Source organism: Pseudophryne corroboree, chromosome 3 (genome assembly GCF_028390025.1).
Source record: "Pseudophryne corroboree isolate aPseCor3 chromosome 3, aPseCor3.hap2, whole genome shotgun sequence".
Lineage (NCBI taxonomy): Eukaryota > Metazoa > Chordata > Amphibia > Anura > Myobatrachidae > Pseudophryne > Pseudophryne corroboree.
Genome location: NC_086446.1, coordinates 451,044,420 through 451,332,777, shown reverse-complemented (window position 1 = coordinate 451,332,777; position 288,358 = coordinate 451,044,420). Strand labels below are relative to the sequence as shown.

The 288,358-nt window shown below is 46.7% G+C and overlaps 2 protein-coding genes and 1 long non-coding RNA gene across 13 annotated transcripts; all 3 read right to left on the bottom strand.

Moving 5' to 3' along the window:
- Nucleotides 1–19,298: 19,298 nt before the first annotated feature.
- FOXJ1 (forkhead box J1) lies at nucleotides 19,299–25,490 on the bottom strand. 2 transcript variants are annotated; one of them, XM_063960553.1, is made up of 3 exons: nucleotides 25,402–25,490; nucleotides 23,081–23,624; nucleotides 19,299–21,343 (listed from the first exon to the last, which is right to left on the bottom strand). In XM_063960553.1, the coding sequence occupies exons 2-3, from the start codon at nucleotides 23,591–23,593 to the stop codon at nucleotides 20,534–20,536; spliced, it is 1,323 nt and encodes a 440-aa protein (XP_063816623.1). In that variant the 5' UTR covers nucleotides 23,594–23,624; nucleotides 25,402–25,490; the 3' UTR covers nucleotides 19,299–20,533. The 2 variants fall into 2 exon arrangements, with proteins under 2 accessions (XP_063816623.1, XP_063816624.1); XM_063960554.1 differs by having other exon boundaries at nucleotides 25,356–25,442.
- Nucleotides 25,491–101,250: 75,760 nt separating this feature from the next.
- Nucleotides 101,251–107,150, bottom strand: LOC135055940 (uncharacterized). The gene is made up of 2 exons (XR_010243856.1): nucleotides 106,024–107,150; nucleotides 101,251–105,845 (listed from the first exon to the last, which is right to left on the bottom strand). It is a non-coding gene; the product is annotated as an uncharacterized LOC135055940 (long non-coding RNA).
- Nucleotides 107,151–107,737: 587 nt separating this feature from the next.
- On the bottom strand, nucleotides 107,738–228,549 carry RNF157 (ring finger protein 157). Of its 10 annotated transcripts, none has more exons than XM_063960549.1 (21): nucleotides 213,447–213,725; nucleotides 213,059–213,141; nucleotides 200,229–200,370; nucleotides 196,729–196,847; nucleotides 178,274–178,362; nucleotides 174,921–175,067; nucleotides 152,911–153,028; nucleotides 152,708–152,774; nucleotides 150,644–150,687; nucleotides 133,904–133,951; nucleotides 133,755–133,826; nucleotides 133,407–133,566; nucleotides 133,057–133,169; nucleotides 132,568–132,800; nucleotides 131,559–131,664; nucleotides 130,574–130,685; nucleotides 123,215–123,408; nucleotides 123,084–123,137; nucleotides 120,886–120,970; nucleotides 120,513–120,611; nucleotides 107,738–108,491 (listed from the first exon to the last, which is right to left on the bottom strand). In XM_063960549.1, exons 3-21 carry the CDS (start codon nucleotides 200,314–200,316, stop codon nucleotides 108,370–108,372), a joined length of 2,070 nt encoding a protein of 689 aa, XP_063816619.1. In that variant the 5' UTR covers nucleotides 200,317–200,370; nucleotides 213,059–213,141; nucleotides 213,447–213,725; the 3' UTR covers nucleotides 107,738–108,369. The 10 variants fall into 10 exon arrangements, with proteins under 10 accessions (XP_063816619.1, XP_063816617.1, XP_063816620.1 ...); XM_063960547.1 differs by lacking the exon at nucleotides 213,447–213,725 and adding an exon at nucleotides 213,221–213,417; XM_063960550.1 differs by lacking the exon at nucleotides 213,447–213,725 and adding an exon at nucleotides 213,285–213,417.
- Between the last annotated feature and the right edge of the window lie 59,809 nt (nucleotides 228,550–288,358).

The window sequence follows — 288,358 nt, the reverse complement described above, 5'->3', positions numbered from 1 at the left end:
GGGCTACAGATCCGAGAAAACACAGGAAGAGGGTCCCCAGCAATGCCCGCTGCACATCATCATGGTCAGCCTATAGTGACTATGCCATCACAATGTTAGCTGCCTGGGCCAAACTCTTGGTAAATCTGACGGCTTCTATGTGGGCTGTGGCTGCTCTCAGAATTTGAAGAACTGCAGCAGATTTCTGAGATCTTCTGTTGAGGTCCCTCCTTTATAAATTCAGGGGATCATTAATAAACCTGGGTAATCTAATCTAACAAGCATTATTGCTTTAGGTGCGCTGTACATTCCATCAATGTTTGTATATGTATGTAAAGGGAGAGTGAAGGGAGGTTGGACCATCAGAAAGGCTTCGATTCAAGAAGATCCATAAGCTATAGCAAGTGTCACATCATATGTAGGAGAATAAAGAGAACGTTGCACCATTATTCCCAAATTATTGACAGCTGTAAAATAAACAAAAAAACAGTAGTATAGAACAGTTACCAAACTTCTAAATTAAGAATAGACATCATTGAGATTCTTTTTGGAAAAGTTAAACATATAACAAAGTCATAACTTAAGGGCCCTACAGACATGCCGATCCGCCACCGAGGTGCCCGACGGCCGGCTCCATTGAAGTACAGGCAAATATGGACGAGATCGTCCATATTGGCCTGCATGCACAGCCGATGGGGGACCAGCGATGAACGAGTGCGGGGCCGCGGATCGTTCATCGCTGGAGCCTCCACACTGAAAGATATGAACGAGTTCTCGTTCATTTATGAACGAGATCGTTCATATCTTACAAACAAATCGGCATGTGTGTAGGGCCTATTACATACTTTGTTAAATGATATAGCTGAGGCATTGAGAAAGCTGGCTATGTATTTAATTGCAGAAGCATTCCTTATCCTGTTTATTCCTGAGAAGTGGAATGTGCTTCTAATACCCAACATGCCTTGGGGGGGTGGGTACAGAAAACAGAAACCTGGAACAGAGCAGGTGGAGGATAGGAGTACACATAAGGGCATGGAGACCTGCAGCAAAAACAAGTACAATGGCCCTCATTCCGAGTCGTTCGCTCGGTATATTTCATCGCATCGCAGTGAAATTCCGCTTAGTACGCATGCGCAATATTCGCACTGCGACTGCGCCAAGTAATTTAACAATGAAGATAGTATTTTTACTCACTTTACCCAAAAGTTCACAAAGTGACCCCTACCATGTGACAGCACAAGGGGATTCACTAAGGTTGTGAGGGGGGGATGGAAAAGCATGCAGCAAGTGGGACACCAAAGCGTCATCATTTCTCAACCTTTTGGCTAAGATCAAGTGTAGTACCTGCTCGAGGGAAACACTTGGTGTAGTACCTGTTCTTACACTAGGAGCGTGAGAGGTTCCTAGTGTGGAATGGAGAAACACCTTGTGGAGTACCATGCCGGGGTGTGGCAATGCATCTGGTCGAGAGTGGAGAAAAACTGGGCTTAGTATCCGCTGCCTTCTTAGGGGTTGAAATAGGACCCCTTACGTGGAGCGGGAACGGCCTGGTCTAGTATCTACTCTCGTACTGGGGGTTGACCCTGGCACAGAGTGGGTATGAAGCTTGGTCTGGCTGAGAGGTCGGGAGCAGCCTGAAGCCTGAGGTGATATGTGGCCCCTAGTGCAGGAAGAGCCAGGGGTGCCCGAATATGCACTGGTGATGTCTGCCCACCTTTGCACTAGTACGGCACTTTGCACTTTCACTTCCCCAACTTCTGATGCGCTTTTTTTCCTTTGCTCTGGCCTTTCGTCTAGAGCAGGGATCATTTTTTATACCCCTCCCCCCGTTCTTCTGGTTGGGGCTTATTTATTTATTTAATTTATTCACACGTTTTACACTATTTGCACTACACATCACTTATGTGTTTTTGTTTGTCACGTCACGGTTTTTTGTTCGGGGTTTAGGTGAGACCCTTATGGACCACCCTCTCCCCTAGTTGCAGAGGCCCTCTCCTTTTGGGGAGGGCCAGAGGCTGTATCCATCCCCAGGGGGAAACTTCGGCCAACCTTGGGGATACTCGAGGGTCCCTCTGCGCTTCGGCAAGGGGGGACCCACAGTCCCTTTTTCCCCTCAGTAGGCATTTTGGCTCTGAGGGGAGTAACGGGGCCCTTCTCCTTTTGGAGAGGATCCAAGAACCTACGCCCCCAGCACATTTGGCACAGACACTGGGTGATTAAGCCATGCACCTAGGGCTTCAAGTAAAAAAAAAAAAAAAAAAACAATGCTTCATCACTCTCAGTGACACATACGTGCCAGGGAAACCATTTCATATAATTAGTGATGAGGCCAATGCAGGTCATGGGGCCTCATGGGCGTCTATTTCAAAATTATAATGAACTTTGGCGAGCACTTAAGCAGTAGAGGAGAATTTCTAATTATGTGCTATAGAGCACCAGAGCTGCCAATAATATAGGGACTTTCTAAACCTCCTCCCAAAATAGATATATAAAGGGACACCCCAAAAAACAAGTTGCACTGTCTCCTCCAAAACTTTGAGCAAGACGAACACATTTCATGGGCACTGAAAACCCACCTATTCATCAAAGCGTACCCCTCCGATGCATAACCTAGTCCTGAGGCTGCTCCTCCATCCCCCTGCCCCATGCCTTCAACATCTCTGCTTTTCTTACATACTGCCATCAGGCTTCCTCCCGCTTGCTTGCGCCTCATGTCATCTGTCTGTCTCCCCTCCCCACTAGATTGTACTCTATTTTTGTTATTTATTTACTGTAATGCTAAGTTTTGTCTCCCTGTACTGTCCTTTGTACGGCGCTGTGAAACACTTGTGGCGCCCTATAAATAAAATGTAATAATAATAATAATAATAATAATAATTTTATGCACTCAGGCAGTTAAATGTGCATTTCAGCATGGTCAGTAAATTTCAAATTACTAAATGATGTGGTATGTATACGTTCCCTCTGTTTGGGAGTGATGTTGCTGCAAAGGTCAGTTTCCCATTGTAGTTGTACCACAGATTTGCTAGTCAAAGCAGGCTGTAAAGAAATATATCAGTATGTAATTGCCCCTCTAGCTTTACTGCTGGATAACCTATGCAGAAGCTGTGTGGGAGGCAGGAATACGGCATTAGAGGTTTTACGTGCCTTTCTGACCTAGTGTATAATCTGTAGGTACTTATAATAAAGGGACAAAAGGAGACCTGACTTAACCTGTAGTTGGCAGAAAGGTAATGGGGGTCATTCCGAGTTGATTGCTAACTGGATTTGTTCGCAGCGCAGCGATCAGGCTAAAAATCGGCAGTTCTGCGCATGCGGCGCAATGCGCACGCGCGATGTATGGGCACAACGAACGATGTAGTTTTGCACAGGGTCTAGCGATGCATTTCAGTCGCACTGGTGGCCGCAGAGTGATTGACATGAAGTGGGCGTTTCTGGGTGGCAACTGACCGTTTTCAGGAAGTGTGCAGCAAAACGCAGGCGTGCCAGGAAAAACGCAGGCGTGGCTGGGGGAACACTGGGCGGGTTTGTGACGTCAAATCCGGAACTGAATAGTCTGAAGTGATCGCAAGCGCTAAGTAGGTTTTGAGCTACTCTGAAACTACATAAAAAAATTTGTAGTCATTCTGCGATACAACCGTTCCGACTTCTGCTAAGCTAAAATACACTCCCAGTGGGCGGCGGCATAGCGTTTGCACGGCAGCTAAAACTAGCTAGCGAGCGATCAACTCGGAATAACCCCCAATATCTCTTGCAGTGAGAGAATATCAGTAAGGGTAGGAAAAACCCTAGACAGCCAGGGGAATAGGTTTATATTGGGTATTATACAGCTAAGAGCCTTTACGGATAAATTCTGTGTGGGCAAAGACCAGGGGTGTTTTAACAAAGGAGGGGGCCCGTGTGCATACTGAGGATGGGCCCCCTCCTCTCCACGGTGCAGTAGGCTCCGGCATTGTGCCAGAGCCTACTGTGAATGCGCAGGTCTCCGGAAACATGGCGCCTGCCATGTTCCGGTGACTAATTTCACTACCGCAAATGTGCTGCATCCGTTATGGCTATGATTTTTGCCGCTGCTGCAGCACCCAGGACTCTAAAAAGGTAAGTATTAAAACTAGAGATGTGCACCGGAAATTTTTCGGGTTTTGTGTTTTGGTTTTGGATTCGGTTCCGCAGCCGTGTTTTGGATTCGGACGCGTTTTGGCAAAACCTCCCTGAAATTTTTTTGTCGGATTCGGGTGTGTTTTGGATTTGGGTGTTTTTTTTCAAAATCATAGAATTTGGGGGTAATTTTGATCCTATAGTATTATTAACCTCAATAACCACAATTTCCGCTCATTTCCAGTCTATTCTGAACACCTAACACCTCACAATACTATTTTTAGTAATAAAATTTGCACCGAGGTCGCTGGATGACTAAGCAAAGCGACCAAAGAGGGCGGCACAAACACCTGGCCCATCTAGGAGTGGCACTGCAGTGTCAGACAGGATGGCACTTCAAAAAATTGTCCCCAAACAGCACATGATGCAAAGAAAATAGAAAAAGAGGTGCACTATGGTCGCTGGACGGCTAAGCTAAGCGACACAAACACCTCAATATCACAGGAATTATTCGTTCTAATCAATGGTATTATTGGTCCAAATCACTGGAAGAAAATGACAAAATCACTGGAATTATCCGTTCTAATCAATGGTATTATTGGTCCAAATCACTGGAAGAAAATGACAAAATCACTGGAATTATTCATAAACATTTGTAGAAAGTCGCTGCTTTCTGATTACAGAAATGCTCAGATATTCCTGCGAATCCACAATCCCTTCCCAGAGGAAAAATAAATTGAGAAACCGTTGTTTGAGAACGTTTGTTCTCTTTCCCTTACAAAGGAACAAACCACTTTCCAAGAAGACTGACGTTTTTGGGATTATGGAGACATAATGTTTTTGAATATAAATCCTAAAGCAGGTGGTGTATTAGAGCAAAAGAGTGCAAGAGACCAGCCATGCAGTTTCTGAAATATTATGACAAAATGTTACTGTATTTCATAAGCACTCATTCCTAACTCTGCTAAGTACTGTTTGGTATACTGTATCTGGCTTCCATGAAGTAGTTGTCCATTATTTCAGCTTCCATTGACCTTTTTGAAAGCGGTAGAAGTTATCAATTCTTTTTTTTTCCCCCTCTTTTTAATTTTCTCCTGCATAGCCCAGTAAAATGTTGCAATGTTAAGTACTGACTTGTGCCTTCTGGGGGTCCACTTCTTCACCAAACCCAGCCAAATCTCATCCTAACCTTCTGTTCCACGTTCTCTATGTACCCCATCTGTGTCACCCATGTCTGTCTACCCCTCCCCTTTAGATTGTAAGCTCTTCCCTCATGTGCTTATCCTTTGTCTTACTTTAATAATCTTCAACTCTACCACATCCAGCAGTCTTGATACTTATTCCAGTGTCATCTGCTGATGTAACTATGTTTATTTACCCTGTACTTGTCCTATACTGTCATCAACTGTAAGTTGCTGTTTTCCTATTTGATTATTTATGTATTCTGTAATTGGGCGCTGCGGAACCCTTGTGGTGCCATATAAATAAAGGATAATAATAATAATAATAATAATAATAATAATAATATAGGGTGTATAATCCCCAGGTGTATCTCACACATCACACAGTACAGTATATAGGGTGTATAATCCCCAGGTGTATCTCACACATCGCTCAGTACAGATTCCAGGATGTATAATCACCAGGTGTATAACACACATCGCACAGTACAGTATACAGGGTGTATACTCCCCAGGTGTATCTCACACATCGCTCAGTACAGATTACAGGATGTATAAAATCACCAGGTGTACAACACACGTCGCACAGTACAGTATACATACTGGTCACAACAATGCAGCAGATATTGAGCATCAGGATACTAGAAGTGACACAGAGCTGCAGGATACAGCAATGGTCTACTGTACTGTACTGTACTATATGTATACTGCTGGTCACCAAAATGCTGCACTGTCCTACTATATACTGCTCACAATAATGCAGCACAGAGATAGTATACTTGACACAGAGCTGCAAGATACAGCAATGGCCTACTGTACTGTACTATATATGTGTACTGTTGGTCACCAAAATGCTGCACTGTCCTACTATATACTGCTCACAATAATGCAGCACAGAGATAGTATACTTGACACAGAGCTGCAAGATACAGCAATGGCCTACTGTACTGTACGATATATGTGTACTGCTGGTCATCAAAATTCTGCACTGTCCTACTATATACTGCTCACAATAATGCAGCACAGAGATAGTATACTTGACACAGAGCTGCAAGATACAGCAATGGCCTACTGTACTGTACGATATATGTATACTGCTGGTCACCAAAATGCTGCACTGTCCTACTATATACTGCTCACAATAATGCAGCACAGAGATAGTATACTTGACACAGAGCTGCAAGATACAGCAATGGCCTACTGTACTGTACTATATATGTGTACTGCTGGTCACCAAAATGCTGCACTGTCCTACTACATACTGCTTACAATAATGCAGCACAGAGATAGTATACTTGACCCAGAGCTGCAAGATACAGCAATGGCCTACTGTACTGTACTATATATATATATACTGCTGGTCACCAAAATGCTGCACTGTCCTACTATATACTGCTCACAATAATGCAGCACAGAGATAGTATACTTGACACAGAGCTGCAAGATACAGCAATGGCCTACTGTAGTGTACTATATATGTATACTGCTTATATGTATACTGCTGGTCACCAAAATGCTGCACTGTCCTACTATATACTGCTCACAATAATGCAGCACAGAGATAGTATACTTGACACTGAGCACAGATATTTGCAGAACACTGAGCACAGATATGGAGCGTTTTCAGGCAGAGAACGTAGATATTTTCAGCACACTGAGCACAGATATTTGCAGCACACTGAGCACAGATTACGGAGCTTTTCAGGGATAGAACGCAGCCACATCCTCTCTGTTCAATCTCCAATGCACGAGTGAAAATGGCTGCGACGCGCGGCTCCTTATATAGAATACGAATCTCGCGAGAATCCGACAGCGAGATGATGACGTTCGGGCACGTTCGGGTTAACCGAGCAAGGCGGGAAGATCCGAGGCTGCCTCGGAACCGTGTAAAATGGGTGAAGTTCGGGGGGGTTCGAATCTCGGAGAACCGAACCCGCTCATCTCTAATTAAAACATGGGTGCAGTGTGTGCGATGTGGGCCTCCCTGTACCAAGGGTCCCATGTGCACATCAAACACTGCACCCATTATAGAAACACCAATGCAAAGTCCAGTCAGTCCCAGGAAACTCTTTACTACTGTATACTACTGCTAAAGAGCATCAGTAATCGCTGTAAGGTGTACTTTGGGCCTAAAGTGTGTGGGGTCCTCAAAAGAAAACCTTTATACATAGTTTATTAGCAGGTGGTTCTCCCTAAGCTACTTTCTCTTATATTCCTTTCACACTGAGCCTCTGACCCGGAATATTGCCGGGGTAACCCATGTCCTGGCTTGGAGCGAAAGAGTCAACCCGGGTAGTGTGTCCCAGGTCCTCGACCCTGGTTGAACACAGGACTGTCCCGGATACACTGCTGTCTGAAAGGTGCGACCCGGGTTATGCTACCAAGCTGCTTTTTGAAGGAATATCAGTGCAGAAAGATAACATCAGCCTATAAAACCCCTTTTAATTACTCTAGAATAGACACGGGTGCAGTGTACAGGAATGATCTATTAATAACCCGGGTCCAATGTGCAGTGAGAAAGGGGTTTAGCAGCTGAGACATGGATTGAAACCTTGTTCACTTTACCTGGATTGGACATAGGATTTAGGTGTGAAATTACAAGGCTGTCGGTTAGTATAGAAAAGTAATGTCTGACAGTTGGTGTTTATAATGCATAGTGACATTGACAACAAGGTACAGTGTTGGTAATACTGTAACACACGCCTAGTTCCTGGGACAGTAAAGGGGCCTACACACTGGGAGATATCTTGAAAGATATGAACGATATCGTTCATAAATGAACGATGAACGTTCATATCTTTCAGTGTGGATGCATCAACGATGAACGATGCGCGTACCCATCATCATTGATACATGCCAGTCAATTTGGACGATATAGATGTATGTACTCTAATATCGTCCAAATTGACCATCGATATCGTCCACTGTGTAGTAATATAATATTGATGGTCGAAAACATCGCCCAGTGTGTAGGCCCCTTAAGGAATCTGTGGTATATGGGGCCATTACTTATGCTAATATGTACCCTACCGATCCATCCTGCAACTGTCAAACTCAGGATAAATGATGCAAAAGTTGCTTTTCCTATATAAAGTGAAATTAATAAATGTTCTTTCATGGAATAGTTCAAATAGAAATTACAAAAAATAGCTAATAGGAATAGATAGATGACTTGTCCTAATATCGCCGCAACTGGATGCTGGAGGGTTGTACACAGTCACTTACAAGCAGACAGTGCTACAGGTATCATCGTCGTCGTCGTCATCATCATCATCATCATCATCATCATCATTGTGTATATTTATACTAGGAATTAGATATGGGGCTTATGCTGAACTGTATGCAACTTGCATCTAATCACAAACATAAAATACATCCTAAAAAATGCATTTTGCTACCTACAGACACTGATGTACACGCAACTCAATAAGAGGCCCACTATATAAATATAATTGCAAGCAGTGATTTATTTTCTATGAAAAAAGTATCGATGCTCAGAAAAAAGATGCTAGATCTAAAGTTACAAGTTGATAGGGATATATTTACTAATGTCGATTTTCATTGATTTAAAATCGATGAAAATGGATGAAAATTGACCATTAGTATACGTACCTCAGATACCACTTTCAGACAGAAATGTCCCTAAAACCCAGCTTTTACCCGCCATTCCAGGGAATTTCGACCCAGGTTGACCTGTATACATAGAAAAAGGACCTGCGTTGATCATCAAAATGTGCTTTACCCGGTAATTTGGTTTTCTGTGTGAAAGGGGTATTATAGTAACATCCACACTGCGCATAACTGATGGTTATTCTATTCATATCTGACATTATTTAATAGATCTCTACCTGTTTCTGGAATGACACCAAAAGAACGGTGTCATCATTACTGCGTATCGCTGAGTACCACCAGAAATAAAGCACTGAATGTAAACTAAGTGTGGGTACACATTAGATGATATGTCGTCCGATACTGCGGATGTGAGCGACATATCATCCACATCGTCTAGTGCAGAGGTTCTCAAACTCGGTCCTTGGGGGCCCACACAGTGCATGTTTTGCAGGTCTCCTCACAGAATCGCAAGTGAAATAATTAGCTCCACCTGTGGACCTTTTAAAATGTGTCAGTGAGTAATTAATACACCTGTGCACCTGCTGGGTTACCTGCAAAACATGCACTGTGTGGGCTCCCGTGGACCGAGTTTGAGAACTTCTGGTCTAGTGTGTACCCTCAATTGCGCGCTCCCATGGGTCGTCAGCTATGTCATCATATCTGATGTTCTGCTGGTCAGATGTGACAACCTTGCGGACGACAGCATGCTCCTGGTTGTGGCCACTGAGTAATATATCGCACGGCCAACGGTGGCGTGTAAGGAGGCATCAAGTAGTATTACAGTGTGCACGGATGCTGCATAAACTTGCAGACAGGCGAACGCCAATAGACACTGCTCTGTGCACTTTTGCGGTTGACTCAAAATCAGGCCCTTTGGGGTATAACTTAAATATATACCTTTGTGTTGTGACTTAAATGTACATTATAAATGAGATAATGTTTTCTTTTATTATGTTATCGGAAGACTGAGAATTTTGCCTCAAACCACTATTCTGGCATGGTCGCATCATTTGCGACCACACCAGGCTGTACGAGATCTGACCTGGTCGCAAACAATGCAACCAGTCAGAACCTCAGAGTAGGCGGCTGCCAGAAGATAATCTTCTAGCAGCCGCTAATCACAAAAGGACCTCCCGGCCCCTCTGCATCCCTGCACCCTCCCCCAGTGTCTACCGTGCTGACCATCACTGCTAATTAGTCAGCACAGTGGAACTCTCCACCTAGCAGCTGCACAGGGAAACGTAAATGAACACCCCCTCAGCCCCCCAGTGTGTACCTGGCAGCTGCTCAGATGACCAGCCGCTGGGAAAGTCAAAGTCGTGATGTTCCGATATTCCAATGGTGATGTTCCGATGTTTGGGGAAAAACCTCTGACATTTTACAAATGTTAAATAAACATTTTTATTTATTTATTTTTATAAATGTTTTTGGCTGAATGTTAAATATATGTGCAGACCTAATTCAATCTGAAAAAAACTAAAATTTCTGAGTGGTTATTGGGGGAAAAAATAGCCAGTTAAGTGGTTAAATGTCTATTTTTTCCTAAAGGGGAAAATTAAGACTATGAAGTTAAAAATCGCATTTATGCATAATAAAAATGGCAAATTCTCTCCACAAATCACAGAATTATAACTCGACAGCCTCCATTTTCCTCAATCTGCTTATCAATGACTGGTTCCATTAGCATACAGCATTGCTGCAAATAATTGGCACTGTTAGAAAACCATACATTGCCAACTCAGCATATAACAGCTGACTCATTCTTGTTCCATAGCAGCCCATGCTATAAATCCTCCTCTGGAAGACATGAAGACAATCAGTGGCACCATGAAGCGTGAAGATGAGCTGCCATTCAGGGTTACAGCCTCCTCATAATTCTCCTCATCTCATCTACCGCAACTAAACATAATGCATAAACCTAAACTGGGAAACTGGTTCATGTGCAGTTCACAGTGAATGTGTGTTTGGTTCTTTGGCATTGTTGTAAGTCACATGGCTCCATCATATGGCTAATATGTATTTTGAAATAATCAGTGATGCAATAACTTGTGTTTCCATCAGGATATGAAACATGTCTCCCCGTACCTTATCTATCTATAGCAGAGCCGGCCATAGCTATAGGCAAACTAGGCAATTGCCTAGGGCATTTGATATGCCTAGGGGCATCTGCAGCTTCTGCTGATTAAAATGATATGCGGCATGCCTATATTCTGTATAGCATTTCATATGCAGATACAGCCACAGTCTCACACAGTATATAGGCATGCTGCATATCATTTTAATCAGCAGAATCTGCTTGTGCATCCTAGCCACATAGCAATGCAAATAAGATGCATTTTCATAAAAAAAGGTGCCCGACGTTAGCATTGAGGCTAGATTTAAGAGGACACATCTGTATCCAAGCAGAGGCAGAGGTCACAGTGTTAGTGGAAGTGTGAGTGCTGTGTGCATGTGAGTGGGTTGGTTGTGCAGTAGTGTTCGGAATATGTGTAAGGAGCATTATGTGTGTCATGTAAAAATGCATTAATAATGTGCAACATATGTGTAAGGGGCACTATGTGTGTCATTATGTGTATAAGGGCATTAATAATGTGTGGCATATGTGTAACAGGGTACTACTGTATGTGTGTCATTATGTGTATAGGGGCACTAATAATGTGCAGCAAATGTATAGGGGCACTATGTGTCTTTATCTGTATAAGGGCATTAATAATGTGCGGCATATATGTAAGGGACATTATGTGTAAAAGGGCATTAATAAAGGTTGTCATAATGTGTAAGGCACATTATGTTTATAAGGACATTAATAATGTGTAAGGGGCATTACTGTGTGGAATTATGTGTATAAATGCATTACTAATGTGTGGCATTATGTGTATAGGGTGCTCTACTACGTGGCGTTGCGTATAGAAAGGGCACTACTGTGTCATCTAATATGAATAAAGAGCAATAGGGTGTGGTGTAATGTGAATAAGGAGCAATTCAGTGTGATGTGATGTGAATAAGGGGCTCTACTGTGAGGAGTAACGTTTATAAGGTAAAGTGATACTACTGTGTGATGCAATATGAATTATAGACACTATCGCATTATCAAATGTGAATAAAGTTGCAGTACTGTGTGGCGTAATTGGAATTGGGGTTACTATTGTGTGGTCATGCCCCTTGCCAGCAAAAACACACCCTTTTTGGGCTGTGCGCCAAATGTGCGAACTGTTCCTATTTAAAATATAGGGGGTACAAACACCAAAATAAGGACTGCTATGGGTGAGGGGTGATGGTGCTGGGAAAGAGGTGCAACCAGTGGTGGTGCTAGGGGGCACCAGCCAAAATCTTGCCTAGGGCATCATATTGGTTAGGGCCGGCCCTGTCTATATGTATAAAAATGGATGTATGTGTGTATGTACTGTATGTTCCAGCATAACTTTGGAATGCCTGGAGCAATTTACACCAAACTTGGTACAGAAATGACTTACAATCTGGAAATAAAATACTGCGGGGGTAAGACACCACTAGCACCCCTAGGGGTGGGGGTGGGAAGGGGGTGACATGTAAAAATCCATAATTTTCGGGGTGGCTGAGATGAATAGTGACACTCCCGATGCTGTATCAGTCCACGTTCAAGAAGAAGTCTGGTGTGACGAAACGCGTTGGGTTCCCTGCATTGACCCCCTTGCCTATTTTAAGATAAGTCAGAACTCCTTACCTTTTACAAAGACCTTTATGTTTATGTTTTTACCAATATTTTGAAATACTTTCTATGTTTTATTCCACTTTTATGTGATATTAAAGCTTGTTTGTATTATTGTATATTTTTTAACTCATAAATCTTAAAATTTTAGCAATTGCATTTTAAACAACACTAGTCGCCGGTACCCTTATTCCCCCACTCTATACTCTTTTTAGCAGTACTGTACCAGTAGTGCACTCTTAAGGGTTGGCAGACACTTATAACAAGGTTTTGTGTGTTTTTAGTTTTTTAACAATTTTATTTTCATGTCTTACTGAGACCCTACCCCACAAGTGGCGCTGTATCATCTCTTGCTACATATATATATATATATATATATATATATATATATATATATATATATATATATACACACTGCTCAAAAAAATAAAGGGAACACTTAAACAACACAATGTAACTCCAAGTCAATCACACTTCTGTGAAATCAAACTGTCCACTTAGGAAGCAACACTGAATGACAATCAATTTCACATGCTGTTGTGCAAATGGAATAGACAACAGGTGGAAATTATAGGCAATTAGCAAGACACCCCCAATAAAGGAGTTGTTCTGCAGGTGGTGACCACAGACCACTTCTCAGCTCCTATGCTTTCTGGCTGATGTTTTGGTCACTTTTGTAAGCTGGCGGTGCTTTCACTCTAGTGGTAGCATGAGACGGAGTCTACAACCCACACAAGTGGCTCAGGTAGTGCAGCTCATCCAGGATGGCACATCAATGCGAGCTGTGGCAAGAAGGTTTGCTGTGTCTGTCAGCGTAGTGTCCAGAGCATGGAGGCGCTACCAGGAGACAGGCCAGTACATCAGGAGACGTGGAGGAGGCCGTAGGAGGGCAACAACCCAGCAGCAGGACCGCTACCTCAGCCTTTGTGCAAGGAGGAACAGGAGGAGCACTGCTAGAGCCCTGCAAAATGACCTCCAACAAGCCACAAATGTGCATGTGTCTACTCAAACGATCAGAAACAGACTCCATGAGGGTGGTATGAGGGCCCGACGTCCACAGGTGGGGGTTGTGCTTACAGCCCAACACCGTGCAGGACGTTTGGCATTTGCCAGAGAACACCAAGATTGGCAAATTCGCCACTGGCGCCCTGTGCTCTTCACAAATTAAAGCAGGTTCTCACTGAGCACATGTGACAGACGTGACAGAGTCTGGAGACGCCAAGGAGAACGTTCTGCTGCCTGCAACATCCTCCAGCATGACCGATTTGGCAGTGGGTCAGTAATGGTGTGGGGTGGCATTTCTTTGGGGGGCCGCACAGCCCTCCATGTGCTCGCCAGAGGTAGCCTGACTGCCATTAGGTACCGAGATGAGATCCTCAGATCCCTTGTGAGACCATATGCTGGTGCGGTTGGCCCTGGGTTCCTCCTAATGCAAGACAATGCTAAACCTCATGTGGCTGGAGTGTGTCAGCAGTTCCTGCAAGACGAAGGCATTGATGCTATGGACTGGCCCGCCCGTTCCCCAGACCTGAATACAATTGAGCACATCTGGGACATCATGTCTCACTCCATCCACCAACGCCACGTTGCACCACAGACTGTCCAGGAGTTGGCGGATGCTTTAGTCCAGGTCTGGGAGGAGATCCCTCAGGAGACCATCCGCCACCTCATCAGCAGCATGCCCAGGCGTTGTAGGGAGGTCATACAGGCAGGCACGTGGAGGCCACACACAATACTGAGCCTTATTTTGACTTGTTTTAAGGACATTACATCAAAGTTGGATCAGCCTGTAGTGTGTTTTTCCACTTTAATTTTGAGTGTGACTCCAAATCCAGACCTCCATGGGTTAATAAATTTGATTTCCATTGATAATTTTTGTGTGATTTTGTTGTCAGCACATTCAACTATGTAAAGAACAAAGTATTTAATAAGAATATTTCATTCATTCAGATCTAGGATGTGTTATTTTAGTGTTCCCTTTATTTTTTTGAGCAGTATATATATATATATATATATATATATACACACACACACACACACACACACACACACACACACACACACACACACAATGTCCAAAGGGCGGCACTCATACATCTTTTGAATCAAACACATGATCCCGTTTTTAGGTCAACGTTTCAGAATTTTTATTGCAATTCTCTCGGCAGAATGATCCTGACATAAGAATTGCAGTAAAAATGCTGAAACGTTGACCTAAAAACGGGATCCTGTGTTTGAATAGTGCTTGGACCAGCTCGATCGTACCAAACATTCTATTTGTAGAACATTGCACTGGTAATATATCTTTACCGAGAAAGTGCCCCACACACACACGCACACATGTACACACTCCCAATCCGCAGACTAATTTTAAGGATTTGAAAATAGATAAAACCATGCTATTGTTGTGCACATGTAAAATAAAAGTCTGCACATTATACAAAAATCATTAAGCCTTTAAATCTATATTTTTAAATCAGCTTGTTTCTTATTTGTGGGCATTTTTTTCTCCCTTTTTTATGTTTACTATAAAAACCTGGTTCTTTCCAGAACTCTCATGACCTTTCCATGTGAATATCAAAGTCACATGCAGTTCCCTTTGCCTCGCTGACCCCCAACCCTTGTCTTCTGAGGTCACGCAGACTACTATACTTATTCCCTCTCCTCTGTGGTCGGATTTAAATCCCCGTTCTAACGGGATTTCCCACATTTCTCTGGCAACCGTCTTTGTGAACTCCCCCTCTGCCCCCATTTAACACCACCTCATTTAACCCTCACCTCAACCTGTTACAAACCAGTAACTCAGACCGGGCATTAACGCTTGCCCTGCAAGAGACATATGCCACCATCATGTATATTCATTTGCTCCTGGAATGGTGCAGCAATATAGACTTTTTTTTGTTTATGTGGCCAATACTGATATATAAAGTGTATATGGCATTATAGGTTACCAACACAAAGTGAAACTAGACTGTACCAAGCTTGTTATAGCCTATATTATTTAGAAAATATATAAAGATACTTGTCCTTTATTTGGTTGGCTTCCAGTGTATTGCTTCAAACTCGCTGCCTTACAGAACTGAAATTTGTTAAATTAACTTAATCGGGAATTTCGGTCAAATGGCTGTTTGTGTGTTTTATGCTAACAATAATGTCATATAGCTAAGCATTATTACATCGTTTTATGGAGGATTAAAGATTAATGTATGTATCAATTAATTTTGCAGTTTTCAAGACTATTAAATAATTATGATGGCACTTAAAAACAAATAATGTGAATAATTGATTTGACGTTTACATATGTGCCCTTAATATACTAATTTTAAAACTAACCACTCCAAATTTTGAAGATTGCCTTTTTTAATTTTAAGTGTAGTGATTGTAATACGTTCAGGGAATTACAACTAAAGGGGGCTATTCAATTGTTAACGCACTCCCCCGCACCCATGCACAACCGCGGCAGCTATTCAATTGTTTGACAGGCATGCTAACATCAATTCTGCTCGTAGCCTCCTCAGGTGATTAGCACAAATGTTTGAAGTGTCCCATTTGGGCGCCCAAACAGCTCTTTACTCATCCAGCCCAGTACTTTAGTCTGGTTATGCTGTTTTACATGGCTAAACTTGGCATTTCTGGGTGCGATCAGTGTGATAACACAATGGATGCCCAAACAATTGTATACCACCCTGTCTAAAGTGATGGTGGAAATGCAATTATGGACACCCATTAAACAATTGAATTGTCCCCAAAGTGTTTCTATTTTAGTGTGATGCTATTAATGCCATTTTTTAACAAAATTTTGAAAATTCTATGAATTATGGCCCTCATTCCGAGTTGTTCGCTCGCAAGGCGAATGTAGCAGAGTTACACACGCTAAGCCGCCGCCTACTGGGAGTGAATCTTAGCTTCTTAAAATTGCGACCGACGTACGCGCAATATTGCGATTACAAACGAGTTAGCAGTTTCAGAGTAGCTCCAGACTTACTCTGCCTGTGCGATCATTTCAGTGCTTGTCGTTCCTGGTTGACGTCACAAACACACCCAGCGTTCGCCCAGGCACTCCCACCGTTTCCCCGGCCACTCCTGCGTTTTTTCCGGAAACGGTAGCGTTTTCAGCCACACGCCCCTGAAACGCCGTGTATCCGCCCAGTAACACCCATTTCCTGTCAATCACATTACGATCGCCGGAGCGAAGAAAAAGCCGTGAGTAAAAATACTTTCTTCATAGTAAAGTTACTTGGCGCAGTCGCAGTGCGAACATTGCGCATGCGTACTAAGCGGATTTTCACTGCGATGCGATGAAAAATACCGAGCGAACAACTCGGAATGAGGGCCAATGTTCATATCATTTCATTTTTATATGATTACAGACATGGCTAATTAATGATGGAGACAGAGGTCAGGTTTGGTATTCTGAAATTACTTTCTGAAAATTGTGCTTTCACCAAGTAAAAAACTTGATAGAATTGTGAAATACTGGGACAGATCTTAGCCATGTTCACACTTATATCACATATATAATATTTTACTTTCCGTAATACAGCAAATTTTTATTGGTTACTGGATAGAATTCAACATTATGAACAAACAACTGATTCAGGCTGGCGCTGGCCATTTGTCTGTTTTTGTTGGTTTTTGCTTTAGATTGTTGGCCTTCCTTGTTGTGAAGCATAATGTGGGCCATCAGGGGCAGCCAAGCCTAGTCCAAGTATGGTAAGGACGTGTCAAGTAGCTGCAACACAACTGTATGCATCTGCAGATGCACTCTTGTGGGCAGTGTCAGACTGGGGCATGAAGGGCCCACCGGGGGAATGCAGCTATAGGGGACCATACTTAGGGGTGTGGCCAGCCTGTACAGAGGCTTGAAATACACAATAGTTTAGTGCAGTGTAATGCAACATATCTACCATGTATAATACAAGTGCACAGTCTGGAATCTGATCCCTAGAGCACAGGTTCTCAAACTCGGTCCTTAGGACCCCACACAGTGCATGTTTTGCAGGTTTCCTCACAGAATCGCAAGTGAAATAATTAGATCCACCTGCGGACCTTTTAAAATGTGTCAGTGAGTAACTAATACACCTGTGCACTTGCTGGGTTACCTGCAAAACATTCACTGTGTGGGGTCCTGAGGATCGAGTTTGAGAACCACTGCCCTAGAGGAAGGAGTGGGCCCTCAGGCAGTAGGGCCTACCGGTGGTTTCCCTGGTGCCCCGTGGGCCAGTCCGACCCTGCTTGCGGGCACTAGAAAGAAGGTGTAATGAAACACAGTGAAGGATGAGATGGATCAGGCATACTATCCATTTCTGATTGGATTTTTGCTTATTGACTCCTTCAGCTGATAGTACATCAGCATACCTTTATATTATATAAGGTCTCAGACATTTATTCACATCACTTACTTGACACTTCTATTTGGCCTACTGCAGGAAAGAAATATCCCATTTGATTCTAAAGGAGAACAGAACAGATGTTTTTATTTTACTTAAATTTTGTATTTGTGTTTACATTTTCAATTGAAAATGTATTTATTTACCTGTTACCAGACCGTCAAAATGAGGGAACAACACAACCGTAATGTCAGCACCAGCTACTGTGCGTGGCCAAATTTAGCAACACTTGAATTGCTCCATCAGGCGACATTTAGTGTCTGCCGGCGCGTAAAACACTTGAATCCCCCCCATAGAGGTGAGGAGTAGCGTTAGCCTTTTATTGCCTAGGATAAATAACACTGTCATTACAGTATTCTCTATTGTATATATGACATATTGGGGGTAATTCCAAGTTGATCGCAGCAGGAATTTTGTTTGCAGTTTGGCAAAACCATGTGCATGCAGGGGAGGCAGATATAACATGTGCAGAAAGAGTAAGATTTGGGTGGGTTATTTTATTTCTGTGCAGGGTAAATACTGGCTGCTTTATTTTTACACTGCAAATTAGATTGCAGATTGAACACACCACACCCAAATCTAACTCTCTCTGCACATGTTAAATCTTCCTCCCCTGCAGTGCACATGGTTCTGCCCAACTGCTAACAAAATTCCTGCTGCGATCAACTTGGAATTACCCCCATTATTATATTATTATTATTTGTGTGCAATAAGGGTAATGAGATTTAAGCGTTTATTATTAACATTGTCAAGTCACAACTATCAGTACATTTATGCTAGCCATATACTAGGACTTAACTGAACACATTTGTATGTCTGACATACATGTTACTGTGATTGTCATGGTTGCAACTTGAGATGAGAACATCTGAATATATGTACATGTTAAAACTTTCTTGTGTGTCTCTCTTGCTAAGCAAATTCAGGTCACAAAACTGTGCAACTGTAAATGAGTGGGTGTAATGTATTAGGAAAATCATAGATAGAGGATGGTATAATGGTTAGCATTACTGCTTCACAGCACCGAGGTCATTGGTTCAATTCCCACCATGGCCCAGACTGTGTGGAGTTTGTATATTCTCCCCATACTTGCGTGGGTTTCCTCTGGGCACTCTGCTTTCCTCCCACATTCCAAAAATATATTGATAGGTTAATTGGCTCCCAACAAAATTAACCCTAGTGTGATTGTGTAGGTGTGGTAGGGAATATAGATTGTAAGCTCCACTGGGGCAGGGACTGATGTAAATGGTCAAATATTCTCTGTAAAGTGCTGCGGAATATGTGTGCGCTATATAAATAACTGGTAATAAATAAATAATATAGCGCAATAAAGACACAAAGATTTTTTTCTGCTTCAGTTTGAAAAATACATTTATTTATTTGCACAGGAGCAAACTCAATACACCTTCAAAGTCCATACAAGTGTGCTTTTTATGTTTCCCAATCTTCCCAGCATCCAACTCGGATTCCCACCACATTCGGAATTGCATAACAATGTTGAAGCCATTGAAACAGGCAGTGAACAGTCATAAACTCCTTATTGTTCACTGACACCAATTCTATTCAAACGCACACACATCCACGCACACATACACACTGGTTCCCCACCCATGTATTACAATCCATTGGATGGACACCTATTTAACTCTTAACACTAAAGAAACATGCACCACACTCAGGACTCTGGCAGCAAAGGCTTAATATGTATTCCCAAAAAAAACTTATTATTGTATAATTCTTTAAAAATGCTAGCAGCATTCGCTTATTTTACACCCACTATATACATCTTACATCTTCTGCCACCAAATCAGATTCTGCAGTCAGCCCATAAAGTAATAGAGCTGGGTCAATCACTGGTCGTGCTGCCAGATTACAATGTAGAATTCTGTTGATTTTTTTTCAAACACATCCCCTCTCTGAAATTTAAAAATATATATATATTTATGTATTAAAAAAAAAAAAAAAAAAGAACAAGTTATCACATATCAGTAATTCAGTATGGAATGCAGGAACAGCCCTAAATTCTGCCAAGGGCACACAATGCTCATAGTGGTCAAGAATATGCTAAATGAGGTCAGATGGAGAGCGCACATTGCACATTATGTTATTATATTGCTCATATATCACTGCATGTGATATCACATATATATCTTACATAGGCTCGCCATAGAAGACCATACATTTAGTCAGGATGAAACAAATACAGTTTTCAAAAGTAGTTCCTTTTTGCTTTCATCTGTAGAAAAATAAGTACAAAAGTTTTTTTTCTGCTTTTTTTTAAAATCTCTTTACTAAGTACTGTATTTTCATTAAGGGCGAGGAGTAAAGTGTCATTTATGTGTCCAGAGTTTATGCTGTCATTTAGACTGTTTCTCTCTGGGTATAATAAAAAAAGGTATTCTATACTGGAGGCTCCCTTTAAAAGACATGTAAACGTCTGAACTCTCTGCTCCTTCAAAGTTCAGTTAGGAGTATTCATACAATCTTCTTGAGATATATATATATATATATGTGTGTGTATATATATATATATATATATATATATATATTTATTTAGTCTATAAAAGTTCAATATGGCACTTTTATTATAAATAAGAACCCATGGAGTTCCAGTCGTTGAGTCCTGGAGGGAACTCCTCATTGAGATCAAACAACTGGTCTAGGTTGGTAGAATTTGATAGGAAGTCATTCTTTCCCTCATCCCATGGGTGCTGGAGGAAGGAAGTAGCCAGGAATGTCTCGTCAAAATCCAAACTGTTTTGAGTTGCTGCTTGGTCGTGTTCCATAGGATACCACTGCTGGGGGCAATTAATGTGCTTACCATGGACTGTGAGATCAACAGACTGGGCAACTGGACTTAACGGAGGTGTAACCTCCAGGTCCTCAAAGGAAGAGAAATTTGCTTCATTGAGATTTGAATCAAATATGACTTCCCAGTCAAAATCACCTTTAAGGGGTCCTAATTCTGTCTGTTCATCTTGTGCTAGCATGGGGGAACTAGACAAACGGGGAGCTTTAAACATTCGCTTAGGCAATGGCTGTTTGCGCTTGTGACCTTTGCTGTCTGTGACATTCCAGACATGTTCACCAGCGGAATTCCAGTTTTGTTCACTTGTGGCCTCCTCAAATTCCTTCAGTAGTTGGTAGGACTTTGAGCTCACATTTAATGGCCAAATGGAACCCATATTACTGTCAGAGGAAGCTGTGCACTGTGCACCGGCAAAAGCTGGATGGATCTGGACAGGTGGCAACCGTCGCTTCTTAATGGCACCATTCATTAGGCGATCAGCATACTGTGGGTCAATCTTCCAAAATCCTCCTTTTCCTGGCTCGTCTTTCTCCCGAGGAACTTTAATAAAGCACTTATTCAGCGAAAGATTGTGTCTTATGGAATTCTGCGGGGAAAAAATGAAACAGTCAGTAACTGTGTTTTTGTAAAAAAGGCATTAATGTAAAAACTTACACCTTAGTCATAACTATTCTAGCTTCCTATAATATATAGAATTTCAAGAAAAAGAAGTAAAGTCTAAAATCTAGTAGGAAGATAAAAGTGAAGACAGAAAGAGTCGGATTGTGTTTGTAGGGGCTCCATAAGCTAATAAAAATACAAAACATCACCTCCCCCTACCTCTGCTCAGAGAAGAAAAGGCAAGTGACCTTTCCAGAGAACTCCAATTTACGGGAATAAGTGTAAAAGGAGGGTGTAAAAAAATGGTGGGCACATTGTCAAAATGATGGTGTGCCCACAAACATATTTTGACTAGTACAACCATTGTTTAACCTTTAGTTGCTGGTGGTGTGGGTCAGTAGTATGTTTTTGTTATAAGTTTAAAGTCAAACAGGCAAAGAAATAGTTACATTTTATTCTCCCAGCCCCCTTTACCCCAGCCACAGGGATCCCGGATCTTCCTGATCCGCTATTTACTGTTTAATGAAATTTAACAAGGGGGAGAACAAACTACGCAGCCCCCCACCTCCCTTTTTCTATTCATCTCCCTCCCTTCTTGTACTCTGGATGCTTATTGCTTGGCCAGTTAAACATATTTATCATTCTTGCCTCAGCAGTTTCCATCCTCACCACCTGTGTTTGTCCCGCCCCCCACTAACGTTTAATTAAACCAGTAAACTCTCAGACTAGCTCTGGGAGTAGTTTTAATTCTCTACCTCCAGGAAAGTTATTGTCAGGGTTGCCAGCTCTTATGGTACAGCCAAAACACAGATAGATAGATAGATAGATAGATAGATAGATAGATAGATAGACAGACAGACAGACAGACAGACAGACAGACAGACAGACAGACAGATAGATAGATAGATAGATAGATAGATAGATAGATGGATGTTCGGGTAACACTACAAGGAGAGGTTAATATGTTTAAAGTAGATGGGAGGGCTTCCAGTTACCCACTTTCCGGTAATCTCCTCCTCCCATCTGACTGGACAAGAATTCCCCTATAAACCAGTCTTGTCTGGTCCCTCCCAAAGGCCATCCATTACTAAGGGACAATGGGGTGTCAGGGCCACACAGATTCTACAAAACAGGGGGCGGGAAGAGGCCTGACATCCTCAGGATAATAGTACACTGATATATGACAGTGTAGTTACTGACCCTGCATAAGAACCTGCAGTGACCTCCCACTATTATATGTGTATATTAACCATTGTGTTGCATTTTGTTTTAAATTCCAGAACGCTTATCTTTAACAAATGAATGAAGGAAAGAGTTCCACAGTTATATCACTGAAGCATTGGAGAGGTTAATATAACATTAGTGATGCTGTGGGATGCAGAATGTACAAAATAGTAACCCAGGAGTCACAGAACCAAAGACTAATTATACACAGGGGACAATGAGAGAGGCAGAGAGCTGTCAACTGTATGCCTTATTGCCTCAGAACTACAAAGGCAGCATTGGTGACAGTTTTATGTGGAGAGGCCATCATTAAGTGGAGCAGATTTGTGTATGAGAAGATATAGGCTCGTCTAGTTATGAGCACCATTCATGTACACCAATGTGTTTGTACAGATTTGGGGATCATTTAATCTCTAACATATTTCATATAATAGCATTTGTCATTTTTTTTCTGGTCTCCTCCCTGTACACCAAGCCCCATCCTTTACCCATTATTTACCTGCCAGGTGGGGTCTGCATGTCGGAAATAGCAGAAATTGTCAGTGATCCACTTATAGATGGCAGAGAGTGTGATCTTGGTCTTCTTGCTTGCCTGCATTGCCATGCATATGAGGGTGGCATATGAATATGGTGGCTTAACATGCGGGTTGGTCTTGTAGTCAATCTCCTCCATGGGTTGAAGTCCCAGGTGGGCTGTACTTGAGGTAGAAGAGGATGTGGGTTTTCCTGGGGTGTGTGGCATTCCTAAGCAGGCAGGATCAGCAGCCAGTGGGGAGCAGGGGGCAGCAGAACCGTGGAGGTGACGGTACCCATGATGCTCTCCAGATGACGAAGGGGTCCTGCCCACATTGGCATTGACGATGGAGAATTCTTGTAGCCATTGAAGACTGGTCAGACTGTCATCCAGGTTCACTGAATTGGAAAGGGGTTCATGCCCCATATCTCCTTCAATCTGATAGGTCAGCCAGTTATCTGCCATGTCTGAGGGGACCGCAGTCGGCAGGTCAAACATTCAGGAAGCCTCAGGGGTCCGCAGACTCGTCCTAAAACACAATAACATATGTTAGAAATATAGATGCATCAGAGACAGTAAATATTATTTATTGAGTAAATGTCAGTGGCTATTATGAATGTGGTTGTATGATGAACTAAACATACTTTTAGAGTTCTGCTTACCCTTATATAAATCTACTTAAATGGCACTGGACTGTAATTGGAGCACAATTAAATCCCTGTTCTTTTAGCTTAACAATATGGAGTTCAGAAATTTTGACCTGGAACTTTGAAGTGAACAAGAGGAGGTGGTTTCTGCAAAGGGACAAGCTGATAAGATTACCCCACCTAGAACTCTCTAACTAAAATTTTAAAAGATGTGACATACAGTATAGGTATTATAAGATCGCATAAAGAAGGCAGTGTGAAAAAGGTGTGAATAATTACATAATTACATAATTTCATTTGCAGAAGCCAAGAAATAAAAATGAAAGTATACAGGTAGCATACCCAGGAAGCTTTATCTACCAAAAAATACTATCGATAGTCCCTATCCAGTTTTAGAAAAGAAGTTAGATATGGGACAGTGAATGTAAATAAGACAATACTATCCTTCTATCAGAATCTACTATATTTCCCAGTGTAATGATGACAAAACGGCAGCATTTCAATAATTTTTTTTTTCCATACCGAGCCTAAAAACAATTATTTCTAAGTGACTTACACCATCATAAATCCAAGTTGAATAGTCAACACCACTACACCATCCAAACCACATAAGTCAGAAAATAAATAGCATGCATGAGTTGTTATCAAGCACTGGAAAAAAATACAGCGGCTTTAAAACTCTTAATAATGAAATGCTATAAACATTTTGATACCGTAACCATTTTTCTATAAATTATTGCTTCATAGAATTATACTAGCCTCAATGAAGATAATACAGCCACTTTCCAATAAAAGTTACATAGGGGCAGATTTATCAAAGCTTGGAGACAGATAAAGTGGAGAGAGATAAAGTAACCAACCAATCAGCTCCTAACTGTCATTTTTCAAACACAACCTATAACATGGCAGTTAGGAACCGATTTGCTGATACTTTGTCAGTCTCTAAGCTTTGATAAATCTGCCTCATACACTCTGTGACTTCTATATGATGGTAAAACTATCTCCCAGTCACTGTTAGAGGACCATATGAGTTGTAGTAAGGGCAACAGCCAGTAAAAGATCTACTGTATATATACCCAATAAACCATCTTAGGTACATAAAAAAAACCCAAAACAAACAAACATGAATATGAAATATAAAATTGATGTGAGTTATAGTTCTGGGTTGTTACCAACAAGAAGTGTGCCAATACTGCAGGCTGTGCAAACTGACCTTTGAAGAGCAACATAAATTACAAAACAAGAAGGCTGCTTTGGGACAGCTGTACATTGGGCAAAGCCCAGCTGATTATGCCCAGAGATGCCTGCTTTAGTACTTTAGTGCTGACAGACTCCAACTTTTTCCCCTCATTTCAAGAGTAGGAAGGAACAGAGCTATTGAGGATGTCCCTGATTTAAATTCACTTCACGTTTGCCTACACACAACCCCTCAGCCCTTGCCAAGCCCTGGGTGCCCAGCACATGCCCAGCCACTCCACTGTCTGAGGAGGCCATACAAACTGGCAGGTATCATCAAAACTAAGATCTGATCTATAATAAGCCGCACACTTCTCACCCACAGCACATATCTATTAAGTGAGAGTGATAAGTTATGTAACAAAAAGAAAAGTTACCAGAGGGTGCACCAGGCAGATAGCAGTGACTGATCCCTATTCCTACCTGGCTGAGACAGAGGATCAGGGCGCAGCAGTATGGTCAGGAAGCTTCTAGAAGCCGCAGCAGAGCCTGCAGTGAGCCTCAGATGAGTTATTGCCCTGCCAGCTCTTTTCTTATCTACCCCCCTGCCTCTGCTGCCTGGCATTAAGTACCAGCGGCTCTGAAAGGCTTCTCTGGGCACCATGGCGACGCTCCGCCCCGGTAAACAGCTTTCAGCGCACAGACTGGCTGGTGAGTCGCCATAGAGATCCCAGTCACCCGGCCCCTCCTCGCCGGGCTCAGGGCTGAGGTGCCGCTTGCAGTGCATGGGCTGTGTGTGTAGTCTATGGACGGGGGCACAGGAAGGCAGGACGGGGATGAGGTGCCAGGTGCATTTGCATTTTTACACACCCGTCCTCCCGCTGAGCTATTCCAATATTTACTTACAAAGTGTGCGAATTGTCTGTTCCCTGCTTTGGGGGCATATAGTGCGCGATATTCCAATATTCCTAATTCATTTCTTTACAATGTTTCTCGTTACTGTTAAATTACAGTGTGTGAAACATCATGCATGCAGCATGCAAGTTTATATAATTGCTCACAATGGCTAGAATCTTTGGAATTGAGCTCTCACTAGAGTGCTATATAGTATTATTTTTTTGTATATTATGTCACATGGCAGAAGTGGCACTATGCAAATCCAAACGTATACTGGGCCTGATTCATATGAGCAATGATTACTAACAATTGCGGGTGCATCGCGATCTCGGGGGTAATTCTGAGTTGATCGCAGCAGCACGTTTGTTAGCAATTGGGCAAAACCATGTGAACTGCAGGGGAGGAAGATATAACATGTGCAGAGAGTTAGATTTGGGTGTGTTGTGTTCAATCTGCAATCTAATTTGCAGTGTAAAAATAAAGCAGCCAGTATTTACCCTGCACAGAAATAAAATAACCCACCCAAATCTAACTCTCTCTGCACATGTTATATCTGCCTCCCCTGCAGTGCACATGGTTTTGTCCAACTGCTAAAAAATTTCCTGCTGCGATCAACTTGGAATTACCCCCTCACTGCGCACACAGCAAGGTACCTTAGCAAAGTCACACAGTGGGCCCGATGCAGACCTGATCGCTGCTGTGCGTTTTCGCTTATCAATAGACTGCGCATACATATGTACCAGAATGTGCACATGCATCGCCAAACAACAACAGGCATCGCCAAACAGCAACAGGCTGGTGTGAAAATTTCATTCACACAGCCATTCGCATGCTGATTTGCAGGAAGAGGCCGTTTGTGGGTGGTAACTGACCGTTTTCTGGGAGTGTCAGGGAAAACGTAGGCATTCCCAAGCGTTTCAGGGCGGGTATGTGACATCAGTTCTGGTCCCGATCAGCCTGTTCTCGGCTGTGTACAGACTGCACACACCGTCCACTGACTGAGGGACATGTGTAGAACAGCATACACATGTGATCGCACACTTGCACGGGCGAATTTACACTCCCCTTGGGCGGCGACTATCTGAACACAGGACAGCAAAATTAGCAGCACAGCGATCAGGTCTGAATCACCCCAGTGAGGATTTATTCACAAAGTTATTTAAAGTCAGGTACTTTGGGGTGTGCTTCTGCCTATCTGCAATCTCGTACGCAGAAAACATGGCACCAGCGTCTCAGTTCCCGTGCCCATTGTGTGTGACCATAGGGTTACTGCACACACTGCTGAGTGTTTGTACGCAGGTGCTGAAATTTGCAAGGCGACCATTGGGCCATTTCAAGGTGGCGGCAGCATTAGCATATTTTGCACATCCACTGCATAAAAATATCGCAGTTGCAATTGCATTAGTGACCGCATCTAAATCAGGCCCAATCATTCATTCTGTCAGTCCATCAGACACTCAGGGCGAGATTCAAATGTTATCGCCCCCCATCTCCCATCTTAAGTGACGGGAGATCGCAGGGGGCGATATACAAATGTCTCCCGTTTTCACGCTGATCACGCCTATAGCAGTCGGGCTTAGACTTTAGCGTAAAGCAGCTAAAGCCAACTAAACTAAGTCCCGTTTCTGCGCCCAAATGGGTCACTTTTCGCGCATTTCAGCTCGCCACCCCCTCGGGCAGCGAGCTGAAATGCTGATGTCGCACCCGCGGGCAGCAACATTTATTTGAATAGCTGCCAGCAGGCGCAATCGCGGGCGGGAGGGGGAGGAATCATTTGAATTCCGCTGACTGTCACCAAGTAATGTATTTGAACTGTATCAAGAGAGTTATGGAGAAAGTTGTGGGTGGTTTATTATAGTTCTCATTCATAATGCTATTTATATAAATCCTTTTTCAAATCAAGCTGTGTTATATTCCCAGTGTCCCCCCAATATATATTGAAGTGCATGTTACACAAAACCAGCAGTATGGGAAGTTACTGATATGCATGCATGGAGGCAGAGCAAAGTAGGGGCAGAGATTGTGCCCCTGTAAAACAATTTCTGCTAATACAGTCATTGGCCTCTATTCTGCCTGGCAGGCGTAGAGCCCGCCCCTCTTCTTCTCATGGTGACAGCCTTGTCCTCCCTGTGCCGTGGCATAGCAAAGGACCCATTCATTGGGGTTTTTTCCCATAGGCAAAATTTGGGATCTGAAAAGATCCCCAAAAATACTAGGGGAGGTGGAGGGCGGTGGTGTTTGGCAGTATGCCAAAGCCTTGCCACTTATTTGCATAATAAGAGATTTCAGGCAGTTTACCCATTCAGTGCCGCTGACATAACTGAACAGTGGTCAAAGATAGCCAGGGAAATGGGTTAACAGCAATTGTGTGAATATGGATGCAGAAGTGTGTTCCCCCTGACTTTTTAATAAACTAATTAAGACCACTTATCACTAGCAAAAGCAAGAAAATGCAGTCTTTAACGTTGTCTTTTAAATGAATTCAAAACAAGCATGAATGGATGCTTTTGGCGAGCATCTTGGCTCACTCTTGGCATATTTTACACTAAAAGTACACTTCAAAAGACTCCACCGTGTAGCCCCCAGCAAAGGCATTGTGATCATCAGCTTGGGTATAATGGTAGATCCAAGTGCTATCTCCCGCTGAATCTGCTGTATATTCCCTCTCTCAGTGCTGGATCACCAACTCCAGGGCATTTCCATCACTATAAACCCTTTTATATGTGTTACAGTCCTTCTTACCCCCCTGGGGAGGATTTTCCTTATCTTCCTTACCTGGCATTGTTATCTAATAGAGGTAAGACAGGTGGACTGATATCTGTCTGAGTATGTTTATGTAAGGGTATAGATAAGGTATGATAAGTTATTTGTAAAGTTTTGAAACACATATGTTGCAGATTCAGTGGTTATTAAATGCGTTTACATAGAATTCCATTGCACATTGGCCCTCATTCCGAGTTGATCGCTCGCTAGCTGCTTTAAGCAGCAGCTGCTTTAAGCAGCAGTGCAAACGCTAAGCCGCCACCCTCAGGGAGTGTATCTTAGCTTAGCAGAAGTGCGAACCAAAGAGTAGCAGTTGTGCTACTAAAATTTTTTATGTAGTTTCAGAGTGGCTCAAGACTTAGGGTGTGTACACATGGTGAGATTCGGGCTATGCCCGATTCTCACTATGCGACAGGGGCCGGGTCGGCACATAGACAGTATCGCAAGCACATAATAAGTGCGCTTGCGATACTGGCTGTCACGAACCTCGGGCAGCGGCGACCGCGCTTGTCCCTGCGGGTGGCCTGGTCTGCCCGGCGCCTCTCTTCCCCTGACGGTCTCCGGCTTCAGCGGCGGGTCGGCGCTGCTCTCCGGCGGCTTCCCGGAAGCAAGGACGCCGCCATCACAAGCGAGGGCAAGGAGGCGGAGCAGGTCTGACGTCACCTGCCTGCTCCGCCAATCAGGCTAGGGCGGGGAATTTAAAATCAGATACCAGGCAGAGATCCGGTGCCTGAGTATCTTCGTTTCTCCTGCGGAAGCTGTGATTCCAGAGCTCCCTCGTCCCTGCAAGCATCCTGTGCTTCCAAGCATCCTGTGCCTCCAAGCATCCAGAGCCTCCAAGCATCCTGTGCCTCCAAGCATCCTGAGCCTCCAAGCACCTCCGTGCCTCCAATTACCTCCGTGCCTCCAATTATCTCCGTGCCTCCAATTATCTCCGTGCCTCCAAGCACCTCGTGTCTCCAAGCACCTCTGTGCCTCCAAGCACCTCTGTGCCTCCAAGCACCTCTGTGCCTCCAAGCACCTCCGTGCCTCCAAGCACCTCCGTGCCTCCAGTTACCTCCAAGCACCTCGTGCCTCCAAGTGCCTCATCCCTCCAAACACCTCGGTGTCTCCAAACACCTCCGTGCCTCCAAGCACCTCCGTGCCTCCAGTTACCTCCGTGTCTCCAAGCACCTCGTGCCTCCAAGCACCTCATCCCTCCAAACACCTCGGTGTCTCCAAACACCTCCGTGCCCCCAAGCACCTTCGTGCCTCCAAGCACCTCCGTGCCTCCAAGGGCCTCCCTGCACTCCCTGTACTCCCAGCACCTCAGTGCCTCCAATACCACAGTGTCTCCAATATCTCAGTACCCCAGCCTTCAGTATTTCTACAAGTCTTGTCTTACAGGAGACCTTCAAGAATTCCTCTGGGCCTCCCGCCTGCCGTCTTAGTCCTGCATGAGGAAGACCTACATCCGGCCATCTCTACTACGACCCAGTGGCGGTTCCTCTTCCCGGTCATCGGAAGAAGCCCCGAGTCCACAACACTCCCAAACCAGGTCAGTGACAGTATACTCAGGCCACATGGACTCGGGGAATCGGAACACGGACTCGAGTGCCATTCAGAACCTGGCTTCTCGAGTGCAAAGTCAGGAAGCAGCGCAAGGCCAGGTGATGCAGTACCTCCAGCAGTTGTCCGGGCGTCTGGATCAGATTCAGGCGTCTCTGGCCTCAGTAATTCCGGCACCTGTTCCAGTAGTCGCACCAGTTGCCGTTGCCAGCAATGTTCAACCATCGGCCGGTGTCACTCCACGCCTTCAGTTGCCTACTCCGTCCCGCTATAATGGGAATCCCAAAAATTGTCGTGGTTTCTTGAACCAATGCGAGGTACATTTCGAGCTACTTGCACACAACTTTCCTACAGACCGGTCCAAGGTAGCATATATTATTTCTCTGTTGGAAGGTTCTGCTTTGGATTGGGTGTCTCCATTATGGGAACGATCTGATCCCATGGTTTCCAACTACACCAACTTCATCTCGTCCTTTCGAAGGATTTTCGACGAGCCCGGCAGAATGACCACTGCTTCTTCCGATTTGCTCCGTGTTCGGCAGGGCGCCCGTTCCGTGGGCCAGTACGTGGTTCATTTCCAGACCATTGCTTCCGAACTACGCTGGAATAATGACGCCCTGAGAGCTGCCTTCTGGAACGGTCTTTCCGACCGGCTGAAAGATGAGCTGGTTACTAGAGATCTGCCGGATCCATTAGAAGATTTGATTTCCCTTTGCGTCAAGGTGGATCTTTGGATGCAGGAGCGTGGAAGAGAACGTAGCCGTTCGGATCGTTCCAGGTTCCGGAATCCTACTCCTAGGCCGGTGGCCTCACCCAGCTCAGATGAGCCCATGCAAATTAACCGCTCCCGACTGTCTCCGGAAGAACGACAGCGTCGTCGTGAGGGTAAACTCTGCCTTTACTGTGGAGCCGCAGATCATTTTCTTAAATCTTGTAAAGCCCGTCCGGGAAACGGGCAGGCCTAGCTTGTTTCGGAGGAGTCAAGCTGGGAGTTACGACAAAAGCTTCTCCAACTTCGGACTGCTTGCTTCCAGTAACTCTAGTCTCCAATTCAGTCTCCAGGTCTTGTGAAGCCCTATTGGATTCCGGAGCTGCAGGGAACTTCGTTTCTTCTTTCTGTGCCCAAAGTTTGGGTTTAAAGTTACGGCCTATTGAGCGGCCAATTTCACTGACGGCTATCAACGGGACTAGAATTTCCAAAGGTCTTATAATGTGGCGCACGGGGCCAGTTAAGCTGCAGGTCGGGGCTCTACATCAGGAAGATTTGGAACTCTTGGTAATCCCAGAAATGCCTCATGATCTGGTTCTTGGAATGCCTTGGCTGAAAAGTCATAATCCCCACATCGACTGGAAGTCGTCACAAATTCTGTCCTGGAGTCCCTTTTGTCACACTAATTGTCTTACTCCTGTTTGTCCGCTCCGTGTTACCTCCAAAACGGATGAAGAGCACATTCCGGAGGCATATCAAGGGTACAAGGACGTATTTTCGGAACAAGCTGCTGACCTGTTACCACCTCACAGGCCTTGGGACTGCCCTATTGACCTTGTCCCAGGGAAGACGCCACCTCGTGGTCGCACATATCCTCTGTCTCTTCCCGAGACTCAAGCCATGTCGGAGTATATTAAGTCCAATATGCTCAAGGGATTCATTCGCCCCTCTTCCTCCCCTGCCGGTGCAGGCTTCTTTTTCGTGAAGAAAAAGGACGGGGGGTTGAGACCATGCATCGACTACCGCGGCCTAAACGACATTACTATTAAGAATAAATACCCCTTGCCACTAATCACAGAGTTATTTGATAGGGTTCGTGGTGCCCGCATTTTTTCAAAACTCGACTTGAGAGGAGCTTACAATCTTATACGCATCCGAGAGGGGGATGAATGGAAGACTGCCTTTAATACCCGAGATGGGCATTACGAATACTTGGTGATGCCGTTTGGTCTTAGTAATGCTCCCGCGGTTTTCCAGGGGTTCGTCAACGAAATCTTTCGTGATATGCTGTATCAGAGCGTTGTGGTATATCTGGACGACATACTGATTTTTTCCAAGAATCTTGTCGAACACAGGACTCAAGTCAAAGAGGTGCTACACCGTTTACGAGAGAATCATCTCTACGCCAAGCTTTCCAAATGTACCTTTGAAGTAACATCTATTCCGTTCCTCGGTTATGTCATCTCGGGGACGGAGCTTCGCATGGATCCGGAAAAGTTGTCGGCCATTCGTGACTGGACTTAGCCTCTTTCCCTGAAAGCAATACAAAGGTTCCTGGGCTTTGCGAACTACTACAGGAAATTCATTAAGGGTTTCTCCACCATTGTTGCACCCATTACTGCCCTGACGAGGAAGGGTTCTAATCCTAGTTTGTGGCCTCCGGAAGCCATTGTAGCTTTTTCTCGCTTAAAGTTAGCTTTCATGACGGCTCCAGTTCTCCAACAACCAAATTTCGAGGAACCCTTCTTCTTAGAAGTTGATGCATCTTCAGTCGGGGTTGGGGCTGTTCTCTCCCAGTATTCCTCTGATAAAAAATTACATCCGTGTGGCTTCCATTCTCGTAAATTCTCTCCAGCCGAACGAAATTACACTATTGGAGACCAGGAACTCTTGGCAATCAAATCTGCCTTGGAAGAATGGAGATATCTTCTAGAAGGGGCTAAACATGTGTTTACCATCTACACGGATCACAAGAATTTGCTGTACATCAAATCCGCACAATGCTTGAATCCTCGCCAGGCGAGATGGGCACTTTTCTTTTCCCGATTCTCGTTCATTATCAAGTACCGGGCCGGGACTCTCAATATTAAAGCAGATGCGCTTTCTCGTTCACAAGTTCCCACAGACGAGGATGAACCTCCGGAGCGGGGTTTAATTCTGAATCCAGTTTCTGTCTCTGCTGCTTTAACTACTCCAGCTCCTCCTCCTGGAAGAATGTCCGTGCCAGCTAGATTCCGCCCAGGAATACTACTGTGGGCCCATAACTCCAAGTTTTCCGGTCATCCCGGCGCTCAGAAGATGTAAAAGTTTCTGCAAAGGTCTTACTGGTGGAACACCATGAGGAAGGATGTACAAGATTGCGTTAATTCGTGTCCCCAATGTACACAACATAAATCTCCTCGTCTGCCTCCTGCAGGGTTACTTCGTCCTCTGCCTATCCCTGTGAGACCCTGGACTCACATTTCCATGGACTTCATCACTGACTTGCCCTGTTCCAAGGGTTGCAACACCGTTTGGGTTATCGTTGACCGTTTTTCGAAGATGGCACACTTTGTGCCCTTGACTGGTCTCCCGACAGCACCGAAACTGGCTCTATTGTTTATCCGAGAACATTTTCGTTTGCATGGGTTGCCACAAGAGATTGTTTCTGACCGTGGAGTACAGTTCACCGCCAGGTTTTGGAAAGCCCTTTGTTCAACTCTACACATTAAACTTAAGTTTTCGTCTGCTTATCATCCCCAAACTAATGGGCAAACGGAACGAGTCAATCAAGATCTAGAGACTTTTCTTCGTTTGTATCTCTCTCCTGCACAGGACAACTGGGTGGAGTTGTTGCCTTGGGCGGAGTTTGCCCATAACCATTTGTTTCATTCTTCCACTGGGGAATCACCATTTTTCGTCAACTACGGGTTCCATCCCCGTGTTCCGGAATTTCCAAGCCTTCCGATAATAGAGGTTCCTGTTGTAGTGTCCACTCTACGACACTTTGGACAAATTTGGAGAAAGGTTCATGCTAATCTTAAGCAGGTTTCTGTTCGGTACAAGTTCTTCGCAGATAAGAAACGGCAAGCCGCACCTCAATATAAAGTTGGGGACAGGGTATGGCTGTCCACACGGAATCTCCGGTTGAAGGTGCCCACCATGAAATTCGCTCCAAGGTTCATCGGTCCTTACCCTGTGCTACAAGTCTTAAATCCTGTGGTCTGTAAACTGGGTTTGCCTGCCCATCTTCGAATACCTAACGCCTTTCATGTTTCTCTACTCCGTCCCCTCATTCTGAATCGGTTCCACTCAGCACTCCCTAGGCCAACGTCCGTAGTGGCAGAAGCTGGAGCGGAGTTTGAAATCAAAACTATTCTTGACTCTCGTTATCTTCATAAAAAATTACAGTACTTGGTGGACTGGAAGGGTTATGGTCCTGAGGAGAGAAGTTGGATTGGGGCTACTGAAGTAACGGCTCCTCGTCTGATTCGGATCTTCCACTCCAGACATCCGACTAAGCCCGGGAAGTGTCCAGGGGCCACTCCTGGAGGAGGGGGTACTGTCACGAACCTCGGGCAGCGGCGACCGCGCTTGTCCCTGCGGGTGGCCTGGTCTGCCCGGCGCCTCTCTTCCCCTGACGGTCTCCGGCTTCAGCGGCGGGTCGGCGCTGCTCTCCGGCGGCTTCCCGGAAGCAAGGACGCCGCCATCACAAGCGAGGGCAAGGAGGCGGAGCAGGTCTGACGTCACCTGCCTGCTCCACCAATCAGGCTAGGGCGGGGAATTTAAAATCAGATACCAGGCAGAGATCCGGTGCCTGAGTATCTTCGTTTCTCCTGCGGAAGCTGTGATTCCAGAGCTCCCTCGTCCCTGCAAGCATCCTGTGCTTCCAAGCATCCTGTGCCTCCAAGCATCCTGTGCCTCCAAGCATCCTGAGCCTCCAAGCATCCTGTGCCTCCAAGCATCCAGAGCCTCCAAGCACCTCCGTGCCTCCAATTACCTCCGTGCCTCCAATTATCTCCGTGCCTCCAATTATCTCCGTGCCTCCAAGCACCTCGTGTCTCCAAGCACCTCTGTGCCTCCAAGCACCTCTGTGCCTCCAAGAACCTCTGTGCCTCCAAGCACCTCCGTGCCTCCAAGCACCTCCGTGCCTCCAGTTACCTCCAAGCACCTCGTGCCTCCAAGTGCCTCATCCCTCCAAACACCTCGGTGTCTCCAAACACCTCCGTGCCTCCAAGCACCTCCGTGCCTCCAAGCACCTCCGTGCCTCCAGTTACCTCCGTGTCTCCAAGCACCTCGTGCCTCCAAGCACCTCATCCCTCCAAACACCTCGGTGTCTCCAAACACCTCCGTGCCCCCAAGCACCTTCGTGCCTCCAAGCACCTCCGTGCCTCCAAGGGCCTCCCTGCACTCCCTGTACTCCCAGCACCTCAGTGCCTCCAATACCACAGTGTCTCCAATATCTCAGTACCCCAGCCTTCAGTATTTCTACAAGTCTTGTCTTACAGGAGACCTTCAAGAATTCCTCTGGGCCTCCCGCCTGCCGTCTTAGTCCTGCATGAGGAAGACCTACATCCGGCCATCTCTACTACGACCCAGTGGCGGTTCCTCTTCCCGGTCATCGGAAGAAGCCCCGAGTCCACAACACTCCCAAACCAGGTCAGTGACACTGGCTATGTGCGATTTTGGCTAAGTGTAAATTTTGACTATATCTTCTATAGAGATAACCAAAATTGACTTGCCTGCACAGTCTCTCTTTTATTTCGATGCCGACTGCGCGGGACCGCGCATCGGCATCGAATCGGGATCGCAAGGTGACTGTCACCTTGCGATCTGCACTAACTTTTCTTCCGATTTTGACTATATAGTCAGAATCGGAAGAAAAAATCTCACCGTGTGTACACACCCTTACTCCTAGCTTGCGATGACTGCAGTCTGTTTAGTTCCTGCTTTGACGGCACAAAATCGCCCTGCGTTCGGCCAGCCACTTCCCCGTTTCTCCAGCCACTCCTGCATTTTTACCTGGCATGCCTGCGTTTTTTAGCACACACCCTGAAAACGCTGAGTTGCCGTCCAGAAACACCCACTTCCGGTCAATCAAACAACGAACACTCGAGCGACTGAAAAGTGTCGCTCGAGCTTGTGTAAAACTACAAAGTTTTGTGTGAAAGTACTTAGCGCATGCGTGCTGCGTACCATGCGCATGCGCATAAATGCAGTTTTTTCACCTGATCGCTGCGCTGCAAAAAACGGCAGCGAGCGATCAACTCGGAATGAGGGCCTCTGAGTGGTCATGTGGTAAACAGTGTTTGGCAAATCATGTGGTTTTATTGGAACTATTACATGTTTGGTTTGTTTAACATGTAAACTGCATAATGGTGTACCTATACCAAAATTGGTTCCCCACCAGTTCTACTTTCTCTAAATTTGCTATATATACTTGCCTACCCATATAAACTGCAGTCCCTCATGCCTTACGGTCAATCCCTTCAGAAAGGGATTATTGTTCAACATAAGTAGAAAAATTGGGGAAAACTGAGATATTTGCTCAACAGAAATAGACAGAATACTGTAATGCAGATGAGAACTTTAAAAGGGAATAAAAGAAACCTGGGACTATTTCTGAATATCATTGTACACAAATCCGTCTGTTTATCAGCCTTCCATATATGTATTTACTAATGTATATATAATATGATGGGTCTGGACTGGAATGTGTTTTGTACACCAGACACGAGTACAGCAGTCTGCATTCTACACTAGCCACCATTACTGGTGATGCCGTAGCAGGGTAAAATATGCCTGGTGCCACCCCCTGCCCCCAAACTCATGACATCATGGTGTAATGTCGAGAGGGTGGAGGCACTGGGACCAGCAAGAAGAGGAGTCAAGCTGCGTCCTAATGACGCTCCAATAATGCTGTTCCAGGCGCCCTGCAAACACTGTACACCATTAGTTACAGCTCTTATTACTGAACTACTGAACATTCTAGCCTAGTCAACAGGACTGGGGTCTATGGGGGTCATTCAGACCTGATCGCACGCTTGGATTTTTTCGCTGCGCTGCGATCAAGTCAGAACTGCGCATGTGTATGTACTGCAATGCGCAGGTGCGTCATACGACTACAAAGCGGATCGTTGCTGGACGATGGATTGTACGAAGAATCCATTCGCACAGCCGATCACAAGGAGATTGACAGAAAGAGGGTGTTTGTGGGTGTCAACTGACTGTTTTCTGGGAATGTTTGGAAAAACGCAGGCGTGTCCAAGCGTTTGCAGTGCGGGTGTCTGACGTCAATTCCAGCCCCAGACAGGCTGAAGTGATCGCAACGGATGAGTAAGTATTGGGCTACTCAGAAACAGCACAAAACTTTTTTGTACTGCTCGGCTGCACATGCGTTTGCACACTTGCAAAGCAAAAATACACTCCTCTATGGGCGGCGACTATATGCTCGCAGCAGTGCAAAAAAACCCTAGCGAGCGATCAGGTCTGACTCACCCCCTATATTCCTTACTAGCCACCATTAGTGGATTATCCTCAAGGCAGTACAGGTCTCCATCCTAGAGGCCCTCCTGCTGTTGAATGAGAACCATTTCACGGAAGGATAAATGATGTGGCATACTCACAGCAGTTCCTTCCTGCCGCCTCTCTATGGTGAGACACCTGGCACAGAAGAGCATGTGCTGAGCCCTGGTTGGAGGAGCCCAGCAGACACACCTTACACATTATGGCACACACCGTAAAGCCCTTAGGGTCCAGTTCACCTAGGCATGACACCCACCGACTCACATTTTCATGAAACTTTGTACACTTGATACTACAACAGAGCAAATCCTGCTTTTGCGCAAATCCTGTTTTTGCGATTTTGGAATTGAAAAGGTGCAAATTAAAAAATCGTGAAAACAGGATTTGTGTGAAAATTCTTACAGTGAAAATGGGGAAATCAGCCTGTACACCAAAAAAATGCCAAATTAACATAGGATAACAGTATATAAGTGTATTAGAGGTCATATTAAATATACTTGGGGTATTACATTGCGTCAAATGGCTGTTATATGCATTTTTTTTATGGAAAAAAATTATCAAAGCTATTTTTTTCAGCAAAATAAGTGCTCTCATTAAATTAGGGGTACATAAAAAGGGGTATAAGTCTATATTTGGGTCATTTTAGGAGACTTGAAATAAAAAGTGGAAAAAGACTACTCCCACCTGCAAGCCTAAAAACATTTGTCCCACTCATAAAGCACCCCAATATACCTGTCCCATACCTTGAACTCCAAATTCCATTTCTTTGCACTTTTTCACCCAAAAAATTACATTATTGGCCAGTTAAAAATAATTCAAAGTGCCTACTTAGTCATTAGTGGGATTGTATACCAAGGCTTCTGAGGCAAATCTCAAAATTTTTACCTTGAAATAGAGATTTTCCCCACCTTTGCACCTTCTCAGATTAGGTTAAGTGAAATTCACGGTTAAATTATTGATGATAAATTATTGCGGCTAATTAAATATGGGTCTTCAACGATTTGCAATAAAATCACAATTTTTCGTGCAAAAAACGAGTTATCGCAGCTAACTGAATACTCCTCTATGTGTAATTAGAAATCTGCACATACACATAGAAATTTACAAATGAAAATACTCCCCTGGTAGGCAAAATTATACCTAATGCTAATTTTAGTTTTTAACGTGATAATTATAATTAAACATTAAAATACTCATACAGGCAATCAAAATCCCATTATTTTTCTTTCATAGCCTTTGAAAGTATACTTTAAGGTTCAATTTAAACAAAAAAGGACATGATAACTTATCTGCCTTAGGCTGATAATGCTAATTGAAGCCACTTTTTTTTGCACCAAAAAAATGATTACGTATGACGTAAAGTAATGTTTAATGAACTCTCGGAGTCAGGCAAGATTGATAAAACATTTTTTTCCAGAATCTCCAGATATTTCAATTGACAAAGAGTCAAAATTCCAAAGTGATACATAGATCAGGCACTAAGATATTAATTTTTTTCCAGATACACCTCAGAAAAATAAACAGAGTATCAGGAGTGGCATTTACCAGCAATTTTTTAAAACTTTGACCCCCTATATTGAAAAAACTATGAGGCCAAGAGTAGAAAAAGTTGACATGGAGTAGTAGCTCTGTTGTAGTATCAAGGTGGGTGTCATGCCTGGGTGAACTGGCGTGGAGTGACCCCTTACACATTATGCCACACACCATAATGCCCCTTACACATTATGCCACACACCATAATGCCCCTTACACATTAAGCCACACACCGTAATGTCCCTTATAACATTTGCTCCCAGTAATGCTCCTTACACAATATTCCACACATTATAATGCCCCTTACATAATATGCCTCATAGTAATGCCCCTTAAACATTATACCTCACACCATAATGCCCCTTATAACATTATGCCCCATAGTAATGCCCTTACACATTACGCCACACACAGTAGGGCCCCTTACACATGGCAGCCTAATACTCACCAGCAGGGCAGTAGAGAGCCTGGCTGGGCCCAGGTGCCTTTTCAGGGGATGTGGCCTAATTACAGGAGACGTGGCCATGCGCCCTTAAAAAAAGACACAAAAAATTGTATTTTAAGCGCCTCCATGGCCACACTGCAGCCCAGGACACAGCAACATGTTCTGGGCTGAGGAGAAGAGCTGCAGCTGCTGCATCCAGTGCCCACTGGGCCCTCACTTGGCCCCTCCATCCAACCTGGGCCCAGATCATTTGTACCCTCTCCCCCCTCTCTCGGCACCACTGCTCACTAGGCTGGGAGGCCCCGACACAAGTGGTGTGTACAGCCCTGGTTGTTACTGCGGCTACCTGGGCACCAACATCTATTCACATTAAAGTGAGTGATTGGGGGACCTCTGTAGGTGCTGGGCCACGGCTGGTGCACTCCCCCATTAGTGACATTGAGGGGGCAAGACTCCCCCGAGCAGTGATGCCGATGGGGCTACCTGCCCGGCACCTTGGTGCCCTGCCCTAATCCTGGGAGAAACACTAGATCTATTGTACACTCAAACCTAGTCATGAGGACCAATTGCACTAGTCACCTGAATTAGGGTCTGTATTCCTCTCTAGCCTCTATTACTGGGGCTACGCTGTTTACTATCAAACAGGTCTTGGTAATGTTTGTACACTAGTCACCAGGATATGGGGCTACTTTTTACTGTTGCCATCGGAATTAATAAAGTAAAAAATGGAGGGTTGGTGCTAGCACTTGTGTTGCATGTTTCCCTGTATGATACCATACCTCACAAAATGCTCTGCTCCTGGACTTCCCTCAAATTTATGATTGCTGGCAACTGTGTTGAACAGGTGAATGGATAAGAGAGGTTTTTTAGCACAGGTGCCGGCAATCATACATTAAGAGGGAGGTCCAGGAGCAGAGCATTGTGTCCCTCCTGGAGAGGGTTATGTTAGAAGGCATGTGATACTATTGGCTGGACTAGTGATTACGTTATTATTTATTAGCTGCTACATGATTTGATAATAAATGGAAAAAATAAACTCCTATATAAAAATTCATACTGACTTCTATGCCTTAGTGTGTGGTGTGCACTGTGCTTTTTGTCCCATTCATATAAGTTTTTATTCATTCTGTATCAATGTTAGCGAAACCATACAGAATGCACATAGGGGTGTAGTATGAGTTGCCGGTGACCGGGTCCCCGGCGGCCAGCATGCCGGCCCCGGGATCCCGACCGCCGGCTTGCCGACAGCACGGCAAGCGCAAATGAGCCCCTTGCGGGCTCGCTGTGCTCGCCACGCTATCTATTCTCCCTCCAGGGGGTCGTGGACCCCCCAAGAGGGAGAAAAGGTGTCTGTATGCCAGTTGTCGGGATTCCGGCGCCGGTATACTGTGCGCCGGGATCCCAACAACCGGTATACTGAATACCACCCGCACATAGCAATACTAAAGTGTGAGTGAACTGCAACCTTGTATGTGAAACATTTTTAGTCTTTGGAAGGAAAAAAATACCATTTAGCTGAAATCTTTTTTCTGTGCATAGTCATTATTCACATGGAACCTGGCCAAAATGTCATGATCACTCAGCCCAGTCCTTAGGCCATGTTTTTTATTGCCTATTTCCCGATTACGTTTACTATATAGGCTTACCGGGATGTAGTTATGTGCCCTGCGGTCTCCTCCCATTACCTCCCCCTACATCCCACCCCATCACTATCCCGACGGTTGTCATGCCGACCAACAGGGACTATTCCCACTCGTGTGTGTCCACGACACCCATAGAGTGGGAATAGAACCCGTGGCTTGTTGTGCTTTCGCCCCCTGCTGGCATTCCGCTGTCGGGATGCCAGTGTCGGTATGCTGACTGGCGGTCTCCTTACCGCCAATTACGCAATACACACCCAGGCTTACCATACTATCCCTTTAAACCGGGACAATCATAAATTACACAGGTTCTGTGGCTGGCTGACTTCAAGTCTACATTTCACCTGCTTTTAGTCAGTCACGTAATCTGTGTAATGCATGAATGCCCCAGTTTAAAGGGATAGTATGGTAAGCTTATTACAGTCTGCAGGGCCGGTGCAAGGTTTGTTGGCACCCTAGGCAAAGCTTGGCATTACCACCCCTAATTTCCCAATGCACTGCTTCAATCCATACTTAATCTTTAGGTGTATGGCCAGTTTATCAAATCTGGCTGGTTGGAATGAAAACATGTTAATGTATAGAAGCAGCCTAGATGGGGAGGGAGAGAGTGGGTCACGTCTTTAAAGGCATCCAGAGACAGCCTCCAATAAATAAGATACCCAATGCTGCAGCCAAGGATAGCACAGACATTACCATTTAAAAAAATAAAAGATTACCATCAGAACACCATCGGATCATTACCATTCGATGGCGACAAACATCGGAACACCATCATCGACTGGTGAAAACAAATCCATTCCAAAATAAAAAAATTTTTTTGACAAACATCGCCCATTGATGTCCATCCCTAGAAGAAAGGGGAGGAAAGGGATTGGGACATGATACCCACGCTGTTGCCTGCATGCAGCACCCGGCTGATAACACTGATGGCCAGAGGAGCAGTCTACAACAGGTAAATAAATAGCTGGTGCAGCTGCAGATACGGCTGTCACCAGCATTAAGCATAATAAAGATGTCAGAGACATCTTTCATTTTTCTCACAGGTATCCTCAGCAGACTGCCCCCTCAAGCCCTGGTGCCCTTAGGCAGCTTCCTAAGGCTGCCTAATGGAAGAGCCGGCCCTGACTATATGTTTTCAATATACTGGCAGCTCATTTGCAGTGGCTCCCAAACTCAGTCCTTAAGGCACCCTAGTAGTCCAGGTTTTAAAGTTATCCATGGCTGAGCACAGATATTTAAATAAAATGGACTGAGATCCTGGTTAAGTCACCTGTGCCCAAGAATGGTCATCGTTAAAACCTGGACAATTAGGGTGCCTTGGGGACGGAGTTTGAGAACCTCTGAGTTAGAGGTTTTCATGCTTTTTTTTATTTGTCAAGTTTGCATTTGAAACAGGTGACAAAGTAATGAGCAGTGCGAAAATAAGGGGAGGATGGCAGGGTGAACCGAGAGGCAAGTTAACAGCGGGAAAGGGGTTAAAAGTATTGGATGACTTGGTTTATATTACAAAACCTAAAGTAGGTGTGCCCGGTGAGAAAGAAGGGGGCATAGTTAAAAGACAGAAAAAAATTGTAATGGAGCACTGTAGTAAGAATAACTCAATTGGTGCTCAGCGGTATGGGAGCACATTTGCAGTGCTGTTTTGAGCGCCAGTTCTGGGGATCAGATTGTCAGAGATGGTTTGGTGGCTGGAGCTGCCCTATTTAGGCCTTTAGTTAGTGTAGTGTTGTAAGCATATCATAAATAGACTTTAAGGGCCTGATACGGCAGCAATTGCATCTGCGATCGCACTCATCCAGTTTGCAATCACAAAAGCTAAAATCTGCACTTAAGTAGCCAAACCTCTCCCTCTATTGCAACTGTGGACGACACTGCGTGAACACACACCATAGAACCCGCCCAGCCTTCGCACAGCCAGAAACACAGAACAGAATGCATTCATGCTTATGTGCATCAGCACGCAGTACTAGCGGTTCAATGACGTAGTAATTTTGATATTTTTTTTTTCAATATTGAGTTTTTATTGTAATTATAAAACTTGGGATGGGGAATGGGATACAAAAATGAAAAAAGGGGGAGGAGACAGTGAGGATGCACACATTCACAAGAAGGAACCATTATACGTTTATGAACAGCCAGTGCTGCAAGACATAATCGATGCTAAAGGAAAGCAATACTTGTCCAAAAAAGAAGCAATCAGCTATAATAAGGTTAGAGTAGCAAAGCCACCACTAATGTAAACTTTTAACAAAGAAAATACACTTACACATTAGCGAAGAAGATACTAGTTGTCCAATATTCATTCCAATTAAACCATCTAATCAGGGGGTTGGAGGTCGAGGAGGAATAGGAAGAACCCACTGTTTCAAATTCATAATAGGAGTGAACGTTCTGTTCAATTTGAGCTATAGTAGGGACATATGGTGACTGACAATTTGAGCTATCGTTATCAGGTAGGTCTCCCTTATACAAATGAAATAGAGCTAACACCGGATCTGGGGTAATTAGGGTGTTTAAAACTTTAGAGATTAAAGCAAATATTAAGGTCCACAGATTGGACAGAGCTGGACACATCCAAAACATATGTAATAGGGAGACTTCTTTGCCACAATTATGCCAGCAGAGGTTCGACTGAGATGTCCATATCTTATGGAGTAAATCCGGTGTCAAGTATAAACATTGCAATAGTTTATAGAAGTGTTCTGAGTAAGAAATACATTTGTATAATGGGAAACACGTGCTGAATATTTTATGCCAGTCATCTTCCGTAATCTACCTAGATAAATCATTTTCCCATTTCAGTAGAGAGGGTAATTTAAAAAATTCAGATGGGTTTATTAACAGGGTATACCACCATGTGATGCATCCCTTGCTATCTGATCGCTTGATTTTATCACAAAGGTATTTGGGGAGTTCGATACCACATGTGGAGCCTGAGTAATACTAAATAACCAATGCCTTAGTTGCACGTACTTTAAAAAATCCCTGGGAGAGAGGCATATTGTGATTGAATCTGGGGTAGGAGAGTAAGACTTCTGATGAAGTAACCTCAGCTAGACAAAATACTCCTCAAGATATCCAGGAATCAAAAGAAAGGTTCAGGATCAGGAGTGCCATACCCCTCAGTGAAAGAGTAGTACTGGGGAGGAATATGTCTGCTACTTTAGTTGTTAGCTCTAACCATGCTTTATGAGTGGTCATAACAGATGTACAGTGAATTAATGAACTCATATCAATAGATAGGGGAAAATGGGAGATCATTTTTCATTTCAAAATCACCCACGCTTTAGGATCATCTGTAGCAAACCATGCCCCAGTTTGGGAGAGGATCTTGCAAGCTGGTAACTGTGTAGGTCCAGATATGCGAACCCCAATCACGTTTCGAGAGGTACAAGGTTTTCTGTGCCAGTCTGGGTTTTTTGCCTTTCCAGACATACTTAATAACAGCTGAATGAAATTTATCCAACAATGGGTTGGGTACCATAAGGTGTATGGTTCTGAAAAGGTATAGTAGTTTAGGCAATAATATAATTTTCAGAGTGGCATTATGACTCAACCATGAAACATTTTGCATCGTCCAGTCTGACGTCATCAAGGAGACCTTATTTAGGAGAGGGGAATAAATGGCTGTTATTAGATTCTGTAATTTAGACGTCAGATTACTTCCCAAATATTTAAGACTTCTATCCTGCCAGGCATACGAATATTCTGAGCATAGAAAACGTAAGAGTTCAGAAGTAAAGTTAATAGGGAGAGCTTCAGTCTTAGAACCATTCAGTTTGTAATATAATAACTCAGCATATTCTTCTACTATCAAGTTCAGATGTGGTAGGGATGTCTCCAGGTCGATAAGGGTGAGCAGGATGTCAACTGCAAACAAGCACACTTTATATGGCTGACCAGATATATTTGGTCCCCGTATAGTGTCAGATGTTCTAATAACCTCGGCCAATGGTTCAATGGCCAACGCAAAAACCAAAGGAGATAAAGGGCAGCCCTGACATGTACCATTTGTTATTTGGAAGGGAGGGGACAGCAGACCATTTACAAATACTGTCGCCGAGGGGTCAGAATACAATGCAGAGATTGAAGTTAGAGCTCTTCTGCTAAACCCAAATTTGGCCAAGACAGCATGAAGGTAGCCCCAATGGAGCCTGTCAAATGCCTTCTCCGCATCCAGCGACAGCAACAATATAGGTTCGTCGGTAGTTGAAAAGGCATCAATGATATCAATGACTCTCCTACTATTATCAGGGGATTGCCGGCCCTGAACAAAGCCTACCTGATCCTTATGGATAAAGGCAGGGAGAAGGGATTTAAGGGTGGTACATACGGAGAGATCTGTGCTTAAACTCTAAGCAATCTGACTAGATTGCTTAGAAATTAAGCACGGATTGCTCCGTGTGTATGCCCATAGCGACAGCGATGCACGGCCCCGCGCGTCGCTATCGCCAGCTCTAGATTTGGCATGCATGTATGCCAAATCTAGTGAGATCGCTCATTTCACTGCTGGGTGAGATGAGCGCCCCCCCCTCTCGCTTAGCACACATCGCGCTGATTGCTGAGCGGTCTGTGCTAGATTGCTCAGCACACATCTCCCCCGTGTGTACGGGGCTTTAGCCTGTTTGCTATCAACTTGGCATAGATTTTTACATCCGTATTGAGTAAGGCTATAGGGCGGTAATTGGCTAGGATAACAGGGTTCTTTTTCCAGCTTTGGAAATGTGACTATTCTGGCTTCCAACATTTCCTTAGGGAAGTTACCACAAATTGAGGCATCATTAACACTTAAGCCAAAATTGGGGTATGAGTGTCTTTAAAGCAGAATTAGTTGTATAGCCATCAGGACCAGGGGCTTTATCCGTTGGGAGAGAGTCAATGACTACCTCTCTTTCCTCTTGACACCAAGGACGTTCAAGAGAGTGGAGTGTTTCTGCATTGAGTGAGGGTACGTTTATAGTTGCCAAAAATGTATCTCTCCTAACCGCTGTCGGTTGCGGAGTAGAGGGGTCATCAGCAAGGTTGTATAATTTAGAGTAATAGGTCGCAAAAGCATCTGCAATATCATAAGGATCAAATACCTTATTGCCCTTCAAGTTAGTGATCAGTCTTATACGGTTCTTCACAACTTTCCCTCTCAATTTTCTAGCAAGAAGCCTCCCTGCTCTGTATCCTTGAACATAGAATCTTTACTTCAGCTTAAAAAGAGATTTATGGACTTTCTTCAGTGTTAGAACATTCAATTCCTCTTGTACTGTCAGAAGTTCACAATAAAGCTTATGATTGGACTGTGATAATTTATGTCTGGACTCTAAATCAACTAGACGAGATTCAATGTCTGCCTGATGAGCTTTAGCCGTCCTGCGCAGGCGAGCTTCTGCTTGTATGGTTGAGCCCCAAACTACTGCTTTCAGAGAACACCAGAAAGTGAACAATGAGGTGTCTTCTGGTTTGTTAGTCTCTAGATAAAGAGAGACTTGGAAATGGTCTGCTCAGACTCTAGGTCATGGAGCAAATGATCACCAAGGCTCCAAGGGCTGGTAGGGGTTGTAACCAATTTAATATCCCAGTGTAGGCAAGGTGGTGCATGGTCAGACCATGTAACCGGAAGGCTAGAAGACTTTTTAATTTGCTGTAATGTCCACTTATCTGAAATGGCCAGGTCAGTGTGAAAGTAAGAGCTGTGAACTGGGGAATTGAAGATACAGGGCCTAATTCTGAACTGATCGCAGCAGCAAAATTGTTCTCTAATGGGCAAAACCATGTGCACTGCAGGTGTGTGTGTGTGTGTGTGTGTGTGTGGGGGGGGGGAGGGGGGGGCAGATATAACATGTGTAGAGAGAGTTAGATTTGGGTGGGTTATATTGTTTCTGTGCAGAGTAAATACTGGCTGCTTTATTTTTACACCGCAATTTTGATTTCAGTTTGATCACACCCAACCCAAATCTAACTCTCTTTGCACATGTTATATTTTCCCCACCTGCACTGCACATGGGGGCTAATTCAGACCTGTTCGCTCGCTAGGGTTTTTTTGCAGTTCTGCGTTCATAGTAGGAGGAGTGTATTTTCGCTTTGCAAGTGTGCGAACACGTGTAGCAGAGCTGTACAAACAGATTTTGTGCAGTCTCTGAGTAGCCCAGGACTTACCCAGCCGCTGCGATCACATCAGCCTGTCCGGGACCAGAATTGACACCAGGAACCCTCCCTGCAAACGCTTGAACATGCCTGTGTTTTTCCACAAACTCCCAGAAAATGGTCAGTTGCCACCCACAAATGACTTCTGTCAATCTCCTTGTGAACGCCCGTGCGAATGGATCCGTCGCACAAACCCATCGCTGAGCGGCTATCCGCTTTGTACCTATACGACGCGCCTGCGCATTGTGGTGCATACGCAGTTTAGACCTGATCGCCCGCTGTACGGAAACGCAGCCTAGCGATCAGGTCTGAATTAGGTCCATGGTTTTACCCATTAGAGAACATTTTGCTGTTGTGATCATGTCTGAATTAGGCCCATTGTCCCTTACAGTTGGATTTTTGGCCCTCCAAACATCATACAGAGCAAATTCACTTAGAATCTGCCTGAAGGCAGCGGAGTGATCGTGGGAAGGCTAAATCCCAATTTTGTGATAAAAAGAGTATTTATCAATAATGGGGTCAAAGACCATGTTAAAGTCCCCCAAAACCAGAACCAAACACTTACGCAGGATTGAAGAGTGTTACAAAATTTCTTAGCAAAAGGGATTAGTTTAGTGTTTGGGGCACATGTCACTGCTAACATTACTTGTTTGTCCTCTAACGTCCCTATGAGGATTACATATCTCCCTTCCTGATCTGTTACCTGTTTTTCAAGAATAAAATTGTAGTATCTGGAGAGCAGAATAGCGACACCCACTTTTTTGTAGGGTCCATTGGACATATAACAATGAGGATATTTGTTATTCAAAAATTGCGGAGAGGAGGATTGAATAAAGTGAGTCTCTTGTATGGCAACTATATGATCTTTAAGACTACTAAGGTAGCAAAACGCTAATTGTTTCTGATTCAGTAAAGTGAAACCCTTTAGAACAAAAAATTGGAGAAAAATACAGCATTAAGTATCAGAGAAATAACATTACATTGGCTATCAGTTACAGAGAATGGAAGGACAATAACGGACAAAATAAAAAACAAAGAATACAAAAAACTTGCAAAAAATTAATAGCACCATAAAGGGGCTATAATGGGCCACCTCCTAAGGTAGCACATTGGGGTTTGGGGAGGTAATACTAGCACCTCCATCACTCCTAAGGGAACTGAAAAAAATGACTAAGAATAAACTATGCGTCATCCAGAGAAACTCTGGAGACAAGGGGTCTGATAAAACCTTCACACAGTAACATATAATAATGACAACAACAACAACAACAACAACTACAACGTAGTAGTAGTAGCAGTATTAGTACCATAAGGGTAGCCAGTATTTTCTACCGGTACTGAGTCACCATATAGGTACTATAATCAAACCAGTACATTAAAGAATACCACTGGGATTACTAATATATCAAGATAGGCCATTCAGATGGCAATGTAAAGGATTACAGAAACAAATAATCAAACTGCAATCTATGTATAGACCAAAGATAGGCGGCAAATGTATATGGATACACACAGGTCAGATAAAATAGTCAAGTTGGCTTGTTTACCATTGACCATTCTTGCCGAATGCGAGAGCTTCCCGGGACTTTTGAAGTAAATATCCTCCATAGTCCAAGAAACCAAGAGCTGTACGCCATCAGCAGGTGTGGAGACCACGGATGTGGAGCCATTCCTCCTGATTAAAAGCTTTGTAGGGAAGCCACACCTGTAGGGAATGTCAACTTTCCGAAGAGCTTTGGTGACTGGATAATAGGGTCTGCGTAGGGCCAAACTAGCAGCAGAAAGGTCACCAAAAATTTGTAAATCTCCCAGAATGGGGGTAGAAAGGTCAGAAGGCCTGGTAGCTCGTAGAATGACTTCTTTGATATGGAAATAGTGAAGGCGCATTAGAGTGTCTTTAGGAACGTCCTGCGGAGCATTCCATGCCTTCGGTAGGTGATGTACGCGATCCAAAAGAAAGTCTGTGATCGGAGTCGTTGGGAGCAACTTCATGAATATATCTGTGATGTATTCCTTGAGTTCTGGGATGCCACGGATTTTTACATTATTGCACTTCAACCTGTGCTCCAGATCGCAGACTTTATTCCGTAAGGAAGTGACTTCTGCTTGAAGGTCCACATATTGAGTGATAAGGTCATTATGTGATTTAACCACTTCCTCTAATTTGTTTTCAGTGTGGTCTGTAAGTTGTACCACCGCATCAACAGCTTGTTGGCATGTTTGAAGAGCGGATTTAAAATCCGCAGATATATCTGCTTTAAAAGAGGCTAAAAGTTGCTTCATAGACCCTAGCGTTAGGGGAGTATCATCCCAAGAGACGATAAGTGTGCGGGGGACATGGGAGCTGGGTCAAACGGCGCACTTAGTGCAGACAATTGATTGGGGTGTTGTCCTGTTTGGAAGTATGGGGGTAATTCAGACTGGATCGCTGCAACGGCAGCGATCGCAGTCTGAATTACTATGCGCAGTGCGCATGCGTGGCGGGTGCACTGCGCATGTGCAGCCAATGAGATGCTATCAGCATCTCACTGGTGCGATCGCCTCTGCCTGATTGACAGGCAGAGGCGGTTAGAGGGCGGGAGGGGGCATGCCAATGGCGTTAGAACGCCATTGGCTGGGCACGGGCCAAACAACGGAGGCGTGTCTGGACCGATGGGTGAAGTCACATGCAGCCGCTGTGACCCTGGACATGGCCAGTAGCTCAATGCCAGCGCGCAGGAGCTGCGTTGGCATGGAGCTACTTGTCAGGTACAAAATCATTGCCGCCATGTGATGCTTTTGTACCTGTGCAGGGGGGAACAGGGATTGACATGCGGGGCGGACTAGCCCTGTGCTGGGCGTCCCCCCGCATGTCAGAATAACTGATCGTAGATGTGCTAAATTTAGCACATCTACGATCAACTCTGAATTACCCGCTATGTTTGGTTCCATGAGAAGGAGAGGAAGTTTTGAAAAAAACTGAAGGGGGGAACCTCCGTAGAGTCTTTCTGACATTTAGGAGGCATGGAGAATGTAGTGAGAGCAAGAATAAAAAAAAAAAAAGCAAAATACAAAATCAAAGAAGCAGCTGAGCACTGAGTGTATCCGGAACAAGCTATATCAGTATCAGTTCCATGAAACAAGGCAATGTACTTATATCAGAAATGAACGATGGAGGTAGCAGTACACATTTAGCTTGGTATTGTCATCTAGGCTCACGGGCCTAAAAAGGAAAAACTATAAAGGGAGTGGGGGAACAGTGCTCACTGGTGGTTGTGCCTGCACTGACCAGCAGGGGCACTGCAGTCCCTAGTATCCTTTATGATATCTGAGCAGAGCTCTAATATATCACAACGGGGGCATTCAAAGTAAGGGCAAGGGGGTACACTGGAGGTACATGCCAGCGTTTACTGACAGGCACAATGGGGGGAGAGAACAGGCTAAGAATGGGACCAGGTGCAGCTGTCCCTTACCCACCAGTAGAGCTCCAAAGCCAAAAATCCAGGGGTTGTGGGGTCCCTGCCAGCGAGTGCTACCACCAGGGAACCTGCTGAGAAAGGCCCCGCACCTCTGGTGGTATTTGGCCAGTTCCACTGACTTCCACGTCAGCCGCGGCTCTATCCCGGGCAGAAAAACCTACTAGAGGTCGCGGCTTTTCCCCAGAGAGTAAGCTGCAACCTGCAAGGACACTGCAGTTGTGTCCCCCGACTCCGTGGACCTCACTCTCCACAATTTCCGTCTCTCAGAGGACACAGAGAGAGGGGCACACACCCGGGTGCCATGCACTGCAGGGAGCAGATACTGTTAGGGTATACACCGGGAGCTCCCTAAGACTGCGTCCTCTCAGCTTGCCAGCTAGGTGACACCCCGTAATTTTGATTTTTTTCTTCTTCAATGTATGAAAAATGGGATCAAAAACATGTACACTATAAAAACTTGACATATAGTGTATCAACCAGTGCAATTTACCAAATCCTATGGAGGGGATGCTCCAACCTCTGCATACTGAACTTGATTAAGTGGGCGCTCCTGATTGCAGTTGAGTAAGGGTGTCTTGGAAAAATGTACACAAACATCTAATGCATACCAATTCCAGTGACACAGTCCCGTTTTTGACCACTGTCCCTTCGTCACACCCACGGGCTGCAGTATCCCATGGTCGATCGGAGGGTTGGGGACACTTAGGCAACGGCGTAGCTCTGCTCTGTTTAGCTGAGAGCAGCACTGCAGGTGAAGCTGAGTGGTCCGTGGCATCCATTTAGTGCAGGATGAGGGCAGCCCAGCAGCTGACGGAGTGCTGGGCTCGCACCAGCATAATGTACAGATGTGTCCTACATCGTTGCTGCAGTCATGTTAAACAGCCCATCTAGTCGTGAGTGTGTTTACTAATGTGGGGCATCTTTTTGGGCATTTTTCCCCCAAAACTATATGACACTTGACATGCTTTTCCATTGCTCTGAGTTAGTTTAAATACTGTGTTCTCCAGTTTGAGCCCCTTTAACAGCACATATACAGAATGCACTGCACCCTATGTAGTCCATACATGTAGAGCCATACAACATAAGAGAACAAGTATCACTATTGTGTAAAAAATACAAGTTTGGCTTCTTTCGCCCCAGCCCTGTTACATTGCTTGGATTTCCAAGTAGCAGACAGAGCAGACATGACTGGCCAGTGAGGACTAGCGTTTGCGTGATGCATGCTGGTTCCAGAACTACTGTATACCCAAAATGCAAGTCTCGTCTCAACAGTTTCTGATATATACACAGTGGGGAAGTAGTTACTATGTCGGTGACAATGCTGTCGAAAGTCAACACTGTTGACAGAATGATATTGATTATCATGATATTATTATTTAGACATTGGCTGGTACTTTATCTCTCACAATTTTATATTTCTCCTAGTTTTGATAAATACCTCTCTAAATATGATCATAAAGCATCATGTTTAAAGTTATAACGCTGAGACCATTACAACACTATCGCCAATCTCCTGTCTAAGTGAATGCTGTTGACATGTTGGCTATCAACAGCATAACCATCCACATCGCATATATATCCCTCACAGTATGGTTACTACTTACTGCCCATGACTTACATGCAATTACACTGTACTTACACCACTTTCCTGTCCCTTGTTAAAGCATTTACTTATTGAAGTCATCTGTATGGGTCGTGATCATTGTGTGCAGAAAATATTACATGCCGGACACTCATTGTGTGTGACTGCCATGCTCCACACTTGGCCTGTGTAGTCCCTGCTGTACTTCCTGCTCCATTCATTATTCTTTTGTCAATAAGCCTGAATAAAATAAAGGATTGTCAGCTCTCGCCATTAATAAAGGACACACATTGTGTTGCTGGTTGGTAGCAGAGGTATAGAGATGAACTACAGTTTATTGCAGTGTATGGTGAACTATGTCTAAGGTTAAATCTGTGCAATGTTGTGACAGCGATCGGATTTATTTTGCTGGAATTAGCTCAGAATATTTGAGATAACACTGAAGAAACAGATATGGTAGTCATTCACTGCACTGAGCTCTGCATCAACCTTCAATATAGGGATTATTTACTATAAAGCGGTGATATCCAAGATATTCCATCATTGCTTGTGCAACGTCAGAAACCCTTATATCACTGCATTTACTTTCTCTAAAAATGTTTTCTTTAAAGATTCTTCGATGTTGCCATAGTGAGATCCTTCTTAATTAGTGTTTACCATGCTATACATGTGGCAGACTTTTCAACAGAGGGGCCCAGTGAAAGATGCTATATTTGACCCAGAGGATGTGCGAAAATATGCTGATTGGACAGCCGCTGGGATTTGTTTAGAGACGCCCACCGGAGCCTATGCTGCTGTCCGCAACTGCGTACGCATTCTCAGCATCGGCACAGTTCTGGAAAACATTGAGTCCTGAGACGCGAAAGATGTAATTCCTGCTTACAGGATTGCAGTTGGCAACTGATATACTCCCCCAAAACAATCCCAACACGCACACAGTTTTGCCGCCACTCCCCGCTACCTTCCACAAAACAGCCGCTTACTGTCAGTCACTTTGTAAACACATTCCAATTTCGAGCGTAATCAATAATCAATTGAAGCGTGTGCAAGTTACGGCAGTGACGCATACGCAGTTTACTGATAATCACTCAATTGCGAAAACATCAGCCTAGCATACAACTATGAATCAAGCCCATAGTCTGTCATCACAAAAACACACATGCAAGAACAAAAACATTTGAAAATAGAATAAAAATGTCTTGAAATAAAATCAGTTTTTTACTGCCTCATATTCCATGTTAATGCAGTCTACAAAAGTTTATTGAAAAAGTAACACCTGTATCAGGGGCGTAACGAGAACTTTGTGAGCCCTGTAGCAACACACTGAAGGGGCCCCTGTCCAAATGCTTCTTGAGAGACACCTCTCCACAGCAGTTATTCATTTTATGCCCTATAATAGTGCTCTAGTTCATTTTCTGAACCATAGTTGTGCCCTATTAATATTATGCCCCATAGTAGTGCCCTAGTTTATTTTATGAACCATTGTAGATTCTTAGTTTACATGATGTCACATTGTAGGACTGCCAGTACACACATTGGGGGTAAATGCTTTGTGTGCTGTAAAGTACCGATTGTCAGTACTTTGCGCACGTGCAGGACCCAACAGTCTGATGCCGTTTGTGGGCGGGAAGGGGGTAGTAATGGCCTCCATGCCTCCACTACACATTCCTCTCACTGAAAATGTAAAGTCACACAATTCAGGCTTGGCAATGGATCAGACACAATTGCTTAGGAGAAGGCAAATCTGGGAAATTGGTATGCAACTTTATAACCTGGATCTAGGCACCCTTGGCACCCAGTATAGTTACACCCATGACCTGTATATTGCAGATCTGCCACAGATAGCAATGCTAGGTACACGCGGTGCAATGATCTGGCCGAACAGACAATTCTCGGATAGTCAGTACAGTTATTACACAGAGTGCTGCATAACATTTGTCAGTCCCGATCAGGTGTTGTCGTGCAATAAATGTAGTGAGTACAGAAACTGACAAAGTGCATGTAAAATAACATCACTTCGACAAATGCATTGTTCTTATATGGTAATTGTGTATACAGCTAATCAGATGTTCTCTGGATGATGTCAGCTGTCAGAAAAAATAACTGTAGCTCATTCCTCTTTTAGGTGTGTACCTAGCTTACCTGTTTATGTTCAGCCGTTGCCCCTCTTCCCTCAGTGAAATGGTCACACTTCTCCTGTCACTTCCTTTTTAGGCTGAAGCTCTCACATGAGACGCAAATAGTAAGTGGATGTTTAAGGGGGATGTGTACACCATAAATACACATACAACAAGCTAGAATCTACTAGAAAATCTAATATTACGGTAGCTAAAATAAAATATAATGAAGATAATAGATAAATAGAAGCAGCAGAGATAGCACTGATATGTGGCAGGAACCATCACTCATCATGCATCATATTACTGATCCAAACTGTGTCCAAGGAAGCAGTATCGCATCTTTCCCGGCACCATCTAGCTAATAGCACCCATGGGGACGCGCAAGCCGCCCAGCGCAGAGGCCAGAAAATGTGTGCAGCAATGGAGAACCCTGGCCTCTTCCCTCCCCATAACACCAACGACAGAGGCATTCACTGCCCCCTAACGGCATCAGACTGTCAATCACTGTTAGTCTGATGTTGTTCCTGCGTCACAGGACCTGTTTGCACACAAACAGAATGGGGCCGGTGCTTGCGCAAAGTACCAAACATTGATACTTTGCGCATCAGGATGGAACAACAACTGGACCTGAATGAAGTCCACTGTGTAAAGATGCATTCCCTCACAGTGTCTATTCACGGTTGACAGAGGGACTCGGGGGCATGCCAGCAGCTCAGAGTGCTGGGCATGCCCCCACAGTGATGAAAACAGGAGGTGTGGATTGCGATTACGGCATTCCCACAAGGCCACAGGCAGGGCCGGTGCTAGGGTGTTCGGCGCCCCCCTGCAAACCATAAATTTGCGCCCTCCCTCTCATACCGTAGTTAATAAAATGAGAGCGTGCGTCGGAGGCCGCAAAAAAGGATTATGGTTTCCCACGGGGTGTGACCACACAACAGTACCCCCAATTCAAATTATGTCACACAGTAGCACAATCTTATTCACATTTTACCGCACATAGAATGAGACGAAATTCACATTATAGCACACAGAATGAGCCAAAATTCACATTATAGCACACAGAATGAGCCGAAATTCACATTATAGCACACGGTAGGACCCGAAATTCACATTATACCACACGGTATGAGCTGAAATTCACATTATAGCACACAGAATGAGCCAAAATTCCCAGTATACCACACGGTATGAGACGAAATTCAAATAATAGCACATAGAATGAGCCAAAATTCACATTATAGCACACAGAATGAGCCGAAATTCAAATGATGCCATATGGAGACAAAATTCAGGGAGAGTGACAGCAGGGACAGGGAGGGAGAGAGGGAAAGTGACAGCAGGGACAGGAAGAGGGAAAGTGACAGCAGGGACATAGGGAAAGGGAGCATGACTGAGCGAGGGATAGTAAGGGCATACAATAGGGACTAGGGAGAGAGAAAGGCAGCAGGGTAAGATTACCTATTTAGCAGCGGCGGTGCTGAGGATGCTGTGGTCTGCGGTGCGGTGTATTAGGAGGCTGTGGTCGGCATGGTACGGAAGTGCAGAGAAGGACTGAGGGCGGCGGCAGGGCGGCGGCGGTGTAGCAGAGGAGGAGGCAGAGGGCGGTGCAAGGAGGAGGAAGCTGTGGTTAGCGGCACTGCGGCTCCTATGACCACAGCGCCACTATTTCAAATCCGCCGTGGACCTGCAGCCAATCCGGAGGGGGCAGGATAAGATCAGTGGTGAGGAGCAGGAGGGGGCAAGATGGGAGTAGTGGTGCGTAGCTGGATGGGAGCAGTGGTGTAGCGCGGGCAGGGGGTCAGGATGGTAGTGAAAGGTACTCGCTCTCGCTCGCTAAGTTAAACAAGAATGTCACCTGCTACCCACAGCTCCCAGGTCCCGGCCGCCGTTGTTCCCTCTGTGGACAGTGGCAGCAGCCTCACACAGGAGCCGCGGCGCTAAGACAGATAGCCAGAGCAAGTGTGATTAGAGCTCCCGTCGTGTCCTGCTCCTCCGTCTCCTCACAAGTCCCATCAACAGAGCAGCTCTCCTGTGCTCCAGGAGCCTCATACCGGGGAGTCGACAGGAGAAGCGTGGAGACACTACATGGCACACGAACGAGACGTGACCGGGCGCCTCGAGGGCGCATTAATCGGCAGCATGGGAGGACACATTAACCGGCGGCAAGCTCGTGAGTGGGGGGGTGCCATGATGCCTATGGTCTGCACACTGCTATTAGTAAAATAAAAACAAAAAACTTTCATACATATATTACACATACATTATAAATAATTATACATACATTACATATACATTATAGAGATGAGCGCCTGAAATTTTTCGGGTTTTGTGTTTTGGTTTTGGGTTCGGTTCCGCGGCCGTGTTTTGGGTTCGAACGCGTTTTGGCAAAACCTCACCGAATTATTTTTGTCGGATTCGGGTGTGTTTTGGATTCGGGTGTTTTTTTCCAAAAACACTAAAAAACAGCTTAAATCATAGAATTTGGGGGTCATTTTGATCCCAAAGTATTATTAACCTCAAAAACCATAATTTACACTCATTTTCAGTCTATTCTGAATACCTCACACCTCACAATATTATTTTTAGTCCTAAAATTTGCACCGAGGTCGCTGTGTGAGTAAGATAAGCGACCCTAGTGGCCGACACAAACACCGGGCCCATCTAGGAGTGGCACTGCAGTGTCACGCAGGATGTCCCTTCCAAAAAACCCTCCCCAAACAGCACATGACGCAAAGAAAAAAAGAGGCGCAATGAGGTAGCTGTGTGAGTAAGATTAGCGACCCTAGTGGCCGACACAAACACCGGGCCCATCTAGGAGTGGCACTGCAGTGTCACGCAGGATGGCCCTTCCAAAAAACCCTCCCCAAACAGCACATGACGCAAAGAAAAAAAGAGGCGCAATGAGGTAGCTGACTGTGTGAGTAAGATTAGCGACCCTAGTGGCCGACACAAACACCGGGCCCATCTAGGAGTGGCACTGCAGTGTCACGCAGGATGTCCCTTCCAAAAAACCCTCCCCAAACAGCACATGACGCAAAGAAAAAAAGAGGCGCAATGAGGTAGCTGTGTGAGTAAGATTAGCGACCCTAGTGGCCGACACAAACACCGGGCCCATCTAGGAGTGGCACTGCAGTGTCACGCAGGATGTCCCTTCCAAAAAACCCTCCCCAATCAGCACATGATGCAAAGAAAAAGAAAAGAAAAAAGAGGTGCAAGATGGAATTATCCTTGGGCCCTCCCACCCACCCTTATGTTGTATAAACAAAACAGGACATGCACACTTTAACCAACCCATCATTTCAGTGACAGGGTCTGCCACACGACTGTGACTGATATGACGGGTTGGTTTGGACCCCCCCCAAAAAAGAAGCAATTAATCTCTCCTTGCACAAACTGGCTCTACAGAGGCAAGATGTCCACCTCATCTTCACCCTCCGATATATCACCGTGTACATCCCCCTCCTCACAGATTATCAATTCGTCCCCACTGGAATCCACCATCTCAGCTCCCTGTGTACTTTGTGGAGGCAATTGCTGCTGGTCAATGTCTCCGCGGAGGAATTGATTATAATTCATTTTAATGAACATCATCTTCTCCACATTTTCTGGATGTAACCTCGTACGCCGATTGCTGACAAGGTGAGCGGCGGCACTAAACACTCTTTCGGAGTACACACTTGTGGGAGGGCAACTTAGGTAGAATAAAGCCAGTTTGTGCAAGGGCCTCCAAATTGCCTCTTTTTCCTGCCAGTATAAGTACGGACTGTGTGACGTGCCTACTTGGATGCGGTCACTCATATAATCCTCCACCATTCTATCAATGTTGAGAGAATCATATGCAGTGACAGTAGACGACATGTCCGTAATCGTTGGCAGGTCCTTCAGTCCGGACCAGATGTCAGCATCAGCAGTCGCTCCAGACTGCCCTGCATCACCGCCAGCGGGTGGGCTCGGAATTCTGAGCCTTTTCCTCGCACCCCCAGTTGCGGGAGAATGTGAAGGAGGAGATGTTGACAGGTCGCGTTCCGCTTGACTTGACAATTTTGTCACCAGCAGGTCTTTCAACCCCAGCAGACCTGTGTCTGCCGGAAAGAGAGATCCAAGGTAGGCTTTAAATCTAGGATCGAGCACGGTGGCCAAAATGTAGTGCTCTGATTTCAACAGATTGACCACCCGTGAATCCTTGTTAAGCGAATTAAGGGCTGCATCCACAAGTCCCACATGCCTAGCGGAATCGCTCCGTGTTAGCTCCTTCTTCAATGCCTCCAGCTTCTTCTGCAAAAGCCTGATGAGGGGAATGACCTGACTCAGGCTGGCAGTGTCTGAACTGACTTCACGTGTGGCAAGTTCAAAGGGCATCAGAACCTTGCACAACGTTGAAATCATTCTCCACTGCACTTGAGACAGGTGCATTCCATCTCCTATATCGTGCTCAATTGTATAGGCTTGAATGGCCTTTTGCTGCTCCTCCAACCTCTGAAGCATATAGAGGGTTGAATTCCACCTCGTTACCACTTCTTGCTTCAGATGATGGCAGGGCAGGTTCAGTAGTTTTTGGTGGTGCTCCAGTCTTCTGTACGTGGTGCCTGTACGCCGAAAGTGTCCCGCAATTTTTCTGGCCACCGACAGCATCTCTTGCACGCCCCTGTCGTTTTTTAAAAAATTCTGCACCACCAAATTCAAGGTATGTGCAAAACATGGGACGTGCTGGAATTTGCCCATATTTAATGCACACACAATATTGCTGGCGTTGTCCGATGCCACAAATCCACAGGAGAGTCCAATTGGGGTAAGCCATTCCGCGATGATCTTCCTCAGTTGCCGTAAGAGGTTTTCAGCTGTGTGCGTATTCTGGAAAGCGGTGATACAAAGCGTAGCCTGCCTAGGAAAGAGTTGGCGTTTGCGAGATGCTGCTACTGGTGCCGCCGCTGCTGTTCTTGCGGCGGGAGTCCATACATCTACCCAGTGGGCTGTCACAGTCATATAGTCCTGACCCTGCCCTGCTCCACTTGTCCACATGTCCGTGGTTAAGTGGACATTGGGTACAACTGCATTTTTTAGGAGACTGGTGAGTCTTTTTCTGACGTCCGTGTACATTCTCGGTATCGCCTGCCTAGAGAAGTGGAACCTAGATGGTATTTGGTAACGGGGGCACACTGCCTCAATAAATTGTCTAGTTCCCTGTGAACTAACGGCGGATACCGGACGCACGTCTAACACCAACATAGTTGTCAAGGACTCAGTTATCCGCTTTGCAGTAGGATGACTGCTGTGATATTTCATCTTCCTTGCAAAGGACTGTTGAACAGTCAATTGCTTACTGGAAGTAGTACAAGTGGGCTTACGACTTCCCCTCTGGGATGACCATCGACTCCCAGCGGCAACAACAGCAGCGCCAGCAGCAGTAGGCGTTACACGCAAGGATGCATCGGAGGAATCCCAGGCAGGAGAGGACTCGTCAGACTTGCCAGTGACATGGCCTGCAGGACTATTGGCATTCCTGGGGAAGGAGGAAATTGACACTGAGGGAGTTGGTGGGGTGGTTTGCGTGAGCTTGGTTACAAGAGGAAGGGATTTACTGGTCAGTGGACTGCTTCCGCTGTCACCCAAAGTTTTTGAACTTGTCACTGACTTATTATGAATGCGCTGCAGGTGACGTATAAGGGAGGATGTTCCGAGGTGGTTAACGTCCTTACCCCTACTTATTACAGCTTGACAAAGGGAACACACGGCTTGACACCTGTTGTCCGCATTTCTGGTGAAATACCTCCACACCGAAGAGCTGATTTTTTTGGTATTTTCACCTGGCATGTCAACGGCCATATTCCTCCCACGGACAACAGGTGTCTCCCCGGGTGCCTGACTTAAACAAACCACCTCACCATCAGAATCCTCCTGGTCAATTTCCTCCCCAGCGCCAGCAACACCCATATCCTCCTCATCCTGGTGTACTTCAACACTGACATCTTCAATCTGACTATCAGGAACTGGACTGCGGGTGCTCCTTCCAGCACTTGCAGGGGGCATGCAAATAGTGGAAGGCGCATGCTCTTCACGTCCAGTGTTGGGAAGGTCAGGCATCGCAAACGACACAATTGGACTCTCCTTGTGGATTTGGGATTTCAAAGAACGCACAGTTCTTTGCGGTGCTTTTGCCAGCTTGAGTCTTTTCAGTTTTCTAGCGAGAGGCTGAGTGCTTCCATCCTCATGTGAAGCTGAACCACTAGCCATGAACATAGGCCAGGGCCTCAGCCGTTCCTTGCCACTCCGTGTGGTAAATGGCATATTGGCAAGTTTACGCTTCTCCTCCGACAATTTTATTTTAGGTTTTGGAGTCCTTTTTTTTCTGATATTTGGTGTTTTGGATTTGACATGCTCTGTACTATGACATTGGGCATCGGCCTTGGCAGACGACGTTGCTGGCATTTCATCGTCTCGGCCATGACTAGTGGCAGCAGCTTCAGCACGAGGTGGAAGTGGATCTTGATCTTTCCCTAATTTTGGAACCTCAACTTTTTTGTTCTCCATATTTTATAGGCAGAACTAAAAGGCACCTCAGGTAAACAATGGAGATGGATGGATTGGATACTAGTATACAATTATGGACGGACTGCCACGGTTAGGTGGTATAAAAAAACCACGGTTAGGTGGTATATATTATAATAATAATACAATTATGGATGGACGGACTGCCTGCCGACTGCCGACACAGAGGTAGCCACAGCCGTGAACTACCGCACTGTACACTGGTTGATAAAGAGATAGTAGTATACTCGTAACAACTAGTATGACACTATGACGACGGTATAAAGAATGAAAAAAAAACCACGGTTAGGTGGTATATATTATAATAATAATACAATTATGGATGGACGGACTGCCTGCCGACTGCCGACACAGAGGTAGCCACAGCCGTGAACTACCGCACTGTACACTGGTTGATAAAGAGATAGTAGTATACTCGTAACAACTAGTATGACACTATGACGACGGTATAAAGAATGAAAAAAAAACCACGGTTAGGTGGTATATATTATAATAATAATACAATTATGGATGGACGGACTGCCTGCCGACTGCCGACACAGAGGTAGCCACAGCCGTGAACTACCGCACTGTACACTGGTTGATAAAGAGATAGTAGTATACTCGTAACAACTAGTATGACACTATGACGACGGTATAAAGAATGAAAAAAAAACCACGGTTAGGTGGTATATATTATAATAATAATACAATTATGGATGGACGGACTGCCTGCCGACTGCCGACACAGAGGTAGCCACAGCCGTGAACTACCGCACTGTACACTGGTTGATAAAGAGATAGTAGTATACTCGTAACAACTAGTATGACACTATGACGACGGTATAAAGAATGAAAAAAAAACCACGGTTAGGTGGTATATATTATAATAATAATACAATTATGGATGGACGGACTGCCTGCCGACTGCCGACACAGAGGTAGCCACAGCCGTGAACTACCGCACTGTACACTGGTTGATAAAGAGATAGTAGTATACTCGTAACAACTAGTATGACACTATGACGACGGTATAAAGAATGCAAAAAAAACCACAGTTAGGTGGTATATATTATAATAATAATACAATTATGGATGGACGGACTGCCTGCCGACTGCCGACACAGAGGTAGCCACAGCCGTGAACTACCGCACTGTACACTGGTTGATAAAGAGATAGTAGTATACTCGTAACAACTAGTATGACACTATGACGGTATAAAGAATGAAAAAAAAACCACGGTTAGGTGGTATATATTATAATAATAATACAATTATGGATGGACGGACTGCCTGCCGACTGCCGACACAGAGGTAGCCACAGCCGTGAACTACCGCACTGTACACTGGTTGATAAAGAGATAGTAGTATACTCGTAACAATTAGGATGACACTATGACGGTATAAAGAATGAAAAAAAAACCACGGTTAGGTGGTAGGTATATAATAATAAATAATACAATTCTGGTCGGACGGACTGCCTGCCGTGTGCCGACACAGAGGTAGCCACAGCCGTGAACTACCGCACTGTACACTGGTTGATAAAGAGATAGTAGTATACTCGTAACAATTAGGATGACACTATGACGGTATAAAGAATGAAAAAAAAACCACGGTTAGGTGGTAGGTATATAATAATAAATAATACAATTCTGGTCGGACGGACTGCCTGCCGTGTGCCGACACAGAGGTAGCCACAGCCGTGAACTACCGCACTGTACACTGGTTGATAAAGAGATAGTAGTATACTCGTAACAATTAGGATGACACTATGACGGTATAAAGAATGAAAAAAAAACCACGGTTAGGTGGTAGGTATATAATAATAAATAATACAATTCTGGTCGGACGGACTGCCTGCCGTGTGCCGACACAGAGGTAGCCACAGCCGTGAACTACCGCACTGTACACTGGTTGATAAAGAGATAGTAGTATACTCGTAACAATTAGGATGACACTATGACGGTATAAAGAATGAAAAAAAAACCACGGTTAGGTGGTAGGTATATAATAATAAATAATACAATTCTGGTCGGACGGACTGCCTGCCGTGTGCCGACACAGAGGTAGCCACAGCCGTGAACTACCGCACTGTACACTGGTTGATAAAGAGATAGTAGTATACTCGTAACAATTAGGATGACACTATGACGGTATAAAGAATGAAAAAAAAACCACGGTTAGGTGGTAGGTATATAATAATAAATAATACAATTCTGGTCGGACGGACTGCCTGCCGTGTGCCGACACAGAGGTAGCCACAGCCGTGAACTACCGCACTGTACTGTGTCTGCTGCTAATATAGACTGGTTGATATTTAAAGAGATATTAGTAGTATACAACAATACTATACTGGTGGTCAGGCACTGGTCACCACTCCTGCAGCAAAAGTGTGCACTGTTAATTAATATAATTGTACTCCTGGCTCCTGCTAACAACCTGCAGTGCTCCCCAGTCTCCCCCACAATTAATTATAAGCTTTTAATTTATACATTGATGACTGTGCAGCACACTGGGCTGAGCTGAGTGCACACAGACTGAGTCACACTGTGTGACTGACTGTGCTGTGTATCGTTTTTTTTTTCAGGCAGAGAACGGATATAGCAGAGAGAAGTGAACGGATATATTATATTAAATAAAAGTTAACTAGCAACTGCACTGGTCACTGACTGTGGTAAACTAACTCTGTCTGCGACTCTGCACAATCTCTCTCTATCTAATCTATCTATCTCTATTCTAATGGAGAGGACGCCAGACACGTCCTCTCCCTATCAATCTCAATGCACGAGTGAAAATGGCGGCGACGCGCGGCTCCTTATATAGAATCCGAGTCTCGCGATAGAATCCGAGCCTCGCGAGAATCCGACAGCGTCATGATGACGTTCGGGCGCGCTCGGGTTAACCGAGCAAGGCGGGAAGATCCGAGTCGCTCGGACCCGTGGAAAAAAAAGTGAAGTTCGTGCGGGTTCGGATTCAAAGAAACCGAACCCGCTCATCTCTAATACATTATACATAATTATACATACCGTCCACAGGAGGGGACGGGTGCAGTGCGGTGCTGAACAATTAATTAAGAGGTGGGGAGGAGAGGGGAGGGAGACTGTGACCTCACCAGAGAAAAGAGCCGTGTGGACCGGTGAAGAAGAGCCGCTTCTCGTTGCCGGAGACGCAATGAGAAGAGGGAGTAAGGTAGCCGACGCCAGGACGCTACAGTGTGACAAGCGCACAGCAGCAGGGATGCAGAGCAGGGACAGCGCCTCTCCAGCCCAGTGCTCCGTGCTTTGCATCCCTTCGCTGAGCGTGTTATGCCGGGCCTGGTGACAGGAGGGGCAGGTCAGGGACGGGAGGAGACCACCTTTCTCCTTGTAGCCCATGGCTAGCAGCAGCGCAACGTTATTAGTCCTGCTGACTGAGCCATTGGTTGAGGGCCCCCAAGTGCTGTGGGCACCCATGCATTGCACTGGCTGCTGCGGCGAAAGTTCCACCTCTGCCATCTACCGTTAATGCCTGCAGACAGGCCCGGCGCTACCTGCTCAGCAAAGAGATGCAAAGCAAGTAGGCGCCTGATTGGAGTGGCGCCTTCCTGCTCTGCATCCCTGTGCTGCGCTGCCCTGAGCCTGGCCTGACCCCCTGCTGCTGCCGCCTGCAAATGCAGAATGCAACGGCACCAGGAGCCAATGTTCTGGTATCTGGGATAGAAAGGTCAGGAGGAAAAAGTATAGCAGTTAGATGGCACCGCCGGGCCCTGGAAGGGGGCTTTGGTCCTCGATGTGTGACAGTAGGATCCTTATAGAGCATATTAGCAAATGCAGGTGAAAGATGACTATTATCATCTATCATGTCATCATCCATCTGTGTACTAACAGGCCACAGCAAAACCGGACATGATTCAACTATTTAGCCCAATTGGCAAACTGAGCCGAGTTTAGACAAGTGGCTGTATCAGCCGATGTGTGACATTGTAACGTACATCTATACAGATTCTTCCCTCACTCTGCTTATGTTTACCAGTAACTGGTAAATACTGCATGAGTAAGGGATTGTAAGCGCTTGCAGCTTGATACCAACTTGTGGTGGAGGTGTCCTGCACCCTGTTCTCTGCATTATAAGCAGACTTTATACAGTAGGGATTTATTGATTTATACGAAGTTTGTTGTTTATACCACCTGGATGCTGGATAGGCCGAAAATAGAGGCGTTCATTCATCATGCAGTGAGTTTAGACATCAACTTGTTTATAGGGCGGAATCGGAGTTGTATGATAATCCTGCTGCAACTGCAACCCCATACTCAGGTAAAGTGCTAAAATGCTAGTTTAAGTTTCCCCCACATGTACAAGCGTGAAATGGACTGTGTAATACGTGAAACACGTACTTTACTTATCTGAGCACTGTGCAGATCCCTCAGCTGGCCCATGCACTCCCCCAGGCTGCAGAAGTGAAACTTATACACACACAAACACAAATACATACATACACACATACATATACACATACATACACACATATACATCAGTGACGTGCGGTGAGGTCAGGGCCTGGGGAGGCACTGCAGCTAAACTCGCCCCCCCCCCCCCAAAAAAAAAAAAAAGTGCAGTCCCCCCACACCACTAAAACCAGCACCAGGCAGAACCAGCCAGGGGGGATAATGCCATAGCAGGGGAGACACTCAGTGTGGGGTCCCCCTGCCATGCCATTAAACACCCCCCAAACCAGTCAGCCCAGGGCTGGAATTCCTCGGAAAGTGGGGTCCCCAAAAAATCAAAATGGGGTCCCCCCTCCCGAGCAACAACCAGCACTGGGCTGATAGCCCAGTGCTATGCCCCGCACCCCTGGTGGCGGTGGGTGCGGGGTTCATTCTATGTTCTGTTCTTTACAGGTGGCCTACAGATCCCAGCAAGCCTGCCCCAGCATGCTGTCACTTGGAGAACCACAAGTGCCAGCATGCCCGAACATATAGGGCCCGCTGGCACCTGTAGTCCACCTGCAAAGAATAGTAATATTGTTCTTTACAGGTGGCCTACAGGTCCCAGCAAGCCTGCCCCAGCATGCTGGCACTTGGAGAACCACAAGTGCCAGCATGCCCGGACATAAAGGGCCCGCTGGCACCTGTAGTCCACCTGTAAAGAAAATATAAAAAAAAAAAACACAAAACATTCTTTAAAAAATCCTTTATTAAACTGGGTCTTCACCTGGGGGCAGCGGCCTTTAAGCTCTTTTGCATGGCCGCCGCCTTCCCAGGGCTTCCGGCGTCTTCACCTGGGAGGGCGCCACCTCCCCAGGGCTTCTGTGGTCTTCCTCCGGCGTCTTCAGCTGGTGGGCGGCGGCTGCTAAGCTCTTTTGCATAGCCGCCGCCCATCCAGGACTTCCACGACGTCTTCACCTGGGAGGCGGCGGCCTTTAAGCTCTTTTGCATGGCCGCCGCCTTCCCAGGACTTCCAGCATCTTCACCTGGTGGGCGGCGGCTGCTAAGCTCTTTTGCATAGCCGCCGCCCATCCAGGACTTCCACGGCGTCTTCAGGAGCTCTTCTCCGCTCCTCCTCCGCCGTCGGACTGACAGCCGCTGCCTCGCGCTGACTTATATAAGTCAGCGGGAGGGGGCGGGGCGATGACGCGGCGAGCCATGATTGGCTCGCGGCGGCCATCTTGAATTTCAAAAATGACGATGAGGCGCCATTTTTGAAATGGGTACCGCTTCCGCTGCCAGAACTCTGCTACCGCCGCCGCTACCGCCGCCCGCCTCTCCGCATCCCGTACCTCCGCCGCCCGGCCCGCCGCTTCCCGTACCTCCGCCGCCGCACCTCCGCAGGTAACGATGCCGCCCCATACAGTGATTGACAGCGGATCCAGTGACTGATCCGCTGGCCAATCACTGTGGCCTCACTCACAGGGACGTGCTTTCATAGGTTGAAAGCACGTCCCTGTAGGAAAGCGGCACCACTAATGGTGCCGCTTTCCCATGTTATTTCAATGGGCTTTTCCAGCCCATTGCTAGGGCCCGCCTGTGCCCGCCCCCCGCTCCCCATACTTTTCCTAATCACTACGGGAGGCACCACGATCGGTGCCTCCCAAAGTGATTTTAACATATATAATGATAGGTAAAATAATAAAGAAGATACTTATGTGTCATAAGTATCTTCTTTGTATTATTTTACTCATTAATGACAGGGGAGGCACTGCCTCCCCTGCCTCCCCTGACTGCACGTCCCTGATATACATATATACAGACAGTACATACACACACTTTCTCTCACTTTTTTTCCATCCACTTACAGACACTGACAGTATCACAGGCTGTTTGGAGGGAAGGGATCTGCCTCAGCTTGGGGATCCCGTTTAGCCCCGCCCCTTTTCGTTCGTGTAACCCCGCCCCCTTTAGTCCGTGTAGCTCCGCCCACCTTCCATCCGCTCATCATGCCTCTGTAGGGAAGGAGGGAGGAGGGCTTTAAACGGACGGCGCTGCTGCCTGTCAGTTTGCATTTGCAGGCGGCAGCAGCAGGGGGTCAGGCCAGGCTCAGGGCAGCGCAGCACAGGAATGCAGAGCAGGAAGGCGCCTCTCCAATCAGGCGCCTACCTGCTTTGCGTCCCTTTGCTGAGCGGGTAGCGCCGGGCCTGGCCACAGGTGCACGAAAAGTCCCATAAACATTTTCCAAGATGTTGGGAGGTATGCACTTCAGCCTCCAAGTACCAGTATCCATTCTAGACAGTGTACTTCAGTCTGCAAGTACCAGTAACCATTTTATGCTGAGCACTTCATTCAGCAAGTGCCAGTTCACATTCTATGCTGTGCACACATAAAGTAAGCACTGCGTGGTGCAATCCACTCTTCAACACTCTATTACTCTATTCAGCACAGTGCTCTGTTGCTTGGTATATCACCTGCAACCGTCAGTTCCTTACCCGATTATTCATCGCAAACCCTTTGGTACTCAACCCCCACCCACATGAGGAGGAGCCTCCTAGCTTCCTACACTCTCCTAATATCCTAATACCCAAGCCTGACAGTCACTCAGGTGATTACCCTTTCCCGTCCCTTATTTCTTGTTATTACACAAAAGTGTTGCCTATTATTGGAGGTACACAGAGTGTTCTCTCACTTTTCAACAAGCATCTTTTTTTACTGTTAAAGGATATTTGTCCTACAGTATTACTCCTTTTACACACCAAAGTCCTGGGTCCGACTTGAGATTGGGAACACTGTTCCAAACCGGGTTAGTCCCTGGACAGACCCCTTTCATAACGTGCGGCGACACAGGCAGGGCCGGTGCAAGGTTTCTCAGCACCCTAGGCAAAACTTCAGCCTACTGCCCCCAACCACCACTAATACCCACTTCCCAGCGCTTCAGATTAAAGTGTGACTTAGAAGTTCCACAGCCACCACTTGCATTAAGTGCAACAAGGATGTTTCTTTCAGAGACAGCCTTAATGTTTTGATAGGCAGTGGCGCCCCCCAGATCCCGGCATCCTAGGCAACCGCCTTAAGCTGCCTAATGGTAGAGCTGGCTCTGGACCCAGGTTATTACCTTGTCTGAGCCATTCACGCTGCACCCATGTGCAGTGAAACTCTTCTGTCGGCGCTTGGAGATGACAGCAGAGGGGACCTGCTACTGCCTCCTACTGGCTACCACCGATACATGGAGAGTTTAACTAGAGGTGGCACAGGGATCTGGGCGGCAGATGTGAACCTTGATGCCGCTATGCGGGTATCACGACTTGGCTTCAGAGGAGCTGCCTATAGCTATACAGGTAATGAGAAACTGACCATTTCTTGTGTACATGGATGAGTCCTGCACTAAGACAGGGAGCTGTGCAGATGATTGTCTAAATCACAGGTTCTCAAACTCTGGGACAGATGTATATTAACCTGTATGAACACCATCCAATCAGCTCCTAACTTAAATTTACATATTGGTGCTGATTGGCTGGTGCGTTTATCACCTTGCACATATCACTGGTTTATCACTTCCTAATGCCTTCTCCAGGTTAATACATCTGCCCCTCTGTCCTCAGGACCCCAAACAGTTCACATTTTCCAGGACTCCTCACAGAATTTCAAGTGAAATAATCAACTCCACCTTAAAAAAGGTGATCTGGAAACGTGAACTGTGTGGGGTCCTGTGTCCTGAATGGTGTCCGAGTTCAAGAACTACTTGTCGGAATCAATACATTCATAGTACTGGACAACATAATACCATGATATATATTGTGACAAGAACACTGGGATAGTGTTTGAGGGCCGGTATGTTTGTCCCAGGTTCTTGTCTTACATGTATTAGAAAAATGAAAACTTCTAGGAAAATGCTTTTGTTTTGTTAGAACCTTTTCAGTTTTCTGGAAAAGCTGGATAAGGGCCCTGAGAGAGAGATAGGGCAAGTTCCAGACATTGGGCCCAGTTCGGATCTTTGGCCTCACAGAGGGCTAATCAGGGCTTTCAGCTGTGCAAGAGCCTTATAGGGCTTCTAGCCTGATTAATGTGGGCAGACTGCCTGGGAAGACTGCAGGATCTCTGTGAGAGAAACACCCTTCCTGATACAAGTGAGCTATACAGTGTTTACTGGAGAACTCTGTGTTTTTGTTTAGTGATAGTTAGGAACATCTTGTGTTTAGTTAGTGCCGGACAGGCAAGGTATTTTCTTTTGGTGTTTGTTTCATTTTCTGTATAATAAAACTGGCTGTGGCCAGTTGCACCAGAAACTGAACTTGTGTGGTTCCTCAGCTGCTACGTGCTGCCATTTACCCCAGGAAATGGCACCTTGTACCCTTACAGTGTTACTATATATATATATATATATATATATATATATTCCGGCAGCACTCCCAACTTCCATATATCGTTCCCGGTGCCCTCCTAGACGCGCACAGCCACGGGTCAATAATACAAATCTTTGTAGGCGGCAGGTTGCAGCAACAATGTTTCAAAGTTTAATGACTTCGTCCTCAGGTAACCTGAGGACGAAGTCATTAAACTTCGAAACGTTGTTGCTGCAACCTGCTGTTGTGTACAGTTATTACCAGTGTGCCACCTACAAAGATTTATATATATATATATATATATATACACACACACACACACACACACACACACACACACACACACACACACACACACACACACACACTGATAGCTGGCACTCTGCAGAGACTTAAGAAAACAAAGTAAACAGTAGTTGGTGCTGAATGGTCATTGCTTCATTTCAGAGGACCTCTTTAATCCTCTTTTTTTTTTTTTAGATGTATTACTTGTGCATAAGGTTAATGTGCATAGGTTAATATGCTCAGGCCATATTTGGATTTGGGGGGGCCCTGTCTATTTTGTCGTGGGCCCCACAATTTCCGATGGTAGCCCTGTGTGTATACAAGATGCAGCAGGAGGTGCGGCTTCACAGTCATTGTAAAAAAAATGACAAAACCCCCCACCTTCACCCAAAACCCAGTACCAACAGAATGAAAACATAATAGCATATATGGCTGGACAGTGTAATTAATATAATAGAGTACACCATTTTGCCTTCCCACTTAAAATATTTAATGGAAATATGCTTTAGTATTGTGGACAGAGTGCTTATATTACTGTTATAATGCAAATACAATGCAGAATAATATTTCTATATTGGCATAAATGGGAGGGGGTGTAAATGCATACAGCCAATCAGATGCAACTGTTCATGAGTCCCATTCTATATGAAGCAGCACCTAAAAGCTTGTACCTACTACACTATTATGACAAGATGAATCAGATGTAAAGCACCAGCACGCCACCTTGTGGCAGGTTACTGCACATCACATATTAGTTTGTATGGATTATTTATAACAGAATAAAAATTCTGATTCCGAGTTGAATGCATGCCCAAAAGCAGACACATCTAGCAATCCTTAGCACACTGCCCATCCTGCACCTTTACGGTGCCTCAGTGTGTGCCCATTTCTCCTTATCCGAGAATTTGGCATTTCTGGGTGTTAATTGGGTGGCTACCTTGCAAACGCACATAAAAAATCTGTTTCATGGGAATGTCATTGGAATATTGCCAGGGGACACAAAAGGGACAGGGGTTAAAGAGTACATGGGATAGCATTCCCTGACCCACTCTGCATGCATGGTCTTCAAAATGGCCATGCCTACTCATTTGACCATGCCCCACTCTCATACCAAGGTGGCCCTTGCTAATTTCATGACGATAATAGCGGATGCAAGAAACATGAATTAAACTTTTTTTCTTCTTAAAAGTGCATTAAAATAATTGTTATTTTCTAATTTTTACACATGCACATAAGGCACTCCAAATCGCTGCAGCAAGTGCAAGTGCACCCATAGTCATCTCCAAAATCTTATCTGGGAACTACCTTGTTTGGATCCTAACCTTTGTACATTGTGTGGATCATAACAACCACCAATGCACACTCCCACCGACCACGGTTATGACAGCGACACGTGCATTGTGATAAATGCGTGCTCTTTTTCTGAGTCTAATCCGCTAACTTGGTGAAAATCCACTTAAGCAGCTGGAAAATATAGCACAAAGAAAAACACTCAGAAGGGACTCGAAATGCAAAGGTGGGAATAGCACCACAGCATCACTGGGTGTCGTATAGAAGATCAACAATGTTAAGGTCAACAGTCAACAGGTCGACCCACAATGGTCGACGTGCATTAGGTCAACAGGTACAAAAGGTCAACACATGAAAGGTCGACAGGTACAAAAGGTCAACACAAAAATGGTTGGTTAAAAAGATAGAGGGAATTAAGGCTAACTGGTTAATTAACTAACTTGAATTCATTAACTGGTGTCTAGACACATAAAAGTCAGCCAAGACTAAAATGTGATTAAAAATTAATGAAGAGAGGAAAAAGATCCTGAACCAGAATATTATTAATAATCAATAATGTCACAAAAAAAAACATTTGTGGGTTATCTATCAGAAAGGTAACTGGGATGTACAGTTACTCAGTGTTGGTGGTGCTCCCAAAAATATAATACAGTGTACCCCCCAAAAAACCCAAAACTAAAATTAGCAGTGGCTAATCAAGAAATAACATTTTTGGGGCACTTAAAAATTATCACTTAAATCTAATGATTGTAACATTAACACTTATGCTTTATTTCACATTCATTAAAATAACAGGGTGTCCTAGACTTAGTCATCATTTGTCATACTAAACCCATAACAGACAGAGGGGCAGATGTATTAAGCCTAGAGAATTGATAAAGAAGTGATAACGCACCAGCCAATCATTGCAGGTTTGAAAAGTGAGAGTTAGGAGCTGATTGGCTGGTGCGTTATCACCTTCCACTGATCACTTCTTTATCATTTCTCCAGGCTTAATACATCTGCCCTACAATTTGTCCTGGTGAAACTGTAACAGACAGAGTAAGTGATTGTAAAAATATTGTAGTCCTAATATTTTGACACATATAATGGTATCAGTAATTGGAGAGACAACAGAGACAGAGTAATAACATAAAGATATTACTATCCAGCAGCAGCTCCTGAAGAGGAGACCGCCAGCCACTGCCAGCTGGGTCCCGGCACCTGCGCAATAGATCTGGCAGGCACTGGGACAGGCGAATGCGCAAGGTTCTGGCTCCTATTGACTGCATCTGCAGCAGCCATAGAAGCTGGCTCAGGCAGGTAGTGCCTTCCCACAGGAAGCACACTCTCTGCTAATCGCAGCCCGGTCTGGCAGTCCCAGAGGGAGGAAACACCTCCCAATGGGACTGCCTGTCCTGCGGGTGACTGGCAGGTAGCACTTTCAACAGAAAGTCACTGCTAGTCACAGTGAAGCCAGTGCAGTCACATACTGCAACGGGCTCACTGAAGTGGCAGATTTTACTAGGACCCACTGCTAATATCTGAATTATCCACAGATAATTACTGATGAATATCCCTTCAAGGGGTGTGCACTGACTTTACCTAAAATAAACATGTAGTAACATACATACAACTGAATAGGGTACAATGCCGTATTGCTATTGGTTGAGGAACAGAGGTCTTAAACATTTACTATGGTGTGTGGGCTTTAAAGTAGATCAACAAGGTAGTGTGGATCTATTGAAAATGAGCTAACCACATACTTGCCTACTCTCCCGGATCCTGCAGCAGACACCCAATTTTTCAGGTAGTCCCCCGCACCCCCGGAAGAGTAGGCAACACGCCCACATCCCGCCCATTTCCTAGTGAAGTGTCCAGAATGGTGAGGAAAAATACCTTTAGTACCTGGTCCGCGGGCAGAGCCTAATGATGCAATTCTATTGTAATTGCGTAATTTTAGCCCAGCCCCTATGCAAATCATGGCATTTTGCCTTGAGGAGGTGGAGCTTAAAGAAGCAAATGGTCCCTCTCCGCCCCCATCACTGCCTACCTTCTGATCCTCTCTGGGATTCTCCTGGAGAGGAGAATACAAAGGTAAATATGGCTAACCAGGGATGTAACAGATGGATTAACAACTAGTTTGCCTTATTGATAGGTTTACCATACTACCCCTTTAACCTGGGACACAAATGAATTACACAGGTTCTGTGGCTAGCAGATTTTAAGCCTGTATTTCACCTGGTTTTAAAAAGCCACAGAACCTGTGTAATCCATGAGCATCCCGGTTTAAAGGGATAGTATGGTAAGCCTATTTATTGATGTATATTAGTATTGTACCCTGTGATGGTTATCAAGATGCTGTACAGAGAATGCCACACCTGACTAGGGTATGCACACTTGTATAACAGGTTACGGTTTATGGTCATTGAAAGCAGATTGTATCTCCTTGGAAAGAAGACACATTAACTTATTATAAACAGTTAAATGATCTATGTTACGACTGCAAAATAATGTTTTGGTACAGAATCCTTAGGCTTACAGTACTTTCCCTTTATACCAGGACAATGATGAATTACACAGGTTCTGTGGCTGGCTGACTTCAAGCCTGCATTTAAGCTGCTTTTAAACAGCCACAGAACCCGTGTAATCCATGGGCATCCTGGTATAAAGGGATAGTATGGTCAGCCTAAAATACCCACACTTTAGTACAATGGTCTATAGGTGTGATTAACTAACTAATGTTTCTTCTTTCCAAAGAGATACAATCACTGCTTTCAAGTACCATAAACAGTAACCTGTTATATAAGGGTAAACTAAATACCCTAGACATTGTGGAATTCTGTATACAGCAGCTTGCTAACCAATACAGGGTACAATCCTTATATGCGCCAATAAGGCAAACTGGGAGTCAATCAATCTGTTACACCCGATCCACACTACATTGCTGATCTTCAGAGAACACACACCATATTACATGTTTTAAGAGGGGTACACACGAAGAGATCAGTGCTTAAAATCTAAGCAATCTGACTACATTGCTTAGAAGTTAAGCATGGTCTCTGGTGTGTATGCCACACAGCAATAGCAATGCGCGGCCCCGTGCCTCACTATCGCCGGTGCTAGATTGGCCTGCACGCAGGCACAATCTAGCACATCGCTAATTTCACCCGCTGGGTGAAATGAGCGGCCCAGCCGCCCCCTTCGCTCAGCACACATCGCGCTGTGCTGAGCGGTCTGTGACAGATCGATCAGCACACATCTCTAGTGTGTACTGGCGTTAAGACCACTATTCCCCAACCAGTAGCAATACGGCATTGTACCTTATTCAGTTGTATATATGTTACTACTGTACATGTTTATTTTGGGTAAATTCAGTGCACACCCCCTGAAGGGACATTCATAATTAATTACCTGTCGATAATTTCAGACATCTTTAAATGATGTTATTACTCTGTCTCTGTTGTCTCTACAATTACTGATATCATTACATAAGTGTCGGAATATTTCCATCAGACTTACTCTGCCTGCTATATTTTCACCAGGACAAATTCTGATTTAGATGGTATGACAAATGATGACTAAGTCTATGACACCCTGTTATTTTAATGAATGTAAAATAAATCATAAGTTTTAACGTTGCAATCATTACATTTAACTGATCATTTTAAAAGTGCCCTAAAAACTAATTACTTTCTTGATTAGCTACTGCTAATTTAGGTTTTTTTTCTCTGATTAAAAATATGACATCACTTTATTATAAACAAAAAGCAATCCAATAAAAAACAGATGTATAATTGCACAAAGTATCTTAAAATGGAAGTGAGAAGCGCAGTCAGGGAAATTCCAATGCGTTTCGTTCTGCTGGACTTCATCAAAAATGGGTAAATATTGCATATTTCAGGTTCTGTGACCGCCATCAGTACAAGTGTAGATGTTCGCCACGTGGATAGTAAATTAAGAAATTGTTGGGAAGACATGTGTTCACCATTGTCATGTCAACCTTTTGAACATGACGTATGGCGACCATATAGTGTTGACCTATTTATTGTCTACCTAGACATTGTACATCTATTATCCGGATACCGCATCACTGAGGAACCTGTACAAGTGACAGGGCCAATGACAAATAATGCAGACAACACTACTACTAAAACTTTGCTGGCATTTGTGTCCTAAATATACAAAGTAAAAGAGAACCCTTTGAGCTATATTTGCATTGTACAATGCACTGCCTTTTGACAGTTGAAGGCCTAATGATATGATTGAGTAGTGACTCTAAGAGTCCTCGATTCATGCGTCACCTGCAGACCTGGCAGAACCAGTCTGACCTTGCACAAGAGAATGCTGTCCACTAAACAGCAGAGAAACAGGACCTTACCTGGATGTCTTGCTACAATAAACTGTACAAATGCAATGTAGCAGTTGCTATTATTGAAATGCTTTACAGCCAGCTGCCACGGTCAATCCTACTAACCCAATGAATGGATTTAATTGAACAATGCATTTGAAAAATATAATCATATTTCAGTCAAACTATCTCTAATCTAAATATACAGGCGTAAACAAATTTGTTAGTTCCCTTCCATGGAAAAAGAACCCACTTCTTCTAACAAAAGTAAAGTAACATCCATCAATGTTTATTCCATAGTTAATAGAAATCACTTGACATCTGATTTTAAAAGAAATGAAAATGGTATGGATAAAAATGATGTTTTGTTGCACAACCTTTAGAGGCAATCGCTGAAATCAAGTGATTACTGACTGCACCTGTCAGCAGGTAGTTTGACCCACTCTTCCTTGGCAAACTTCTCTAGCGGTTTTCAGATTGCATGCTCTCCATATCCGCTTTTCCATCTAGCTGCTGGTTCGTTGGTATTTTCTCTCCATCCAGTGCATACTTGCCTACCCTACTGGAATGGCCAGGAGGCTCCCGAAAATCGGGTGCCCCTCCCGGCCAACCGGAAAGGGGGTCAAGTCTACCACAGCACCGCAGCTCCCCTGCACCCTCCTCGGCAGCCCACTTAAAAAGACCTTAAAGTGGGTGGCCCTAGGGGACTCGATGACACAATTAATGCTGAATTGCATCATTATAGCCCCGCCCCCCGCTGTACAATGCCTGTAATAATGGCACTGTATACCAGGGCGTGGCCACGATAGTGCGACCGCAAGCACCACGCCTCCTGTGCTGCCTCAACTACAAAGCCACACCCCCTATGTCATGTCCTGCCGCCCTCTGCTGCGCTGAGCTGGCTGCCCTCTCCCGGAGGGGGCACCAGTCATCACCCGAGGCAGGTAAAACTGTGCATCAAACCGTGATGAAGGGGGGTGGGGGCCCAGTACCCCAGGTCCACCTGTTGTAACCACTTAACTAGCATGGTCAGATCACATGCAGCAACGCTGCCCCACTGTGTCCCCCAGTTTTTAACGAGGAGATCCATTTTGCAGATGTGCATAATATATTTCAATATTTTAAAAAATACTTAAAACCTATATAATAATAAACCCCCCCCCCAATGTTATGAACGGTTTTGAAGGGAAAAATAGTCAGTTAAGTGGTTAAGAGGCCCCCGGCATAGGTGCTCTGTCCCGCTCTGGTGCTGTTGTCTATACTCTCCGCCAACAGCAGTAGCGGAGGCCGGGGATTGCCTGGAACAGTCCCCATGCTGCCCGAGAGGAGTGGGGAGGGAGCTGCATGCACAGCCGCTGGTATGGGACATACTGCATTCCTCCCCTGGCAGGGTGGAACCCTCCCTCCCTGGCAGCCTGGAGTCTTCTCTCCACACCAACAGCTCCTGTTGCTGGTGGTTTGCATCATTTGGGTGGAGAGGGAGGCTAGCAGCGGGTGCAGCCAGGGAATGGTTTCTGGCAGGAGGGGAAGGGCCCCCCTGTCTTGGGAGCTGGACAAACATATGGGAAGTCTCCAGCCACGACATGCAGTCTCTGCTCTGATGGTCGTACACTTCATGATAAAAGCACCTATTTCGTTCATACATTAATGTATTTCTAAATTGAAATCCAACTAACCCAGAGGCACCCCAGGATCCTCCCTTATGGCACTACATGGATCAGTATACCCTTCAACTAGGGAGGCATGGCTGGGATCAGTAGTTCATTGATCTTAAAAATGATTAAATGAAAAGCTATTGGTCCTGATTTAGAACTGGACGCTGTGGCAGCATTGGACACAAACAGACGATATTTTAATCTGTGCATGCATCCCGATGGCTACCGCACAAAGACGCAGATCGAAATTGCATGCAGAACCATGCAATTCCGATGGTCATTTCTGGGTAGTAACTAGGAAGGAGTGGGATGGCTAGCCAGATGCAGGCGTATCATGGCCAGCAACTGTGTCTCAGGATGCAATTGTTCTGCACTGGTGGCCATTTTCAAACGGAGATACTCGCCTTCATAGGACTGGGGCAAACACAGATGGAGCGTCTTCGTACGCACAGCTGCACATTTATGCTATAGCCGATAGACGTCTCAGTAGAGCGCCCATCAGCAGTGGCAGTAAAGACACAGTAGTGGCTACTGCAATAGAGTTCACCTCTGAATCAGGCCTAATCACTTTTAATTGAATGACTTTTCAAGAGGAATGGCTATAAGGCTACCAACAGCTTTAGTCCTTGTCTGTATGGGTATGTAACCCTTAGTAGCTCCCAATTTATGCAATACAAAGGTTACTATTCCCAGATGACGTAGTGCCTCCACCCAAGCAATCTATAGACCAACCCAGGCTTGCTTGGGAAAGCGGTTGCCAGTAGTGTTGTATTTACTGTTTAGAGTGTGGGTTGGGTGATGTGTTTAATTTACCTTGTTCTCTTCTTTTGTCTTTCAGATCCCTATGTCCAGCTGACGGCGGCCACTTGTCCACATCCACGGTAAGTATTTATGAACCTGAATTTATACTTTCCTATACTTGGTTGTTCTCAGAATTAACACACTATTACCTTATGTCCCTATTAGGGTATGCATATTCATATTGTGTTAACTCACTACACACAGAATAAAGATATACTATACTACAATATTTTCCTTTAGATATCTATATTGTAACAGTGTATTCAATACAACAATCTTATAACTACTGTATTGCATATATAGATTAAACATACATATACCATAACCTTATTTGTCCCCCTGCAGTCTCTTTCTTCACTTGGTGGTTTTCGTTGGTGCACTGTTGGGGCCCAATTTACGTTGGATAAAATGGCATTAGTCGTCACTTAATGATGAATGCAGTACGAGAATTGTACTCAAATAGTCAATGTCATTAAATATATACCCCCTATGTTGTACAGTTGCTTTGGTAGTCAGGTGTGGTATGATAAAATTCCGCTGATCGTGGACTATCGGTAGCCTATTGCGGTTCAAAAGCGTCTCTATATTTAAATGGAGAATACCTTTACTGACGTCACTGAAATCCAGTACCTATGTACCCTAGTTATATCCTTATTATCACTATAAATTTGAAGGTTTCCACTGTCACTATTCCAGTCGGTTTATCTGACTTGAGGATCCTCGTCAATTTATAAGATACTGGTCCACACGACGTAGGAACGGGAATCCATCAATGGGAATTCATCAGGAGATAACTGATTCCAGTGCGATTTATACAGAGTACAGCTATTATCTTTCTCCCCCAACTATCTACTTCATCTACTCCTGGGGAAGTCACAGTTTATCATTCCACTTATGTGATCATCCAGTCTATTGTCCTCACACAGGATATTTAATTATTATACTTGAACGACCAAACCATATATGCAATGGGGTAGTGTATCACTAAATATTATCCTGCCCTGTGAATAAGATAATCAGGATTGCAATATGTGAGAAAAAGTCTATGCACCTTTGTTATACCTTTAGTCTAGGGCTTTTCCACTCCTTCAATTCCGTTTTCACAGGTAAGGCGGTTATTCTCTTACCCTTTCTATATGCTTATAATGGCATTTAGTATATTATACTGTGAACATAGGGGAAGGCTGGATTCAGATACTAACAAGTCAGTTACTTTCTTCTACCTGCTACAGCATCATCCTCTTACTGGGAGATTATTATTCCTTTCAATAATATACAGTCAATGTTATAATTCCTGTTCATATATCCATTACAGCAGAATGGACAGCTTCAGTGCTAGAATTGGATATAAATTCCCTTCACTGTAATGCTATTACATATGTAAAATCCCCTTCAGGGGGTGCCCTTTAGGTGCTGCAGTTTACTCAGGTCCAACCCTCTCATACTATTTCATGGCAGAAAACCACCTCCTCCCCTCCCTTATACAGTCACTCACATTTGTGTCACCGCTGCCCTGATCGGGTTGGTGGAATGCGGATTAGCCGAGCCCCTGGGGGTGGGTTCGGGAGAGAGCTTTTTGTGCTGCCCGAGTGAACTTCTCTGCTGCCCGAGTGAACTTCTCTTCAGCGCCGCTTTCACTGATGCAGCTCCTCCGTTACCTGGGGCCTCTGCTGCCGGAGATCAGATCACTCCACACCGCTTACCGGGGTTTGCCGCTGGTAAGTATCGTCCCTCCATCTGGGCGTCCAGTCACCATACTCCTTGGCCGCCACTTGCCGTCACTCGGGTTCAGCGCGTCTCCCTTTCCTCAGCGATGCCTCTCTCTCAGCCCTTCATCGCACACCTTCCCGCTTCTCTCTCTTTGCCTCGGTGGACGCACGGGTGGGCTCCGACGCCGGACTACACCGCGCCTCCGGTATTTCACCTCAGCCGCACTCAGATCTCCTCAGAGTCTCTCTGTCCTCGCGGCTCTCTCTCCCGCTCCCCCTCGAGCTTTTCTTAACGGCTCTCTCAATCCGGGCATATATCAGTCAGCACGAGAGCTTCTGGAGGATTCAATCTACTCCTGCTCGTGCCAAAGTACCACAGTACCGTTTAACACATTAATGTTCAATATCCCCGTTCACCACCAACAACCCCCAAATATATATATATATATACAGGACAAGGGTTACATCAAACAATGTGAATATATTTCATATATTTACAAAGGCAGTAATTATATAGTATATAGTTCATATATGTACACAATCATTGGATAACTAGTTTATATATATATAAATATATATAGATACATATATATATATTTAATGTAAGCCTCAGGGAACAGAGATCATCATGTATCTCCTCTTTAACATTTATTTATTTTTACGGGGCTACACTCTCCCCCTGGTGAGTACATTTACACTATTTTAAAGTTAATTGTATATCACCACATACATATACATTCCAATGTTCATACTAAGTATTACAGATTATATTTCATCCAAAATATGGCCATGACATCATCATATGTGGTTGCAATACCAAGGGAATTTCAGTTGGGGTTCCCAACTGGTCATAGGTTAGTATTCTAGGGGCCCTCTTAACCCTTTGAGGCCTAGGTGACATAGGGGGTTGTTCGAAAATAATCCCTTCTCCTATATTATCCCCATGGATGTGTTCAGGAACTTCTGTTATTCCACATAGCGATTCACTTTCATTACCATCATGGCTTCCAACACTCTCCTGTTCTACCCCGTTACATGAAGAGGGTATTTTTTCTTGTCCTCCGGGATATGAATCCAATACATGGGTTTTAGATTCCCACGGTTCACTATCCCAAAAGTAGTATCCTGCATTGAAGTCATCTTCAATGTCCTCAGCTTCTTTTCTTTGACTCTGAAGGTTAACTTCCTGTGTACCAATGCTTTCAATTTCACTATCTTCCATAGGAAACGATACAGTATTTTCCCATCTAATGTCCTGAGCAATAGGGAGTAAATGTTTTCTATGGTAAGTGACCATATTTCCCTGCCCATTTGCTGGGGCTAATTGGTATACCGGAATGTTAGGGAGCTGTTTCAATACAATAAAAGGAGTGGATTTCCATTTATACTGTAACTTTTGCTTTCGTGGTAACCCCAGAGCTCTAATCAGCACTCTATCTCCAGGCTTTAAGATGTGTTCCTTAATATGTCGATCAAAATATTCTTTATTTCTGTCACACATTTTCCGGGCAGCCCTTTCAGCGAGTTGATAGGCTTCTCGCAATTGTTGACGAAGTTGTCTAACATATTGGCTGTGAGATATCTTTGAACTAGAATTATTGCGAGTTCCTAAACAAATATCTATGGGCAATCTGGCCTCCCGACCGAACATGAGGTAATAGGGGGTGTATCCCGTAGTGTCGTTCCGAGTGCAATTATATGCATGCACTAAAGGAGCAATATATTTCCGCCAATTGGATTTTCTTTTAGAGTCTAATGTGCCCAACATGTTTAATAACGTTCTGTTAAATCGCTCAGGCTGAGGGTCTCCTTGGGGATGATAGGGGGTAGTGCGTGATTTGGTTATACCACAGCAATGACACAGTTCTCGAATTACTTTACTCTCGAATTCTCGACCTTGATCTGAATGAATCCTTGCTGGCAACCCGTAATGTACAAAGAATTTCTCCCACAATGTTCTTGCAACAGTTAGGGCAGTCTGGTTCACAGTTACGTAGGCTTGAGCATACCTTGTAAAATGGTCAGTTACTACCAGAATATGACAGTCTGATCTACCAGGGCCATCTAAGGTAAGGAAATCGATGCATACTAACTCCATAGGTCCCGTACTGGTGATATTAACTAATGGAACGGTAGATATAGGTAAAGTTTTTCGGAGAATGCAATTCCCACAGGTTCTACAGAATCGTTCTATATCCTGATTCATATGAGCCCAGAAAAAACGATCGGACACCAACCCCTGGGTTTTCTCATATCCAAGGTGGCCATGTTGATCATGCAAGGCTTCTAGCACCATCTGTTTATACTTGGTGGGTAATACTATTTGCATTTTAGTACCTCCGTCCATCTTGATTGTTTTCCGAAATAATACCCCGTTCAGCATAGTTAACTTCCGGTACTGCCTCATCAATATTTGTGCCTTCCTTGGTAATTGAGAGCGATGCAACTGATAATTATGATCTTCGATAATCCGAACAATAGGAAGAATATCAGGGTCATTTCGTTGTTCTTGAGCCAATTGTTCAGAGGTTATTATTCCTAACCCCTGCAGTTCAACCCGTCCTAACCTACAATAGGAATGTGGAATAGCTATTTCAGAGGCTCCTATATCGTATATCGCCGCCACTTCTTGATTTCTGGTGATACTAATATGTTGGCACAGTCCTTTTACTACTCCAGCGGGTACTTCAATCCAATCATAGTCACCTTCGGGAGCTTCAGAGTGTGGCATCCTAGATAAAGCATCCGCATCCTGGTTATTAATACCTGGCCTATATTTGAGAGTGAAGTCATAGTTGGTAAGGGCTGCAAGCCATCGGTGTCCAGTGGCATCAAGTTTAGCGGAGGTCTGTACATAAGTAAGTGGGTTGTTATCCGTCTGTACAATGAATTTCGCGCCATAAAGATAGTCATGTAATTTTTCGCTAACCACCCATTTTAATGCTAGAAATTCCAACTTGTGGACGGGATAATTTCTTTCACTACTAGAAATTCCTCTACTAACATAGGCAATGGGTCTCAACAATTGCTCTTGTTTTTGGTACAACACCCCTCCTAGCCCGTCTAATGAGGCATCTATGTGTACTTCGTAAGGCAAATCAGGTATAGCATATGCCAACACAGGAGATTTAGTGAGGCGATCTTTCAGAGTAACAAAGGCTTTCTCACACTGGTCAGTCCACCTGTTTCCAAACAATTCTCTGGGCTTATGGTAAGACATGTCTACCTCTGATTTCTTTCTTCTGTCTTTATTGACGGGCGGATACCCTCTTGTTAAATCTGTCAATGGTTTAGCGATTTTAGAATAGTGTTCTACGAACTTCCTGTAGTATCCACAGAAACCCAGAAAAGACCTCAGTTCCTTAAGGTTGGTTGGTCGGGGCCATTTCTTCACCGTGGCTACTTTATCGGGATCAGTAGATATCCCTTGCCGACTCACCACATGTCCCAAGTATTTGACTGAAGATCTACACAATTTACATTTTTCGGCTGAAAGTTTTAACCCTCGGGCTCGTAGACGATCTAACACCTTCAGTAATCGTTCATTGTGTTCCTCTAGATCTTTTCCGAACACGATGATATCGTCTAGATACACTAATACTTCCCGGTAACACATGTCACCTACAGTTTGTTCCATGGTTCGTTGGAAAGTAGCCGGTGCTCCCTTGATTCCTTGGGGCATCTTTAAGAACTCATAGAACCCAATAGGGCAGATGAAGGCGGTTTTGGCCCTATCCTCCTTACTCATGGGGATCTGATAGTACCCGCATCGTAGATCAAGAACGGAGAACCACTGGCTCCCTTGAAGGCAATCCAATGCCTCGTCTACTTTAGGTACAGTGTACTGATCAGTCACGGTTCTATTGTTAAGAGTACGATAGTCTATACATAGACGAATTTCTCCGGTCTTTTTCCGAGCAACCTCAATAGGTGAAGCGTACTGACTCTCGGAATCGGCGATGACATTATTCTCCAACAAATTCCTAAGGTGACTCCTGACGTCTTCGAAATCAGCCGGAGCCAATCTCCTGGATCTCTCTCGGAATGGAGTATTATTTGTCAATCTGATATGATGTTCAACACCCGATGCAGTCCCTAGGTCCCAATCACTTTTGGAAAAAACATCTTCCCTTAACATGAGTTGTTCCATTAGCAGTTGTTTTCGAGTCTGATCAATATCGCTCCCCTGAAAACACTCTTCCAGATTCAATTGGTTATAATTTCCCTGAGACCCAGTAGACAAAGGGGTAACCATTCGATCAGGATGACTTTCCAGGAAGTTACAGTGAACTGTTTCTGGTTCTATCGATGGTCTCATCCCTTCATTATTTCCTCTGTCTTGTTTATCACACCATTGCTTTAAATTTCTAAACATATTGGTATTAGTACCCACTATAGCGGACAAGTGGCCATTATCCCCAGGGGAATCAGGGCAAATCAGGGCAACCAATGGAATAGACTCATTAGGGGTAATTAATCCAGGTTCCAAAGTAAGTTGTGTAACTATGTACCCCAAATACGGGTACTTCTGTTCACTGAGGCCCCATACTGTAAGACCGCTAAGAGCTTGAATGGGAACAGTTGACAGATTCTCCCGGTACCATGTTTCAAATACAATGGACACTTGTGACCCACTGTCCAACAACACCATACATTCCTGTCCATTTATAAGTGCTTTCACTAATGGTGCATGTCCCATAAGACTGTCTGGAATAGCATCGGACCATTGGGCACTCCCCATAGCATGAACAGTTATTGTTGGGGAGCCTGTGAGGGGTTCACAGAACTCCCGTTGGGGTTTTCCATCTGCTCCTCTCTGGACCGGTGGTAAAACGGCATTCGTCCATTCCTCTCCATACCACTCACGGGGCATTCAAAAGATCTATGCCCTGGTTGTCCACAACTATAACAGAGTATATTCCCACGTCTACCACCTCCCCTGGTCCTTCCTCGGTTTGAGTCTGACGACCAGTAGGGCCTTGATGAAGCTGTACTCTGTAAAGCAATTAACTGGTCTATTTTTTTATTTTGATCTTCCAGTAACTTAATCAATCGGTCATCCATAACAGTGGAGGTGGGGGCAGGTATAGCCGGTAAGATAGCTTTGACTCTCTTAATAGTCTTGTCTCGATTCTCGATTTGTACTTCCTCTATCTTGACCTCCCTCACTAGTTCCGTGAGACTGGGTGCGGGTCCTGACCGTCGGGTACAACGTAGTCTTTGTGCAACTGGATTTAGAGTGAGAGCTCCTTTCAGAACCTGTCGCATTCGTTGGTCATCTACCGCCTCCTTAGCTATCCCCCCTTTCTCTACAATTTGGTAAATCAATCTATCCACTCTATAAATATATTGAGTGAGAGTCTCCCCCGGCTCCTGATAGGTGCGATGTAATCTTGACATCAGATCTCCTACATCTTCCATGGTGCCATAAGAAAAATCCAAAGCTTCTAGATAATCTTTCAGAGTGGCGGTAGATTTACTCCTTCTGGTGGCTTGAATCACTCTCATAGCAGGTCCCCGGAGACTTTCCACTATACGCTGTCTTTTGATATGCTCTGGACATTGCCACTCTTCAGAGTGCTGAATGGCAGCTTCTCTCCAAGTATCATAGGTTTCTTCCCCAGCAGGTACAGGGGAAATACCAGAGAAAATCCTAAGTCTCCTATATCCCCCTTCATAATGTAATCTCTCCATCTGACTAACCATTTTATCCATCATGGTTTTCACCCCTTTTCCAGGAGATTCTTCCTTATCCTTTGTTCGATCTTCCCCACTGGGGATATGAAAACAGTCTCCTACAGCAGTGGTATCATTTCCTATATCTTCTCCTGGGGTGGCTGCTTCTTCCATGTTTTCAGGCCATACTAGTTGAACTTTTCGCCCAGGGACATCGTCAACCACCACCATACAGGGTAGTAATGTGTTATCCAAAGGAAGTCTGTTACTAAGTAGGATAGCAAAAGTTTCTCCATCTTGTCCTTTCCATCGATCAACCGTACATGGTTGACTAATACCATACAGTTGCACAACAGCCCGAATGACGGCATCATCACTGGCCGATGAAAGTTGTCCAACTAACCCGAAGCTGCATAAGGGTTCCACGCCCTTTTCTTTACACCACCTATAGATATCGGCGTTGGTAACTTCTTCCATGATGTATAGTTTCGGTATTGACCACTGAATCTGGGGTATAGTAGGATCTCAGCAGTGCCTCCAAATGTAACCCTTAGTAGCTCCCAATTTATGCAATACAAAGGTTACTATTCCCAGATGACGTAGTGCCTCCACCCAAGCAATCTATAGACCAACCCAGGCTTTCTTGGGAAAGCGGTTGCCAGTAGTGTTGTATTTACTGTTTAGAGTGTGGGTTGGGTGATGTGTTTAATTTACCTTGTTCTCTTCTTTTGTCTTTCAGATCCCTATGTCCAGCTGACGGCGGCCACTTGTCCACATCCACGGTAAGTATTTATGAACCTGAATTTATACTTTCCTATACTTGGTTGTTCTCAGAATTAACACACTATTACCTTATGTCCCTATTAGGGTATGCATATTCATATTGTGTTAACTCACTACACACAGAATAAAGATATACTATACTACAATATTTTCCTTTAGATATCTATATTGTAACAGTGTATTCAATACAACAATCTTATAACTACTGTATTGCATATATAGATTAAACATACATATACCATAACCTTATTTGTCCCCCTGCAGTCTCTTTCTTCACTTGGTGGTTTTCGTTGGTGCATTGTTGGGGCCCAATTTACGTTGGATAAAATGGCATTAGTCGTCACTTAATGATGAATGCAGTACGAGAATTGTACTCAAATAGTCAATGTCATTAAATATATACCCCCTATGTTGTACAGTTGCTTTGGTAGTCAGGTGTGGTATGATAAAATTCCGCTGATCGTGGACTATCGGTAGCCTATTGCGGTTCAAAAGCGTCTCTATATTTAAATGGAGAATACCTTTACTGACGTCACTGAAATCCAGTACCTATGTACCCTAGTTATATCCTTATTATCACTATAAATTTGAAGGTTTCCACTGTCACTATTCCAGTCGGTTTATCTGACTTGAGGATCCTCGTCAATTTATAAGATACTGGTCCACACGACGTAGGAACGGGAATCCATCAATGGGAATTCATCAGGAGATAACTGATTCCAGTGCGATTTATACAGGGTACAGCTATTATCTTTCTCCCCCAACTATCTACTTCATCTACTCCTGGGGAAGTCACAGTTTATCATTCCACTTATGTGATCATCCAGTCTATTGTCCTCACACAGGATATTTAATTATTATACTTGAACGACCAAACCATATATGCAATGGGGTAGTGTATCACTAAATATTATCCTGCCCTGTGAATAAGATAATCAGGATTGCAATATGTGAGAAAAAGTCTATGCACCTTTGTTATACCTTTAGTCTAGGGCTTTTCCACTCCTTCAATTCCGTTTTCACAGGTAAGGCGGTTATTCTCTTACCCTTTCTATATGCTTATAATGGCATTTAGTATATTATACTGTGAACATAGGGGAAGGCTGGATTCAGATACTAACAAGTCAGTTACTTTCTTCTACCTGCTACAGCATCATCCTCTTACTGGGAGATTATTATTCCTTTCAATAATATACAGTCAATGTTATAATTCCTGTTCATATATCCATTACAGCAGAATGGACAGCTTCAGTGCTAGAATTGGATATAAATTCCCTTCACTGTAATGCTATTACATATGTAAAATCCCCTTCAGGGGGTGCCCTTTAGGTGCTGCAGTTTATTCAGGTCCATCCCTCTCATACTATTTCATGGCAGAAAACCACCTCCTCCCCTCCCTTATACAGTCACTCACATTTGTGTCACCGCTGCCCTGATCGGGTTGGTGGAATGCGGATTAGCCGAGCCCCTGGGGGTGGGTTCGGGAGAGAGCTTTTTGTGCTGCCCGAGTGAACTTCTCTGCTGCCCGAGTGAACTTCTCTTCAGCGCCGCTTTCACTGATGCAGCTCCTCCGTTACCTGGGGCCTCTGCTGCCGGAGATCAGATCACTCCACACCGCTTACCGGGGTTTGCCGCTGGTAAGTATCGTCCCTCCATCTGGGCGTCCAGTCACCATACTCCTTGGCCGCCACTTGCCGTCACTCGGGTTCAGCGCGTCTCCCTTTCCTCAGCGATGCCTCTCTCTCAGCCCTTCGTCGCACACCTTCCCGCTTCTCTCTCTTTGCCTCGGTGGACGCACGGGTGGGCTCCGACGCCGGACTACACTGCGCCTCCGGTATTTCACCTCAGCCGCACTCAGATCTCCTCAGAGTCTCTCTGTCCTCGCGGCTCTCTCTCCCGCTCCCCCTCGAGCTTTTCTTAACGGCTCTCTCAATCCGGGCATATATCAGTCAGCACGAGAGCTTCTGGAGGATTCAATCTACTCCTGCTCGTGCCAAAGTACCACAGTACCGTTTAACACATTAATGTTCAATATCCCCGTTCACCACCAACAACCCCCAAATATATATATATATACAGGACAAGGGTTACATCAAACAATGTGAATATATTTCATATATTTACAAAGGCAGTAATTATATAGTATATAGTTCATATATGTACACAATCATTGGATAACTAGTTTATATATATATAAATATATATAGATACATATATATATATTTAATGTAAGCCTCAGGGAACAGAGATCATCATGTATCTCCTCTTTAACATTTATTTATTTTTACGGGGCTACAGGTATATTGCCAAGCAATGCAGATTGTAAATTGAAACATCTTTAGTGTTAGAATGGCCTCCTGCTCCGTGCACCGTACCTGTGGCAATGTTTTTTTTGTAAAGTTACACATTCCAGGCTAATTTTCCTCCAAGATTCTTTCCTGACTGCTTTTCATGGTGTCTTTTATCAGTATCGGTTCTACCAGTAAGGTAGATATATGAAATCAGAAATTCACATAAGAAAATATTAGCATTTATTAATATACACTGCTCAAAAGAATAAAGGGAACACTAAAAAGAACATCCTAGATCTGAATGAATTTAAATAATAAGATTTTAAACCTACCGGTAAATCTTTTTCTCCTAGTCCGTAGAGGATGCTGGGGACTCCGTAAAGGAACATGGGTATAGACGGGCTCCGCAGGAGACATGGGCACTATAAAGAACTTTAGATGGGTGTGCACTGGCTCCTCCCTCTATGCCCCTCCTCCAGACCTCAGTTAGAGAACTGTGCCCAGAGGAGACAGACAGTACGAGGAAAGGATTTTTGTTAATCTAAGGGCAAGATTCATACCAGCCCACACCATCCACACCGTATAACCTGGAATATACACAACCAGTTAACAGTATGAAACAAAACAGCATCAGCCAAAGACTGATCTTAACTGTAACATAACCCTTATGTAAGCAATAACTATATACAAGCCTTGCAGAAATACGTCCGCACTGGGACGGGCGCCCAGCATCCTCTACGGACTAGGAGAAAGATTTACCGGTAGGTTTAAAATCTTATTTTCTCTTACGTCCTAAAGGATGCTGGGGACTACGTAAGGACCTTTGGGATTATACCAAAGCTCCAGACCGGGCGGGAGAGTGCGGATGACTCTGCAGCACCGATTGAGCAAACATGAGGTCCTCATCAGCCAGGGTATCAAACTTGTAGAATTTTGCAAAAGTGTTTGAACCCGACCAAGTCGCCGCTCGGCAAAGCTGTAATGCCGAGACGCCTCGGGCAGTCGCCCAAGAAGAATCCACCTTCCTAGTGGAATGGGCCTTTAACGAATTTGGTAACGGCAATCCAGTTGTAGAATGAGCCTGCTGAATCGTGTTACAGATCCAGCGAGCAATAGTCTGCTTAGTAGCAGGAGCGCCAACCTTGTTCGCTGCATACAGGATAAACAGTGCCTCTGTTTTCCTAACCCGAGCCGTCCTGGCTACATAAATTTTTAAGGCCCTGACCACATCAAGGGACTTGGAATCCTCCACGTCACCCGTAGCCACAGGTACCACAATAGGTTGGTTCATATGAAACGATAAAACCACTTTAGGCAAAAATTGAGGATGAGTCCTTAATTCTGCTCTATCCACATGAAAAATCAGATAAAGGCTTTTGTGAGACAAAGCCGCCAATTCGGACACCCGCCTTGCAGATGCCAAGGCCAACAACATGACCACCTTCCAAGTGAGAAATTTTAATTCAACCATTTGAAGAGGTTCAAACCAGTGAGATTTTAGGAACTGTAACACCACGTTTAGGTCCCATGGTGCCACTGGAGGCACAAAAGGAGGCTGTATGTGCAGCACTCCCTTTACAAAAGTCTGGACTTCTGGGAGAGAAGCCAATTCCTTCTGAAAGAAAATTGATAAGGCCGAAATCTGTACCTTAATTGAGCCTAATTTTAGGCCCATATCCACTCCTGTCTGTAGAAAGTGGAGAAAACGGCCCAGATGGAATTCCTCAGTAGGAGCATTCTTGGCTACACACCAAGATATATATTTTCTCCAGATACGGTGATAATGTTTCGCCGTCACCTCCTTCCTAGCCTTTATCAGAGTAGGGATGACTTCTTCCGGAATGCCTTTCCCAGCTAGGATTCGGTGTTCAACCGCCATGCCGTCAAACGTAACCGCGGTAAGTCTTGGAACACGCAGGGCCCCTGTTGCAACAGGTCCTCTCTGAGAGGAAGAGGCCACGGATCTTCTGTGAGCATTACCTGAAGATCTGAATACCAGGCCCTTCGAGGCCAATCTGGAACGATGAGTATTGGGGGTAATTCCAAGTTGATCGCAGCAGGAATTTTGTTAGCAGTTGGGCAAAACCATGTGCACTGCAGGGGAGGCAGATTTAACATGTGCAGAGAGAGTTAGATTTGGGTGTGGTGTATTCAAACTGAAATCTAAATTGCAGTGTAAAAATAAAGCCGCCAGTATTTACCCTGCACAGAAACAAAATAACCCACCCAAATCTAACTCTCTCTGCAAATGTTATATCTGCCCCCCCCCCCCTCCAGTGCACATGGTTTTGCTCAATTGCTAAAAAACTTGCTGCTGCGATCAACTCAGAATTACCCCCATTGTCCGCACGCTTTTTCGTCTTATGATTCTCAATATGGAATGGAAGAGGAGGGAACACATAGACCGACTGAAACACCCACGGTGTCACCAGGGCGTCTACTGCTACTGCCTGAGGGTCCCTTGACCTGGCACAATACCTCCGAAGCTTCTTGTTGAGGCGTGACACCATCATGTCTATTTGAGGAAGTCCCCAATGACTTGTTATCTCTGCAAAAACTTCTTGATGAAGTCCCCACTCTCCTGGATGGAGATCGTGTCTGCTGAGGAAGTCTGCTTCCCAGTTGTCCACTCCCGGAATGAAGACTGCTGCCAACGCGCTTATGTGATTTTCCGCCCAGCGAAGAATCCTGGTGGCTTCCGCCATTGCCGCTCTGCTCCTTGTTCCGCCTTGGCGGTTTACATGAGCTACGGCTGTGACGTTGTCTGAATCAGAACCGGTAGGTCGCGAAGAAGATTCTCCGCTTGACGTAGGCCGTTGTATATGGCCCTCAATTCCAGTACGTTGATGTGTAGACAAGCCTCCTGGCTTGACCACAGTCCCTGAAAATGTCTTCCTTGTGTGACTGCTCCCCATCCCCGGAGGCTCGCGTCCGTGGTCACCAGAACCCAGTCTTGAATGCCGAACCTGCGACCCTCGAGAAGGTGAGCACTCTGCAGCCACCACAGGAGAGACACCCTGGCCCTGGGAGACAGGCTTATTTTCTGATGTATTTGTAGATGGGACCCCGACCACTTGTCCAGAAGGTCCCACTGAAACGTCCCCGCATGGAACCTGCCGAAGGGGATGGCCTCGTAGGTCGCCACCATTTTTCCCAGCACTCGAGTGCATTGATGGACCGACACTCTTTTTGGTTTTAGCAGGTCTCTGACCATGTTCTGGAGTTCCTGGGCTTTGTCCATTGGGAGAAAAACCCTCTTCTGTTCTGTGTCCTGAATCATGCCTAAGAAAGATAGCCGAGTCGTTGGAATCAACTGTGACTTTGGTAGATTTAGAATCCAGCCATGCTGCTGCAGCACTCTCAGGGAGAGCAACACGCTTTTCAGCAATTGATCTCTCGGTCTCGCTTTTATCAGGAGATCGTCCAAGTACGGGATAATTGTGACTCCCTGCCTGCGCAGGAGCACCATCATTTCCGCCATTACCTTGGTGAAAATCCTCAGGGCCGCGGAAAGCCCAAACGGCAACGTCTGAAACTGGTAATGACAGTCCTGTACAGCGAATCTCAGGTACGCCTGATGAGGGGGATATATGGGGACATGAAGGTAAGCGTCCTTTATGTCCAGTGACACCATAAAATCCCCCCCTTCCAGGCTGGAGGTAACTGCCCGGAGCGATTCCATCTTGAATTTGAACTTTTTCAAGTACAGGTTTAGGGATTTTAAATTTAGAATGGGTCTGACCGAGCCATCCGGTTTCGGGACCACAAATAGGGTTGAATAGTACCCCTTCCCCTGTTGAACTAGGGGAACCCTGACAACCACTTGTTGTTGACACAGTTTTTGAATTGCAGCTAAAACTATCTCCCTTTCTGGGGAAGAAGCTGGTAAAGCCGATCTGAAAAACCGGCGAGGAGGCACGTCTTCGAATTCCAGCTTGTAACCCTGGGATACAAATTCCATTGCCCAAGGATCCACATCTGACTGAACCCAGACTTGGCTGAAGAGTCGAAGACGTGCCCCCACCGGCGCAGACTCCCTCAGTGGTGCCCCAGCGTCATGTGGTGGATTTAGTAGAAGCCGGGGAGAACTTCTGCTCCTGGGAACTAGCCATAGCAGGCAGTCTTTTCCCTCTACACTTACCTCTGGCGAGGCAGGAAGAGCCCCGACCTCTTCTGGGCTTATGCGGCCGAAAGGACTGCATCTGATATTGCGGCGTTTTCTTTTGCTGTGGGGAAACATAAGGTAAAAAAGTAATTTACCCGCGGTAGCTGTGGAAACCAGGTCCGCGAGACCTTCCCCAAATAAATCCTCACCTTTGTAAGGTAAAACTTCCATATGCTTCTTTGAGACGGCATCACCCGTCCATTGGCGGGTCCACAGGGCTCGCCTAGCAGATATCGCCACGGCGTTGGCTCTCGAACCAAGCAGACCAACGTCTTTCTGAGCGTCTCTCATATATAAGACTGCGTCTTTAATGTGACCTAAGGTCAATAAAATGGTATCCCTATCCAGGGTATCAATGTCAGCTGACAAAGTATCCGTTCAAGCCGCAACAGCGCTACAAACCCAAGCCGACGCTATTGCCGGTCTGAGCAAGGCACCCGTATGTGTATAAATTGATTTTGAGGTAGTTTCCTGTCTGCGATCAGCAGGATCCTTGAGGGCTGCCGTGTCTGGAGACGGTAGCGCCACCTTTTTGGACAAGCGCGTTAACGCCTTATCCACCCTGGGTGAGGATTCCCACCGTAACCTGTCCTGCGCAGGGAAAGGATACGCCATAAGAATTCTTTTGGGAATCTGCAGTTTCTTGTCTGGAGTTTCCCAAGCCTTTTCAAATAACGCGTTCAGCTCATGAGATGGGGGAGAGGTTTCTTTTCCTTAAACATGTGTACCCTCTTGTCAGGGACAGAGGGGACATCTGTGATATGTAAAACATCCTTTATTGCAATAATCATATAATTAATACTTTTGGCCACCCTTGGGTGTAACCTCGCATCATCGTAGTCGACACGAGTCAGAATCCGTGTCGGTATCAGTGTCTGCTACTTGGGACAGGGGACGTTTCTAAGACCCTGAAGGGCCCTGTGACACAGTCAAAGCCATGGATTGACTCCCTGTTCTATCCCTGGACTCTGCTTGTAATAAAGACACATTTGCATTTAAAACATTCAACATATCCAACCAATCAGGTGTCGGCGTTGCCGACGGAGACACCACAATCATCTGCTCCACCTCCTCCTTAGATGAGCCTTCCGCTTCAGACATGCAGACACACGCGTACCGACACCCCCACACACTCAGGAATATATCTATATGGAGACAGTTCCCCAATAAGGCCCTTTGGAGAGACAGAGAGAGAGTATGCCAGCACACACCCAGCGCCAACTGACACTGGAAACAAAATTCTCAGATAAAACAGCGCTTTTATATAAATATATATACACACACACACACTCACTGTGCCAATTAAAAGTGCCCCCCCCCCCTCTTTTTTTGCCCTCTGTCACCGTGTTCAGCAGGGGAGAGTTCGGGGAGCCAGCTTCTCTGCAGTGTGCTGTGGAGAAAATGGTGCTGGTTAGTGCTGGAGGATCAAGTTCCGCCCCCTCAGCGGCGGGCTTCGGTCCCGCTCAAATTTCCAATACTGGCGGGGGATTATATAATATAATGCCTCCGCAGCCTATATATATGTTAGCCAGTCCCTAGAGGTTTATTATTGCTGCCCAGGGTGCCCCCCCTGCGCCCTGCACCCTTCAGTGCCCGCTGTGTGTGTTGTGTGTGGGAGCAATGGCGCGCTGCGTTACCGCTGCGTGTTACCTCAGAGAAGATCTGAAGTCTTCTGCCTCCTTTGAAGTCTTCTTTCTTCTTATACTCACCCGGCTTCTATCTTCCGGCTCTGTGAGGAGGACGGCGGCGCAGCTCCGGGACGAACGGCGAGGGTGAGACCTGCGTTCCGACCCTCTGGAGCTAATGGTATCCAGTAGCCTAAGAAGCAGAGCCTATCATTTAAGTAGGTCTGCTTCTCTCCCCTCAGTCCCACGATGCAGGGAGCCTGTTGCCAGCAGTGCTCCCTGAAAATAAACCTAACAAAATTCTTTTTCAGAGAAACTCAGGAGAGCTCCCCTGTAGTGCACCCAGTCTCCTCTGGGCACAGGATCTAACTGAGGTCTGGAGGAGGGGCATAGAGGGAGGAGCCAGTGCACACCCATCTTAAGTTCTTTATAGTGCCCATGTCTCCTGCGGAGCCCGTCTATACCCCATGGTCCTTACGGAGTCCCCAGCATCCTCTAGGACGTAAGAGAAATTCTTATTAAATACTTTGTTCTTTACATAGTTGAATGTGCTGACAACAAAATCACACAAAAAATAAGAATTTACTTACCGATAATTCTATTTCTCATAGTCCGTAGTGGATGCTGGGGACTCCGTAAGGACCATGGGGAATAGCGGCTCCGCAGGAGACTGGGCACATCTAAAGAAAGCTTTAGGACTATCTGGTGTGCACTGGCTCCTCCCCCTATGACCCTCCTCCAAGCCTCAGTTAGGATACTGTGCCCGGACGAGCGTACACAATAAGGAAGGATTTTGAATCCCGGGTAAGACTCATACCAGCCACACCAATCACACCGTACAACTTGTGATCTGAACCCAGTTAACAGCATGATAACAGAGGAGCCTCTAGAAAAGATGGCTCACTACAGCAATAACCCGATTTTTGGTAACAATAACTATGTACCAGTATTGCAGACAATCCGCACTTGGGATGGGCGCCCAGCATCCACTACGGACTATGAGAAATAGAATTATCGGTAAGTAAATTCTTATTTTCTCTAACGTCCTAAGTGGATGCTGGGGACTCCGTAAGGACCATGGGGATTATACCAAAGCTCCCAAACGGGCGGGAGAGTGCGGATGACTCTGCAGCACCAAATGAGAGAACTCCAGGTCCTCCTCAGCCAGGATATCAATTTTGTAGAATTTTACAAATGTATTTGCTCCTGACCAAGTAGCTGCTCGGCAAAGTTGTAAAGCCGAGACCCCTCGGGCAGCAGCCCAAGATGAGCCCACCTTCCTTGTGGAGTGGGCATTTACAGATTTTTGGCTGTGGCAGGCCTGCCACAGAATGTGCAAGCTGAATTGTATTACAAATCCAACGAGCAATAGTCTGCTTAGAAGCAGGAGCACCCAGCTTGTTGGGTGCATACAGGATAAACAGCGAGTCAGATTTCCTGACTCCAGCCATCCTGGAAACATATATTTTCAGGGCCCTGACAACGTCTAGCAACTTGGAGTCCTCCAAGTCCCTAGTAGCCGCAGGCACCACAAATAGGTTGGTTCAGGTGAAACGCTGAAACCACCTTAGGGAGAAACTTAGGACGAGTCCTCAATTCCGCCCTGTCCGAATGGAAAATCAGATAAAGGCTTTTTTAGGATAAAGCCGCCAATTCTGACACGCGCCTGGCCCAGGCCAGGGCCAACAGCATGACCACTTTCCATGTGAGATATTTTAACTCCACAGATTTAAGTGGTTCAAACCAATGTGACTTTTGGAACCCAAAACTACATTGAGATCCCAAAGTGCCACTGGAGGCACAAAAGGAGGCTGTATATGCAGTACCCCTTTTACAAACGTCTGAACTTCAGGGACTGAAGCTAGTTCTTTTTGGAAGAAAATTGACAGGGCCGAAATTTGAACCTTAATGGACCCTAATTTCAGGCCCATAGACACTCCTGTTTGCAGGAAATGTAGGAATCGACCCAGTTGAATTTCCTCCGTCGGGCCTTAGTGGCCTTGCACCACGCAACATATTTTCGCCAATTGCGGTGATAATGTTTTTGCGGTTACATCCTTCCTGGCTTTGATCAGGATAGGGATGACTTCATCCGGAATGCCTTTTTTCCTTCAGGATCCGGCGTTCAACCGCCATGCCGTCAAACGCAGCCGCGGTAAGTCTTGGAACAGACAGGGTCCTTGCTGGAGCAGGTCCCTTCTTAGAGGTAGAGGCCACGGATCCTCCGTGAGCCTCTCTTGAAGTTCCGGTTACCAAGTCCTTGTTGTCCAATCCGGAGCCACGAATATAGTGCTTACTCCTCTCCATCTTATCAATCTCAGTACCTTGGGTATGAGAGGCAGAGGAGGGAACACATACCCTGACTGGTACACCCACGGTGTTACCAGAGCGTCTACAGCTATTGCCTGAGGGTCCCTGGACCTGGCGCAATACCTGTCGAGTTTTTCCCAACGGTTTATAATCATGTGGAAGACTTCTGGGTGAAGTCCCCACTCTCCCGGGTGGAGGTCGTGCTGAGGAAGTCTGCTTCCCAGTTGTCCACTCCCGGAATGAATACTGCCGACAGTGCTATCACATGATTTTCCGCCCAGCGAAGAATCCTTGCAGCTTCTGCCATTGCCCTCCTGCTTCTTGTGCCACCCTGTCTGTTTACGTGGGTGACTGCCGTGATGTTGTCCGACTGGATCAACACCGGCTGACCTTGAAGCAGAGGTAATGCTAAGCTTAGAGCATTGTAAATGTCCCTTAGCTTCAGGATATTTATGTGAAGTGATGTCTCCAGGCTTGACCCTAAGCCCTGGATATTCCTTCCCTGTGTGACTGCTCCCCAGCATCGCAGGCTGGCATCCGTGGTCACCAGGACCCAGTCCTGAATGCCGAATCTGCGGCCCTCTAGAAGATGAGCACTCTGCAACCACCACAGGAGGGACACCCTTGTCCTTGGTGACAGGGTTATCCGCTGATGCATCTGAAGATGCGACCCGGACCATTTGTCCAGCAGGTCCCACTGGAAAGTTCTTGCGTGGAATCTGCCGAATGGGATTGCTTCGTAGGAAGCCACCATTTTACCCAGAACCCTTGTGCATTGATGCACTGAGACTTGGCTCGGTTTTAGGAGGTTCCTGACTAGCTCGGATAACTCCCTGGCTTTCTCCTCCGGGAGAAACACCTTTTTCTGGACTGTGTCCAGGATCATCCCTAGGAACAGAAGACAAGTCGTCGGAACCAGCTGCGATTTTGGAATATTGAGAATCCAATCGTGCTGCCGCAACACTACCTGAGATAGTGCTACACCGACTTCCAACTGTTCCCTGGATCTTACCCTTATCAGGGAATTGTCCAAGTAAGGTATAACTAAAATTCCCTTCCTTCGAAGGAATATCATCATTTCGGCCATTACCTTGGTAAAGACCCGGGGTGCCGTGGACCATCCATACGGCAGCGTCTGAACTGATAGTGACAGTTCTTGGTGAGAAGGGTAAATTTTGACATGAAGGTAAGCATCCTTGATGTCCCGAGACATCATGTAGTCCCCTTCTTCCAGGTTCGCAATCACTGCTCTGAGTGACTCAATCTTGAATTTGAACCTCTGTATGTAAGTGTTCAAAGATTTTAGATTTAGAATCGGTCTCACCGAGCCGTCCGGCTTCGGTACCACCACAGTGTGGAATAATACCCCGTTCCCTGTTGCAGGAGGGGTATCTTGATTATCACCTGCTGGGAATACAGCTTGTGAATGGCTTCCAAAACTGTCTCCCTGACAGAAGGAGACATCGGTAAAGCCGACTTTAGGAAACGGCGAGGGGGAGACGTCTCGAATTCTAATTTGTACCCCTGAGATATCACCTGAAGGATCCAGGGGTCTACTTGCGAGTGAGCCCACTGCGCGCTGAAATTCATTGAGACGGGCCCCCCACCGTGCCTGATTCTGCTTGTAAAGCCCCAGCGTATACTGAGGGCTTGGCAGAGGCGGGAGAGGGTTTCTGTTCCTGGGAACTGGCTGATTTCTGCAGCCTTTTTCCTCTCCTTCTGTCACGGGGCAGAAAAGAGGAACCTTTTGCCCGCTTGTCCACGAAAAGACTGCGCCTGATAATACGGCATCTTCTCATGTTGAGAGGCGACCTGGGGTACAAACGTGGATTTCCCAGCTGTTGCCGTGGCCACCAGGTCTAAAAGACCGACCCCAAATAACTCCTCCCCTTAATAAAGCAATACTTCCAAATGCCATTTGGAATACGCATCACCTGACCACTGACGTGTCCATAACCCTCTACTGGTAGAAATGGACAACGCACTTACTCTTGATGCCAGTCGGCAAATATTCTGCTGTGCATCACGCATATATAGAAATGCATCTTTCAAATGCTCTATAGGCAAAAATATACTGTCCCTATCTAGGGTATCAATATTTTCAGTCAGGGAATCCGACCACGCCGACCCAGCACTGCACATCCAGGCTGAGGCGATTGCTGGTCGCAGTATAACACCAGTATGTGTGTAAATACATTTTAGGATACCCTCCTGCTTTCTATCAGCAGGATCCTTAAGGGCGGCCATCTCAGGAGAGGTTAGTGCCCTTACAAACGTGTGAGCGTTTATCCACCCTAGGGGGTGTTTCCCAACGCACCCTAACCTCTGGCGGGAAAGGATATAATGCCAATAACATTTTAGAAATTATCAGTTTTTATCGGGGGAAACCCACGCATCATCACACACCTCATTTAATTTCTCAGATTCAGGAAAACTACAGGTAGTTTTTCCTCACCGAACATAATACCCCTTTTTGGTGGTACTCGTATTATCAGAAATGTGTAAAACATTTTTCATTGCCTCAATCATGTAACGTGTGGCCCTACTGGAAGTCACATTTGTCTCTTCACCGTCGACACTGGAGTCAGTATCCGTGTCGGCGTCTATATCTGCCATCTGAGGTAACGGGCGCTTTATAGCCCCTGACGGCCTATGAGACGTCTGGACAGGCACAAGCTGAGTAGCCGGCTGTCTCATGTCAACCACTGTCTTTTATACAGAGCTGACACTGTCACGTAATTTCTTCCAACAGTTCATCCACTCAGGTGTCGACCCCCTAGGGGGTGACATCACTATTACAGGCAATCTGCTCCGTCTCCACACCATTTTTCTCCTCATACATGTCGACACAAAAGTACCGACATACAGCACACACACAGGGAATGCTCTGATAGAGGACAGGACCCCACTAGCCCTTTGGGGAGACAGAGGGAGAGTTTGCCAGCACACACCAGAGCGCTATATATATACAGGGATAACCTTATATAAGTGTTTTTCCCCTTATAGCTGCTGTATAGTTAATACTGCGCCTAATTAGTGCCCCCCTCTCTTTTTTAACCCTTTCTGTAGTGTAGTGACTGCAGGGGAGAGCCAGGGAGCTTCCCTCCAACGGAGCTGTGAGGGAAAATGGCGCCAGTGTGCTGAGGAGATAGGCTCCGCCCCCTTATCGGCGGCCTTATCTTCCCGTTTTTCTGTATATTCTGGCAGGGGTTAAATGCATCCATATAGCCCAGGAGCTATATGTGATGCATTTTTTGCCATCCAAGGTGTTTTTTATTGCGTCTCAGGGCGCCCCCCCCCAGCGCCCTGCACCCTCAGTGACCGGAGTGTGAAGTGTGCTGAGAGCAATGGCGCACAGCTGCAGTGCTGTGCGCTACCTTGTTGAAGACAGGACGTCTTCTGCCTTCTGGCTCTGTAAGGGGGCCGGCGGCGCGGCTCTGGGACCCATCCAAGCTGGGCCTGTGATCGTCCCTCTGGAGCTAATGTCCAGTAGCCTAAGAAGCCCAATCCACTCTGCACGCAGGTGAGTTCGCTTCTTCTCCCCTTAGTCCCTCGATGCAGTGAGCCTGTTGCCAGCAGGTCTCACTGAAAATAAAAAACCTAAACTAAAACTTTCACTAAGAAGCTCAGGAGAGCCCCTAGTGTGCACCCTTCTCGTTCGGGCACAGAGATCTAACTGAGGCTTGGAGGAGGGTCATAGGGGGAGGAGCCAGTGCACACCAGATAGTCCTAAAGCTTTCTTTAGATGTGCCCAGTCTCCTGCGGAGCCGCTATTCCCCATGGTCCTTACGGAGTCCCCAGCATCCACTTAGGACGTTAGAGAAATTATCAATGGAAATCAAATTTATTAACCCATGGAGGTCTGGATTTGGAGTCACACTCAAAATTAAAGTGGAAAAACACACTACAGGCTGATCCAACTTTGATGTAATGTCCTTAAAACAAGTCAAATTGAGGCTCAGTAGTGTGTGTGGCCTCCACGTGCCTGTATGACCTCCCTACAACGCCTGGGCATGCTCCTGATGAGGTGGCAGATGGTCTCCTGAGGGATCTCCTCGCAGACCTGGACTAAAGCATCCGCCAACTCCTGGACAGTCTGTGGTGCAACGTGGCGTTGGTGGATGGAGCGAGACATGATGTCCCAGATCTGCTCAATTGGATTCGGGTCTGGGGAACGGGCGGGCCAGTCCATAGCATCAATGCCTACGTCTTGCAGGAACTGCTGACACACTCCAGCCACATGAGGTCTAGCATTGTCTTGCATTAGGAGGAACCCAGGGCCAACCGCACCAGCATATGGTCTCACAAGGGGTCTGAGGATCTCATCTCGGTACCTAATGGCAGTCAGGCTACCTCTGGCGAGCACATGGAGGGCTGTGCGGCCCCCCAAAGAAATGCCACCCCACACCATTGCTGACCCACTGCCAAACCGGTCATACTGGAGGATGTTGCAGGCAGCAGAACGTTCTCCTTGGCGTCTCCAGACTCTGTCACGTCTGTCACATGTGCTCAGTGAGAACCTGCTTTCATCTGTGAAGAGCACAGGGCGTCAGTGGCGAATTTGCCAATCTTGGTGTTCTCTGGCAAATGCCAAGCATCCTGCACGGTGTTGGGCTGTAAGCACAACCCCCACCTGTGGACGTCGGGCCCTCATACCATCCTCATGAGCAAAGCTTTGGCTACTATTACGTTGTTTTTAAAACCCAATTTTTTTCATTTTTATTTTTTTTATAATGCCATTACACCAGACTGCAGTTACATTGGTTTTTCCTAATATACAAAATGAAAGCCATACTCACTGCTGTTTCATTTGCACATAACAGTGCTATTTGCTTTATTGTAAATATATTATTTACACAATTATGTGCACTGAGTACGTTTAGAGGTTGCATCTCTACCAGGCTGCCCCTGGTGTTTCTGTATAAGAGACCACACACATTAATACTGGAGGAGCTTCAAGGTTTATTCATCTGTGTAATCATGCATGGTTGTAATACACTTACATATTGCATTGGTACAAAGTGAGGAGGGTGGGCAGGTGTACTGCTTACAGCCACACTGGAATTATTTGCAGTACAGGTAGTGTCATTGAGTTCATATCTTTATGTAGTATGTTAATCTAATTATAACAACATATGCATAGAAAGGTAGGAAATAAAGCCTGCTCTTTATAGTACACAGATATGCAATGGCCTGCATGTTACATACATGGATTATGATATATTGCTTGGTTTCACATATTAATGTACTGTACAGCTCTATAAACAGACATGGATGGCTTTAACTATATGTAAACAGTGATATGGACAAGATATGTAGAAGGACGTATGTATTACGTATATCCAATGCTGCTTGTTTAGAACACACTGTAGACATATTTGCCAAGATTTCCGGTAACTGATGTAACATACAGAAATTCTAACCATTGAGTGTTCATTCCTCTCTATACTATTTCAGCACATCTACTGCAGGAAATGTTATAGTATATCCTTTCAAATATGTACATTTATTTGTAGCGTATAAACTAACTAGAATTAGTAAATCACATTTTCTGTAATATAATCATTGACGGAGGATTTGCCAACGTTCTCCTTACGAATGAGATACAAGAGAAGTTATTGAGAAACACTGCAGATATGGATATATGGAGGTATAAATCACAGGCTCTGTGGCACAAACACACCGGGACAGTACATCAGACCACCAGATATAATCATACATGTGCAGTCACCATGACTGGACATGAACACTACACTTTACTAGCTGTGAAAGTGCCCATGTGATACAGCAGAGTTTATATTAGGAGCACAGAAACTTTGAGCCTTTTTAATTATCTGTATTCCAGCATTAGTTTGACTAAAATATCCGATCATTATCTTGTTCCTCATACTAGCTAAAGGGAATCCGATTTTGCACTGCACTACACCTACCACACCGAACGCTGGGCCTAATTCAGGCCTGACCGCTAGCAGGCGATTTTTGCACTGCTACAATGGGATAGTCGCCGCCTACGGGGAAGGGAGGGCTGCAGATTTTGTGCAGTCTCTGCTCTGCCCAGGACTTACTCAGCCGCTGCGATCACTTAAGCCTGTTCAGGACAGGAATTGACGTCAGACACCCACCCTGCAAACACTTGGACACGCCTGCGTTTTTCCAAACACTCCCAGAAAACGGTCAGTTACCACCCACAAACGCCTTCTCCCTGTCAATCTCCTTGCGAGCGAGCACCTGTGCAAATGGATCCTTCACACAAACCCATCGCTGAGTGGCGATCCGCTTTGTACCTGTGCGATGCGCCTGCGCATTGCGGTGCATGCGCAGTTTAGACCTGATCGCCCGCTGTACGAAAACACAGCCTAGCGATCAGGTCTGAATTAGCCCCTTCGTTCTATAATCTAACGTTCCCCTTCACCATGGGGTAGCTTCTGCTTGGTCCCCCACTGTTTATAAAATATGGTTACATTAGTTTTCTTACCGGTTCGGATTTACAGAACGGAATCAGCAGAGCCCAAGGAAAAAACTTTGCATGTATAGTAGTACATGTAACACTGCCGAAAAGAGGAGTACGTTTGGGAAATTCTTATTTAATGCATGGTGCAACTAGAAAAACAAACTAGGTCGTTTTCCATTAATTTATTTAGCAAATTGATTCAGTTTTGTTAAGAAAAGCTCATGAGCCTTTAGAAATATTTTGTTTCAGTGAGGCGGACTATGTTAAATCCTAGAACATTGCAGCACTATCCAACAAGACACAATACAACATGAATGATTCTAAAATAACTGCACTTACAACAGAAATGAACAAGCTGAAGACCTGACCCAAACAAACTACAGGTTGAGTATCCCTTATCCAAAATGCTTGGGACCAGAGGTATTTTGGATATCGGATTTTTCCGTATTTTGGAATAATTGCATACCATAATGAGATATCATGGTGATGGGACCTAAGTCTAAGCACAGAATGCATTTATGTTTCATATACACCTTATACACACAGCCTGAAGGTCATTATAGCCAATATTTTTAATAACTTTGTGTATTATACAGTTTGTGTACATTGAGTCATCAGAAAACAAAGGTTTCACTATCTCACTCAAAAAATTCTGTATTTTGGAATATTTGGATATGGTATACTCAACCTGTATAACGCTGTATTCACCTTATGAGGGACAATATAATATCTCCCTCTCTCAAATCAATAAATATATATATATATATACATACACACACACAATCTGCTGGTCTCATCCTTGCCATGATGGATTTGCACTGTGCAAGCATCGCAGCAGTGAGTAATTACACCAGGCCGTCGGCACACTGTTCTCGGCAAATGACCCATGCTTGCGAATAATGCGGGTGTATTTTACATTATATATTTGATACGTCTCTCCCAAAGACACTTCATCAGAGGGCTTTGGAGTGTTACAGAATGAGATGTATTATATATATATATATATATATACACACACACACATATATATATATATATATATATATATATATATATATATATATATATACACACACACACATATATACACACTATATATATATAAAAGATATTTGGACTTCTACTATTGGTTAGTGCAGTCTTCTGACCAAAATAGGTCATTATGTCTATATAAGTAAAACCGGATGATTGTTGCCTTTGTGGAGCACCCCGGGGTTGCCCAACTCTGGATGTGAGTGCGGATCCTTACACCACACACACACACACACACACGTTTATATATTATAGTGAACAAGTTGCCCATTGCAACCAACAAGCTCCTGTCATTTGTCTAGCACGGCCTCTAACATGACAACTAGAAGCTGATTGGTTGGCAGATTCTCTCTCTCCAAAATTTGATCCCCCCCAAGTCTAAATATAGATGTTGGATCAATGTGTGCAGTACAGACATAGCAACCAGATTCCCTTTTATCAGTACTTGGATAATGTTGAGAATGTTCAAAATAATACAGACAATTCCAGAAATCACTGTAGCTCAACTGACATATTAATTTATTATATACAGGGGAGTGGGAACATAAATGGACACGTATATTTGCAGCAGAGTGCACCTGACCAGTGAGTGTGCTGACTGCAACATCGCCATTCTCCCTGCGATTCTTTTGGTTAGCCTCACACCACTCCATTCCCTGCTGTCCTATCCCCAATTCCCATGTATAAAATGTACCAGGTGTACTCTGCATACGGATGGGAGCAGTAAAAATCAGAAAAATGGTATAGAATGATAGCTTAGAAATAAGACACAGAAAAAGACGTGTGCGAGGTAGGCAGAGGTGGAATTAGTAGAATAAATGGTAAACAAAAGTCAACTGAATGAGAAAAAGGATAGAGGGTGGTAAATGTCTGATAGAATCATACTGTGCCTTCATGTATTATGGAAGAATTCCCACATTGTGTGTAAATATGTACACCCGTTGCATGTACAGTATCGTACATCGCTGCGGGAGAGATGGGTCAGGGTTAAAATACTCTGTGGGATTTGTCGGGATACCAACCCGTTGCTGACACGGTGTCCATTTAAAAGCAGCAGTTTGAAGACAATGGGCTGGATGTAATGAAATCCGAGTTGGCCGGAGGTGCAGGTTCCTGTCAGAACTTGGACATTTTTTTTAAAGAGACAATTATGTACAAGGCAAAACCATACCTTGTAAATGACTGCCGCTTTTAAAAAAAAACGTACGAGTTTGGCTGGGAACCCGCATTCCCGGCCAACTGGGATTTCATTACATCCAGCCCCATACTGGATCCAAGGGTAATTGTTTACATTTGCTACACAATATGAGTCTGCAAAAAGGTCTGTAAATATATATAAATTGTGCAAATATGCACAATACTGCTTTCCATAGACAGTATAGTTACTCACACTTTCAAAAAATAGAATTTCTACTTGGGAGGGTAATTAAATCAATGAATGTGAATATGTGTTAATGATCTGATAATCCGTATAGGCAGTAAGACATCTGAAGTTTATGCTGAGACTGGGGAATGATCTCTGCAGCAGTGTGCATTGCTATAGGTAATAGTAATAAAGTCACTAGGCCATATTTTCAGATTCACTTGACTTCAACTGGATTTTTTTATTTTTTTGCCTTTAGAGGCGGTTTTATGGTCATTGCAGAAACTCACCTTCACTATGTTTGGATTAATGGTGTACAGCATCAATAAGTCTTCATAGACGACAGAGAAGCACGAGCACACAGCTCTTTTGGATTGAACGTCTATCGTCACAAATTAACCTGAGTGCCCGGAGTAGTGCATGGATTTGTGGGAGAAGACTGTATCATCTCTGGGGTGTAAAAGTTTTGCATCTTCTGACAAGAGGCACCAAGTGCTAGATTAGCTGGTCTAGATGTATGGATGCATTAGGTCAGAGGTTCTCAAACTCGGTCCTCGGGGGCACACACAGTGCATGTTTTGCAGGTCTCCTCACAGAATCGCAAGTGAAATAATTAGTTCCACCTGTGGGCCTTTTAAAATGTGTCAGTGAGTAATTAATACACCTGTGCACCTGCTGGGTTACCTGCAAAACATGCACTGTGTGTGCCCCCGAGGACCGAGTTTGAGAACCTCTGCATTAGGTCATGCACAAGTCGCATTGGATTGTTGAGAATGAGGTGGCGTTTGGTGCATTCCATATTTGGTCTCCATTACAGAGCATTTTATCACATATAAAGAAGTGCCATTTGCACATTCCAGGTGTACTTTATGTTGAAAGCACATTTGTACGTGCACTCCCACCAATGCATAAAAACACCAAAGGTGAGAAGTGTAATAAAAAAATGTCCAAATACGCTGTGGCAATTCTTTGGTGTCAATTTACTTAGCAGGCACAGTGCACATATATTTACATCAGTGATCTGCAGAGCCGCACCTGTCATACACCAGTACACTCTAGAGCATAAAAATGATTAGAATACAATCAAAACTCTCCACCAAATCGTGTATGTGTTTGTAAATCTGGTGCATCACCAGCCACTGACCACACCGCACCTCAGTGTTTACCATGTAAACCGAACCCCCCGAATCACTGCAGAATATGTGTGCACATTTCTAAGGGAGTAACACAAATCTGTGATGTAGGTGCGATGTGAAATTGCACCTAACTGTAGCAGGATTAGATTAATTGATCATTATTTTAGGAACATACTGAAGGCCAGACCACTTATTCTTGCATGGGCCCTTTTTAAGTCTGGAAAGAAAGTGCACTAATTATTCTGCTGAAAGCGGACAATGAGACATAATCTTTACAAACAGAAATACATTGCGTATCCACATATACAGTATATATCTGATGGTGGTTTAGTCAGTACTTGTTTCTGCAGTGTTCCAAAGAGAAAACCAGAACCTAGGTATCAGGATGCAGCACCTAAGCATTGGGATGACTGCTTCTGGTGTTCAGATGATCATCAGGGAAACATGAGGGTCTGCCCCAATGCCAGAAGATCAGGCTGAGCTGCCGTCTCTACTGCTACTCATCTAAATAAAACCCAGGAAAAAGCCCTGACTGCACGGAATACTGGTTATGTCCATATTAACCTCTTAAGGAAAACTAGCAGGGGAATTAGGATATAGGGCCAGATGCATCATCGCTTGGAAAGTGATAAAATGGAGAGTGAAAAAGCACCAGCCAATCAGCTCCTAACTTCCATGTCACAGGCTGTGTTTGAAAAATGTCAGTTAGGAGCTGATTGGCTGGTACTTTTTCACTCTCCATTTTATCACTTTCCAAGCGATGATGCATCTAAATTCTAAGCCCATAGGTTGATGACCAGAGTTATGAATGAAAGATGGTCATCTTGTTCCTTGTTTATTCCTTCAGCAAACAAGCAGCTTGCAGTGTTGGGGTTCCAGAGGTATCATCAGTTAAGCCTATATGGGGGATGGGGTGAGTTAGTAGGGTGAAAGTGAAACAAAATGGCTAGTTAAGTAGGGAAAAGAGGCAACAGGCATGAGACCTAGCTCTGCCAAGTTCAAAAGACATATACAATACACAGCACTGGGTTTTTGTAAGTTATCTGGCAGGAAGAATGTCTGAGGACTGTGATGCAGTAAAGGGTCCTGAAGAGACACAAAACATGAAGGTATTAACTTCTTCACCTGCCTTGTATATAGCACAATGGGTTGTGTATAGTTGGTGTGGAACCGAGGTGTAACACATTCTCTACAACAGCCACTACCTGACCTCACCTCCTCACACGTATTACACTCATACAGCACCAGACACTACTCGCAGTACCAGTCTACCCCATCGTGATGCAGCAGGGTTGGGTGACCTCACATATTTATCCAATGCACATTAATTTAATCACTGATCTCATTATCCAGCAGAGAAGAACATACAGTGACAAGCCCCCTACGTTTCAATGACAGGCAACTAAAAATGCTGCTTTAAGCGCTACAATTGTAGCAGCACAAGGTATAGCACCATGCTTCCTCAACAGCACTGAAACATGATGTGCTGCTCGTTCCTATCTTATATAGCAGTTTCCAATTCATAAAACAATATCAGTATTGCTGTAGCAGCTAGTGTCAATCACCATACATTTCTACACAGAAGCGCTACCATGCCGGCACTCTATTGTGGGGGTCACAACTATAGGCAGCTTAGTGCATGTCTCAGCATGGCCTGTGTCAGGAACATGACCAGGGTTTATACACAGATTATATACAACATGGTTAGATATACAGAAAGAGTACCAAAACCAACTCTCTGCCCAGGCAGCGAGTGACATGACGTACACCTCAACCTGCTTGAAGGTGCAGTGTGAAACACGCTGACTGAGGGAAGACAACTGGCACTGGGTCTATTCGGTGGGGTGTCCTGAGTGACTTTATGGAGGTGGGAGCCTCTCTCAGTGACTAGTGCGGAGAAGTGTCCATGGAGTAAGCAGCAAATCCGTGGGATAAGAGTCCTCACACGTCCTGAGTGCCCAGCCGACCTTGTCTATCTCCCACCTCCTGCAAAGATATGCAAGTGTCCGACATGTGGTATGGATGCCTTCTCTTCTGACCAGGAGTATCAGGGTAACAGGCATCTGAAAAATCATAGGGGGAAAGGCAGATGTGAACTACAGGAGAAATAAAAGGGAGGAGGTAGAACTAGATTATTGAGCGATGAGCAGCACATAGTGGGTAGGGAGTAGGGGAGGGGGATAGTCTGTTTAGAGCGCACAGTAGAAGACTATACAAAATAACAGAATAAAAGTACTAAGATTATAACACCTGCCTACAGAGGGGGAAGAAAGTGTCTAAAATCGCATAATAAATGGAAGGGATGCGGATAATTTAACGGCTGTCAAGATCCCGATAGCCGGTGAAATGCCGGTGGTCAGAATCCCGAAAGAAGCCCGATATTCCTACTCGAGTGGTGGTACATGCCACCACCCGAGGGGGAATATAACAATGTGGTGACCAAAACTCGCCACGTGAGGGGACTCGCTGCGCTTGCTTGCGGGATTCCGGCGTCAGTCTCCTGCCCGCTGGTATTTCATACCGAATTCGTCCTGGGACAAACAGCTAAGTTTAACAAGCAAATATGAATTTGACAATTCTTTTTTTTTTTTTAAATGTCCATACTGTAGAGTGGTTTAGAAGAAAATAAATAAAAGGAAGACAAACGAGGGCAATGGTGCATTTGTTTGAACTCTTTGTTAATGGGAATAATAGGTAGGATATGCCATCTTTCCAGTGGTGTCAGACTTGATCATACCTAATCTCCAATCGGTATGGGTTGTGGGTCCGGAACAGCCACTGCGGATGGGCAGTAGAGAGAAAGAAACAAGACAGTGGTAGAAAAGAAGAGATTGAAGCAGAAGTAGACAGAAAGAGTAATGGGTAACAAGTGAAGAAAACACATCGCAGCGGAGCTGAGTGAGGGACAAACAGGGTGGGATGCAGCACTAAGTCCTTCATAACTTTCTTGAATTGTATTAGATTCAACTGTATAAACCTTTTTTTTCTGCCATGCAACTACTCAAGAATTCTATTTGTACGAAATTCTAATAAATGGGCTTTTTATGCATAAAATCACTTGTACTTAATCACCTCTCTTACCAGTACCAGGCTGGTGCGATCTTACCACATACTGTATTTAGCAGTACCTCTCTCATCTATCACCTGCACGGCTGCTTGGTTCTGTCTCTAGCAGGGAAAACCTGACACTCGCTTTACAAAGAGAACAAGCAGCATCAGGACTATGAGAAACTGAGCGATTGTGGCGGTGGTGGGAGATAGACACTACAGCACTATAATTGGCAGGGTATTTAATAAAATTCAGATGTAAAGTGGAGATATACTTTAGGAGAATTCCAGTGTCAATTTAACCCTAATTCCAAGTAACAGAACCACAGTAGGCCCTCTCGCACAGGCACTGACCACTACTTCCATTTTCACATTACCACTTATGCCCTTACCACAGACTACCAGTCTACAACCAATTTACATTCCACAATCTCCTTGCTGTCACACTTTGGGAACTCAGTTTCTGAAATGCCAGGAAAGGGTAAGTATCTCCTGTACAGCGGTGACCCCAGGGTAGAGATATAGGGGTATATTCAATTAAAGTCGGATCCATTCCGACATGTATTTGTCGGAATGGATCTGACAACCCCTATTCAATCCCATCTAAAATTCGACTTTTTCAAGTCGAATTTTAGATGGGACCCGGAGGAGGCGAGGGGGGGCGAGCCGCGCGGGGACAGCCGGCGGCAGCCAGAGGAGATCAGCGCTATGGAGTAGCGCTGCAGCAGGATGTCTCTCACCCGCCCGACCTCACGGCAGCTTCCACCCGGCTCCAGCAGCGTGAGTGAGTGACATCCAGGCGGGTGAGTGACATCCAGCTGCAGCGCTGATCGTAGCGCTGATCTCCTGTATGCCCGCCCGCTGTCCACCCGTCTCCCTGCAGCTCACCCCCCCCTCGCCTCCTCCGGGTCCATCTCATTCCGACATCATTTTGATGTCGGATTGAGGTAGTCGAAAAGGGGGCCAAAACCTGTCGGATTTGGCCCTGTTTTCAACATCAACACGTGGATCGGCAGCTATTCCGCCGATCCACATGCTTTTCAACTAGTCGAATACCTCGACTTGTCGAAAAGCTCTGAATAGGTCGAATCAGGATTCGACCTTAAAAAGTCGAAAACTGACGTCTTTTCGACAGACGGCAGTTTTCGACTGCAATTGAATATACCCCATAGTGGTTCTACTGGAAAGAAGAGAAGATTAGCTGGATCTCCTCTTTAAACAAATGATGAAGTGACAGTTTAAGACACAGCCTAGTAGAATTCTAGGACACGGCAGAATAATTCTGAATTGGCTTTTGTGCACAATACAGGTTGAGTATCCCATATCCAAATATTCAGAAATACGGAATATTCAGAAATACAGAATTTTTTGAGCGAGTGTGAGATAGTGAAACCTTTGTTTGCTGATGGCTCAATGTACACAAACTTTGTTTAATACCCAAAGTTATTAAAAATATTGTATTAAATGACCTTCAGGCTGTGTGTATAAGGTGTATATGAAACATAAATGAATTGTGTGAATGTACACACACTTTGTTTAATACACAAAGTTATTAAAAATATTGGCTAAAATGACCTTCAGGCTGTGTGTATAAGGTGTATATGAAACATAAATGCATTCTGTGCTTAGACCTAGGTCCCATCGCCATGATATCTTATTATGGTATGCAATTATTCCAAAATACGGAAAAATCAGATATCCAAAATACCTCTGGTCCCAAGCATTTTGGATAAGGGATACTCAACCTGTGTATACATTTTGTTGGACTAAAAAAACATTAAAGGCAAGATGAAAACTCTCTTGGAATTACAGTGTAAGTTTATTACATGTGACCTAATAATCATTGCGTCACATCACATCCCTGGTAAGAGAAAGCTACTTTTGGAGAATTCTGCTTTTGACTTATTAGATAATTTACTGTAGGTACCTTTTAGGGGCAGATAGACATTTACAAGTGACTACACAGGGACATGTGCTATATACTGTATCCTTACAATGCAATGCTGTAAAGTGAAACACCCAAAAAATAAAATAAGAATTTACTTACCGATAATTCTATTTCTCGGAGTCCGTAGTGGATGCTGGGGTTCCTGAAAGGACCATGGGGAATAGCGGCTCCGCAGGAGACGGGGCACAAAAGTAAAGCTTTCCGATCAGGTGGTGTGCACTGGCTCCTCCCCCTATGACCCTCCTCCAAGCCAGTTAGGTACTGTGCCCGGACGAGCGTACACAATAAGGGAGGAATTTTGAATCCCGGGTAAGACTCATACCAGCCACACCAATCACACCGTACAACTTGTGATCTAAACCCAGTTAACAGTATGATAACAGCGGAGCCTCTGAAAAGATGGCTCACAACAATAATAACCCGATTTTTGTAACTATGTACAAGTATTTCAGATAATCCGCACTTGGGATGGGCGCCCAGCATCCACTACGGACTCCGAGAAATAGAATTATCGGTAAGTAAATTCTTATTTTCTCTATCGTCCTAGTGGATGCTGGGGTTCCTGAAAGGACCATGGGGATTATACCAAAGCTCCCAAACGGGCGGGAGAGTGCGGATGACTCTGCAGCACCGAATGAGAGAACTCCAGGTCCTCCTTAGCCAGGGTATCAAATTTGTAGGATTTTACAAACGTGTTTGCCCCTGACTAAATAACCGCTCGGCAAAGTTGTAAAGCCGAGACCCCTCGGGCAGCCGCCCAAGATGAGCCCACCTTCCTTGTGGAATGGGCATTTACATATTTTGGCTGTGGCAGGCCTGCCACAGAATGTGCAAGCTGAATTGTATTACACATCCAACTAGCAATAGTCTGCTTAAAAGCAAGAGCACCCAGTTTGTTGGGTGCATACAGGATAACAGCAAGTCAGTTTTCCTGACTCCAGCCGTCCTGGAACCTATATTTTCAGGGCCCTGACAACATCTAGCAACTTGGAGTCCTCCAAGTCCCTAGTAGGTGCAAGGCACCACAATAAGCTGGTTCAGGTGAAACACTGACACCACCTTAGGGAGAGAACTGGGGACGAGTCCGCAGCTCTGCCCTGTCCGAATGGACAAACAAATATGGGCTTTTTTGAGAAAAAAACCACCAATTTGACACTCGCCTGGTCCAGGCCAGGGCCAAGAACATGGTCACTTTTCATGTGAGATGCTTCAAATCCACAGATTTGACTGGTTTTAAACCAATGTGATTTGAAGAATCCCAGAACTACGTTGAGATCCCACAGTGCCACTGGAGGCACAAAAGAGGGTTGTATATGCAATACTCCCTTGACAAAGTTCTGGACTTCAGGAACTGAAGCCAATTCTTTCTGGAAGAAAATTGACAGGGCCGAAATTTGAACCTTAATGGACCCCAATTTGAGGCCCATAGACACTCCTGTTTGCAGGAAATGCAGGAATCGACCGAGTTGAAATTTCTTTGTGGGGCCTTCCTGGCCTCACACCACGCAACATATTTTCGCCACATGTGGTGATAATGTTGTGCGGTCACCTCCTTTCTGGCTTTGACCAGGGTAGGAATGACCTCTTCCGGAATGCCTTTTTCCCTTAGGATCCGGCGTTCCACCGCCATGCCAACAAACGCAGCTGCGGTAAGTCTTGGAACAGACATGGTACTTGCTGAAGCAAGTCCCTTCTTAGCGGCAGAGGCCATAAGACCTCTGTAAACATCTCTTGAAGTTCCGGGTACCAAGTCCTTCTTGGCCAATCCGGAGCCATGAGTATAGTTCTTACTCCTCTACGTCTTATAATTCTCAGCACCTTAGGTATGAGAAGCAGAGGAGGGAACACATACACCGACTGGTACACCCACGGTGTTACCAGAACGTCCACAGCTATTGCCTGAGGGTCTCTTGACCTGGCGCAATACCTGTCCCGTTTTTTGTTCAGACAGGACGCCATCCTGTCCACCTTTGGTATTTCCCAACGGTTTACAATCATGTGGAAAAAACTTCCCGATGAAGTTTCCACTCTCCCGGGTGGAGGTCGTGCCTGCTGAGGAAGTCTGCTTCCCAGTTTCCATTCCCGGGATGAAACACTGCTGACAGTGCTATCACATGATTTTCCGCACAGCGAAAAGTCCTTGCAGTTTTTGCCATTGCCCTCCTGCTTCTTGTGTCGCCCTGTCTGTTTACGTGGGCGACTGCCGTGATGTTTTTCCCACTGGATCAATACCGGCTGACCTTGAAGCAGAGGTCTTGCTAAGCTTAGAGCATTATAAATTTACCCTTAGCTCCAGTATATTTATGTGGAGAAAAGTCTCCAGACTTGATCACACTCCCTGGAAATTTTTTCCTTGTGTGACTGCTCCCCAGCCTCTCGGGCTGGGCTCCGTGGTCACCAGCATCCAATCCTGAATGCCGAATCTGCGGCCCTCTAGAAGATGAGCACTCTATAACCACCACAGGAGAGACACCCTTGTCCTTGGATATAGGGTTATCCGCTGATGCATCTGAAGATGCGATCCGGACCATTTGTCCAGCAGATCCCACTGAAAAGTTCTTGCGTGAAATCTGACGAATGGAATTGCTTCGTAGGAAGCCACCATTTTCTACCAGGACCCTTGTGCAATGATGCCTTGTTTTTAGGAGGTTCCTGACTAGCTCGGATAACTCCCTGGCTTTCTCTTTCGGGAGAAACACCTTTTTCTGGACTGTGTCCAGAATCATCCCTAGGCACAGCAGACGTGTCGTCGGGATCAGCTGCGATTTTGGAATATTTAGAATCCACCCGTGCTGTTGTAGCAGTATCCGAGATAGTGCTACTCCTACCTCCAACTGTTCCCTGGACTATGCCCTTATCAGGAGATCGTCCAAGTAAGGGATAATTAAGACGCCTTTTCTTCGAAGAAGAATCATCATTTCGGCCATTACCTTAGTAAAGACCCGGGGTGCCGTGGACAATCCAAACGGCAGCGTCTGAAACTGATAGTGACAGTTCTGCACCACGAACCTGAGGTACCCTTAGTGAGAAGGGCAAATTTGGGACATAGAGGTAAGCATCCCTGATGTCCCGGGACACTATATAGTCCCCTTCTTCCTGTTCGTTATCACTGCTCTGAGTGACTCCATCTTGATTTGAACCTTTGTAAGTGTTCAAAAATTTTTTAGATTTAGAATAAGTCTCACCTAGCCTTCTGGCTTCAGTACCACAATATAGTGTGGAATAATACCCCTTTTCTTGTAGTAGGAGGGGTAATTTAATTATCACCTGCTGGGAATACAGCTTGTGAATTTTTTCCCATACTGCCTCCTTGTCGGAGGGAGACCTTGGTAAAGCAGACTTCAGGAGCCTGCGAAGGGGAAACGTCTCGACATTCCAATCTGTACCCCTGGGATACTACTTGTAGGATCCAGGGGTCCTGTACGGTCTCAGCGCCATGCTGAGAACTTGTCAGAAGCGGTGGAACGCTTCTGTTCCTGGGAATGGGCTGCCTGCTGCAGTCTTCTTCCCTTTCCTCTATCCCTGGGCAGATATGATCTTATAGGGACGAAAGGACTGAGGCTGAAAAGACGGTGTCTTTTTCTGCAGAGATGTGACTTAGGGTAAAAACGGTGGATTTTCCAGCAGTTGCCGTGGCCACCAGGTCCGATGGACCGACCCCAAATAACTCCTCTTCCTTTATACGGCAATATGCCGTTTGGAATCTGCATCACCTGACCACTGTCGTGTCCATAACATCTTCTGGCAGTTATGGACATCGCATTTACTCTTGATGCCAGAGTGCAAATATCCCTCTGTGCATCTCGCATATATAGAAATGCATCCTTTAAATGCTCTATAGTCAATAAAATACTGTCCCTGTCAAGGGTATCAATATTTTTAGTCAGGGAATCCGACCAAGCCACCCCAGCTCTGCACATCCAGGCTGAGGCGATCGCTGGTCGCAGTATAACACCAGTATGTGTGTATATACTTTTTATGATATTTTCCAGCCTCCTGTCAGCTGGTCCTTGAGGACGGCCCTATCTATAGACGGTACCGCCACTTGTTTTGATAAGCGTGTGAGCGCCTTATCCACCCTAAGGGGTGTTTCCCAACGCGCCCTAACTTCTGGCGGGAAAGGGTATACCGCCCATAATTTTCTATCGGGGGGAACCCACGCATCATCACACACTTTATTTAATTTATCTGATTCAGGAAAAACTATGGTAGTTTTTTCACATCCCACATAATACCCTCTTTTGTGGTACTTGTAGTATCAGAAATATGTAACACCTCCTTCATTGCCTTTAACGTGTGGCCCTAATAAGGAATACGTTTGTTTATTCACCGTCGACACTGGATTCAGTGTCCCTGTCTGTGTCTGTGTCGACCGACTAAAGTAAACGGGCGTTTTAAAACCCCTGACTGTGTTTTTGAGACGTCTGGACCGGTACTAATTGTTTGTCGGCCGTCTCATGTCGTCAACCGACCTTGCAGCGTGTTGACATTATCACGTAATTCCCTAAATAAGCCATCCATTCCGGTGTCGACTCCCTAGAGAGTGACATCACCATTACAGGCAATTGCTCCGCCTCCTCACCAACATCGTCCTCCTACATGTCGACGCACACACACAGGGAATGCTCTGATAGAGGACAGGACCCACTAGCCCTTTGGAGAGACAGAGGGAGAGTTTGCCAGCACACACCAAAAACGCTATAATTATATAGGGACAACCTTATATAAGTGTTTCCCTTATAGCATCTTTTTTATATATTTCTAACGCCAAATTAGTGCCCCCCCTCTCTGTTTTAACCCTGTTTCTGTAGTGCAGTGCAGGGGAGAGCCTGGGAGCCTTCCCTCCAGCCTTTCTGTGAGGGAAAATGGCGCTGTGTGCTGAGGAGATAGGCCCCGCCCCTTTTTCGGCGGCCTCGTCTCCCGCTCTTAACGGATTCTGGCAGGGGTTAAATATCTCCATATAGCCTCCGGAGGCTATATGTGAGGTATTTTTAGCCAAAATAGGTTTTCATTTGCCTCCCAGGGCGCCCCCCTCCCAGCGCCCTGCACCCTCAGTGACTGCCGTGTGAAGTGTGCTGAGAGGAAAATGGCGCACAGCTGCAGTGCTGTGCGCTACCTTTAGAAGACTGAGGAGTCTTCTGCCGCCGATTCTGGACCTCTTCTTATTTCAGCATCTGCAAGGGGGCCGGCGGCAAGGCTCCGGTGACCATCCAGGCTGTACCTGTGATCGTCCCTCTGGAGCTGATGTCCAGTAGCCAAGAAGCCAATCCATCCTGCACGCAGGTGAGTTCACTTCTTCTCCCCTAAGTCCCTCGTTGCAGTGATCCTGTTGCCAGCAGGACTCACTGTAAAATAAAAAACCTAAGCTAAACTTTTCTAAGCAGCTCTTTAGGAGAGCCACCTAGATTGCACCCTTCTCGGCCGGGCACAAAAATCTAACTGGCTTGGAGGAGGGTCATAGGGGGAGGAGCCAGTGCACACCACCTGATCGGAAAGCTTTACTTTTGTGCCCTGTCTCCTGCGGAGCCGCTATTCCCCATGGTCCTTTCAGGAACCCCAGCATCCACTTGGACGATAGAGAAAAAATGATCAATACGTGTTATTGTAAGTGCTAGGTGTCCTACAGCTAACTTACACAGAGCCCTACACAACCGTGTTTGTGGTGAGGATCACATTACACTGCATTATGTATGGTCCCCTTTCATATGCCATCTCACCAGTGCTGTACACATACATAATGGAAGCACTCTACTAATGTGGGTATAGAAGCACTAAGATGGGACGATGGTGTGGAAGAGACAAAATAAATGCACTCCATTAATTCCATAATCTGAGCCTGTGCCCTTACGAAAAACATCACACGATCCCCAACAATTAGTAAGCAATACAGCTCCCACTGCATAGTGTATTAAAACTGTTCCTGTCTACCATTACTTTCTGCATTACCCCTACTGCAGTCAGTCTAACATACCATAGACTCAGGCATGGTGTAATCATGCATGCTCATACTGCAGGTTGTAATTCTACAGGTGCTGTGACAGCTTGTAGAGTTCATACAAAGAGACGCACCAGCAGTGCGACCACTGATCATACAGGTTGCTTAGATCTACTGTTCTCAAACAACATTTTAATCACTATGTTAATACCCTTAACCGCCCCCCTTCCTGCACAGCCTAAAGCCTGCCATACAGCTAAAGCTTTATTGTCAGATCTGGGTGGATGGAATGAAAATCTGGTAATGTATGGGAGCAAGTGACAATTGACCAGTTGCTTTTAAATGCCATAAAACTGACAAAACCGGTCGTTCGGTTAAATCAAATGGATTTAACCAATTTGTCCGATTGACCATTTTTGGCTGTTTTCCACTGTTTGGGAGCAAATGGTCAATTGTCATTTGCTCCAATACATTACCAGATTTTCATTCCAACCAGCCAGATCGGACAATAAATCTTTAGGCGTATGGCCAGCTTAACCTTAACTGCAGACTGCCAGGATCTTGACCACATCCGAATCAGACTACAGTTGCAATGAAAATACTGCCATATGCCCCAATCATACAGCCAGATAAAAGTCTGCCAATAGTGGTAGCTGGTTACTATCATCCTATACAGTCATAACTACTGTACTCTAACAGGAAAAGCTTAATAAAAAGAACTCACTCCCATAAAAAAAAAAAAAAAGGCATAAGTTTGCGCTGTAGTGAGCATGTATTATTGCTGCAGGAAATAAGCATGGCTGAAATAACAGGCTATCATTCTACCCCATTGGTACCGCTTGTAGAAAATGTATTAAACTATAAAGTACTGACCTCTAGCCCCATTGAAAACAATGGCATTAGTTGCAAATGCTGTTGTGGAACTGTTCTAGCGTGTCATGAGCTTTTCCCCATTCATTTCAATCAGTAATGCTTTTCTAGAGTCTTTGTTTACTCACTGAAATGAATGGTCTATTGAAATACATAGAAAAGCTCACACATCTCACTAGTTTGCAGGCAATCTGAAACCAGTGGGGCTAGTTTTGGAAACGTTCCTGGCAACTGTGCAATCAGTCCTTTGCTAGCTTCCCACTGCTCTGAACTTTTCAAAGCAGAATTGATCATTTCTGGCACTGCAACTTGAATAGAAGAGATTTACATGGCAATTTGCTTTTAGTAGATTAGAAGAACTGCCAATTCCATGTAAAGCAATAACAGCATATTAGTGGTCATTCCGAGTTGATCACTCGCTAGCTGTTTTTAGCAGCCGTGCAAACGCTATGCCGCCTCCCACTGGGAGTGTATTTTAGCTTGGCAGAAGTGCGAACGAAAGGATCGCAGAGTGGCGGCATAATTTTTTCGTGCAGTTTTAGTGCATCATTTTTTTGTGCTCAGCACCTACTCAGCGCTTGCGATGACTTCAGACTATTCAGTTCCTGTTTTGACGTCACAAACACGCCCTGCGTTCACCCAGTCACGCCTGCGTTTTTCCTGGCACGCCTGCGTTTTTCCGAACACTCCCTGAAAACGGTCAGTTGACACCCAGAAACGTCCACTTCATGTCAATCACTCTATGCCCAGCCGTGCGACTGAAAAGCTTCGCTAGACCTTGTGTGAAACAACATCGTTCGTTGTAATATTACTTTGCGCGTGCGCATTGCGCCGCGTGCGCAGAAGTGCCGTTTTTTGCCTCGTCGCTGCACAGTGAACGAATGCAGCTAGCGATCAACTCGGAATGACTCCCAGTGTACAGAATCATCCCTCCCAGCAGCTGCAGGTAAAATCACCTCTCAAATAGAAAGCATTACCTAGCTATGCCTTGTGGCTTAATGGCAAGGAGTATCCTTATCTTGTCCTGTCTTTCAGTAGGGGGCAGTATCATATACTGCAGATAACCTTATCCAGAGAGTTCTTTCCAAAACACACAGATGTACTCTGATGTTTCTCATATCCAGTCCACTAATTCTTCCTTGCTTAAATTATGAGGATGTGCTGCCATGTCTTGTCTCATGCAGCTGAAGCCTAACAGGACAGTTACTTGAAGCCCCATAGCACACAAAGCCCCAGAGTGGTGCTGCAGCCTTATGTGAGGGGGCATGCTTATTAGCAAGTGGGCTTCCGCAGGGAGAGGTGGGGAGCAGGGTCAGGCACAGCAGGAAGCAGTGAGCACAGCTGACACACAGTGAACATGAACTTTTACAGCAATTAAGTGATAAGTGAGAAAGAGAGAGAAAGAGAAAGCAAGAACATAGCCAGGTTATAGGGTACCGAAAGGGAGAGTTTGATGGAGAACGGGAAATAGGGAATGAACAAGAGACGAGCAAGATGAAGAGAAATACAGAGATGGAAATTAGTGCAGATGAAGAACCCACAGACATGTACAGGGAGACCTAAAGCAAGAAATTACAGGACAGAAGGTGTGGACGGTGAGGCTCATACGAAGAATAATAGGTTAGGAGAGAGGGAATAAATCGGGAAATAGAGAAAACAAAAGGCAGGTAAAGGAGGATGAATAATGGAGATACTGGAGCCTGCTGAAGACTAATGGAAAGAACTAATTGGTAATCGATTGAAGATTTTAGATGTTGCATGTACAATTAGAGCTATAGAAGATTCAGTGGTATTTTATGGGTAAAAGCACGCTGGTCACTCACACAGCAGAAGCAGCTACACTGTGTGCTGAACCAATAGTTTGGAGAACGCAGCCTGTGATGTCACTGGTTCCAAGTGCACGGATAAGCTGCATTCTCTTGGGCATTGGTTCAGCCAGCAAAATGGGTGCTTCCACTGTGTTTCAAGAACAGGTGCACTTAAGAAAGGCAAACTCAGATTGTTAGAGAGCAGACAGGGATATTTCTATTAAATAAACCAGTGAGACGAGGTATAAACAAATATGATGTTGCCTAACATGAGTAGAGTAAATAGGATAGAGTGGCAAAAATACAGACAAGGCACTGGGGAAGAAGAAAGAAACAAAGGCTATGAGTTTAGAGACAGAGAAGGAGTGGCCATGCCCCCCAATCACAATTATTACAGGGTGTTCAGGTCAGTGATAGCCATCACTATGGATGGATGGGCAGCGGGAGAGTTCATGTTCAGGAGGCAGCCACTCACCGGCCAGGCAGCCCTCAGAGCCCCGCACATTGTCCAGAGCGTCCCGCAGCGCGACGCGAGTATCATTGTTATTGTCACACTCTCTGCCAGTCCTCTGCCCTGCAACAGAGTTAAGGAAGTTAGAGGTGGGCAGGGTAGGACACCAGACAGACTGACCAATACAGACTGGCCCAGGTATCTAGTGTGCACAGTAAGAAGAGGAAGAGAGCTGTGGACAGCAATATCTAGGCCATGCAGGACTGGGGAGTACATGCAGTTTACATTAATCCAGCAAGATGATAAACTGGTTTTCTAGTTGTTATATGGGATTGTGGCATTCCTTAGCCAAGGATCTAACAGGTTATGCTAATGGCATGTTTATGAGCACACGTACATGAGCCACAATTAACAAGCAAAGTGTTGGGACCGTTACCATCATCCTCTTCTGGGGATGCAAATTCCTCTTCCGTGACGTTTCCCTAAAACCAGATGGCATAGCGTTAATGAGATACTATACAGCATCGCTGCTGCCCTCTGTGTGTACATACAATAATGGGTACAATTAAAGCAGTCCATGTGTTTCTCCTTGCCTTTCCCCCGTTAGTACGCATCTCCGTTGCTTATTGAAGGGGGGGGGGGGGGTGCATGTAATAAATGCAGGTATTTGAGCATAAACTGAGTGCATGCATCTATAAAACCAGACACTCCCTTTGCACCCGCTTGTGGAAATAGCCGCCAGCACGCATCTTCAACACCCTGATGTTCGATCTCTGCATACGCCTACTGTAGCACAGCACGCACTTGCGTCTACATGTTCTCAGAACAGTGCAGATACCCCATTACCACCCAGTAACACTCATTTAGCCACAAGTGAAAAGAGATTAAGGTGTACAACCATGGTGGTTGCGTATGCCCATCTAAAACTCATGCGATATGCTACATGTATGCTCACATTACTATTCTGAATCAGCCCCAGAGCTTTATCTCCTCCATTCTAATGTGTCCCTTATCTTGGCCTCCTTTCAGAGCGTATCACTGCAGATGAAACCGGTTGTCTTTCCCACAACGGACATTCAATAAAAAAAAGAAATCCAATATGGTACTAAATGAAGAGGTTTGTCTTTCTCCCTCCTCTTACAACACAATGATAACTGAAGATCTAAATGAGGATTTTCTCTGCTTACAATACGAATCATAATGTGACAAACCCAGAGGGTAAACTGTGCAGGATAAGACACCACCTAATCTATGTCTGGGCTGCAAACAGGTGGCTACACAATACATATCTCGCAGCCAACAGGGTGTCCCATTACACTCAAATTATTCTATACATATATATTCTATAAACTGATGATTATGTATATGCTCCTGGGAGATATCAAAGAAATAACAGCAAGTTCTGTACACAAATGACCTGCAGCAGCTTCAACAGGAGATACTTAACTATGTCACTTAGAAAAAGCATAGATGAAAAAGTAAGGTTGTGGGAACAAAATACCATATAAATCAACTATGTCTTCTGACTGCAATGTAACCCGCTGATGGAGAATATTATTATTTGCACAAGCTCACTTGTGCCTTTTTTAAGTGGGCTGTAAATCATCCTTTTGTAGGGAAGTTTTAGAACATGAAATCTATATGGCAAGGGATCCACATTGCGTGTGTACATTACACAGACATGTGTCTTGAAGTGGCAACAAGGCACAGGCCCCAGGTAAGTCCATGATTGGCTGGCCATACTGTAAAAGTATGGCCAGCCAATCATGGACTTAACAGATTGCAGAATAGTACATTGGTTAGAGCCAGACTGGTGTCCCTATACAACAATCACATCAAACCAGATATAGTAGCCTGGTGGAAGGCGCTCCTCTAGGGTTCATCAGAGGTCACTTCTTGTGTTTGCCCACCCAAACTCATTGTTCTGATAAATATTACTTCATGAAGACCCAATGTTTTCATATTATCCCTATATTCCATAGTGAGAAGCATAGAGGGTACATTTTGATAACTGTATATTATAAATATAAACTAGTTTGTTTAAAGGAGTTTTCCATTTAATTTAATGGGTGAGATTCAATTGTGGTGCACGCCTGCAGCCACTAGATGACACCCAATGGTGCGTGATGGCTGCCGGTGCCTGCATTTCAGCTCTCACTAGATGGAAGATCGGGCGTGCAAAACAATTAAATACCGCTAAATGAGTCTTCCCTGTAAGCTATAGAGTTTGTAATTGAAATTATATAATATTTTGCAAGCCCCTTTTTGGATCTCTTTCCTCTTACTACTCTTCTGTATATGGAATAATGGGGCAGATGTATTAACCTGGAGAAGGCATAAGAAAGTGATAAACCAGTAATATGTGCAAGGTGATAAACGCCCCAGCCAATCAGCTCCTAACTGTTGATTTACATATTAGAGCGGACTGGCTGGTTCATTTATCACCTTGCACGTATCACTGGTTTAGCACTTCCTTATGCCTTCTCCAGGTTAATACATCTGTCCCAATGGTTCTAAGAAAGCTCTGTATCACTGGGAGCAAGACTGGTCCCCTTATCTGCTTTTCCTTCATACAGGTATACCATAGGGTTGTACCTCAGCATCCATTTCATCCGCAGACACAGTCACAAAGTGTCCCTCTGGTGATAGCTGGAAGAAATATTGAATACATGATTAGTTATGTGATGACCTTTCACAGCCTGGTGATAAAAGTGCTCGTGTCTCACCTCTCCCTCTTCAGATGGGGATCCACTGGGCATCACTGGAGGCGATGGTGTGATCCCCACTTCCTCCTCCTCCATTATACCCGCTGTGTAGGACCCAGACATGGAGGACACTGTATCTGTGCTGAGCTGGGACTGCTGGCTGTGGGACGAGGCCATGGACATTACGGACTGCGCCAGGCTACTGCTCAAGGGGTCTGCGCAAGAAATGAGGGTGGATGGGGCAAGGGAGACGGTATTGAACACGGTAGGGGATTACAGAAAAGAGGGAGAAAAGAAAGGACAGAGTGTGTGTGTGTGTGGGGGGGGGGGGGATAAGGAAAATATATATATATATATATATATATATAGTGTATAGAAGAAATTAAAAGACAAGAGAGATTGAGAAGGAAAGTACAGAGATAAAAGGGCAAATTGGTGTGTGGTGTGAAGGAAGGATTTGGGCACAGAAGAGGGGGTATGGAGTGGGTGAGGATTACAGTTAAGTTGTTATAGAAAGAAATAGCGACATCTTGTGGTCACAACTGGAATATTAAATATCACAAGAAAGATGAAGGAAAAAAAAAAAACTCTCTGTAAGTCACTGTCACCAGAAGTAGATTGTTGGTATTTTGTATTCTACCAAGTGAACTTCAGTTTTAGGGGACACATATGTTACATAATTTTTTAACAGAAATATTTAACACATTTTAAAAAATTTAGGGGAAAGGCAATAGTTTTTTATTAACTCAATGTAACTACAAACTATGTATATTTACCCTACAACTTGTCACACTTAAACAAATATATAATAGATTTACATGGTTATAGATTACACCGAATGTAAAGTTATATAAACTGCATGCTTGTGTGTGTTACTTAGAATCAGTATGTGCTTACACGACAAAAACAAACATGCTTAAACAAAACCAGAATAACATAACATATTACAAATAGGGCCTGAGTGCAGAGATCCTTTCTGGGTCTAAACTAGACTATGGGGATCTACCTCCCTCTATGATAAAGTCTAAGGTAGAAGCGGGGATTAACACTGTTTAGCTTAGCTGCTGTCTCATTTGTGCATAAACAGTGGACACACTTAAGTACAAAAAAGAAAAATGAAAGTCAGTATTAGCAATGTGACAATTTGATGGTACATCAAGTTTTCTCCATTGTTGTATCTATTTTTTTAAATAAAAAGTTACTTAAATAACAATGCTCGCAGAGCATCATCTCTACTCCTGAGGTCTCATTGGCCTCTTGCATATATGGATCGCTGACTTCGCGATTATTTGAACTGATGTTCTTTTTGTTATTGCGATCACTCGTTTAGGTTTTAGGACTACAACTTGATTCTGGACAAACTCTGAACAACTTTCTCCCTTCCTCACTTCACTGAGGTATCCTGCCATTTTCCCCGGGACATATGCCTGTGAACCATGGCACAGAGCAATAAGCCATTTTATATAAAAAATGGCTCAACGCTGAATTCTCTGCTTCTTTTTGAATTTATGTTGCTCTGATTTATACCACTCTTAACGCTGTAAAAAAAAAAACATTGATAACTGCTGTATAGGAAAAAGTATTGCAATAATAAGAATTTACTCACCGGTAATTCTATTTCTCGTAGTCCGTAGTGGATGCTGGGAACTCCGTAAGGACCATGGGGAATAGCGGGCTCCGCAGGAGACTGGGCACTCTAAAAGAAAGATTAGGTACTATCTGGTGTGCACTGGCTCCTCCCTCTATGCCCCTCCTCCAGACCTCAGTTAGGGAAACTGTGCCCGGAAGAGCTGACACAATAAGGAAAGGATTTGGAATCCCGGGTAAGACTCATACCAGCCACACCAATCACACCGTACAACTCGTGATACTATACCCAGTTAACAGTATGAATAACAACTGAGCCTCACGAAAAGATGGCTCATAACAATAACCCTTTAGTTAGGCAATAACTATATACAAGTATTGCAGACAATCCGCACTTGGGATGGGCGCCCAGCATCCACTACGGACTACGAGAAATAGAATTACCGGTGAGTAAATTCTTATTTTCTCTGACGTCCTAGTGGATGCTGGGAACTCCGTAAGGACCATGGGGATTATACCAAAGCTCCCAAACGGGCGGGAGAGTGCGGATGACTCTGCAGCACCGAATGAGCAAACTCAAGGTCCTCCTCAGCCAGGGTATCAAACTTGTAGAATTTTGCAAATGTGTTTGAACCCGACCAAGTAGCAGCTCGGCAAAGCTGTAAAGCCGAGACCCCTCGGGCAGCCGCCCAAGAAGAGCCCACCTTCCTCGTGGAATGGGCTTTTACTGATAAAGGATGCGGCAGTCCAGCCGCAAAATGTGCAAGTTGAATCGTGCTATAGATCCAGCGAGCAATAGTCTGCTTTTGAAGCAGGTGCACCCAGCTTGTTGGGTGCATACAGGATAAATAGCGAGTCAGTTTTCCTGACTCTAGCCATCCTGGAAACATAGATTTTCAGGGCCCTGACTACGTCCAGCAACTTGGAATCCTCCAAGTCCCGAGTAGCCGCAGGCACCACAATAGGTTGGTTCAAATGAAACGCTGATACCACCTTAGGAAGAAATTGGGAACGAGTCCTCAATTCCGCCCTATCCATATGAAAAATCAGAAAAGGGCTTTTACATGACAAAACCGCCAATTCTGATACACGCCTGGCCGAAGCCAAGGCCAACAGCATGACCACTTTCCGCGTGAGATATTTTTGCTCCACGGTTTTAAGTGGCTCAACCAATGCGACTTTAGGAAATCCAACACCACGTTGAGATCCCAAGGTGCCACTGGAGGCACAAAAGGGGGCTGAATATGCAGCACTCCTTTAACAAAAGTCTGAACTTCAGGCAGTGAAGCCAGTTCTTTTTGGAAGAAAATCGACAGACCCAAAATCTGGACCTTAATGGAACCCAATTTGAGGCCCATAGTCACCCCTGACTGTAGGAAGTGCAGAAATCGACCCAGCTGAAATTCCTCCGTTGGGGCCTTCCAGGCCTCACACCAAGCAACATATTTCCGCCATATGCGGTGATAATGTTTTTCGGTCACATCCTTCCTAGCTTTAATCAGCGTAGGAATGACTTCCTCCGGAATGCCCTTTTCCTTTAGGATCCGGTGTTCAACCACCATGCCGTCAAACGCAGCCGCGGTAAGTCTTGGAACAGACAGGGCACCTGCAGTAGCAGGTCCTGTCTGAGCAGCAGAGGCCAAGGGTCCTCTGAGATAATTTCTTGAAGTTCTGGGTACCAAGCTCTTCTTGGCCACTCCGGAACAATGAGTATAGTTCTTACTCCTCTCCTTCTTATTATTCTCAGTACCTTGGGTATGAGAGGAAGAGGAGGGAACACATAAACCGACTGGTACACCCACGGTGTCACTAGAGCGTCCACAGCTATCGCCTGAGGGTCCCTTGATCTGGCGCAATATCTTTTTAGCTTTTTGTTGAGGCGGGACGCCATCATGTCCACCTGTGGCCGTTCCCAACGGTTCACAATCAGCTGGAAGACTTCTGGATGAAGCCCCCACTCTCCCGGGTGGAGGTCGTGCCTGCTGAGGAAGTCTGCTTCCCAGTTGTCCACTCCCGGAATGAACACTGCTGACAGTGCTATCACGTGATTCTCCGCCATCAAAGAATCCTTGTGGCTTCTGCCATTGCCACCCTGCTTCTTGTGCCGCCCTGGCGGTGTACATGGGCGACCGCAGTGATGTTGTCTGACTGAATCAGAACCGGTTGGTTTTGAAGCAGGGGTTCTGCTTGACTCAGGGCGTTGTAAATGTCCCTTAGTTCCAGAATATTTGTGTGTAGGGAAGTTTCCTGACTTGACCATTGTCCTTGAAAGTTTCTTCCCTGGGTGACTGCCCCCCAACCTCGGAGGCTTGCATCCGTGGTCACCAGGACCCAGTCCTGTATGCCAAATCTGCGGCCTTCGAGCAGATGAGCACTCTGCAACCACCACAGCAGAGACACCCTGGCCCTCGGGGACAGGGTGATTAACCGATGCATCTGGAGATGCGATCCGGACCACTTGTCCAACAGATCCCACTGGAAGATCCTTGCATAGAATCTGCCAAAGGGACTTGCTTCGTAAGAAGCTACCATCTTTCCCAGGACTCGCGTGCAGTGATGCACCAACACCTGCTTTGGTTTCAGGAGGTCCCTGACCAGAGATGACAATTCCTGGGCCTTCTCCTCCGGGAGAAATATCTTCTTCTGTTCAGTGTCCAGAATCATGCCCAAGAACAGCAGACGCGTCGCAGGAATCAGCTGCGACTTTGGGATATTCAGAATCCAGCCGTGCTGATGCAGCACTTCCTGAGATAGTGCCACGCCGACTAGCAACTGCTCTTTGGACCTCGCCTTTAAAAGGAGATCGTCCAAGTATGGAATAATCATGACTCCCTTCTTTCGGAGGAGCATCATCATTTCGGCCATTACCTTGGTAAATACCCACGGTGCCGTGGACAGACCAGACAGCAACGTCTGGAATTGGTAATGACAGTCCTGTACCACAACCTTGAGGTACTTTGAACTTGAACTTTTTTATATAAATGTTTAAGGATTTTAAATTTAGAATGGGTCTCACCGAACCGTCTGGTTTCGGTACCACAACATTGTGGAATAGTAACCCCGTCCCTGTTGAAGGAGGGGTACCTTGATTATCACCTGCTGAAGATACAGCTTGTGAATTGCCGCCAGTACTACCTCCCTTTCTCTGAGGGCAGCAGGCAAGGCTGATTTGAGGTAACGGCGAGGGGGAGTCGCCTCGAACTCCAGCTTGTATCCCCGTGATACTACTTGCAGAACCCAGGGATCCATCTGTGAGCGAGCCCACTGGTCGCTGAAGTTCCGGAGACGCGCCCCCACCGCACTTGGCTCAGCCTGTGGAGCCCAGCGTCATGCGGTGGACTTGGAGGAAGCGGGGGAAGATTTTTGATCCTGGGAACTGGCTGTCTGATGCAGCCTTTTTCCTTCTTCCCTTGCCTCTGGCAGAAAGGAAGCGCCTTGGACCCGCTTGCTTTTCTGAGGCCGAATGGACTGTACCTGATAATACGGTGCTTTCTTAGGCTGTGAGGGAACCCGAGGTAAAAATTTTGACTTCCCAGCTGTTGCTGTGGATACGAGGTCCGAGAGACCATCCCCAAACAATTCCTCACCCTTATAAGGCAGAATCTCCATGCGCCTTTTAGAATCAGCATCACCTGTCCACTGCCGGGTCCATAATACCCTCCTGGCAGAAATGGACATTGCATTAATTCTGGATGCCAGCCAGCAAATATCCCTCTGTGCATCCCTCATATATAAGACGACGTCTTTAATATGCTCTATGGTTAGCAAAATAGTATCCCTGTCGAGGGTAACAATATTATCTGACAGGGTATCAGACCACGCTGCAGCAGCACTACACCTCCATGCTGAGGCAATTGCAGGTCTCAGTATAGTACCTGAGTGTGTATATACAGACTTCAGGATTTCCTCCTGCTTTCTATCAGCAGGCGTCTTCAAGGTGGCCGTATCCTGAGACGGCAGTTTGACAAACGTGTGAGCGCCTTATCCACCCTAGGGGATATCTCCCAACGTGACCTATCCTCTGGCGGGAAAGGGTACGCCATCAGTAACTTTTTAGAAATTACCAGTTTCTTATCGGGGGAAACCCACGCTTCTTCACACACTTCATTCAATTCATCTGATGGGGGAACAAAACACTGGCTGCTTTTTCTCCCCAAACATAAAACCCCTTTTTAGTGGTACTTGGGTTAATGTCAGAAATGTGTAACACATTTTTTCATTGCCGACATCATGCAACGGATGCCCCTAGTGGATTGTGTATATGTCTCAACCTCGTCGACACTGGAGTCAGACTCCGTGTCGACATCTGTGTCTGCCATCTGAGGTAGCGGGCGTTTTTGAGCCCCTGATGGCCTTTGAGACGCCTGGGCAGGCGCGGGCTGAGAAGCTGGCTGTCCCATGGCTGTTACGTCATCCAGCCTTTTATGTAAGGAGTTGACACTGTCGGTTAATACCTTCCACATATCCACCCACTCTGGTGTCGGCCCCGCAGGGGGTGACATCACATTTATCGGCACCTGCTCCGCCTCCACATAAACCTCCTTATCAAACAAGTCGACACAGCCGTACCGACACACCGCACACACACGGGGAATGCTCTGACTGAGGACAGGACCCCACAAAGTCCTTTAGGGAGACAGAGAGAGAGTATGCCAGCACACACCACAGCGCTATTTAATCAGGGATTTACACTAATAGATAGTGATTTATCCCTATAGCTGCTTTTTATATACAGTTTTCGCCTAAATTTAGTGCCCCCCCTCTCTTTTTAACCCTTTGAGCCTGGAAACTGCAGGGGAGAGCCTGGGGAGCTGTCTTCCAGCTGCACTGTGAAGAGAAAATGGCGCCAGTGTGCTGAGGGAGATAGCCCCGCCCCTTTTTCGGCGGACTTCTCCCGCTCTTATAATTGTATTATGGCAGGGGATTTTTACACATATATATAGCTTATTTGGCTATATTATGTGTTGTTTGCCAAAGTTAAGGTACTCTAATTGCAGCCCAGGGCGCCCCCCCCCCAGCGCCCTGCACCCATCAGTGACCGGAGTATGTGGTGTGCATAGGGAGCAATGGCGCACAGCTGCAGTGCTGTGCGCTACCTTAATGAAGACCGAAGTCTTCAGCCGCCGATTTCCAGGACGTTCTTCTTGCTTCTGGCTCTGTAAGGGGGACGGCGGCGCGGCTCCGGGACCAGACGACCGAGGCTGGGCCTGTGTTCGATCCCTCTGGAGCTAATGGTGTCCAGTAGCCTAAGAAGCCCAAGCTAGCTGCAAGCAGGTAGGTTCGCTTCTTCTCCCCTTAGTCCCTCATAGCAGTGAGTCTGTTGCCAGCAGATCTCACTGAAAATAAAAAACCTAACAAATACTTTCTTTTCTAGGAGCTCAGGAGAGCCCCTAGTGTGCAACCAGCTCGGGCCGGGCACAGATTCTAACTGAGGTCTGGAGGAGGGGCATAGAGGGAGGAGCCAGTGCACACCAGATAGTACCTAATCTTTCTTTTAGAGTGCCCAGTCTCCTGCGGAGCCCGCTATTCCCCATGGTCCTTACGGAGTTCCCAGCATCCACTAGGACGTCAGAGAAATATATTAACTGCCATCAAATGCAGGAACACTGCCCACAGACAAAATGCGGAGCCTGTAAAGTTCCTCTAACTAGATGGGGTATTGAATACTAATAAACTGTATAAGTATGTCACACTTTGATCTTTGTGAGAATATCATTGTAAGAGTATTAGGTAAACAGTAAAACTTCTTATGCATCGGTCCTATCAATAAGGCAAAAGAACAGGAAGCCTGACCTTCAGGAGAGGTGATGGTAGAGGAAAGTGGCGTTCCTGTGCAGGAAGACTGGTCTATGGCTCCGGATGAAGACAGGGTCAGATTCTCACTTTCTGGAGTTGCTCCACATTCCTGGGACAACAGGGACACACTCAGTACAGACTTTCACGTTGCAGGTCTCTCATCTGCCTTTTCCAATTCTTTCAAAAGTCTCTGCCACACACTCTGCACTTCCGTCACTCACACACGGTCTCCTGCTCCCTCCGTTACCATTCTTTATATAACTTTAGACGACTCGCTTACACCAGTTTGTAATCATTTATACGATTTCCACCACTAGGTATTACTGCAACACAACATTAATTTGCACTACCTCCTAACCAAAATGGGGCTCGCACAGAAATAAGGCGGGTACACACTACCAGATAGTGGAATGTCAGCGACGGACGACTATATCGTTGAACGATATAATATTCATTGATATAGTGAGTATACACTGAACGTTACCGTTCAACGATAATGATCAGTGACGTCACCACCAGCATTCCCGAACATGCAGCTCAGCCCAACATTGACAGATTGAGCTGCATGTCAGCTCAAAATTGGTGATCACTGAATGGTGTGCAGGAGTGCACATCGTTCAACGGTCACCAATATTGCCTCCATACACACTGGACGATATAAGCCTTAAAAATAAATGATAATGACTTTTATGTGTTACTGTTTATTTTTAAGGCTGAAATTGCCTAGTGTGTATGGGCCTTTAGACGTAAAATTGAAGTTACCTAAAAGAAAAAGATCATGAAAAAAATATAAACACCTGAGATGCGTAGGCAGCATAAGTGTGCACACGTTTTCTGGCCATGTGCAGCGCAAATTCACACAAGCTACAAAATGATGAGCAAATTGGGGGTATGCTCAACTCTGCATCACGCCCGATATCTGTATGAACCATGCCTGGCATATGCAAAAGGCAGAATATGTTCACAAACCCCCTTTGCTCACCTCTGCCAGCTGGGCTGTTTTTTTTCTTGGAGTTCGGATTTCTGTTTCACTGAATGATTTCTCCATTTCATCTTCTTGCAGCACTGAGGAATTCTGGGATATCGACCTGTAAGAGAAACACATTCCTTCTAGTTTACAGCAAGATCAGATGAAATAATGTAGTCACATTTGATTAAAGCGTAAAACCTGTAGTATTTTACACCAACCACAAGATGGCAGCAATGAAACCCAATAATGCAGTGGTTCCCAAACTTTTTAAAATCACGGTACCCTAGAGTTTGAGAATTTTTTTCATGGCACCTCTAGGCAAAAAAAAAGTTTCTTATTAAAAAAAATAAAAAATTAAGTAAATGTGTTATTAGATTCCTCCTTAGGTTCAGTTATGTCCTGAGAGACAGGGTTTGCTTGTTTAACCACATATTTTATGATTGGCAGCCACAAGCACTACTTTTGCCTATTACATTGATCATAAATCATTTTAAGTGGTCTTAGATCACCAACCCATGGCACCCTTGCAAGTGCCCTGAGGCACCCCCGTATGCCACGGCACAGTGGGGTAACCACTGCAATAATGAATGTTCAGTTATACCCATTTCATAACAATTTCCCGAGTTTGAAGCCGTGCCACATCGGCTTGAAAGCAGTTTACACAGCAGGCTGGACCCGGGATGTTGCTGGGGATTCTCCTCTGCCGACACTTGGAGAGGACATCAACTCCAAATGCCGGTGAGCCGGCTCTAGATAAGGTTTGAACCATTCACACTGCGCCATAACTTGGCGCAGTGTGAATGGTTCACTGGTGAACTTCACTGGACAAACACTAGACATGGGTTCTTAACCCGGGTCGAAGCAGCAGTGTGAAAGGGATATTAGTTTAGGTTTCTAAGAAATGTGCACACAAACCTCTGAAGTAAAATGTACCACACTACTTGAATCCTTAATTTGCAAAGGGTTTTAATTACGATTAGACAAGATGAAATTGTAACCACAATATATTTTTAGGACTAACCTGGAAATGCTCTTCTTCAGCTTTAGGGCCTGGCTCCCACATAGGTGTTGCAGTGGAGAGTGCATACGTAGATGGGGTAGCTGAATGTCACTACCATATGAAGGAAGAACGCCAGGCCTTCGAGACTCCCCTAGAGCTCTTAATGGAGGAGCAGATGGTGATGGTGCCAGGGGTCCATTCAAAGCCTCCAAGAGTGATACAACCTCATACCCAGGAGGAACGTGTTCAGCAGACTAAAATGGGATGGAGCAGATACAAATGTGTTGGCAGAAGTAAAGGAATGAAAAAGAAGAGATAAGGCCAGGAGGGCTGATGTGGAAGAGGCACAAACTGAGAGAATGAATAGGGGTTAAGGAAGCAGCAATAGACAAAGGACACAGAGAGGGGAAGTGGCTAAGAACTAAGAGCAGAAGAAAGAAAATGAAGGATGTGAAGATCAGACCACACACCAATTTTATCACTGAGATATTGCACACGACTTCCACTCACCGTATGCTCTTCCGAGTCAGAGGTCGGCGCTGCAATGATGGGGCTGAACCCAGCAGGTGAGTGAGGACCTGGGAGCTTTCTCATTGCCCGAATTTGAAGGAGAGCTCGAAAAGCTGAAGGAGTGAATGGGAAGTCTTTTAGATCAGATACAGCTGACTGCAAATGGTACTCAACGCCTCAGCAAAGGGGCTTAACAGGATTAACTGTTTGTAAGATGAGATGTGAAGAAAAGCAAGATAACTCTACAGACATTTAGTGCTTGGTCTAAATGGAGACACAAGGAATGAACATGATTGACAAGGAGTTATATAGGATACAGCAGCTTACAGGGTAGAAGATGAGAAACTCACGCAGTCTGCAGATGGGGCAGTTGCTTGCCTGGTAACGTAAGGTGTCTGCACAGGTGCTGCACAGGCACAGATGTCGGCATGGCAGAATAAGCGTGTCACGGACATCAGACAGGCAAACCACACACTCTGCACTATTGTCACTGACCTCATCTTCTGCCACCTGGAATAGAATATACAATGTGTGATGTGTAACACTAGCAGGGAAACACTGGAGAGACTCAATCTGACTATGAGAAGTGTACTACAGATACATATGTGTACATGTGTATAAATTTACAGTCACTGCATGTTTGCAATATGTACAAACCCCAAAAATACATGTTTGGAAACAAAGACACAGGTACTTACTTTGGAGTCATGTGAATTGTATTTGTTTTCTATCCCGTAGATTTCCTGCAAAAGGTAACTGACCCCATCCACCTAAAGAGATGAGAGTAAAAACTCAGTGGCGGATAATCCATAGGGTAAAATACACTCCGATATTAATCTGGTCTCACCACTTGTTTCTGCTTCAGGGGCTTCACACAGTAACTGCCGTCAGCGTGCTACAAGGAGAGAACACGGAGGTCAGGAAGGAATGGACACAATCCCAGGCTTACCTCCCTTTATCAAGTAGGCAGCTCCATACCCGTCTGCCCGGGTTGGGTATGGTATTCCGGCTGTCAGAATATCACTGAGAAGGCAGACAGGGTAATTATTTACCCCTTCCCTGTCCCCTACCCTAACCCGCCTGGGGTGGTGGATAGGGCTAAGTCACTGGGGGTGGCAGCTAGGGCTAAGAGTTGTGGAGTGGCGGCTAAGGCTAACCCCCTACTGTAGTGCCTACCCTTAACCCTCCCTAAAATCACAAGTCTCACAGGGGGTGGAATTAGGGGTGGGAGGAGCTGCCTATTAAAGCAACAGGGAGGCCTGGGAAGAAGTACAATAAACTCAGTCTCAAAGATAACACGATCTTAATTTGAAAAGCCACACCTGTCCTGTATATCTGTGCAAAAAGTAGCATCCACAACTTTTTTCAAATTTTGACTGTATATCTGTGTGCATGTCTGAGTTTGTATACGAAGCACGACAGAGCTGGAACTGAACCCTAGCTCACGGGCATGGTACCCATCGGCGATGCAACCATGCCAAGAGAGCCACGGAGACAAGTGACAGACACCTGCAGTGACATAGTGATGTCGCTCATTGTAATTTTTTTTTTTTTTTTTACAGTGCTGTGTGTCCCAACTCTATTGCTTACTGTAATGATTTTTTTTCTTTTAGAGAGCTGTGTAGAACTCTGAAAAAATATTTTACTGTGTTCACATTTCTACTTAAGGGGGGTACACATATGCAGATGTGTGCCATGCAAGGAGGGAGTGCTCACTTCACCAAGCGGTGAAGTGAGTGATCTAACTAGAGTCAGAGATAGCGATGCATGGGGCCGCACATCGCTATGGGGCATACACATGGAGAGATCCGTGCTTCATTTCTAAGCATTCTAGTCAGATTGCTTAGAATTTAAGCATACATTGCTACGTATGTACCCCGTTTAGTGTAGGGATCATCTAAAAAAAATAAAATAGGATTTTAATACCTACCGGTAAATCCTTTTCTCTTAGTCCGTAGAGGATGCTGGGGACAGTTCAAGAACCATGGGGCATAGACGGGATCCACAGGAGACATGGGCACCCCAAGACCTTAAAAGGGGTGTGCACTGGCTCCTACCTCCATGCCCCTCCTCCAGACCCCAGTCACAGGAACTGCAGGGAGACAGACATTTCGAGGAAAAAGGATTTATTTTGATTTAAACTAAGGTGAGATACATACCAGCTCACACCTCAAACATGCAGTACAATATGAATAATGACAGCAACAGGCTGACTATAACCGCAACACAACACGTGTGTAACCATAACCAATGACTGCAGATACAGTACGCACTGGGACGGGCGCCCAGCATCCTCTACGGACTAAGAGAAAAGGATTTACTGGTAGGTATTAAAATCCTATTTTCTCCTACGTCCTAGAGGATGCTGGGGACACTTCAAGAACCATGGGGTTTATACCAAAGCTCAAGAATGGGTGGGAGAGTGCGGATGACTCTGCAGCACCGAATGACCAAACAAGAGGTCTTCCTTAGCCAGGGTATCAAACTTGTAAAACTTTGAAAAAGTGTTTGAACCCAACCAAGTAGCTGCTCGGCAAAGCTGTAATACCGAGGCCGCCCCCGAGAATGAGCGCACCTTTCTGGTAGAATGGGCCTTCACCGATTTCGGTAACGGCAATCCAGCCGTAGAATGAGCTTGCCGAATCGTATTACAGATCCAGCGTGCAATAGTCTGCTTGGAAGCAGGAGCCCCAATCTTGTTGGGATCATACAGGACAAACAGAGCCTCCGTTTTCCTAATCTGAGCCGTTCTGGCTACATAAATTTTCAAAGCTCTGACCACATCTAGAGACTTCGATTCCTCAAAGGCGTCAGTAGCCACTGGCACCACAATAGGTTGGTTCATGTGAAACGATGACACCACTTTAGGCAGAAAGTGCTGACATGTTCTCAACTCCGCTCTATCTTCATGGAAGATCAAATAGGGGCTCTTGTGAGACAAAGCCGCCAATTCAGACACCCGCCTTGCAGAGGCCAAGGCCAACAGCATGATCACTTTCCAAGTGACGAATTTCAACTCTACCTTACGTAAAGGTTCAAACCAATGAGATTGCAGGAACCGCAACACCACGTTAAGATCCCATGGTGCCACAAAGGGAGGTTGGATGTGCAGCACGCCTTTCACGAAAGTCTGAACTTCCGGAAGGGAAGCCAATTCTTTTTGAAAGAAAATTGACAAGGCCGAAATTTGTACTTTAATTGAGCCTAACTTTAGGCCCGCATCCACCCCTGCTTGCAGAAAATGGAGAAAACAGCCCAGATGAAATTCTTCCGAAGTAGCCTCCTTGGATTCACACCAAGACACATATTTTCTCCAAATACGGTGATAATGTTTCGCCGTTACCACTTTTCTAGCCTGAAGCAGTGTGGGAATTACTTCACCGGGAATACCCTTTCGGGCTAGGATCCTGCGCTCAACCTCCAAGCCGTCAAACGAAGCCGCGGTAAGTCTTGGTACATGTACGGCCCCTGCTGTAACAGATCCTCACGTAGAGGAAGAGGCCAGGGATCTCCTATGAGCAATTCCTGAAGATCTGGATACCAAGCCCTCCTTGGCCAGTCTGGAACAATGAGGATTGCCTGAACCCTTGTTCTTCTTATGATCTTTATCACTTTTGGAATGAGTGGAATCGGAGGGAACACGTATACCGACTGAAACACCCACGGTGTCACTAGGGCGTCCACTGCTATTGCTTGAGGGTTCCTCGACCTGGAACAATCTCTCTGAAGTTTCTTGTTGAGGCAAGACGCCATCATGTCTATTTGAGGAATTCCCCAACGACTTGTCACTTATTCAAAGACCTCTTGATGAAGACCCCACTCTCATGGATGGAGATCGTGTCTGCTGAGGAAGTCTGCTTCCCAGTTGTCTACACCCGGAATGAAGACCGCTGACAGAGCGCTTACATGCCTTTCCGCCCAGCGGAAAACTTTTGTGGCTTCTGCCATTGCCGCTCTGCTCTTCGTTCCGCCCTGGTGGTTTACGTACGCCACTGCTGTTATGCTGTCCGACTGAATAAAGACGGGCAGATCGTGAAGATGTTCCGCTTGTAGAAGGCCGTTGGTAAATGGCCCTTAACTTCAGAATGTTTATGTGTAGACAAGCTTCCTGGCTTGACCATTTTCCCTGTCGAACGATCCCATAAATTACTGAAGAGTCGGAGACGTGCCCCCACTGGTGCTGACTTCCGGAGAGGAGTCCCAGCGTCATGCGGTGGATTTGGTAGAAGCCGGAGAGGACTTCTGCTCTTGGGAACCTGCCACAGCCGGTGACCTTTTTCCCTTTCCTCTTCCTCTAGAAGCAGGGAAGGAAGACCCACGTCCTTTTTTGTATTTATTGGGCCGAAAGTACTGCATCTGATAGTGGTGCGTTTTCTTTTGTTGTGCAGGAACATAAGGTAAAAAGGATGACTTACCCGCTGTAGCCGTAGATATCAGGTCAGCGAGGCCGTCACCAAACAAGACACCACCTTTATACGGCATAGACTCCATAGCCTTCTTAGAGTTAGTATCAGCATTCCACTGATGAATCCACAATGCTCTCCTAGCCGAGACTGCCATAGCATTGGCTCTTGATCCCAAAAGGCCAATGTCCCTCGCAGCTTCCTTAAGGTAGGCTGCAGCATCCCTGATATGACCCAGAGTCAAAAGAATGTTATCCCTATCCAAGGTATCTAACCCACATGACAAGTTATCTGCCCACTTTTCAATAGCGCTACTCACCCACGCCGAAGCAACGGCAGGTCTGAGTAGGGTAACCGTAGTGACATAAATGGATTTCAATGTATTTTCATGCTTACGATCCGCAGGTTCTTTTAGGGCTGCCGTGTCAGGAGACGGAAGCGCCACCTTTTTGGACAGCCGTGACAGAGCTTTGTCCACAGTGGGGGGTGACTCCCACTTTTCCTTATCCCCAGAGGGGAACGGATATGCCACCGGAATTCTCTTGGGAATCTGAAACTGCTTGTCAGGATTTTCCCAAACCTTTTCAAAAAGAGCGTTCAGTTCATGAGAGGGAGGAAACGTTACCTCAGGTTTCTTTCCTTTAAACATACAGACCCTTGTATCAGGAACAGCAGGGTCCTCAGTGATATGCACCATGTCTTTTATCGCCACAATCATGTACTGAATGTTTTTAGCCAGTACTGGATTTAATCTGGCATCACTATAGTCGACACTGGAGTCCAGAGTCCGTGTCGGTATCTGTATCTGCTATCTGGGTAAAATAACGCTTTTGTGACCCCGAGGGGGTCTGAACTTGTGACAACACATCCTCCACGGATTTCTTCCATGCCTGGGTCTGAGACTCAGACGTATCCAATCTCTTATTTAATAGAGCACATTTGCATTCAAAGCACTCAAAACATTTACCCAATCAGGCGTCGGCGGTGCCGACAGGGTCACTCCCACAGTCGTTTATTTCCCTAATCCAGTCTCCTCCTGGGAAGAGCACTCAGCCTCAGACATGCCGACACACGTGTACCGACACGGTACTGAAACGTTTTATACAATGCCTCAGACCTGTTAGCGCTTTTATTATTATTAAAACAGCACCAAATTAACTGTGCCCCCCACCCCCTACCGTTTTGCACCCTGTTACTTGTGCAGCAGTGTAGGAGGACAGGACCAGCGTCTCTGCAGCTCTGTGAGAGAAAATGGCGCTGATGAGAGCAGTGATGGCTAAGCCACGCCCCCTTAATGGCGCACTTCAGCCCCGCTATTTTTCAAATATTTATACTGGCGGGGGTTCAGAGTCAGTGCCCAGGCACTATATACCACTTTTGCCAGTTACTTAAATGAGGATTTAAGCTGCCCAGGGCGCCCCCTACCCCCCCACCCCCCCCGCGCTCTGCACCCTGTAGTGCCGCTGTGTGTGTGGGAGCATGGCGTGCAGCGTGGCCGCTGTGGGGTGCCTCAAAGCCGTCACTGAAGTCTTCTGATCTTCCTCTACTCACCTATCTTCTGACTTCTGGCTCTGCAAGGGGGCTGACGGCGGGCTCCGGGAACGAGCATCTAGGCGTACCTAGAGATCAGACCCTCAGGAGCTAATGGTGTCCTGTAGCCTAAGAAGCAGAGCCTTGAAACTCGCAGAAGTAGGTCTACTTCTCTCCCCTCAGTCCCACGATGCAGCGACCCTGTTGCCAGCAGGTCTCCCTGAAAATAATAAACCTAACAAAGTATTTTTTCAGAGAAACTCAGGAGAGCTCCTCAGTATGCATCCAGTCTCACTGGGCACAGAATCTAACGGGAGGAGGGGCATGGAGGGAGGAGCCAGTTCACACCCCTTTTAAGGTCTTGGGGTGCTCATGTCTCCTGCGGATCCTGTCTATGCCCCATGGTTCTTGAAGTGTCCCCAGCATCCTCTAGGACGTAATGAGAAAAAAGATTCTTAAACTACAAGCATTGTTTGACTTTATAAGGGAGGCTTCACACATTCGCAATGGTGGTTTTCAAAAGCGACACCTGTTGGACGAACACCAGTATTACACCTGCCGAAGACTCAATTCATTACGCTGTGACTGAATACGCCACACTGCGACAAGCCGCAGGCAAATGTAATGCAACTCTGAATGAAATGATGCAGATGGCAATAGTTTTCCTGATATAAACTTTTTAAATGGACATGTTTCATAAGACTTGTGTCCCAAGGGGAGGGAGGAAGGGAAGGGGATTACCCGAAGCCAAGATCAATATAAGAGGGGGTAGATCTTATCAGGGCCGAAACTAAGATTTTCGGGGCAAGGCAGTAATTTAGCGCCGACTCCACCCCCCCCCCCTTCCCTCCCAAAAAAGGAATAAATAAAATTAAAAAATAAAATAAGTAGTGCACCTTATTGTTATTACACTGCACAGTAGTACCCCACACTGACATTACAACGACCCACAAGGGAAAGAGGGAGAGAGAGGGAGGGAAAGAGTAGAGGGAGAGAGAGTGCGAGATGGGAGAATGTGAACATGAAATAAAATAAATGCTGTTCTTTATTATGGAATAAAGTTGAGGATCATGCACAGTGCCATCCCATTTGTTCTAAAGTCATTAATGCCCTAAAGGTTACCACAGTGTCACTCTATAGGGACCTGGTGAAGTGTGTCCTCCCACTCCAGGGTGCGGTGTCTCATGGTCCCTTTTCGCCTCTCTCCAGATCCCGCACTATGGGGATGGTGAAAAGCGTCCTATGACTTCCGGATGCGGGGGTCTCATGGTCCCTTCTCGCGTAGCTCGGCGAGAGTACGGACTTGCTCTGGTCGAATGGGTTACTTGGTAGTTCCATGTGCTGCAGTCAGAGGGTGCACAAGGATTGTCGAGGGAGCCGGGCAGAGTTCTCGGCGCCCCCTCAAATCCGGCGCCCAGGGCACTTGACCCCTTAGCTTCCCCCCTAGTTACGGCCATGATCTTATCCAAAATGTATAAATATTAGCTCTGGATGCAGGTAAGACAATTCAATATTGGAGGTGCACCCATGAGAGTAAAATAGTGTGTAGAAAGAGAAGAGAGAAGTACTCTGTTTGGCCACTCACCCTACCCAAATGAAACTAACGGACGGTGTTACGGTTAGCATTACTGCCTCACAACACTGAGGTCATGGGTTCAATTCCCACCAAAGGCCCTAACTATGTGGAGTTTGTATATTCGCCCCGTGCTTGCGTGAGTTTCCTCCGGGCACTCTGGGCTCCTCCCACAATCCAAAAATATACTGGTAGGTTAATTGGCTCCCAACAAAATTACCCTTACCATGAATGTGTGTGCATATAAATGTGGTAGGGAATAGACTGTAAGCTCCCCTGGGTCAGGGACTAATGTGAATGGCCAAATACTCTCTGTAAAGCACTGCGGAATGTGTGTGCGCTATATAAATGACTGGTAATAAATAAAAAATTAAATATTACATTTTAATAATATCTGTTAAAACACATTCATAGTAGAATGATGTAGCAAGAAGTCAAGATTAAAAACTCAAATAAATCAGAATCTTATAGTAGGGTTAAAGAGTAAACATGTTAAATTATGAATGGCAGAGGTTGATCCCACTACTTATCCATTTCGAAAGTGGGTATCAGCAGTCTGTGAGAAACATCTGAGATGTAACTGCCTCAGAGACAAAGCAATCATGTGACATCTCTGATGATGTCTAAGGGGTATATTCAATGGACGTCGAAAGCCGATGTCTGTCGAAAAGACGGCAGTTTTCGACTTTTTTTTAGGTCGGAAGGGGTTCCAACCCATTCAATATATTCGACAAGTCGAGGAATTCTACTTGTCGAAAAGTAAGTGGATCGGCGGAATAGCTGCCGATCCTCGCGCTTGTGTTTTCGACCATCTCAGTCAGACATAAAAAAATGTCGGACTGAGATGTGGGACCCAGAGGAGGAAAGGGGGGGGGGGGGGGGGAGCCGCAGGGAGACGGGGGACAGCCGCGGGCATACAGGGGAGATCAGCGCTGCAGCAGGATGTCACACAGCCGCGCCGCTCACGGCTGCGTTCACCCGGCTCCAGCAAGTGAGGTCACACTTGCTGGAGCCGGGTGGACGCTGCCGTGAGGTCGGGCGGCTGTGTGACATCCTCTTGCAGCACTACTGTAGCGCTGCTCTCCTCCGTCTGCCAGCGGCTCTCCCCACTAGTCTCCCTGGGGCTCCCACACCCCTCTCCTCCTCTGGGTCCCTCATCTCAATTCCACTTGAAAAAGTCGAATTGAGATGAGATTGTATAGGGGTTGTCGGATCCATTCCGACAAATGCATGTCGGAATGGATCCGACCCTAATTGAATATACCCCTAAATCACCAAAGCACAGCAAAAATATATCCAAACAACTATACAATGTAAGTGGGAGACAAATCCCAAAATAAAGTTGACGTGGGGCACAGTTCAAACAAAAATGCTAAGTAAATCATATATTTCATGTAGAGTCTATGCCTATGTTGGAGTAAATCAAAGTATCGCTATTGCCTCAGTGAGCTACTATTCCAAAGGAATATCTGTGGACATAGATTTGCTGCATAAGATGATGTAGTCTACGTGTAGAAGTGTAGGGTGAGAAGTTGCGGTCCCAGAGCTTTCATCTAACCACCCATTTACATGTCCCTGCATCTGTAGATTACATATGTAATGATAGTAAATTGTGAAACAAACTATCCTCCAATGCACACAGCTGTTTTGGTGTGTGGGTAACTTGCACAGTGATTTTGATACAATAATCTCTTTCTTAATAAAGTGCATATATGTATGAGTGTTCATTCTTAAATGACAGTGGGTACATAAATAATACAATCAGAATTAGGAAGAATGCAACACATATGTATGCAAAAAGTGAGTGCAGAGGTTTTGACACAATATCTTTCTAATAGAATGAATATGCATGTGTTAATTATTGTAATTAAATGGCATTGTCAGTGGATACATAAAGATTCCACACCGAATTAGAAAAAATGCAACACGTGAAAATAAGTCAAGATTTTGACACAATAATTTCCTAATAAAATGCATATGCATGTGTGTTAATTCTTGTATCAATTAAATGGAAAAATCCACACAGAATTAGAAAAAAAATGCAACGTGTGCATGTACATAAAAGTGGGTACATAAAGAATCCCCACCAAATAAAAAAAAAATGCAATACATATACATGTAAAAATGAGTGCATGTGGTATCCACACACATCAGGTTGACAGTGTGTGTAATGGCAGGTACAGGTAAATACACACAAGGAATTCCATGAAAATTTAGCACATATGGGCGTAAAATAAATACATATGAAATGTACAAAAGTTCAATTGTCAATATATAAAGGCAAGTACATACAATATTAAGCCAAGTTGGGGTGCAGGAGAAATAGAACACGTTTGATCAAGACATCACAAATGGTAATGAGGCACAATTTGGTGAGGATTGCTTATTCTATAAACAGGATTTCGAAATTTAAAGGGAGAGAGCGACAGATCTACAAAGTTGTCCTGTGTAATAAACAGGATTCTATGTTTCTCTAAAGGTGTGTACACACGGTGAGATTAGGGCTAACCCCGATTCTCACTATGCGACATGGACTGTGGTCGGTATCGCAAGCATAGAGGACTGTGCTTGCGATACTGGCTACAGGGGTCATTCCGACCCGTTTGCACACTGCTGGTTGTCGCAGCGGTGCGAACAGGTTGGTTCTACGCCTGCGTGGCGGCCACAATGCGCACGCACATCATTGCCCAGCGGCGGACGTTGCCGGGCAACGACCAGAAAAACGAAGAAAGCGGTCGCTGGCGCGATCACAAGACGACTGACAGCAGGAAGGCGTTCCGGGCGGCAACTCACCATTTTCTAGGAGTGGTGAGTCCGACACAGGCGTGTCCAGGCGTTTGGAGGGCGGATGTCTGACGTCCATTCCGGGACCTGCATCGCTAGTTTGATCGCACAGGTAAGTAACGGTTACCCTGGTCTAGTTCTACACAAAACTTTTTTATGCATAGCTGGGCTGCACAAGCGTTCGCAGCCTTGCAATGCAAAAAAAGCCCTCCCCCATAGGCAGCGTTGAGTTTATCGCACGGGCAGCAAAAAGTTGCTACGTGCAATCAACTCGGAATGACCCCCTATGTGCGATTTTGGCCAAGTGCCAATTTTGACTATACTTTAAAACTAGATAGTCAAAATTTACTTGCTCTGCACAGTCTATCCAGCATTGCGATACCGACCTCGCATCGGTATCGCATAGGGATCGCAAGGTGACCTTCACCTTGTGATCTGCACAAACTTTTCTTGCGATTTTGACTATATAGTCAAAATCGAAAGAAAATATCTCACCGTGTGTACACACCTTAAATGTAAATCTCTATGTTTATTTTGCAAACCCCCCCCCCTCCCCCACAAGAACAACAACAAGAGTAAATTGCAGGTACAACAGACATGACAATATTGTTAGCTATATTTGCAGTGCGCGATGATTCAAATAATAAGAATTTACTTACCGATAATTCTATTTCTCGGAGTCCGTAGTGGATGCTGGGGTTCCTGAAAGGACCATGGGGAATAGCGGCTCCGCAGGAGACAGGGCACAAAAAGTAAAGCTTTTCCAGATCAGGTGGTGTGCACTGGCTCCTCCCCCTATGACCCTCCTCCAGACTCCAGTTAGGTACTGTGCCCGGACGAGCGTACACAATAAGGGAGGATTTTGAATCCCGGGTAAGACTCATACCAGCCACACCAATCACACCGTACAACTTGTGATCTAAACCCAGTTAACAGTATGATAACAAAAGGAGCCTCTGAAAGACGGCTTCCTACAACAATAACCCGATTTTTGTAACAATAACTATGTACAAGTATTGCAGAATAATCCGCACTTGGGATGGGCGCCCAGCATCCACTACGGACTCCGAGAAATAGAATTATCGGTAAGTAAATTCTTATTTTCTCTATCGTCCTAGTGGATGCTGGGGTTCCTGAAAGGACCATGGGGATTATACCAAAGCTCCCAAACGGGCGGGAGAGTGCGGATGACTCTGCAGCACCGAATGAGAGAACTCCAGGTCCTCTTTTGCCAGGGTATCAAATTTGTAAAATTTTACAAACGTGTTCTCCCCCGACCACGTAGCTGCTCGGCAGAGTTGTAATGCCGAGACCCCTCGGGCAGCCGCCCAAGATGAGCCCACCTTCCTTGTGGAATGGGCATTTACATATTTTTTGCTGTGGCAAGCCTGCCACAGAATGTGCAAGCTGAATTGTACTACAAATCCAACGAGCAATAGTCTGCTTAGAAGCAGGAGCACCCAGCTTGTTGGGTGCATACAGGATAAACAGCAAGTCAGATTTCCTGACTCCAGCCGACCTGGAAACTATATTTTCAGGGCCCTGACAACATCCAGCAACTTGGAGTCCTCCAAGTCCCTAGTAGCCGCAGGCACCACAATAAGCTGGTTCAGGTGAAACGCTGACACCACCTTAGGGAGAAACTGGGGACGAGTCCACAGCTTTGCTCTGTCCGAATGGACAATCAGATATGGCTTTGTGAGATAAAGCCGCCAATTCTGACACTCGCCTGGGCGAGGCCAGGACCAACAGCATGGTCACTTTCCATGTGAGATATATCAAATCCACAGATTTGAGTTGTTTAAAACAATGTGATTTTAGGAATCCCAAACTACGTTGAGATCGCCCAGTGCCACTGGAGACATCAAAAAGGGGTTGTATATGCAGTACTCCCTTAACAACTTCTGGACTTCAGGAACTGAAGCCAATTTCTTTCTGGAAGAAAATCGACCGGTCGAAATTTGAACCTTAATGGACCCCAATTTGAGACCCATATACACTCCTGCTTGCAGGAAATGTAGGAATTAACCTAGTTGAAATTCTTCCGTGGAGCCTTCCTGGCCTCACACCATGGAACATATTTTCACCTAAGCGGTGATAATGTTGTGCGGTCACCTCCTTCCTGGCTCTGACCAGGGTAGGGATGACCTCTTCCGGAATGCCTTTTTCCCTTAGGATCCGGCGTTCACCCGCCCTGGCGTCAACGCAGCTGCGGTAAGTCATGGAACAGACATGATTCTTGCTGAATCAAGATCCTTTCTAGTATCTCTTGAAGTTCCGGGTACCAAGTTCTTCTTGGCCCAAACCGGAACCACGAGTATAGTTCTTACTCCTCTCCTTCCTATCATTCTCCATACACTGGGTATGAAAGGCAGAGGAGGGAACACATACACCGACTGGTACACCCACGGTGTTACCAGAGCGTCCCAGCTATTGCCTGAGGGTCTCTAGACCTGGCGCTTCATGTGGGACGCCATCATAACCACCTTTGGTCTTTCCCAACGGTTTACAAACATGTGGAAACTTCCAGATGAAGTTCCCACTTTTCCGGGTGGAATTCATTTATGCTGAGGAAATCTTCCTAGTTGTCCACTCCCGGAATGAACACTGCTGACAGTGTTATCACATGATCTTTCGCCCAGCGAAGAATCCTTGCTGTCATTGCCCTCCTGCTTCTTGTGCCGCCCCGTCTGTTTACGTGGGCGACTGCCATGATGATGTCCTACTGGATCAGCACCGGTTGACTTTGAAGCAGAGGTCTTCCTAGGCTCAGAGCATCGTAAATTGCCCTTAGCTCCAGTATATTCATGTGGAGAGAAATCTCCAGACTTGACCACACTTCCTTGGAAATTTCTTCCTTGTGTGACTGTTCCCCAGCCTCTCAGGCTGGCATCCGTGGTCACCAGAACACAGTCCTGAATGCTGAATGTGCTGCCCTCTAGAAGATGAGCACTCTGCAGCCCCCACAGAAGAGACACCCTTGTCCTTGGAGACAGGGTTATCCGCTGATGCATCTGAAGATGCGATCCGGACCATTCGTCCAGCAAATCCCCCTGAAAAGTTTTTGCGTGAGATCTGCCGAATGGAATCGCTTCGTAAGAAGCCACCATTTTTCCCAGGACTCCTGTGCATTGATGCACTGATACTTGGCCTGGATTTAGGAGGTTTCTGACTAGGTCGGATAACTCCCTGGCTTTCCCCTCCAGGAGAAATACCTCTTTCTGGACTATGCCCAGAATCATTCCTAGGAACAGCAGACGTATCATCGGAAAACAGCTGCGATTTTTGGAATATTTAGAATCCACTCGTGCTGTCGTAGAACTACTTTAGATAGTTCTTTTCCGACCTCCAACTGTTCTCTGGAAACTTGCCCCTTTCAGGATATCGTCCAAGTAAGGGATAATTTAGATGCCTTTCTTCTTTTAAGAATCATCTTTTCGGCCATTACCTTGGTAAAGGCCCGGGGTGCCGTGGATAATTCAACGGCAGCGTCTGAAACTGATATTGACAGTTCTGTATCACGAACCAGAGGTACCCTTGTTGAGAAGGGCAAATTTGGACATGGAGGTAATCCTTGATGTCCAGGGACACCATATAGTCCCCTTTTTTCCGGTTCTCCATCACTGCTCTGAGTGACTCCATCTTGATTTGAACCTTTTTATGTAAGTGTTCAAAGATTTCAGATTTAGACTATGTCTCACCAAGCCGTCTGGCTTCAGTACCACAATATAGTGTGGAGGACTAATACCCTTTTCCTTGTTGTAGGAGGGGTACTTTGATTATCACCTGCTGGAAATACAGCTTGTGAATTTTTTCCCAATACTGCCTCCTTGTCGGAGGGAGCCGTTGGTAAAGCAGGCTTCAGGAACCTGCGAGGAAAAAATGTCTCGACTCTCCAATCTGTACCCCTGGGATAATACTTGTATGATCTAGGGGTCAACTTGCGAGTGATCCCACTGCGCGCTGAGACTCTTGAGACTACCCCCCCACTGGTGGAGGGCTTCTTTTCCTGGGAAGGGGCTGCCTGCTGCAGTCTACTTCCCTTTCCTCTATGTCTGGGCAGATATGACTGGCCTTTTGCCCGCTTGCCCACATGGGAACGGAAGGATTGAGGCTGAAAAGACAGTGTCTTTTTCTGCTGAGATGTAACTTGGGGTAAAAAGGTTGGATTTCCCAGCTGTGGCCGTGGCCCCCAGGTCCGACGGACCGACCCCAAATAACTCCTTCCCTTTATACGGCAATACTTCCATGTGCCGTATGGGATCTGTATCACCTGACCACTGTCGTGTCCATGACATCTTCTGGGAGATATGGACAACGCACTTATCTTGATGCCAGAGTGCAAATATCCCTCTGTGCATCTCGCATACATATATATAGAATGCATCCTATTAAATGCTCTATATCAATAAAATATTTTTAGTCAGGGAATTCGACCAAGCCAACCCAGCACTGCATCTCCAGGCTGATGGCGATCGCTGGTCGCAGTATAACCCCCGTCTGTGTGTATATACTTTTTAGGATATTTTTCCAGCTGCCTATCAGCTGGCTCCTTGAGGGCGGCCGTATTTGGAGACGGTAACGCCACTTGATAAGTGTGTGAGCGCCTTATCCACCCTAATGGGTGTTTCCCAACGCGCCCTAACTTCTGGCGGGAAAAGGTATAACGCCAATATTTGCTATCGGGGTAAACCCACGCATCATCACACACTTCATTTTATTTTATCTGATTCAGGAAAAACTACAGGTAGTTTTTTCACTTCCACATAATACCCTTTTTTGTGGTACTTGTAGTATCAGAAATATGTAACAGCTCCTTCATTGCCCTTAACGTGTGGCCCTAATGAGGAATACGTTTGTTTATTCACCGTCGACACTGGATTCAGTGTCCGTGTCTGTGTCTGTGTCGACCGACTGAGGTAAATGGGCGTTTTTTATAAAAAAACCCTGACGGTGTTTCTGAGACGCCTGGACCGTTACTAATTGTTTGTCGGCCGTCTCATGTCGTCAACCGACCTTGCAGCGTGTTGACATTCTCACGTAATTCCCTAAATAAGCCATCCATTCCGGTGTCGACTCCCTAGAGAGTGACATCACCATTACAGGCAATTTCTCCGCCTCCTCCAGCATCGTCCTCATACATGTCGACACACACGTACCGACACACAGCACACACACCTGGAATGCTCTGACAGAGGACAGGACCCCACTAGCCCTTTGGAGAGACAGAGGGAGAGTTTGCCAGCACACACCAAAAAACGCTATAATTACATAGGGACAACCTTATATAAGTGTTTCTCCCTAATAGCATCTTTATATATATATTTATATCGCCAATTTGTGCCCCCCCTCTCTGTTTAAACCCTGTTTCTGTAGTGCAGTGCAGGGGAGAGCCTGGGAGCCTTCTCTCCAGCCTTTCTGTGAGAGAAAAAATGGCGCTGTGTGCTGAGGAGATAGGCCCCGCCCCTTTTTCGGCGGGCTCGTCTCCCGCTCTTTAGTGAGGTTTGGCAGGGGTTAAATATCTCCATATAGCCTCTGGGGGCTATATGTGAGGTATTTTTAGCCAGTATATAGGTTTACATTTGCCTCCCAGGGCGCCCCCCCCCAGCGCCCTGCACCCTCAGTGACAGCGTGTGAAGTGTGCTGAGAGGAAAATGGCGCACAGCTGCAGTGCTGTGCGCTACCTTTAGAAGACTGTCAGAGTCTTCAGCCGCCGATTCTGGACCTCTTCTAACTTCAGCATCTGCAAGGGGGCCGGCGGCGCGGCTCCGGTGACCATCCAGGCTGTACCTGTGATCGTCCCTCTGGAGCTAATGTCCAGTAGCCAAGAAGCCAATCCATCCTGCACGCAGGTGAGTTCACTTCTTCTCCCCTCAGTCCCTCGTTGCAGTGATCCTGTTGCCAGCAGGACTCACTGTAAAATAAAAAACCTAAGCTAAACTTTCTCTAAGCAGCTCTTTAGGAGAGCCACCTAGATTGCACCCTTCTCGGCCGGGCACAAAAATCTAACTGGAGTCTGGAGGAGGGTCATAGGGGGAGGAGCCAGTGCACACCACCTGATCTGGAAAAGCTTTACTTTTTGTGCCCTGTCTCCTGCGGAGCCGCTATTCCCCATGGTCCTTTCAGGAACCCCAGCATCCACTAGGACGATAGAGAAAAAAAAATATGGCCCAGAACTGTTGAAATCTGCACTAATGGAACCCAATGGGCACCACCTCCCCACCTGGCCTGCCTGACAGCCGTATGGACAGATCATGGATGATCAAATTGGATAAAGAGCCGACTGTCTGGTGATCAGGCTTAGAAACCAGATCTAAACGCATGCAGCCACTTCTAGCCTGGCCTATGGAATCCAAACTATAAATAATACAATCAACTAATTCGTTCCCGCCCAGTGAAATGTCATGGAAACCTATGGACAGTACAATGCAGTTCCAGCTACACAAGGAGGATCATATAGAGAACACTGTGCAGTGCAGACCTTGCTATCATCCTCATGTGAATAGTGACTGGACAGGGAGCAAAATGATATTTGCTCTGTACATTACAAAATGGAAATAGCAGTATTAAAAAGTAAAAAGCAGATAATCAATATATGTGCTATGCAAACCCTTCAGAAGCCACATACAGATTTCCTTTACCAGATTCAGTAGGCAGAACAATTATTGATTGGGTCGGTGTATACAACAACTTAATGTATATGGTGCAGTGAGTATGCAAAGCCAATATTCATCATTCACTGTTTAATGAAACAGAAACCGAGCATGTTCCCCGGATGTGACGTGGGGAGGATCGTTGTAGCTGGGCAAAGTGGCAGAATCGGATTACAGTGTGCATGGTGGAATAGACGGGTGATTGGATCATTTTAAGATTGGGTCCAATTCAGACAGAATAATTTCTAGGCGTGTCTCAACGACTTTGATTTTTAAGGACAAAAATGATGTTAGTTAAATGTGAAATACCAGCCTTTACACAACAGGTGGGCAATAAGCGGACACTCCAGCGGCTGTTTAACTAGCATGCCCTGATAGCAAAACTGTGGCACGGCATGCTGGGATGTGTAGTTCAACAGTAGCTGCAGGGCTGCTTATTTCCCACCCCTGCTCTACACAGTGTTGGTACAAGACCAACAGTTGCCACAAAGAGGATGCCTGGGAAGACAGAGTGGCTTGAACTTGCTAAGGAGTCACAACAGCAGCATCAAGATCCCCACCAAGCATAACACTGACCCAAATCTTCATACTCCCAATCAATGGGCTATATATTAAAAAAAAAAAAAAAAACTGCAAGAACTCACCCTTTCAAATGTTGCCATTAGCACATGGCAGTGCCCAAGATGTTCTGCAAAGAAAAAGTAAAATAAGAGGTTCTACTATCCATCCAGCTATGGCAACACAGCACTCTTAAGAAAACACCATCTTCAGCACTGCATTAAATGGCTATATCTAGTACCCCCTACAATACCGTATACTTGCATTAAACTTTAGAGACCACTTTACCAGATGGTCTGTGGACCAGAACAGGTCTTCACTCGTTTTACCCTGCCTAGCCTGAATTTGCTACTAGGTTAAGTAAATCATTGTGTGACAAGTATGGATTCCATGACAAGTTTGCGTAATATGACTGGTGCACACTGTACCAAAAGACTTTCAGTATAGCCATCATGCAGTTTTCTAAAATCTAAAGGCCCATACACACTGGGCGATTTTGAGCTGAAAGCAGCTCACTTTTTGTATTTTGAGCTGCTTTCAGCTCAAAACCGTCCAGTGTGTATGCCCGAGCGGTGAGCGCTGATGCGCGCTTCATGAATGGCGGGGTGGACAGCTTTCCATAGCGTCCGGCTATGGAAAACCGCTCACCCCTGCTGACATCGCTGGGCAGCGGGGAAAAGCGCTCAGTGTGTATGCACTGAGCACTTTTCAGCCCAGAAATGTCAGCGATCACCTTAACATTTATAGTACTGTCTGGGGAAAAGCTTAATTGCAATATAACTTTTTTAACACCAGAACAAAGTTGCAAAGTCAGCAATGTACAATTCACTGAAATGCTGGACCTTGCTATCAAGTGAGACAGTTTCTTAAGGTGGGCATAAGCAAGCAGATAAAAAATATCTGTCAGATCGACAGACAAATATTAGATATCTAGAATTGGAAGATTTCAGCATGCCCAACCGACGGATCAGCGCTAATTGGTCATGGCAATACACAGCTGATCTGCCAGATAACTGTAGCGCATATGCCCATCTTTAGATAGTGCTGCATCCATAAATTGTGTGTGTGTAAATTATGTGCGTGTGTGTGTATATAATTTATATCAATACTTCTCCATCTCTCTCTGCCTGTATCTATTTGGCTATCTATGTATATACAAGCAGTCACACTAAACGGCCAAATTTTTATGATCACCGGGTGATTTTATGCAAAGTACTGTTCCATAGATAATGCTAATGTAGGATGTCTGAACCTGCAGAAGAACAGAAAGGTGAAGGTGTGCAGATACTAATGAAGTTCATCACTCAGGAAATAATGGGTACACAATGCAATCTGATGGGCTCTGAACATAGAATAAGAGTTTGTGCTCACAGCAGCAGTACGAGCATTAGCAAAATGGCTGAACTGGTGAATTGTTGTTACAGGGGAAAAGGAGAGGACCAGCAGACAAAAAACTGGGTCTGGGGCGTGACGCCTGTGGTTGTAAATGGTTACTGGATGCAGTGCGGAACGGAGAGCGGACAGACTTGTTCAGTCCCACAGACAGGCAACAGTGCATCAAATTCAACGTCATCTGAATGTGTTCAATTTGTCAAGATACTGTACCTGCTGCTGTTGCTTTCCTAGACAGCTTATGGCTTATTAACTGAACTTCATCTTACATATAGAGCCCTGAAAGTGTACAGTGTAATATGCTTACTTATTTTACTTATCTTGTTCTCCTTATTACTTAACATCTAACATGAGCATAATGTTAAGTCTGACTTGTATGCAAAACAATCCTAGGTAAGATTTTTTTTTTTTTTTTAACTTAGAAATGTTCAATTATTTATTTAGCAATATTTACATTTGCACACTTGTCCCAGAGACACCGCATATTCAGCATGTGTGTTTCTCATAATTTCTTAACAGAATATTAGCAAATGTCTTATTTGTGGGCTGTTCTGATTTACAAAGCTGCACAGCTTATCAGACAAGTGATGTGACCAGGCAAGGAAAGGGCAGTTCCAGAATAGTTTGACCTAGTTTGTTCTGAATATGCAATAAGGCGTATTGTTAGATATGTGGGGAATTCATACTGAATACTAACGTGAGTCGGGGGGACAAGGGAAACAGCCTTTTCAGTCTGCTTTTGGCTTACTATGTCTCACCTTCTCCTTCTTCCACTACTGCTTGGACAACCATTGGATAGATTTCTCGATCCAGGTCAAATGTCAACTGAAATGCAGAGTGATATCAAACATAATTAACACAATCATTTTGAATGGTGTCCTTCACGAGGGAACTTCTACATATAGTAAACATACACATGTTTGCATTAATACTACATTTTACATGTATGCTTTTCTCTTACCTCCTCTTCTCTCCACTCAGACGGGTCCACAGTATGTGACGGAAGACAGAACTGCTGGCTGACCCCTTTCTTAAAGTGCACAGTCTCTGACTGCAGGTTGCTAGACTTAGGAAGGTAACTGAAGAAAAAACATAAAAGTTGGTTCCAGGATGAAGGACCCATAAATAGAACTACACCATAGCCCAGTGCTTCCCAAACTGCTAATCCTATTCTGTTTCAGTAGCAGACTGCTAAAAAACAGAAACTGAAACTGCTCAAGATCACGTGCGGGGGGCCGCCCAGCATGCAAAGTCCCGCCCAGCGAATTTGAGGCTGCCCCCTGCATACGCAGCATGGTTACGTATGCAGCCGCACTGTCACCATTTTTTACTCAGAGCGGCTGCATGTGAAGTCACGCAGCCGCCCTGAAAACGGGCCTGACATGCCTCCGCAACACTGCGGCGACGCCCCCCTGACGGTCGCCGCTGTCAATCACTGCACGGTTGCAATCTTCAGGGATGCTAACGCACTGTGAAGTCCTCAAAAGCACCCTACCAGTACAGGTTTTAAGGATAACCATGGCGGAGCACAGATGGTTAAATCAAATTGACTAAGGAACCAATCCTGGTTATACTTAAAACCAGGACTGTTGAGAGCAGACTTTAGTAACTCTGCCATATCAAATTACTTATTCAGTGAATGGTCAAACTGTTTATAAAAGCTGACCCACATACAAGTAGCAGACACACTACATGTATAATATAAAAGTAAAGGAAGGACAATCTCAAATAATAAATCAAATTACATTATAAAAATAGGAATAATAAAAATAGGAATTTAGGGGCGGTGCACTTAAGGTGGCCGCATTTTAACTGAGCTCTGCTCTACCTCGCTCTATTTGCTGCCATCCGTACAGTTACAGCCTGTTCTACCCCACAATCGATACGGGACTATATACCCTGTAATCAGAGGTGCCTCTAACCGGCTGGTGTACTGTCTGTGAGCCTCTTTCCCCGGAGTCAGGCTCTTAACTGAGCCGCCACGTAGTGTGGGCCTACACCTTCTTCCTCCCTCGCCTGCGCTGAACGCTGTATCCTTCAGCCTTCCCCCACTGCCGGTCTGGATTACTCGTGGGCTCTCACCCCCTGTTGATCCCCTACCTGCCGGGACCGCTGTTGTGGCCGCCTCGGGAAACCTTCGGGCACGGAGCTGGGGACCGTCCTGCCCGCGGTGGACCAACCCTCCTTGGAGAGTCCGTGGTGTCTCTGCTCGCCTCCCCCGGCCGCGGCTGGAGCGATCCCGCTGGTGGCGCCCTGCCTACCCGCCCGGACTCACTACTCCTGTCAGCAATTCCCGGAGTGACGACCCACACATTTCCCTGGCCCCGCGGACTTGCCGTGGACTCTCCTCCCTGTAACTACTGCGGCTTCCGGCTCGTCAACTTCTGGGTGACCACGGACGGCGCCGTGTACTGGGTCTCTGCTGTCCCTGCGCTCCTATATCAACGGGTGCCGTGTGAACGGGGAACGGCGGTACACCCACTCAATGAGAGCCCCTGCCGTGATCTGCTGACTGTCACCCGCCCCTGTAGAGGAACAGTCTCCTGGGACTCACCTTGCTGTGGGCTGTGTCGTGGTCCGTGACTGCCTGAAGTGAAGACTTCCTTCCATGCCTGCTGAGCCCTTGCGGTGCTGCCTGAAGACGCTGTGGTGACTCCTGGTGCCCTCGCAGACCCTGGGAGAGGGGTCCTCCGGTACTAATATTGTCTGTCACCTCCCTTTCATATTAACCTCTCTTCCCTTTTCTACCTTCCCACTCTTGATTCCTTCCCCTCCTATTGTGTTATCCTTGCCCTCCCCCCACTGCCTTCTTTCCTCCCCCAACTTCCTTCTTACCTCCCCAATTTTCCCTTCCCTCTCATAACAGCCCGACCCTGATTCTTGGCCTGACTACATTTGCCGAATTGAACATTTGGACTCTGCTGCACCCTTATTTTTGCTTTGACCTACTACTCGACTGGTCACGGTGCTCGCCTGCATTACCTGCGCTGGCTCTGAATAGCTCTCCATCGAACGCTGCCCTGCTGTCCCCACTGGAATATTTTACAGTATACCCTTATTGGCATTTAATAGCTGTGTATACCAGGATTCTTCCTTTTTTTTTTTTTTTTCTTTTCTTTTTTCTCTTCTCTTTATTTACTGATATATATTTTATTTTATTTACTGTAAATGCAACAGGTCTTCAGTATACACCTGTAGCCACTAGTAGGCTGCGCTTAGGATTACCTTGGAGACAAGTGCAGGTGTCTGATTTGGGCTGCATCTCCACCTATTATGTCTATCGTGTCTCTTACTTGTTGAATATCTATAAGTCTCTCATACTGATATGTGAAGTTCTTATCGCTGTTGTATATAATACCTCCTAGGTCTCAATGTCTGTGCTTTAACCACTACTCAGAATATTGCACAACTGCTCTTGCATACTTACTGTTACATTTCGTTTAGGGTCATTTTCATTTTAGTATTTACTGTTTAACATCTAGGATGTGATTTTATTAACTCTCTGGAGAGCGGTCTCTTTTCTATTTGTTGTATCAATCTCAGATTGGAATTGTTTTCTCTCTTGATATTTTGGAGTTTGGGGTTTTTTTTTTTTTGTCTTTGGGCCTGGTGCATGGACAAGTTTCTTAACAAATCCTTGTCCTCACTCCCGCCCAGAACTACTCGTACCATGGTTAATCCCAAAAAAACGCCAGCGAAGCCTAGCCCCTCCCCACCTTCGCCACAAGATGGCTCCTCCCCTGTACATCCCGCTGGGGAGAGAGGAGGCCCTCATACACCGTCTCCGGACGTGGCATCGGCATTACTCGAGGTGTTGATGCCGAAAATCGAGGAGAAATTTGAACTACTCATGCCTATGATAGATGAGAAATTTCAGAATTTCCTCCCCCGACTTGAGGTTAAATTTGACCAGCTAATGCCCAATATTGACAAAAGGTTAGACAAATTGCAAACGTCTTTAGATTCAGCCTTGACTTCCCTGTCTGACCATTCTAATAGGCTGGGTACACTGGAACAAAGGATTAGCGACGTTGAGGATGACTTACATACCATACAATCGTCCAACACATCTACTATGGCCTCCTACCAAACGCTTGTTGACAAGGTGGATGACTTAGAAAACCGCCACAGGCGGATTAACCTCCGCTTTGTGGGTATCCCTGAACAGGTTAGAGGGTCGGCACTGATAGATTTTATAGGTATACAGCTGGTCGAGGCGCTCAACCTCCATGACGACACGGGGACCCCACGTATCGAAAGGGCTCATCGTCTGGGCCCAGAACGTGAAGGTCCTGATAGGAGGCCCCGCCCAGTCATTGCTAAATTTCTGGACTACCGTGACAAGGAGAGGATCCTGGCTGCTTTTAAACGGAATCGTGACCTGGTCATTGAAGACCACCGGATTCTCATTTTCCAGGACTTCTCCGTCGCGGTGGCCCAGAAACGCAAAGAGTTCTCCCCGCTCTGTAAATTCCTGGTTGATCACAATAAGCGCTTCGCATTGTTGTACCCAGCTAAATTAAAAATCACCGAAAATGGGCAGACATTTATTTTTGACAATCCGACTGAGGCCCGGGCCCACTTGCAGCCAAACCGCCAATCTGGGGAATCACCTGCCTATTCACATTAATGAGCCTTTATGGCTTTCTGGAAAATGAGATGATACGCTCTCCTGACCTTGTGTTACTTGATACATTTGGTCATACTACTAGAATGTTATTTTTACAACTGTTATGATGTTTGTTTTCTATGTTTGGTTCTGCTTACACTTATGTTTACCGCCCTCTGAAGTGAGCTTCAGAGGCCGGAACTATGTTAGTTTGGACGGGAAAAAGTTTGAAAATGTTCTTTTGAAGCTGTCTTTCTTATGGTTATATCCATTGTGTACGGTCTTACTTTATGTATTGGGCCCGGATCCATGCCAATTACACACTCTTGGGGTTCGCCCTGCTTGCTGGGACAGGGGTGACCCCGCGCTTGCTGAATATATCCGCATTTACACACACCCACTGACAGGTATAGGATGACGACCCCTTATCCTGGGCCACACGGCTCTCCCCAACGACTGCCTTGTTCCATCAAAATCACCTCATGGAATGTGGGGGGTCTTAACACTCCAATAAAGCGCAAAAAAGTGACCTCTGCCCTTAAAAAATTTAAACCTGATATTGTTTATATCCAAGAGACGCATTGGAAGAGGGGAGAGGATTCTGCACTACGCGATGGGTGGATAGGTGACTGTTTTTCTGCATCTTACCGTACCAAATCGCGCGGAGTAGCGATCATTTTTGCCCGACACCTTCCCTACACTATTTTGAATACGGACCTGGACCCGGAGGGTCGTTATATCCTCATGGATGTCCAGGTACATGATGCTAAGTTCACTCTGCTCAATCTATATGCCCCTAATATTGAACAGCCGGCCTTTTACCAACGTATCTCGCAACTTCTTCATAGTAGAAGCAATCATGAACTCATAATAGGCGGTGATTTTAATACGATCGCGGACCCTTTGGTTGACAAATGCCCAACCCCGATGAACCGAACGGCCCCTCAATGGTGTCAGATTTCTCGATTACTAGTGGATCATTCATTAGTTGACCCATGGAGGCTGCTTAATCCTACTGACAGGTCTTACACGTTTCATTCGGCGGTCCATGGGTCCTTCTCTCGCATAGATTGCATACTGCTGTCCACGCCACTACTCTCGGACACTACGGATGCCCAGGTGGGGGACATTGCTGTCTCTGACCATGCACCGGTGTCGGTTACGCTCTGTGCCCGCTCCATGGGCTCACGCCCTCTCTTCTGGCGATTCCCCTCATACCTTTTTCACTCTGAACAGTTTAAACGGTTTCTCAGATTGAAGTGGGCGGAGTTCTCGGACGATAACTTGGAACACTGGGATAACCCTATTTTGTTTTGGGAAACGTCCAAGGTGGTGATGAGGGGGCACATTATGTCATATGTAGCGCATAGAAATCGAGTGAACAAGACGCAACATGATGACCTATTACACGCGATGCGAACACGCTTGGCAGAGTATATCTCAAACCCTAACTCCCTCTCCCACGACGCATACATTGCCTCCCGCCGCTTGTATGACACCTTTTTAATAGCGCAAGCTCAACAGAAACTGGACTACACTACACAAAAATATTTTCGTTGGGGAAACAAAACAGGGACTTTGCTGGCAAACATGACCAAAAGCTTCAAGCGACGTGGCCATATTCCTACAATACATGACAGTCGCACTGATGTCTTACACACTAAAACTGTGGACATTGTGCAGACATTCCAGGACTATTTTCGCCAGCTTTACACACCGACACCACATGATCCGGCATTGTCGGCTAAACTTTTAGACGAGGCAAATCTCCCTTGTATAACACCCCTGCAGCGGGAAGACTTAGAGAGAGCGATCACAGAAGAGGAGATTGCTAAAGCCATCTCTTCTATGCATCTAAACAAGGCGCCGGGACCGGATGGCTACTCCATAGAATATTATAAACTCCTGCATCACGATGCTATTCCAGCATTACACACCCTATACAACCATATTCAATCAGAGTCCCCTCTATACCCCACTTTCAATCAGGCTTTCACAACCCTTATACCAAAACCTAATAAAGATCACTCTCTACCATCCTCCTACCGACCCATTACACTTTTGAACGTTGACTTCAAAATCTTGGCTAAGATAATGGCGGACAGGCTCCAATCCTTCTTAGCGACTATGCTCACGGACCACCAACTAGGCTTCACCAGGGGCAGACACTCGGTGAAGGGGATTCGCACTGCCATAGCTGCGGTTGTGGCGGCGAGTCTCCAGACTGATACTCCAAATATGCTCTTGAGCCTAGATGCGACTAAAGCATTTGATATGGTCTCTTGGCCCTATCTATACGATATTTTAGAGAGGAGGGGTTTTGGACAGACATTCCAATCCTTAATAAAATTTTTCTATACACATCCGTACACTTCATTACTGATTAATAGTACTAAGGGAGATAATATTGAGCTTACTAGAGGGACAAGGCAGGGTTGCCCCCTTTCGCCCTTGCTTTTCAATTTGGCATTAGACCCCATGTTGCGGGTGCTACAAAATTGGTCCCAATTCAGAGGCATTAGCATTGGCATGGAAGAGGTAAAGATATCGGCATTTGCCGATGACGTCCTCTTATTTTTGTCAGAACCAAAGAGGGCCCTGGGGCCGCTGATGGAACGTGTCAGAGAGTTTGGGCGGGTATCGGGGTTCGAGGTCAACTTTGAAAAGTCCACAGCCCTATATCTAAAACCAAGCTATGCACGCCCGGCTTGGTTCCGGGAGACCCCAGTTAGTTGGGCAACCAAAGCAATTACTTATCTAGGGGTACAGATCCCAAAAAACTTGAACAACTTGTACAGTCTTAATCTGAAGCAAATTGTGCGCAGTATGAGGGATGATACAGAGCGTTGGAGACACCTAAAAATTTCGTATTTGGGCAGAGTGAACTTGGTGAAAATGATTCTATTTCCTAGACTTTTATATCCACTACAATCACTCCCTATTTTATTGTCTAGGAGTGCTATGACAGAAATTAATAAAATTATGCGTACCTTCATTTGGAACGGTAAGCGGGCACGGATCAGCTTGGCGAAACTGCAGCAGCGCCGACACAATGGAGGTGTGAATCTCCCTAATATATCAGAATATAGCCATGCCTCACATTTACGCTATCTGAGAGATTGGCTACACAGGGAAAATATGTACTCCAATACGACCCTGGAATCCGCCTTCTTAAATGGTGGTAGTATTGTCTCTTTCCTGCATTTACATGACGAAGAGATACCCACTTCGGTTCGCACGAATCCACTGCTGATGTCCACTCGGAGAGTTTGGCACATCATACGGCGTAAATGCTCTTTAAACCCATATGTGTCCCTTTTCCTCCCCCTAGTTCGCAATACCCGTTTTCAAGATGGAAATGCAAGCCACCCTTTCACTCTCTGGGAAAGGCACGGCATTACTTCTATACACCAAATCACAAATGGCGAGTCGCGAAAACCACTCACATTCGCGCAAGCGGTGACACTCTTTCCAATATTAAATAAGTTTCCCTTAGCGTACCTACAAGCCCAACATTATGTGGCTGTTGCTTCTAGATTACTATCCCCACAGGACTATGATAACCCGTTAGACAAGTTATTAAGGAATGGGAACCCCTCTTCCAAGGCAATCTCCATCCATTATTCATTCTTACACACGCCCCAACAATATGATGACATGACAACGGGAATGGCACAGTGGAGAGATTACTTTCCGTCCCTCACTATGACAAAATTGTTGAGATCCTTCGAGCTATCCATCAAATTAATACCCGCTGCATCCTATGTCGAACTCTTTTTAAATATCTGGCATAGAACGTATTTGTCCCCACACCGTAGACACCTGATGGGCTTGTTAGAAGATTCTTCATGCCCTAGATGTGGTACACAACGGGCTGAGCTGCTCCACTGTCTATGGGGATGCCCCATAATTCGGAGATTCTGGGTCCAGATATGGAGATACGTTACCCAACACCTAGTTAACTATCTACCACTTACCCCTGAATGGGCAATATTTGGTATACTACCGGAGGGTACTAGGGTGGCACAGGGTGTTAAAAAATTGTTAATGATAATCTCTGCAGCAGCTAAAAAATGTATCTTACAGATGTGGATACAACCGTCGGCCCCGCCAATGTCACTTTTCTTAGGGAAGACCTTTCACATCTTTAGAATGGAATGGCTGGAGGCCTCTTTACAAAAGGAAAGGTTTACTATGAAATTTTTTGAGACATGGGAAAGCTATATAGAAACCCTGTCCCGCCCATTAAAGGAACAGGTGTGGAGATGTTTTCACAACACCCTATGGTACGAAACTAGAGTTTATGGACAGGACCCCCCAATTTCACTTGATACTTAGGGAGAGAGCAGACGCAGATGTTGATGCGGGCATGGATCCGGGCTCGCACTGATTGTCTTAAACACCTGAAAGAACCTTTATTGTGCTCTTAATATGTATCTTAGCTCTCATATTGGTTCACACTGCTGCTTTATTTTTATTTTTTTTATTGCTTGATAGACAAATGTTTCTGTTATATTTTTCACTGACTGTATACTATGATGTACTCTATTGTGAATTTTCCATTATGCTTCAAATAAAAATTATGTTTTAAAAAAAAATAAATAGGAATTTAATACCTACCAGTAATTCCTTTTCTCGTAGTCCGTAGAGGATACTGGAATGAAATTAGTACCGTGGGGTATAGATCGGGTCCATTAGAGCCTGGCACTTTAAGAAATCATTAATGTGTGCTGGCTCCTCCCCTCTATGCCCTTCCTAGCAGACTCAGTCTAGGAAACTGTGGGGGTCATTCCGACCCATTCGCACGCAGCAGTTCTTTGCTGCGGTGCGAACAGGTCGGATCTGCGCATGTGCGTCGTTGCCCGGTGACGTCTCTCTCCGGGCAGCGGCTAGAACAAAGAAGAAAGTGATCGCTAGCGCGATCACAAGAAGAGCGACAGTGAGGAGGTGTTCCGGGGCGTCTACTCACCGTTTTCCAGGCATGGAGATTCGAACGCAGGCGTGTCCTGGCGCTTGGAGGGCAGATGTCTGTCGTCAATCCCTGGATTCGTTGCACAGGCTAAGTAGGTCTGACCCTGGTCTTGTTTTGCAGGAAACTTTTTTAGCATAGTAGGGCTGCACAAGCGATCGCAGCCCTGCTATGCTAAAATACACTCCCCCATAGGCGGCGTCCAGTTGATCGCACGAGCAGCAAAAAGTTGCTACGTGCGATCAACTCGGAATGACCACCTGTGCCCGAGGAGACGGACATACTTTGAGAGAAGGATATATACATAAACAGCGGTGAGGCAACGAACCAACACACAATCGTATTAAAGGATAGCAGCGCTAACAAGAACAGAAGATAGCAACGCTAACTATAACAAAAGATAGCAACGCTAACTATGAAAAAGGATAGCAATGCTAACCCAACATGGAACAGGGACAGCAACAGCAGACCCAACCAAGAACACTTACAACCATGTAAGCAGGAATACGAAGCACTGAGGCGGGTGCCCAGTATCCGCCATGGACTACGAGAAAAGGAATTACTGGTACGTATTAAATTCCTATTTTCTCTAAAGTCCTAGTGGATACTGAGATGACATTAGTACCACAGGGAAGTCCCAAAGCTCCCAAAATGGGTGGAAGAGTGCTGAGACCCATGCAAAACCCCTTGACCAAACTTAAGGTCATCTGAGGCCAAGGTGTCGAACCTGTAGAACTTTATGAATGTTCGAACCAGACCAAGTAGCTGCACGGCACAACTGTAAGGCCGAGATGCCCCGGGCAGCCGCCCAGGAAGAACCAACTGACCTAGGGGAGTGGGCCTGGATAGAACTCGAAAGCGGCAATGCTGCTGAAGAATAGGCTAGTTGAATGGTCAACCTGAGCCAACGAGCGATGGACTGCTTAGAAGCAGGATGACCAATTTCGGCAGTGTCATAAAAGGACAAAAAGTGAGTCAGATTTCCTGTGATGAGCTATCCTTTTTACGTTAATTTTCAAAGCCCTCACAACGTCTAAGGACTTTGAAGCAATTGATCTCCGACTGGAGAAAAGTCAAGACCACATTTAGATCCCACGGAGAAGTGGGAGGTACAAAGGGTGGTTGAATATGAAGAACACCCTTCAGGAATGTTTGTACTTCCTGCAATACTGCAAGTTGTTTCTGGAAGAAGATGGAGAGAGCAGACATCTGGACTTTGATGGAGCCTAACCGTAGGCCCATATCCACGCCTGATTGCAGGAAGAGTAGAAAACGACCAAGTCGAAACTCCACAGGAGAATATTTTCTATCCTCACACCAAGAAACACATTTCTTCCAGACACGGTGGTAATGTTTTGACGTAACCACCTTCCGAGCCTGGACCATAATGGAAATAATCTTGGAGGGGAGACCTTTTCTGGCTAGAATCTCCCGCTCAACTTCCAAGCCATCAAACGTAGCCGCTGTAAGTCTCGATAGATGAATGGTCCTTGCTGAAGAAAGTCCTTGAGTAGCGGCAAAGGCCAGGGTTCCTCCAAAGACATGGTCAGGAGGTCTGCATACCAGGCCTGTCGAGGCCAATCCGGGGCAATAAGAATTGCCTGAATGCTTTCCCTTTTGAGTCTTTTTAGAACTCTGGGAATGAGAGGGATTGGAGGAAACAGGTATACAAACGGTTAAGTCCACGGCACCATCAGAGCGTCGACTGCTGCAGCCTGCAGATCCCTTGTTCTGGAAAAGTAACGACTGAGCTTCTTGTTGAGATGAGAAGCCATCAGGTTCATCTGCGGACAGCCCCACTGGTGCATCAGTTGTTGAAACACCGGAGGATGAAGGCCCCATTCTCCTGGATGGAGGTCATGCCTGCTGAGGAAGTCCACTTCCCAATTGTCCACGCCTGGAATGAATATGGCTGAGATGGCCCTTGCATTGGCCTCCGCCCTGAGGAATATCTCACCTCTCCCATTGCGGCCCTGCTTCTTGTTCCTCCCTGTCGGTTTATGTACGCCACCGCTGTGGCGTTGTCCGACTGCACCTGGATGGCTTGATTCCGGAGAAGAGAGGAGGCCTGCAGAAGAGCATTGTAAATTGCCCTGAATTAGAGTACATTTATCGGGAGTGCAGATTCCTGACTCGACCACTTCCCCTGGAACTAGCCCCCCAACCACGGAGGCTGGCATCCGTTGTTAGTAGTATCCATGACTGGGTACTGAAACTCCGACCCTCCACAAGGTGAGGGACTTGTAGCCACCATAACAGGGAAATCCTTGCTTTTGGCGACAGAGTTACACTCTGGTGCATATGTAGGCGAGACCCCAACCTTTTGTATGAAACCTTCCATACTGGATTGCCTCGTAGGATGCTACCATCTTGCCCAGTAAGCGAATGCAAAGATGAACTGAGATCCTGCGGGGCCTGAGCACCGAGCGGACCATAGCATGGATAGTCAAGGTCTTGTCCATTGGAAGGAACACCTTCTGCGACACTGTGTCCAGTATCATTCCCAGGAACTGAATTCGTTGTGACGATTCCAGGTGAGACTTCCGGAAATATAGTATCCACCCATGATCCATAAGTAGGCGAGTCGTCAAGTCTATGCTGTGTAGCAGACGTTCCCTGGATACCGCCTTTAATCAGGAGATCGTCCAAGTAGTGGACTATGTTTACTCCCATTCTGCGTAATTGCAGCATCATCTCCGCCATAACTTTTGTAAATACCCTTGGAGCTGTGGAGAGAGCAAAGGGTCAGGCCTGAAACTGGAAGTGGTTGTCCAGTATAGTGAATCGGAGGTAAGTCTGATGAGGAAGCCATATGGGAATGTGTAGGTAAGCATCCTTGACATCCAGGGATACTAGGAATTCCCCCTCCTCCAGACTGGAGACCACCGCCCACAGGGATTCCATCTGAATTTGAACACTCGTAGATATGGGTTCAAAGATTTTAGGTACAAGATGGGCCGTACCGAACCGTCTGGTTTCGGTACAACAAATAGACTGGAGTAAAAACTCCGGTTGTGCAACGGAGGAGGCACTGGGACAACAAACCCTGTTTGTAGCAGTTTTTGAATGGCATCTTGCAAGGTAACTCTTTGTATGGGTGAAGCTGGTAAGCCTGACTTGAAGAATCTGAGAGGTGGGAGATTTTGGAACACTAACCTGTAGCCCTGGGATAACATCATCGACCGAGGAGTCCTGATGTAGCAGAAATATTTTAGGCGAGCTCCCACCAGTAGGTCCCCCAGCCATTGCGCTACCCATCATGCGGAAGGCTTTGGAGAGGCTGCGTTGGCGCTCATCTCCTGTAAACGAGTGGCCGCTGGTTTGTGAGGTTTTCCTGCCTTTCCTCTAGCAGCATTGGAGGAACCCTTTGTCTAGCCCTTTAATCTGGCACCCCGAAAGGACTGCTGAGAGGAACCAGGGTAATTAGGTCCAGTCGGCGGAGCTATGGACGTTAAATAGGGGAACTTACCAGCCGTAGCTTGGGAGATCCTGTTGTTTAGAGAGACCGCGTAGGATCTCAGCTCCTGTGTCAGTCACCGAATAAGGTCTCACTTGTAAAGGGTAGGATCTCTACTCCTTTTTCAGAGTCAGTGACTGCTGTCCACTGATGCAGCCATAAACTACTGCGTGCTGACCCTGCCCTAATTGTAGAGCGTGCACAAATTATATGTGTCTCTTGGGATTAGAACCAGTGCCCCAGTGTGTGTTGCATTGGTACTTTAAATACTATGCTATTTAGCCTATTTTGTTCATTCACTCATAAAAGTAGCAGAACCCTGTATATGCTGCAGGAGGGTGACCATTTTGGGGGTAATTCCAAGTTGATCGCAGCAGAATTTTTTTAAGCAATTGGGCAAAACCATGTGCACTGTAGGGGAGGCAGATATAACATGTGCAGAAAGAGTTAGATTTGGGTGGGTTATTTTGTTTCTGTGCAGGGTAAATACTGGCTGCTTTATTTTTACACTGCAAATTAGATTGCAGATTGAACACACCCCACCCAAATCGAACTCTCTCTGCACATGTTATATCTGCCTCCCCTGCCGTGCACGTGGTTTTGCCCAATTGCTAAAAAAAATCCTGCTGCGATCAACTTGGAATTACCCCCTTTGTCCTGACACAGTAACAAAACCTGTGAGTAAAGCACCTGACCATGTAGCGATGGCTCCTGTTACCCAACCACTTGCTAAAATGTGGTTACCTGAGCAACTCCCACAGCTGTATAAGCGATTTGAGAGTACACTCAATTTTTTGGTCAGCAGTCTTTCAGGTTGTCATCTTCTGTGACAACCTGGAAACAGAAGTACTCTATGCATCTACATTCACCTCCCCTCCTACCAGATCTGGCCTCTCCCCTGAGTCAGATTGGAGGCGCTTTTGTGGAATAAGATGGGAGTTGAGATGTTGGGCCGTGGTCTGATAAATTATCAGAAAATCAGCCATAGACTTCTTAAGTCCTGCATCACTTGACTGGGCGCAGCCAGCTCAGTTTGGAAACATTAATGGAGTCCAGCCACACTGGCTCCTGTGTACTGCCCCACCCCTCCCCTCACACTAGTGTTCCCCCTGTTCCCACATTTTCCATCTGTTTGGAATGTGGAATTTTGTGTCAGGATTAACCCATGGATGTTTAAAAAGCGTGTTTTAAACCTGGAATGTGGCAGTATATTTTGGCTTTATTGGAAAAGCATTTCTTGTGTCGTATTTTTCTCCATATCAGGGGTATTGAAGATCTCCTTAATAGAGAATAAGAGATCTTCCACACTCAGACATACCCCTATTGCTTTTTTGGGAAGGGGATGAAGTCCCCTTTGTAGGGCCTTAGTACACACAGAGACTAAATCCCCTTGTTAAGGATTTAATACACATAGTTTTAGCTGCACCCTGCTACATCCCTCCGGCATCGATTAAGAGCTTTTCAGGGTACTGGATAGGCAGCGCTTCCCTGCAGACAGCGTTTGTTGATGCAGGGAGAATGTCAGAGCCTGCTGGTCCCGCTCTCAGTGAAGCCCCGCCCCTTCAATGGCGCGCGGTCTTCCCACACTTTTTTTTATACTGGCAAGTCTCTTATTTCCCACGAAAACAGTGTAAAAACGAGTTTTATGGTAAGAACTTACCTTTGTTAAAACTCTTCCTGCGAGGTACACTGGGATCCACAAGGATTGGACAATGGGGTGTAGAGTTGGATCTTGATCCGAGGCACCAACAGGCTCAAAGCTTTGACTGTTCCCAGAATGCACAGCGCCGCCTCCTATATCACCCTGCCTCCCAGCACAGGAGCTCAGTTTTTAGTTAACCAGCCCAATGCAGTAGCAGGAAAAGGGACGACAACGGTTAGTAGCCACATACACCACACTCTCACGACAGGAGAAGTGTCAGCGGCTAATGCCATACCAACCCAAAGGAAGCTAAGTGAGTCAGGGTGGGCGCCTTGTGGAGCCCAGTGTACCTCGCAGAAAGAGTTTTAACAAAGGTAAGTTCTTACCATAAAACTCGTTTTCTGCTGCGGGGTACACTGGGCTCCACAAAGATTGGACAATGGGGATGTCCTAAAGCAGTTCCTTATGGGAGGGGACGCACTGTAGCGGGCACAAGAACCCGGCGTCCAAAAGAAGCAACCTGGGAAGCGGCAGTATCGAAGGCATAGAACCTTATGAACGTGTTCCCGGAGTGCCACGTAGCCGTCTTGCACAATTGATCAAGGGTCGCACCACGTTGGGCCGCCCAAGAAGGTACAACAGACCGAGTAGAATGGGCCGTAATGTGAGCAGGAGCTGACAGACCAGCCTGTACATAAGCATGTGCAATCACCATTCTAATCCATCTGGTCAGGGTCTGCTTGTGAGCAGGCCAGCCACATTTGTGAAATCCAAACAAAATAAAGAGAGAATCAGATTTTCGAATAGAAGCAGTTCTCTTCACATAGATACAGAGAGCCCGTACCACATCCATTTGGGAGACAAATCAGGAGAGACAAAGGCCACAACCACAATCTCCTGATTAAGGTGGAACGAAGAAACCCTCTTAGGTAAATATCCGGGACGAGTCCTAAGAACCACCCGGTCACGGTGAAAAATCAGATATGGGGAACTACAAGACAAGGCGCCCAGATCCGACACTCTTCTAGCAGAGGCAATAGCCAGCAAGAACACCACCTTAAGGGAAAGTCACTTAAGGTCAGCTGAACCAAGAGGTTCAAATGGAGGCTCCTGCAACGCCTCCAAAACCACCGACAAGTCCCAAGGAGCCACAGGCGGGACATAGGGAGGTTGGATACGCAACACACCGTGAGTGAAAGTATGAACATCAGGTAAAGTCGCAATTTTTCTCTGAAACCACACCAACAAGGCAGAAATATGAACCTTGAGGGAGGCGAGACGCAGGCCTAAATCTAGGCCTTGCTGCAGAAAAGACAAAAGTTTGGCTGTACTAAACTTGGAAGCGTCATAATTGTTAGATGCGCACCAAACAAAGTAGGAATGCCAGACCCTAGGATAAAGCCGAGCAGAAGCCGGTTTTCGGGCCCGCAACATAGTTTTAATGACCTCTTCGGAAAAAAACCCTTAGCCCTCAAGACGGAAGCTTCAAGAGCCACCCCGTCAAAGACAACCGGGCTAGGTCCTGGTAGACACAGAGGCCCTGAACGAGGAGGTCTGGGCGTTGTGGAAATAGAATTGGACGCTATGACGATAGGCCTTGCAGGTCTGAGTACCAGTGCCGTCTGGGCCACGCTGGAGCTATGAGAAGCAGAATTCCTTTTTCTTGCTTGAACTTCCGAATTACCCTGGGCAGGAGTGACACCGGAGGGAACACGTACGGCAGCCAAAACCTCCACGATACTGCCAGCGCATCGACGAATGCTGCTTGAGGATCCCTTGTCCTTGCTCCGAAGACCAGAACCTTGTGATTGTGTCGAGACGCCATCAGATCTACGTCTGGAAGGCCCCACCTTTCCACTAGGAGTTGAAACACTTCTGGATGTAGGCCCCACTCGCCGGCATGCACGTCCTGACGACTGAGAAAGTCCGCTTCCCAATTCAGGACTCCCGGAATGAATACTGCTGATATGGCCGGTAGATGGCGTTCTGCCCACTGTAGAATCCTTCATTGCTAAGCGGCTTCGAGTGCCACCTTGATGATTTTTGTAAGCCACTGTGGTGGCGTTGTCCGACTGTACTTGCACAGGACGGTTCTGAATTAAATGCTGGGCTAGGTTCAAGGCATTGAAGACCGCCCGCAACTCCAGAATATTGATCGAGAGGAGGGACTCCTCCTTGGTCCACCGCCCCTGAAGGGAGTGTTGCTCCAGCACCGCGCCCCAACCTCTTAGACTGGCATCTGTCGTCAACGGGACCCAGTCGGATATCAAGAACGGACGGCACCTGCACAGATGTTGGTCCCGGAGCCACCAGAGCAGCGACAGACGGACCTACGGAGTCCATGAGATCATTTGAGACCTGATCCGGTGAGGCAGGCCGTCCCACTTGGCTAGAATCAGCCTCTGGAGAGGGCGAGAATGAAATTGAGCGTACTCCACCATGTCGAAAGCTGACACCATGAGGCCCAGCACCTGCATTGCCGAATGTATCAACACTTGCGGACGAGATAGGAAGCAACTAATCCTGTCCTGAAGTTTCAGGACTTTCTCCTGAGACAGGAACAACCGCTGGTTGTGAGTGTCCAATAGTGCTCCCAGATGCACCATGCTCTGAGCAGGGATCAGGGATGACTTCTTCCAGTTGATGAGCCACCCGTGGGCTTGTAGAAATCGGACCGTCATATCCAGATGACGCAGGAGAAGATCTGGGGAATTTGCCAGGATTAACAAGTCGTCCATATACGGCAGTATCCTGACCCCTTGACGACGGAGTACCACCGTCATCACCGCCATTACTTTGGTGAAGACTCGCGGAGCCGTTGTTAAACCAAAAGGTAATGCCCGAAACTGGTAATGGATGTTGCCAATAGCAAATCTCAGGTATTGTTGATATGACACTGCTATAGGAATAAGCAGGTAAGCACCCTGTATGTCCAGGGAGACCATGTAGTCCCCAGGTTCCAAGGCCAGGACTATAGAGCGAAGGGTTTCCATACCGAACTTGGAAATCTTCACAAACCCGTTCAATGCCTTGAGGTTGAGGATGGGCCGGGAGGACCCATTCGGTTTCGGGACTAGAAACTGCGGAGAATAGTACCCCCTGCCCCTCTGAACAAGGGGCACCTGTACTACAACGCCTGTATCCAGGAGGGTCTGTACCACCGAATGCAGAGTGTTTGCCTTTGTCTGGTCCAACGGGACGTCTGGCTGGCAAAATCGATGAGGGGGTCGGTTTTTGAAGGCTATGGCGTAACCTCGAGTGACGACTTCCCGTACCCAGGCATCTGAAGTGGGGCGGGGGGGAGGCCCGCCCCGTCATGCAGCAGGGTTATCGGTCTCGGCAGCTGGCTGACGGGCAGCCTAAGCTCTTTTGGGCTTCGGCTTACCAGGTTTGGAAGTACGGGCCTCCTTATGGTACGCCTGACCTTTTGCTTTACCTGAAGGACGAAAGGGGCGAAAGGACGTACCTTTAACCTTCGACACAGAAGGAGCGGTATTAGGCAGACAGGCAGTTTTGGCAGTAGCCAAGTCAGCCACTATCTTATTTAAGTCCTCCCCCAAACAGAATATCTCCCTTGAGTCCAAATCCACAGACCAGGATCTCAGCCACAATATCCGGCGAGCCAGGACTGACGTAGTAGAGGCCTTGGCTGCTAGGATACCGGCATCAGGAGCCGCCTCTTTAATAGATCGAGAAGCTGTGACAATATATGACAAGCATTGTCTAGCATGGTCAGAAGAGATTTCAGCTTCTAACTCCAAGGCCCATGCTTCAATAGCCTCTGCAGCCCATGTAGCTGCAATAGTGGGCCGCACCCGTAAGGGTGTAAATTGCTTTCAGACAACCCTCCACACGTTAATCCGTTGGCTCTTATAGAGACGTGACGGTAGTGACAGGTAGAGCTGAGGAAACCACCATCCAAGCCACATGCGAGTCCACTGGAGGTGTTTCCCAATTTTTAGACAGCTCTGGCGCGAGGGGATAGCAAGCCAGCATCTTTTTTTTGAGGCACAAACTTCGTACCCGGGTTTTCCCAAGGTTCCCGATGTATATCCACTAGGTGGTCAGAGTGAGGTAAAACTTGTTTAACCACCTTCTGATGCTTGAACCTATCTGGTTTCTTAGGAGGGACGGATGGCTCGGGATCATCCGTAATCTGCAGAATTAACTTAATAGCCTCCAAAAGATCAGGAACATCCACATGTGAACTACCCTCCCCATCAGCCGTATCTGAGTCAGAACCTGAGGGGTCAGTATATGTGCCGTCTTCATCAGACGAGGTGTCAGTGATAGCAGTGGATTGTGAGGAGATAAGCGCTCGCTTAGAGGACCTCTTGGACTTAGGCGAGCGTTGGTCAGACTTTTTAGTAGTCAAGGACTGGTTCAACTTCTTTAATTGAGCAGATAAATCGTCCGCCCACGGCGGGTTAGCTGCAGGGACCACATACGGTTGTACCGGCATTGGGGGTCCCATCGGGGGTGTCAGTTTATGAACTAGCATATGCAGAAGCGTGGAAAAAGCGGCCTATTTTCCCCCGTTGCCACCGTCCCACTGGGGGGCAAGGAGCCCCTAGAACCAGAGCCCAAAGCTGCTATATTTTCCTCATAGGTATCTGTGGCTTCAGCAACACCGGCAGTGTGTTCAGCCCCAGAACAGCTACCCTCAGAAGCAGACATGATATAACTTGCAGTATGAGGTAACACAGTACAATTATCAGCAGCACGATATCTCTAAACCCAAACCCCTGCGCAGTGTAGTCAGCACTAGCAGATATATGGTGACTAAATCACAGAGAAAAATACGTAATACAGTATATCTTTGTGAAAATCCTATATAAGATAAGATAACACCTGACGCACCAAGCCCCCTCAGGTTATGGAATATAGGGATAGCACGTTGAGTGAAAGACACGAAATGGACACCACTCAGCTATCAAAGTGGGAACACTTGCAAGAAATGGCGCCCTGGGGCTGGGGGAGGGGCTTCAGGTCTAAGCCTTATCCCCACTGCTGGCAAAACCACCGGGTACTGTGGGCGATATAAGAATTGGTTTAGAGAGAAAACCTGACCTGCGCCCATGCCCTGGTGATCTAGTGGGATCGCCTGTACTGCCACAGTGTCCACCGCCAGCGCGTGCAGCCCGCCTCCCACTGACCGCGCCGGATCGCGATAAAGACCGGGACCCGCAAGCGGGACCCACTTACCACCTCCCGAAGTGCGGCCACGCGATCCTGGAGAGCCCCAGCCGTGTGTGTCTAACGTGGAGAAAACCGGAGCCTCCGCTGTAGGTACCCGGCAACCAGGGCTCAGGAGTGTACAGCGCCGCTGGGGAGAGCTGGAGCTGCAGCAGTGAATGTCACAAGACATTTACCACCGCTGCTGCCCTTGAAGTCTTCACTTTTTACTTCATAAAAAGCTTTCCTTAGGGCTGCTTGGAGCAGCCCCTCTGTTCACTGCCTGCTTACTGCAGCACCAACTTACAAAACTGAGCTCCTGTGCAGGGAGGCGGGGTGATATAGGAGGCGGCGCTGTGCATTCTGGGAACAGTCAAAGCTTTGAGCCTGTTGGTGCCTCTGATCAAGATCCTACTCTACACCCCATTGTCCAATCCTTGTGATAAAGGTGCCTGGAGCGGCGAAACGCGTAAGGGAACACTGCTCTTGACCATTGGATGTCATTTAAATCAGCCCCATCGGACCTCAGATCCAGGACCTACCCATCTATATGCAATTGGTGAACCAGGATCCCGATTCCAGTTTGGTCTTACAAGGAAAATTTCCAGGATTCATCTACTAACGGAACACAGCATGTTGGACATTCAAGTGTCAATTCAAACGGACTGTGAACCAGAATCCACTTCCACAGGTTAAGACCCGGATCCGGATCCATGCATCGGAACACTTGATGGGTAACTGATCACATTGGTCCTGGTAAAAATCAGACCTTGTGTCCAAATATTATCATATGGACCTTGTTTGCTTCAATAAGGTTTTCGTTGAGGAGCTTATTATACATCCATGAATTGGTCTATGAGCATTTTTTATTTCTTATATGAATTTTATTGATATTTGATATATCAGTCTGTTTTAAATGAATAAATTTACACATTATTAGCACCAGTTGTATTAGCGCTGTAATCTATTCTTTTTCCATATTCTTTGTATAGGAGATTGACTATCTCCAATTTACAGCAGCTAGGAGGAACCACTCATTTCTGCGCCTGTCCATTATATACTTGCTATATAATTTTTTTGCTTCCAATCCTTGTGGAGCCCAGTGTACCCCGCAGCAGAAACCCACTTTTCTGCACCAGCAGTAGTGTGCGTACTGTGTACACATGCTGTGTACTGCTTTTCCTGAGACCCAGCTGCCCTTTTGTGGAGCCGTGTGTCTCAGTAGCCTTATGCCGCCATTGTAACCGGTGACCCGCTAACCAGAACGCTGGCTGTGTACTAACCACTCTTCAGCTCTGTTAGGGGTGGCGGAATGCTGCAGGAGTGTACGCTCGCAGCTGCAGGCTTGCGAATCGTTCCCTCAGGACTGTGTCCTGTCAACGGGGATCGGAACCATTAACCCTATAAGAGGTTGGTACCGTCCTCCCCCCTAAGTGCCTCGAAGCAGGCTGGCTGTTGTCAATCAGCCTGCCTGGAAATAACAAACAGAAAGTAAATTGAAGAAAAAAAAATCTCTGGAGCGCGAGAGGATGTGACCGGCTCCTTCGGGCACATTTTGTAAACGGAGTCTGCAGGAGGGGCATAGAGCGGAGGAGCAAGCACACACACACACACTGAAGAATTTAAAGTGCCAAGGCTCCAAAGGACCCATCCATACTCCAATGGTACTAAGGACCATCCCAGTATCCCCTAGGACGTCAGAGAAAATGGCCATGACACGACTGCGATCCTGCAATGCTCCCCTCTCCAGCGCTGTGTCGCCACCCCTCCGACACCTGTCAATCATGATGCGAACGCATCCTTCTGAAACGCATCATGCTAGCCCGCGCATGTGCACTGTGGCCACTGCAAATGTGCAGACAGTCAAAAATCGTCTGTTTGCGATTTTTGGCTGTCTGCGACAGGGTCTGAATAAAGACCCGTAACGCAGAATCTATGGCTTATTGAGTCTTATCCACTACTACAAAATAAACAGCTCAAGGTGTTAAACCCAGAGCTTTGCCTGCTCCGCAAACACAGCAGGTAATTGAATCTGCGCAGTACTATTTTTATTTTTTGGCCAAACTGTGTTAGTCAATATCATGTTTTAATATTAAAGAGGATTCTACTTTTTTTACTATTTGAGATTGCACTTCCTTTCCTTTGTACTTTTGTTTTTTTCGAAGGAAGCTGCACTTCAATACAAATATTGAGAACCATGTGCAGCATTAATTTCTATTTGTTATTACACTACATGTGATTTGTATAGACAATACTTAAGAAATTACCTGCTAGACAATGTATAAACTGCTTAAATAAGAATTACTTGCTTATATATGTAAAGAATACAGCTTGTCCCTTTATCGGCACATATAACAATTCACCAGGTTATTCAACAAGAAACCCATACAGTTGCTGTGTAACAACATATCCCAGCAAGTCCTCCTACAGTTTTACTATTAGGGCATGCCAAAACTGTGGCAAGGCATGCTGACATGTGCAGTTCCACAACAACGGAAGGGCTACACATTAAATATCCCTGATCTAGTCATAGGGGTTTATATTAAATTCTAAAACCCGGCGCTTCCGCTCGTGTTTATGCTCAACATTTAAAAAGGGCAATGCTTTACTAGCAGTGTTTTTTTTTTTGTAAAATCATTGCCCTTTTAAATTTCGGGCATAAACACTATTGGAAGTGCCAGGTTGTAGAATCCATCACTTGGTAAATAAACCTCTTGGAGCGGATTTCAAATGTTTTTACCCGCCGGCAGCCAGCAGATGGTGCCAGATGTGGCTATTCAATTGTAGCTCTGTTTGGGCGTGATCAGCTGCCGGCGCTGACAGTTGCGAAAAAAGTCACCTGTTTTGACGCCCAAAAGGCACTTTCTGGGATCGCACCCATTAGTTTAGCCGATTTATGCAGCTAAACCAGACACTTATGGGCGCAACTGAATATCGCCTCTGCGATCTCCTGTCACTTTAGACGGGAGATCGGGGGCGATAACAATTGAATTCTTACCATAATGTCATAAAGAAGAACCTGTAAATATTAAGCTTTCAGAATGCACAAGTAGAACTTCCCCCAATAATCTGTATACTAACAGACTTCCACTGTTACCAATCAGTTTTAGTGTATTTACCTGGCAATGCCACCCTGGAACTCTTCAGTTGCTTGGTAATATATTGTGATTGCCCCTCGTGCGTCAGTGTCAAACGTGAACTCCACATTATAATGTACCTTGGGTCGGGTGCCTTCCACTGCATTAGGCTTCACTTCCTCTGTACACCTGGCAAAGAAGAGACAGTCTATGCATCTATAGCTGGTTTATAGATGTGCCACTGTGTGCTCACCTTTGAGTGGTTAGGAAGTGAGCTAATCAGTCAGCCATTTTGGACAGAACAAGACAGAACATACAGTCCTCCTAATTTAGCACCCTACATGGGACAAAGTATCTTGAATCCAATCTTTGGCAGAGAACAAGATGTTTAAAAGACAATACAGGTTGAGTATCCCTTATCCAAAATGCTCGGGACCAGAGGTATTTTGGATATCGGATTTTTCCGTATTTTGGAATAATTGCATACCATAATGAGATATCATGGCAATGGGACCTAAATCTAAGCACAGAATGCATTTATGTTACATATACACCTTATACGCACAGCCTGAAGGTAATTTTAGACAATATTTTTTATAACTTTGTGCATTAAACAAAGTGTGTCTACATTCACACAATTCATTTATGTTTCATATACACCTTATATACACAGTCTGAAGGTCATTTAATACAATATTTTTAATAACTGTGTGTATTAAACAAAGTTTGTGTACATTGAGCCATCAGAAAACAAAAGTTTCAATATCTCACTCTCGCTCAAAAAAGTCCGTATTTCGGAATATTCCGTATTTCGGATATTTGGATATGGGATACTCAACCTGTAGTACCAACTCAACTTAGCAGTAGGCAAAGGCAGATGAATGGCCGTAACAGGGAAGAACAACAATTTTTCCTTTTACCAAAATATTTACATTCTATGTACATACATACTCTACAAATACTATACATAAATATGATAACATGGTCATGGACTAATACGGTGTTATATAGATGTGGTATAATTAAGGAAGTACAAGTGGTTTAATATATTAATGTACTTCTGTGTGTAGTGTTATAAAGGCGTGGATAAGGAGATAGTACTATATATAGTGTTGACAGTCAATAGCTCAAAACCATATGGTTGATATGCATTAGGTCAACAGGTACAAAAGGTCAACAAATGAAAGGTTGACATGTTTAAGGTTGATGTGACAATAGTCGACGGCATTTTGGTGTTTTTTTATTTTTATATTTTTACATATTTTTCCAACTTATGCTTGATTTGACACAAGTGGGCTAAGATTGGAAAAAGTAACCTGTGGTGAGAGCAGTGGTAGCAGAGTAAGCCACCTTGCCTGAAGCATGACGAGCGAAGAGAGCCCACGAGGGTGCATGTTTCCACTGATTGTGGTCACATCAGAGGCGGAACTACCGGCAGGGCAAGCAGTGCGTTGCACTGGGGCCCGCCTCTGTCCAGGGGCCCAAGCATGTAATGAGTCAAACTGACTCATTACATGCCGCTGTGCGCTGCGGGCAACCGCTGCCCGCAGCGCACAGCCGCCCAGAGAGGAGAAGAGCAGCGGCATGGACGGGGGAAGGAGGAGGACGGAGGTGAAGGAGGGAGCCGCAGCAGCGCTTTGTTACTGGTGGAGGCGCTGCTGCTGCTGCCCCTCTGCTTCACTATAGGCTGTCTTCCGAGAACAGCCTATAGTGAAGCAGGGGGGCAGCAGCAGCAGCGCCTCCACCAATAACACAGCGCTGCTGCGGCTCCCTCCTCCACCTCATCTACTGCCCGGGAATCGTCAAGCTGCACGAGGAGCCTGAGCCAGCGGAGAGGGTAAGTATGATTCTACTTTCTTTCTTTCTTTCTTTCTGTCTCTTTCTTTCTTTCTTTCTGTCTCTTTCTTTCTTTCTGTCTCTTTCTTTCTTTCTGTCTCTTTCTTTCTTTATTTGTTGGGACTGCCTGCCGCAACGTGTAAAAACGGGGGACTGCCTGCCGCAACGTGTAACAAGGGCACGCTGTCTGCCGTAACGTGTAACAAGGGCACGCTGTCTGCCGTAACGTGTAACAAGGGCACGCTGTCTGCCGTAACGTGTAACAAGGGCACGCTGTCTGCCGTAACGTGTAACAAGGGCACGCTGTCTGCCGTAACGTGTAACAAGGGCACGCTGTCTGCCGCTATGTGTAAAAAGTGTACGCTGTCTGCCGTAATGTGTAAAAAGGGGACGCTGTCTGCCGTAATGTGTAAAAAGGGGGACGCTGTCTGCCGTTATGTGTAAAAAGTGTAGGCTGTCTGCCGCTATGTTTAACAAGGGCACGCTGTCTGCCGTTATGTGTAAAAAGTGCACGCTGTCTGCCGCTATGTGTAACAAGGGCACGCTGTCTGCCGCTATGTGTAACAAGGGCACGCTGTCTGCCGCTATGTGTAACAAGGGCACGCTGTCTGCCGCTATGTGTAACAAGGGCACGCTGTCTGCCGCTATGTGTAACAAGGGCACGCTGTCTGCCGCTATGTGTAACAAGGGCACGCTGTCTGCCGCTATGTGTAACAAGGGCACGCTGTCTGCCGCTATGTGTAACAAGGGCACGCTGTCTGCCGCTATGTGTAACAAGGGGACGCTGTCTGCCGTAATGTGTAAAAAGAGGAATCTGTTCGCTGTAAGGTGTAAAAGGGTCTCTACCTAGTGTAGTGGTGCTACTGTGCGGCGTAATTTGAAGAATGGAGACTACTGTGCACCGTTTTAGGAATTGGTATTATTTTGTGGCCACACCCCTTCCCCGCGAAGCCACGCCACTATGTATTACGGCACGCACTGCCCCTGTTTTGCATGCAGGGGTGGGGCTCAGATGCCGTTTCTTGCACACAGTGCTAAAATGTCTAGTTACGGCACTGTTGCTAGGTATCTATTTCTCTGGCCCTGAGCAGGTCCTCCTCACCAGATCCTCTCAAGGGGTGAGGGGGTAGACTTGGATGGGATGGGGGGGGGGGGCCCAAAGCATTTTGTCGCACCTGGGCCCACCGCTTGCTAGTTCCGCCACTGGGTCACATATAATGAAGCATACAAAATGACACCCAAAAAAACAAAAACAAAACCTTGTGTTGACCATGGTTATGTCGACCTTACCCACTGTCTACCTTTTACCTGTTGACCTTTTGTCCCTGCCGACCTATTGCATGTCAACCATAGGAGGACGACCTACTGACCATCTATCTCTGGAAAAGATCACAAACCACACTGAACAAATCAGTCAGTACAGACACAGGTTAGGAAATGGCAGTGCAATAGCATCTCTTCAGATTTTAATCAATAAAAGGTAGACACTGGGGAGCTGCAAATCACCCCCTTTACCCCCTAACTTGCATATGGCTGGGAAGAAAGAATTTGTTAGTCACCTGACAAGACGCAATGTGTCTTTGCGGATGTTGATCAGACTGCGCAGAGTTTTCACAGGCTCCTGTGGGGAAGGTGCAGCATATGGGAACTACAAGAAAAACACAGAAAAATGCTGGGAAAACCTCAACAGTCAACAATCACGTTAACAGAGGTGTTACAAAACTTGATTTATCTATTTAGTAAAAACAATAGAATGGATTCTACCAGTCAGCATTCATGCAACATGTGCTGTGTGACTTTACACTAATTATTATTGTAACAAGTTACTTTGAGGTATTTACTTTATATTCAATATGGTTTGTGTCATACGGTTGGCTGGTTTGTTCATTGCATTCATACGCGAGAGGTATTGACACAAAAATAAAGAGATTTAAAAAAAAATAATAATAATTCAAATGAAAATGGACACAAGCTGTAGGCTAGTATGGCTTACACATATACAACAGTCAGCAGGTGCATCTCCTGGAGGGCAGATATAACAAAGTGCAATCACGATGATCGCCAGCGCTAGCTAGCTGCTCCTGTTTGGCGGATTGTGTTTTGACCACTCCCGCTAATAGTAATTAATTTACTGTGGCTACTCTATTAAATTAAAATCAGGTCCATTTATTACTACTTTAGACTTACCTTTAGAGGATTCCCATTTAATTTTTAACGTAGTAAACAAGAGATATTCATTTAGCTTGGTTATTTGAAAAGTGACTGCTGATTATAAATAATGTCCGTTCACCGGTCTCTTATGTACACACTTCATTACATTATAATACTGTGTTCATATTACTAGATAAGACATTCACTACTAACACTGTCACACCACATACAGTATTTACAGTTTTTCATGCCTGTGCATTTTTTCGGCTTCGGTCTGATGCATAAATGCTTCTAAAGGCCCCCATACGTTGATGATTGGCAGTCAGTCTGGTAAATGTAACATGTTTTGCAGATCCCAACTATTTAACATATTTAATTTTCTGGATATTGCAGCAATCTGTCGCTAATGTATGAGGGGAACGTAACTCTGCACACATCCTATAATATAACAGATATTTACCCAACATAAATTTAAGTAAACAAAAAATTAACTTGGATTCTGGCAAAAACTGAAATACAAGCTTTGAGCTTTACTTGCATCACCTGCTTGCTATGACCCTTGACCAACAACCCATCTCCAACTGCAAAATTATGAGGAAACTAATTTAAATGACTGTAATGGTTTATTCACCTATATACTGGGAAAATCACTTAGATATAGATGCATTCAATGTTGTGCTTTAAACACTTTTCCCCATGCGCTTAAAATTCTTTGTGCTCTACCAATATGTTACACTGTCAATTTTATGTACTGGTAGAGTGGGTTAAAACATGAGGAAAAGGCATGGTACATTCTACAATCTCAAACACAGTGTTACTATTTGTGGGAGCAAGCCTATTTAAAAAATAAATATCTAATTTCTAATGCAGTTTTGAAGAATTAGTTATCACATCACAGGTTACTTATTTAAAGAGCATCTACATAATGTGATGCTCTTTACAGGCGGAGCCCCATGATTTGGTGTATTTTAACCCTTTTGGATGGCATTATTTATGCCATCTGTACACCACGTGTGTAAGTACAGGGATTATTAGGCAAAGGTTTTTAAAGGTAATATGCTTAATGGTGACAAGAAAAGAGTAACGTCATACAATGCCATAATGCAAACAAAGACCCCCAAGTTTTTTCGTTCTCGTCCTCTCTCTTACACAAATTTGTAGCTACGTTTGACTCTTCTATTCTGTCACATTACTATAGACATTTATCCCAAATAAAAAATAATTATGTACAACAGAACACGGCCAATAAACATTAAACTATTTGGGGGTACAATACTCTTAAAACAGAGGGATGGTTAAAGTGTTAATGGTTGGAAGAGCCCAGGTTTGGAATTTGCTCAATTTACCTACTTGTCTGCAGGACTTCTCTACCTACAGTATGTTTGTGCTGAATCCATTTTCACTGTATATGAGGTGGAGGAGCGTCCTGGACACAGCTATATTTACTCTCCTTCTGTCTTACTGCACACTGCATAATCCCTTCCCCCATCTTTCCAGCTTGCTGTCACCATAGTAGGCCTCTTACCCTTGGTAATATGTGCTTAACCTTGTCACTGCCAAAGGGCTGGGACCTGGGGCTCATTTCTCTCTGAAATGCTAAGATGCATCACTTTTCCCATGAGTGATTATTGCTTCGACAAGCAGAAAAACTGCCATCTACAGAAGAGATGCACCAGCTGAATTAAAGTACAAATGAATCATATGGAATGTCATTCTTTGGATAACGTATTGCCTTTAAACATTCTAACTGCTCCACTAAAGGACCAGGTATTCCAGTGCCTGTTCCGGACCGTTATTACAGGTACAGCTACACAGCACAAGCTTGGAGAGGAAAACAACTACTAGAGCACACAGTTTCACAGATTATGTGATGTGTCGCCCTAAATCAGAGACATGTACAGTTATATATACTACCCTGAAGGTTACTGCAGTCTGAGGAGGGGCATGGTGAAAAAGGATGACAATCCTGTCCTCACACGAATGTGATCAGAGTCACTGAAGAGCTAAAACCACAAGGAACAGACGTACACTGACAAAACTATAATGAAGGTGCAGGCTTGACAAACACTGATCAGCTTCTCAAGGGGTTCCAAGGACAGAAGTTTGGGGGGGGGGGGGGGGGCGCAATGGAAGCTTCACAAGGAAGGAAGTAATGGAGGTATCATGTCCTCAGCCATGTTCTCTTCCTCTCCAACATCAGCCTGCCACCAGGAACACCGAAAGGCCAGTGGACCAAGTTGTGTGCCGCCCTTACTGTCCAGCATGTTACTGGACAGTGAGGACTTGGAGCCACTTGGATCTTCCTGGTGTTAAATGTGTTGCAGTCACAGAGAGCAAGTCCATTGGGCCTAACTGTTAAGGAGGCTGGATCTCTAGCATCCCTATCTAGTAGCTTTGTAGATGTCCAGTCCTTGCGACCTTTTAAAAAGTCTAGTTTTTTCTTTTTGCTTCTCTGCAAAAAAAACAAACCACAACAACCTTTTAAAAAGGCCAGTTGTAGTTTGGAATAATGATAAACGGATGATAGAAAGATGATTATGTTATCTGATAACACAAGCAAATGACGCCGGTATGATGAGAGCATAAAATACGTTGGCCGTGAGTGCAATAGATCTGCCACCAGGAAGCTCCAAGTGGCTGTAACAGACAAGCAGGCAGAGCAACTAGAGAATGTGCCCACCAGTCACCGGCGCAGCAACTTTAGTATGTGCCCAACAACTTTAGTATTTGCCCACCAGTCACAGAAGCAGATGTACTAAGCCTTGGATAGAGATTAAGGTGCCAATTCAGATTCCGCAGGATCTGCGTCCTGATGTGCACAGTACCAGTGTTTGGTACTTTACACATTCTGTGCCTGCGCAAATAAGTCCTGCGGCACAGGACAGAGTATGGCATCAGACTGTCAGTGATAGACAGTCAGTCTGATGCTGTCTGGGGGCAGGGAGGAGGCGGCGACAGCTTACATTTGTGAAAATAGAGGCGTCACCGCCGTTTAGGGGTAGGGAAGAGGCCAGGATCTCCGTACTTGGATGACGATTTCCTGGCCCCTTCCGAGGATCTCCGATGGGCGGCTTGTGCAACCCCATGGATGTTGCAAGCCGCCAGATGGTGTTGCAGTGATCCAATGCTGCACTGGATTGGGTATTGGTGGGGCCGTGCATCGTTCATCGCTGGAGCCTCCACACTGAAAGATATGAACGAGTTTGAACGAGATCGTTCATATCTTTCAAACAAATCGGCATGTGTGTAGGGCCTAGAATGCTGGGTACACACTGGCCGATATATCTGCAGATCAATTGCTCTACCCTACACTACCCTAGTGTATGACCCAAAATATAATATAACTAAGCCTTTTCATATGAAAAGTCATGTTTTTCCATAGTACAGTAGATGAAAGATGCTGCAAAACAATCCCCCCGTGCAGCGGTTCCCAAACTTTTTGGAATCAGGCCGCCCTAGGGTATTAGAATTTTTTTTCACGTCACCCCTAGGCCTAAAGTTTCTTATTGTAAAATTCAGAAAAACATTAAGTAAATTGTGTTTATAGGTCATCCTTATGTTCAGTTATGTGAAGAGGGACAGGCTTTAATTCTGTCTGTTCACATGATAGGCAAAAGCAATGGTAATGACTGCCAATTACATTGACCATAAATAATTTGAACTGGTCCTGGGCCACCAATCCAGGTCACCCCCACAAGTGTCTCGATGCATTCAGTTTGGGAACCACTGCCCAAGTGATTTACAAACCTTAATTAGAAACCACAGATGACATAAGAGACACATAATGTATACTAAGCTGTGTAGAGAGACGTCACTAGCGGAAGGAAAACAGAATGTACATAAATGTATTGACAGAACCAACAAATTGTAAGATAAAGTTCTGCCCATAGGAAAGATTGAAAACCATTAAAAATAACAATAGAAACTTTGTTGTCAGCTACATTAATAAGCATGCATTTAACAAAGTAAACTATAAAACAAATAGGAACTGGATTTTAGGATGGGAGTACCCGTTGTAACAGGGACAGGAAACAGGTAACATCTCCTGGGGTAGATGACAGCGCACAGCAGCTGAGAGATCACACAAGTCCGCTGGTTTGATGCAACTTGCCTCAACCAGCTTTATTGTGCAGAAAAATAGAACAAAACATCAAAATAAAATGCCTTGCCGTCCAGCGCCAACTAAACACAGAGTAATTCCTAACTCACTTATATAAAATACAAAAAGGTTTTTATCAGGCACAGCACACTGGTTTTCAACAGCAGGTTTCTCTCACTAATTAGTCTCTGCCTTTCCCCAGGCAGTGTGAGATAGATGATGATCAGACTGACAGCCTTTTTAACACCCTAATTAGCCTTCTATGAGGCTAATAGCCCAAATACCCAGACTGGAGCTAAATGGATGGAGAACCGCCCTCTCTTCTCGTATTCAACCCAATGTAAATTGGGAGGGTCTTTTGCAAGTTCAGCTACAAGTGGCAAATTTCTACATTCCTTACAGGGAGCATCTCTCAAGCAATTGGTGAGGGAGCCCACTCGCAAAGACTCAATATTAGATCTAATTCTTACAAATGGTGATAGGATATCTGATATATAGGTGGGTGAGCACCTTGGAACCAGTGATCATCAAGCAGTATGGTTTAGTATAAAGACAGGATCCAACTCCCGTCACACAAAAACAAAGGTGTTGGATTTTAGAAATGCTGACTTTGCAAAAATGGGGAGATGTTTAAGTGATTCATTGGCAGACTGGAGGAACTTGGAAGGAGTGCAGGAGAGGTGGAAAAATTGAAAAGTGCAATACTAAGGGCAACAGACCTTTGTATCAAAATGGTTAGGAAAAGCACCAGGAAAAGGAAGCCAGTGTGGTTCACAAAAGAAGTATCAACTAGTGTGAAAGCAAAAAAGATGGCTTTTAGGAAATACAAACAGACTCAAAAGAATAACGACAAAGAGGTGTATCTGGACAGACGGAAGGATGCTAAGAAAGTGATCAGACGTGCAAAGGCAGAAGCTGAGGAGAAAATGGCCCAGTCAGTAGATAAAGGGGGCAAAACTTTTTTTAAGTATATAAGTGAAAGGAGAAAATCAAATGGAGGAATAATAAGACTTAAGACAGAGAGTGAGCATTTGGTGGAGGGAGACAAGGCAATAGCAGATCACCTAAATAATTATTTTTGCTCAGTATTTACTACAGAAGAAGGGATGGGGCCACAGTTAAGTTGCAAGGACATTCATAAAAATAAGGTAGATGAAAATACATTTACAGAGGAGAAGGTCCTAACAGAACTTTCAAAACTAAAAGTGGATAAATCAATGGGACCAGATGGGATACACCCAAGGATACTCAAAGAGCTAAAAGATGTGCTGGTTACACCTTTAACAGAATTATTTAACCAGTCACTAAATACAGGTGCTATTCCAGAGGACTGGAAAAGAGCAAATGTAGTTCCACTGCACAAAAGTGGAAGCAAGGAAGAAGCAAGTAGCTACAGACCAGTAAGCCTTACATCAGTAGTAGGGAAAGTAATGGAAAAACTATTAAAAGAAAGAGTAGTGGAATATCTTAAATCAAACAACTTACAGGATCCAAAACAGCATGGATTTACTGGTGGGAGATCATGCCAAACAAATCTTATTGACTTTTTTGACTCTGTGATGAAAATAATAGATCAAGGGGGAGCTGTAGATGTAGCATATCTAGACTTTAGTAAGGCATTTGACACTGTCCCACATCGCAGACTGCTAAATAAACTTGAAAGCCTGGGGGTGGATTATAAATCAGTTAAATGGATAAGAACCTGGTTGCAGGATAGGAAACAGACAGTTGTAGTTAATGGAGTGCAATCTATGAAGGGAAATGTTACCAGTGGAGTACCCCAGGGATCTGTACTTGGTCCAGTTTTCTTTAATATCTTTGTTGGTGACATTGCAGATGGTATTGAAGGGAAGATATGCCTTTTTGCAGATGATACAAAGATATGCAACAGGGTAGACACACCGGGAGGGGTCAAACAAATGATTAATGACCTAGGTAGGCTTGAGAAATGGTCAAGAACGTGGCAACTACAGTTTAATGCTAAAAAATGCAAAATCATGCACTTGGGTCTCAAAAACCCAAAGGCTAAGTATAGTATCAAGGGTACTATAATGGAAACTACTGAGGAGGAAAGAGATTTAGGCGTCACTATTTCAAGTGACTTGAAGGCAGGAAAGCAATGCAACAAAGCAATGAGAAAGGCAAGTCAGATGCTTGGTTGCATAGGGAGAGGAATCAATAGCAGGAAAAAAAGAAGTGATAATGCCACTGTATAGGTCATTGGTACGGCCCCATCTGGAATACTGTGTCCAGTTCTGGAGACCCTATCTCCAGAAGGATATAAATACATTAGAGAGTGTACAAAGAAGGGCAACTAAAATGGTGCATGGCCTACATCACAAAACTTACCCGGAAAGGCCAAAAGATCTTAACATGTATAGTTTGGAGGAGAGAAGGGAAAGGGGGGACATGATAGAAACTTTCAAATATATTAAGGGTCTTAAAGTTCAGGAGGGAAACATTCTTCAAAGGAAAAGAAGTATTAGAACTCGAGGGCATACATTGAGACTGGAGGGGGGGAGGTTCAGGGGAAATTTAAGGAAAAATTACTTCACAGAAAGGGTAGTGGATAAGTGGAATAGCCTCCCATCAGAGGTGGTAGAGGCTAAGACTGTAGGGCAATTTAAACATGCTTGGGACAGGCATATGAATATCCTTACAAAGAATTAAGGTTAAAAAAGGGTTGAGATTGCCTAAAGGATAAAATAAAAAAGGGGCAGACTAGATGGGCCAAGTGGTTCTTATCTGCCGTCAAATTCTATGTTTCTATGACCCCTTATCCGGCTTTTAGCAAAAGCCAAAACATCTCAGCAGAACAAATACAACATTCCTCGGGTTTTAAAAAACATATGTAAGAAACCTTGGGCAAATATACCTGCCTTCCACTGCTATTCCAGTGATCTTGTCAACCATTTAATTACATTTGCACACTACAGTTTACTTTTCTGCGGGAAGCATTCGATATCCCGGCTGTTGGGATCCCGGCGCCAGTATGCTGACCGCCGGGATACCAACAACTCTTCTTCCTCTTGGGGTGTCCACGACACCCCTGGAGGGAGAATAAATAGCATGGCAAGCACAGCGAGCCCGCAAGGGGCTCTTTTGCACTCGCCCCGCTGCTGGCATTTTGGCGGCCGGGATCCTGGTGTCGGTATGCTGGGTGCCGAGATCCCGACAGCCGGGATATCGTAGTACACCTTTTTCTGCAGTTCAGGCTACAAAACCAAACATATGCATTGTGTTACAGCGGATTATGAGGCTATTAGCAGCAACTAGGCATTTGCCATGCATTATTTAATCCCATGTTAATCCCACTTTAAAACACAAGTGACGTGTATTAAAAGCTTTGTGTTTAAAAAATCTGGATTGAATGCACTTGTAAATGCTAAAAATGCATATGTAAGCATGTGATGCAGAGGAATGTAAAATATCAACAGTGTTGATGCGCATCAGACCCACAGACTATGCAGCATATAAAATGCAAATACATACTTTCATATATGTTTACATGTACTAAAATTTCCCTAGAAACACATTTTAAAGTGCAGAATGTTAATACCCTACACGTGTATGTGTATACAAAGCCTAACCTGTCTACTTGGAAACTGGAGATTTCAGCTTCAGTATCAATTTTGCTTATAAAAAGACAGGAGACAGAGCAAGCAGTCAGCCTGTTACCATCCTACCCCCCACCCCACCCCCCACCCCTCCTTACCCCAATGAGTCTGTTTCCTGTTTAAATTTAAAGACAGTGGGGTAAATGTAATAGCCTAATGATGGTGCCCTATGTATTAAAATATCGGGCAACCTCACAGGGAACTCACTGATGCCTACAAGTCGCAGGCTATTACCTTTACCCCCGTGAGCGAGTTGCATTTTTAATACAAGTGCAAAGAATGCAAAAATAACACATCCTATTTTATCTGTCCATCCCCATTAGCCTTCACATGTGCTATTATGTTAGGTTTCTCCAGACGATGCATGTTCCTTCTATTTCTGTGTGCTTAGCACATAACAATTTCTCAGTCATTGAGACTGTCCCGTGGGAAAATTTGCTACATTTAAAAATTATGGCGACAACAGGATTTCAGCTCAAGGCAAAAGTAGCCAACTATTAATGGTGCAGTAAAAGATTATTTACAATCTTGATTTCAACAACAAAAGTCGATATTCAATTCTTTATCGCTCCCGATCTCCCGTCTAAAGTGACAGGAGATCGGGTGGGTGGGTAGATTATTCAATTGTACTTAATTATTGCGCTTGTCGCACCAAGAGAGGTTGGGTTTAGCCGTGTAAAGCAACTAAACCTGGCCAAACCAATGGGCGTGACATGAAAGTCCCGTTTCAGTGGTCCAGTAAGTCACCTTTCGCTCATTTCAGCTCCACACCCAGGGGGTGTGAGCTGAAATGCAGGCGCTAGCCGGTCATGCCTGAACGGAGCAACAACTGAATAACACCATTGAGCGCCATCCACTGGCTGATGGCGCTCTAGACACCCGAGTGTTGCCCATCACTCATATGCACTAGAAAAATTACTTTTAACAGGGTTTTCGATGCATTATGCTTTTACCAATTTACTGTACTGTCAGTGCTAGTTAACCCATGAGCAATAGGTTATGTTGCGTTCAAGAATAAAAAATAATTTTAAAGAGCAATAGTAGAAAGCAAAAACAACAAATAATGGGAAGCAAAGCAAATAACAAAAGCAAAGAAAGGATTGGGAAAAAATAAGGATAGTAATACATATAGTACAGGTGATTTAGGGGATTATTCAGAGATGGACGCAGATCTTGCTTCCTGTAGCAAGATCTGCGTCCATCTACTCACATGCTGGAGGCTGCCCAGCACAGGGCAAGGTTGCCCAGCATGTGTGTGGCGTCACCCTGCGATGCGTTCGCAAATTAATTGTGAACGCATCTATTAGAGGTTGACCCTTGCATGCGCAGCCTGGCAGGCATTCCGGCAGCATTTTCCCCCGAAAAATGGTCCGGACATGCCTACGTTGTTCGGACCACGCCCAGAAAACCCTGCGACGATGACCCCCGCTGCCGTCAATCAACTTCCAGGATGCAGCAGCATGATGAAGGACCGTACACGAGCACTATGGCCAGTGCGCAGACACTCTGGATGCGGAAGCTGTGTCCAGGAATGAATAGACCCCTTAATTAGTACCTCTATCAATTTGATTTAACCATCTGAACTCGGGCATGGATTTTCCTTAAAACCTGAACTGTAATGTCAGTTTTGGAAATGGTAAATTCTAACTTCTGCTCAAAAACCTTTAGATCACGTTCTCATCATAGACCAGGCATTCCTAACCTCGGCTTTCAAGGCACACTAACAGTGCAGGTTGTAGTGATATCCATACTTGTGCACAGGTGATTTAATTAGTACCTCAGTTATTTTGATTTAACCATCTATGCTGAAGTCTGGATATCACTAAAACCTGCACTGTTAGTGTGCATTGAGGACCAAGGTTTGAAATGCCACAGACCATAGGTTATCAAACTCATTCCCCTGGACCCCAAACAGTTCATGTTTCCCAGGTTTCCTCACAGAATCATAAGTGAAATAAGTTGCTCCACCTGTGAAGCTTTAACAATATGTCACTGCGTAATGAATACACCTGTGCACTTGCCAGGTGACCTACAAAATATGAACTATTTGGGGTTCTGAGGATAGTGTTTCAGAACCACTGTAAAAGATGGCTATACACTTACCCAATCCTTGGGAGAACAGACTCCCGACCGACTGGTTTGCCTGGCCGACATTGGACAAGTGTGTATCCTCTGCCGACCGACCCGCTCACCCGATCCTGGTCGCTTGTCGGGTCTCCAGGTTTTTAATTTGCTTAAAAACTAGGAGACCAACACTGTAGTGTGTCTGCGGAGACCGGAGCAGGCACACTATCAGCGTTGCATGATCTGGAGGGATTCCAGCACTGTCCGTCGCTGCTGCGGTACTTGGCGAAAGGTATGGCGGCAGGTGCAGGACAGGTAATTTCAATCATTGCTGCAGTCGCACCAAACAGCCCCTTCTCGGAGCGTCAGGTCTTGAGAGACTCTGCTAGCACCGAGCATCTTTTTTGCATCTTCTTAACCACATGCATCTTAGTCGCAACGCGATTAGAATGCACCGGGAAACTGTGCTGATTATTTTGATATGTGACACTTGTACATCTGTGTGCGAATGAGTCTGTATACGAAACACTACGATGCAGCTTTTTACGGCCACGTCGGCATCACTAATGGGGTCATGACGGCCCTCTTAACGTTACTGAAGGAGCGTGCCAGCACATACGGAAGTGCTGGGCTTCCCCAAGCTCTACCTACAATGTGAATAAATGCTGTGCGCGTGTGCCTGTTTTAGCTAAACAGGCACTGCGCAATTTGCGCTTTACAAAATCGTGCAGGGCGCAGCACCCTGCTAAAACAGCCTAGCGTGGCCACTAGAGGCATTTATAAAGCACACATATTCCGCGGCATTTACAGGGGATATCTGGCCATTCACATCAGTCCCTACCCTCGTAGAGCTTACAATCTATATGCCCTACTACATGCACAGACACATACATATCACGGTTTGCGTGGAAACCCTGGCACAATAGGGATAATGACAATAGTGGTTCACAATAGATGGGATGGATGACATGAATGGGTTAATAATATGCACCAATGACTGATCAGTAAGCGTGGACTAATTATGGTCATAAAGAAAGTAGGGGTTAAGCATCTATGAAAGTAAGAGATAATAAGATTTTACTTACCGATAAATCTATTTCTCGTAGTCCGTAGTGGATGCTGGGGACTCCGTCAGGACCATGGGGATTAGCGGCTCCGCAGGAGACAGGGCACAAAACTAAAGCTTTAGGATCAGGTGGTGTGTACTGGCTCCTCCCCCTATGACCCTCCTCCAAGCCTCAGTTAGGATACTGTGCCCGGACGAGCGTACACAATAAGGAAGGATATTGAATCCCGGGTAAGACTCATACCAGCCACACCAATCACACCGTATAACTTGTGATCTAAACCCAGTTAACAGTATGACAAACGTAGGAGCCTCTGAACAGACGGCTCACAACAAATAACAACCCGATTTTTTTGTAACAATAACTATGTACAAGTATTGCAGACAATCCGCACTTGGGATGGGCGCCCAGCATCCACTACGGACTACGAGAAATAGATTTATCGGTAAGTAAAATCTTATTTTCTCTGACGTCCTAAGTGGATGCTGGGGACTCCGTCAGGACCATGGGGATTATACCAAAGCTCCCAAACGGGCGGGAGAGTGTGGATGACTCTGCAGCACCGAATGAGAGAACTCCAGGTCCTCCTCAGCCAGGGTATCAAATTTGTAGAATTTTACAAACGTGTTCTCCCCCGACCACGTAGCTGCTCGGCAGAGTTGTAATGCCGAGACCCCTCGGGCAGCCGCCCAGGATGAGCCCACCTTCCTTGTGGAATGGGCCTTGACAGATTTAGGCTGTGGCAGGCCTGCCACAGAATGTGCAAGTTGAATTGTGCTACAAATCCAACGAGCAATCGTCTGCTTAGAAGCAGGAGCACCCAGCTTGTTGGGTGCATACAGTATAAACAGCGAGTCAGATTTTCTGACTCCAGCCGTCCTTGAAATGTATATTTTCAATGCCCTGACAACGTCCAGCAACTTGGAATCTTCCAAATCGCTAGTAGCCGCAGGCACCACAATAGGCTGGTTCAGGTGAAACGCTGACACCACCTTAGGCAGAAACTGAGGACGCGTCCGCAGTTCTGCCCTGTCCGAATGGAAAATCAGATATGGGCTCTTATACGATAAAGCCGCCAATTCTGATACTCTCCTGGCTGAAGCCAGGGCCAGTATCATGGTTACTTTCCATGTAAGATATTTCAAATCCACCGATTTGAGTGGCTCAAACCAATGGGATTTGAGAAAATCCAAAACTACATTCAGGTCCCACGGAGCCACTGGGGGCACAACCGGGGGCTGTATATGTAGTACTCCTTTTACAAAAGTCTGGACTTCAGGAACTGAAGCCAATTCTTTCTGGAAGAAAATCGACAGGGCCGAAATTTGAACCTTAATGGACTCCAATTTGAGGCCCATAGACAATCCTGTTTGCAGGAAATGTAGGAATCGACCCAGTTGAAATTCCTCCGTGGGGGCCTTCCTGGCCTCACACCACGCAACATATTTTCTCCAAATGCGGTGATAATGTTGTGCAGTCACCTCCTTCCTGGCTTTAACCAGTGTAGGAATGACCTCTTCTGGAATGCCTTTTTTCTTTAGAATTCGGCGTTCAACCGCCATGCCGTCAAACGCAGCCGCGGTAAGTCTTGGAATAGACACGGTCCCTGCTGAATCAGGTCCCGTCTTAGAGGTAGAGGCCACGGATTTTCCGTGAGCATCTCCTGAAGTTCCGGGTACCAAGTTCTTCTTGGCCAATCCGGAGCCACGAGTATCGTTCTTACTCCCCTTTGCCGTATAATTCTCAGTACTTTGGGTATGAGAGGCAGAGGAGGAAACACATACACTGACTGGTACACCCACGGTGTTACCAGAGCGTCCACAGCTATTGCCTGAGGGTCTCTTGACCTGGCGCAATACCTGTCCAGTTTTTTGTTGAGGCGAGACGCCATCATATCCACCTTTGGTTTTTCCCAACGGTTCACAATCATGTGGAAGACTTCTGGATGAAGTCCCCACTCTCCCGGGTGTAGATCGTGTCTGCTGAGGAAGTCTGCTTCCCAGTTGTCTACTCCCGGAATGAACACTGCTGACAGTGCTATCACATGATCTTCCGCCCAGCGAAGGATCCTTGCAGCTTCTGCCATTGCTCTCCTGCTTCTTGTGCCGCCCTGTCTGTTTACGTGGGCGACTGCCGTGATGTTGTCCGACTGGATCAACACCGGCTGACCCTGAAGCAGGGGTTTTGCCAGGCTTAGAGCATTGTAAATTGCTCTTAGCTCCAGTATATTTATATGAAGAGACATCTCCAGGCTTGACCATACTCCCTGGAAGTTTCTTCCCTGTGTGACCGCTCCCCAGCCTCTCAGACTGGCATCCGTGGTCACCAGGACCCAGTCCTGTATGCCGAATCTGCGGCCCTCTAACAGATGAGCACTCTGCAACCACCACAGAAGAGACACCCTTGTCCGTGGCGATAAGGTTATCCGCTGATGCATCTGCAGATGCGATCCGGACCATTTGTCCAGCAGATCCCACTGAAAAGTTTGTGCGTGGAATCTGCCGAATGGAATTGCTTCGTAAGAAGCCACCATCTTTCCCAGGACTCTTGTGCATTGATGCACAGACACTTTTCCTGGTTTTAGGAGGTTCCTGACAAGTTCGGATAACTCCTTGGCTTTCTCCTCCGGAAGAAACACCTTTTTCTGAACCGTGTCCAGAATCATTCCCAGGAACAGCAGACGTGTTGTCGGGGTCAACTGAGATTTTGGAAAATTCAGAATCCACCCGTGTTGTTGCAGCACTACTTGGGTTAGTGCTACTCCGTCCTCCAGCTGTTCTCTGGACCTTGCCCTTATCAGGAGATCGTCCAAGTAAGGGATAATTAATACGCCTCTTCTTCGCAGAAGAATCATCATTTCGGCCATTACCTTGGTAAAGACCCGAGGTGCCGTGGACAATCCAAACGGCAGCGTCTGAAACTGATAATGACAGTTTTGCACCACGAACCTGAGGTACCCTTGATGTGAAGGGCAAATTGGGACATGCAGGTAAGCATCCTTTATGTCCAGGGACACCATAAAGTCCCCTTCTTCCAGATTCGCTATCACTGCTCTGAGTGATTCCATCTTGAACTTGAATTTTTGTATGTACAGGTTCAAAGATTTCAGATTTAGAATAGGTCTTACCGAGCCGTCCGGCTTCGGTACCACAAATAGCGTGGAGTAATACCCCTTTCCCTGTTGTAGGAGGGGTACCTTGACTATCACCTGCTGAGAAAACAGCTTGTGAATGGCTTCCAATACCGTCGCCCTGTCTGAGGGAGACGTTGGCAAAGCAGACTTTAGGAACCGGCGAGGGGGAGACTTCTCGAATTCCAACCTGTAACCCTGAGATACTACCTGCAGGATCCAAGGGTCCACCTGTGAGCAAGCCCACTGTGCGCTGAAATTCCTGAGTCGACCCCCCACCGCTCCTGAGTCCGCTTGTACAGCCCCAGCGTCATGCTGAGGGCTTTGCAGAACCCTGGGAGGGCTTCTGTTCCTGGGCAGGGGCTGCTTGCTGCCCTCTCTTACCCCTTCCTCTGCCCCGGGGCAGATATGACTGTCCTTTTGCCCTCTTGTTCTTATAGGACCGAAAGGACTGCGGCTGAAAAGACGGTGTCTTTTTCTGTTGGGAGGGGGTCTGAGGTAAAAAGGTGGATTTTCCGGCAGTTGCCGTGGCCACCAGATCCGATAGACCTACGCCAAATAATTCTTCCCCTTTATACGGCAATACTTCCATATGTCGTTTGGAATCCGCATCACCTGACCACTGTCGCGTCCATAAACTTCAAAGTGCAAATATCCCTCTGAGCATCTCGCATATAAAGAAAAGCATCCTTTAATTGCTCTATAGTCAATAAAGTACTGTCCCTATCCAGGGTATCAATATTTTCAGTCAGGGAATCCGACCAGACCACCCCAGCACTGCACATCCAGGCTGAGGCGATGGCTGGTCGCAGTATAACACCAGTATGTGTGTATATACTCTTTAGGGTAGTTTCCAGCCTCCTATCAGCTGGATCCTTGAGGGCGGCCGTATCAGGAGACGGTAACGCCACTTGTTTTGATAAGCGTGTGAGCGCCTTATCCACCCTAGGGGGTGTTTCCCAGCGCGCCCTAACCTCTGGCGGGAAAGGGTATAATGCCAATAACTTTTTTGAAATTAGCACTTTTCTATCTGGGTTAACCCACGCTTCATCACATACATCATTCAATTCCTCTGATTCAGGAAAAACTACAGGTAGTTTTTTCACCCCCCACATAATACCCCTTTTTGTGGTACTTGCAGTATCAGAGATATGCAAAGCCTCCTTCATTGCCGTGATCATATAACGTGTGGCTCTACTCGAAAATACGTTTGTTTCTTCACCGTCGACACTAGATTCAGTGTCCGTGTCTGGGTCTGTGTCGACCGACTGAGGTAAAGGGCGTTTTACAGCCCCTGACGGTGTCTGAGACGCCTGGGCAGGTACCAACTGGTTTTCCGGCCGTCTCATGTCGTCAACTGATTTTTGTAATGTGCTGACATTATCACGTAATTCCATAAACAAAGCCATCCATTCCGGTGTCGACTCCCTGGGGGGTGACATCACCATTACCGGCAATTGCTCTGCCTCCACACCAACATCGTCCTCATACATGTCGACACACACGTACCGACACACAGCAGACACACAGGGAATGCTCTTATCGAAGACAGGACCCCACTAGCCCTTTGGGGAGACAGAGGGAGAGTTTGCCAGCACACACCCAAGCGCTATAATATATATGGGAACAACCTTATATAAGTGTTGTATCCTTATAGCAGCTTAAATATATAAAATATCACCATAAAAAGTGCCCCCCCCCCTCTCTGTTTTACCCTGTTTCTGTAGTGCAGTGCAGGGGAGAGTCCTGGGAGCCTTCCTCACAGCGGAGCTGAGCAGGAAAATGGCGCTGTGTGCTGAGGAGAATAAGCCCCGCCCCCTATTCCGGCGGGCTTTTCTCCCGTAGTTTGTAATATCTGGCAGGGGTTAAATACATCCATATAGCCTCAAGGGCTATATGTTATGTATTTTTTAGCCATAAAAGGTATTTACATTGCTGCCCAGGGCGCCCCCAGCAGCGCCCTGCACCCTCCGTGACCGTTGGTGAGAAGTGTGTGACAAACAATGGCGCACAGCTGCAGTGCTGTGCGCTACCTTCAAGAAGACTGAAGAGCCTTCTGCCGCCGGTTTCTGGACCTTCAATCTTCAGCATCTGCAAGGGGGGTCGGCGGCGCGGCTCCGGGACGAACCCCAGGGTGAGACCTGTGTTCCGACTCCCTCTGGAGCTAATGGTGTCCAGTAGCCTAAGAAGCCAATCCATCCTGCACGCAGGTGAGTTGAACTTCTCTCCCCTAAGTCCCTCGATGCAGTGAGCCTGTTGCCAGCAGGACTCACTGAAAATAATAAACCTAAAAACTTTTTCTAAGCAGCTCCTTAAGAGAGCCACCTAGATTGCACCCTGCTCGGACGGGCACAAAAACCTAACTGAGGCTTGGAGGAGGGTCATAGGGGGAGGAGCCAGTACACACCACCTGATCCTAAAGCTTTAGTTTTGTGCCCTGTCTCCTGCGGAGCCGCTAATCCCCATGGTCCTGACGGAGTCCCCAGCATCCACTTAGGACGTCAGAGAAAAGCAGATTGCTTTTTAGAGCTAATCCTTGAAACGCATACATGAAATTACACATTGTAGTCACATAATGAAATGAAGAACCAGAGGGTAGAGTCAGCCAGGGATAAAGCACCTCTGGGCCTGCAGCAGTGACAGCTAATGCTACATGTGTGCAGGATTACCTGTACACGTGTGAGCATTGTGATCCATCTGTGCATAGAGAAGGGGGTGATATCTTGGTGTGCCCCGGACACACAAGCTGGCATAGGAAGGAGGGGGCACAGTTTTGTGCGTGCACAGTGGATGGAGGTGTAAGCAGACACATGATATGCTGACATATAGATAGAAAGCAATTAGAGGAATGTGTACACACAAAGTGATCGGCAGCTTAAATACAATAAATGGGTGCAATACCATAATTATACGAATTGCCAAAAATGGTTCAGTGTCCCAAAATATCAGGAACTCATACCTACAGGCAGAGCCCGTCAGTGTACAATGGGGGTAATTCCAAGCTGATCGCAGCAGGAATTCTGTTAGCAATTGGGCAAAACCATGTGCACTGCAGGGGAGGCAGATATAACATGTGCAGAGAGAGTTAGATTTGGGTGTGGTGTGCTCAATCTGCAATCTAATTTGCAGTGTAAAAATAAAGCAGCCAGTATTTACCCTGCACAGAAATAAAATAACCCACCCAAATCTAACTCTCTCTGCACATGTTATATCTGCCACACCTGCAGTGCACTTGGGGGGTAATTCCAAGTTGATCGCAGCAGGATTTTTGATAGCAACTGGGCAAAACCATGTGCACTGCAGGGGAGGCAGATATAACATGTGCAGAAAGAGGTAGATTTGGGTGGGTTATATTGTTTCTGTGCAGGGTAAATACTGGCTGCTTTATTTTTACACTGCAAATTAGATTGCAGATTTAACACACCCCACCCAAATCTAACTCTCTCTGCACATGTTATATCTGCCTCCCCTGCAGTGCACATGGTTTTGCCCAGTTGCTATCAAAAATCCTGCTGTGATCAACTTGGAATTACCCCCATGGTTTTGCACAACTGCTAAAAATTTTCCCTCTGCGATCAATTTGGAATTACCCCCAATATGCTGACTGCCTGAAACAAATACCATGATGGATGGATGGATGGATTGGAGACAGTCCAGAGACGACGGTTTGCTCCCTTTGCACCAGATGACCAGGTCTGAAGCGAACAGGCAGAATGGGGAAAACGTGGGATATACCACTCACTACTGATTTTTCAGGTTTGGGTGGAATTAATCTTAATATAAAAGAATTTAGTCAACATGTCATAATAATCCAGCCATTCTTTTTAATTTTAACCAGGACAATGACTAGGAAAGTTTTGAGAGGAGCCAATAGCAATATACATACCGTGACTGGACGGCTTCCAAGAAAGTTCAGGTCACTGTTCTCCCCAAACAGGTAACCTTCAGGGTGGCTGGACTCAAATTTCTCCCCGCCCATAATAAAATGGCTGGCAAAGTAACTACCTGAGAGAGAAGGGCAAGTTGTGGAAGTTAGACAGCCTGAGCATCACAGCACTAGCAGAGTGAAATCACCATAAACATACATGCTAGATCAATCCTAAGTGCATATCAATAGAAAAGTGTGATATAATGAGGAAGCCGGTAACAAAGATAGGATAATAAAATAGTAAAAAAAGTCATGTCATCATTTGGGTGACAAAATTCCAACAAATGATATTTAGTCAGATTCTTGTGCAAATGAGAATCTACAGTGTTACATCATTAAGACGCCCAGTTACTCTGGAAACTGAAGAGTAGACAGCAAATACTCATGAATAACGCAGACTGCACGGCCTGTCAGGTATCTAACCTTTAGAACATTAATCATCATTGGAGCGATTTCACCCAACAGAAGTGCTCAAGCTTAAAAGAGAAAATGTTACTGTTACATCGAATTGTCCACAGAATGAAAACACCTACATCACAGAGAGGTTGATATGAAAAGGGTTAAACACAGTCATAAAACAATATAACTCAAAGACCTTCCTCTGTCCCATGTATTATTCATGTAGACTGCTTCCTGGATCACCTGCATTATTTAGCAGCAGAGGTAGAGGTGCACTGAAGGATAGGGCCTAGTAGAGGGAGTAGGGAAACAGCCACATTCCTGTAAAATAATCTGTGGTGATTGCAGTCTATACAGGAAAGGCTCCCTTGAATAAGGATCCAAGCAATATTAAACTCACTATGTATAGTCTGTCTCAGGAGGTCACCCTTAATAGCAACGCTTCAGTCTCAGGCTGCTGTCATTGTATCTATATTATATACAAATACAGCATCAATAAGTATTTTCTAGAATAGAGCACAGTATATAAGGAATAACGCACAGTCTGGGGCATTTCACTGCCTAGACATGAATAGGGAAGCAGTAAGACTGGGCTGACAACATTTCTTTTTGTAGGGTCACCCTAAATCAGATAAAAGATGATGCGTCCGACATGTGAATGTGGATCGCTGTGCATTCAGCAATAAATGACCTGGCTGTGCGATCATCTGGAATGACATGCTTGGCACACAAGACACTAACTAAATGACAACAGTGCGGCAGAGACTCCTGCCCCTAAGTGAGACTCTGCAGGGCTGATGCAGCAAGCAATGCAGACACCCAGTGTTCTGTGCTGCACCCGTCACTAGATCATTGACTGATGCAACAGCTACAAGTACATGCGTCCAAGTGCAATATAAAGACAAGCGCACACACTGTGACACTTAGCAAATCCTCTGTGATTCCACGTAACCAAAACCTTGTGGGTATGATCCTGCTATTTAAATAGTATTACTATACAGTAAGGAGACATGCCACGCAAAATAAAGTGACAATGACTCCCGAGCCTAAAATTACTTCCATGCTGGAGGATTGCACTGCCTTTACTGTATAACAAGCTTCAATGATCTAACAGAGTTTGCAGCCAAGAGATAGTGATAGGTTGTACAGGGAGGGACCATTTCTTTAATACCCCTTTCAGATCGCCAGCAATAGCCCAAGTTATTGCACATGAGCCATGAGCACCCTGAACCCGGGTTGCTGTGCCATCTGAAAGGGCCCAGGGAAAATAATCCAGGTTGAGTGACCTGGTGTATCAACCCTGGTAGAGACCAGGGTTGATTATGGCTTCAACCCGGGTCACTGTGCGGTGTAAATGGGTAAACTGGGTTGATGCAACCTGTTTCCCGTTCATACTATAGTGACAGGCAGCACCTGGAGATCATCTGGGACGCGTCACCGCTGTAATCACCAACCCGGCAATCTGCCAGGTTGGGGACGCTGTCTGAAAGGGGTTCCTTGCGGCTCGCAGCCGGGAAGAAGCCATGTACGGCCCCAAAGTGCGACCTGCATTATGCAGTATGAATGGTGTGTAATATTCTAGGTTTCTTTGCAATCAGAAGCAGGGGCACCACATCACTTGTAAGTCACTTGCTGAACAAGGAGTTTGCTGCATAAGCAGAGACCACGCCACAGCGGCTGGCTTAGGATACACTGTAAATTTGGAATATACATGTGTGATCAGAAGAAAAAAAAAAAATAGGAATTTCTTTTCACATGCAGAGAATAATAATAATAATTTTATAGATATAGCACTTTTCTAAAGCAGGACTCAAAGTCGCTTTACAGACAAAAAAAAACCACACCACCACGTTTTACAAAGGATTGTGTATTACAGCAAGTAGAAAACCACACAGACAAACAAACAAAAATAAAGCCTAGAGAGCACGATAGGCATTATGCAGGGTTGGTGCAGTCACTTTGGGTAATATATTCCACCCATGACAGGTACCAGGCGAGGCAGCCGTCTTGTGCGCTCTGCATAGGATTACCCTGGGTGGAACAGATCGTGTCTAGAGTGGATGACTCAAAATGGGTGGTTGCAGCGTCCTAACACTTGTAGTAGGGTCCTAACATGACAGTCAGGTCCATGTATTTTGTATGTATGTTGGGCACACTACAAAGGTTACACTGTGGGAGATAAGCCATACAAGGACCCAAGTCACATATGGGAAAAGTGAAATTTGTGTAATATGATATACCCTGTATGAATACATCAACTCCTGTCTACAGTGATAGTAGATATTCAATCGTTGGGCAACCGACCCTGTGCTGCTCTCAAGTGCTATAAATAATGGGCACCAAAAAAACAATTGAATATCTCCCGTTACTTTTGACAGAAGCTATGGAACAAGAAAACAACTGGGGGTTTTCTCCAACATACTAATAAATGCATCAATATTTAAAAAACAGAAAATAAAGACAAATAGGTTACTCGTGCCAATTCTTCCACAATATTCAAAAATTTTAATGCCACCTTTAAAATGTTAAGTAGTAATTCAAGTAGGTGCAAAGCCTGTGATTTGCCTTTATAACAGGGTGAAAACACTGGTATCAGCAGCACGATGCAGGATTAACATTACTCCCATTATCTTGCACCCCCAGAGATGTGCGCAGTAAAAGGAGTGATGTTGCAGTGATGCAGTTATATGTACTCAGCTGCTGCACAGAGCTGATAATTGAATTGCTCCCTAAGAACACAGGATGGCCCACATCTCATACACTAACGCAGGCTACTACTCTAACAACAGGTTATACAACGCATCATATAAAGGTAGGAAATTAATAAAAACGGGTTTTAAAATGGAATATTAGCAGAAAGGCCTTCAGAAGCATTTGAGAACAGAAACAGTTGAGGAGATCAGTAAAACATCTCCGCTTCACATCAGAGCAAGAAAGGCTCACCAAAATACATGAAATACCTCAGTTGTAAACCTGTTAGCAATATAAGCAAGGCCTCCTACTGCATGATATGATATACATATATACACCTCCCACCATATCCCTGCACCAGCACTCACCAGACTTGGGTGGGTATCTGTAGATGGAATTAGACAGCATGTCCACCTCTTCAACTCCTGCGTGCTGCCTGCTTGTAAGTGCCCCCATCCTCTCCGGGATAAACAGGAAGTGCCAGTGACTAGTACAGATCTGCCATCTCACCTGTCAAGCACCAACATAACAAGGAAGTGTGACTGGTACCTGCCCATATCACTGTGATACATGCCACCACACTTACACTGGCAGCTGATGATCTGCCCCACTAGTATTATGTTCTATACACTGCCCCCATCCTCTGTAACAACAAATGCACTGGCATCTCGCAATGCAACAAAGCACATACAAGTATCTCAAGTGCAGTAACAAATGCACCAGTAGCACGCCTGTAACAATAAAAGCAACGCTATCTCACACTGTTACAATGCACGCATTGGTATCTTGTACTGTAACCAAAACACACTGGTATCACACACTGGTCCAGATTTATCAAGCCTTGGAGAGTGATAAATTGCACGGTGATAAAGCATCAACCAATCAGCTCCTGTCATTTTTCAAACACAGCCTGTAACATGGCAGTTAGGAGCTGGTTGGTTGGTAATTTATCTCCATGCAATTTATCACTCTCCCAAGGCTTGATAAATCTAGACCACTGTAACACACTAGGGTCTCCTACTACTAATAACACACACACACACTCAATCACTGAAGCAATAAAAGCGCTAGGATATTGTGCATCAACAGTGTATACACTGGCATCTGGTGCTGTAACAAATGCACTGGCATTACCCACCTTCAATGGGCACACTGGCAACTTGCACTGTAACAAACACACTGGTATCATCATCAACTTAGCAATGCAATGACATCTCACACTAATAACACACTGGTATCACCCACTGTAACAATGCATTGCAGTTACCATCTCACACTACAACAATGCACACATTGTAGTCTCACATAGTAACAAAGCACGTACTGGTGTCTTGCCCAGTAACAGCAAACTTACTGCTATAACCTACTGTAACACGGCACACACTGGCTCCTCATACTGTAACAATTCATGCACACACTGGCATCTCACCCACTGAAACAGAAAACGCACTAGTATGTCATGCTGGAACAACAAACTTGCTAATATCAACTGTAACAAGGCACAAACTGGCATCTCACGCTGTAATCCAAACACACTGGTATCTCACGCTGTAGCAACAAACATACTAACATCACCCACTGTAACAACGCATGCACTAGTATCTGACGTTGTAGAACAGACGTACTAATGTCACCCACTGTAACAAGGAATGCACCGATATCTCACGTCGTAACCCAAACCTACCGGTGTTTCACGTTGTAGGAACAAACATACCAATATCACCGACTGTAACAAAGCACGCACTGGTATCTCGCACTGTAGCAACAAACGTACTGGTATCTCACGCTGTAGCAACAAATGTACTGGTATCTCACGCTGTAGCAACAAACAAAATCGTATCTCACGCTATAGCAACAAACGTAGTGGTATCTCACATCAGCAACAAGCATACTGGTATCTCACGCTGTCGAAACAAACGTACTGGTATCTCACGCTGTAGCAACAAACGTACGGGTATCTCACGCTGTAGCAACAAACGTACGGGTATCTCACGCTGTAGCAACAAACGTACGGGTATCTCACGCTGTCGAAACAAACGTACTGGTATCTCACATCAGCAACAAGCGTACTGGTATCTCACGCTGTAGCAACAAACGTACTGGTATCTCACGCTGTCGAAACAGAAGTACTGGTATCTCACGCTGTCGAAACAGAAGTACTGGTATCTCACGCTGTCGAAACAGAAGTACTGGTATCTCACGCTGTCGAAACAAACGTACTGGTATCTCACGCTGTCGAAACAAACGTACTGGTATCTCACGCTGTAGCAACAAACGAAATCGTATCTCACGCTATAGCAACAAACGTAGTGGTATCTCACATCAGCAACAAGCATACTGGTATCTCACGCTGTCGAAACAAACGTACTGGTGTCTCACGCCATCGAAACATGCGTACTAGTATCTCACGCTGTCGAAACAGAAGTACTGGTATCTCACACTGTCAAAACATACGTAGTGGTATCTCACGCTGTAGCAACAAACGTAGTGGTATCTCACGCTATAGCAACAAACGTAGTGGTATCTCACGCTATAGCAACAAACGTAGTGGTATCTCACGCTATAGCAACAAACGTAGTGGTATCTCACGCTATAGCAACAAACGTAGTGGTATCTCACACTGTCAAAACATACATACTGGTATCTCACGCTGTCAAAACATACATACTGGTATCTTACGCTGTCAAAACATACATACTGGTATCTCACGCTGTCAAAACATACATACTGGTATCTAACGCTGTCAAAACGTACATACTGGTATCTCACGCTGTCAAAACATACGTACTGGTATCTCACGCTGTAGCAACAAACGTAGTGGTATCTCACGCTATAGCAACAAACGTAGTGGTATCTCACGCTGTAGCAACAAACGTAGTGGTATCTCACGCCGTAGCAACAAACGTAGTGGTATCTCACGCTGTCAAAACATACATACTGGTATCTCACGCTGTCAAAACATACATACTGGTATCTCACGCTGTCAAAACATACATACTGGTATCTCACACTGTCAAAACATACATACTGGTATCTCACGCTGTCAAAACATACATACTGGTATCTCACGCTGTCAAAACATACGTACTGGTATCTCACGCTGTCAAAACATACGTACTGGTATCTCACGCTGTCAAAACATACGTACTGGTATCTCACGCTGTAGCAACAAACGTAGTGGTATCTCACGCTATAGCAACAAACGTAGTGGTATCTCACGCTGTAGCAACAAACATAGTGGTATCTCACGCTGTCAAAACATACATACTGGTATCTCACGCTGTCAAAACATACATACTGGTATCTCACGCTGTCAAAACATACGTACTGGTATCTCACACTGTAGCAACAAACATCCCAATATCACCCACTGTAACAAGGCACGAACTGGTATCTCACGCTGTTACCCATACGTACTGGTATCTCACGCTGTCAAAACGTACGTACTGGTATCTCACGCTGTCAAAACATACGTACTGGTATCTCACGCTGTCAAAACATACGTACTGGTATCTCACGCTGTCAAAACATACATACTGGTATCTCACGCTGTCAAAACATACATACTGGTATCTCACGCTGTCAAAACATACGTACTGGTATCTCACGCTGTCAAAACATACATACTGGTATCTCACGCTGTCAAAACATACATACTGGTATCTCACGCTGTCGAAACATACATACTGGTATCTCACGCTGTCAAAACATACGTACTGGTATCTCACGCTGTCAAAACATACATACTGGTATCTCACGCTGTCAAAACATACATACTGGTATATCATGCTGTCAAAACATACGTACTGGTATCTCACGCTGTCAAAACATACATACTGGTATCTCACGCTGTAGCAACAAACGTAGTGGTATCTCACGCTATAGCAACAAACGTAGTGGTATCTCACGCTGTAGCAACAAACGTACTGGTATCTCACGCTGTCGAAACAGAAGTACTGGTATCTCACGCTGTCGAAACAGAAGTACTGGTATCTCACGCTGTCGAAACAAACGTACTGGTATCTCACGCTGTAGCAACAAACGAAATCGTATCTCACGCTATAGCAACAAACGTAGTGGTATCTCACATCAGCAACAAGCATACTGGTATCTCACGCTGTCGAAACAAACGTACTGGTGTCTCACGCCATCGAAACATGCGTACTAGTATCTCACGCTGTCGAAACAGAAGTACTGGTATCTCACACTGTCAAAACATACGTACTGGTATCTCACACTGTAGCAACAAACATCCCAATATCACCCACTGTAACAAGGCACGAACTGGTATCTCACGCTGTTACCCAAACGTACTGGTATCTCACGCTGTCGAAACATACGTACTGGTATCTCACGCTGTCGAAACATACGTACTGGTATCTCACGCTGTCAAAACATACGTACTGGTATCTCACGCTGTCAAAACATACGTACTGGCATCTCACGCTGTCAAAACATACGTACTGGCATCTCACGCTGTCAAAACATACATACTGGTATCTCACGCTGTCAAAACATACATACTGGTATCTCACGCTGTCAAAACATACGTACTGGTATCTCACGCTGTCAAAAATAAGAATTTACTTACCGATAATTCTATTTCTCGGAGTCCGTAGTGGATGCTGGGGTTCCTGAAAGGACCATGGGGAATAGCGGCTCCGCAGGAGACAGGGCACAAAAAGTAAAGCTTTCCGATCAGGTGGTGTGCACTGGCTCCTCCCCCTATGACCCTCCTCCAAGCCTCAGTTAGGTACTGTGCCCGGACGAGCGTACACAATAAGGGAGGAATTTTGAATCCCGGGTAAGACTCATACCAGCCACACCAATCACACCGTACAACTTGTGATCAAACCCAGTTAACAGTATGATAACAGAGGAGCCTCCGAAAGATGGCTTCCTAAACAATAACCCGAATTAGTTAACAATAACTATGTACAATTATTGCAGATAATCCGCACTTGGGATGGGCGCCCAGCATCCACTACGGACTCCGAGAAATAGAATTATCGGTAAGTAAATTCTTATTTTCTCTATCGTCATAGTGGATGCTGGGGTTCCTGAAAGGACCATGGGGATTATACCAAAGCTCCCAAACGGGCGGGAGAGTGCGGATGACTCTGCAGCACCGAATGAGAGAACTCCAGGTCCTCCTTAGCCAGAGTATCAAATTTGTAAAATTTTACAAACGTGTTCTCCCCTGACCACGTAGCTGCTCGGCAAAGTTGTAATGCCGAGACCCCTCGGGCAGCCGCCCAAGATGAGCCCACCTTCCTTGTGGAGTGGGCCTTTACAGATTTAGGCTGTGGCAGGCCTGCCACAGAATGTGCAAGTTGGATTGTGCTACAGATCCAACGAGCAATCGTCTGCTTAGACGCAGGAGCACCCATCTTGTTGGGTGCATACAATATAAACAACGAGTCAGATTTTCTGACTCCAGCTGTCCTTGCAATATATATTTTTAATGCTCTGACAACGTCCAGTAACTTGGAGTCCTCCAAGTCACTTGTAGCCGCAGGCACTACAATAGGCTGGTTCAGATGAAACGCTGACACCACCTTAGGGAGAAAATGCGGACGAGTCCGCAGTTCTGCCCTGTCCGAATGGAAAATCAGATATGGGCTTTTTTAAGATAAAGCTGCCAGTTCTGACACTCTCCTGGCCGAAGCCAGGGCTAGTAACATGGTCACTTTCCATGTGAGATATTTTAAATCCACCTTATTTAGTGGTTCAAACCAATGAGATTTTAGAAATTCCAAAACCACATTGAGATCCCACGGTGCCACTGGAGGCACCACAGGAGGCTGTATATGCAGCACTCCCTTAACAAAAGTCTGGACTTCAGGAACTGAAGCCAATTCTTTTTGAAAGAAAATTGACAGGGCCGAAATTTGAACCTTAATAGATCCCAATTTGAGACCCATAGACAATCCTGATTGCAGGAAATGTAGGAATCGACCCAGTTGAAATTCCTCCGTCGGAGCACTCCGATCCTCGCACCACGCAACATATCTTCGCCAAATGCGGTGATAGTGTTGCACGGTTACTTCCTTCCTTGCTTTAATCAAAGTAGGAATGACTTCTTCCGGCATGCCTTTTTCCTTTAGGATCCGGCGTTCAACCGCCATGCCGTCAAACGCAGCCGCGGTAAGTCTTGAAACAGACAGGGACCCTGCTGAAGCAAGTCCCTCCTTAGAGGTAGAGGCCACGGATCTTCCGTGATCATCTCTTGAAGTTCCGGGTACCAAGTCCTTCTTGGCCAATCCGGAACCACTAGTATCGTTCTTACGCCTCTTTGCCGTATAATTCTCAATACTTTTGGTATGAGAGGCAGAGGAGGAAACACATACACCGACTGGTACACCCAAGGCGTTACCAGCGCGTCCACAGCTATTGCCTGCGGATCTCTTGACCTGGCGCAATACCTGTCCAGTTTTTTGTTGAGGCGAGACGCCATCATGTCCACCATTGGTCTTTCCCAACGGGTTACCAGCATGTGGAAGACTTCCGGATGAAGTCCCCACTCTCCCGGGTGAAGGTCGTGTCTGCTGAGGAAGTCTGCTTCCCAGTTGTCCACTCCCGGGATGAACACTGCTGACAGTGCTATCACATGATTCTCTGCCCAGCGAAGAATCCTTGCAGCTTCTGCCATTGCACTCCTGCTTCTTGTGCCGCCCTGTCTGTTTACATGGGCGACTGCCGTGATGTTGTCCGACTGGATCAACACCGATTTTCCTTGAAGCAGAGGTTCTGCCTGGCTTAGAGCATTGTATATTGCTCTTAGTTCCAGAATTTTTATGTGAAGAGACGTTTCCAGGCTCGTCCACACTCCCTGGAAGTTTCTTCCTTGTGTGACTGCTCCCCAGCCTCTCAGGCTGGCGTCCGTGGTCACCAGGATCCAATCCTGTATGCCGAATCTGCGGCCCTCCAATAGATGAGCACTCTGCAACCACCACAGAAGAGATACCCTTGTCCTTGGAGACAGGGTTATCCGCTGGTGCATCTGAAGATGCGACCCTGACCATTTGTCCAACAGATCCCTCTGGAAAATTCGTGCATGGAATCTGCCGAATGGAATTGCTTCGTAAGAAGCCACCATTTTTCCCAGGACTCTTGTGCATTGATGTACAGACACCTTTCCTGGTTTTAGGAGGTTCCTGACAAGCTCGGATAACTCCTTGGCTTTTTCCTCCGGGAGAAAAACCTTTTTCTGAACCGTGTCCAGAATCATCCCTAGGAACAGCAGACGAGTTGTCGGCATTAACTGGGATTTTGGAATATTCAGAATCCAGCCGTGCTGTTTTAGCACTTCTTGAGACAGTGCTAATCCCCTCTCTAGCTGTTCTCTGGACCTTGCCCTTATTAGGAGATCGTCCAAGTATGGGATAATTAATACGCCTTTTCTTCGAAGAAGAATCATCATCTCGGCCATTACCTTTGTAAAGACTCGAGGTGCCGTGGACAATCCGAACGGCAGCGTCTGAAACTGATAGTGACAGTTTTGTACAACGAACCTGAGGTACCCCTGGTGTGAGGGGTAAATTGGAACGTGGAGGTACGCATCCTTGATGTCCAAGGACACCATAAAGTCCCCTTCTTCCAGGTTCGCTATCACTGCTCTGAGTGACTCCATTTTGAACTTGAACTTCTTTATGTATAGGTTCAAGGACTTCAGATTTAGAATAGGTCTTACCGAGCCGTCCGGCTTCGGTACCACAAATAGAGTGGAATAATACCCCTTTCCCTGTTGTAGAAGAGGTACCTTGACTATCACCTGCTGAGAGTACAGCTTGTGAATGGCTTCCAAAACCGTCTCCCTTTCAGAGGGGGACGTTGGTAAAGCAGACTTCAGGAAACGGCGAGGCGGATCTGTCTCTAGTTCCAACCTGTACCCCTGAGATATTATCTGCAGGATCCAGGGATCTACCTGCGAGTGAGCCCACTGCGCGCTGAAATTCTTGAGACGACCGCCCACCGCCCCCGAGTCCGCTTGAGAAGCCCCAGCGTCATGCTGAGGCTTTTGTAGAAGCGGGGGAGGGCTTCTGTTCCTGGGAAGGAGCTGCCTGTTGGTGTCTCTTCCCCTTTCCTCTGCCTCGTGGCAGATATGAATATCCCTTTGCTCTCTTGTTTTTAAAGGAACGAAAGGGCTGCGGTTGAAAAGTCGGTGTCTTTTTCTGTTGGGGAGTAGCTTGAGGTAAAAAAGTGGATTTCCCGGCTGTAGCCGTGGCCACCAAATCTGATAGACCGACTCCAAATAACTCCTCCCCTTTATACGGCAAAACTTCCATATGCCGTTTTGAGTCCGCATCGCCTGACCACTGTCGCGTCCATAAACTTCTTCTGGCCGAAATGGACATAGCACTTACCCGTGATGCCAGTGTGCAGATATCCCTCTGTGCATCACGCATATAAAGAAATGCATCCTTTATTTGCTCTAAAGACAGTAAAACATTGTCCCTATCCAGGGTATCAATATTTTCAATCAGGGACTCTGACCAAGCTACTCCAGCACTGCACATCCAGGCTGTCGCTATAGCTGGTCGTAGTATAACACCTGTATGTGTGTATATACTTTTTTGGATATTTTCCATCCTCCTATCTGCTGGATCTTTAAGTGCGGCCGTCTCAGGAGAGGGTAACGCCACTTGTTTAGATAAGCGTGTGAGCGCCTTGTCCACCCTAGGAGGTGTTTCCCAGCGCGCCCTAACCTCTGACGGGAAAGGGTATAAAGCTAATAACTTCTTTGAAATTAGCATCTTTTTATCGGGGGCAACCCACGCTTCATCACATACATCATTTAGTTCTTCTGATTCGGGAAAAACTATAGGTAGTTTTTTTCACACCCCACATAATACCCTGTTTAGTGGTACCTGTAGTATCAGCTAAATGTAACGCCTCCTTCATTGCCAAAATCATATAACGTGTGGCCCTACTGGAAAATACGGTTGATTCGTCACCGTCGCCACTGGAATCAGTGCCTGTGTCTGGGTCTGTGTCGACCGACTGAGGCAAAGGGCGTTTTACCGCCCCTGACGGTGTTTGAGGCGCCTGGACAGGCACTAACTGATTGTCCGGCCGTCTCATGTCGTCAAACGACTGCTTTAGCGTGTTGACACTATCCCGTAATTCCATAAATAAAGGCATCCATTCTGGTGTCGACCCCCTAGGAGGTGACATCCCCATATTTGGCAATTGCTCCGCCTCCACACCAATATCGTCCTCATACATGTCGACACACACGTACCGACACACAGCAGACACACAGGGAATGCTCTTAACGAAGACAGGACCCCACTAGCCCTTTGGGGAGACAGAGGGAGAGTTTGCCAGCACACACCAAAAGCGCTATATATGACAGGGATAGCCTTATAATAAGTGCTCCCTGTATAGCTGCTTTTATAATATAATTTTTGCCACTATTTTGCCCCCCCCTCTCTTGTTTTACCCTGTTTCTGTAGTGCAGTGCAGGGGAGAGACCTGGGAGCCGTCCTGACCAGCGGAGCTGTGTAAGGAAAATGGCGCTGTGTGCTGAGGAGATAGGCCCCGCCCCTTTTCCGGCGGGCTCGTCTCCCGCTCTTTAGTGTATTCTGGCAGGGGTTAAATATCTCCATATAGCCCCCGGAGGCTATATGTGAGGTATTTTTTAGCCAAATAGGTTTTCATTTGCCTCCCCTCCCAGCGCCCTGCACCCTCAGTGACTGCCGTGTGAAGTGTGCTGAGAGGAAAATGGCGCACAGCTGCAGTGCTGTGCGCTACCTTTAGAAGACTGAGGAGTCTTCTGCCGCCGATTCTGGACCTCTTCATGTTTCAGCATCTGCAAGGGGGCCGGCGGCGAGGCTCCGGTGACCATCCAGGCTGTACCTGTGATCGTCCCTCTGGAGCTGATGTCCAGTAGCCAAGAAGCCAATCCATCCTGCACGCAGGTGAGTTCACTTCTTCTCCCCTAAGTCCCTCGTTGCAGTGATCCTGTTGCCAGCAGGACTCACTGTAAAATAAAAAACCTAGCTAAACTTTCTCTAAGCAGCTCTTTAGGAGAGCCACCTAGATTGCACCCTTCTCGGCCGGGCACAAAAATCTAACTGAGGCTTGGAGGAGGGTCATAGGGGGAGGAGCCAGTGCACACCACCTGATTGGAAAGCTTTACTTTTTGTGCCCTGTCTCCTGCGGAGCCGCTATTCCCCATGGTCCTTTCAGGAACCCCAGCATCCACTAGGACGATAGAGAAACATACATACTGGTATCTCACGCTGTCAAAACATACATACTGGTATCTCACGCTGTCAAAACATACATACTGGTATCTCACGCTGTCAAAACATACGTACTGGTACTCACGCTGTCAAAACATACATACTGGTATCTCACGCTGTCAAAACATACATACTGGTATCTCACGCTGTCAAAACATACATACTGGTATCTCACGCTGTAGCAACAAACGTAGTGGTATCTCACGCTATAGCAACAAACGTAGTGGTATCTCACGCTGTAGCAACAAACGTACTGGTATCTCACGCTGTCGAAACAGAAGTACTGGTATCTCACGCTGTCGAAACAGAAGTACTGGTATCTCACGCTGTCGAAACAAACGTACTGGTATCTCACGCTGTAGCAACAAACGAAATCGTATCTCACGCCATAGCAACAAACGTAGTGGTATCTCACATCAGCAACAAGCATACTGGTATCTCACGCTGTCGAAACAAACGTACTGGTGTCTCACGCCATCGAAACATGCGTACTAGTATCTCACGCTGTCGAAACAGAAGTACTGGTATCTCACACTGTCAAAACATACGTAGTGGTATCTCACGCTGTAGCAACAAACGTAGTGGTATCTCACGCTATAGCAACAAACGTAGTGGTATCTCACGCTATAGCAACAAACGTAGTGGTATCTCACACTGTCAAAACATACATACTGGTATCTCACGCTGTCAAAACATACATACTGGTATCTCACGCTGTCAAAACATACATACTGGTATCTCACGCTGTCAAAACGTACATACTGGTATCTCACGCTGTCAAAACATACGTACTGGTATCTCACGCTGTAGCAACAAACGTAGTGGTATCTCACGCTATAGCAACAAACGTAGTGGTATCTCACGCTGTAGCAACAAACGTAGTGGTATCTCACGCCATAGCAACAAACGTAGTGGTATCTCACGCTGTCAAAACATACATACTGGTATCTCACGCTGTCAAAACATACATACTGGTATCTCACGCTGTCAAAACATACATACTGGTATCTCACACTGTCAAAACATACATACTGGTATCTCACGCTGTCAAAACATACATACTGGTATCTCACGCTGTCAAAACATACATACTGGTATCTCACGCTGTCAAAACATACGTACTGGTATCTCACGCTGTCAAAACATACGTACTGGTATCTCACGCTGTAGCAACAAACGTAGTGGTATCTCACGCTATAGCAACAAACGTAGTGGTATCTCACGCTGTAGCAACAAACGTAGTGGTATCTCACGCTGCAGCAACAAACGTAGTGGTATCTCACGCTGTAGCAACAAACGTAGTGGTATCTCACGCTGTCAAAACATACATACTGGTATCTCACGCTGTCAAAACATACATACTGGTATCTCACGCTGTCAAAACATACGTACTGGTATCTCACACTGTAGCAACAAACATCCCAATATCACCCACTGTAACAAGGCACGAACTGGTATCTCACGCTGTTACCCAAACGTACTGGTATCTCACGCTGTCGAAACATACGTACTGGTATCTCACGCTGTCAAAACATACGTACTGGTATCTCACGCTGTCAAAACATACATACTGGTATCTCACGCTGTCAAAACATACATACTGGTATCTCACGCTGTCAAAATATACGTACTGGTATCTCACGCTGTCAAAACATACGTACTGGTATCTCACGCTGTCAAAACATACATACTGGTATCTCACGCTGTCAAAACATACGTACTGGTATCTCACGCTGTCAAAACATACATACTGGTATCTCACGCTGTCAAAACATACATACTGGTATCTCATGCTTTCAAAACATACGTACTGGTATCTCACGCTGTCAAAACATACATACTGGTATCTCACGCTGTAGCAACAAACGCAGTGGTATCTCACGCTATAGCAACAAACGTAGTGGTATCTCACGCTGTAGCAACAAACGTAGTGGTATCTCACGCTGTAGCAACAAACGTAGTGGTATCTCACGCTGTCAAAACATACATACTGGTATCTCACGCTGTCAAAACATACATACTGGTATCTCACGCTGTCAAAACATACGTACTGGTATCTCACACTGTAGCAACAAACATCCCAATATCACCCACTGTAACAAGGCACGAACTGGTATCTCACGCTGTTACCCAAACGTACTGGTATCTCACGCTGTCGAAACATACGTACTGGTATCTCACGCTGTCAAAACATACGTACTGGTATCTCACGCTGTCAAAACATACGTACTGGTATCTCACGCTGTCAAAACATACGTACTGGTATCTCACGCTGTCAAAACATACATACTGGTATCTCACGCTGTCAAAACATACATACTGGTATCTCACGCTGTCAAAACATACGTACTGGTATCTCACGCTGTCAAAACATACATACTGGTATCTCACGCTGTCGAAACATACATACTGGTATCTTACGCTGTCAAAACATACGTACTGGTATCTCACGCTGTCAAAACATACGTACTGGTATCTCACGCTGTCAAAACATACGTACTGGTATCTCACGCTGTCAAAACATACATACTGGTATCTCACACTGTAGCAACAAACATCCCAATATCACCCACTGTAACAAGGCACGCACTGGTATCTCACGCGGTTACCCAAACGTACTGGTATCTCATGCTGTAGCAACAAAAGTACTAATATCACCAGATGTAACAAAGCATGTACTTGTATCTCATCCTGCAAACCAAATGTAAAAAATATCACTCACGATAACAAGGCATGCACTGGTATCTCATGCTGTGACTCAAAGGCACTGATATCACATGCTATAACCATATACAATATAAGAGCCCATACATGCTTTATGACTGAGGTATTGGGTAAATGAACAATAGCCGTCTTCTAGCACTTAGTGATACATTGACAGACACACCTGACCCATAAATTGAAAAGATAAATGAAAATTCACACAGGCCATACAATGCATCTCATACCCGATTGTAGAGTAGGTCCAAAATTACGTTAACCAGGGACCTATCCCCTGCACGTCACTGGATAATCTGTGTGTACCAGGAACCTGAGTGACAGTAAAGGCAGCACATTGAAAACGGGTGAATTGTTCCGGGAAAAATGGGACCCATGGGAAAGCTACCTACATTGAGCCCTGTGCCAAGAAACCCTGCCCCGGGTCCCTGCCAAGCTGAGCCCGGATTGCGTTACCTGCCCGGGCCAGTTCCTGACACCGGTCCTTACAGCAGCAGCTGCTGCAGCACACGCGAGTGACGTCACCCGTGCGCTAGAAGCTCCTCCCCCTCTAGGAGCTCCTCCATTAGTGATGGAGCGGGCGGGATTACTGTAACCATGACAACTGCCTTCACTCACCCTCACCCGTCAACCACGCGTTAAAGTCCAGAATAATAGTAGAAACTCAAGGCATGAGTGAGGTGGTGCCGCGGTGGGCCCTGCGGGAGGAGACGGGCAGCGGCCTGAGTATCGTAATCACTCATAGACAGGGAGTAGCCTGGCATACACCGGGCAGCTTGCGTAGCTAGCAACCGTGATACCGAGACCTGCAGGGCCGTGTGGCCTGTTCGTCTAGAAGCAGCACTGCCACACTGACACAGCCGAAGGTCACTGAGGGAATGTCTGCGCTCTCTAGTGGACGAACCTATCAAACGCAGTCCTGTAGAGATCTTATAACAATTAACAACGTGCAGCTCTGTGATTATTTGGCTGTGGGGGAGATTTAGGGCATACTTGCCTACCTGACCCTCTCCATGAGGGAGAAAATGCTCTGTTCCTGGACTTTCCTGGTAATGTATGATTGCCATCACCTGTGGTGAGCTAGGTAATTGATAAGAAAGGTGTTTCACCACAGCTGATGGCAATCATACATTACCAGGAAAGTCCAGGAACAGAGCATTTTCTCCCTCATGGAGAGGGTCAGGTAGGCAAGTATGATTTAGGGGTCTATTCATGAAACAGGCAAAAGTGTGGAGATGTGAGCCAGTGGCAACCAATCAGCATTGAAGTAACATTTATAATTTGCATACTATAAAATGATACAGGGCAGCTGTTTGGTTGCCAAAGGTAACTTCTCCATTGGCTCACTTCTCCACTCTTTTCACTACTTCATGAACAGACCGCTTAATAAGCCTTGGAGAGTGATAAAGGGGCAAGTGTATGATACCGGCACGATATAGCTCTTCCCATTTAAAGTCTTGTAAGCTGGAAGCGCTAGCGCTGAGATGCAAGAACATCTCTGCTGCCGGAGAGGGGAAGTGAAAACTCCCCTTTCTGGAGTCCCTTACCAGGCCCCACGGCTAGGCCGATGCGCTTTGTCAAACCCCTGGTCGGCTCACTGGGCATACGTGAGATGTCATGTGTAGCCCAACACTGGCAGCCGCCGCAGCCAGGGACAGCGCTCTCCCTGCTGTGGTTAATGGGCAACGACACCAGCAGCTGTCGAAATCGATCGCTGTAGGTGTACTGACATTCTAACATTGCCCTGCATATCAGTGTGCTGGCATATATGGGGGAGAAGTAGTATCAGTGCACATAACATGCGCTGATACCACTTCTCCCGCTTAACAAAGGATCATACATCTGCCCCAAAGCACCAACCAACCAGTTCCTAACTATCATTTCTCTATCGTCCTAAGTGGATGCTGGGGTTCCTGAAAGGACCATGGGGAATAGCGGCTCCGCAGGAGACAGGGCACAAAAAAGTAAAGCTTTACTAGGTCAGGTGGTGTGCACTGGCTCCTCCCCCTATGACCCTCCTCCAGACTCCAGTTAGATTTTGTGCCCGAACGAGAAGGGTGCAATCTAGGTGGCTCTCCTAAAGAGCTGCTTAGAGAAAGTTTAGTTTAGGTTTTTTTCTTTACAGTGAGTCCTGCTGGCAACAGGATCACTGCAACGTGGGACTTAGGGGGAAAGTAGTAAACTCACCTGCATGCAGAGTGGATTTGCTGCTTGGCTACTGGACACCATTAGCTCCAGAGGGATCGAACACAGGCCCAGCCGTGGAGTCCGGTCCCGGAGCCGCGCCGCCGACCCCCTTGCAGATGCTGAAGCGTGAAGAGGTCCGGAAACCGGCGGCTGAAGACTCCTCAGTCTTCATAAGGTAGCGCACAGCACTGCAGCTGTGCGCCATTTTCCTCTCAGCACACTTCACTGGGCAGTCACTGAGGGTGCAGAGCGCTGGGGGGGGGCGCTCTGAGAGGCAAATATAAACCTTATACAAGGCTAAAAATACCTCACATATAGCCCATAGGGGCTATATGGAGATATTTAACCCCTGCCTGACTGGAAAAATAGCGGGAGAAGAACCCGCCGAAAAAGGGGCGGGGCCTATCTCCTCAGCACACGGCGCCATTTTCTGTCACAGCTCCGCTGGTCAGAACGGCTCCCAGGTCTCTCCCCTGCACTGCACTACAGAAACAGGGTAAAACAGAGAGGGGGGGCACATTAATGGCTATATATATATATATTAAAGCAGCTATAAGGGAGCACTTAATATAAGGATATCCCTTGTATATATAGCGCTTTGTGGTGTGTGCTGGCAGACTCTCCCTCTGTCTCCCCAAAAGGGCTAGTGGGTCCTGTCTTCATTAGAGCATTCCCTGTGAGTTTGCGGTGTGTGTCGGTACGTGGTGTCGACATGTATGAGGACGATATTGGTGTGGAGGCGGAGCAATTGCCAAATATGCAGATGTCACCCCCCAGGGGGTCGACACCAGAATGGATGCCTTTATTTGTGGAATTACGTGATGGTTTATCTTCCCTTAAACAGTCAGTTGAGGACATGAGGCGGCCGGACAATCAATTAATGCCTGTCCAGGCGCCTCAAACACCGTCAGGGGCTGTAAAACGCCCTTTGCCTCAGTCGGTCGACACAGACCCAGACACGGGCACTGATTCCAGTGACGACGGTAGAAATTCAAACGTATTTTCCAGTAGGGCCACACGTTATATGATTTTGGCAATGAAGGAGACGTTACATTTAGCTGATACTACAGATACCGTAAAACAGGGTATTATGTATGGTGTGAAAAAACTACAAACAGTTTTTCCTGAATCAGAAGAATTAAATGACGTGTGTGATGAAGCGTGGGTTGCTCCTGATAAAAAGTTGATAATTTCAAAAAAGTTATTGGCATTATACCCTTTCCCGCCAGAGGTTAGGGCGCGCTGGGAAACACCCCCTAAGGTGGACAAGGCGCTCACACGCTTATCCAAACAAGTGGCGTTACCCTCTCCTGAGACGGCCGCACTTAAGGATCCATCAGATAGAAAGATGGAAGTTATTCAAAAGAATATATACACACATGCAGGTGTTATACTACGACCAGCTATAGCAACTGCCTGGATGTGCAGTGCTGGAGTAGTTTGGTCAGAATCCCTGATTGAAAATATTGATACCCTAGATAGGGACAATGTTTTACTGTCGTTAGAACAAATAAAGGATGCATTTATCTATATGCGTGATGCACAGAGGGATATTTGCACACTGGCATCTCGGGTGAGTGCTATGTCCATTTCAGCCAGAAGAGCCTTATGGACACGACAGTGGACAGGCGATGCGGATTCAAAACGTCACATGGAGGTTTTGCCGTATAAAGGGGAGGAGTTATTTGGAGTTGGTCTATCAGACTTGGTGGCCACGGCTACTGCCGGGAAATCCACTTTTTTACCTCAAGTCACTCCCCAACAGAGAAAGGCACCGACCTTTCAACCGCAGCCTTTTCGCTCCTACAAAAATAAGAGAGCAAAGGGCTTGTCGTACCTGCCACGAGGCAGAGGAAGAGGGAAGAGACACCAACAGGCAGCTCCTTCCCAGGAACAGAAGCCCTCCCCGGCTCCTGCAAAAACCTCAGCATGACGCTGGGGCCTCTCAAGCGGACTCGGGGACAGTGGGGGGCCGTCTCAAAAATTACAGCGCGCAGTGGGCTCACTCGCAGGTAGACCCCTGGATCCTGCAGATAATATCTCAGGGGTACAGGTTGGAATTAGAGACGGATCCTCCTCATCGTTTCCTGAAGTCTGCCTTACCAACCGTCTCTTCCGAAAGGGAGAGGGTGTTGGAAGCCATTCACAAGCTGTACGCTCAGCAGGTGATAGTCAAAGTACCCCTATTACAACAAGGAAAGGGGTATTATTCCACTCTATTTGTGGTACCGAAGCCGGATGGCTCGGTAAGGCCTATTCTAAATCTGAAGTCCTTGAACCTCTACATAAAAAAGTTCAAGTTCAAGATGGAGTCACTCAGAGCAGTGATAGCGAACCTGGAAGAAGGGGACTTTATGGTATCCTTGGACATCAAGGATGCGTATCTACACGTTCCGATTTACCCCGCACACCAGGGGTACCTCAGGTTCATTGTTCAAAACTGTCACTATCAGTTTCAGACGCTGCCGTTCGGATTGTCCACGGCGCCTCGGGTCTTTACCAAGGTAATGGCCGAGATGATGATTCTTCTTCGAAGAAAAGGCGTATTAGTTATCCCATACTTGGACGATCTCCTAATAAGGGCAAGGTCCAGAGAACAGCTGGAGACAGCTTTAGCACTATCTCAAGAGGTGCTAAGACAACACGGGTGGATTCTGAATATTCCAAAATCCCATTTAATCCCGACAACTCGTCTGCTGTTCCTAGGAATGATTCTGGACACGGTTCAGAAAAAGGTTTTCCTTCCAGAGGAAAAAGCCAAGGAGTTATCCGATCTGGTCAGGAACCTCCTAAAACCAGGAAAAGTGTCAGTACATCAATGCACAAGAGTCCTGGGAAAAATGGTGGCTTCTTACGAAGCAATTCCATTCGGCAGATTCCATGCAAGAATATTCCAAAGGGATCTGTTGGACAAATGGTCAGGGTCGCATCTGCAGATGCACCTGCGAATAACCCTGTCACCAAAGACAAGGGTGTCACTTCTGTGGTGGTTGCAGAAGGCTCACCTATTAGAAGGCCGCAGATTCGGCATTCAGGATTGGATCCTGGTGACCACGGACGTCAGCCTGAGAGGCTGGGGAGCAGTCACACAAGGAAGAAACTTCCAGGGTGTATGGACGAGTCTGGAAAAGTCTCTTCACATAAACATTCTGGAACTAAGAGCAATCTACAATGCTCTAAGCCAGGCGGAACTTCTCCTGCAAGGAAAGCCGGTGTTGATTCAGTCGGACAACATCACGGCGGTCGCCCATGTAAACAGGCAGGGCGGCACAAGAAGCAGGAGTGCAATGGCAGAAGCTGCCAAGATTCTTCGCTGGGCGGAGAATCACGTGATAGCACTGTCAGCAGTGTTCATCCCGGGCGTGGACAACTGGGAAGCAGACTTCCTCAGCAGACACGATCTTCATCCGGGAGAGTGGGGTCTACATCCAGAAGTCTTCAACATGTTAATAGACCGTTGGGAAAGACCAATTGTAGACATGATGGCGTCTCGCCTCAACAAGAAACTGGACAAATATTGCGCCAGGTCAAGAGATCCACAGGCAATAGCTGTGGACGCACTGGTAACTCCTTGGGTGTACCAGTCAGTGTATGTGTTTCCTCCTCTGCCGCTCATACCAAAGGTATTGAAGATCATACGGCAAAGAAGAGTAAGAACAATACTAGTGGTTCCGGATTGGCCGAGAAGGACTTGGTATCCGGAACTTCAAGAGATGCTCACGGACGAACCGTGGCCTCTACCTCTGAGAAGGGACCTGCTACAGCAGGGTCCCTGTCTTTTTCAAGACTTACCGCGGCTGCGTTTGACGGCATGGCGGTTGAACGCCAGATCCTAAAAGGGAAAGGCATTCCAGAAGAAGTCATTCCTACCTTGATTAAGGCACGGAAGGAAGTCACCGTGAAACATTATCACCGCATTTGGCGAAAATATGTAGCGTGGTGCGAGGATCGGAGGGTTCCGACGGAGGAATTCCAACTGGGTCGTTTCCTACATTTCCTGCAATCAGGATTATCTATGGGTCTCAAATTGGGATCCATTAAGGTTCAAATTTCGGCCCTGTCAATATTCTTCCAAAAAGAATTGGCCTCTGTCCCTGAGGTCCAGACTTTTGTCAAGGGAGTACTGCATATACAGCCTCCTGTGGTGCCTCCGGTGGCACCGTGGGATCTAAATGTAGTTTTAGATTTCCTCAAATCCCATTGGTTTGAACCATTGAAAAAGGTGGATTTGAAATATCTCACATTGAAAGTGACTATGTTACTAGCCCTGGCCTCTGCCAGGAGAGTATCTGAATTGGCGGCTTTATCTTATAAAAGTCCTTATCTAATCTTCCATTCGGATAGGGCAGAACTGCGGACTCGTCCGCATTTTCTCCCTAAAGTGGTATCAGCATTTCATCTGAACCAACCTATTGTGGTGCCTGCGGCCACTAGCGACTTGGAGGACTCCAAGTTGTTGGACGTTGTCAGAGCCTTAAAAATATACATTGCAAGGACGGCTGGAGTCAGAAAATCTGACTCGCTGTTTATATTGTATGCACCCAACAAGTTGGGCGCACCTGCTTCTAAGCAGTCGATTGCTCGTTGGATTTGTAACACAATTCAACTTGCACATTCTGTGGCAGGCCTGCCACAGCCTAAAACTGTAAAAGCCCACTCCACAAGGAAGGTGGGCTCATCTTGGGCGGCTGCCCGAGGGGTCTCGGCATTACAACTCTGCCGAGCAGCTACGTGGTCGGGGGAGAACACGTTTGTAAAATTTTACAAATTTGATACCCTGGCAAAGGAGGACCTGGAGTTCTCTCATTCGGTGCTGCAGAGTCATCCGCACTCTCCCGCCCGTTTGGGAGCTTTGGTATAATCCCCATGGTCCTTTCAGGAACCCCAGCATCCACTTAGGACGATAGAGAAAATAAGAATTTACTTACCGATAATTCTATTTCTCGGAGTCCGTAGTGGATGCTGGGCGCCCATCCCAAGTGCGGATTATCTGCAATACTTGTACATAGTTATTGTTAACTAATTCGGGTTATTGTTAAGGAGCCATCTTTAAGAGGCCCTTTCTGTTGTCATACTGTTAACTGGGTTTAGATCACAAGTTGTACGGTGTGATTGGTGTGGCTGGTATGAGTCTTACCCGGGATTCAAAATGCCTCCCTTATTGTGTATGCTCGTCCGGGCACAGTACCTAACTGGAGTCTGGAGGAGGGTCATAGGGGGAGGAGCCAGTGCACACCACCTGACCTAGTAAAGCTTTACTTTTTTGTGCCCTGTCTCCTGCGGAGCCGCTATTCCCCATGGTCCTTTCAGGAACCCCAGCATCCACTACGGACTCCGAGAAATAGAATTATCGGTAAGTAAATTCTTATTTTCTCTAACGTCCTAGTGGATGCTGGGGACTCCGTAAGGACCATGGGGAATAGACGGGCTCTGCAGGAGACTGGGCACTCTAAGAAAGATTTAGTACTACTGGTGTGCACTGGCTCCTCCCTCTATGCCCCTCCTCCAGACCTCAGTTAGAATCTGTGCCCGGACAGAGCTGGGTGCATTTTAGTGAGCTCTCCTGAGCTTGCTAATAAGAAAGTATTTTAGTTAGGTTTTTTATTTTCAGAGAGCTTCTGCTGGCAACAGACTCTCTGCTACGTGGGACTGAGGGGAGAGAAGCAAACCTACTAACTGCGGCTAGGTTGCGCTTCTTAAGCTACTGGACACCATTAGCTCCAGAGGGATCGAACACAGGAACCTAACCTTGGTCGTCCGTTCCCGGAGCCGCGCCGCCGCCCCCCTCGCAGAGCCAGAAGACAGAAGCCGGCGGGTTGAAGCAAGAAGACGTCAAAATCGGCGGCAGAAGACTCCTGTCTTCATATGAGGTAGCGCACAGCACTGCAGCTGTGCGCCATTGCTCCCACATTACACCCACACACTCCGGTCACTGTAGGGTGCAGGGGGGGGCGCCCTGGGCAGCAATTCAGTACCTCCTGGCAAAAGCAGCATATATACAGTTGGACACTGTAATATGCATGAGCCCCCGCCATTATTTCTCTGACGTCCTAAGTGGATGCTGGGGACTCCATAAGGACCATGGGGAATAGCAGCTCCGCAGGAGACAGGGCACAAAAGTAAAAGCTTTAGGATCAGGTGGTGTGCACTGGCTCCTCCCCCCATGACCCTCCTCCAAGCCTCAGTTAGGTTTTTGTGCCCGGCCGAGAAGGGTGCAATCTAGGTGGCTCTCCTAAAGAGCTGCTTAGAGTAAAAGTTTTGTTAGGTTTTTTATTTTCAGTGAGTCCTGCTGGCAACAGGCTCACTGCAACGAGGGACTTAGGGGAGAAGAAGTGAACTCACCTGCGTGCAGGATGGATTGGCTTCTTAGGCTACTGGACACTAGCTCCAGAGGGACGATCACAGGTACAGCCTGGATGGGTCACCGGAGCCGCGCCGCCGACCCCCTTGCAGATGCTGAAGAGAGAAGAGGTCCAGAAATCGGCGGCTGAAGACTTCCCAGTCTTCTTAAGGTAGCGCACAGCACGGCAGCTGTGCGCCATTGCTCTCAGCACACTTCACACCAACGGTCACTGAGGGTGCAGGGCGCTGGGGGGGGCGCCATGGGCAGCAATGAAAGTACCTATGCTGGCTAAAAATAAATCACATATAGCCTCTGGGGCTATATGGATGTATTTAACCCCTGCCAGGTTGTCAGAAAAACGGGAGAAGAAGCCCGCCGAAAAGGGGGCGGGGCCTATTCTCCTCAGCACACAGCGCCATTTTCCTACACAGCTCCGCTGCTAGGAATGCTCCCAGGCTCTCCCCTGCACTGCACTACAGAAACAGGGTTAAAACAGAGAGGGGGGGCATTTTGTGTGGCGATATTATAATATATTAAGATGCTATAAGGGAAAACACTTATATAAGGTTGTCCCTGTATAATTATAGCGTTTTGGTGTGTGCTGGCAAACTCTCCCTCTGTCTCCCCAAAGGGCTAGTGGGGTCTTGTCCTCTATCAGAGCATTCCCTGTGTGTGTGCTGTGTGTCGGTACGTGTGTGTCGACATGTATGAGGACGATGTTGGTGAGGAGGCGGAGCAATTGCCTGTAATGGTGATGTCACTCTCTAGGGAGTCGACACCGGAATGGATGGCTTATTTAGGGAATTACGTGATAATGTCAACACGCTGCAAGGTCGGTTGACGACATGAGACGGCCGGCAAACCAATTAGTACCTGTCCAGGCGTCTCAAACACCGTCAGGGGCTTTAAAACGCCCATTACCTCAGTCGGTCGACACAGACACGGACACTGACTCCAGTGTCGACGGTGAAGAAACAAACGTATTTTCCATTAGGGCCACACGTTACATGTTAAGGGCAATGAAGGAGGTGTTACATATTTCTGATACTACAAGTACCACAAAAAAGGGTATTATGTGGGGTGTGAAAAAACTACCTGTAGTTTTTCCTGAATCAGATAAATTAAATGAAGTGTGTGATGATGCGTGGGTTTCCCCCGATAGAAAATTATTGGCGTTATACCCTTTCCCGCCAGAAGTTAGGGCGCGTTGGGAAACACCCCCTAGGGTGGATAAGGCGCTCACACGCTTATCAAAATATCCTAAAAAGTATATACACACATACTGGTGTTATACTGCGACCAGCGATCGCCTCAGCCTGGATGTGCAGCGCTGGGGTGGCTTGGTCGGATTCCCTGACTGAAAATATTAATACCCTTGACAGGGACAGTATTTTATTGACTATAGAGCATTTAAAAGATGCATTTCTATATATGCGAGATGCACAGAGGGATATTTGCACTCTGGCATCAAGAGTAAGTGCGATGTCCATGTCTGCCAGAAGATGTTTATGGACACGACAGTGGTCAGGTGATGCAGATTCCAAACGGCACATGGAAGTATTGCCGTATAAAGGGGAGGAGTTATTTGGGGTCGGTCCATCGGACCTGGTGGCCACGGCAACAGCTGGAAAATCCACCTTTTTTACCCCAAGTCACATCTCAGCAGAAAAAGACACCGTCTTTTCAGCCTCAGTCCTTTCGTCCCCATAAGGGCAAGCGGGCAAAAGGCCAGTCATATCTGCCCAGGGGTAGAGGAAAGGGAAGAAGACTGCAGCAGGCAGCTCCTTCCCAGGAACAGAAGCCCTCCACCGCTTCTGCCAAGTCCTCAGCATGACGCTGGGGCCGTACAAGTGGACTCAGGTGCGGTGGGGGGTCGTCTCAAGAGTTTCAGCGCGCAGTGGGCTCACTCGCAAGTGGACCCCTGGATCCTACAAGTAGTATCCCAGGGGTACAGATTGGAAGTTCGAGACGTCTCCCCCTCGCAGGTTCCTGAAGTCTGCTTTACCAACGTCTCCCTCCGACAGGGAGGCAGTATTGGAAACAATTCACAAGCTGTATTCCCAGCAGGTGATAATCAAAGTACCCCTCCTACAACAAGGAAAGGGGTATTATTCCACACTATTTGTGGTACTGAAGCCAGACGGCTCGGTGAGACCTATTCTAAATCTGAAATCTTTGAACACTTGCATACAAAGGTTCAAATCAAGATGGAGTCACTCAGAGCAGTGATAGCGAACCAGGAAGAAGGGGACTATATGGTGTCCCTGGACATCAAGGATGCTTACCTCCATGTCCCAATTTGCCCTTCTCACCAAGGGTACCTCAGGTTCGTGGTACAGAACTGTCACTATCAGTTTCAGACGCTGCCGTTTGGATTGTCCACGGCACCCCGGGTCTTTACCAAGGTAATGGCCGAAATGATGATTCTTCTTCAAAGAAAAGGCGTCTTAATTATCCCTTACTCGGACGATCTCCTGATAAGGGCAAGGTCCAGAGAACAGTTGGAGGTCGGAGTAGCACTATCTCAAGTAGTTCTACGACAGCACGGGTGGATTCTAAATATTCCAAAATCGCAGCTGATTCCGACGACACGTCTGCTGTTCCTAGGGATGATTCTGGACACAGTCCAGAAAAAGGTGTTTCTCCCGGAGGAGAAAGCCAGGGAGTTATCCGAGCTAGTTAGGAACCTCCTAGAACCAGGCCAAGTGTCAGTGCATCAATGCACAAGAGTCCTGGAAAAAATGGTGGCTTCTTACGAAGCTATTCCATTCGGCAGATTTCACGCAAGAATTTTTCAGTGGGATCTGCTGGACGAATGGTCCGGATCGCATCTTCAGATGCATCAGCGGATAATCCTGTCTCCAAGGACAAGGGTGTCTCTTCTGTGGTGGCTGCAGAGTGCTCATCTACTAAAGGGCAGCAGATTTGGCATTCAGGACTGGGTCCTGGTGACCACAGATGCCAGCCTGAGAGGCTGGGGAGCAGTCACACAGGGAAGAAATTTCCAAGGAGTGTGGTCAAGTCTGGAGACTTCTCTCCACATAAATATACTGGAGCTAAGGGCAATTTACAATGCTCTGAGCCTAGGAAGACCTCTGCTTCAAAGTCAACCGGTGCTGATCCAGTCGGACAACATCACGGCAGTCGCCCACGTAAACAGACAGGGCGGCACAAGAAGCAGGAGGGCAATGGCAGCAAGGATTCTTCGCTGGGCGAAAAATCATGTGATAACACTGTCAGCGGTGTTCATTCCGGGAGTGGACAACTGGGAAGCAGACTTCCTCAGCAGGCACGACCTCCACCCGGGAGAGTGGGGACTTCATCTGGAAGTCTTCCACATGATTGTGAACCGTTGGGAAAGACCAAAGGTGGACATGATGGCGTCCCGTCTGAACAAAAAACTGGACAGGTATTGCGCCAGGTCAAGAGACCCTCAGGCAATAGCAGGGACGCTCTGGTAACACCGTGGGTGTACCAGTCGGTGTATGTGTTCCCTCCTCTGCCTCTCATACCCAAGGTACTGAGAATTATAAGACGGAGAGGAGTAAGAACTATACTCGTGGCTCCGGATTGGCCAAGAAGGACTTGGTACCCGGAACTTCAAGAGATACTAAGAAGGGACTTGCTTCAGCAAGGATCATGTCTGTTCCAAGTCTTACCGCGGCTGCGTTTGACGGCATGGCGGTTGAACGCCGGATCCTAAGGGAAAAAGGCATTCCGGAAGAGGTCATCCCTACCCTGGTCAGAGCCAGGAAGGAGGTGACCGCACAACATTATCACCACATTTGGCGAAAATATGTTGCATGGTGTGAGGCCAGGAAGGCCCCACAGAGGAATGTCAACTCGGTCGATTCCTGCATTTCCTGCAAACAGGAGTGTCTATGGGCCTCAAATTGGGGTCCATTAAGGTTCAAATTTCGGCCCTGTCGATTTTCTTCCAGAAAGAATTGGCTTCAGTTCCTGAAGTCCAGAAGTTTGTCAAGGGAGTACTGCATATACAACCCCCTTTTGTGCCTCCAGTGGCACTGTGGGATCTCAACGTAGTTCTGGGATTCCTCAAATCACATTGGTTTAAACCGCTCAAATCTGTGGATTTGAAATATCTCACATGGAAAGTGACCATGCTGTTGGCCCTGGCCTCGGCCAGGCGAGTGTCAGAATTGGCGGCTTTGTCTCACAAAAGCCCATATCTGATTGTCCATTCGGACAGGGCAGAGCTGCGGACTCGTCCCCAGTTTCTCCCTAAAAATGGTGTCAGCGTTTCACCTGAACCAGCTTATTGTGGTACCTGCGGCTACTAGGGACTTGGAGGACTCCAAGTTGCTAGATGTTGTCAGGGCCCTGAAAATATATGTTTCCAGGACGGCTGGAGTCAGGAAAACTGACTTGCTGTTATCCTGTATGCACCCAACAAACTGGGTGCTCTTGCTTCTAAGCAGACGATTGCTAGTTGGATGTGTGCTACAATTCAGCTTGCACATTCTGTGGCAGGCCTGCCACAGCCAAAATATGTAAATGCCCATTCCACAAGGAAGGTGGGCTCATCTTGGGCGGCTGCCCGAGGGGTCTCGGCTTTACAACTTTGCCGAGCTGCTACTTGGTCAGGGGCAAACACGTTTGCAAAATTCTACAAATTTGATACCCTGGCTGAGGAGGACCTGGAGTTCTCTCATTCGGTGCTGCAGAGTCATCCGCACTCTCCCGCCCGTTTGGGAGCTTTGGTATAATCCCCATGGTCCTTACGGAGTCCCCAGCATCCACTTAGGACGTCAGAGAAAATAAGAATTTACTTACCGATAATTCTATTTCTCGTAGTCCGTAGTGGATGCTGGGCGCCCATCCCAAGTGCGGATTGTCTGCAATACTTGTACATAGTTATTGTTAACTAAAACGGGTTATTATTGTTGTGAGCCATCTTTTCAGAGGCTCCGCTGTTATCATGCTGTTAACTGGGTTCAGATCACAGGTTGTACAGTGTGGCTGGTATGAGTCTTACCCGGGATTCAAAATCCTTCCTTATTGTGTACGCTCGTCCGGGCACAGTATCCTAACTGAGGCTTGGAGGAGGGTCATGGGGGGAGTAGCCAGTGCACACCACCTGATCCTAAAGCTTTTACTTTTGTGCCCTGTCTCCTGCGGAGCCGCTATTCCCCATGGTCCTTACGGAGTCCCCAGCATCCACTACGGACTACGAGAAATAGAATTATCGGTAAGTAAATTCTTATTTTTAACACAAAATCGCGGGACAGAAGCCCGCCGCTGAGGGGGCGGGGCCTTCTTCCTCAGCACTCACCAGCGCCATTTTCTCTCCACAGCTCCGCTGAGAGGAAGCTCCCCAGGCTCTCCCCTGCAGAAGCACGATAGAGAGGGTGAAAAAGAGAGGGGGGGCACATAAATTTGGCGTAAAAACAATATATACAGCATACTTGCCTACTTTTGAAAACTAGTTTCAGGGAGATTGTAGGTGTAAGCAGAATGCAGCGTGTTATGCTCCACCTATGGGCGTATCTATTTTTTTGTCACACCCAAAATGGTTGCCTCCATATGGGACACAATAACCTTAAAAAATGGATTTTAAGGGGGCAGCATTTACAGTAAATCTAGTTTTTACAACAAATTTGCTAACACATGATAAGCTTAAACAATGTCATACAACACCCAAAATGAGCAGCACAGACTATGTAATGGTTAGCATTGCTGCCTCATGGCACTGAAGTCATGGGTTTGATTCCTACCACGGCCCTAACTGTGTGGAGTTTGCATATTCTCCCATTGCTTGGGTATCCTCAGGGTACTTCCGGTTTGCTGGTGGTATATTTAATTAGGCTCTCAGTTAATTGGATCCCAATAAATTTTACCCTAGATTGAATGTGTGTACATGTACATGTGATAGGGAATATAGGGGGTCATTCCGAGTTGTTCGCTCGTTATTTTTTTCTCGCAACGGAGCGATTAGTCGCTAATGCGCATGCGCGTTGTCCGCAGTGCGACTGCGCCAAGTAAATTTGCTATGCAGTTTGGTATTTTACTCACGGCATCAGAATCAGAATCAGCTTTATTGGCCAGGTGTACTCACGTACACTAGGAATTCTTTGTGGTACAATGCATTGCCATGCAGCAACATGGAGGACAAAAAAAAAAAAAGTAGCATACATTACAAACATTACACATATGAGTTCATACTGCACATATGCAACTGTACAGTAGACATATTATACATTTAAGACTAAAAACTAAGGCTGCTTGGCAGAGCAGCACCGAGGCAGCCATCCGCGGCGCCAACTAGAACTCACACAATGCACATAATACAGAAGATTTAAGTATTACATCAATAGATAAACCACACAGACAAAGACACAGAAAGAATAATGCATGATTGGTGTAGGCATTTTGAGTAATAACCTCCAGGGGTTGTGTATTCCACCCTCACAAGGCACCAGGTGCGGCAGCCATCTTAGGCGCACTGCGTAGGATTACCCACGGTGGAATAGTCCACCCCTAGAAGAGAACACAAAATGGGGAGATTGCAGAGTCCTTAAGTTCAGAGTAGGGTTCCAATAAAAACATCAGGTCCACGCATTTTTCATCCCATCCACAAGCGCACCAGATAAGGCAGCCATGTTGGGCGCACTACAAGGTTACACAGAGGGAGATGAGCCATACAGGGGCCAAATGCATGTATGGGAGAACTGACACGTGTGTAGGCGTATGCTATACCCTGCATGGAAAGATCCAAATGAAGCACACCCCGCCCACAGGGGAACCACCGAGGCAGCCATGTGGGGCGCACTGCATAGGTTACTGCTGGCAGGGTGTGCAACCAATGGAGGTACACATTTACGGGAATAGCACATAGTGGGGTGGAAGTATTGTGTAAGAAGAAAGAGAAGAGAAAGACACATTTGCAGGAAAAAAAAAAAAAAAAAGCTGTACTAACATTATTTTGTGAAAAAGATAAATGTCCTGGTCTCATGAGAGCAGTGCGGGTGGGTGTGAGAATGTGGGGTGCACACTAATGTCCAATGGAACTGACCCAGCAAAGTCTGGTCCTGATGCGCACGTCCCTCAGTTCCCTGCTGAGCTTGGGGGTAGTCCTGGGGGCAGTCATGATGTTCTTGGACACAGAAGTAGTAGGAATTGGTCCTGGTGTTCTCATGGCAGAGGTGAGGACAGGCCGCATAATGTTCCAGATTTCTTTCTTGATGCTGTTCAATGTTTGTTCAACTATTTTTTTAACTGTTCATTTTCAAAACGCTTAGAGCAGGAACGCTTTGAGTATTGGAACGCACAGCTGACATGCACAGCTGTGCATGGTTGAAGTTAAAGAAATACTATGGGAAATTGACCCAACTACAGCTGAGGCATATGTTCCACCAATCAAAGGTGTTACATTACACACTGATTGATTAAACAAACACCAGCCCAGTGAGCCTTAATTAAATATGCGGCACTGACCAAGCTTTGAAACACAGGTATTTTACATTACAAACAAAAGCAAAAATCACAAAAACTGTCTAACAAATGATTTGAACATACTTTTTTAAAAATATGGAAGTTTTGAATAGGTGCAGATAGCAATAGCCAGATTACATGGGGACATTTGAACATACTTTTTTAAAAATATGGAAGTTTTGAATAGGTGCAGATAGCAATAGCCAGATTACATGGGGACATTTGAACATACCTGAGGATGAGAAGCGTGTGCAAAGCTGCTAAAAGCAGCTTGCGAGCGAACAACTCGGAATGAGGGTCCTGGTTTGACGTCACAAACACACCCAGCGTTCGCCCAGACACTCCTCCGTTTCTCCAGCCACTCCCGCGTTTTTCCCAGAAACGGTAGCGTTTTTCCGCACACACCCATAAAACGGCCAGTTTCCGCCCAGAAACACCCACTTCCTGTCAATCACATTACGATCACCAGAACGAAGAAAAAACCGTGAGTAAAATTCCTAACTGCATAGCAAATTTACTTGGCGCAGTCGCACTGCGGACATTGCGCATGCGCATTCGCGACTAATCGCTCCGTTGCGAGAAAAAAATAACGATCGAACAACTCGGAATGACCCCCCAGGAACGAAACTGACTGAACTGATCGCAGATGCCGAGTAAGTGTGGAGCTACTCAGAAACTGCTAAGAAGTGTCTATTCGCAATTCTGCTAATCTTTCGTTCGCAATTTTGATAAACTAAGATTCACTCCCAGTAGGCGGCGGCTTAGCGTGTGCAAAGCTGCTAAAAGCAGCTTGCGAGCGAACAACTCGGAATGACCCCCATAGATTGTAAGCTCCACTGGGGCAGGGACTGATGTGAATGGCCAAATATTCTCTGCAAAGCGCTGCGGAATGTGTGTGCGCTATATAAATACCTGGTAATAATAATAATAATAAAAAAAAAACTGCATTTAAAATGTAAACATCATATCGGTCTACACAACCATTGAAAAGCAATTTCACATCAAATGGATGCAGGGAGTGACTTAACAAGCCATGTTTAGGGACATCCATGCTTGAAAACAGAGCGCGAGATCACATTTGCTCTAAAAAATACCCTATAAAATCACCTGTGCTCAAGCAGGACTATCCTTAAAACATGGATTTTCAGGGGGCAGCATTTAAATCTAGCTTCTACAATAGACCTGGTAACACATGACAAGCCTAAACAATGACGTGGATCATCCCTATCCTAACCCTCACCCTAGTATCCTAACCATAAACATTAACCCTAACACCCTATCCCTGGCCCTAATACCCTAACCCATCCATCATTTCAAACCTCTCCCTTACCATAACCCCTAACCTTAATATCTTAACCCAAACCGCTAAACCAACAATAATATCCTATCCCTATAACGCTGACCCTATCCCTATAACGCTGACCCTATCCCTATAACACTGACCCTATCCCTATACCACTGACCCTATCCCTATACCACTGACCCTATCCCTATACCACTGACCCTATCCCTATAACACTGACCTTATCCCTATAACACGGACACTATCCCTATAACGCTGACCCTACCCTATGCGGCTTTCCCTTTACCTATAACGCTGACCCTATACCTGCAACGCTGACTCTATACTATAACACTCGCAAATGCTCCCCCTAGGATGACTGTTTGACAGCTTGGGCTTGCACGTGGTTGTGCAGTACAGAAAGGGATTTGTCAGTAAAAACTGAGTTTACACTCAGCACCCACTTTATTGTTTTTCCTAAGCCAAGCCCTGCCCTCCCTGGCCCAGGCACCATGAATCCCATCCATGAAGCGGGTTTACCTTACATTTTAAACAGGCCGCCACTGCTGCGCTGCTGCTGATGTGGCCGCCGCTGCCGAAACTGCCATTGCCACTTCTGCCATGCATGCAGACAGCCTCTCCTGATCTGCTCACTGTTATGCGGCCACCTCTACACAAACCCCGGGGTGGCTAGCATTTAAGTAAAATTACGTCACATGCAGTGACATGGCCCATGCGGACACCGCCCTCGGCACTACCGGACTGGCGCATGCGCAATCCACACTTTCACAGGGCAGTGCTGACAAATCGGGAGAGCCCAGAAGATTTGCGGGGCAGCGGGAGGCTCATGCAAAAACCGGGAGCCTCCCGCTGGAGGGTAGGCAAGGCTGATAGAAACAGAGGTCAGTGCCACCCTACACACACACACAAACAAACAAACAGAGGTCACCTACACACACGGGTAAGTGCCACCGTACACGCACACATACAAACAGAGGTCATCTACACAAACACAGGGGTCAGTTCCAGACCACGCACACACATACACAGAGGTCTCTCACACACACACGGGTCAGTGCCATCCCATGCACACAGGTCACCTACACACATACATACACACACACACACACACACACACATTGGTCAGTGCCAGCCCACGCACACACATACACACAGAGGTCACCTACACACAGAGGTCACCTACACACGCATTGGTCAGTGCCAGCCCACGCACACACATACCCACAGAGGTCACCTACACACACACAGAGGTCAGTGCCAGTCCACGCACACACATACACACAGAGGTCACCTACACACACACACACACACACACACACACACACACATTGCTTAGTGCCAGCACACACATACACACAGAGGTCATCTACACACACACACAGAGGTCAGTGCCAGTCCACGCACACACATACACACAGAGGTCACCTACACACACACACACACACACACACACACACACACACACACACACACATTGCTTAGTGCCAGCACACGCACACACATACACACAGAGGTCATCTACACACACACACAGAGGTCAGTGCCAGCCCACGCACACACATACACACGGTGGACACCTACACACAAACACACACACACACAGGGGTCAGTGTCATCCCATGCACACACATACACACAGAGGTCACCTACACACATAGGTCACCTACACACACACACACACACACACACACACACACATTGGTCAGTGCCACCCCACGCACACACATACCCACAGAGGTCACCTACACACACACACACACACACACACACACACACACACACACATATTGGTCAGTGCCAGCACACGCACACACATACACACAGAGGTCAGCTACACACACACACAGGGGTCAGTGCCAGCCCACGTACACACATACACACAGAGGCCACCTACACACACATATACACACACAGGGGTCAGTGTCATCCCATGCACACACATACACACATAGGTCACCTACACACACACACACACACACACACACACACACATTGGTCAATGCCAGCCCACGCACACACATACCCACAGAGGTCACCTACACACAGAGGTCACCTACACACACACACACACACACACACACACACTGGTCAGTGCCAGCACATGCGCACACGCACACACACAGAGGTCACCTACACACATATACACAGAGGTCACCTACACACAGAGGTCACCTACACACACAGGGGTCAGTGCCATCCCACGCACACACATACACACAGAGGTCACCTACACACGCATTGGTCAGTGCCAGCCCACGCACACACATACCCACAGAGGTCACCTACACACACACAGAGGTCAGTGCCAGTCCACGCACACACATACACACAGAGGTCACCCACACACACACACACACACACACACACACACACACATTGCTTAGTGCCAGCACACACATACACACAGAGGTCATCTACACACACACACAGAGGTCAGTGCCAGCCCACGCACACACATACACACGGTGGACACCTACACACACACACACACACACACACACACACACACACACACACAGGGGTCAGTGTCATCCCATGCACACACATACACACAGAAGTCACCTACACACATAGGTCACCTACACACACACACACACACACACATTGGTCAGTGCCACCCCACGCACACACATACCCACAGAGGTCACCTACACACACACACACACACACATTGGTCAGTGCCAGCACACGCACACACATACACACAGAGGTCAGCTACACACACACACAGGGGTCAGTGCCAGCCCACGTACACACATACACACAGAGGCCACCTACACACACATTTACACACACAGGGGTCAGTGTCATCCCATGCACACACATACACACATAGGTCACCTACACACACACACACACACACACACACACACAAACACACACATTGGTCAGTGCCAGCCCACGCACACACATACCCACAGAGGTCACCTACACACAGAGGTCACCTACACACACACACACACACTGGTCAGTGCCAGCACATGCGCACACGCACACACACAGAGGTCACCTACACACATATACACAGAGGTCACCTACACACAGAGGTCACCTACACACACAGGGGTCAGTGCCATCCCACGCACACACATACACACAGAGGTCACCTACACACACATATACACACACGGGTCAGTGCCATCCCACGCACATACATACACACAGAGGTCACCTACACACACACACACACACACACACACACACACACACACACACAGGGGTCAGTGTCATCCCACGCAAACACATACACACAGTGGACACCTACACACACACAGGGGTCAGTGCCAGCCCACGCACACACATACACACACACAGGGGTCAGTGTCATCACACGCACACACATAGGTCACCTACACCACACACATAGGGGTCAGTGCACACACAAAGAGGTCACAAACATACACTCAGAGGTCAATGCCAGCCACCCCCCTTACTGGTCAGCGACAGCCCACAAGCACACCACACTACACAGGACAGTGGCAGCCTACACACAGTGGCAGCCTATGGAGCTGCTGATGTAGAGCCACATACACTGACCTTGGGACCGGCCATTCCTCCTCCTTCTTCAGCCTCTCCTCCGAGCTCCCATCTGCCCCGGGCCGTCAAACTCCCCAATAGATCAGAGCTGCTTCCGCGTAAGCTCCCCCAGCCATCACTCCGCCTCCTGGATGTCCTGCAGCTGCCAACACGAGAGGAGAGAGGGGGAGGGATCCGCCGCTGTTTCCTCGGCGGCCTCTGGAGAGGGAGCTGTGTTGTAAGTGCTCTCCATCGTGGCTGGCCCCTCACAGGCTCTAGTGGGCTGATCGGATGTGACGCTGCCCACGGAACATGGTGCTTGGCAGGATAGTTTTCATGCTCCTGCCAAGCTCCGCCCACATTGCGGCCGGACTCGCGCATGCACGTCCGGATTTTAAAATGGGGTTGCGGAATTCCGGGGGATTGGGAGGACTGTGCGGGGCACCGGGGTACAGAGCTGTAAAACGGGAGACTCCCGCAGAATGCGGGAGTGTCGGCAAGCATGATATACAGCAGCTACTGGGTTAACACTAAGTTACTGTGTGATTCCTGGCTCATATAGCGCTGGGGTGTGTGCTGGCATACTCTCTCTCTGTCTCTCCAAAGGGCCTTGTGGGGGAACTGTCTTCAAATAGAGCATCCCCTGTGTGTGTGGTGTGTCGACATGTCTGAGGTAAAAGGCTCCCCTGAGGAGGAGATAGAGCAAATATGTGTGTGAGAGGGTGTCTCCGTCGACAACGCCGACACCTGTTTGGATATGTGTAAGTGCTAAGGTGAATTTGTTGCACAAAAGATTAGAGAACAGACAGGAAATCTACCCATGTCTGTCCCTATGTCACAGAGACCTTCAGAGTCTCACAATGCTCACTATCCAAAATAATAAACACTGATATCGACACGGAGTTTGACTCCAGTGTCGACTACGATAATGCAAAGTTACAGCCAAAATGGCAGAAAAGTATTCAATATATGATTATTGTAATAAAAGATGATTTGCATATCACTGATGACTCATCTGTCCCTGACGGGTTCACTACGGCTGGCCGGCGGTCGGGCTCCCGGCGACCAGCATCCCGGCGCCGGGAGCCCGACCGCCGGCTTACCGACAGCGTGGCGAGCGCAAATGAGCCCCTTGCGGGCTCGCTGCGCTCGCCACGCTACGGGCACGGTGGCGCGCTACGCGCGCCACACTATTTTATTCTCCCTCTATGGGGGTCGTGGACCCCCACGAAGGAAAATAAGTGTCGTATGCTGGCTGTCGGGCTCCCGGCGCCGGTATACTGAGCGCCGGGAGCCCGACCGCCGGCATACAGAAGACCACCCGTCCCTGACACAAGGGTACACATGTTTAAGGGGAAGAAAGCTGAGGTAATTTTCCCTCCTCTCATGAGGAAAAAGAGCAGGAATCTCCAGACAAGAGACTGCAGCTTCCCACAAAGAATTCTCAGGCAGTATCCTTTCCCCACTAGGGCCAGGATATGATGGGAATCTTCCCCTAGGGTGTCACGTTTGCCCAGAAGGTAGCACTAGCTATTCTCAGGGATCCTGCAGATAGCGTGCACATTCTGGTACACTACTCAGACCGGCGATTGCGTCGGCATGGGTTTATAGCGCTGTGGCAGCGTGGACAGGTACCTTATCAGCAGAGATTGAGACCCTAGTATGCATATAGATATATATATATGTATATATAGAGATATATATATATATATATATATATTAAAGATGCTGTCTTAAGAGATATGTATATATATATAAAACATGCCCAAAGAGACATGAGTATACTGGGTCCTAGAGTCAAAGCTATGTCGATTTCTGCTTGACGTGTCCTGTAGAATATGCAATGGACAGATGATGCCGACTTAAGAGGCATATGGAAGGCTGAGGATTGTGTGGAGAAGGGTTCTCGGACCTGGTCTCCACAGCTATAGCTGGTAATTCTGATATTTTGCCTTATATTCCTACACAGCCTAGGAAAGCACGACATTATCAAATGCAGCCTTTCAAATAAAGAAACAAGAAAGTCCGAGGTGCGTCCTTTCTTGCCAGAGGCGGGGGCAGAGGAAAGAAGCTGCACAACACAGCTAGTTCCCAGGAACAGAAGTCCTCCCCGGCCTCTACAAAAATCCACCGCATGTCGCTGGGGCTCCACAGGCGGAGCTGGGCCCGGTGGGGGCACGCCTTCGTAAGTTCAGCCACAAGTGGGTTCACTCCCTGTTAGATCCCTGGGCAATAGATATTGTGTCTCAGGGATACAAGCTGGACTTTGAGAAGATGCCCCCTCACCGACGGCCCTGCCGGCTTCCCCCCACGAGAGGGAAACAGTGTTAACTGCAATTCACAAATTGTATCTTCACCAGGTGGTGGTCAAGGTTCCCCTCCTTCAACAAGGAGGGGGTTATTATTCGACCATGTTGTAGTCCCGAAACCAGACGGTTCGGTCGGACCCATATTGAATTTAAAATCCCTGAACATATACCTGAAAAGGTTCAAGTTCAAAATGGAATCGCTAAGAGCGGTCATTGCAAGCCTGAAAGGGGGAGATTTTATGGTGACTCGGGACATAAAGGATGCATACTTTCATGTCCCCATTTATCCACCTCATCAGGCGTACCTCAGAATTGCGGTACGGGATTGTCATTACCAATTTCAGACGTTACCGTTTGGTCTCTCCACGGCCTTGAGAATATTCACCAAGGTAATGGCGGAAATGATGGTGCTCCTGCGGAAGCAAGGTGTCACTATTATCACGTACTTGGACGATCTCCTCATAAAAGCGAGATCAAGAGAGCAGTTGCTGAACAGCGTATAACTTTCTCTGGAAGTGTAACGGCAACACGGCTGGATTCTATATATTCCAAAGTCGCAGTTGGTTCTTACAGCTCATCTGCCTCTCCTAGGCATGATCCTAGACACAGACCAGAAAAGGGTTTATCTCCCGATAGAGAGAGCTCAGGAGCTCGTGACACTGGTCAGGAATCTATTAAAACCAAAACAGGTGTCAGTGCATCACTGCACTCGAGTCCTGGGAAGGAGGGTTGCATCATACGAGGCGATTCCCTTCGGCAGGTTCCACACGAGAACCTTCCAATGGGACTTACTGGACAAGTGGTCCGGATCACATCTTCAGAGGCATCGGTTAATCACCCTATCCCCCAGAGCCAGGGTGTCTCTCCTGTGGTGGCTGCAGAGTGCTCACCTTCTCGAAGGTCGCAGATTCGGCATTCAGGACTGGGTCCTGGTGACCACGGATGCAAGCCTCCGAGGGTGGGGGGCAGTCACACAGGGAAGAAATTTCCAGGGGCTGTGGTCAAGGCAGGAGACTTGCCTTCACATCATTATCCTGGAACTAAGGGCCATATACAACGCCCTAAGTCAAGCGGAGACCCTGCTTCGCGACCAACCTGTTCTGATTCAGTCAGACAATATCACCGCAGTGGCTCATGTAAACCGCCAAGGCGGCACAAGGAGCAGGGTGGCGATGGTAAAAGCCACCAGAATTCTTCGCTGGGCGGAGAATCACGTAAGCGCACTGTCAGCAGTGTTCATTCCGGGAGTGGACAACTGGGAAGCAGACTTCCTCAGCAGGCACGACCTCCACCCGGGAGAGTGGGGACTTCATCAAGAAGTCTTCGCGCAGATTGTAGGTCGGTGGGAACTGCCACAGGGGGACATGATGGCATCCAGCCTCAGCAAAAAGCTACAGAGGTATTGCGCCAGGTCAAGAGACTCTCAGGCGATAGCTGTAGACGCACTGGTGACACCGTGGATGTTCCAGTCGGTTTATGTGTTTCCTCCTTTTCCTCTCTTACCCAAGGTGCTGAGAATCATAAGGAAAAGAGGAGTGAGAACAATATTAATTGTTCCGGATTGGCCAAGAAGGACTTGGTATCCAGAGCTGCAAGAAATGCTCACAGAGGACCCAGGGCTTCTGCCTCTAGGGCAGGATCTGTTGCAGCAGGGACCTTGTATGTTCCAAGACTTACCGCAGCTGCGTTTGACGGCATGGCGGTTGGACGCCGGATCCTAGTAGAAAAAAGGGATTCCGGATGAGGTTATTCCTACGCTGATAAAGGCTAGGAAGGACGTGACGGCTAAACATTATCACCGTATACGGCGAAAATATGTTGCTGGGTGTGAGGCCAGGAATGCCTCTACAGAGGAATTCCAGCTGGGCCGTTTCCTTCACTTCCTACAGTCGGGAGTGACTTTGGGCCTAGAATTGGGGTCCATTAAGGTCCAGATTTCGGCCCTATCCATTTTCTTTCATACAAAAACTAGCTTCTCTACCTGAAGTTCAGACGTTTGTAAAGGGAGTGCTGCATATTCAGCCCCCTTTTTGTGCCACCAGTGGCACCTTGGGATCTTAACGTGGTGTTGAGTTTCCTGAAATCTCACTGGTTTGAGACGCTTAAGACCGTGGAGTTAAAATATCTCACGTGGAAAGTGGTCTAGAATTGGCGGCTTTGTCATGTAAAAGCCCCTATCTGGTTTTCCATATGGACAGGGCAGAATTATGGACTCGTCCGCAATTTCTGCCAAAGGTGGTGTCATCTTTTCATTTGAACCATCCTATTGTGGTGCCTGCGGCTACTCGTGACTTGGAGGATTCCAAGTTACTAGATGTAGTCAGGGCTTTGAAGATTTATGTAGCCAGAACGGCTGGAGTCAGGAAATCTGACTCGCTGTTTATCCTGTATGCATCCAACAAGCTGGGTGCTCCTGCTTCAAAGCAAACTATTGCTCGCTGGATCTGTAACACGATTCAGCAGGCTCATTCTGCGGCTGGCTTGCCGCCTCCAAAATCAGTAAAAGCCCATTCCACAAGGAAGGTGGGCTCTTCTTGGGCGGCTGCCCGAGGGGTTTCGGCATTACAGCTTTGCCGAGCAGCTACTTGGTCGGGTTCATACACTTTTGCAAAGTTCTACAAGTTTGATACCCTGGCTGAGGAGGACCTTGTGTTTGCTCATTCGGTGCTGCAGAGTCATCCGCACTCTCCCGCCCGTTTGGGAGCTTTGGTCCTTACGGAGTCCCCAGCATCCACTAGGACGTTAGAGAAAATAAGATTTTACTCACCGGTAAATCTATTTCTCGTAGTCCGTAGTGGATGCTGGGCGCCCGTCCCAAGTGCGGACTTCTTCTGCAATACTTGTATATAGTTATTGCTTAAATAAGGGTTATGTTATGGTTGCATCAGGTTTGTCTGATGCTCTGTTGTTGTTCATACTGTTGACTGGGTAAGTTTATCACGAGTTATACGGTGTGATTGGTGTGGCTGGTATGAGTCTTACCCTGGATTCCAAAATCCTTTCCTTGTAATGTCAGTTCTTCCGGGCACAGTTTCCTTAACTGAGGTCTGGAGGAGGGGCATAGAGGGAGGAGCCAGTGCACACCAGTAGTACTAAATCTTTCTTAGAGTGCCCAGTCTCCTGCGGAGCCCGTCTATTCCCCATGGTCCTTACGTAGTCCCCAGCATCCACTACGGACTACGAGAAATAGATTTACCGGTGAGTAAAATCTTATTTTCTCTGACGTCCTAAGTGGATGCTGGGGACTCCGTCAGGACCATGGGGAATAGCGGCTCCGCAGGAGACAGGGCACAAAATTAAAAGTTTGACCACTAGGTGGTGTGCACTGGCTCCTCCCCCTATGACCCTCCTCCAAGCCTCAGTTAGGTTTTTGTGCCCGGCCGAGAAGGGTGCAATCTAGGTGGCTCTCCTAAAGAGCTGCTTAGAATAAAAGTTTGTTAGGTTTTTTATTTTCAGTGAGTCCTGCTGGCAACAGGCTCACTGCAACGCGGGACTAAGGGGAGAAGAAGCGAACTCACCTGCGTGCAGGATGGATTGGCTTCTTAGGCTACTGGACATTAGCTCCAGAGGGACGATCACAGGTACAGCCTGGATGGGTCACCGGAGCCGCGCCGCCGGCCCCCTTACAGATGCTGAAGAGAGAAGAGGTCCAGAAATCGGCGGCTGAAGACTTCCCAGTCTTCTTAAGGTAGCGCACAGCACTGCAGCTGTGCGCCATTGCTCTCAGCACACTTCACACCGCGGTCACTGAGGGTGCAGGGCGCTGGGGGGGCGCCCTGGGCAGCAATGTAATTACCTTTACTGGCTTAAAATGCATCACATATAGCCCCTGGGCTATATGGATGTATTTAACCCCTGCCAGGATTACAGAAAAAACCGGGAGAAGAGCCCGCCGTGAAGGGGGCGGGGCCTATCTCCTCAGCACACAGCGCCATTTTTCCCACACAGATCCGCTGGTGGGAAGGCTCCCAGGCTCTCCCCTGCACTGCACTACAGAAACAGGGTTAAAACAGAGAGGGGGGGCATTTTTTGGCGATATTATTATATATTAAGCTGCTATAAGGGAAAACACTTACTATAAGGTGGTCCCTGTATAATTATAGCGCTTTGGTGTGTGCTGGCAAACTCTCCCTCTGTCTCCCCAAAGGGCTAGTGGGGTCCTGTCCTCTATCAGAGCATTCCCTGTGTGTGTGCTGTGTGTCGGTACGTGTGTGTCGACAGGTATGAGGACGATGTTGGTGTGGAGGCGGAGCAATTGCCTGTAATGGGATGTCACCCCCTAGGGAGTCGACACCGGAATGGATGGCTTTATTTATGGAATTACGTGATAGTGTCAACACGCTACAAGGTCGGTTGACGATATGAGACGGCCGGCAAACCAATTAGTACCTGTCCAGGCGTCTCAAACACCGTCAGGGGCTTTAAAACGCCCATTACCTCAGTCGGTCGACAGACACAGACACGGACACTGACTCCAGTGTCGACGGTGAAGAAACAAACGTATTTTCCAGTAGGGCCACACGTTACATAATCACGGCAATGAAGGAGGCGTTACATATTTCTGATACTACAAGTACCACAAAAATGGGTATTATGTGGGGTGTGAAAAAACTACCTGTAGTTTTTCCTGAAATCAGATGAATTGATTGAAGTGTGTGATGAAGCGTGGGTTACCCCCGATAGGAAGTTGCTAATTTCAGAGAAGTTATTGGCATTATACCCTTTCCCGCCAGAGGTTAGGGCGCGCTGGGAAACACCCTCTAGGGTAGATAAGGCGCTCACACGCTTATCAAAACAAGTGGCGTTACCGTCTCCTGATACGGCCGCCCTCAAAATCCAGCTTATAGGAGGCTGGAAAATACTCTAAAAAGTATATACACACATACTGATGTTATACTGCGACCAGCAATCGCCCCAGCATGGATGTGCAGTGCTGGGGGGGTTTGGTCGGAATCTCTGACTGGAAATATTGATACCCTGAATAGCGACAATATTTTATTGACTATAGAGCATTTAAAGGATGCATTTTCTTTATATGCGAGATGCACAGAGGGATATTTGCACTCTGGCATCAAGGGTAAGTGCGCTGTCCATTTCTGCCAGAAGAAGTGTATGGACGCGACAGTGGTCAGGTGATGCGGATTCCAAGCGGCATATGGAAGTTTGCCGTATAAAGGGGAGGAATTATTTGGGGTCGGTCTATCGGACTTGGTGGCCACGGCAACAGCCGGAAAATCCACCTTTTTTACCTCAGGTCACCTCCCAACAGAAAAAGACACCGTCTTTTCAGCCTCAGTCCTTTCGTTCTCATAAGAACAAGCGGGCAAAAGGCCATTCATATCTGCCCGAGGCAAAGGAAAGGGTAAGAGACTGCAGCAAGCAGCTCCTTCCCAGGAGCAGAAGCACTCCCCCGCTTCTGAAAAGTCCTCAGCATGTCGCTGGGGCCTTACAAGCGGACTCAGGTCCGGTGGGGGGGTCGTCTCAAGAATTTCAGCGCGCAGTGGGCTCACTCGCAAGTCGACCCCTGGATCCTGCAGGTAGTATCACAGGGGTACAGATTGGAATTCGAGACGTCTCTTCCTCACAGATTCCTGAAATCTGCTTTACCAACATCTCCCTCCGACAGGGAGACGGTGTTGGAAGCTATTCACAAGCTGTATTCCCAGCAAGTAATAGTCAAGGTACCCCTACTACAACAAGGAAAGGGGTATTATTCCACGCTGTTTGTGGTACCGAAGCCGGACGGCTGGGTGAGACCTATTCTAAGTCTGAAATCTTTTGAACACTTACATACAAAGGTTCAAGTTCAAGATGAAATCACTCAGAGCAGTGATAGCGAATCTGGAAGAAGGGGACTTTATGGTGTCCTTGGACATCAAGGATGCTTACCTCCATGTCCCAATTTGCCCTTCAAACCAAGGGTACCTCAGGTTCGTGGTACAAAACTGCCACTATCAGTTTCAGACGTTGCCGTTTGGATTGTCCACGGCACCCCGGGTCTTTACCAAGGTAATGGCCGAAATGATGATTCTTCTTCGAAGAAAAGGTGTATTAATTATCCCTTACTTGGACGATCTCCTGATAAGGGCAAGATCCAGAGAACAGTTAGAGGCCGGTGTAGCACTAACCCAAGTAGTGCTGCAACAGCACGGGTGGATTCTAAATTTTCCAAAATCCCAGCTGAGCCCGACGACACGTCTGCTGTTCCTAGGGATGATTCTGGACACAGTTCAGAAAAAGGTTTTTCTCCCGGAGGAGAAAGCCAGGGAGTTATCCGAGCTAGTCAGGAACCTCCTAAAACCAGGAAAAGGGTCAGTGCATCAATGCACAAGAGTCCTGGGTAAATGATGGCTTCTTTCGAAGCGATTCCATTCGGCAGATTCCACGCAAGAACCTTTCAGTGGAATCTGCTGGACGAATGGTCCGGATCGCATCTTCAGATGCATCAGCGGATAGCCCCGTCTCCAAGGACAAGGGGGTCTCTTCTGTGGTGGTTGCAGAGTGCTCACCTTTTTGGAGGGCCGCAGATTCGGCATTCAGGACTGGGTCCTGGTGACCACGAATGCCAGCCTGAGAGGCTGGGGAGCAGTCACACAGGGAAGAAATTTCCAGGGAGTGTGGTCAAGCCTGGAGACTTCACTTCACATAAATATACTGGAGCTAAGGGCAATTTACAATGCTCTAAGCCTGGCAAGACCTCTGCTTCAGGGTCAGCCGGTGTTGAACCAGTAGGGCAACACCACGGCAGTCGCCCACGTAAACAGACAGGGCGACACAAGAAGCAGGAGGGCAATGGCAGAAGCTGCAAGGATTTTTCACTGGGCAGAAAATCATGTGATAGCACTGTCAGCAGTGTTCATTCCGGGAGTGGACAACTGGGAAGCAGACTTCCTCAGCAGACACGATCACCACCCGGGAGAGTGGGGACTTCATCCAGAAGTCTTCCACATGATTGTGAACCGTTGGGAAAAAACCAAAGGTGGACATGATGGCGTCCCGCCTCAACAAAAAACTGGACAGGTATTGCGCCAGGTCAAGAGACCCTCAGGCAATAGCTGTGGACGCGTTGGTAACACCATGGGTGTACCAGTCAATGTATGTGTTCCCCCCTCTGCCTCTCATACCCAAGGTACTGAGAATTATAAGGCGAAGGGGAGTAAGAACGATACTCGTGGTTCCGGATTTGCCAAGAAAGACTTGGTACCCGGAACTTCAAGAGATGCGCAAGGAGGATCCGTGCACTCTACCTCTAGACTTACCGCGGCTGCGTTTGACGGCATGGCGGTTGAACGCCGGATCCTGAATGAGAGGGCTCCGACGGAGGAATTTCAACTGGGTCGATTCCTACATTTCCTGCAAACAGGATTGTCTATGGGCCTCAAATTGGGGTCCATTAAGGTTCAAATTTCGGCCCTGTCGATTTCCTTCCAGAAAGAACTGGCTTCAGTTCCTGAAGTCCAAGCTTTTGTCAAAGGAGTACTACATATACAGCCCCGGTTGTGCCTCCAGTGGCACCGTGGGATCTCAATGTAGTTTTGGGATTCCTCAAATCCCATTGGTTTGAGCCATTCAAATCGGTGGATTTGAAATATCTTACATGGAAAGTGACCATGCTACTGGCCCTGGCTTCGGCCAGGAGAGTGTCAGAATTGGCGGCTTTTTCGTACAAAAGCCATATCTGATTTTCCATTGGGACAGGGCAGAACTGAGGACGCGTCCTCATTTTCTCCCTAAGGTAGTATCAGCGTTTCACCTGAACCAACCTATTGTGGTGCCTGCGGCTTCTAGCGACTTGGAGGACTCCAAGTTGTTCGACGTTGTCAGAGCCTTAAAAATGTATATATATATATATTTCAAGGACGGCTGGAGTCAGAAAGTCTGACTCGCTGTTTATACTGTATGCACCCAACAAGCTGGGTGTTCCTGCGTCTAAGCAGACGATTGCTCGTTGGATTTGTAGCACAATTCAACTTGCGCATTCTGTGGCAGGGCCTGCCACTGCCAAAATCTGTAAATGCCCACTCCACAAGGAAGGTGGGCTCACCTCGGGCGGCTGCCCGAGGGGTCTCGGCATTACAACGCTGCCGAGCAGCTACGTGGTCAGGGGAGAACACGTTTGTAAAATTCTACAAATTTGATACCCTGGCTAAGGAGGACCTGGAGTTCTCTCATTCGGTGCTGCAGAGTCATCCGCACTCTCCCGCCCGTTTGGGAGCTTTGGTATAATCCCCATGGTCCTGACGGAGTCCCCAGCATCCACTTAGGACGTCAGAGAAAATAAGAATTTACTTACCGATAATTCTATTTCTCGTAGTCCGTAGTGGATGCTGGGCGCCCATCCCAAGTGCGGATTGTCTGCAATACTTGTACATAGTTATTGTTACAAAAATCGGGTTATTATTGTTGGAAGCCATCTTTTCAGAGGCTCCTCTGTTATCATGCTGTTAACTGGGTTCAGATCTCAAGTTGTACAGTGTGATTGGTGTGGCTGGTATGAGTCTTACCCGGGATTCAAAATCCTTCCTTATTGTGTACGCTCGTCCGGGCACAGTATCCTAACTGAGGCTTGGAGGAGGGTCATAGGGGGAGGAGCCAGTGCACACCACCTAGTGGTCAAACTTTTAATTTTGTGCCCTGTCTCCTGCGGAGCCGCTATTCCCCATGGTCCTGACGGAGTCCCCAGCATCCACTACGGACTACGAGAAATAGAATTATCGGTAAGTAAATTCTTATTTTTTCATACACAGCCTGTAACATGGCACAAGCTGATTAGCTGGTACTTTATCTCCATCCGCTTCAGTATATACAGACGCCCGTGAGCCAATGGAAGTCGGGTGGTGGTCTTATAGAAAATGATAGACAAGAAGAGTGATGTTTCCTGTGCAGTGGTGGCAGATTCGTGATACAGACAGGCCCGTCGACAGGGGGGGACAAAGGGGACATCTGTAACAGGCCCGAGGTTCAGAGGGGCCCCGAGGTTTGGGTAGTCCCCAGCCCGTCAGCGCATACATGTTTTTGGCCTATCTTCCACTGCTCCTAGATTCACACTTCCCTTTCTGAAATTCTAACTATGCATCCAGATGGAATGGGGGGCAGGTCTTGCCGTCAGTATGCAAAATCAGCTATGCACCGCAGGGTTGTGGGTAGCCTCAGCCCCATAGTGCAGCAGAGCTTGTGAGTCTACACAGTGCTTATTTGTCCCAGAGGCAGTGGCAGCAGTGTTTTCTTCCCCTCCTTCACCCTGCCCTGGAACATGAGTAAGTAGTGTGTTGGGTGCTTCTGAGAGGCGAGATAACCGGGAGAGGGAGGAAGGGAGCAGGGCCCCCATAGATCATTTAATTGCACAGTCAGTTCTCTTCTGGGTGGAGGAGACGGTCCTATGGTCCCGTGTCTGTCTGTTTTCCTGATACCTGCTGGTGCCAGTGTGCACTATTAGACTCCAATAATGAGATCAGCCGCCAGCATATTCCCCCCCCCCCCCCTCCTGCCTTCCTCCCAATACCATGCGTCACCTCATCCTGCAGGTGGTATTGCTGGCAACAGTAATTTTCTCTAACGTCCTAGTGGATGCTGGGAACTCCGAAAGGACCATGGGGAATAGCGGGCTCCGAAGGAGGCTGGGCACTCTAGAAAGATTTAGGACTACCTGGTGTGCACTGGCTCCTCCCACCATGACCCTCCTCCAAGCCTCAGTTAGATTTTGTGCCCGGCCGAGGTTGGATGCACACTAGGGGCTCTCCTGAGCTCTTAGAAGAAAGATAGTCTTAGGTTTATTATTTTCAGTGAGACCTGCTGGCAACAGGCTCACTGCAGCGAGGGACTAAGGGGAGAAGAAGCGAACTCGCCTGCTTGCAGCCGGATTGGGCTTCTTAGGCTACTGGACACCATTAGCTCCAGAGGGATCGACCGCAGGCCCAGCCTTGATGTTCGGTCCCGGAGCCGCGCCGCCGTCCCCCTTACAGAGCCAGAAGCAAGAAGATGGTCCGGAAAATCGGCGGCATGAAGACATCAGTCTTCACCAAGGTAGCGCACAGCACTGCAGCTGTGCGCCATTGCTCCTCTCACACTTCACACTCCGGTCACTGAGGGTGCAGGGCGCTGGGGGGGGGGGCGCCCTGAGGCAGCAATAAAAACACCTTGGCTGGCAAAAATACCTCAATATATAGCCCCAGGGGCTGTATATGAGGTAAATACCCCTGCCAGAATCCAGAAAAAAGCGGGAGAATAGGCCGCGGAAAAGGGGCGGAGCTATCTCCCTCAGCACACTGGGCGCCATTTTTCCCTCACAGTTCCGCTGGAAGGAAGCTCCCTGGCTCTTCCCTGCAGATTACTCTACAGAAAAGGGTAAAAAAGAGAGAGGGGGGGCATTTAATTTGGCGCAGTATATAGTTTATATTAAAAAGCAGCTATAAGGGACATAACTCAGTTAGTCCCTGCCTTATATAGCGCTCTGGTGTGTGCTGGCATACTCTCACTCTGTCCCCCCAAAGGGCTTTTGTGGGTCCTGTCCTCTATATTGAGCATTCCCTGTGTGTGTGGAGTGTGTCGGTACGGCTGTGTCGACATGTTTGATGAGGATAATGAGGTGGAGGCGGAGCAGATGCCTTTAGAAGGGATGTCACCCCCTGGGGGGCAGACACCTGAGTGGATGTGCTTATGGAAAGAAATGAGTGCACGTATAGACTCATTACATAAGAGATTTGACGACATGCCGACTGCGGGACAGCCGAGTTCTCAGCTCGTGCCTGTCCAGGTGTCTCAAAAGTCATCAGGGGCTCTGAAACGCCCGCTATCTCAGATGGCACAAGTAGATGTCGACACGGATACTGACACCAGTGTCGACGACGAGGAGTCAAATTTAATGGCCATGAAGGCCATTCACTGCATGATTGAGGCAATGAAAGAGGTGTTAAATATCTCTGATTTACATCCAGGTACCACAAAAAAGGGTATTATGTTTGGGGAGAAAAAACTACCTGTAGTTTTTCCCCCGTCAGATGAATTAAATGAAGTGTGTGAAGAAGCGTGGGCTTCCCCTGATAAGAAATTGGTAATTCCTAAGAAGGTACTAATGGCGTTCCCTTTCCCGCCAGAGGATAGGTTACATTGGGAAACACCTCCTAGAGTGGATAAAGCGCTCACACGTTTGTTTAAAAAGGTGGCACTACCGTCTCAGGATACGGCCGCCCTTAAGGAACCTGCTGATAGAAAGCAGGAGGCGATCCTGAAGTCTGTATATACACACTCAGGCATTATACTTAGACCAGCTATTGCGTCAGCATGGATGTGCAGTGCTGCCGCTGCGTGGTCGGATAAACTGTCAGAAAATATTGACACACTAGACAGAGACACGATTCTGCTAACAATTGACCATATCAAAGACTCAGTCTTATATATGAGAGATGCACAGAGGGAAGTCTGCCGGCTGGCATCTAAAATAAGTGCATTGTCCATCTCTGCTAGGAGATGCTTATGGACTCGCCAGTGGACTGGAGATGCAGATTCCAAAAGGCACATGGAAGTTTTGCCTTATAAGGGGGAGGAATTATTTGGGGATGGTCTCTCCGACCTAGTTTCCACAGCAACGTCTGGGAAGTCAGCATTTTTACCCCATGTCCCCTCACAGCCTAAGAAGGCGCCATTTTATCAGGTTCAGTCCTTTCGGACCCAGAAAAACAAGCGGGGAAAAGGAGGGTCTTTTCTCTCTAGAGGCAGAGGTAGGGGAAAAAGGCTGCAACAAACAGCAGGTCTTCCCAGGAGCAAAAGTCCTCCCCCGCTTCCTCTTCCAAGTCCGCCGCATGACGGTGGGGCTCCACAGGCGGAGCCAGGTACGGTGGGGGCCCGCCTCATGAAATTCAGCGATCAGTGGGCTCGCTCACAGGTGGATCCCTGGATCCTTCAAATAGTATCTCAGGGGTACAAGCTGGAATTCGAGGCGGCTCCACCCCACCGGTTCCTAAAATCTGCCTTGCCGATTGCTCCCTCAGACAGGGAGGCGGTGCTAGCAGCGATTCACAAGCTGTATTCCCAGCAGGTGATAATCAAGGTACCCCTACTTCAACAAGGCCGGGGTTACTATTCCACACTATTTGTGGTGCCGAAACCGGACGGTTCGGTGAGACCCATTTTAAATTTGAAATCCTTGAACACATACATAAAAAAATTCAAGTTCAAGATGGAATCGCTCAGGGCGGTTTTTGCAAGCCTGGAGGAGGGGGATTACATGGTATCCCTGGACATCAAGGATGCTTACCTGCATGTTCCCATTTACCATCCTCACCAGGAGTACCTCAGATTTGTGGTACAGGATTGCCATTACCAATTCCAGACGCTGCACCGAGGGTATTTACCAAGGTTATGGCGGAAATGATGATACTCCTTCGAAAAAAGGGAGTTTTAATTATCCCATACTTGGACGATCTCCTAATAAAGGTACGATCCAAGGAACAGTTGTTAGTGGGAGTAGCACTATCTCAGGAAGTGCTGCGCCAGCACGGCTGGATTCTGAATATCCCAAAGCTGGTCCCGACGACACGTCTAATGTTCCTGGGAATGATTCTGGACACAGTCCAGAAAAAAGTGTTTCTCCCGGAGGAGAAAGCCAGGGAGTTGTCTTCTCTAGTCAGAGACCTCCTAAAACCAAAACAGGTATCGGTGCATCACTGCACGCGGGTCCTGGGAAAGATGGTAGCTTCTTACGAAGCAATTCCATTCGGCAGGTTCCATGCCAGGATTTTTCAATGGGACCTGTTGGACAAGTGGTCCGGATCGCATCTTCAGATGCATCGCTTGATAACCCTGTCCCAAAGAACCAGGGTGTCTCTTCTGTGGTGGCTGCAGAGTGCTCATCTTTTGGAGGGCCGCAGATTCGGCATACAGGACTGGGTCCTGGTGACCACGGATGCCAGCCTACGAGGCTGGGGGGCAGTCACAAAGGGAAGAAACTTCCAAGGACTATGGTCAAGTCAGGAGACTTCCCTTCACATAAATATTCTGGAACTAAGGGCCATTTACAATGCCCTAAGTCAAGCAAAATCCCTGCTCCTACACCAGCCGGTGCTGATCCAGTCAGACAACATCACGGCAGTCGCCCATGTGAATCGACAGGGCGGCACAAGAAGCAGGATGGCAATGGCAGAAGCCACAAGGATTCTCCGATGGGCGGAAAATCATGTACTAGCACTGTCAGCAGTGTTCATCCCGGAAGTGGACAACTGGGAAGCAGACTTTCTCAGCAGGCACGACCTCCACCCGGGAGAGTGGGGACTTCATCCAGAAGTCTTCCAAATGATTGTAAATCAGTGGGGTCGTCCACAGGTGGACATGATGGCGTCCCGCCTAAACAAAAAACTAGAGAGGTATTGCGCCAGGTCAAGAGACCCTCAGGCGATAGCTGTGGACGCTCTAGTGACACCGTGGGTGTACCAGTCAGTTTATGTGTTCCCTCCTCTACCTCTCATACCAAAGGTATTGAGAATAATAAGAAAGCGAGGTGTAAACACAATTCTCGTGGTTCCGGATTGGCCAAGAAGAGCGTGGTACCCGGAACTTCAAGAGATGATCTCAGAGGACCCGTGGTCTCTGCCGCTCAGACAAGACCTGCTACAGCAGGGGCCCTGTCTGTTCCAAGACTTACCGCGGCTGCGTTTGACGGCATGGCGGTTGAACGCCGGATCCTGAAGGAAAAGGGCATTCCGGAGGAAGTCATTCCTACGCTTATTAAAGCTAGAAAAGAGGTTACAGCAAATCATTATCACCGCATATGGCGGAAGTATGTTGCATGGTGTGAGGCCGAAAAGGCCCCAACAGAGGAATTTCAACTAGGTCGATTTCTGCATTTCCTGCAAGCAGGAGTTAATATGGGCCTAAAACTAGGCTCCATTAAAGTACAGATCTCGGCTCTGTCAATTTTCTTTCAAAAAGAACTAGCTTCAGTACCTGAAGTTCAGACATTTGTGAAAGGAGTGCTGCATATTCAGCCCCCATTTGTGCCTCCTGTGGCACCTTGGGATCTCAACGTGATGTTGAGTTTCTTAAAATCACATTGGTTTGAGCCACTAAAAACCGTGGATCTGAAATATCTCACGTGGAAAGTGGTCATGTTATTGGCTTTGGCTTCAGCCAGGCGTGTGTCAGAATTGGCGGCTTTATCATGTAAAAGCCCTTATCTGATTTTCCATATGGATAGGGCAGAATTGAGGACTCGTCCCCAATTTCTCCCAAAGGTGGTGTCAGCGTTTCACCTGAACCAGCCTATTGTGGTGCCTGCGGCTACTAGGGACTTGGAGGACTCCAAGTTGCTAGACGTTGTCAGGGCCCTGAACATATATGTTTCCAGGACGGCTGGAGTCAGAAAATCTGACTCGCTGTTTATCCTGTATGTACCCAACAAGCTGGGTGCTCCTGCTTCTAAGCAGACTACTGCTCGCTGGATTTGTAGTACAATTCAGCTTGCTCATTCTGTGGCAGGCCTGCCACAGCCAAAATCTGTAAATGCCCATTCCACTAGGAAGGTGGGCTCATCTTGGGCGGCTGCCCGAGGGGTCTCGGCTTTACAACTTTGCCGAGCAGCTACTTGGTCAGGGGCAAACACGTTTGCAAAATTCTACAAATTTGATACCCTGGCTGAGGAGGACCTGGAGTTCTCTCATTCGGTGCTGCAGAGTCATCCGCACTCTCCCGCCCGTTTGGGAGCTTTGGTATAATCCCCATGGTCCTTTCGGAGTTCCCAGCATCCACTAGGACGTTAGAGAAAATAAGAATTTACTCACCGGTAATTCTATTTCTCGTAGTCCGTAGTGGATGCTGGGCGCCCATCCCAAGTGCGGTTTATCTGCAATACTTGTACATAGTTATTGTTAACTAAATCGGGTTATTGTTGAGCCATCTGTTGAGAGGCTCAGTTGTTTCATACTGTTAACTGGGATTCATATCACGAGTTGTACGGTGTGATTGGTGTGGCTGGTATGAGTCTTACCCGGGATTCAAAATCCTTCCTTATTGTGTACGCTCGTCCGGGCACAGTGTCCTAACTGAGGCTTGGAGGAGGGTCATGGTGGGAGGAGCCAGTGCACACCAGGTAGTCCTAAATCTTTCTAGAGTGCCCAGCCTCCTTCGGAGCCCGCTATTCCCCATGGTCCTTTCGGAGTTCCCAGCATCCACTACGGACTACGAGAAATATAATTACCGGTGAGTAAATTCTTATTATTACCCTGCTGGTACCCATGTTACACTTTAATACTGCTGAGCCAGCACCCTGCAAACCCCCTCGGGCAGGGCTCGACACCCTGCTAAAACAGCCTACCGTGAACACTAGGTATCCATGCATCTGATAGGGTCCCATTTAACAACATTTCTTTCTCTCACGTCCTAGAGGATGCTGGGGATTCCGTAAGGACCATGGGTTATAGACGGGCTCCTCAGGAGATAGGTGTCACGATCCGGGTATCTGGACGCCATTACTTACCCTTCAGATGCCTTCTAAGGCTGGCTCAGCGTTCCAGGACCGGATCCCATCTGTCATACTGATGTCCACATTCCTGCCTCCTCTCCTGTCACTCTGAGACGCGGTCACCGCAACGCCTGTAACATCCGGAATGGCGTCTCCCGCGGCCTCCGCCGCTGTTCCTGAGTTTCTGCATGCAGAGTGTCAGAGTGGTGATTACGTCAGCCGCGGCCTCCGCTGTGCCCGCGTGGTTAAGTGTGCACTTATCAGTCTGGCGTCTCCTGTCTCCTGTGGCCGACGCCGCCATTACTGTTTTAATTCCCACATGGATTACAAACCAAACTTCCCTCCAAGTGTCTGCATGGGCGCAGCCATCTTGGATTCTGTCACCTGTTCATTTCCACCAATCTGTTGTTACCATTGTAAATCTGCATAATTGCCTAGCCAATCCCTTCCTTGCTGCAGGTATAAGTATTCTGTGCCTGAGCAAGGAAGGCGTCAGTGCTTTGGTTGTCAAACCTAGTTCCTGTTTGTCTCTCTCCTGTGATTGTCTTCCAGGTTCCAGCTCCTGTCTCAAGACTTCCACCATAGAGACCCGCACCAGCATTCCACCTGCGGTGTAGCCTGACTCTCCAACCCATTGTGGATTCATCTGTTTCCAGCTACAACATTACCTGCTTCCAGCCCAGCTTCCAGCAGAGTACAGCTTCTCTTAAAGGGCCGGTGTCCTTTCTACACTTTACCACTCTCCACCGGTATTATTATTTCTCCGCTCTCAAGTTCTACATTTCAGTTCATATTTCATCGCTCCCAAGTTCATTTATTATTTAACTGGTTCCAGCCAGTATCCACTCCGTGCTAACAACAGTCTGGTTCCAGCCAGTATCCACAGCAGCCGTTTTATCTTCAGCAACCCAGCTTTTCCTGGAACACCAGCTGGTACAATCCTGGGTTATCTCCATTGCTACAGTCGGGCCTGGTAAGGACTTTCCATCTAGAAGATTATAAGAACTATCTCACACTACCAGTGCCCTGTGGCTCCTGCCACCCTGTAGTACCCAGGAACTGTATTTATTCTTTGCTGACTTTTATGTTTTCTTTTACTGCTGCTGTGTTGCGGAGTTGTCATAATAAACATCATTGACTTTTATCCAAGTTGTCGTGGTCACGCCTTCGGGCAGTTATTATTCATGTTACTTACATGTCCAGGGGTCTGATACAACCTCCCAGGTTCCGGTACATCTCAGCCCCTACAACTGAGGCTGCCTCCCGTCAGCTCAGGCCCTCAGTTGTGACAATAGGGCACCTAAAAAGAACTTTGACTATGGGTGTGCACTGGCTCCTCCCTCTTTGCCCCTCCTCCAGACCTCAGTTAGATCTTGTGCCCAGAGGAGAATGGGTGCACTGCAGAGAGCTCTCCAGAGTTTTCTGTTAATAAGAATTTTGTTAGGTTTTTTATTTTCAGGGAGTCCTGGTGGCAACAGGCTCCCTGCATCGTGGGACCGAGGAGAGAGAAGCAGAGCTGGCTTGTCAAGTTGGGCACTGCTTCTAAGGCTACTGGACACCATTAGCTCCAGAGGAAGTCGGAACACAGGTTTCACCTGGGGTTCGTCCCGGAGCCACGCCGCCGTCCTCCTCACAGATGCCGAAGATAGAAGCCGGATGAGAAGGCAGAAGACATCTTAGGCGGCAGAAGACATCAGATCTTCATGAGGTAAGGCGCGCAGCGGTAAGCTGCACGCCATTGCTCCCAGTCACACACACAGAGCAGCACTGAAGGGTGCAGGGCGCAGGGGGGGGCGCCCTGGGCAGCAATACACCTCACATTTGGGCACTGACAAGGTAGATTAGGCTGCTGGGCAGTAATTCTACGATCCCCCGCCATTTTCTATAAAAAAATCACCGGGACCGAAGCCCGCCGTCGGGTGGGCGGAGCTTGATCCCCAGAACTAACCAGCGCCATTTTCTCCACAGAAGCTGCATGAGGAAAACGCTGGCTCCCTGGTCTCTCCCCTGCTGAACATTCAGGCTGGAAAAAAAGAGGAGGGGGGCATTTTGAGCGCAGTGAGTGGGAATCTGGTCATTTTATCTCCTATATAATAGCCCTATTCTGTGACCTTGTGATTCATTTGCTAACGCTGGGCGGAGTCACAACAGTGGGCGGAGTTATTCAAATGAGTCACAGAGATCTGGCCAAATCTACAGGAGACTAGGAGCAGAAGCAGATAGCATGGGCATTGGGCATGTCACAGGCAGGGGTGCATACCTCCCAGCTTTCTGCAGGAGCTTTCTCCAGGCAGAAGGAGGGAAACACACTCGGCGAAAAGGGGGCGTGGCTTCACGGGAGAGCCCCCGTTTTCGTCAGTGAGGGGGCTTGCCCAGCGCTCTGTGAGCTGCTGGCATGCCCCCAGGGCTGATTATGAGTCCGGGGGGCACAGGGCACTAGAGACAGGGGAGCCCTATCTCATTGCTGTGCCTGCTGTGGGTTGGGGGCGTGGCCTAATCGCGCCCCGCGCGGCCACGCCCCCTTATGCAAATTCCGATTTTTATTTTTTTTTATGGGATTTTGGCCCCTCAGCTAGGGCTAAATCCAGAGGAGGTGGTCGCTCCCCCTACACACCCGCACAGGGAGAAGAAAGCAGGGAGACTGCTGCCTCCCTGCAACACCACAGACCTGCCAATATGCAGCAGCGTGTGCTGACTGTAGCACAATGCTGCCGCTGTTGCTGGCAGGACGGGGGGAGCTTCTGAGCTGGGACAGAGCTACTCCAGGCGGGGGGCCCCCTAAAACTGTGGGGCCAACGGTACGTATCCCCTGGCCACCCCCCCACCCCCTTAATCCGGCTCTGCTGCTGGAACCCCCCCCGTAATCCGTACCCCCTGATGCCCCCTCTCCCTCTGTCTCCACTATTCACCGCTGCTCTGCTAAGCAGAACAGCGAGTACAGGAGCTTTCCAACTGCCCCCCCCCACCGCCGGACACTGCGACCCGCGGGTGGGACAGCGGGACAGACCCCAAAAAATGGGACTGTCCAGCGAAAATCGGGACATTTGGGAGGTAAGCAGCACCTCCGGACCTCCTTTCCCATCCGCCGCAACACCCGTACCTGCCCCTACCCTACCCATGGTGCCTGCGGTCCCCTACCCAACCCCCGGCACACCCATCCCACAGCACCTCCGGAACCCTTCACCCATCCACAACATCCCCACACCTGCCCCTCTCCCACCCGTGGCACCCCTGCCCCTCCCCCACCTGCAGTGCCTCCGGACCCCTCCCCCATCTGCATCCCCCACTCCTCTGCCCCTCCCCCACGCGCAGCACCTCCCGAACCTTCCCCATCCGGGCCCCACCCCCACTTCTGCCTCCCCTCCACCCGCAGCATCTACAGACACCATCCGCAGTCCCCCCCGCACCCGCTACATTCTGTACATCGTGCCCTGCAGGTGCTGTTCACGCCGTCGCAAGGGGCTGCGCCTCCTTCACCATCGCACGCCCTTTCATTGTGCAATATTTAACCACTAACAAAGGAATGCAGTTAATACTCCATATAATACAAATATTAAACCCCAGAAAGGCATGCAAGGGTTAAGGGGGCGTAGCCCCTTGCGACGGTGTGAAGAGCGCCCGTAGGGCGCGATGAAGCACCTAGTAGATATATAAAAGCGCTATCTGGTCATATCTTTCCAGTGTTATTAAGCGCTGGGTGTGTGCTGGCATACTCTCTCTCTGTTTCTCCTAAGGGCCTGGTTGGGGTTTTGTCCCCTTATAGGTTAATCCCTGTGTGTGTGTGGGGTGTCGGTACCTGTGTGTCAACATGTCTGAGGCGGAAGGCTTCTCCAAGGAGGCGGTGGAGCAAATGAGTGGTGTTTCCCCGTCGGTTGTGCCGACTCCGGATTGGATGGACATGTGGCATATGTTGAATGCAAGTGTGGCATCTTTACATAAAAGGCTTGATAAGGCTGAATTAGGGGGGACATCAGGGGGTCAATCCTCGGATTGGACCGACTCACAGGGCCCGTCGGGGTCTCAAAAGCGTCCCTTAACACAAGACACTACTACCGACACGGATTCTGACTCCAGTGTCGACTACGAAGTAAAATTGCACCTTAGGGTGACTAAAACCATTCAGTGTATGATTGTGGCAATAAGGGATGTGTTACATATTGAAGATGAACCCTCGGTCCCCGACACAAGGGTACACATGTTTAAGGAAAAGAAACAGATTATTAATTTTCCCACATCTCATGAATTAAATGATTTCTTTGGGAAAGCTTGGGAGACTCCGGACAAGAGACCGCAGATCCCCAAAAGAATTTATATGGCATACCCCTTCCCTAAGCAGGACAGGGAGATTTGGGAATCATCCCCCACTGTGGACAAGGCCCTGACGCGCTTGTCCAAGAAAGTGGCTCTACCGTCTTCTGACACAGCGGCCCTTAAGGACCCTGCAGATCGCAGGCAAGAAACTACCTTAAAGTGTATTTATTCTCATACAGGGGCTGTGCTAAGACCGACAATTGCGTCGGCATGGGTGTGTAGCGCAATTGCAGCTTGGACAGATGAGCTGACAGATCAATTTGATAATATGGATAAGGATACTATATTCTTAACTCTAGCCCACATAAAGGACGCAGTCTTATTTATGAGGGATGCTCAAAGGGACATTGGATTGCTAGCTTCTAGGGCCAATGCCATGTCTATCTCAGCGAGAAGATCCTTATGGACTCGCCAATGGACGGGTGATGCGGATTCCAAGAAACATATGGAAGTACTACCCTATAAGGGTGATGTATTGTTTGGGGATGGGCTGACGGACCTGGTTTCCACAGCTACAGCAGGTAAATCAAATTTTTTACCATATATTCCCCAACAGCAAAAGAAAGTAACACCCTATCAGATGCAGTCCTTTTGGTCGCACAAGTCCAGAAGAGGTCGGGGATCCTCTTTCCTCCCCAGAGGAAAGGGCAGAGGCAAAAGAGCACCTGCTTCGGCAGGTGCCCAGGAACAAAAGTCCTCCCCGGCTGCTCCAAAACCCACAGCATGACTCTGGGGCTCCCCTGAGGGAGTCCGCACCGGTGGGGGCACGTCTTCGACTTTTCAGTCAGGCCTGGGTCAGTTCGGACCTGAATCCCTGGGTGTTGGAAATAGTTTCCCAGGGTTACAAATTGGAATTCGAGGAGGTGCCCCCGCGCCGATTTTTGAAATCGGCCCTACCAGCTTCCACATCGGAAAGGGATATAGTGTTAGCTGCAATTCAAACGCTGTGTATACAGCAAGTGATAATCAATGTTCCTCTGCACCAGCAGGGAAGAGGTTACTACTCAACCCTATTTGTGGTCCCGAAACCGGACGGTTCGGTCAGACCTATTTTGAATCTGAAATCCCTAAACCTGTACATAAAAAGATTCAAATTCAAAATGGAATCTCTCAGAGCGATAATAGCCAACATGGAGGAGGGGGAGTTTATGGTGTCTCTGGGCATAAAGGATGCGTACCTTCATGTCCCCATATATGCCCCCCATCAGGAATACCTGAGATTTGCTGTACAGGATTGTCATTACCAATTTCAGACGTTGCCGTTTGGACTCTCCACGGCCCCGAGGATTTTCACCTAGATAATGGCGGAAATGATGGTGGTCCTGCGCAAGCATGGAGTCACAATTATCCCATACTTGGACGATCTCCTGATAAAAGCGAGATCAAGGGAGAAATTGCTGAGCAGTGTGGCGCTTTCTCTGAGAGTGCTCCAGCAACACGGTTGGATTCTAAATCTACCGAAGTCACAGTTGATTCCGACAACTCGACTACCGTTCCTAGGTATGATACTGGATACGGAACAAATGAAGGTCTTCCTCCCAATAGAGAAAGCCCAAGACATCCAGAACATGGTCAGAGACCTGCTAAAACCGAAAAGGGTGTCAGTTCACCAATGCACTCGGGTTATGGGAAAAATGGTGGCGGCCTACGAGGCCATTCCCTTCGGAAGGTTCCATGCAAGGACTTTTCAATGGGACCTTCTGGACAAGTGGTCGGGGTCCCATCTGCACTAACATCGGAAAATAACTCTGTCCCCAGGGGCCAGAGTGTCCCTCCTGTGGTGGTTGCAAAGTGCTCACCTCCTGGAGGGTCGCAGGTTCGGAATTCAGGATTGGATCCTGGTTACCACGGACGCGAGCCTCCGAGGATGGGGAGCGGTCACACAGGGAAAAAAATTTCAGGGTCTTTGGTCAGACCAGGAGTACTGTCTACACATCAATGTGTTGGAACTCAGGGCCATTTACAACGGCCTTCGACAAGCAGAGAGTCTTCTTCGAAACCTACCGGTTCTGATTCAATCAGACAATGTCACAGCAGTGGCTCATGTGAACCGCCAAGGCGGGACAAGAAGCAGAGTCGCGATGGCGGAAGCCACAAGGATCCTTCGCTGGGCGGAAAATCATGTAAGCGCTCTGTCGGCTGTCTTCATTCCGGGAGTGGACAACTGGGAAGCAGACTTCCTTAGCAGACACGATCTCCATCCAGGAGAGTGGGGACTTCATCAAGAAGTCTTTGCAGACGTAACGCGTCTTTGGGGAACTCCTCAAATAGACATGATGGCGTCACGCCTCAACAAAAAGCTTCGGAGATATTGTGCCAGGTCTCGGGACCCTCAGGCAGTAGCAGTAGACGCTCTGGTAACACCGTGGGTGTTCAAATCGGTCTACGTGTTTCCTCCTCTTCCCCTCATCACAAAAGTGTTGAGACGAAGAAGAGTACAGACGATACTCGTTGTCCCAGACTGGCCTCGAAGGGCCTGGTACTCGGATCTACAAGAGATGCTCACAGGGGATCCCTGGCCTCTTCCTCTGAGGGAAGACCTGTTGCAACAGGGGCCCTGTGTATTTCAAGACTTACCGCGTTTACGTTTGACGGCATGCCGGTTGAACGCCGAATCCTATCGAAAAAGGGGATTCCGGAAGAGGTCATCCCTACTTTAATAAAGGCTAGGAAGGAAGTGATGGTAAAACATTATCACCGTATCTGGCGAAAGTATGTGTCTTGGTGTGAGACCAAGAATGCACCTACGGAAGATTTTCATCTGGGTCGTCTTCTCCACTTCCTACAGACAGGAGTGGATATGGGCCCGAAATTAGGCTCTGTTAAGGTACAGTTTCGGCCCTCTCGATTTTCTTTCAGAAGGAATTGGCTTCTCTTCCATAAGTCCAGACGTTTGTAAAGGGAGTGCTGCACATCCAGCCCCCTTTTGTGCCTCCGGTGGCACCATGGGACCTGAACGTGGTGTTGCAGTTCCTAAAATCACACTGGTTTGAACCGCTTAACAAGGTTGAGTTTAAATTTCTTACCTGGAAGGTGGTCATGTTGTTGGCCTTAGCATCAGTAAGGCGAGTGTCAGAATTGGCGGCTTTGTCACACAAGAGCCCCTACTTGATTTTTCATGTGGATCGAGCTGAATTGAGGACACGTCCGCAATTTTTGCCTAAAGTGGTTTCTTCACTCCATATGAATCAACCTATTGTGGTGCCTGTGGCTACAAGTGACCTGGAGGATTCCAGATCCCTGGACGTAGTCAGGGCCTTAAAGATTTATGTAGCCAGGACGGCGAGAATTAGGAAAACAGAGGCTCTGTTTGTCTTGTATGCTGCTAATAAGATTGGCGCACCTGCTTCGAAGCAGACTATTGCTCGCTGGATCTGTAATACGATTCAGCAGGTTCATTCTACGGCTGGATTGCCGGTACCAAATTCGGTTAAAGCCCATTCCACTAGGAAGGTGGGCTCTTCTTGGGCGGCTGCCCGAGGCGTCTCGGCATTACAGCTTTGCCGAGCGGCAACTTGGTCGGGGTCAAACACTTTTGCTAAATTCTACAAGTTTGATACCCTGGCTGATGAGGACCTAGCGTTTGCTCAGTCAGTGCTGCAGAGTCATACGCACTCTCCCGCCCGATTGGATGCTTTGGTATAAACCCCATGGTCCTTACGGAGTCCCCAGCATCCTCTAGGACGTAAGAGAAAATAAGATTTTAAACCTACCGGTAAATCTATTTCTCCTAGTCCGTAGAGGATGCTGGGCGCCCGTCCCAGTGCGGAAACTCTGCAAGACTTGTATATAGTTGTTGCTTACATAAGGGTTATGGTACAGTTGGAATAGGTCTTGGACCGTTACTGTTGTTTGTTCATACTGTTAACTGGTTATGTATATTCCAGGTTACATGGTATGGTTGGTGTGGGCTGGTATGAATCTTGCCCTTGGATTGCTAAATCCTGCCTTGTATTGTCCATCTCCTCTGGGCATAGTTCTCTAACTTAGGTCTGGAGGAGGGGCATAGAGGGAGGAGCCAGTGCACACCCATAGTCAAAGTTCTTTTTAGGTGCCCTATCTCCTGCGGAGCCTGCTATACCCCATGGTCCTTACGGAGTCCCCAGCATCCTCTACGGACTAGGAGAAATAGATTTACCGGTAGGTTTGAAATCTTATTTTATACCATAACAGGGACTGATGTGAATACAGGGACTATTCACTGTAAAGTGCTGTGTTAATATGCATGCACTATGTAAATAACTTAATAAATAATCAACAATAGGGACTAGTAAGTCAAACTCTTTCCAACATCTAATTTCATTTGTTTCTAAATTTACTTTTTTTCTAATAGTTTTTTATGCAGTATCCCAAAATCTGTAAAGCCCCATACACACTAAACGAGTCCCCGCCAACACCGATATTGGCGGTGGCAGGGACCCGGCAGAGTGCGCATCCTTAACGTCATTGAGTGTACACACTACTCGAGATTGTAAAAGATCTCGTTCAGATTGACCCTTCCGAGCAACATCTTTTACTTTCTCATCTAGTGTGTATGGGCCTTTACTATTTGCCTTAGGAAATGTATTGTTGAAGGAGATTAGTACCATGTGTTGGCAGGGCAGTAGATAGCCTGACTGGGCCCAGGTACTTTTCAGGAGGCGTGGCCTAATCACAGGAGGCGTGGTCATGCACTGTAAGAAAAAAATACTGGAAAAAAAAAGTATATTAAGCGCCTCCACGGCCACACTGCAACTCAGCACACAGCAGCATGTGCTGGGCTGAGGAGAAGACCTGTAGCTGCTGTCAATGGGGAGGGTGTCCGGCCCCCCCCCCCCTACTGGGCCCCTCCATCAGACCTGGGCCCGGGTAATTTGTACCCTATCCCCCCCCCTCTCAGCACCACTGTGTGTTGGTACACCATATACCTACCGGGGCAGGATGGGCGGAAGTCACCAGAGGGTTGAGGAAGGGGGGCCCTCGATGGCACGAAACCATGTCGTTCTCCACCATCCATGGCTAAAGTATTCGACATTGGCCATAGATAGAGTGACCATATTATCCCTTTTAACTGGGACGCTCATGGATTACACAGGTTCTGTGGCTGGCTGACTTCAAGCCTACATTTCAGCTGGTTTTAATCAGCCACAGAACCTGTTTAATCCATGAGCATCCCAGGTAAAATGGATAATCTGGTCACTCTACCATAGACCATCGATGATTTTGAATAATCGATGGCCCTCCCTAAGCCAGCACATATATTACAACTGAATGTGGGACAGTTGGGAGGTATGCGTTAGCATAGTATGCCAATGTGTTCCACTCTTCACATGGCCAGATATTCATTATGCACAGCAACAGGATAAATGTGTACTTACATTGTCTCACATGCAGTACAGCAGCAGCCTGCTGGTGTCATGTACTCAGCGCTACACTTTCAAGGTGGTCAACCTTAGGGGCAAGCTGGTGGGGTGTGGTATGTTAGATAGAATAGAGTTAGGTCGACAGTGTCTAGGTCGACCGCTATTGGTCAACAGTAAGTAGGTCTACATGGTGCCTAGGTCAACATGGTGTCTAGGTCGACAGGGACTCTAGGTCGACATGAAAAAGGTCGACACAGGTTACCGTTCACAATTGTAGTCCACGTGGATCGTAAGGTATGACAAAGTTACAAAAATGACAATTTTTTTTGAAAAACTAATGTCGACCCTTTTTCATGTCGACCTACTTACTGTCGACCAATAGTGGTCGACCTAGACACTGTCGACCTAGAGACCGAATGCCAAGCTGGTGTCTCTGGAGAAGTACATAGGATCAGTATTCACTACTAAGCGCAGCTATCTGTAATTCCCTATCAGCACTTACTAAGCACACCTACCTGCAATTACCTATCAGCTCTTGCTAAAGGTGCATACACACGGTGAGATTCGGGCTAAAGGGCCCTACAGACATGCCGATCCGCCGCCGAGCTGCCCGACGGCGGATACGTCCGACGGGCGACCCGGCGGTGGGGGGACAGTGACGGGGGGAGTGAAGTTACTTCACTCCCCCCGTCACGCAGCTCCATTGAAGTGCAGGCAAATATGGACAAGATCGTCCATATTGGCCTGCATGCACAGCCGATGAGGGACCAGCGATGAACGAGCGCGGGGCCGCACATCGTTCATCGCTGGAGCCTCCACACTGAAAGATATGAACGAGTTCTCGTTCATTTATGAACGAGATCGTTCATATCTTTCAAACAAATCGGCATGTGTGTAGGGCCTATAAGCCCGATTCTCACTATGCGACAGGGGTTAGGTTGGCATCGCAAGCACATAATGACTGTTCTCAGGGCCGGATTAAGGGCCACATAGGCCTGGAGCTGAACATTTTCAAGGGCCTACACAGAGTAGGGGATGACAAGTGCTGTGTGGGTGTGGCCAGAACCATGTGGGTGTGCACACATCCTACACTATCAGCCTCACTGTCTCCATAAATACATAAAAACAAAAATTGTGCAGAATTTTGTGAGAAAATTAGAAATACACTTTTAATACTTTACTACTCTATCTAGGCTTGCGCTGCCGACTGCGCATCGGCATCGCATCAGGATCGCAAGGTAACTTTCACCTTGCGATCTGCACTAACTTTTCTTACGATTTTGACTATATAGTCAAAATCGTAAGAAAATATCTCACCGTGTGTACACATCATTAGCGTAGCTACCCGCAAATCGCTATAAGCACTTACTAAGCACAACTGCCTGCAATTCCCTATCAGCACCTACTATGCGCAGCTACCTGCAAATCCTTATTAGAAGTTACTAAGCACAACTACTGTACTTGCAAATCCCTATATTTTTTAAAATATAATTTCTGTTTACAGGTTGAGTATCCCATATTCAAATATTCAGAAATACGGAATATTCCGAAATACGGACTTTTTTGAGTGAGATTGAGATAGTGAAACCTTTGTTTTCTGATGGCTCAATGTACACAAACTTTGTTTAATACACAAAGTTATTAAAAATATTGTATTAAATTACCTTCAGGCTGTGTGTATAAGGTGTATATGAAACATAAATGAATTGTGTGAATGTACACACACTTTGTTTAATGCACAAAGTTATAAAAAATATTGGCTAAAATTACCTTCAGGCTGTGTGTATAAGGTGTATATGTAACATAAATGCATTCTGTGCTTAGATTTAGGTCCCATCACCATGATATCTCATTATGGTATGCAATTATTCCAAAATACGGAAAAATCCCATATCCAAAATACCTCTGGTCCCAAGCATTTTGGATAAGGGATACTTAACCTGTATTACATCTTTGTTTTTATAGCGAGTTAGATCAGCAGATAGTAGAGGAGTGACATTATCCTCATTTCTAGGCGGGAGATGCCAGTTCTCGCACCTTAAGATGGGTGTTGAGTTGCGAGAACCGGCATTCTCTGACTTAAATGCCTGCAGCAATGCTGTTTGCGCTACACTAAAGACAGAAAACAGCATTGCGGCACTAGTTTAGTCGGATTTCTGCTTGCACCTCAGGAGGGGTGCGAGCAAAAATGCTCTAGTCGGGCTTAAGAGCATGGCCAATTGAATAGCTCCGGGACCTCCTTCCTGGCGCTATTAACATCTTGTTAAATTGAACCAACCCCATAGTGTACAAGCAATTTTATATAAACAAAAAATAATAATTAAAAAAAATAGTCTAAAGGTGCATACACACGGAGCGATATAACTGAGCGATTTTGACTATATAGTCAAAATCGCTCAGAAAGTTAGTGCAGATCGCTCCGTGTGTATACAGGCAGCGATAGCGATGCGCGTCCCCGCTAGGTCGCTATCGCTGGGAAAAATAGACTGTGCAGGCAAGTCAATTTAGACTATGTCGCTGGTAAAGTTAGTTAAAATCGCTAAGAGGCCAGCGATTTTTCCCAGCGATAGCGATGTTGCAGGCGGCGGCGGTGCGGGCGGCGGCGGGTTGCGGTGGCGGTGTGGGCGGCGGCGGGTTGTGGCGGCGGTGCGGGCGGCGGCGGGTTGCGGTGGCGGTTTGGGCGGCGGCGGGTTGCGGCAGCGGTGCGGGCGGCGGAAATTTACCTTTATCTTGCAGAGTTTGGCAGCGGAGCGGTACCAGTTTCAAAAATGGCGCCTCAGCGTCATTTTTGAAATTCAAGATGGCCGCCGCGAGCCAATCACGGCTCGCCGCGTCATCGCCCCGCCCCCTCCCGCTGACTTATATAAGTCAGCGCGAGGCAGCGGCTTTCAGTCCGACGGCGGAGGAGGAGCGGAGAAGAGCTCCTGAAGCCTGAAGACGCCGTGGAAGTCCTGGATGGGCGGCGGCTATGCAAAAGAGCTTAGCAGCCGCCGCCCACCAGGTGAAGATGCTGGAAGTCCTGGGAAGGCGGCGGCCATGCAAAAGAGCTTAAAGGCCGCCGCCTCCCAGGTGAAGACGTCGTGGAAGTCCTGGATGGGCGGCGGCTATGCAAAAGAGCTTAGCAGCCGCCGCCCACCAGGTGAAGACGCCGGAGCAAGACCCCAGAAGCCCTGGGGAGGTGGCGCCCCCCCAGGTGAAGACGCCGGAAGCCCTGGGAAGGCGGCGGCCATGCAAAAGAGCTTAAAGGCCGCCGCCCCCAGGTGAAGACCCAGTTTAATAAAGGATTTTTGAAAGAATGTGTCGTGGTTTTTTTTCAATATTTTCTTTACAGGTGGACTACAGGTGCCAGCGGGCCCTTTATGTCCGTGCATGCTGGAACTTGTGGTTCTCCAAGTGCCAGCATGCTGGGGCAGGCTTGCTGGGACCTGTAGGCCACCTGTAAAGAACAATGGCCCTTATTCCGAGTCGTTCGCTCGGTATTTTTCATCGCATCGCAGTGAAATTCCGCTTAGTGCGCATGCGCAATATTCGCACTGCGACTGCGCCAAGTATCTTTGCTATGAAGAAAGTATTTTTACTCACGGCTTTTTCATCGCTCCGGCGATCGTAATGTGATTGACAGGAAATGGGTGTTACTGGGCGGAAACACGGCGTTTTATGGGCGTGTGGCTGAAAACGCTACCGTTTCTGGAAAAAACGCAGGAGTGGCCGGAGAAACGGGGGAGTGGTTGGGCGAACGCTGGGTGTGTTTGTGACGTCAAACCAGGAACGAAAAGCACTGAACTGATCGCACAGGCAGAGTAAGTCTGAAGCTACTCTAAAACTGCTAAGTAGTTTGTGATCGCAATATTGCGAATACATCGGTCGCAATTTTAAGATGCTAAGATACACTCCCAGTAGGCGGCGGCTTAGCGTGTGTAACTCTGCTAAATTCGCCTTGCGACCGATCAACTCGGAATGAGGGCCAATATTACTATTGAAAGGCTATCAGCCTCCCATCCACCGCCCACGGATGGGGGGGACAGCCTCGGGCTTCACCCCTGGCCCTTGGGTGGCTGGAGGAGGGGACCCCTTGATTTAAGGGGTCCTCACTCCAGTGTACCCCGGCCAGGGGTGACTAGTTGGGGGGGTAATGGCACGGCCGCAGGGACCAATATAAAAGTGTCCCCCGGCTGTGGCATTATCTCCCTGGCTAGTGGAGCCCGGTGCTGGTTTTAAAAATACGGGTGACCCCTATGTCTTTTGTCCCCCGTATTTTTTAAACCAGGACCGGAAGCAGAGCCCGGTGCTGGTTGTCTAAATATGGGGGAACCCTACTCATTTTTTCCTCTGTATTTTAACAACCAGTACTGGCTCAAAGAGCCCGAGGCTGGTTTTACATAGGAGGGGGGACCCCACGCAATTTTTTTTTTTTACTTTTAGCTATTTAAATACCAGCCACCCTGTAAAATCGTCCTATATATGACACTCATCCCCTTATTTAAATGAGATAGTCAAAATCTCCCATAGCCATAATCTCCCATAGCCAACATCTCTTGCATAGTTAGACAAAATCTCTGGTAAAGTTAGTCAAAATCTCCTACTGCCAGTTCAAGGGAAAAGTTAGTCAAAATCTCTCATAGTCAAAATCTCTCCGTGTGTATGCACCTTTAAGGTGCATACACACGGAGAGATTTTGGCTATGAGAGATTTTAACTGAGCGATTTCCCTTGAACTGGCAGTAGGAGATTTTGACTAACTTTACCAGAGATTTTGACTAACTTTTCCAGCGATTTGGCTATGGGCGATTTTGGCTAACTCATTCAAGCAAGGGGATGCTTCTTCTTTTCCAGCGACCTAGCCAAAATTTACTTGCCTGCACAGTCTATTTTTAGCAGCGATAGCGACCTGGCGGGGACGCGCATCGCTATCGCTGGCTGTGTACACATGGAGAGATATGCACTAACTTTCTGAGCGATTTTGACTATATAGTAAAAATCGCTCAGTTATATCGCTCTGTGTGTATGCACCTTTAGTCTCAGTACTTTATCGCAGACCAAAACGATCCCCTCTGGCTATTCAATTAGCCCAGAAGTGAGCCCACCGGCAGCACTTATCAAGGATTTTTTTTTTACTGAAAAGATAGTAGGAAAGTTACATTATTTAAATATGCATGTCCCTTTTATAGTTATTTTATATAGCAAGCACCACTATGGTATTCTGTAGTTTACAACATTATGTTTCTGATTCTGAGTCAGATGCTGGCGATGTTGGATGGAGTGGAGTGATGCTTCCATCTGCGCATGCATCTGAGTTGAACTGCGCATACATCACGATGGTGTTTGTGCAGAGTCGCACAAAGAAATGTATTAGAAATGTGTTGGGCTAATCGGTTGCTGGGCTAATCAGACACAGATGTAGCATAGTATATGGGCACGTTACTGAAGTGACACAGGCGTGTTGAATATAGAGATGCTGAATCACTCACATTGGAGGCCATACTCAGATGGATGATCTGCACCTACAGTATCACAGGGCTGATGAAAGTTGCAAGATACGACTAATGGCGGCATTTAAAGACCCAATTGCAGTGTCTGTCAACAGTGACAGTGGGCGTCTCAGCTTTGTACATTCGGATACATAGATGTACACCAGGGAAGGGCTGTGTAGAAAGTGAAACATTAGCATAAAGTCACAGACACGACTACAGCAAAAGAAGGAAGGCCGTGACTGCATCTAACTCAGAATCAGGACCAGTGAGGAGGGGATACCCCGTCCCTTCCACAGACCCCACCCCCATTAGGACTGCTTCCTAAAATTTCCTGGGCTGGTTTTCCATGCTTGTACATGTAAATGTTATCCTGACAGCGGGTGGGTGTTTATAAAAAGTAGTGCACATGAAAAGTGAAATTACCGATATCTACCAGGCAGAGTAAGTGTCTTTTTTTTTTTTTTTTTGTCCTGTCGTTTAGAAAACGAAAGCAAGCAGCTTTGGGACATTACTTTAGGGGGGCATGACTAGTGACATCTATATGTAGCCCTCAGACAATAGATCTACTTTTCCCTGTCATCCACTGCCTCTCCCTGTCATCGTCTCCCTGCCAACCTCTGTCTCTCCCTGTCACCCAGTGCGCCTCCCTCTCACCCACTGCATCTTTCTGTCACCCTCAGCTCATCACCCACTGCCTCTGCCTGTCCCCCTGTCTCTCCCCCTCACCCACTGCTTGTCATTGTCACCCTCTGCTTCTCTACCTGTCACCAACCGCCTCTCCCTTCTCCCCATCACTCACTGCCTGTTCCTGTCACCCACTACCTTTTCTTTGTTATCTTGCACTGTCCACTTCTGTCTCTCTCCCTGTCACAAACTGCCTCCCCCTTTCACCCTCTCCACATTACCCTGTGTGTTTCCTCATCACCCTCTACCTCCCTCCCCATCACACACTGCTGTGTGGGTTTAGGAACTTGGGGCGGAGAAGTCCCCAAAACATGTTTTTGCACCTGAGCCCACCGCTCACAAGTTCTGCCACTAGTGTATATTTCCATCAGGAGGCAATCAATTTGCTGGTGGGATCCCTGCGGTCAGGATACAGATGCCGGAATCGCGACAGTCGTCAATGCCGACAGCCGGAATACCGCCTCACAGGGGCTATTCCCACTCATGGGTATACATGACACCCATAGAGTGGGAATAGATCCTGTGGCGAGCCACCGAGTCCATGGCGAGCGCAGAGAGCCTGCAAGGGGACTTGTAGCGCTTGCCCCGCTGCCGGCATGGCGGGCAGGATGCCGCTGTCGGGATACAGACAGCTGGCATCCTATTCGCTGGGCATACATATGTATTCCGTTTCCATCCATAGCCCCTCTCCGGCCACAGTGTGCATGTCTTCATGTTGTTTTTCCGGGTGTAGTACGGTATGCCGGCGGCCGGGCTCCCGGCGACCAGCATACCAGCGCCGGGAGCCCGACCGCCGGCATACCGACAGTGTGGCGAGCACAAAGGAGCCCCTTGCGGGCACGGTGGCGCGCTATCACGCTATTTATTCTCCCGCCAGGGGGGTTGTGGACCCCCACGCGCCACGCTATTTATTCTCCCTCCAGGGGGGTCGTGGACCCCCACGAGGGAGAATAGCTGTCAGTATGCCGGGTGTCGGGATCCTGGCGCCGGTATACTGTGCGCCGGGATCCCGACATTCGGCATACTGAAGACCACCTGTTTTTCCTCTTTCCTTTGCCTGTGTCTCACATTATGTCTGTTCCACCACTTAAATCTACCATTTTTCCCTCACTATCCACCTTTCCTCTGTAACCGTTCACAAACCAATTTTCCTCTTACCCTGCACCTCATCCAGCTGCCCCCTTTCATCTTCCACTTCACCCTTCCCCTCCTAACCCTGCACACACTGTTGTAGATCTTATAACTAATTTTACAACATATTGCACATTACATTTCAAAATATAAACCATTGTAAAGAGACATCTTTCTAGGAGGGTGTAAATTTATAGTTTGCAAGAGGGCGCCAAACTCCCAGGCACCTTGAATACAGTGGCCCTCATTCAGAGTTGTTCGCTCGCTAGCTGCTTTTAGCAGCATTGCACATGCTAAGCCGCCACCCTCTGGGAGTGTATCTTAGCATAGCAGAATTGCGAACGAAAGATTAGCAGATTTGCGAATAGAAAATTCTTAGCAGTTTCTGAGTAGCTCCAGACTTACTCAGCCATTGCGATCAGTTCAGTCAGTTTCGTTCCTGGTTTGACGTCACAAACACACCCAGCGTTCGCCCAGACACTCCCCCGTTTCTTCAGACACTCCCGCATTTTTCCCAGAAACGCCAGCGTTTTTTCGCACACTCCCATAAAACGGTCAGTTTCAGCTCAGAAACACCCACTTCCTGTCAATCACACTCCGATCACCAGAACGATGAAAAATCCTCGTTATGCCGTGAGTAAAATACCTAACTTTTGAGTAAAATAACTAAGCGCATGCGCTCTGCGAACCTTGCGCATGCGCAGTAAGCGACTAATCGCAATATAGCGAAACTTGGCAACGAGCGAACAACTCGGAATGAGGGCCTGTGTAGGCTTCACAGTGCTTGCTGAGATCTGTAGTTTGCAGGGGAATCCTATTTTGTCTATTTTTGCATAATTTTATTACCCCCCACACCCACCTCTAAATGGTGTGGGGTATTTTTAAGAATGATGCATAGGCCCCTAAATGCTGTTTGAAAGTATTCCTTAACTTGGGATGTACACTGTGCAATCTGGTCATTTTATGCTAACGCACCAAAATAAGTAAATTTCCACTCCTGACAGACTGGCTCTGGACCAAATGACGTGAAATTTTATCTGTCACAGGGCTCGACTCAATTCAAGGCAATGTTGATACTGCCGGGAAAGAGGTCCTGGAGCTTTTCAATTGTCCTCATCGCTAGTCGGGAGATGCCAGTTCTCACGCCTTAAGCTGGGTGTTCAGTTGCGAGAACCATCATTCTCTGACTTAACTGCCTGCCATGATGTTGTTTGAAGAAAACAGCATTGCGTCACTTTAGTCAGATTTCTGCTAGCACCTCAAGAGGGGTGCGAGCAAAAATCCTCTAGTCAGGCTTAAGACCGCAGCCATTTGAATAACTCCGGGACCTTCTTCCTCTAATCGGGCTTAAGACCGCAGCCAGTAGAATAGCTCCGGGACCTCCTTTCTTGCGCTATTAACATCTCGTTGAATTGAACTGACCCCTATAGTGTACAGACAATTGTATATAGACACTGACAGACTAAAAGGGGAAGTCTTAGCCTCTGTAATTTATCACAGACCAAATTGATCCCCTGTTCAATTAGCCCAAAAGTGAGCCTGCCGGCAGTACTTACCAGGGATTTTTTTTTTTATATGGAAAAAAATTCCCAGATAACCAGGGAGCTTACGGGTACTGCAACCTTGTTAACACACGAATCCATGAACATTTCATGGATTCTATGGGGTAAATTTACTAACATGGGAGTTCTATTTAAGATGGGATGTTGCCCATAGCAACCAATCAAATTCTACTTGTCATTTATCTAGCACCTTCTAAAAGATAATACCTGGAATCTGATCTTAAATAGAACTCTCATGTTAGTAAATTTACCCCTATGGGGTATATACAATTCTGGCCAAATTGCGTCTTTATTTCGTCCATTTTAGGATTCGACTGTACTCGACAGCCGAAACCCTCCACCCGGGACCATGAATTCGACATATTCAATACAAAACGCATTCGACACTCCCCTTGTCGAATAACAGACCAATCGTCGAGTAGTGGGCGTCCTGGATTCGACTTCCCGCCTTTTGGAGCCCTTTATAGGGCTTGTTTACTGCGTGCTCAGCAGCCATTTTGTGAACCTGCAGAGAGGTGTGTGGAGGTGCTGCAGAGCTAGCAAATTGGTTGTTTGCTGTGGTATCGTTAGGACACCCAGCAGGCTTTAATCCAGGACGGACAGGAGTATACCTGTTACCCCGGAGGAGAGTCGTTTTTGGAGCGATTTCTACATTTGTAGGTAAGCACCACATGTGGTCTGGCGTTGCATGTATGTGTTTGTGTAGTGGGGGGGGGGGGGGGGGGGGGGCCATGAGGTGTACATGTGGCGTTGCTTTGGGGTGTTTGGGGTATGTATATGTGTGCAGGTATGTGTATATAGCTCCTGCTTGTATTGCTGCATGTTTTTTTTGGAGTTTTGTGTTTGGGGGTAGTTTTTCACGTTTGTTTTTTTTCCATAAAATGTTTTTTTGGGTCATGCTTTTGCATTGGTGTACCTCCAGCATGTGCAGGGATGCTTTTTGGCTTGTTTGGGGTGATTTTAGACCGTGTCGGTATCCACCATGTGGTCGACAGGTGATGTCGTTTGTTTCCAAAACATGTTTTTTTGCTCCTATTTTAGCACTGGTTGACCTCCAGCATGTGCAGGGATGCTTTTTGGCTTGTTTTTGGGTGATTTTAGACTGTGTCGGTATCCACCATGTGGTCGACAGGTGATGTCGTTTGTTTCCAAAACATGTTTTTTTGCTCCTATTTTAGCACTGGTGCATCCCTGCACATGCTGGAGGTAATTTCTGGCTTGTTTGGGGTGATTTTCATCGTGTTTGTATCAGCCATGTGGTCGACATGTGATGTCGTTTGTTTCCAAAACATGTTTTTATGCTCCTATTTTAGCACTGGTTGACCTCCAGCATGTGCAGGGATGCTTTTTGGCTTGTTTGGGGTGATTTTAGACCGTGTCGGTATCCACCATGTGGTCGACAGGTGATGTCGTTTGTTTCCAAAACATGTTTTTTTGCTCCTATTTTAGCACTGGTTGACCTCCAGCATGTGCAGGGATGCTTTTTGGCTTGTTTTTGGGTGATTTTAGACTGTGTCGGTATCCACCATGTGGTCGACAGGTGATGTCGTTTGTTTCCAAAACATGTTTTTTTGCTCCTATTTTAGCACTGGTGCATCCCTGCACATGCTGGAGGTAATTTCTGGCTTGTTTGGGGTGATTTTCATCGTGTTTGTATACGCCATGTGGTCGACAGGTGATGTCGTTTGTTTCCAAAACATGTTTTTTTGCTCCTATTTTAGCACTGGTGCATCCCTGCACATGCTGGAGGTAATTTCTGGCTTGTTTGGGGTGATTTTCATCGTGTTTGTATCAGCCATGTGGTCGACATGTGATGTCGTTTGTTTCCAAAACATGTTTTTATGCTCCTATTTTAGCACTGGTTGACCTCCAGCATGTGCAGGGATGCTTTTTGGCTTGTTTGGGGTGATTTTAGACCGTGTCGGTATCCACCATGTGGTCGACAGGTGATGTCGTTTGTTTCCAAAACATGTTTTTTTGCTCCTATTTTAGCACTGGTACATCCCTGCACATGCTGGAGGTAATTTTTGGCTTGTTTGGGGTGATTTTCATCGTGTTTGTATCAGCCATGTGGTCGACGTGCTGTTGTTTGTTTCCAAAACATGTTTTTTTGCTCCTTTTTTAACACTGGTTGACCTCCAGCATATGTAGGGATTGTTGTACGGGGGTTTTGGCTTGTTTGGCTGAGGTTTTTTTCAATGTTTCAATTTTTTTTGTTGTGTTTGGTCCTGCTTGAGTACTGGGGTCGCAGCAGCATGACGTGTGGTTGAATGTAATTATGTAATGTGTGTTAAATCTGTAAAAATATTTTTTTTTCTTTTTACAACAGAGATGTCCAAGGACAAGCGGCCCCGATCCCCCCTTCCTCCCACCCCTCAGAAGAATTTTCCCTGCACAGCAATGAGGAGTGGGAGCCGACCCAGGAGGAGGATACGACCGGACAGGCATCCAGTGACCAGCCACGGTCGTCAAGGGACCAAAGACAGAAGCAAAAGAAAAAGAAAAGGCCTAGAAAGGTAAATACTGACAACACCTGCCAGTGGCAAACGCAGGATTTGCATGGGGGGGTTTCCAGAACTGGGCGGAGCAATCACGGGGTGCGGACTGAGGTGACCCAGTATATGCTGGGTCTGTAAAACTAGTGTGTGTGTGTGTGTGTGTGTGTGTGTGTGTGTGTGTGTGTGTGTGCATATATATACACACACACACACACACACACACACACACACACACACACACACACACACATAGAATGTAAGCTCTCACGAGCAGGGCCCTCTTCCCTCATGTGCTTACCCTTTTCTTACTTTAATAATCTTCAGCTGTACCAAATCCAGCAGTCTTCTGCCACCTGATACTTATTCCAGTGTCAACTGCTGATGTAGCTATGTTATTTACCCTGTACTTGTCCTATATTGTCGTCAACTGTAAGTTGCTGTTTTCCTGTTTGATTATTTGTTTATGTACTCTGTAATTGGGCACTGCGGAACCCTTGTGGCGCCATATAAATAAAGGATAATAATAATAATAATAATAATAATAATATATCTACACATATATATATATACATACATACATACATACATACATACATACATACATACATACACACACATACATACATATACACATATACATAGCATATTAAACATGCATACATATATATATATATATATATATATATATATATGTACACACACATACAGTACACATATATATATACACATGTATATATATCGTGTGTGTTTATATGTATGTATGTATATACATGTGTATATATGTATGCACGTGGATATATATGTACTATAAATTAAAATAAAGTAAACTTTTATTGCACTTACAAGTGCCACCAGGAAGACAGCAGGCTGCAGAGGACGCTAGACAGCCATTAATAATACTCATGCAGCTAAAAAAAAAAAAAAAAAAAATTTTTTTTTTTTTTTTTTTAGTGAAGGGGGGTTTCTTGGTACTCGGAAACCCCCCCTGGGTGCGCCACTGCCTGCAGACACAATAGCATCCAACTTGACGCACCCTAGTTTGCGCACTGCCATGCACACCTACAGGTATCTTTGCGCACTGCCAGGGATACTGACACTCACAGGTACATACCGATCTTATTAAATGCATGGGTTTTTTTTTATCCCTAAAGGCAAGAAGCCAGCCAGAGGAGCAGTCGGAGGAGGAAGCATCTGGTGAAGACGCAGGACAGAAGAAGCCGCGTGGACCCAGATACACGGAGGCGGAAAACTGTGCCCTAGTGGATGGCGTCGACAGGTCCTACGACGTTCTGTATGGACCAAGGGCACAGACCACAGCAGCTGAGACCAAGCGAAACATCTGGGATGCCATCGCGAGACAAGTCACTGCAGTATCTGGAAACCGCCGGAGCACCAGAAACTGCATGAAGCGGTACAGAGATTGCCGCAGACAGACCAAGAAGAAGATGGGGATTCAGCGCCGACATGAGACAGCTACGGGAGGTGGTCCGGCTCTCAATCTGAAGTGGCTACCCTGGGAGAACGTTATTAAAAGGCGCATGAACCCTGTCATGGTCCAAGGAGTTCGCGGAGGTGTGGACTCTAGCTGTCCTGCTGGCTTTCCCGAGGAGGAAGAACCGCCCAGAAGACGGAAGACGGCGGGAGACAAGCAGTCCAAAAGGAGGCCTGATGGTAAGAATACATTCAGATGAGCTGCACTAATCTTTTTTTTTCTTTTTTTTATTTGCTAATGTGTTTGTTCTTTTTTCCCAGACACGCCTGCCCAGAGGACATCACCTGAGCGCAGGACATCGCCAGCGTGCGGACCATCACCTGCGCAGCAGGCTTTGGCAGCAGCGCGCGGACCATCACCTGCGCAGCAAGCATCAGCAGCGCGCAGATCATCACCTGCATGCCACACATCGTCAGCGTGCAGAAAGTCACCTGCGCGCCAGACATCGTCAGCGCGCAGACCATCACCTGCGCGACAGACATCAGCGCACAGAACGTCACCTGCGCGCCAGACACCGTCGGCGAAGGCACCACCAGCTGGGCGCCAAACTACATCTCCTGCGCGCAGGCCATCACCAGCTCGTCATCTCTCCAGGAGCTCTGGGTCTGTGACCGAAGAGCCTCATCAAGACACTACCCTTGTGGACCCAACACCTGAACTGTTTGAGTCAACAGGGTTAACGGACGAGACTTTTCTTGGGTTTGAAGACAGCCGTGCAGACGTATCCATCCATACCCTTGAAAAGTCTCCAGAATTGAGGACAAGTGAAGCTCCTGGAGCAGCGGCATCACCGGATGGAGAAGGTTTTTATTTATTTTTTTGTGGGGGGGGGGGGGGGGGTCGCCATTTTTGTATAGTTTATTAACTTTATTTTTTTTTTTTGCTTTTGCAAACAGAGGTGCCACGGACCAGCAGCGGATTTGCGTCGGGGATTGGTTCCTTATTCAGGCCGGATCTCCTACAGGATTCGTCGGACGACGAGGTGGAAGTGCAGCAGCCCGCTGTTTCTACATCCCTGTGTGAGTAATTATCAAATTGTGAGCCTTCAAACAAATGTATGAATGTGTATACTAATTTCTAATTTTCTTTTCAGCTGCACAAATGCAATTGGTGGCAGACGTACAGGAAGGGCAGGATCCCTCAAATGTTCAGAGGGTACACACCCTGGCAGCAGAGATGACTGCCCGCCAGGATACCTACACGAATGTTGTTGAAACCAGACTGAACGCCATTGAGAAGATACTGGAGAAGATGGCAAACGGTCTGGTTGAAATGCAAAAGGCTCATGCCGACAGCACGGCAGAAATGCAAAAGACCAGACGAGTAGATCACAGGGAGACTATTCTGTCCACATCACAGGGAGACTATTCTGGCCACATCCATCAACCGGCTGGTGGAGAACACATCATGCCTGGCACACAGCATTGACAACATGTCGGAGAGCCAACGACTTTCGGCATCCAGCAACCAGATCATCGCAACCACACTGCAGATGATGTACGATAAGCTCCCAGAGCCAGCTCATCAACACGCTGGTGAACCACCACATTCGCCATCACAAGCCACATGGACGCCTCCTGCCCTTCCTCCACCACCATCCTGGTATAGACGGTCACAGCTGTACCAAGGATATACAGGGATGTACCACACCCACCAGATGCCTCCACCACCAACACCGGCCGCATCATCTACACCCGCACGTCCACAGAGGCCAAGTCAACGCACTCCACAGCCGCCCAGGGCATCGACGCCCCATCAGGAGGAAGAAGAGGATCCGGACGGACAACCACCATAAGCCCGGTCGTATTGTTTTATTATTTACTCTTATGTTTCATGTTTCCCTTTCTCCCCCTCCCATTAGTTTGGTTTTTTTCTTACTGTTTTATGTTTGTGTTGGGCTCCCCCACTCTCGACCGGATACTACCAAGGAGCTTTATGTCTAGGCATACATGCGCGGGCATGTATGCGGGCGCGTGTGGTAACTGATGAAAGCTCCTTGTGGCTACATGTATGATGGGCCAAAGAGCTATTCTGATACCACTTTTTTTTTAAAAAACAAACTCTTTTTGTATTGGTGTAAAATAGGCTTTCACTGTTGTGTGAATTTACTATTCACTAGTGTTTATTTTTGGCTTCTTCATAGGATTGGGTGGAAAATTGAAGTGGACGGCGTAGTTCGTGTTGGGCGTACCAAGGTGAGTAAAGCCATGTTTCAATGTATATATTCAAGAAACTTTGGACCGCCTGCCCTTGGGGAACAACACAGTCCAGCAATGGGTCATGCTGGGCTGTGTGGTTCCACAAGTGCAGGTATGACAAAGTGCTGACCACTGACACCACTCTGCCACTTTGGACCGCCTGCACTTGGGGAACAACACAGTCCAGCAATGGGTCATGCTGGGCTGTGTGGTTCCCCAAGTGCAGGCGTGTCAAAGTGCTGACCACTGACACCACTCTGCCACTTGGACCGCCTGCACTTGGGGAACAACACAGTCCAGCAATGGGTCATGCTGGGCTGTGTGGTTCCACAAGTGCAGGCGTGACAAAGTGCTGACCACTGGCACCACTCTGCCACTTTGGACCGCCTGCACTTGGGGAACAACACAGTCCAGCAATGGGTCATGCTGGGCTGTGTGGTTCCCCAAGTGCAGGCGTGTCAAAGTGCTGACCACTGACACCACTCTGCCACTTTGGACCGCCTGCACTTGGGGAACAACACAGTCCAGCAATGGGTCATGCTGGGCTGTGTGGTTCCACAAGTGCAGGTGTGACAAAGTGCTGACCACTGACACCACTCTGCCACTTTGGACCGCCTGCACTTGGGGAACAACACAGTCCAGCAATGGGTCATGCTGGGCTGTGTGGTTCCACAAGTGCAGGCATGACAAAGTGCTGACCACTGACACCACTCTGCCACTTTGGACCGCCTGCACTTGGGGAACAACACAGTCCAGCAATGGGTCATGCTGGGCTGTGTGGTTCCACAAGTGCAGGTGTGACAAAGTGCTGACCACTGACACCACTCTGCCACTTTGGACCGCCTGCACTTGGGGAACAACACAGTCCAGCAATGGGTCATGCTGGGCTGTGTGGTTCCCCAAGTGCAGGCGTGTCAAAGTGCTGACCACTGACACCACTCTGCCACTTTGGACCGCCTGCACTTGGGGAACAACACAGTCCAGCAATGGGTCATGCTAGGCTGTGTGGTTCCACAAGTTCAGGCGTGACAAAGTGCTGACCACTGACACCACTCTGCCACTTTGGACCGCCTGCACTTGGGGAAGAACACAGTCCAGCAATGGGTCATGCTGGACTGTGTGGTTCCACAAATGTTCTCGGGAAAGGAATGAACATAACATCATTAGTGTCTTTACTTAATATGGAATTTCTTTTTTTTTCACAGATCTCTACACAAGAAAAGAATGTAAAGAAGAACACACACTACTTTTTTGTTTTTATTACATTTTATTTTTTTAATAAAAAGAAATACAATTTCTCTGACGTCCTAGTGGATGCTGGGGACTCCGTAAGGACCATGGGGAATAGACGGCTTCACAGGAGACTGGGCACATCTAAAGAAAGCTTTAGGACTATCTGGTGTGCACTGGCTCCTCCCCCTATGACCCTCCTCCAAGCCTCAGTTAGATTTCTGTGCCCGGCTGAGCTGGATGCACACTAGGGGCTCTCCTGGGCTCCTAGGAAGAAAGTATATTTAGGTTTTTTATTTTCAGTGAGACCTGCTGGCAACAGGCTCACTGCACCGAGGGACTAAGGGGAGAAGAAGCGAACCTACCTAAGTGGTGGTAGCTTGGGCTTCTTAGGCTACTGGACACCATTAGCTCCAGAGGGATCGAACACAGGACCCGACCTCGTCGTCCGTTCCCGGAGCCGCGCCGCCGTCCCCCTTACAGAGCCAGAAGCAAGAAGGTGGTCCGGAAAATCGGCGGCTGAAGACTTCTGTCTTCTCCAAGGTAGCGCACAGCACTGCAGCTGTGCGCCATTGCTCCTCATGCACACCACACACTGCGGTCACTGATGGGTGCAGGGCGCTGGGGGGGGTGGCGCCCTGAGCAGCAATATTAACACCTTGGCTGGCGAACTGACACCATATATAGCCCCAGGGGCTATATAGGTGTTTATTAACCCCTGCCAGAACTTTTACAATAGCGGGAGAAAGCCCGCCGAAAAAGGGGCGGAGCCATCTCCCTCAGCACACTGGCGCCATTTTCCCTCACAGCTCTGCTGGAGGGATCGCTCCCTGGCTCTCCCCTGCAGTCATGCACTACAGAAAAGGGTTAAAAAGAGAGGGGGGGCACAAATTAGGCGCAGTATATATATATATTATGCAGCTATAAGGGAAAACACTCTCTATAGGTGATATCCCTGTGATATATAGCGCTCTGGTGTGTGCTGGCATACTCTCCCTCTGTCTCCCCAAAGGGCTTTGTGGGGTCCTGTCCTCTGTCAGAGCATTCCCTGTGTGTGTGCTGTGTGTTGGTACTGCTGTGTCGACATGTATGATGAGGATAATGATGTGGAGGCGGAGCAAATGCCTGTGAATGGGATGTCACCCCCTGCGGGGTCGACACCGGTGTGGATGGACTTATGGAAGGAATTACGTGACAGTGTCAACTCCTTACATAAAAGGTTTGACGACATAGGACAGCCGGCTGCTCAGCTTGTGCCTGTCCAAGCGTCTCACATGTCATCAGGGGCTCTAAAACGCCCGCTACCTCAGATGGCAGACACAGATGTTGACACGGATACCGACTCCAGTGTCGACGACGATGAGACTAGTGTACCTTCCAATAGGGCCACCCGTTACATGATTGAGGCAATTAAAAATGTATTACACATTTCTGATAATACCCCAGATACCACAAAAAAGGGTACAGGTTGAGTATCCCATATCCATATATTCCGAAATACGGAATATTCCGAAATACGGACTTTTTTGAGTGAGAGTGAAATAGTGAAACCTTTGTTTTTTGATGTCTCAATGTACACAAACTTTGTTTAATACACAAAGTTATTAAAAATATTGTATTAAATGACCTTCAGGCTGTGTGTATAAGGTGTATATAAAACATAAATGAATTGTGTGAATGTAGACACACTTTGTTTAATGCACAAAGTTATAAAAAATATTGGCTAAAATGACCTTCAGGCTGTGTGTATAAGGTGTATATGTAACATAAATGCATTCTGTGCTTAGATTTAGGTCCCATCACCATGATATCTCACTATGGTATGCAATTATTCCAAAATACGGAAAAATCCGATATCCAAAATACCTCTGGTCCCAAGCATTTTGGATAAGGGAGACTCAACCTGTATTATGTTTGGTGACAGAAAACTACCAGTAGTTTTCCTGAATCTGAGGAATTGATATGAGGTGTGTGAGGAAGCGTGGACTTCCCCCGATAAGAAATTGATCATTTCTAAGCAGCGTACCCTTTTCCGCCAGAGGATAGGTCACGTTGGGAAATAACCCCTAGGGTAGATAAAGCGGTTACACGCTTATTAAAAAAAGGTGACACTACCGTCACGGATACGGCCGCCCTGAAGGACCTGCTGATAGAAAGCAGAAAACTACCCTTAAAGCTATATACACACACACGGGCATTATATTGAGACCTGCTATTGCCTCGGCATGGATGTGCAGTGCGGCAGCTGCGTGGTCAGATTCCCTGTCGGATAATATTTATACTATAGATAGGGACAATATTTTGCTGAAAATAGAGCATATAAAAGACACTGTCTTATACATGCGTGATGCACAGAGGGATATTTGCCGACTGGCATCACTAATAAGCGCTATGTAAAACCATTGCCGCCAGACGGGGGTTATGGACTCGGCAATGGTTGGGCGATGCCGATTCAAAACGGCACATGGAAGTTTGCCCTAGAAGGGGGTGGAACTGTTTGGGGATGGTCTTTCAGACCTTGTTTCCACAGCTACGGCTGGGAAATCAAAACTTTTGCCACAAGCTACCCCACAGCAAAAGTAAGCACTGTATTATCAGGTACAGTCCCTTCGGCCCCAGAAAAGTAGAGGGCTAGAGGCTCATCTTTTCTGCCAAGAGGAAAAGGTAGAGGGAAAAAGCTGCAGCACACAGCTAGTTCCCGGGAGCAGAAGTCCTCCCCTGCGTCCGGTAAGTCCACAGCATGACGCTGGGGCTGCTCAGGCGGACCCGGGTACGGTGGGGGCCCGTCTCAGAAATTTCAGCGCACAGTGGGCTCTCTCACAGGTGGATCCCTGGGTTCTTCAAACATTATCTCAGAGGTACAGGCTGGAATTCGAGATGTCTCCCCCCCGCCGTTTCCTAAAATCTGCCTTACCGGCAACTCCCTCTGCCAGGGAGGCAGTGTTGGTGGCTATCCAAAAAACTGTATTCACAGCAAGTGATTATCAAGGTACCCCTCCTTCAACAGGAAAAGGGTTACTTTTCCACAATGTTTGTGGTACCGAAACCGGACGGTTCGGTGAGACCCATCTTAAATTTAAAATCCTTGAACACATATAACAAAAGATTCAAGTTCAAGATGGAATCGCTCAGGGCGATTATTGCGATCCTGGACGAGGGGGATTACAGGGTCTCTCTGGACATCAAGGATACTTACCTGCATGTCCCCATTTACCCTCCTCACCAGGAGTACCTCAAGATTGTGGTACCGGACTGTCGCTATCAGTTCCAGACGCTGCCATTTGGATTATCCACGGCACCGAGGGTCTTTACCATGGGTAATGACCGAAATGATGATACTCCTTCGCAAGAAGGGAGTTTTAATTATCCCGTACTTGGACGATCTCCTGATAAAGGCGAGGTCCAAGGAACAGTTGGTAAGGGGGTAGCACTTTCTCGGGAAGTGCTGCAACAGCAGGACTGGATTCTCAATTCCAAAGTCAAAGCTGGTCCCGACGACACGTCTTCTGTTCCTGGGAATGATTCTGGAAACAGACCAGAAAAAAGTGTTTCTTCCAATGGAAAAAGCCGAGGAGTTGTCATCTCTAGTCAGAAACCTCCTAAGACCGGGACAGGTGTCGGTACATCAATGCACACGAGTCCTGGGAAAAATGGTAGCTTCGTACGAAGAAATTCCATTCGGAAAGTTCCACGCAAGGATTTTCCAGTGGGACCTGTTGGACAAATGGTCCGGGTCCCATCTCCAGATACAGCAGCGGATAACCCGGTCGGCATGAACCAGGGTGTCGCTGCGGTGGTGGCTGCAGAGGGTTCATCTACTAGAGGGCCGCAGATTCGGAATACAGGACTGGGTCCTGGGGACCACGGATGCCAGCCTTCGGGGCTGGGGGGCAGTCACACAGGGAATAAAATCCCAAGGACTATGGTCCAAAACAGGAGTTTTTTCACTTACCATAAATTTTCTGGAGATAAGAGCCATTTACAAGGCCCTAAGCAAAACAAGGCCCCTGCTTCACCAGCCGTACCGATCCAATCAGACAACATCACGGCGCTCGCCCGTGTAAACAGGCAGGGCGGCACAAGAAGCAGGAGGGCGATGGCAGAAGCCACAAGGATTCCCCGTTGGGCGGAAAATCATGTGGTAGCACTGGCAGCAGTGTTCATTCCGGGAGTGGACAACTGGGAAGCAGACTTCCGCAGCAGACTCCACCCGGGAGAATAGGGACTTCATCCAGAAGTCTTCCAAATGCTGGTAAACCGTTGGGAAAGACCACAGGTGGACATGATGGCGTCCCGCCTCAATAAAAAAGATATTGCGCCAGGTCAAGGGAACCTCAGGCGATCGCTGTGGACGCTCTAGTGACACCGCGGGTGTACCAGTCGGTTTATGTGTTCCCTCCTCTCCCTCTCATACCCAAGGTACTGAGGATAATAAGGAAAAGAGGAGTAAGAACTATACTCCGGATTGGCCAAGAAGGGCTTGGTACCTGGAACTTCAGGAGTTGATCTCAGAGGACCCATGGCCTCTGCCACTCAGACAGGATCTGCTGCAGCAGGGGCCCTGTCTGTTCAAAGACTTACCGCGGCTGCATTGACGGCATGGCGGTTGAACACCGGATCCTGAGTGAAAAAGGCATTCCGGAGGAAGTCATTCTTATCCTGATCAAAGCCAGGAAGGATGTCAGCCTGAAGTGCAGACGTTGTAAGGGAGTGCTGCATATTCAGCCCCTTTTTTGTGCCCCAGTGGCACCTTGGGATCTCAATGTGGTTTTGAAGTTCCTGGAATCACATTGGTTTGAGCCACTTAAAACCGTGGATTTGAAATATCTCACATGAAAAGTGGTCATGTGTTGGCTCTGGCTTCGGCCAGGCATGTGTCAGAATTGGCGGCTTTGTCATAAAAAAAGCCCTTACCTGATTTTCCATATGGATAGGGCAGAGTTGAGGACTCGTCCTCACTTTCTCCCGAAGGTGGTATCAGGTCTTCACTTGTACCAACCTATTGGGGTGCCTGCGGCTACTAGGGACCTGGAGGATTCCAAGTTACTGGACGTAGTCAGGGCCCTGAAAAATTATATTTCCAGGACGGCTGGAGTCCGGAAAACTGACTCGCTGTTTATCCTAGATGCACCCAACATGCTGGGTGCTCCTGCTTCTAAGCAGACTACAGCGCGCTGGATTTGTAGCACTATTCAGCTTGCGCATTCTGCGGTGGGACTACCGCAGCCTAAATCTGTAAAAGCCCATTCCACATGGAAGGGGGCTCATCTTGGGCGGCTGCCCGAGGGGTCTCGGCTTTACAACTTGGCCGAGCTGCTACTTGGTCAGGGGCAAACACGTTGCAAAATTCTACAACTTTGATACCCTGGCTGAGAAGGACCTTGAGTTCTCTCATTCGGTGCTGCAGAGTCATCCGCACTCTCCCGCCCGTTTGGGAGCTTTGGTATAATCCCCATGGTCCTTACGGAGTCCCCAGCATCCACTAGGACGTCAGAGAAAATAAGATTTTACTCACCGGTAAATCTATTTCTCGTAGTCCGTAGTGGATGCTGGGCGCCCATCCCTAGTGCGGATTGTCTGCAATACTTGTAAATAGTTATTGTTACAAAAAAAATCGGGTTGTTATTGCGAACCATCTATTCAGAGGTTCCATTGTTATCATACTGTTAACCGGGTTCCTATCACGAGTTATATGGTGTGATTGGTGTGGCTGGTATGAGTCTTACCTGGGATTCAAAATCCTTCCTTATTGTGTCAGCTTTTCCGGGCACAGTGTCCTAACTGAGGCTTGGAGGAGGGTCATAGGGGGAGGAGCCAGTGCACACCAGATAGTCCTAAAGCTTTCTTTAGATGTGCCCAGTCTCCTGCGGAGCCGTCTATTCCCCATGGTCCTTACGGAGTCCCCAGCATCCACTACGGACTACGAGAAATAGATTTACCGGTGAGTAAAATCTTATTTTTAATTCTTCAATAAATTTTTCAAATGAGAAGTTTTGTGTGGTTTTTCTTTAAATTATTAGTTAATAAAATGTAAAATAGGGCATTTCAGAGATGCAGTGGTATTGTGGTAGGTTGCCCATAGTACAGCAGGGGAACTGTCTTGTCCCTTGACATCCACGCTGGTTCCTGCACTTGGGAAGGATACTCCGCAAGACCTGTGGAAGAGAATAGTATGGTGTCATCCAAAGACAAGGTACAAGCAACACTTGAAACAAGCAGGTTACATTGGCCTTTGTCCCAAATGCAACCCTCCGGCACTTGAGAAACTACACATCCAAGCATGCTCTGACACAGCGTAAGCATTGCTGTGTCAGGGCATGATTGGATATGCAGTTTTGCAAATGCCGGAGGGCCGCAGTTGGGACATGCCTGGGTTACTTAGACAAGAGGGAGTTTTGGACAATACATCTCACCTGAGGGGGGGGGGGGGGGGGGGTGTCTGCAACATGGTGGAGGTTCAGGTCCACATCACTAGTAGGTCGCCCATGGTACAGCAGGGGAACTGTCCGGTCCCTTCATCCACGCTGGTTCCTGCACCTTGAAGGATACTCCACAAGACCTGTGGAAGAGAATAAGGAGGTAATTTGAGAGTGTTTCCTCCACCCTGGGAAAGAACAAAAGGTCCCAGCAACACTGCGCATATACACAGGTTGCTCAGACAAGATGGAGTTTTGGCCAATACATCTCACCTGAAAGAGTGACTCTAACATGGCGGTGGTTCTGGTCCACATCACAAGTAGGACATCCATGGTGGAGTGGGGTAAACTGGTCCAAAACTGGAGTGGTTTTGCAGAAGTGTATCCTGGGTAAAACTGTTGAAGCATGGGTACATTCCCCTCAGCAAAGTGAAGAAAAAAAATATTATTTTTAAAAATCTATTAAAAAATACTTGTGAGTCAAAAATAGACAATCCAAGTACATATAATCCCTAAACATCTTAGTGATATTTGGTGGACCCCTTTCTTTGAAAGTAAAGCATTCATAATCATAACCAGAAATAACGACACTGAGACTTGAATTTGGCAGAAAATTGCTAGCTATTTATTTGTCCCTAACCATTAGGAAACCTGTAATAAAAAGAGATTAATTTAATATGCCGCTCCATCTGGCATATGGTGGCGGCCCAAAAGAACGGCTCCTTAATCTAAATTAACTTAAATAACTCAATCCTATAAATTTACTAAAAGCTTACCATAAACCGGTAATAGGTGACAACTCAACCCCCACAGTGGCTACCCACCGCTCCTGGGTGCCCTGCCGCTGCCTTCCCGGATGGGTGGTCAAGCGGCCATAAGTCGATGGAGGTGAGTGCACCTAAACCACAACAAACTGTAAAACACTACAGTTTTCTCTACCATACGAAACTGCCGTTCTTTTCCGCCAATAAATAGCCAACGAAAACAGCCAACAACTTAGAGCCAAAGCACCACGTGCCACAATCTCCAACTACCAGGGCGGGAGGGAGGGAAACCAAATCACCAAGAGACTTAAAATGGCCTCGCCTTCCCTATATATATCAAGCCCTCCCCTTAAAGGCTGTACTTTCCTAACAGCTAGGTCCACCCCTCCCCAGATGTTTAACTCTTTTCTCTCCTATGCAGTCAATACTCTCTTCTAAACATCTTAGTGATATTTGGTGGACCCCTTTCTTTGAAAGTAAAGCATTCATAATCATAACCAGAAATAACGACACTGAGACTTGAATTTGGCAGAAAATTGCTAGCTATTTATTTGTCCCTAACCATTAGGAAACCTGTAATAAAAAGAGATTAATTTAATATGCCGCTCCATCTGGCATATGGTGGCGGCCCAAAAGAACGGCTCCTTAATCTAAATTAACTTAAATAACTCAATCCTATAAATTTACTAAAAGCTTACCATAAACCGGTAATAGGTGACAACTCAACCCCCACAGTGGCTACCCACCGCTCCTGGGTGCCCTGCCGCTGCCTTCCCGGATGGGTGGTCAAGCGGCCATAAGTCGATGGAGGTGAGTGCACCTAAACCACAACAAACTGTAAAACACTACAGTTTTCTCTACCATACGAAACTGCCGTTCTTTTCCGCCAACAGCGAAAGACTCATCCCCAAAGTCTTTCGCACCGCCACCAGAAACCTACCCTAACTCCTGCAAAGCGAAACCTAGATCCTCCAGAAAAAACATCATCCCCTCATTGGATAGATGTACTCCATCGCGCCGGAAAAGGTGGCTGTCTCTGCACCGTATCCTCGGGTGGCGGACCACCCTACCCGCCGTGGGACAGCACCCACTGTGCCACAGCTCCTTACACCATTTTCCGGGCCTCATCAATCCGGCGACCATCCGCCACACCCCTCCAACACAAATCTCGGCACCATCATGGAAAAAACCAACACACAAATTGGTCCATTGCGCGGTCACACTTGCCAGATCCTGTATCATGGCCCACCGCAGCTCCAAGGATGTCCTCTTCCCCTAGTCGCTGCCCCCTAGATGGACAACGAAAACCTTAGGGACTCCATGCTTGCTGGCCTGACTCACTAACCTACTACTCAGCTCACCCCACATCATTCCGCGCCAGCCAAGCCATCTGACACCCTGTATTCCAACAATGCCTGAGACCCTTCTGAGGCCACAAACCTGGCCGCCCCGTAAATGTAAGAGTGGCCAACCACCCAAATGGTCAAATTGACTTAAAACCATCCTGAAGGGAAAAAGAGGGGTAGAATTGATTACTAAGAGGCTTATTCATTGTTTATACTGAAGGATCTGCCAAAAAAGAAAACTTTATGACTCGCTGTTGCAGCAGTCACGGCCTAGCCGACTGCACCACTTTTCGTTGCCAATTTAGAAGTGCAATTAAAGACACAAAGGGGGAAAATCAAATAAAATTAAACGAAATAAAAACAGGGGGGGGGGGGGGGGGGTGGAAGGGGGGGGGGGGTATAAAATGGGAAACACATGTAATAACTCAGCTGGAGGTGAAACGTAAAGACCTGCTGAGGGACTCTGATTAGACCAAATTAGCCGAATTATGGATTAGAATTCAGTCCGTCAAGTCAGGCAAAAAATCGCAAATAACTCCAGACCCCCGCTGCCGACTCATGCCAGCAACGGCGAGTAGCTAATCCCTGAGTAGGATAACAAACAAAAACAAAACAAAAGGGGTAACACCAACAGACGCACAACACCACAAATTCACAGAACTGTAACAGCATAATACATTGCGACTTTACGCAAAGCACCAAGCGCAAACCGACCTCTCATGCGACGGGGCGAATATATCGTCTATAACTCGCTGCTTTCCATCGCCCCACCGCCTGTATATCCGTTCTGGAGTAGCCCGCCGCAGCAGCCGACGTCACTGCGCCTATGCGAAAGGAGTGGGTACCAAAAGCAGTGGGTGGGAGGCCCAGGCCCGCCAAACAGCGACTCAGCATCCATTGAAACTGGTATTTCGTGACTGGCAGCCCATCATAATGCAACAGCCCAGACCCCTCCTTAACGGGTCGCACCCCCACGTATTGCAGTGCCAGCCTCACCGGGCAACGCTCTCTTCCAGCGCTGATACCATTGTAACCCAGCGCCCTCTCCCCACCTGATCCGTCTTGGAGCGTCGTAACCTGCACAGCCAGGACCTCTCACCCACTACCAAGTCCTCGACCAGCAAACGCGAATCTGCTCTCTTGGAAGGCGCTAACAACTCAGAAAATCGAAAGGCTCCGTGGAAAGCCATCGAGAACGCCAAACTAAACAAAAGCGTCTCAAACCTGGACGACTCAACTCGCCCTCCGGCCATTATTACGGCCGGCAACAAAGCCGCATCGATGGCCGCCTCCTATCTGGTGGCGACGGCGCAACTCGCGCCCACCCTTTCACTGCCTTCCGCAGAACTTCGCTTTTCGTTACGTCAGGGACGCCTCGCAGCTTGCAGAAAAAGAAATGCCTGCCAAGTACCGAGAAACCACTGCTCGTGACCTGTCGGAGACGTAGCGCTGCCACCTAACAGAAAGCAACAGCCGATGCCTGCTCTTACCTTGATGTTGCCGCCCCCGGACAAACTCCTCCCACTCACTCCAAGCCTGTCCGTACACCTTGCGCGTGTCCGGCGCGATTGACCGCAACGCTAAACCCTTCAGTCCGGTACGGTCACCTGCCAAACATAACCGGGACAGTGAAAACCTTGCTCTTCGGCCTTGGGAGCCAAACCCCCGAAATCTCTCCCACTGTCCACGCGACAACGCGTCTGCGATTTCGTTTTCCAACCCGAGCACGTGCTGCGTCCGGAACTATAGGTTCTTACGCAAGCAAGTGAAAAGCAGTTGTACAAGAACCCGTAGTACCACCAGCGATTTCGCCCTTTGGTTATTAATCGCATGTACCACGGCCAGATTAACTCCCTGAACACTATGCTGCGGTTAGCCAACCGATCGCCCCAAACTTCCAGCGCCACCATAATGGGAAAAAAGCTCCAGCAGCACCAGATCCTTTTTAAGACCTTCGCTATGCCACTTCGCCGGCCAAGATGCCGCACACCACGATCCCTACAGAAGACAGCCGAATCCAGAGGAACCCGCAGCATTGGTAAAAAACTGCAAACTCTCGCTGTCAATGGCTGGCGCTTGCCATATGCTCACCCCGTTGAATTCCTCCAGGAATGAAGCCCAAACGGCCAAATCCCTTTTTAACTCAGAGGACAAACGAACGAAATGATGCGGCCTGGCACACCCCGCTGCAGCTCTGTCGAGCTTCCTGCAGAAAACCCTGCCCATCGGTATCACCCGACAAGCAAAGTTCAGCATGCCCCGCACGGACTGAGCCTGCCGCAGCGTGACTTTACGCGAGCCGTTGAAACGGCGAATAGTTTCGCGGAGCTTTGACACTTCGTCCTGGGGCGGGCTACACTCTCCCGCCACGGTGTCAATTTCATTCCCCCAAAATTGATAGACAGGATGCCGCAGTAATCTAAAAGCTGACTCAACATCGATCTTAGCCATGAGGGCCCCGCTCCCGTAGCTGCGGACCATACCTAGCGTCTCGTCGAACGACTGATACACCACCGAGCAATGAG

What these genes read in the sequence shown, in the direction of transcription:
- FOXJ1 (XM_063960553.1), bottom strand. Translation starts at nt 23,593, where the DNA reads ATGTTTGACCTGCCGACTGCGGTCCCCTCAGACATGGCAGATAACTGG. An exon ending in ATGCAGACCCCACCTGGCAG is followed by an intron (nt 21,344 to 23,080) that starts GTAAATAATGGG and finishes TTTTCCCCGCAG; the next exon opens with AATTCCATAAGACACAATCT.
- RNF157 (XM_063960542.1), bottom strand. Translation starts at nt 228,538, where the DNA reads ATGCGGCCTGTCCTCACCTCTGCCATGAGAACACCAGGACCAATTCCT. An exon ending in AAACAGCCCAGCTGGCAGAG is followed by an intron (nt 130,686 to 131,558) that starts GTGAGCAAAGGG and finishes CTGTTGTCCCAG; the next exon opens with GAATGTGGAGCAACTCCAGA. An exon ending in TACCATCACCTCTCCTGAAG is followed by an intron (nt 123,409 to 130,573) that starts GTCAGGCTTCCT and finishes TTTCTTGCGCAG; the next exon opens with ACCCCTTGAGCAGTAGCCTG.